The sequence below is a fragment of the Telmatherina bonti genome, assembly GCF_933228915.1.
Source record: "Telmatherina bonti genome assembly, chromosome: 10".
NCBI classification, from domain to species: Eukaryota; Metazoa; Chordata; class Actinopteri; order Atheriniformes; family Telmatherinidae; genus Telmatherina; species Telmatherina bonti.
The window spans coordinates 18,423,732-18,668,546 of record NC_136628.1 but is presented as its reverse complement, the minus strand read 5'-3'; the positions used below and the strand labels follow the sequence as shown (position 1 = coordinate 18,668,546).

General features: G+C 38.8%; 7 protein-coding genes across 12 annotated transcripts in view; 2 read left to right on the top strand and 5 right to left on the bottom strand.

Moving 5' to 3' along the window:
* Window positions 1-59,137: 59,137 nt before the first annotated feature.
* On the bottom strand, window positions 59,138-146,798 carry LOC306761857 (transcription factor COE1; the record flags this gene model as incomplete). Of its 4 annotated transcripts, none has more annotated exons than XM_079248171.1 (17): window positions 59,138-59,224; window positions 60,500-60,568; window positions 62,278-62,475; window positions 63,277-63,459; window positions 65,194-65,356; window positions 65,447-65,512; window positions 75,642-75,730; window positions 83,399-83,525; window positions 86,369-86,502; window positions 87,576-87,717; window positions 88,705-88,786; window positions 133,037-133,105; window positions 137,345-137,418; window positions 143,943-143,998; window positions 145,005-145,068; window positions 145,841-145,997; window positions 146,671-146,798. In XM_079248171.1, the coding sequence occupies 16 exons, from the start codon at window positions 146,796-146,798 to the stop codon at window positions 60,501-60,503; spliced, it is 1,800 nt and encodes a 599-aa protein (XP_079104297.1). The 4 variants fall into 4 exon arrangements, with proteins under 4 accessions (XP_079104297.1, XP_079104298.1, XP_079104299.1 ...); XM_079248172.1 differs by having other exon boundaries at window positions 86,369-86,499; XM_079248173.1 differs by lacking the exon at window positions 60,500-60,568 and having other exon boundaries at window positions 59,193-59,224.
* A 3,110-nt stretch (window positions 146,799-149,908) lies between these two features.
* On the bottom strand, window positions 149,909-169,385 carry LOC306761143 (RING finger protein 145-like). The gene is made up of 12 exons (XM_079247240.1): window positions 169,244-169,385; window positions 159,537-159,788; window positions 158,630-158,738; window positions 157,965-158,056; window positions 156,870-157,105; window positions 156,514-156,689; window positions 155,845-155,985; window positions 155,473-155,655; window positions 155,056-155,203; window positions 154,493-154,615; window positions 154,153-154,386; window positions 149,909-154,065 (listed from the first exon to the last, which is right to left on the bottom strand). Exons 2-12 carry the CDS (start codon window positions 159,718-159,720, stop codon window positions 153,436-153,438), a joined length of 2,256 nt encoding a protein of 751 aa, XP_079103366.1. The 5' UTR covers window positions 159,721-159,788; window positions 169,244-169,385; the 3' UTR covers window positions 149,909-153,435.
* A 1,097-nt stretch (window positions 169,386-170,482) lies between these two features.
* Window positions 170,483-175,608, top strand: ublcp1 (ubiquitin-like domain containing CTD phosphatase 1). The gene is made up of 11 exons (XM_079248218.1): window positions 170,483-170,612; window positions 170,976-171,228; window positions 171,642-171,733; window positions 171,982-172,067; window positions 172,169-172,284; window positions 172,437-172,535; window positions 172,885-172,922; window positions 173,305-173,403; window positions 173,894-174,010; window positions 174,093-174,220; window positions 174,368-175,608. Exons 2-11 carry the CDS (start codon window positions 171,075-171,077, stop codon window positions 174,393-174,395), a joined length of 957 nt encoding a protein of 318 aa, XP_079104344.1. The 5' UTR covers window positions 170,483-170,612; window positions 170,976-171,074; the 3' UTR covers window positions 174,396-175,608.
* A 661-nt stretch (window positions 175,609-176,269) lies between these two features.
* On the bottom strand, window positions 176,270-181,636 carry il12bb (interleukin 12B, b; the record flags this gene model as incomplete). Its single annotated transcript, XM_079247338.1, has 8 exons — window positions 176,270-176,392; window positions 176,480-176,640; window positions 176,859-177,028; window positions 177,181-177,286; window positions 177,939-178,121; window positions 178,240-178,341; window positions 178,460-178,494; window positions 181,614-181,636. The coding sequence occupies 8 exons, from the start codon at window positions 181,634-181,636 to the stop codon at window positions 176,270-176,272; spliced, it is 903 nt and encodes a 300-aa protein (XP_079103464.1).
* Window positions 181,637-184,365: 2,729 nt separating this feature from the next.
* ubtd2 (ubiquitin domain containing 2) lies at window positions 184,366-194,991 on the bottom strand. Its single transcript, XM_079248221.1, has 3 exons — window positions 194,854-194,991; window positions 191,840-192,076; window positions 184,366-185,736 (listed from the first exon to the last, which is right to left on the bottom strand). Exons 1-3 carry the CDS (start codon window positions 194,921-194,923, stop codon window positions 185,225-185,227), a joined length of 819 nt encoding a protein of 272 aa, XP_079104347.1. The 5' UTR covers window positions 194,924-194,991; the 3' UTR covers window positions 184,366-185,224.
* Window positions 194,992-207,926: 12,935 nt separating this feature from the next.
* Window positions 207,927-217,304, bottom strand: LOC306761405 (beta-2 adrenergic receptor-like). Of its 3 annotated transcripts, XM_079247546.1 has the most exons (5): window positions 217,112-217,304; window positions 213,343-213,499; window positions 212,945-213,236; window positions 211,144-211,217; window positions 210,758-210,985 (listed from the first exon to the last, which is right to left on the bottom strand). In XM_079247546.1, exons 2-5 carry the CDS (start codon window positions 213,491-213,493, stop codon window positions 210,900-210,902), a joined length of 603 nt encoding a protein of 200 aa, XP_079103672.1. In that variant the 5' UTR covers window positions 213,494-213,499; window positions 217,112-217,304; the 3' UTR covers window positions 210,758-210,899. The 3 variants fall into 3 exon arrangements, with proteins under 3 accessions (XP_079103670.1, XP_079103671.1, XP_079103672.1); XM_079247544.1 differs by having other exon boundaries at window positions 207,927-211,217; XM_079247545.1 differs by having other exon boundaries at window positions 207,927-211,217; window positions 213,343-213,496.
* Window positions 217,305-233,789: 16,485 nt separating this feature from the next.
* The window catches only part of LOC306761656 (actin-binding LIM protein 3-like), a 56,520-nt gene continuing 45,494 nt past the window's right edge, over window positions 233,790-244,815 (top strand). Inside the window, exons 1-2 of the mRNA XM_079247918.1 lie at window positions 233,790-233,901; window positions 236,878-237,042. Coding sequence (XP_079104044.1) covers window positions 233,883-233,901; window positions 236,878-237,042 — 184 coding nt within the window. The 5' untranslated portion in view covers window positions 233,790-233,882. The remainder of the gene's footprint in view (window positions 233,902-236,877; window positions 237,043-244,815) is intronic.

Genomic DNA, 244,815 nt, shown 5'->3' with positions numbered 1-244,815 from the left:
ATTCCCACATACACACACACCTCTACCCCTTGCACACATTCACCATCACACTCTCCCATACACACCCCACCACACCCTAATGCACCATCCCACTCCCACATACACACACACGCCTACTTCCTTTACACATGCATCATCACACTCCCCCATACGCACCCCCCTACCCCCCGCACACATGTATAACACACTCACACCCCCACCCCCCACACACACATGCAACATCCCACCCCCCCATAAACAGACCCCCCCCCCCCCCAACGCACCACTACACATCGTCCACACACGCCCCAAACACACCACCCCTCCCACCCGCCCAACCACACACACACACACACACACACACACACACACACACACATCCACATGGTCAAATACATTCACCCTTCCACACAAAGATACCTCCAACTCACTTGGTCCCGTGGTCACAGCTAAGCACCAGGGCACGGACCTGCCCACCACAACAGTGGCAAATCCAGGTCAGCCCAACCCCCCCGGTGCAGGCTGACCCCCCAACCCTGAGAGACACCGGAGCCATTCGTTGCCGCTGTGGGGTGGGAGCCCAGGACTCCCACCCCACAGCGTGGCCGTGCCGCTGTGGGACTCCCACCCCACAGCGGCACGGCCACTCGCCACAGAGCCAATGCCCGTCGACCCAGCCCCCACCAGCGGCCTCGCCCCACTGCGCGCCTAGACTGAAATACCAGCTACCCCAGCAGTGAAGCAGCCAAGATCCCTACCCAGGAGCCCACCGCAGACCTGCAGCCACCAGAGACCCCCAACCAGCCTTCAACTCCTGATGCAACGAAGTCACACTCTCCCCCCTACATTAAGTGATGAAGCTGATCACAGGGGACCAGAGGGAATGAAATTCAGCTGATTGATCCTTTGAGGAGGCAGACATCGTCTCAATGCTGATGTAATCTAATAAGAGATTTCTGAACTGCTACACAGGTTTTGTTCACTTTTCCAATTCACAAGGATAGTTTTCTTCTTAATGCACAGGCAAGTGAGGATTGGATTTGCAGAATTAAACCCTGTATTAATTTCACCCAAGTGACCCAGTTGGCACAGTGTGGGATTTGCAGGAATATTACTTTTAAACCACTGACAGATCTTTACATACTTGAATCCAGAATCTTGCCTGCACAGGTGGGCAAGACCATAAAGCATGGTAGTAGTTGTCAGTTGTGTTGTCAGTGCATTGTGAACAGATATTTGATTGTGACAGACCCATCTTGAACATCCTTTGTCCAGAATTTTGAATTGTATTAGTTGTATGTAATTCTTACTAATTTTGAATGTGTTTAAACATATCTGTGACCTTTCATTCTGATTAAAGTTATTAGATAAGTCTGCTTCCCATTTAGAAGTTGGGAGAGAGATTGAATCTTCTAGCTTTGATAGTAATTGATAAATTTTTTATAGTAGTTTTGGGAATTGAGATTTAAGAATTCTGCAGCCCTGATAGGTGGCTGTAAATTTAATTGATTAGTGGTGTATTTCTTACATATAACAGATTTAAGTTGGTGGTATTCTAAGAATTTGGTGCTGCTGATTTCATATTGTGAAGTAATTACCTCAAATGGCAAAAAGTTTCCATTTTCTATTATATGTTTTAACCCCTTTACTCCTTTATTCTTCCATTGAGCTGAGTTTATCATCTTTCTTTTTTGCAGGATCTCAGGATTGTTCCAGATGGGTGTGAGCGTACATAGAATAAGTGCAGACTTGGTTTCTTTCAGGAATTTCCAACCAAGCTGTTAAAGAAGAGCTGATGTTAATACTTTTAAAACACTTGTATGATTTAATGGTTGAGCTGATGAATGGTAAATCAGAGATGGCTAAATCCTCACACAGTGCTTGCTCTACATCTAGCCATGGCTCGTCTAGAAATCACGGTTTGAGCCAGTTGGAGATGCATTGCAGCCTGTTACATAAAAAATAATGATTGAAATTAGGCTAGTCCAGGGGTCGGCAACCCAAAATGTTGAAAGAGCCATATTAGACCAAAAAAACCAAAAAACAAATATGTCTGGAGCCGCAAAAAATTAAAAGCCTTATATAAGCCTTATCATGAAGGCAACACATGCTTTATGTATCTATTTTAGCTATATTAGCCTACTATCAAAATGACTAAGTTGGCTACAAATACATAATGAGCCTTAATGATAAAATGTTTATTTTCCCTGCAGCGCATCCTGTAGAGAATGACGCACCACGTGACTACTCTGTTGCACAATCCCGTCTCATGTTTAATTTCATTACACTATTAATGAATTGTGTTTCGTTGCATTGATTAAATTAAAACAATGCAATAAAGAAATCCGATTTTTTTTAAAATGTAATTTTTATTTTTAAGAATTCGAAAAAGCAACAAAATGTAATGTGCATAACGCGCCCCTTATCTGGGCAACAAACAGCGCAATAAAACGCAGCCTGCATTTATGAAAAAAATAAACCAGCAGCCTTTTAAAAAAAGGTAAAGTATATCAAATCAAATTAATACAGTTTGATTTCTGTCAAGCAAGTCAGTGCGAGGGTAAAAGCAGCATCCTCTTCTCTTCAGGCACGCAACCAACGCAGCTATCCTCCGACCTGAGCACCAAAACCCGATTATATTACCAAGTGACATTCCAAATATATACTGACAAAAATCAGAAATAATTTTATATAAACAGTCACTTTGTTACTCAATATGTGTCTATGAAGGATTATGTTCTTACCCGTTTAATGTGACTTCTGTTTTGGGACATCACTGGTCAGCTTCTTAACATCGGGCATGTAAGATGTAACTTGTGCTGAATTAATGTCCTTGATTTGCTGATCGGTAATGTTGCCGCCATTTAAATGGTCCTTTTCCTTCATTGTCTTAGCGGAGAGGGACATGTCTTTGATTTTCTGTATTATTTCGGTTTTGTTTTTGAAGTTAGCAAATACGTGTTCTGATATGCTGATGACTGACTCCTTCATGTAGTCACCATCTGCGAACAGTTTTCCACGCTTTATTATCTCCCGGGTTGGAAATGCAATCGACTTAAATCTATTTTTGCGCTTCTCGAATTTCTCCAGAAGTAATGAAATCGCACATGCTTTCCCTGGAAATGTCTTTCCACATTACTCTTTTTGTTATTTGACAACTTCTCGCTACAGAATAAACATTCAGGCAATCCTTCCGCATTGGCAATGAAAACAAATGCAGTCCAAGAAACGTTGAATCCTCTGTTCTCCTCGGTTATTTTTCTCTTTTTCTCTTTAGACACATGGGATCCATGTCCCATCACACAGCCCCGGTTTTGTTTACAACGCCACCTGCCTGACATCCCGCCTTGCTGATAGGCTACGTGTGTCGCAGGCTATGACGCAAATCTTCCTTGACAGAAATGTTAAAATTTAATATTTATTCTACACATTTTTACAGTGCTGGAAAACGTTAAGAATGTTTGTGTCATGTTTGTCCTCCTACAGAACTATATCAAAACAGAAAATATATATTCATCCCCCATCTTTTTCCATTTAAAAAAAAAAACATTTTTGAAAAAGCTCCAGGGAGCTAGGGCAGCGCTAAAGAGCCGCATGCGGCTCCAGAGCCGCGGGTTGCCGACCCCTGGGCTAGTCCAACCCTCTTCTGTCTTTGGTCTGTTGTAAAGTCTTCAGACTAATGCGTGATGGCTTGTTTTTCCAGAGAAATTTAGATATGTTAGATAAAAATAATTTAAACCATGTGGAGGATAGTTTAGTGGGGATCATTGAGAAGGAAACATACTTAAATGGGTTCACAGTTCACAGGGCTTTTGTAAACCAATAAGTAGGGACATTTGGTTTCTGGTTTGATGATCTGTGTCCATAATAACATGGAATGATCGAATCAAATCAAATCAAATCAAATCAAATCAAATCAAATCAAATCAAAAACAATACAAAGTGCTTCACGTAATAAAACAATTTACATCAAATAGATAAAACACACATACACATACACCCACAGTCCCCTTACACCCACCCACACCCTCTCCGTGCCCTATTAACCCCTATAACAGTTAAAAGAGAACGAATGGCCAGATATGTGTTTTATTGGTTTAAAATTATACCTAACACAATGTGGTTCTTAAATGATAAAATACATGTAAAAAAGCTTTAATATATACTTTTTAAAGCAAAATCCTTGTCATAGGTAATAACAGTTACTTTAGTTTTCTAGTTTGAGGACTGACTTTAAATACATTTATTAACATTTGCAGACATGCAAACCTCTTTTCAGTAGGTCACTGCTTTGATTGACAGACAGGCAGGTAAACCACAGGGCATTCCTCGGCTGCTCAGGTGTGTGAGTGTACGTATGTGTGCGTGAGTGTATGCGTTATAGCCTCATCACTATTCATCAGACTTCGCAGTATTTGCGTCTCATCTGCATACTAGTCCAACAGGGAACAGATTAGCATTAGAGAGGGAGAAGGATGGAGGGAAGAAGAATCACTTTAATTTTTAACAAGATGATATGAAGGAGACACAAAGACCCAACTACTGCTGGTGCTGCTGCTGACACAGCCTGGAGAGAGCAAAAAGAGGGAGCTGGGTGGGGTGTAGTGTGGGAGGTGGAAGGTGTAAAACAGCCACACTGAGCGGTAAGACGCGCTGCTGGTATCAATCACAAGAGAATGAGAGATGTTGAAATGGAAATAAACAGCGGATCTGTGTTTTCCAAATGAAAATAACATAAAAGACAATCCTGTGTTAATGTTGCATATTGATCTCTCTGTCACACTGCTTCACTTATTCACCATGTGTTTGTAGGAACCTGGCTGAACTCACACATTAAGCATTCATAAATAAATAAGTGGGATAAACAATGTAGCACAGTCACAAAGGAGTCAATATCTCATTAGTGGACTGCACACAGGCACGCACACAGACATAATTCCAGACACGTTACTTTCCATAAAACTTGTCAGTTTCCTTCAGTGGATGATATATTCTGCCTTCTTATGGGTTTTTCCCTGAAACTGGTTTTAGTAAATCCTTGCAAGAAATTATATCTGAAATTTTTGTGGCAGAGTCACTGTGGAAGATGTAACTGGTAAATTAATGGCAGCTATGAGGGCACATCTGTACCCATGTGATTTACAAATGACAAATCACATAAATCAATAAAATATTCCATATACAATACAAAGTTCCCTTATTGTTTTCATATACTTGGGATAAGTTTAATGGAAATAAAGGCATTAGATGCAGAATGTTACACTGATATAAATGTAAAATTATGTTTAACAACTCCCAATGTATGAAAGAAAGAGGTTTATAAAAATTTACCCAGCAGCTTTTGTATAAGACCTACTACCTGTGTCCCATGCAATAAACTGTGCACAAGTTATGATACAGACATGGTAAACTACTGTGCATGTGTCTCAGCATTAGCATGGGACGATATGCTTGATTTGATTTTTTGACGACTTCTTGGATGCCAGGCTCTTTTTAAACTGCAATTCCTCAGTAATGTCGATTTTTAGTTTGCTATTTATACAGCAGATCATGTATAAAAAATTGCATGATGACCAAGTTTACAGACCATATCACGAGCCAGATTTCCCAAATAAAAAAAATCAACTGCATGTCAGTTTTTGAGATTTATGCAGCAGCAATATATTTGAACCAGCTGTTTGAACTTTCCATGTACTCTAGTTTCAAAAACTTGAACTCCATATAAAAGTTCTGGTTTGCAATTTTTGGGGAGATGATTCAATTCAAAATTGATTTAAACAGATTTTCGATTCATAATCATAACACCACTAAGAAAAAGTACTAATTTCCCAAATAACTTCATTCTTCTATAAACTAGAAAGAACAGAAATTATTAAGGCCGATTAGATTTAAATTGCAACATGTACAAAACTTTTTTTGCTTTTCATTTTTCCTAATTTCAATTAGGAAAAAAACAACACAGTAGCCAGACCATCATTCTGCTGCTATAATGTCCAAGAAGACAAGTAGAAAGATCAATAAAAACAATAAAAATGACAAAATATTTTTTTACAATGGAATATTTGTATTTATTTAATTTAAACTTTAAAAACAAGTTTTTAAAAACAAAAATAGATTTTAAAATTGTGAAACAAAAAAATCCAGATTTTAATTTTTTCTATTAGATTCCCCACCCCTAGTGGGCAGTAACATTAGTCACGTTACCGCAGTAGCTACATGTACATTACAGAGTTTAGTAATTGCTCTCAACATGTCCGGCTCTGTTTTTCCCTTAAATATTCGTCCATAACTTTGACCTAAAATGAGGTGGAAGATTTATCTCTGCACATTTTTCCAGGTTGTCCGCCATTCTGTCTTCTGTTTAAATGTTTTCCAAAATGGATATAACGTCATGGTCCTAGACGGTAGGAGAGACGTTGACCTCTGTGGGAGAAAAGCAGTAACTTTCTCCATTTGGCCTCTAAAAAATCTAAAATTGCAAAAGAAAAATGGATTTGACAAACAATTGATTTTTCTCCCACCCCTACTCAGCATGGTTCGGCTGCAAGGGGAAAGGGGCAGCAACATTAAAGACAAAAGAATGTGGTATCAACAAAGTTCATTACCCAACAAAAGAACACAAGCCCAGGGACAAACCTGGTAGCTGGGGTACCAGGTGGGGTAGCTAATCTGGCTCAGAGACATTTTCTTTTACTCTGGGTAAAGTGGTTCCTTGTCCTGATAGTAGTCAATAAATTTTGTAATCATGAACACTAAGTAATATAGTTAGACCCCTCAGTTGACTGTAAATCTGTAAAAACTCTGACCAATCCAAACGTTCGAAATTCCCACTGTGACATATTAACCCTTCATGGGGCAGGTGACTATTTTTTATCACTTTGTTTTCTTTCATATTCAGTATGAAACTTTTTGGGTTTTTTTTTTTTTTTGTTTTTTTTTTGTTAATGTAACAACAGAATGGAGGTCTTGGTAAATACCAGAAGGACAATTTATTTTAAAATTCCTAATTTCAAGGTATTTCATTGAGTGCCCTATAAAGGGTTAAACTGATACTAACAATAAGGGCAAGTGTGCCACAGTCAGCCAGGTCTTTTTGTCATTCTCGACAAGTCTTTTTCTCATCCCACCTAGGTATCTGTAAAATGAGTCTCTTCATATGTGTTGGCTTATTTAATGTTCATTTTCCAACGTTTCTGAACATAACAACAGAAAACTAACCTTTTAACACCTGAGTACTCCATAAATATATAAATGGGAGCCAAGAGAAATGTAAAACTGTATTACCAACTCGAGTTCTGGCAGCTTAAACCCCTCAACAGATCTCTGAACTGTCACTCAGATCTTTTACACAAGGAAGTCCTCTTGGCTGTCCGTAATGTATTCATAATTCCCTCATTAGAACATCAAGCCCAGATGTGTTCACATCAGTGCCTTGGAAATAATTAGTATCCTTCCCATCACTCTTTGCTTCACACCCACCCACAATCTTTTATCCTCACACCAACTTTGCATGCCTATTGTGATCCCAAGAGGGCCTTGATCTATGGCTCCCTCAGTGCCACTGTCACATTCAAACCTTTTATCCATAAAATGCATTTTTTTTTGTATCCTGTCTTCATTTAATTTACAAAGCTCAATATATACTTTACATCTCTTTGCTCTCAGCTTGCTTCTACACTCTTTCTACATAGAGATGAGTAGTTCATATTTTTAAAAAAACTCAAGCTACCATATTTATTCTGCATGATCAGCGCAATAACCAATGTAGATGCTATATAATACATAATATTAGCAAGAAATTTCAGTGTCAAATTATCATTTGAAAATGGTTTATGTGTTTGTCATTCTCAGAATTTACCCAATACTGACTATTTTGCTGTGTAAAATGTTTCTATACAATATACAATATATATATATATATATATATATATATATATATATATGTATATATATATATATATATATATATATATATATATATATATATATATATATATATATATATATATATATATATATATATATATATGTATATATATATATATATATATATATATATATAATATATCAGTGACAGTGATGAAGACATGGAAAACAAAATAAAAACAAAAACATAAAGCGACTTATTATATGTTTGAGCCACCAGTCCCCGTCCGTTTTCCTGGCAATAACCTTCTCTTTGCTTTCTGCTGGAAACATTGTGACTTTTCCTTCAGGTAGGCTACTCTTCATTATCCCTCCAACCTGGGACAGTTGGACCATTTAGATAGAAGATTTTGACCACTCCTTGAAATTTGGGGACTCTTTGAAAACAAAATAAAATGAAAAAATATTATAAAGCAGGGAAAAAAGCAAGAATTGAAATTATGCTTTAAACTCTTATAAGTCACTGTTGGTCTGCAAGGCAACCCTTACCTTAAACATTGATCTCCCAAAAGTAGATCATCTGTACATAAATCTTGTGGTATTTAAAAACATGAAACCCAATAAAAACACACAACTGTAAAACTGTAATGCAAATAATAGAAAACTCTCTTTACCTAAAGAAAGTTAAACTGGTGCATACTTAGCCAGTCTGAAACTCAGCTTGCAGGTAAAGAGTTATAAATGAGTATTTGCTTATTATTTAGCTGTCACAATTTAACTGTCACATGGGAATATTTTCACATGCAAGTAGTAACAAACAGCAAAAAAGCTAACAAACCCCCAAAAAACAAAACAAACAAACAAAAAAAAAACAAACAAAAACAAACAAACAAAAAACCCTGACCTGCTTGGCATTAGGCCAAGAGCACATTTGCTCTCAGTTCAGCATTTGCATTTTTAGGATGACTGATTCACATATTATGCATTTGGTTCAGTCATATAAAGCAACAGAATTCAATGCCTTGCTTACTGAAGATGCCATGTGGTGGTAGGTACCCAGCAGTGGAGGCATATGGGACTGGAAATCCCAAATCCTTGTGCTTTGATACAGGATCTATAAATACCGAAGAAAGAATTAATAAATAAAAACCAAACACCCTTAGGTGTCCCTTTTTTAACTTATAGTTTTGACTCTTAATGGGATCAAACAGTAACAGCGGTGGTACCATGATGATGTTTTATAAGCAATGTGCAGACACCAGAACCAATTACCAACATGTGTATGAAGTTAAAAAGCTATTTTATTTCTAACATTATATAACTTAAAGGTAGTTGAGGAGCTAGATGAGGATATGGTGGATATATTTCTGTAAAGTTGCTAGAAATGAATCCACCAGAGGAAAAAGTTGTCCACACTCTACGAGGACTCCTCACGTAGGACCTATTTTCAAATCATTAAAAAAAATAGTACCCCTGACTAAACCTTAAAGGGGTGCTATTGTGGTATTTCGAGTTTTCTGAGCTTTCTACAGTGTTACAGTGTTGAATCCTCATCAGACATGTGAACGGCACTGTTTATTTTTTATCACCTTTACGCATGTTTGAGTTTGAGTTTGAGTTCCAGCACACTCTGTTCGGTTTCCATGGCAACGAAAAATGCGTCGTTTTAGAGAGTTTTTTCTACTTGGAAATCCTTGTGACGTCCCGGGGGGATAAGGTTCGGTGATTGGTTACCTTCTACTGGTTAACAAGGGCATGTACAAATACATCAGGCGGGTGGAAAACGTCGGATAAAGTTATTTCCAACGATGGCTGGTGAGTTTACCAAAGAGAGACATCCTGCTGCATTCGTTGCTGTGGGTTGCTGTTTTCCACTTTGTTTTCAGGGTCTGATTCAGGTTCCAACATGTATGGCTGTATGCTATGTGTTGACATTGTATTTTTTTTTTTTTTTATTGAATTCATATTAGCCTAATCCTTCTGTTTATGAGATGTTACAATGACGGCGAAAGCAGGTGCGGTGCGCGCTCTCCAATGTAGCGCGATAGCGGGAGGCGGGGCTTAATGCGGAAGAGTCTCAATCCACTCGTTTTGCCCACAGGCTGATCTGACAGCCTACGGAGAGGATCGGTCTGAAGTAAATAAAGCGATTTGTGACAATAACTCGATCAATCCCAGCCCTTCTGGTCTCAGGAATAAAAATAAATTAGCCTGAAATGCACATAATAGTTCCACTTTAAAATATCTAGGTGGGCTTGATATTTTCTAGTAACATGTTAGTATTGTGAGTGTTAGCACAGAGTATTTACACTTTGAATCTGGTAAAGATGAATGAACCACTCATCTTGACAGGACAAAAGTCACAATGTGAATTTGTGTGTTTGTTTTGGTTTCACTGATTAAAGAAATACTAGTTACACAATGAATTACAATGTTTTGGAGCTCTTGGGTCTGACATAAGGATCAAGATTCTTGTGAAATTGGATGTCAGCTTGTGAGTTCGCTAGATGAATTAAGTTAATGTAGATAAAAATAACTGTCTGTCAAAGAGGTTTTTCTTCTGGGGTGAAATATGGGTCTTGTATAAGCTTATGTTTGGTTTAACCAACTGACCCAATAATCCTTTTATTATTCAGATTTCATCGGATAATATACAATGTCTCAAAATCACAAAACCTACACTTAAAGTTTGAGGTTATAGCTTCTTTAATATACATTATTAACCTTTCTAAAATCCCCGCACTGTTTTACACTTCCATGATAATACAGCCTAAAATTATTCATTGCACCGCATTTGATGTGTTTTATCTGGAGCTCCGTTTACCTTTGATTTAGTGAGACACTGACAGTTTTACATGCATCCTTCATTACCTTCTGAATCTTTTTTCCACTTGTCACATCTCGGTCCATCCTCCTTGTGGGCCCCTCGATGATGATCTGGACTCCCCCTATCAATCCAATTCCCTGTAGTGCCACTCTGAAAGTGCTGAGGCTCCCTGAGGATACGGACTGCATGGTCGTCCCTCAGGGGCTGGCACTGGCATGTTCTCATTTCTCCCTAACACACACACTTTTACTCTCCTCTTCAAACAGCAGCGGTCTCAGTGGAGCTGCCCTGGAGCATCACTGTTTCATGCTGGGTACCTGAGAAGCCAGTGATTCCAGGGCAGGGCCAGAATGTTAAGTGGTGCGTGTATGCATGTGTGTTGCCTGAGTGGGGTCAAAATGTTAAGTGGTAGATTAATCAGTTGTAATTGTGTGTATGGTCCATTAAAGCAAGGGCTGTCTGAGAGACAAGGGTGCGACAAAGAGCGTAAGAAACAGAGATGTGCAAGTTATATATGAACCTTGTGTGTACGTATGAGCGTGTTTGGTAACAGAGAAGTGAAACCGATAGAAATAGCATTTTAACTGTACCATCCTTTCTTTGGCAGTCTATATCTTTTTATAAATCCACGCTCTTTCTTTTTTTTTTTTTTTTTTCGTTGCACCCCATCATCAATCTTCCTCTCTTTTTTAGAGATTCATCCATCTGTGCCCAGAGCTGTTGCGAAGTTGCTCTCCTACTTTTAGAAGCAGAGGTTACTGAACAACGGCCACCACTGGAAAAACAAGGCTGCTTTCCGTAGAAACACACACACACACACACACACACACACACACACACACACACACACACACACACACACACACACACACATACACGTTCACACACACTTTTCCCCCAGTGATCTCTGCTGGCTGATTTGGTATTCAAGTACTGTTGCAGGCCCAGCAGGCCTAAAGCTCTCTTTGTATTGTTTTATTACCCAGGGGCTAGGTCTTGCCACACATACACACACACACATACCCCTCCCATTCCCCACGCACACACACACACTAGCGTGCACATACTTCCAAACAACACAAATAGCATACAAGTGCAAAGCAGGATTAGCATATTAGTGTATTAGCATCCTGTCTGTCAGTTGGCTCTGTCTGCCTTTCTTTCTCTCGAACACCATCAGAATGGGGAAGAAAACCTTCATGAGGAGGAAGCCAAGGAGGGAGAGGAGGAGAAATGGAGAGAGATAAGGAGGAGAGTGTGTGGGAAGAGAAGGAGTAGCTGTTAGACTCCTCTCCAACAGACAGATGGTCGTCTGACTCCTACTGAGTTGTCAACTGGCCAAATCAGAAAGACAGAGAGAAGGGGATTCATAGGAAGAGGAGGAGAGAGATGAACCTTTCCTCTACTTTTTCATCTCCTCTTTCGACCTCTCACTCACTTTCACTGCCAGCTTCAACTCTCACTACACATCCCTCTCCTTCAAGCCTCCATCTTTCTCTCGGGCTACTATCAATCTCTCCATTAAGGTCTCTGTTTTTGTCGCTCATCTGTCAGAGGTGACTGTTTCTCATCTGTACTTTGTCTCTTTTTTTTCTGTGTGTTCATCCATCTCTCCCTCCCACACCTTTCCCTTTCTCCATCACTGATGCGCTCTCCTGCTCCAGGATCATGTTAGCAGGCCAAGTTTGGATACATTTACCAGAGAAAGAAAGGAAGAAAGGAAAATGCTGAAATGTGGGGTCACACAGAGCAATCTTGTGGGGGAGTTGCTTTGAATTTTAAAGGAAAATGATGCAGGATGCAGCTGCATTTTATATCATTGATAAAACACTTGCTATCCTGCTTTCAAGTGGCTCAACGTAACTGATTACATATATACTGTACCGTCTGTACAGTTATTAAAGTATTTCCATTTTATCTAAACCTTACTTGGCAAGTACATTAGAAACTCAGAGGAGGTTATTTAATCTGATATTTATTCTCTTTATTTACTATAACATTTTATAGAAAGATTAATAAATGAAAAAGGATATTAAATAAACAATAATAGGGCACTTAAAAGCTTAAAATGAAAACGTGAATTTCAAATTATTAGAAGTGTAAACAACAACAAATAAATTAGTGTCTTATATGTTTAGAATATATTTCTGCTCTAAACCTAACAGAATTTGGACACAAATAGGTTAACATACATATGTGAAGAATAAGTTAAGTGCAATTGCCAGTGATGCTTTAATATGCAAACTGACGAATAGGGATCAATCCCATAACCCACCGACTGGTGGGTGGGAGTTGCACCCTCTTACACAACTTAGTGTCATCCACAGTAATATAACAATAATCCATCATTATCAACATTTTCATTTAATCTGAATACTTTTTAATTTTTTTAATTTTTTTAATTTTTAATTTTTTTTTACTTAAGATGCATTTACCACATTTTGCAACAAGATTTGGTTGCTTTTATTATGTTACTTTCCTGTTAGCAAGTTAAATACATTGTCAGCTGCTTCAGATAAACCAGTCGAAAGTCAATACATTTCACTCCGCTGAGACAAATCCATTATACTGAGATGCTGCCAGATGCGCGTCGTTGCATTGATCCACTTCATATTTAACACTCTTCTGTGTCCTGCTATGTCTGCCACAATAGGGGGCAGTATGGTTCTGTCCATCACCCCTCCCAAACTATTAAACTGCTATTTTAATGTACAATGCAATAGTCTAAAAACAGTAAGGTACGTTGGACTTGGAGCATGTTTTAACATATTTCTACATAATAATTGTAGTTGTTTGAAATATAAATACAGATTGGGGACAGAAAAAAAAGGTCAAAAGAGCAACCCAGCTCTCATTTTTCCCTGTCCTCCAACACTGCTGTCACATTGACAAATACAGCTCTGCAATTTGGTTTACTTTTAGAATTATGCTGTATAAAAAGTCAGATTTAACCCAAAATAAAGAGGGAAATTTGAGCCAGTAAAAACTTTGTCCTCCTCCCATTAGTTGATTCAGGGTTTCTTGTATATGTTGCAATTCAGGGGTCAAATGTGGTGAAGATACTAGAAATACTTTCAGAGAAGCTTTGGAAAACAGGCATTTCAGCGGGCTTCTGCTAAAATAAAATAAAAACAAACATCAGATTTGAAGGCAACATGTTGTAAGTAGCTTTGTTAAAGCTCTAATTACTCCTGATATGTTGATGGACTCTTTAAAAAAAAACATGGTCATCCATGTTCAGAAAAATCGTTTTGACTTTAACCTTTCTGACAATGAGATTGTTTAATGGTATATGATATTTACACAGAAAAGCAATCAGATTTCAGCTAATGGCATCTCTTTCCCTTGAGAGACTACAGCTGTCAGTTTTTGATGCTAATATTACCCCATATGAACACACATCCTTTTATCCATCATAACTGTGTTTGTATTCATTAGCGCTGGCTGTTGGAGCTTTATCAGAACTACAAGGCAGTTTGTTTTATAGCAACACAAGAGGTTTTGTAACTCCCTGGTTGTGCATTCACACTGTTTGTGTTAGAATGATTTTGTCAGCTTGGTATGGTACGAGTGTGTGTTGGTGTGGGCTTACATGTGTGAATACATTTTTGTCTGTGTGATGTGCTGATGAGAAACAATAAAATGACAGCTGTGAGCTGTGTAATGACAGTGCGAGACTTCTGTCACTTTACAAACACGTTTGTTTGGAGTGTGTGCCTGCGTGGGATTTTTACATGTGTGTGTACGCGTGTGTGTATTAAAGTGTGTATTAAAGTGTGTTTCATTTATTTGTCATCTGCCAAGTTAGACACAGTATCTTTCATTCTTTCTCTCTCATCTTGTCATCGATAAAGAACATAGTTGTGTGTGCACACACATATTGAAAGAAAAACACAAGAAGTCAGACGCTGGTTGTTTGTCTCAAAATGAGTCCATAATTATGCTGCTTGTTTATACTTTGTCTCCAAACAGAATGCAACCAAGTGTGAATCTTCTTTTGTTTTTGGAGAGCAAAAATAGTTTGCTTGTCTCTGTAATGATGCTTCACATCATTGTCACACGTTACAATGTTGCAACGCTGCATATTGCATACACATAACATGCACTCTGCATGTTCTGTCAGTGTATTTGTGTAATGTGTGCATCTTCACGATACAGTGCTGAGCTAAAAATGGAATTTGTGGCAGTAATTAGCAAAACCTCCTGATACTCACCTCATGTGTCCTGAGCGCAAATGTCTCGCAATATGTGCTTCCATCACAGATATGCAGCTTCCAGTAAAGTTCAATTCAATTCAGTTCAATTCAACTTTATTTATATAGCGTCAAATCACGGCAATGCCATCTCAAGATGCTTTACAGACAGGAAAAAAAAAGTATGAAAGCCAATTCATAATAGCTTATATAAGGAAATCAACAGAGTTGAAGTGAAAAGGATGAAAAAGAATTTAAAGATTGGACTTTGTATGTTGTGATAGGTGAAACTGCAAACTTGATCTTAGAAATATCATAGGATAAATACACTAAAGTTTAAAAGTTTCAAAGGGTTTTAAAAGTGATATTTTAGGGCCTTTTTTAGAAGTTGATTGATACATCTCCACTCTGTGTTAACAGCCCTGTTAGGCACAGTTTTAGAAGGTGGAGAGATCCACTTGCTATTGTCCTCTTTAGAAACAATGGTTCAACTTTGCCCCTCAATATAAATAACAATTTGGGGAATGTTACATTCAATTGCCACAAAATGAAATTATCACAGAATAGCCCACTTTGCTTAAGAACCCACACTAGTACACACATCAAACTGAGCTCATGCTACAACACACTGAACTGATGAAACAAACAAACAAAAACTTAACTGCCAATCTCATTTGTGCTTTTCAGAAAACCAAAGTTATTTTTTAGGTGTTTCAACACAAGTCACCTCAAAACTGGACACAGGATGGCCAAATTACAAATCTAAATAGCAAGTTTGCTTTTACTAGCATACTAATGACCAGTTTAGCGACTAGCCATAGAATCACACAACTAAAGCATTTATCAACATAAATATGAACTATGCTTTGGCCACAAATAGCTGATCCTGATCCCTTTTTCAGTGTAATCATGATGCACGTCATATGTTGAATTTTGACATTTTTCACTGAATTTTATGTTTTATCTGTTTTGTCAATTATACCTGTGTTCAGTTAAAGAGACAGGAGTCAGGGTGTGATGTTATTTAGGGGGGGGGTTGCTGTCTGTCCTTGTGTGCATATGAGTATGTGGAGTGAACTTGCGTATGTTTTTTTAAAAATAGTTTTAAAATGTCTTGTTATCAACTGTTTGTTAATCTTCATGACCTGGTTTTATCTTGTAAAGCACTTTGCGTTGCCCGTGGCCTGATAAGTGCTCAAAAAATAAAGTTTAATTTGATTTGAATTTACAGATAACCATCCTGCACCCTAACCATCTTGTCCCAACCCGCAAGGTAATGGAAACTAGGAATATGATGACTGCTGTGTGACCTTTTAGCCAATTGCAGATCATTTTGAGTGTAAAACCTTTTTCTGTTTAACTTAATTGTAATTTTGATTCTAATGTTTTCTTTTTATATCTTCATCCTGGACATCGATTTCCATAAGACCTTGGACAACAAAACCAGTTTCTGTGTATGTAAAGACATATTGGATCATCTGATTTTGAAGTCCAGGCTTGTAGTTTAGATTTTGGGAGAGGCATGAAAATAATGGCTGAAAATGAGCAAACTTTGCCTTAAATCACTCAAATACCAGCATGTTGTTCGGGGCTGTGATGATATTACTGCACCAAAGATAGCAAAGGGGGATTTTAGTAATAATCTTCCTTTGTACCAATTTTTTGTAGCTGATTGTTGGCATACTAATTTCTATTGCAAATTGGACATTTTAAGAGGAATTAACCATCTTTAGAGACATAGTCAAGTTTACCTTGTAAAGCTGCTGGATTCTCACAATGTTTGTGAGCTCACAAATATATGAAAATCTCTTTGGCTAGGTTATAGGCTTTGTTTTTATGTGACTGAATCACAATAGAGAACCTCTATTGGCATCACATTTAAACCATGTACCATATACCATGTAACTTTATTTATAATGCAGTTTTGTCTGGCAATGCAAATTAATGTCATACAAACAGATTCTTGCTTTGCTTCCTTTAGTCCGGCTAAAAAAAAAAATTGTGCTGAAAATAAAGGATTTCTCACTATGTTTTAGCCAGTCAAGCTGCAGGATGTAGTTAAAAAAAAGTTATATAATTCATAAATAGTATTTCAGATTATTTAACGTATAATGTAATCTTTTTTCTTACTTTCTTTTTTTAAATATCAAGTTTATCTACAAATAAGAAGCAGTATCATGATCTTTTTGTCTACAGTGCCTACACTTTAATTACAGCATAATTCATTAATGAAATCACAGTTACAAACACAAATGGGAGCCTAATAACTCTATAAGTGCAATGCTTATAAAAATATACATGTATTAAATCTTTGCAATCTGGACAAAATGCAAAACATGTGTACTGTTTTATTAGACCATGAGGTAATTTACTTTCTCCCCAGGCAGAGAGTTGTGATTTAGTATTTTCACCATTAAACCAATAGATTCTGTTCAGATAAATCCTTTGGTGCACCTTGGAGTTTTTTTCTTTTTACCACATGTGTTAAAGAAAAAAGGCTTGTTTTTCTCTTCAACCGTTGCATATTTTTGTTGTAATTTTCAACTGGACTTGAGTGTTGTGATATAGCTCTTAACACTTTCTGGCGTATGTGCACACCAGGACCCTCTGTTGCCTGTTTGTTGTGGACTCCATCCATTCACATACATATTCATCACACGAAATGGGAAAGATGCCCAAATATGGTTGAATGCAGTTTACATGAACAAGAGGATGTCTGTCAGAATCCAGTCAAGATAGTGCATGTTGGCATGCACAAATGCGTCCATGTACACAAAGCGCCTTTACAGCTAATTACTGGTGTTACTGAAGTTGAAATCAATTTTAATCAAAGATGGAAGCTAGCTGCATTGCGAGGAATGTGACCTTAGATGTTTTGCACTTTTCTTTATTCATTCCCTCTTTTTCACTCTCTCTCTTCTTCCCTCCGGCTACCTTCTGGCTGTCCCCTGAGGCATCTTGGTTAAATGTGTTTCTGCTGGGGAAGTTGTGGCTTGTGTGTGTGTGTGTGTATGTGTGTGTGTTGGTGAGGGAATGTGTCTTGGGGCTAATGAGTGTATTAGCAGTTGTGGTCCTATATGGACCCCTGGGAGACTAAAAAGGGGAGTTGGAAGATAAGCGAGCAACAGTAAAAGGCAATACCATGTGCGATAGATAGATAGATAGATAGATAGATAGATAGATAGATGGATGGATGGATGGATGGATGGATGGATGGATGGATGGATGGATGGATGGATGGATAGATAGATAGATAGATAGATAGATAGATAGATAGATAGATAGATAGATAGATAGATAGATAGATAGATAGATAGATGAGTGCGTATGTTTAAATACCACCCATCACTTTATTACATATTTTGCTTTTAGAGAACACATTCCTGATGCAACCAGTTGTAACTGGCACAATGGACATGAGCCCAGTTTTGCAATATCCCAACTAATGGTGAGATGCAGTGCAGAGAAGCTGCTCCTTTGTCAGTATTCAAGGTCAATTTTCCCTTGAGGGTCATCAAAATGTAGCACAGGGCAACAGATGGAGTAGACGAGGGAGTTTCCTCTCCCAAGTTTGGCACAGTGTCAACCTCTCATACATGTCATTAAGCTCACTTTCAGGTTTGAATTGCTTCTGTATTTTCTCTTCATTTGGTGCAAAGGACAGTATAAAACAACCAATGTTTTATCTGACAGAATAAAGGCTGGTTTGCACTTGCGCACTTCGTTTCCAGATCTGCAGGTGGCAGTAGGGCTGGTATCAGCCAGTAAACTACACAGTGCAGAGTTTATTTGATGGTTTGCTTTAATTTCGAGAAGCATTTCCTATTTTAGTACAACAGTGGCGGCCTATAGCATGTAGCATCTAGAACCAAACATCCTGGTTACAAACATGTGTAACCAGGATGTGCTTCAGGTCCGAAGAGGTGTGTTGAGCCTCAGCGGACCTACACGGCGGTTACAGTGTATCTGACCTGATGCAGACGCTTCAGGAGTATAAATCAACCTTGAGACTTTTTTCACACATCTCAACATCAAGCAGCATATGAATCAAATTGATTTAATAAAATGCACTGTTATAAATCGCCAGATCTGTTCATATGGCATTGATATTGATAAGCCTGTTAATTTCCACATGGGTTTTTTTCTACTTTGAGTGCAGCAGCTGTGCTGCTTTCAGCCTGGCAAATTTAAAGTCTGGCATGAGTGTAGATTGTGTGGAAATTTGTGATAAAATGACCATACTATTTGTTTAATTTGTTGCATCAATACATACTATTATGATTTGTTCATCTCAGTTACATTCAGGGTGAAATGGATGGTAAATCCGAATATGTTTTGTAACCACTATGTCATTGTGTATCGTCCTGACAGTGAAACACAGTCTTCTCCTCTCTCCTGCTTCAAACTTTTATCCAGATATGTTTTATTTTGCCTTTATAAACCAAAAATCCTATGAACTCAAAACACATAACTCTGGGTAACACTGAAATGGCTTCATTTAGTCTTTTTGCGATACAGGTAATGGGTTTTGGCAAATATTTACATTAGAAAGTGTTTGCTGAAGGAGCTCACCAGTACTAAAAAAGCTGATAATCTGTTTATGCTGAGAGTTTGTCTCTGTTGCGTCTTAAAGACCAAAATACTACTCACTACTGCGTTACAAATCAATTTGATTTTATTCACATTTTGGGCTTGGTATTGCTATATTCTTAAATGGGATTTCAGACAGATTGTATGAACACTGGAGTGATAAATAAAATATAAATTTTTCTTAAAAAACAACACAAATACAACACAATTCAGAAAATCAAGCGGATCATTATATCTATAGAGCTCCCCATGTCAAAGTAAATTTGCTCAGCAGAACACAGCATCCAGACCATCATTCTGCTTCTTAAATGCTGGACAAGACACACACACACACACACACACACACACACACACACACAAAAATAAACAAATAAAAATAGAAATACAACACATGCTAAACAGAAAACTGGCCACTTTCTCACCAGAGAAGTAACAAAATCAGTCACTATTTAAAAGCAGTTGTTTGACAAAAATTATAACAGCTTTGAAAAGTTTCCTTCAGTCCTCCTGGTGTCCCAAAGCTCTGCTGGTAATGTTTTCTTTCTTGAGATTGTTACTGGAGAAGTAAAGAAAAGCCATGAAGATATAAGTGACAGATATGAGTCAATATGATGGAAGGATGGTGGGTTTTCAGAACAGAAAAGAGACATCAGTCTTAGTGCACTATGAATAGACCTCTGCAGCTGTCCTGCCTTCTCAGTCACTAAGAAACACACACATACACACATGCAAATGCTTGTCCTGGGTGGCCACAAATGAACGCTCCAGTTGCCCTCAAGCTTTGCCCAGGACCCGAACTTAGCCCCCAAACTACTCGCCAAGTTCAGCTGTATGGCGTACTAACCTTTCAGGTCACACACTGCTGAAGGCGTTATGTCAAGCATCAGACCAGTGTGTTTAAGTTTTTGTGTGTTCGTAGGGATGGTGGTATTTTTTACATTTAGTAGTATAAAGAGAGGGAAAAGGGGATTAAGAGTAATTCTAGTTTATGTTATTAATCACAGTTAAGTATGACCTATGAAAGTAGACTATGTTCACCAGTGAACGACAACTGCAATAATTTTTTAATCCCGTTTGTTTACAAATGATTTGTTTATTATCAATAAACATCAAAACAGAAATTTTGACTTCAGTGATGTTTTATCTTTATGATTGCAGTGGAAGTGATAAAAAAGGGAAAAACTAATGTAGGCAATAATCAGTGATTCAGCTGTATTGTTGACCGTTTTTATCATTTATCATGTAAACAGACTGGCTTGTTGATCATCCAATTTTATGTATATTAACTATTATCAGTGAACTCCACTCAAAGCTCCAAAGTCTGAATTGAGTGCTAGTCCAGTGGGCACAGAGGTAGGCTTGGATTTGGAAAACTCTGATTCAAGTCCCCTAAATTGTTCTCAGTTTTGATAGATCCCCATGTGGGAGCTAAATTGATATATTGACATTTTCTACTCCCAACAAATGCAAACTTGCATGTGAAGGCTTTAAATTGCATATTTATTACAACAGACACATGAACTGAAAATACAGACATGCAATTTTGCACCTTTGAGGAATGTGAACTGTTAGGACACCAGTTTGTATAGTGTTTTGTCAGTGCAATACCTTTCATATATTTTGGTACATTCAGAATATTTGTAGATTCAGAATGTACATAAATTATGCAGAAAAGTGTGCAGTTTTTACGAGTGACTAATATTCCTTTTTTATTTTTTCTCAAATCAGCTGACTGTGCTACTCATTAAATTAAAAGTTGCTCTGCGTTAATGAGATCTTCTGTGTTTATGTCTTTGTATAATAGTTGTATAAAAGTTAATACAAAATATCTAATGTAACTACTATAATACTTTATAAAGTATATAACCTTTCTAGAGGCATTCATACTCTAACTAAAAAATAAATTTAAAGTGCAATGATGCTGCAACACAGCTAAATGATAAGACGACTTCCTCCAGACATTCCAACCCCAATTCTCCAGCACTACAACAGCATGATTTGCTGTTAAACAAGACACACACGTTTATGGCTCAGGGTTAAAGTGTTTGCATCTGAAATAAAGAGTTGAATTAGGATTAAGATTTAAACCCCTCAAATCTATCTCTCCTGTGTTCCTAATTAATTAAAAAACTGGAGCCTTTTTCAGGCCTGAACGATGATGAAGAACAGACTGAGTTCTGTGGGAATGAGCCAGGAAACAGGAGCTCCCCCTCTTTCCTCCATTAAGTGGTCATTGTCACTCATTACAGGCCTCATAATAAGAGTAGGAGGGACCCTCAAGAGAAGATCACGTCCTGTAACCTCGAGACCAAACCTGGCAAGCCAGATTGTTATCATACCTGACCTCGCCACTCTGATAAATATCACAACCATTACACGCAGCTGCTGCTCAATTAGAGCACAAGCAGAGCACTATGACACATGCTCAGACATGCACATTTGTTTAGTTCATTTGTTATTATCATGTATACAAACAGTACATGTTGTAACAATTTACAGTGTTGTGTTAACCTCAGCTACAGCAACCACAAAAACAACAACACACAAACAGAGCTGCCTCCCGTGAGTCAAGTGTTCTGTAATTATTAGGAAGAGGTGGAATTTCTCTGTATGTCCGTGTATGTGGGGGGGCACAGTAAATTTACCCAATTCAGATGATTACAGGATCATTTGAGTGGTCTGACTTCCTAATGAAGATCTAAGCTGTAAGATCTCCCTGTGTGAGTGTTTTCATATGTAACAACTGCATGTAGACTACAGGCCTTTTTTCACCAGAATCAATTAGCCACGAAGTTCTTCATATAAATGATACATTGTGAATTGTACTTCACTCTTCAGTGTTTAGAGTTCTCGACTTTCCAATCCCATAATGGAAGTACCGGAAGTAAACTCTCACGCTGTGGACTGTGCAACAACTGAGTCATGCTGAAACTCCTAATATTCACTGTTGGAGATGATTGTGCATGAAATTATTGTCAAAAACTGCACAGACATTGTCTGTATGTTTTTTGACAAGTAAATTGGAATAAGTGACAAACTCCATAAAATCATGCTTTATTGGAGCACTGTGATAGGCTAGAAATGCTTGGGGTGCCTAAAGTTGGTCCTCGAGGGCCGCTGTCCTGCAGGTTTTCCATGCATCCCCATTCCAACACATCTGGCTTCCATTAAGTGGATCCAACAGTCAATGAAGTTCTGCGCAATGAATGATTAGTCTGAGTCAGGTGTGTTGGAACAGGAATACATGGAAAGCCTGCAGGTTTGTGGCCCTCGAGGACCGGCGCTGGATGCCCCTGCTCTAAGTGGACGTGAGTTGACATGTCTGTTTGAAGGCCCAGTGTTTGAAAATTACTTCCATGTAATTAAATGCAAACAATGAGTAGTGCTCTTGCACACTTTGTGCTTTAAGCACAATGTTATCCCTACCAAAGCCGTGGAGAGTCACAAATGTCAGAGTGCCATCATTGTGCAAAGGCCCGAAAGGTTATGATGCACACCCAATTCTGTTGTGTTATTGATGCCCATAACTTACAAGCACATCCTCCATGTATCTGGTACCAAGCTACTGCAGATAGCTAATGTTATCGTGTGAAATTGTGTGACTAGAGGGAATACATCAACCTCCACCCCCTCTTGACAAATCAAATGAAATATATCAGAGGAAAATTTCTGGGAAAATATGACTGAAGAAGCACACGGTTGCCTGCTTGTATGACTGCGTTGCAACACTTTTCAGTTGCTGTTACTCTTTACAGAAGTCATGCCAACAGGCAACCATGTGCTTCTTTCAGCCATATTTTCCCAGAGTTTTTCCTGGTGTTTCATAATTTATTTTAGCTGATTTGTCAAGGGGCCATTAGCGGCTAATAGCATTTAGCAATAGCTTGGTACCAGATACATGGAGGGCATGCTTGTAACTTATTGACACAAAAAACCAAACAGAATTATAGATAGTTCTGTGCCTCATCACCTTACAGGACACCAGAACTTATGAACTTATGTTGCTAATATTATACAACACTTAAAATACATTTTTAAAAATCCTTTATCCTTTTATACTTTTTTATTCTTATATTACTCTTGTTTTTATATGGTATGTCTACGCACCTTGAACTGATCAGCACCTTCATTTTTTTGTATATGACAAATATTACAATGACAACAAAACCTCTTCTATTCTATTCTATTCTATTCTGTTCTGTTGTAGCATGAAGGAGACCAAACAATGAAGCATTTCAAGCTGTTACTACATGAGAGCTGTGAAAGTTTACGGCCACCATTACTGAAGTTTAGGGTTTAACAATTCTTCACACACACTATTCTGCAGCTTACGCGTTTTTAATGTGTGCTGAATAATTAGACACCAGAGTTTATCTCTTGTAGAATCCACATATCTTGCAATTTTATGTTCTTCCATCATGGTTAACTTTTATTTTCTTCAACTGTTGTATTAGGGATTGGCATGACAAAAAACACTCAATCAGATTCAGGAAAATGTGTCTTTTTATACATAGACATTTTTTTTTACCTCTGCTGAATCTTACAAATAATGTTTTCCAAACTTACTGGCTGATTAGTGCCTCTCCATCTGATAGATACACAAACAAGATGAGCTCTTTTTACGAACCTTCAATCAGCGTAAACACAATGATTTTTCTTTCAAACTTAATTCCCTTCCAGTTGTGTTAACACATGAGAATATTTGGATTGTGCTACACGGTAACTCCAGACAAGACTTGAACTGTCAGCTGACGTAATTATGTTTATGGTTCAACTTATGTTGTTTAGTTAGGGATGCATGTTTTTATTTAAAAATGCAGGATGACAGAGAATATTGAGCTTTCTGGCACAAATGTATTTACTTTATTTATGTGACATTTAATCTGCTCTACCACGTTGTCTTTTTGTAGTTGTTTTACTTTTTCACCTCCATCTATTGCCATACACTTAATAAGATGCCTACATTCATGAATATACATCCCAACTGCACTTTACGACCTTTTCAGTTTATTTTTAATTTCGTCATTCAACTGTTGATGTCAAGTATTAGTAATTCTGTAACACGCTCCCTCTTTCTCTTCACTTTCTCTCTGACAAAAACACCTTGTTTAACATGCAAAAGCACCTTTCACTTCTTAAAGATGAGAAATGAAAATTAGGCTCTTGGGCTTTCTGGCAAAAATGCATCCTGATAATCTTTACAGCTTCAAACACTAACTGTGAGATCGCACAAAGGAGGGTGTGTGCACGCATGTGATTGTGCGTATGTTTGCGTATTAATGTATGTAGATGGGGGGGGGGGGGTGATGTTGAAGGGAGGCAACTGGAGATACAAAAATCAAATTTGTTAAAATCCTAATTGCTTTTCAAACACCTCTTGCAGAGAGTGCGGCTCATGCTGTTAGATAAGAAAGTCGAAATGCTGAAATGTCAGCGTTCACGACTGTTTATAATTGCCTTCGAGACTGAGGGGAAATGTTTGAATGGGAACTTCTTTAACAGTTACCAGCAGACAAAAACAATTACTTACAACACTCACTTTCTTGTGTTTGTTTTGACTGAAAACAGGGAAGACACAGATGCCTCAGTACTTGATTCAAATTAAGTGTTTTATATTTACAAATATGTAAACATTTTACTTTTTATTTGATTAAATCCACATGCAGCCATTCATTTTATTGCATCTTTTCCTAAGGTTTCTTATGGGTGAAAAACAAGCAATAAAAACCAGATTACCAGGAACATACTTTGAGTTTATTGACCAAAGGTGTTTGGCTTGAGTTCATACATAAAAATATTGGAAGCTGTAGACCTGTTGACACATAATGGTACGAATAAGATGACTTAAATGAGACTATCACTGGTCCAGTTTTGCTTTTGGCCCCTTTGAGGCCCTGTATAACTCATGTTTCTTCATCTGCCCAGGTCTCTGAACATCTAAACTTGCCCATCAGCAGTTTATTAGCAGCCTTAAAGTTTGTGATGGTGCCTCCTGCTGGGATAGTTTTTGGAAAACACTGGACAAGAATTTTTTCTGTTATCTACATAATTGTTAAAGTTCATTTACACAAGGTTGACTTAAAGAGTAGCTGTTTTATTTTTTATTGTAAAACACATATGGTTGCTTTCAAAAGGTAATTTCCTTCTCAAAATGATGGAGATCTTGGCGCATGACAATGTCACTAAATGCAACAAAATGCAAACAAGTAGGACGTGTTTAGAAGTGACATATCACCTGAAGGGGGGGGGGGGTTAGAAGGTTAAACTGAAGTGCAGCAGAGAGGAAGTGACAATGGCCTGGATGTTTTATCCGTTCACAGTTTTTCTAAAGTCTTATGAGTTCTGTTAAATATAAAGAAAGAAAAGTCTGCATGAGTAATGTGGTGACCTCTAAGGGGTATGTTCTTTTGGAGTGCACATTGTGCTTTGCAACTTTTTGTTGTTCTTTGCCAATATTTAAACTGTGTTTGTATAGAAACATATGAATGATAAATAGGAGATAAAAGTAAAAGAAAAAAGTCAAAATGTCATCTTTATATGAAATATTGGTTTCACATTTATTAACAGAGTGAGTGCATTGCTATTGCACATAATGATGGTTAGGATATGATAACTAGGCTGAAGTTTTCCTAAACCACAGTTATACAATGTTTTTGTTTGTCCTAAATGATTGACCAGCAGTGAAGTGTTAAGTTTCAGGCTGATTTGATATCGATATGGGTTAAAAGGCTGCTGCTGCTGCCATCAGCTGAGGACTCTTCTCTTATTTGGGTTTCTGTGTGGGTGTTCAAACTCTGGCAGAAGCTCAAAGTCACAACAGGAAGCCCCGGAAAGGTTCATTACTGGATCCAGTTACAATTAGAGAGCAGCTAGGACCCACTGATACACATATTCAACCTGACACATGAACACAAAAGAGCTGAATGTGAGTGTGATTAAGTGCCTAATTAACTATTTTCATCACAGCAGTTGCTGTGACCACGGCATAACCTGACAGAGTTGAGCATTTACATTGTAGCTTTATGCATTTACACATACACACATACAAGCACACACAGCATTGACTTATCATCAGATGCCCCTTTCAGGATGACCCTTTAAGTCTGCAGAGTGTGTGTTTCCGTTTGCCACATGTGTCTGCTGCTACTGACAAACTAGAGACAAGTGATGACTGAGATTATGCAGGGCTGTGACTGGAGGATAGAAGCGCCTCACACACTCAACCTAATAATTTTTATTTATTGTCACATGTGTCAAACTCTAACCATCTGCCAACGCAGACGGCTGTAACATTCTATAAAACATTTTTACAAATACTTTCAAACCCCAAAGAAGCCGTATATTTCTTCTGTCCTGCTGCTCTCACACACTGCCAACCTGTTTGACTTCCCCTGTGTTTTATGTTCTCCTCATTCCTCCGGCTTGACTCCGTCCACCTCCGACTCTTTGTTGGTGGAGGGAGGTCGAAGGCGAGCTGGCAGAGCTAATCAGACTTTTACTGCCTCCTTCCTTCTCACCCTCCTTCCTCCTTCGCTTTGGTCCCCGAAAAAGTCTTCCAGGGAAAACAGAACCTGATGGAGTTTATGACCTGATTACTGCTTGGACGCACTGCTGGCTATATACTCCCCCACAGCGCTACAAACACACTCACTCACACATCCTCAGCAGTGGGCTCTGCTACAGGGGTGCGACTCACAAGTTTACCTGTCATCTCACATTAGTAACAGCCTAAATGACTGCTCATGCCACAGAGAAAAGCTAACTATTTCTGCTCCATTCAGCAGCTAAGCTTTTTGCTGCTGAGAAGGGGGGGGGTTGTAATAAATGTCAGTTTATTAAACACAGATAGCGCTCTGTGCATGGGAGCTGTTAAAGTCAACTTAGACATGATGATGTTTCTGTGAATCCACAGCACCAGCAGCTATTCAAAAAAAAACAAACAAACAAAAAAAAAACCTCCCGGAGTTGCTAGTTGTTAAAATAGTGGACAAATGAGCTGATAAGCAATTGAGGCCAGTTTCCTGAATTCCCTGTAAGCTGAACAGCATTAGAAGTGATGCCAGCATCATATCTCATGACATGTTCACCTGTCTTTCTTATCAGCTAACTGTTGCCCGTGGAAACAAGCCTCCAAAATCCCTGTATCCAAGAAAAGCCAAGCAGTGACTATAAAAATACCATCATGAAGGATTTTAGTATCCATTTATAGCTAGCATGTAATATTTACAGTGTGAATCTTGCGTAATGTTAGATTTTGGCATATATCATCTTCTTATGCCCACATTTTTCAATTCAAATTTTAACAACATTAAGTCCAAGTTAAATCACACTTAGACCTAATGTCTAACATTAAGCTGTGTAGTTTGGCTGTTTCAACAATTCACAAGCATTGACAAATGAATGCCAAACTTAAACCTTTGTTTTAATAGCTTGGTACCATTCCCACTCTGACAGTTTCCAGTTTTGCAGCAACTGCCTAAAGTTTTACTTTACTTTTAATATTTTTAAGTAGTTTTGGTTGTTTAATATTTCTGCAGTGTGTTGATTGAACAGCTCCTTGTATAGTATAGTATAGCAACTTCATCTAATTTGACCAATCAAAAAAAAAAAAAAAAAAAAAAGGTTTTCCTGCTGTTGTATAATCACCAAGTGTTTTCTAAGCTTTAGGGGAGGTCATGTGTTGTTGCTTTGTCAAACTTATGTGTAGTTTGATCCAATTATAAATTCATTACCTTAAGTGCAAAGCATGGATGTCCGGTTAAGAACATTTTGTGTAAGTGCTCTGTCATTCTTCATACAAACAAAACCCAAAGTCAAATTATGTTTATTTATGTTCATTTTAAGTTAGTCTTATTTTTCTTATTAGGGGTAAAGGCACGAGGGTCTACTGGTGGAACAGGCCCCTCCTACTTTGATCATTTTTTTGGTTTATGAAATTGTCTGTGTAAAGTTCCATCTACTTCTCTTTGCAAAACTGACTTACAGTGGCCTCCAAATGACTGCTGCTGAAACTGTAACACCAAATTATATAAATAATGTACTCAAAGAAATAAACTTTGGGGAAAAAGGATGGTATCCTCCTTGCTGTGTGCTTTCAACTAAGTCTAAATAGAGAATTATGATTGAATCAAATGTAAATATTAATATCGATTTACGTTGCAAAGCTTTAAATGATTGCTGTGATAAATGCAGTCAGATGAGGACATTTGGATCGAACCTGAATTCTTCACTCATTTTTACTTGCATTTGCAGAAAAAAATATTATTAGCTGGAATTATGTTTCAACAATTCTGTTGTTTAAAAAAACAGTACTGAAATTTGTTTTACAGTAAATGTCCTATGACTTATGTTAATTAATAATTACAAGACCCCCTTTTCAAACTCATATAGTATATAAATATGACTCAAATGCACTGACAGAAAGTCAAACTATAGTTAAACTGCAATATTCATCATCAATTGTATGGTTAAAGTTTGAATATTGTCGTGTTTCATGTGACAAAATCTAACTGTAAAATGATGGCAGATGAGTTGGTGATAACGTTATTGTGTTTTTTGGTCTGTTTAATTCAGTTTTTCAGATGACAGTGACATCTTCATAGTCCTGAGATAATAAGGAATCTACTGACACTAGAAATGTCATTATTGATCACTGGGAAAAGGGCTAAAATATGATGCAAAGTTGACTGTGAAATCTTAGTGTTCACTACTGTTATTATCAGCAATGACTTTGAGCTTCTACAATTTCTTAATCTATATGGTCTCCACCTGAATCCAAACATATTGCTAATATCTGCTCAGACTGTGTTACCCCCGGTGTTGCTTTCCTCTTTTCTCAAACAAATTAGAGAGAAGCTGCTTCTCCTCGCTTCATTTTCACTTCTTTTTTGTTTTATTCTTTGGTAGCATGATGTTCCTTTCTTGGGGAAAGAAATAACTTTTTCCTGTCTCCAGTGGCTGTCCGATCAATGTATACATAAAGGCTGCGTAAGACATTTCAGACTACTGGTGCAGGTGTGGACTAAACCATTTTGCATCTTTTTAAAGGGGTTAGGAGTGATTCAGAAAAGATCCATAATTATTATTAATGCAAATTACAGATGAAATTTGAGCTCACACTAGAGCTGTTTTAATAAAATTTCAACAATTTTATTCAACTTTACCAAATTAAATATCTTTTGTCTCTGTTACAAATATCATCATACCACCTTATCCGTCACTGCTCAATGACAAATTCCTCCTGAGACCTATCAGGGCACAGACCTCTTGATCTGATGACGCCTATGCTTTTTACATGAAGCCTCTATAGTAAGCTAATTATTTATACTTATTTATTTTTATGTTTTTATTTATTTTTATTCTTATTTATTACCGGCCCAAAAACCAGCTGGGATAGGCTCCAGCTTCTCTGCGACCCTGAATTGGATTAAGCGGTTTAGAAAATGAATGAATGAATGAATTTATTACTGTTTTTTGTTTTCTGTTTTTTGCTGTCTGTCATGATAATGAAAAGTGATAATAATAGTATGAATGAGCCAGCAAAAATAGTTTTGCAGTGAATTTAACTTTTTAATTTTTTTCTGACTTAGTGATTTTTGAGTCAAAAATATTGGTAAAAAAGGATATTCTAATTAAATAATAATTTAAAAAAAAGAAATAAAAAATAAAAAGATTCTCAAGAAGTACTGAAACTGTGGCAGAGTGAGAAAGTAAACAAAAAGCAAGACTCTGACTTGCATAATCATGATAACTTCAGGTGCTGTGCAGTGTTATAGGTACAAGGCATAAAGCCAGTTGTGTCTGACAGACAGGAAGCAGACAGAGTAGCCTGTGCCTACGGATATGCACATATATGTCTGAAAGAAGTCAGTCTGGGCATCTGCTTTGTGTCAGTTTGTTTTAGTACTTAGAGTCAGCCTGTTAACACGATAGAGGTTATAAACATTCAATTTACACTACTGAACTTTGGCAGATTTTCCACTAATAAAGCACCCATCTTACATCTTGTCTCTTCTCTGAGCCCCCTTCAGCCACTGCAAGAGGAAAATAACGCTTTAGTCTGATTAAAACCCAAATGACCCAGCTTTCTACCAGCAATTAAATGCTCCACGTATCTGTGGAGCTATTGAATGAGTCTCACACACACATACTCATGCAAGCTAATCTGTGCACTAATGTAATCTGATCCATGCCCATCAGGCGATGCGCGCGCGCGCACACACACACACACACACACACACACACACACAAGCACACACACACACACACACACACACACACACAAGCACACACACACACACACACACACACACACACACACTCACACACACACACACACACACACACACACACACACACACACACACACACACAAACATACTTACTAATCTGTTTGCTGTTTCAAATTTGTGTGTGTGTGTTTGTAAAGTTTTTTACGTGTTTAAATATTTTGATATTTGTGTGTGGGTCCCAACATGCATTTCAAAGTACACAAATTGTTTACACATTTGCAACCATAATGAAACCATCTTTCTCCATATTATGGCACAATGTACTATGTCAAATGGGGAATTTGATCATATTTCATACTGTATAATAGCCTCCTTAAAAAAATCTTCAGAAATATTCTCTATTAAATAATTCTCACATTATTTGTCAGAGGTCTCTCAACTATTTTAGTTGCCAGGCAACATTGTTTCCTTGGATATAATTGAGATCACCAATGTCAACAAGTTAAACGTGGGAAATTCCCAGCTGGTGTGTTTGACTCACAGCCTCTGAGTGATTCAGTGTTTTAGATCCTATTAATGAGGGAAGAAACAAGGCAGCTGCAGCGCATTTGTTTAGCAGAGGTTTCAGTGATAGTGATAGATCTGAAAATACTGATGCTTGTGAATGTTTATCATATACTTAATTTACTCCAGCTAATCATTTGTATAATTTTTTATGGATTTAGATATAGTTTTAGTAAAAAAAATTAAGCTAAATAGACATCTGGTACATTTAATCAATTATAATTTGTTAATAAAACTTGAGCTTCCGAAGCAGCTTCGGGGATAGTTTTCCAACTTTCTGGAAAGCTGCTCAGTAGCCAAGTTCTGCTGAGGTAATCAACGAAAAGCCTTTTTAAACAAAGATGATTGGCCAGCTGTTAGTAACGGTTTAGACATGCTTATCTATTTATGCCACAGTTCCCATGTGCATTTTCTGTTGTCATCATCGGACATTAGAAGGCTCCTGTGGCAAGAGAAACAAACCTAATACACCAACCATATACAACTCTCTTCCGCTGGTGAGTGAATGCAGATGGAGGGAAATACAATTGTCTAAAGCATCAAACTCAAAACACTATGATCAATTTGAAAGCAAATTTGAATAAATTGTAGACACTTTACATGCAGATTTAAAAATGCATGCACATACATTACGCACAAACCTTGCTTTTGGTACATCAAGGTGCATCCTGATGTTGCATCATAGTCAGGTCTCTGTACTTCAGCGTAATGAAATAAAACTACCAGCTCTTTCTCACACAGACCAGTGTGTGAAGCAAGGCATTCGCAGTGAAGCCATTGGAGAGTCCCCAGAGACACAATGAGAAGCCACTAAAAATGTACCTTTCTATGTGGACACACACACAAGCACGCACAAACTACACTTGTTCACACAGAGAAAGAGGGAGAAGAAACCTTTATGGATAAACAGATGAGGGTCCATTAGTTGTAATGTTATTATCCAGCTGTCTGAACTCTGACCTCACTGTGAGTGTGTGTTTATGTGAGCGGCAGACAGAGTGATAGAAAGGTTACAAGCCTATTTTAGTAGCCAGGAATATTTTCTTAAGGGATCCTTTTTCAAGAGCAACACATTAGCCCTTCACTTTGTGCTAAGATGACCATGTCGATCATCTCTTACCACCTGGTAACCATCTTTCCAAAATGTTATCATGGCTGTGTAGATCAAGCTCACTGTACATCTGAGTCTTCTGCTTTTTGTTTAACTTTTCATGCTTTTGTTCGTTTTGATTTACATTTTTAGTGTGACAGAAGATGTGTCATAAGTAGAAAAATGTTTAAAACATCAAAAATTAAACCACATCCATCATCAAAATAAAAAAAAGAAGTTATACCAAAACCAATGCTATATTCAGCTAAGATATTAAAATTGCAGGCTTTCAAGGGTATCCGCAATTTCCTCTAATACCACTTGCTTTCAGGAGATGGGATGCGAGTCTCCATCGTGTTCAGGATGTCCTGAAGCCAACAGAAGAAGTTAAGGAAGTGTTTCTCAACCCTGGTTCTCACAGTCTACGGCCCTGCATGTTTGAGTTATTTCCATTAATTAACTGAACTGCTTGTCATCATTTGACTTAGTTTTATGAAAGTATGGACACCTCTAAAGCCTGCTAAGTACTCCACGAGAAGCATGAATGTCTTTCTTGTTCTCAAGGCCTTGAGGATAAAATGACCTTGTTCTGTTCTCGAGGATTGAAGACAGTTTGCTCAGTTCTACTTCTTCTTTTTAATATTATTATTTGTCAGGATAACAAGCTAATCTCTTTCCTTAAACGCATTTTTTATATTAATAAATACTCTATAACAATTAGGTTATCTAATAAATGAATGCAGTGTTCTTATTTTCTCACTTACAGGTTGCTGATGTTGATAATCTGCTTGGGACCCTGGAGCATCTTTATTCGCAGTGTCACTCCCTTGAGGAGACTTTGCTGTGTGTTCCCGCTGATCATTGTTAAATTGAGGAACATGAATATGAAGACCCTTTGCTCAGTAGCCGTGTGTGTGTCTTTATGAGAAAAGGAGAAAGTGAGAAAGTGTGTGTCGATGTAGTGCTGAGAACAGAACTAAAGGGCCATTTATAGTTGTCACACACTGTCAACTATTACCACTGCATTTACAAAGCTCTCAATACATACTGGCAAAGAGACTCTGCACACACACTTATGGCAGCGTACAAGCACACACACAGAAACAGTACTCACTCTAGCTTACAGAGCCTAATTATCGACACCCCATCTCTGTCGGATGAAACAAAAACTGCTCTATTTTCAGACTGATGGAGTCTGAAGTCGCTCTCTTCTTCTTCTCCCCCTCCCGGCGATTGTTGTCATCTCTGCCATGCGTCACACACCACCCACCCCTTTATTCCATGTTTGATTCTCAACTTGTTAAATAAGACTCAAATTAAAACAGACAATGAGGAAAGTTTCCCCCTTACAGCTGCTTTAATTTGTTTAGATTGTTATTCAGTCATTGATGGCAGTATGAATGTATTGCCTGTGTGTGTGTGTGCTGAATAAAAATGCCATCTTGACTTTAAAGCCTGCTTTGTTTGTTGTCTAACAGAACAACCATGCTCACCCGTAGCCCACTGGGCAGGTTGAGGTTTGGAAGTAAGCAATGTCTCTTGAGGTTTGCAAAATGTCTTTTAGGCGGGGAAAGTTCAATGTATCTGAGCTCTGATTAATTATTTTACCCTCTGGCCCGATATAGATAATACTCCAATAATGTGACATGGTGAGGATGTGTGTGTGTTTCTGTGAAAAAGCAATATACTGTATTTCTCTGGGACATTTTTTTGTTCGCTGGGTTTGATTGTAGGTGGACAAGGAATGCACTGCATAAACAGATCTAACCAACTGTATAACTAGCACCAGCAATGTTCACCAGAGTTGTAATGTGTGTGTCTGTGGCTGTTGGCGCTCTGGTGAGTAGATCACATTTCAGAACATTCCAGCGCCATGTAAACATTTATGTGCAAGCAAAGAAAATCACTTACCTACACACACACACACACACACACACACACACACACACACACACACACACACACACACACACACACACACACACACACACTCACCCTTTATGATACTTTGAACATGCTTCTGCTGCTGCTTTGGGGCTTTGCATACACATGTCTATATAGTATAATGTTTTCTATGCCACTTGGGAGCAGTCACATGGAGATGTGCAACAGTCTTGAGTATGGACTACTGTAGTAAACTGTAGACAAGTATCTGCTTTGTGATTGAGTGAAACTAAATGTTGAAAAAATTGTGAAAAGATTGTGAGGAGCTATTGCCTGTGTTTTTCACTTGTGCTTATTTGTGCTTTTATTGTTTTCTTTTGCCTAATTTCTTTTATAAATAATTTGTTTATTTATGAATTATGTTATAAATAATTTGGCCTTTCCCAGAGAAAAGTAACTTTCACCCAGTCAGCATTCATCCATCCATCCATCCATCCATCCATCCATCCATCCATCTTCTACCACTGATCCTGGGTCGGGTCACGGGGGCAGCAGGGGGTGGGGGGGGGGTGGTGGATCCCAAGGCGTTCCCAGGCCAGCCGAGAGATATAATCCCCCCAAGCCTTTCCTGAGACTCCCCTGGGGTCTCCTCCAGGAGGGACATGCCTGGAACACCTCACCAGGGAGGCGTCCTAACCAGATGCCCGAGCCACCTCAACTGGCTCCTCTTGATGCGGAGGAGCAGCGGCTCTACTCTGAGCCCCTCCCGGATAACCGAGCTCCTCACCCTATCTCTAAAGGAGAGCCTTTAGGAGAGCCTGCAGAGGAAACTCATTTCAGCTGCCTGTATATGATATCTTATTCTTTCAGTCATGACCCACACCTCATGACCGTAGGTGAGTGTAGGAACATAGATCAACTGGTAAATCGACGCAGAGTGTCAGAGTTCGCATTACGGAAAGACGCCGCACCAATCCGTCTGTCAATCTCACGCTCCATCCTTCCCTCACTTGTGAACAAGACCTGAGATATTTAAACTCCTCCACTTGAGGCAGGATCTCCCTCCAGATCTGAAGCGGGCAATCCACCCTATTCCAGCTGAGGACCATGGTCTCAGATTTGGAGGTGCTGAATCCCATCCCAGCCACTTCACACTCAGCTGCGAATGGCTCAAGTGAGAGCTGGAGATCACGGCCAGATGAAGCCAACAGGACCATGTCATTCGCAAAAAGCAGAGACCCAATCCTGAGGCCACCAAACCGGATCCCCTCAACACCTCGGCTGCGCCTAGAAATCCTGTCAATATAAGTTCTGAACAGAATCGGTGATGAAGGGCAGCCTTGGTGAGTCCAAACCTCACTGGAAACGAATCCGACTTACCGCTGGCAATGTGGACCAAGCTCTGACACCTGTCATTTTGTCCAAGGGGGTCCGGTACCCCATACTCCGGGACTAACCCCCACAGGAGTCCCCCGGGGGACATGGTCGAATGCCTTCTCCAGGTCCACAAAGCACATGTAGACTAGTTGGGCAAACTCCCATGCCGCTCCAGGACCCCGAGAGTGTATAGAGCTGGTCTACTGTTCCACTACCAGGACAAAAAACAAACTGCTCCTCTTCAATCCAAGATTCGACTATCCGGTGGACCCTCCTCTCTAGGACCCCTGAATAGACCTTACTGGGGAGGCTGAGGAGTGTGATTCCCCTGTAATTGGAACACACCCTCCGGTCCCTCTTCTTAAAAAGGGGGACCACCACCCCAGTCCACCAGTCCAGAGGCACTGTCCCTGATGTCCACATGATGCTGCAGAGGCGTGTCAGCCAGGACAGCCCCACAGCATCCAGAGCCTTAAGGAACTCCGGGTGGATCTCATCCACCCCTGGGGCCCTGCCACCAAGGACCTTTTGAACCACCTCAGCAACCTCAGCTCCAGAGATAGGAGAGTCCACCCCTGAGTCCCCCATGAGTATTTGTTTTTTCATAGCTTATTGATTATTCACCCTCTGTTGTAACATGCAAAGTCCTCGTACTGAACTCTATCTTCTGAAGATAGCACTGGCAGATATATTGATGAAAGAAAAACATGCTAAGCATGCTCTCTTGCACACACAGAGACTAAATGGACATATAATCCCACTGCCTCTAAAATAAGCTGTCTCTGAAAAATAAAAACATGTCTTGGCACCAGGTGAGGGAACGAGATTGTCTGTGTAAAATTAGTCACATGAGGCAGTACTTGCTCACAGCACAGGATGGAGAATGAGGCTGCCAACATCTGTCATGGTGACTGTTTCTGTAACAATAAGCCCATGCGCCAGATTTGACCACATCTGTAAAATTGTCGTAAAGGGGTAAAGTATTAGCCTGTACCAGCAAGCAAAAAAATGGCACACATCATTTGTGCTCATGCCTGCCATGAACTTTCACTACAGTTAACAGCTTTAATCACATGCTGAATCATCAAATAGTATGTTGACAGGGTGAAACCAATGTTATGTCCGGTCTGGTTAATTTCTGTGGTCTTTAAATGAAAAATGAGTCACAGTTGTTTCCTGAGTTTCTTACTCATTTTTTTGTTTGTTTGCTTTTTCTCAGAACTTCAATTCCCATACACTCTGTACAATGGATGGAAGTAGCTTTCCAGTGCCCATCTTAAAGATTTAGTAGAGAAGGGACATCTGTGGTTTAAAAAAACTGTATTGTATGGAAGTTATATGAAAATTGCTCTTATTCTAATTTTAATTTGCAATACATGAGTTTATGGTTGCAATGTGTAGTTTAAATTTTTCTAAGAGGATAATGCATGCACACACTAGAGTAAAATAACTATAAAACAAGTTATACTGTAGGATGGGACTACCTTGTAATAGACAAGCTGCTCAGCTATTAGTGTGTGTAGTCTCTGCATGTCTCTGTTATGTCTTCTCTTTGCTCATAACTTTTGGTTCCAAAGAACAAGATAGCAAAAATAGCTCTAAAAGACCAACCCAATCACATAACAAAAAATTAGCTATTAGGGGTGGAAAATAGAATTTAAAAAAATGAATATTGGGATTTTTTGCTTCATAATTTTAAAACTGAATTTTTTGGTAAAAAAAAATATATTTTTTTTCACATTATAAAATGTTGTCATTTTTATTGTTTTTATTGATCTTTTTACTTGCCTTCTTGGACATTATAGCAGCAGAATGATGGTCTGGCTACTGTGTTGTTTTTTCCTAACTGAAATTAATCAAATTAAATCAGGACAAAGGCATATTGTCACAGCCATAGTAGTCCTTTTTAACCCTGCAGCTTAAGCTTTGATCCCAAAGCTCTGCAATGTTGTGTCTCCAATGTCCTCTGCCACGATGTCCACACTTCTCTTTTAGGAGGAGGAAGTACGATACAAAAAATTGCTAATTCACATATATTAACACTAATTTGGGAATAATTCTTCACTCAACACATAAGTGAAACCACAAATCCCAACAGCTATTTCTTTGTTTTTTTTTTCTTTATTTGGGTGACCCTTTATGGGAGCATCTCCAAAATCACCAAGGATTGTGAATTAAAGAAAAGGTAGAGAGTAAGGTAATAGCATTGGTTACCATGGTTTAAACAATACTTAAAACAATACATAAAAAGACAAGCCCAACTAGAGCTGGAGATCTTGGTACAGTGACTGACAAGGTGGAATAATGTGGCAAGCTCACTGTCATTTTGACTGTGAATTGTCCCTTATTTTTCTAGCCATCCCACTCTCCTTGGAGTTGCTTTGTTGGTCGTCTTTTCTACTGCTTCTTCTTCTGTTGGCTACGGGGTAGACAAGATGATGTAACTAATTATGTCCTGTCTAGCGTTGCAGAGTGGTATTACAGTCAAATCTTGCGCATCACAAATTGTTTGTTCCTCTACATGTTTACATAGACCATGTTTTACTCCTTTCTTAAAAAAAAGCCCCAAAAAACAAAACACTTTTAAGTGCAAAATTAATTCATTTTCCTATATTGCTATGACCTTAATAAGCACTATACTGACACTGATTCAAGCTTTGTAATGTGACATTTACATTCACATTTACATTCATTATTTGAAATACAACTGTCTGAATGAGGTCTCTAGCTTGGCTGATAGTCTGTTTTATGGTGCCCAGCTGGGAATAAAACACTGACATCTTTCCACACAACCAGGATTGTGTGTAACCATTCAGGTTTATGGCTTCAGCAACATTTATCTTAATGTATTTACTCAGTACTGTTTTTAAAAGGACAGAGAAAATATACCAGAAAAACCACAAGTTGTTTTGCACTTTGTATTTGGAGAGAAAAGTTGGGGGCTTTCCCACTGACATCTGTGCTGTTAAACTTTTCTTGGAACCGTTTGAGGAACTCAGTCTTGATGCACTTGTATACCAGCTTGGACATTTGACTCCCAGTGATTGTTGCTTGTTCATTCTCATCACTAAACTCACTTCCTAACTTATACAACATAAACAGGTTATAATACAGATAGACCAAAATCATACCACTTTTTAAAGGTGTCCCTTCTTAAAGAGGCAGCAGCTGATTCTCACAATGACTGAAGCACAGTCCACACACACATTTACACACACTCATTCAGCCTGTCCAAATACTGCTCCTGCTCTGTATGACTTTCCATTCAATTCATCACCTTTCCTCTCTGGTCCCACGCTGCTCGGCTTAAGTAAATAAATAAACAGAGGGAGTGAAGATTTGTGCAGAAGAGGAAGGTGATGGGAAGGCTATTGGAGGAGGTGTTAGCTCAATCGTTCATCAGCTCATGTATCAGACTGCTTTTCCTAATTATCGCTCTCTGCAGGGTGCTGAGAAACTGGACGTTTTTCCATCCCAGTATCCTTTTTTCTCTGGCTTTGCATCTATCTCAGTGTTTGTGTCTCAGTCTTTCTCTTCTCCTTTGCTGTTTTCTGCCCTCTCCTGAGGATGGATGGTAGTGTGTATGGAGCCAGTGACTCAGTGCATCGATCACTGCTGCACTGGCAGGGCTGAATGGTGAACAGCTCTCTGAGTCAAGCTTCCAGGGGAGGGTTTGACTCTGGATTTATTCAGCAGGTCTGATCTCAGATCAGTGAGGATGAGACATGTAGTTGGCTGACTTCTCGAAAAGTTTTTGCTCATTTTCAGCTGGACTTTCGCTCTAGTCAATAATTTGCTGTGCTTGCAAGAAATAAATTCACATTTTGCTTTGTCAATCATATAATTGTTTTCATTATAATATTAAGAGTTAATAATATTAGGAGTTCAACTCAAACTCATGATTTAGTGCAGAGATTCTCACCTTTTTCTGAACCAGTGGCCTTTGTACATTATCCAGGCCCCCTACTTCACCCTCACCATTAAAATGTACTATAGGCTAAGATTACGTTCATTCTGCATATTTCAATATTTTGCTATGATTAGATTAGATTTTTTTCATGGTTGTTCATATTATAATTTCAGTGTGATCTCCGTCAGACACTTATGTGAATAGTGTATGACACTGACGGGGCCTGCATGCAGAGAATACATGATGCCTCAACTAGCATGCTGTCTTTACAGATGTAAGTATTGATGGTACACATACCAAGTTGTGTATCAATTTTAAAGCTGATGTGCAATCAGAGTCAACAAAACCATGATTAAACATAGTTTTGTCCCTTGTTTACATTTCATTTGGCCATGCCCAGCTTCTCTCAGTGCAGATTGTGACATCTATCTCACTTCAGTGATAAAAAGTTGAAATGTGACATTATTGTTCAAACTGAAGCTACTTTGAAAAACGGCAGATATGGACCTGATTTAGGATCACATATGAAAACAGATTGTGTCCAATTTGACAAAATCAATTATGCTGTTCAGCTGTTCTGAAACTTCTGATGTCTTTGTAGTCACTGACTGTTTCTTTTTTATTCAATATAGCATGTGTTAATAGTTTTTTTTTTTTAGTTATTCATTTATTTATTTATGTACAGTTTATTCAGTCAAAGAACATATGTTACGGCTGCCTGCTGATTTCCTGATCTGCGGCTGCCCGCTACTTCCCTGATAGACTTCACCTGTGGTCAGTTGCTTCTGCAACTCTTTGTTTGCTGCCTACTGGCTGGGATTGGTCCTACCAGTCACACGCTCATCCCCTCCTTTCTCACTGGATAATTGGAGCTCCAATCTCTGCTGATTCCACTGACAGCCAGGACTTAAAAGACACCTGGAGTCCTTTGCTCAACGGCAACAACTGGCTCAGTATTAGTCTGCCTCATGCTTGCTGTGGTGTTTGGACTTTGACCTTTGTTATTTCCAGTGGATATTGATCAGTCAGCTTTGTTTTCCCTTGTTTAGCTTCTTTGTTTTAGTTATGAAATCTTGTCGTTTGTGGGTGTGACACCAGTAGTGTTACCACTATTAGGCTTTTTGTTAAGGTTAAACTGATGCTACTTCTATTTGGGGAAACAAAACGCTTTATATGCCTATTTTCCTTTTGGTTTGGCTGTTTTGATACTTGTGGTTTTAAGATGCATCCTTAATCCCAGTTTATTCATTACCATGTTGCCATTTCTGGTCTGTTCTTGCCTCATCACCCCCTTTGAACAACAAATCTACATTGGTCCATGTGTGAACACCTTGCCACAGATCATTCTTTTGTTGGGCTCAGTTGCCCTAGCGGAGTTTGGGTCGTAACAACATACATTGCATGGCTTATTTTAAATTATTTGCTGCCAAATTACTCAGACTTGGGTTTTTTGGATTGCATAAATCCTGGGGGTTGGATGCCTTTAGTCCATTATGTGTTCCTCTGGTTTCTATGTGTGTTGATGTGCATTATGGTCTGTATCATGTGTGTCACGCATCTATATCAGATTGTAATTTTAGACAAGTATGTTGGAGGCTGTCAGCTTTGCTTCATCCTACTGATTATCAGTAATTCCATATGTTTGCATTTTTTTTCTTTTACTATATTAATATTTGTTTACACCCCCCAAACACACACACACACACACACACACACACACACACACACACACACACACACACACACACACACACACACACACACACACACACCACGCACACTGTTGTAATGAAGAGGGTAATGTAGTCCAGCTCTCTCTCAAATACAACACAATTACAAAAGATTACAGAGCAATAGCTTCCACATGGACTACCAACCTCACAGTGTGTGGTAGGTACTTTCCTTTGCACCACCACCAGCATTATTGTCTTTGGAAACTGGTCTACGACAAGTGCTGAAATGGTCAAGGTGGAGAAAAGCAAAGTATGAATGGTGGGTGGGAGGGAGGAAAATGGAAAAAGAGGGAAAAGAGTTGCATGAATTTCACAGATTTGTGATTCTCCTTGTACAAAATGTAAAACATAAGTTTAGCTTTTCTTAGTATGTCTAAATATGCCAGTGGTGTTTGAATAAGATGCTTTGACAAGATTAGAAAATAACAAAAAAATGAAGAACAGATGAGAAAAGTTCACTGTTGAACTCTGCACATTTAGTTAAGCATGCACACCAAAACCCATGAAAGCCAGATGATCACAGTTCACTGCAGGTGCAGCTCAGAAAGGAGGAACGAAGGCCAGTGAAGCACCTTGAACAGCTGCTCATCGCAAGATGAAGGTTCAGCCATTGAACTGCTGCGTGCTTGTCAGCTTGTAGTCAGAAGAAGCTAGTTATTTGGTCTTCCAAAGGTTCAGCATATTTCATCACAGAAGCCAAAAGATGGAGACTGCTGTCCAAAATAGGTTGCTGAACTTCTAGTCTGTGTAACACGAGGAAGTGTTGCTTGCTGGCAGCAGAGTTGCCACATTCAACTTACAAGACCACAAAATATGTGCAGAATTTGCACAGTTCAGTTTCCAATTTGTATAGCAAATCTTCTTACATACACAGATGGCTTTGGCTGTTCTGGTCATGGAAAAAGCACAACAGCTAATTTATACTGGTGGATAATGATGAGAACAAGATGCAAGTTGTTCGGAGTAGTTCCTGAAAGTAAAGTGTGAAACCAGATCTAGCTGGAGGAAATATACACATGTAACATATAGTACAAGAAAACAGCTTGGTTTGAACCATGGTGCACATTTTCAGTTGTTAGAAAACAAACCCTGAATTAGAATCCAGTTATTCCAGCTAAAGCCCACCACTCTGTGATCAACCTTTTTAAAATCCTTATTTCTATAGTATAAGTTTGCGTAGTTCTTTCTTAACTGAGCACATTTTTAGTTCAAGACTGACGCCAGGGGGGAAACCTCTCAATTACCTCAGAGATGAAGGCAATCCCACTGAATTGTCTTTTTTTTGTAGATGTATTTTATATCAAATGTCAGGTAGTGTACAATAACTGAGGGGTTACGAAAAGATGAAATTCTGACGGTGTGTGACTTACAGATGAAGATATTTCTTGAGTAGTGTAATGTGGATGTAACATCTGGTTAATAACCAGTCAATAGTTCTCTCTGGTTGACCGCAATAATGCTAGTTAAAGTAACCTCACAGGCTAGTAAGAAACGTGATATTCCATATTTGTAAGGGATAGCATCACATCCAGTGGTTTAAAACCGAGTGTTTCATTACTGTCCCAGCAGAGCTGATCAGTTTTCAGGTGTTGGAAGGAGGAAAAAAAAAAAGATAAAAGAGAGTAGGAAATAGTTAGGATGAGTGTGAATATCTGCTGTGCACCTGGACAGGTGAATGATGGATGAACATTTCAACCAACCACAGGAGAGCAGCCTCCATCAATCCATCAGCAACGACAGAAAACCACCAATCACACCACAGGGTAGAGACACGATCAACATTTGCCCTGGCTGGATACGTATCCAAAATCACCCTTCTTCAAACAGGCAGGCAGATCCACCCAGAAAAAAACCACAAGGACTCAGAGTAATAGAACACACAGCTTTCTCCTGCGATGAACTCGCATGGTTTCATGCTCCTTTCTCTTCTGAGCAACAAACAAACAGACATTTCTCAGCTCATTTTTTCCTGCTTTTTCCCTGCTTCATTCCCAGGCTGTCCCACTGCACTGCCAATGTTTTCAATAGAGTAACATATCAGACCTAACCCAAACCAGAACCTGACACTGCAGCTGCAACCGCAAGAGAAAAACAGAGCAAGACTTCAGGGACCCCCACAAGTCCAGGAGGTATATGACCCCTCTGCCTACCCCAGATTTTCATTCTGTTTTGTCTCTTTGTGACTCTGCTTTCGCAGCATGTCTTTCTTTACCTCCTGCTCCTCTCTGGTGGTGATGTGTGGTAGACCTCAGACTATTGTGTTGCAAATGTGAAAGTTTTCCTAAATAGGCCTGAATCTGATCTATTTATGGCAGACAGGCAAGCCACAGCTATTTTCTTTCCAACATATAAATGGTTCAGGTTTTTCTTTACAAGTACATTATATTTACATCTGTTTTATATTCTCAGAGTAGTGTTTATCCTATTGTTCCAATTTTGTTAACAATAACCTTGGAATAGTGTGTTTTGTGTTTCATTTCTGTCATCATAAAATTTTCAGTGGTAAATTTCAGCCCCCCGTTTACATCTTTCACAACTTACAGACCAACTTTGACATATCGTACCTGGCATTTGACTAACTTCTCTCTGTCTACCTCTATGACTTGTTGATTTTTTTGTAAGTTTGAGCAAATTTTAGTTTACATTGATAATTTAGATGGACTGTTTCATTGATTATGATTTTGTCTAGTTACATAAACATGCATATTAGCATCAGTGGGCTCATTTATAGCAACTGTAACAAGGTGTCAGCTAGTACTCTTGAAACTGCAACGTTATAACATATGTAAGGGTAGTAATGCCACAAATCAAAGATACATAAAAGTGAGAATGATCAGTTTATTTGAACTTGTTGCATCAAATTATGTTTTGGGAGTGCAGTCTTTGTTAACCTGGTACAATTTTAATATTTTTGTTGATTTGGAAATTCTTTTTTTCCCCTTGTTCCCTTGACCACATGAAACTGCTAAAGGGCATCTGGAGTTGATTTCTGTCATCCAGTAGTATGTAACAAATAACTAAAGCTTTCAAACTGATATTTTTTCTTTTATTAAAAATGAGGAAACTTAAAGTAGCAAAGGTATTTGATTACACAGTAGTTCCCACAAGTGGTTTAAAAAAAAGAAATAATGCAAGACGCACTTCATAACAAACCAGAACTCTGATTGGAGGTTACATAATGACGCACTTTGGGTGATCTTCTGGCACTAAATCGAATTTCTAAACAATTTATGCTTTCATTCAAACCTGGAGCGGCTGCACTGAAGCGCTGTAACCTCTATACATGGGGTGGGCGCTCAACCAGTTGAGGTAAATGTTGCCTGCAAGCACATTTTTCTTTACAATGATGGACTTTTTTAAATCTGTGTAATGTTAGACAAGAGCTGCACACCTCTTAACTGTGATGGGAAGTGACTAGACGTGTTTGCTTGATGCCTTGAACTCATCAACTTTATATTGATGACTCAATATTTTTCTACATATTTAAACATTTTGTTAGGGATTGTGGTTATTAGTTGGTGGTCACTGAACATTTTGGATAACTCATATCAGAGTAAAGATGTTTTATGTCTAACAAATATACTTCTTTATGAACTGGAGATACAAGATATTACAAGATATACATATTTGTCTTCATCTGGAAAAATTGCAAATACATTTCTTTTGTTCTAAATTTTCATTCAGTATGGAAGTATTTACACTGTATAATGCAGTGGTTCCCAAAGGGGGCCCAGAGTTATCACAGGGGGGGGGCGCGGAAAGACTAAACAAAACTTGGGAGACTTTACACTGGATGAATTTGTAAAAGTACTCATAGGAAATTATGATAAATGTACAAAAGAGACTTCAAGCAATAAAAATGATGTTATTGTCGTCGATGAAAAAAGGGCCCTGCAGAAAAAGTTTGGGAACCACTGGTATAATGAATCATGAGAAAAAAGATTATTAATAGTGATATTTTTTAATAGATGCATGCAGGGCCTTGTCGTTTAATGGGAAAATGAAAGTTTTCACCTGAAGAGCCTAATTTTCAACAGGACTAGTGTTTCAAACAATGAAAGAGGTGCTTAAAAATGTGAACTATTTGCAAAATTATGTCTTGAAATTTGAAAAGGAAGTCACTGCCTCTGTTTCACAATGGTTTGGTCAACAGTCTTGTGTCAGTGCCCCTCTACAAGCTCTTAGTAAGACATTCTCTTTGTCAGATGTTGCGCCATAAAGACATCCCTTTAGAATCAACAAGAGTGCATCAATCTTGTTTGTGGACTTTTATGATGAACGGCGATATTGCAATAAATATGTTTATACTTTTAACTTGACTGCAGTTGTTCACCTGCAGGGGATTCAGAAAAGTCTGATCTCCTGTACATGTTCATGAATGGTTGTTATCTGTGTCACACCAACGCTCATTCCAAATACTCATCCCACATTTTCACCTCCATATTCAGCTAATTACATTTTTATCTTATTTCAGTTTTAAATTGGATTGATGTCTTGAGTAATTTCTGAATCTGTGAAGTCTAAGATTAATTACAAAAAATGTTGCATTAGGAGCTTAAAGCCCCGGTAATCTGTTACAGGTGTTGATGCTAAAAGGTCACAGCCAGCATTACAGATGAGTAAGGTAAAACATCCGTTCAAAATAAGTTTGAAAAGCAATGAGTGGTGACTCCTTAGTCTCTGCAGGTCAGCAACAGACTTGCTTTTGTGTTTCAAATTACTGTTGTCATATTTTGGGAATTTTGATGCAATGTTTGGATAGCAGGCTACAGTCAGGCAGGGTGGATCTTAGTTTCAGTGTGTATATATGTGAGTGCATGCAACACTTTGTCTATTTCTTCTGTCTTCACCAACCGTGTTTGGCCAGGGATGATGGTGCCATTACAGCATGCAGGGTGTGAGAATCCTCTCTCCATGCACACACGGTCTCCACTCTTGTCCAGGTCCCCGTCAGTCATCTTGCTGTTCGCTTTTTCTGATGTCATTTGGAAGTGGATTGATGGGTGGAGAAGGCTTATGAGAACCACACACACAAACACAATCTGAAGGGGTGTTAATAATGAATTATGGGTTTTTAATGCCTAACACTGTGCCTAATCCAGAGAGAAAAGTTAGGCCAAGTAGCCATTAATCAAAGCATTTCACTGCAAGTATGTGTGTATGTGCATGCATTTGTGCACCTTATTTACAATGCCTGTTTCTGCCCAAAAAACATCAGCCTCAGGCGTCACATGCTTGCTGCTTGTGCAACTTTAACACAAGCAACATGCAAGAAACAAAGAGAAATTAAAAGCAAAAGGAACAAAAGGGGAGAAAGTCAGAGGATAAGAAGGGGTTAGAATAGGAGGTGAAGATAAATAGAAAAAGAAAGCAATGGAGATAATAACTTCCATATGAGAATGTCAGAGCGTTTTTCTGCTTGCTTCTCAGTGTAATCATATCAGCAGCCAGGCTGTTTCCAACTTTCATAAATGTGAAGTATGTGGCGAGTTTCAGGATCCAACTTCCTTTACATAAACACCCCTTAGGAAAACAACCCAGTTGGACGTGACTATTTGAGAGTGTGGTGTGTGTGTTTGAGTGTGTGTAGAAGAACGAGTGTACTTTCTGTGTGCCATATGTACATTTGCGTATGTGTTTCACGGTGGTGGCCTGCAGTATAGTCTATGTGTTTTGTCTGCTACTATGTGTGTGTGTGTGTGTGTGTGTGCAGATAAGATGGTTGTGATTAAAGTGTGATGAAGCAGTCATGTCAGCATGTCATCTGTGTCTGTTATTTCTGAGAGCAATATCCACAATATCATTGTAAAGAAAAAGTTTTAACATTGTTATTCCTAGTAGTAATAAAAAAAAGTGTTTGTCGCTGCAGTTGAAGATTAAGCTGCATTTAAAGAGGCTGCAGATCTGTCCAGTTTGAATCCATGAATGACAGGCATGTATTCTGTTTTTGCTAGTGTGGCCAGTATTAACTGCTGTAGGAGTGCAACAGGAGATTAAGCCTTGCACAGTGCTCAGTGTTACACACTTGAGCAACAGCTCTCTGAAAGAAGCTCCCAGTGGCTGCTGAAGGGGTCAGCGGAGGCTGCAGACCTCCTGCAAAAGCTCTCAACTGGCAGCAAACAGCTAAAACTAAAATACACTGAAGATGTGTGTGTGTTTGTGTGTGTATATGTGTACTGTAAGCTCCCAATGCTCAAATATTCACAAATTAGCTAATATCAGGAGTTTAGTTGCACAAACGCCCCACACAGAAACTGTAGAAACACCCACGCCCCGTGCCTCTGCTCGAGTCGACCGGGCAGAAGCATTAGTCAATTGGCTGAGGTTCAACACCACCTCTCAGAAAGACGGAATGAATTATGGAGGAGTAAGGTCAGCATCGAGAGGTTAAAGTTGCACAAACATTTTGTGAATAAAAGTAAGTTCTGCTACTTTTTGCTGTCAACTGAAATAACATAATCTAGTAAATCCAAAACAAGAAGAGAATTTAATAGTAAAGCCACAAAAAGAAATACAGGATATGGGTTTTAATTTCATTTGTTGGCTGCAATTCTCGTTCACTGGTCAATGACGATATGAAGATGTGTATTTAAGTTTATTTTTTTCTCCTATCTCTTTTTCTCCCTCTCACACACATTCACACACACACACACACACACACACACACACACACACACACACACACACACACACACACACACACACACACACACACACACACACACACAAACAAACTGCAGCTGCCTTTATATGGACTTTTTGGCCCACATGGCAAGCATGCAGACCCCTGATGTCCTCCAGGTGTTTCCTGCTGATCCGGACAGCTGAGTGGCACACTCAACTCCTGTGGACCACACCTTTGTGATGGCGTCTTCTTGGTGAAATTGGGATGAGCAAGGGGCATAAGATGGTAGCAAATTATATTAGATTTTAATAATAGGTTTTTACATTTTCTATTTTCATAATGTAAAAAGCCATCTTCAAGACTGTACATAGTATTTGTATATATAGCTTATATTTACTGTCAAAGTAAACATATATATATATATATATATATATATATATATATATATATATATATATATATATATATATATATATATATATATATATATATATATATATATATATATATATATATATATATATATATATATATATGTGTGTGTGTGTGTTTGTGTGTGCTGTATATCTATGCTGTATATATATATATATATATATATATGTAATTTGATGTTGTGTGAGGTGTGATGATTGCTGTCCAGGGTGCTGATTCTGGACTGCTCCTCTGTGTTTATTAAAAGTCTTCAGGTCCCCTGTAACAGTAAGTATAGCATCTTGACCAGGTTCCTGAAAATCTTGCAGATGTCATGATACCTTTGCCTAAGATATTTAGCAACTTCCTTTTGCAAATATCATGTTTAAACACCTAAACTCCTCTGTACTTGTCCTTTGCTGTCACCTATAAAACTTTATAACACAATATCAGCACTAGCCTAGCATGAATAATGTAGTGGCAACGTAACTTAAACATAATAGAACCTGTTCTGGCCACTCTTGCAGGACGTGAGGTTTCTGACTCGTGGCAAAAACGAAGCAAACGGATCCAAACATTATCTCCGTTTATTAAACAAACAATAAAAAAGAAAAACTTACGTGTTGCGTCCACAAAACTACTGCAACTACTTTAACAAACAAAAATATAAAAATGATTTTCTTCTATGCTGTCAGAAAAACTGTAGCTCCTCGTCCTGCTCCATTTACAAAAAACACAGAACATGCGCACTCCGCAGCGCACTCTCTCTTCATGGTCATAATGCAGGACGTTAAAAGGAGCCTTAAATAGTCAATTTAACTATAACATATAAATACAAAAATATTATTAAAACTATACAATACCTAGCTAACTTTTCCACAGCAGGATTAATACTACATTACTTATTACAACAAAATATGGTTCCTTTATAATGTTATGTTCAAAAACATACAAAATAAGCATAACTTTTACATGGCTCTAGCAAATAATGACAAGTAGATAAAACTAAATTTGTGTTTTCATTTTTGTCAATAGATCACACTCATACCTAAATTACCAGCTACATGATAGGGTATAACATGTAATGTTGCATGTGTTGCATGTAAGTTAGAGATTCTCCAACTTAGTTCTCTTGCACTGAAAAGCAGTGCATTTTTTCATTGCATTAGTTATTTCAATAACTGTAGATATTATTGAATGTTCATTTAATTAGGTTGAATTAAACTCTTGATGTACTTGATAAACATTGAAGAAATACGTTGTTACTGGCTTTTGCAAAAAATCATTATAAGTTGGTAATTATTCGAATATAGTATACAGATGATAACCTGATATCAAAAATATAAAGCTTCCACAAAATTAACTTTCAATACACACACATGCACACAGGCACTGACATCATCATGGCCATGCAGGCCAGGGGCAAATATATATTTATTTTGTACACAACAGGATGATATCATTATCAGTCATTCTCACAGGTTTCCACACATTTCTGGAAACTGACAATCTCAACTTCCTGGCAGCCGGCAATGATATCATTAGTTAGTAAGTGATGATGTCACAGCTTTAGGTTAACAGTACAGATGTACAGGGAAATCTAGCTCTGGTACTGCCACTGGTATCTTTATCCTCAGAAATGAGACAGCATGACAGTGTCTCTCGCTGTGAGGGCTGTGGGACACGACATTCTGTTCAAAGGTGGGATGTTCTTCCTGTACTTTGTGAGGTTTCTCCACATGCTCCAGTTTCCTCTCACACTCACAGACAAAAGAAATGCATACATGGGTGATTTGATGATTCTTAAATTACAAACATGTCCAGGGAATACCTAGACTTATCACTACAGATGAGCTCAGGCCCCTTCTGTGGCATCCATCTGACTACTCAGACTGATGACAAAACAGATCTCTAACAGCTCATATGAGCCACGCCAAAGAGCGCCAATCACTGGAAGACATGCAGTGCTGATATACAACAGATATAATTCACAAGTATGTTTATATAACAGCTGCAAGGAATAGGCATGTTAGTCTTTTACGTTAGTGGTGCCGCATTTAGGATTTGAACTAAAATAATTTATTTTTGGATCATATGCAACAACTATGGTCAAAATTTAATTTAATTTAATTTAATTTAACTTAATTTAATTTACTTTAATTTAGGGTTAATGAAGTATCATAGTTGAGCCAATTCAATATTAACACTGGTGTCGGTCAAACATACAAGTTTCTTCGCTATGACTTTGATATTTTTCTTTTGCATCTTCATTTTACATCTCAAAAAAAATATAGTTTTCTCTCCTCATCAGGCTGAAACATTTAGGCAAAGCTGTGTATCACTTGTAGTCGACAGTAACCAGAATCTGGACAAAGTGACACTCTTCCATAAATCGCTTGCATTTTTTTCACAACCTCAACATGTGAGTGAAGCGAGAAGATGTACGTTTAATGTGTGACAGAGGAGGAGGAGAGATGAGGGAGGAGGAATAGAAAAAAAAGAGGCAGATGTGAATGTATTCATGGGAAATGGATTACTAGGCAAAGGAGAGAAAGATAATTGTTTGGAGTATTCTGACCAAGTCCCAGCTCAATTTAAAACCCTCCATTTCACTGAGTGGGTTTGCTTGTGTGTGTGTGTGTGTGTGTGTGTGTGTGTGTGTGTGTGTGTGTGTGTGTGTGTGTGTGTGTGTGAGTCACTACATGTTAAAGTGTGTTCTACAAGTGGTTTTAGAGTGGCATCAGTGAAGGGTGTTATCCACTGTACTTAACTTTAGTGGGACTCATTCAAATGCACAGGCCAGCTCTTTGACACATATTTAGCATTTATTGTTCTTTAGCTCTGAATTGCTCCATCACTTGTCTTTTTATACCTTCACCACTTTATGCTATCAGCTTTAAAATGAGTCCAAACTCTATCAACCTTCACCCCTGTTTCTGATACCTTTTCTTCTTTTCTATATTCTCTTCTATGTCTTTTTAATTGAATTTTCTTCTTATCTTGTTAACTTGATGCCTTCCTCCACAGCTGTCACCCTTAAATCACCAAAAGACGCTGTGTGAGAGCACAAAATGCTCTGCAGGCAGAAGCCAAGTCGACTGACACATTCTCATTCTTATGATCCAGTTCAATCAGCTTTTGTACAATACACGCAAGTGTTTTTTCTGACTTTTATCTGTCTGTTTGTCTGTCTGTCTGTTGGCAACTTTACACAAAAACTACTGGACACATTAATATTATTTTCTTTCTGAGAAAGGATCTTGGTATAACTTAGATTCAATTCAATTGTGGAAGTAATCTAGATCATCATCTGGAACCAGGATGTTTTTAAGGAATCTTTATCATTGTGAGATAAGCCTGTTTCCAGTATGTATGCAGAAAATATAACTTCAAATTAAAAGCTCAGGGTGCTTTGCAAAAAAAAAAGTTTCCAATAGGTTTTTCAAGATGTCAAAGACAAATTCTGGATACAATGAAGGGACCCACCCTGCGATGGACTGGCGAGCTGTCCATGGTGAACCCTGCCTTTCGCCCAAAGACTGCTGGGATAGGCTCAGCTTCTCCGGGACCCTTCATTGGATTAAGCGGTTAGGATAATAAATGTACAACAGACACCACAATATAGCCAAGGCACTGTGGATTCATTATCAGTGTATCTGATAATCTAAAATAATCCAGGTGCTTACATATAAAATGAATGTAAGACTAGAACATGGGGCGGAAATCACAGCATAGGTGGAAATGAGCTGCTTATAGGTCTGCATTCTCAAAGTGCTTTTCCAGTTTTAGAGGCATAATTATTCAACCTCAACACACACACACACACACACACACACACACAAACAAACTGCAGCTGCCTTTATATGGACTTTTTGCGCCACATGGCAAGCATGCAGACCCCTGATGTCCTCCAGGTGTTTCCTGCTGATCCGGACAGCTGGATGGCACGCTCAACTCCTGTGGACCACACCTTTGTGACCTTCTTGGTGAAATTGGGATGAGCAAGGGGTATAAGATGGTAGCAAATTATATTAGATTTTAATAATAGGTTTTTACATTTTCTGTTTTCATAATGTAAAATGCCATCTTCCAGACTGTACATAGTATTTGTATATATAGCTTATATTTACTGTCAAAGTAAACAAATCCCCTTTTAACTGATTACTTTGGACCACTTTTCGCTTAGATTCTGGAAGAAAACATCAGGCAGAAAAATATGAGCCGCAGTGGGTCTTTCAACATGGCTGTAATTTGAAGCATACCTCTGAAGGAGTCAAGAAACGTTTAAAAGAAAACTGATTTGATATATTTTGGAGAATGCCAGACATAATTATGGGTTGAAATCTTTCACAAATATTTAGTGAGAATGAAGTGAAGCCCCGAGTCTCATAGATCTTGTACTGTGAAAGTGTGGTCAAACGGGTCCATTGTCTGTATAACACTTTGTTTTTATAATAGTTTATTATCTGTTTATGCTATTTTGGGAAATCACAGGGATACTTTAAAAACTCAGACATGAGATTAGTTGGATTATTTGACCAAATTGATGAACAAGTCCCAACTTGCAATGGAAGCTATATTTGCAGATCAATGGAGCCATTATTAGGTTCAGCAACCCAAGATATGTCCATTTAGTGAATGAATCGCCTACATGTGAATCTGGCCTCATCCACACATGTTAAAGGCAGTGAAAAGATCAACTCCTACATAAAGTTTAATGATTTATTTTTATTACCTACAGCATCTACATCTATTGTAACTCTGATGTACACATCTCGCTGTCCTGTTTGCAACATGAAACAAACATTTTCCTGATTTTAAAACTGTTTTTAGAGCAGAGCCACACCTCAAAGAAGCCTTAATGTCAGCTTGCTTGTAAAGATTCTAAATCCGGATGAATGAGAAGGTGGGAAGAAAAAAAAGGAGCGAAGAGCTTAGTGTGTGCGTGTTGAAATAAGTGTGTGTGTCTTCCTGATGGGGTTAAGTGCACCAGTGATGTGATGTAGTGATGGAGGGAGGATGGGAGGGATAAAAGAAAGAGGAATGGAAAAAAAGAGAAAGGAGAGATCCATTAGCTAATGGATTTCTTCAGTCCTGTTTTGTCAGACTTGGTATCATCATGCAGACACATAGTCAGAAGCAACAAGCCACTCAACTCCTATGTTTTTCTCAATTATGATTGCAAACCACATTCTTCAACCTTTTATAAAAAGCTCACAAATAAATCCAAATTCTACTCACAGCAGCTCATTGAAATAAAAAACACAGATGTGTACTCATCCTCTGAATGCATGATTGTGTGTGTGTCATGAGACAGAAACTAATTGGTGTCAATAAGACATCTGTGGCTCCTCTTTGATTAAGCCTTCAGGCTAGGAATGTGAGTGTAATACCTCACACCCATTTTGCCTTTCCCACACTTACAGCCCGCGGTCATGCTGATGGCAAACTGCAGGCAGAGCCCATCTGTCTCATTACAGAAACGAGTCTCACTAGAGCATTTGTATTGTTTATGGAACCACATACACACAGACTTGCACACATGGGGTGTGTATTTCCACATTGTTGATAGTCCTGATGGCCTTGCTCGACATCGGAGCTGGGAAAAAGCTTGGTGTGACCAAAAGAAGGTGAAGAATAATAGTGAGAATAATAAAAATAGACTGTGAAGAAAGAAATAAATGGCCGTTGTTTTAGCTTTACAAAGTATTCGCGTAACAGCTTGACTCAGGAGGACTTCTCTGGCTGGATCATTTTATTGAAAATAGTTTTGTGTTTTGTCCAGGTCAAAATTGAATTTTCTGTACACTTTAGGCATTTTGGGTTTAGATTTTTTCCCCTGTACAATAAATTTATAACACATTTTGTCCTGTTATTTGACACATGCTTTCACAATCTATGGTTGTAAATGATGTAAATCACATTTCCTCAGGTTGCTGTTTCCTCTAGTGCACCGTTCTAAATGAGTTTACATGAATGTCCAATAAACCTTAAAATTAACTCTTTACATATTTATTCAATCTAGACCTAATAATTTTGCCTACCTTAACCTTTGAACTTGAACCTCTATTTCTAACCATTTGCATGTAACAGTCTGGGAAAAGAAAGGAATGCCAGAATTGTACAAACCATGAAAAACTTGTCATAACAAGTGCTACAAATGTGACATTTTCCATGAAAATCTGGCGATTATTGAGTTCTACCGTCAATTCTTCCTTTTAGCATAGTTATTGATTATTGAAATGCCAAGTTCTGTGCAGTGTTTTTGTAAAGTACATGATATTATTATTTGGGCATCACCACAGAAACATGTTTATCAACTGGCCTTTGACAAGCAAATGGGAGAAATGCTTAGAGGGACAAACCCAAAAAAGGAAATGTGCTTGTTTCATTTCACAACTGTACAATAAATGGTTATATTCAGCTAAATTTCAGTATTAAGTGTGTTCCTTTCCTTCCCTTGTCATTGGTTTCATTGTCACTTTGTAGTTCTATGTGTATGTGATAATCCTGCATTTCATTTCTCTTGACAATGGTTGTTTAGGATAAAAAGTACATGAAGGCCAACATAAAATAGTTCCTACAAGCATACTTAATAGCATATTTAATAGACTTAGCCAAAAGATACCCAAAAGCAAACAAACAAACAAAAATACTCTAAAAATGTTCTCTGTGTGGAAGCATGCTATAAGCAGACAGAATAACTTGGACGTGGTTTTAATGCACTTTGCGGACAAACACCATGACATGCAGCAGAGTGTTATTCCTGACACCACGTTGTGAGTCAAAACCATGTAATGCGTGGCGCCTTATTGTTTAATCCTTACTTTTAAGCATCTGTGGTCAAGTGAACGCCTGCAAGAAGTGGCAATTGTGCAACCTGAAATAAACAGACGCAAAGTGACTCGGAACATTTACGGGCTAAAGAACCAACGTTTGTTAGAGAAAAGTAAGGAAAACAAATGCTCCAAGTTCTGTTGAGCTACCAATATAAAGTAAAAAAAGAAACAGCTGGTTGAACAAAAACATCTAAATTCCCAAGACGAAGCAAGAAATCTAAAACTCAAATGAATATGGAAAGATCACTTTTTCCTGTAAACCCCTTCCCTACATGCCCAACTTTCGATTATTTCATTAGTTTAGATTAATTCTGTTTCTTTTTTCATCCTTACTTCAAACCTCAAACAACATGAAGTTATCTCCCCGTATGATCTAGAACAGGGATATTCAGCTCGGTCCCACACGGGCCGCAGCTCTACAGGTTTTCAACGTAACCCTGCTTGAACACAGCTGACTCAAATTATATGGATCCAACATTCAATAAAGTTTTGCACAATGACTCATTACTTTGAGTCATGTGTGTTGTTGCAGGGTCATGTAAAAAACATGCAGGGTTGTGGCCTTCGTGCATAGCCCTGATCTAGGAACTGGTTTACCATCTCTCTGTATCTGAATTTATCTGACAACTTTAATTGGATCTTACAAATACGGAATTAGACAACTAGGACTCCAAACTCTTCTTTTCCAGACATTTAAAGAAATTCTCGTAAAATTTGCATTTATTTCTCTGTAAGTTTTTTCAACACTGATTCATGCATTTAATTTCCCATAGTGGTAGCCAATGGCAACACACAGTTGTTGTCTCTTGGTTTTCTCTGTTCCTTCAATAAAGCAGATCACCAAACATTTTGAAGATGTCCTCACTTGCCACTTAAGGGCTACACTAAATTTAATAATAAGGTTAAAATGTCCTCATGGATATCCATGGTTGCATCTAATTAATTTCTTTTCTTGTGTGTGACTAAAAATTGTGCCTATATATAAGTTACACAAACCAGTCTTTTCACAGAGATGAAAGAGCTTTAATTAAATATAGCGAGAGTCAAAAAAGTTATTTTACACTTCAAAGTTCAAAATAATACAAAATCAACATCATTATCTTTACAGTAGTTTCCTCTGTACTTTTCTTCACACTGCTGTTAATGTTAATGTGTGTGAATGATGCCCATCACTGTAAGCCTGAACGCAGACAAGCCATGATAAATAAATTTACTCGAGTCAGACAAGTGCTCTGGATCTTTCTTCCTTTTCGCTAAACTTCCTATTTACTCTTTCCTGTAAAAGTATTCATATATGCATCTTACAACAGAAAAAAGATCCTTCAACAACTTTTTTTTTCAGGCAAAAAATGAGAAATTCACGCTCACAGGCACTCTCACATAAATAGATGAGTGGTCTCTATGTCCATGACAGAGATAGCATTAACTGCTCACTCGCTATCTTTTAGAAAAATGTGAAGGAGAGCAAATAGGAAGAAAGCAAAAGAAAGAGAAGTGTTTCCTTCATCTCTTTATGTCTCCATTGAGCAGTTTGGTTCCATCCTAAAACTATTACATTGAGGACAAACACACATGGTCATAATGACATATTTAGAAATCCTACGTCTAAATAATGAAATGAAATGGTGCAAAATTGAACAAATACGATACACCATGAAGAAAAATGAAAAATATCCTCCATGATAAAATAATATTAATAATAATAAAGTCATGGCTTGCTTTAGTTTGATTGGAGTTAGCAGTGGGAATATGGCTTTTAACAGACACTATACAAAAAATAAAAAAAATATCTTGAAAACATTCAAATCTTAACATGACAAGTTTTCTGGGTTTTGATTATGTTTCCTAAAGCAGTTTCTTTTTCAACTATGAAGATATTTTTTCCAAACCAATGAAAAGGCCAATTTTCTTTTATCCCAGTCTTTGATCTCTGCGTAAAGGAGACATGTCCTCCGCCTGTTTCTTATCCAGTAAATGCTTATTATGTTTTCTTTCCAGTTATGAATAAAAGCAACTTTCAAACAGTTTCATTACTCTGAATGACTTAAAAACAGCTGACTTTGTGAACACTGCTGCAGATCTGATGGGGGTGTTTTAATAAAGCGTGGTAGATGCATGAAATGGCAACCATGCTATTTATCAGTAAACCAAAGCAATGTAAAAGACCACAGTGGTAGACAACTCTTGAAGCATGAAGTCTCCCAAATCATGGATTTGGCAAAATTTCCATCATTATAATTCAGTTAAGACTGTTCAGCGACACACACTGCTGGGCCAAGCGACTTTTTTTCTTTTTACCTTTTTTTTTTTTTTTTTTTTTTTTTAAAAGATATGTCACAAGAATTCTTAACTTACATGACAAAAAAATTATACATGTGCTTCTCGAACAAGAAAAAAAAAAGAAAAAACAAACAAAACAAGAACAAAAACAAAACAAAACAAACAAGTCATTCAAAGTGAATGGCAACATCAGAGCAGCAAATCCATCAAGATGATTTGTGATGTATGTACATCATAATGGTAGAGAGTTGGTCAGAAGAGAAAACTGCTTTGAGCTAAACGAAAAAATATTTGCTTATGATTAAATATATAATTAGTTGTCACTGTCAATGATTTCTCTTCATGCTGGTTGGGAGGTGAAAGTGAAAACAAGCCTTGAATCAAAAACTTGAACAGAGAAAATAACAGTTTTTAGGTAAAATCTCTGTTTCGGTTCTAAGACTTAATTAATGGATTTTAATACTCAGTTGTGGATTTTAACTTGAAACTTTTTGCAGTACAGTTTTTAAGACACATCATCAGTTAGTTTTCTCACCGCTGCTGCCAGCCAAACCACATCAGAGGACAGGCATAAAAAGAACGATCTGATTGGCCAACTCATCACAGTAAAAAAAAAAAAACAAACAAAAAAAAAACCACAGCAAACAACATAAAAAAATATCTGTAGAGACATTGAAAAAATAAAAATGTCATGCACAAAAATGGCAGCGGTCTTTTAAGACATGTTTATATTCTTACATTTGTGGCTGTATGTGACTTTAAACCTGATGTGGTGACAGAAATGGTTGTTGGGTCTAATAGCACTGCTGTTGGCACCCAGTAATCCCGCTCCTAATAAAAGGAGCTGCATTTGTTTCTGGCAATTTTTGCCTCGTTATCATCTCACAGTCTGTCTTGAATTAGCACTAGAAGAAGCCTAGTTCTGGAAATTTATTTTCTCTCATCAACGAACATGAAGTGAAAAGATTAATTCACATGTTCTAGAAAGTACAGCAACGAGAGCAGCAAGCTCAAAGTAAACAGAAATCATGAATGGATAAAACTGCAGCATCAGGTGCAGGCGGCAAGCGTCTGAGTCCTTCAGCTGAATGATTAAAAGCAGAGGAGGAACTCTCAGTCTGACAGCTGTTGAAGAAAGAGTAATGAGGGTGTGCATTTGGCAAAGAGAGGTGAATGTGTGTGTTTGGTTTGGCTTGTCTGTGTTGGCTGCATCTGACCCTGTGTGAAGCCTTCCTTTATCATTGTTTTGACTCTTCATCACCAGGTCTTCTTCACATTATATTCCTTCATTAAAGACAAAACTTCATAAATAGAAAACCCGTCATGTAGGTTACAGTTAAAAGATGTTTGTCACACATTAACTTTTACCCAAAAAAAGAGAAAAACTAAAAACAAACTGATCACGCAAGGGAGGAAGTAAATTCTCTCCAAAATAAATACACTTTCTGTGTCCATGGAGAGTCATGATGTAGGCGTGGCCGTTCTCCTATAAAAGCATTATGGTGTACAAAGTCTTAACAACTTATGTTCTTGCAAACAGTCTTTTATGTTCTTCTTGTGTTTTACTTGAAGCTGTTTTGTGTTAGAAAGGGCCTGAGTTGGGTTGTTCCTTCAGATCGGGATGACTGCTTTCATCCCCGACCGGAGTCGGACTCGCACAAATCCTCCAACAGGATGGGCGAGAGTGTGCTTGGTTCATCTCCCTCCCCCCCCCCCCCCCCCCCCCCCCCCCCTCTCTCTCTCTCTCTCACACACACACACACACACACACACACAGTCATGCATTCACACCTTTACATGGGTGGGATGATCATTCCCGGGATTGCTAGTTGGAAAGAGAGAGAGAGAGAGGGAGAGAGAGAGAGGGAAAGAGAGAGAGAGAGAGAGAGAGGGAGAAAGAGAGAGAGAGAGAGAGAGAGAAGGGGAGACAAAAAAAAAACTTTTATAACTCAGCCAAAAATGTTCAGCATCATAAAAAAATTCCCTCATACATCAATGTGTTTTCCCATCTGTGCAGCTGTGCAACTGAAGCAACTTTTTAAAAACATCAATCAACAAATAAATCAATAAAACCAAGCTGGGACATCATATAAGATGGTAATGTGACACACACACACTAACACATACACACATTCAGTACAGCGACAGTCGGTGTTACTTTACAGTATGTTTGTATGTGTGCTTTGCAGATTGCATCATGGCATGTGTTCTCTTTAGCGTCAGGAGATGAGTGTTGACGTGAGAAAAGTAGAGCCCATCCCAAACTAACCCACACAGTCATGTTTCCATGACTACAAAGGTCATAATAAAGACTTATATTAATATTCTGGACACTCAGCTGCAACCTCAGGTCCTGCCTTGACATTAAACTAATGCATAGTGTGACTTAAAAACAGAATGAATGTCTACATAAAGCTAGTAGAAAAGAATGATCAGTGTAAGTGTTGATGTGGATCTTCCTCTTCTGTCTCTGTTTGGCTCTTAAGAGCACACACAAGTGAAGTAAGCCAGGTATACTGACAGTGCAAACTGGAGAGACAGTCAATATCTGTCATTGTTGATCGCTCCCCATAAAGCTTCTGTGTGATCAGACAGTGGAAAGCGTGGGGGGGGTGGGGGGGGAGACGTGGGGTGTTCTCATTTCAGCTGAGCTTTGAGGTTATGCTTTTGAGTTCCCACACCCCCACATGTGCTCACTCCGCGTGCACAGCCAAACAAAGTCAGGGATGTTGAGAAATACGTTCTCCGTGCCAAATGTCTGTTTTTGTCATCGTAAATATCTAACTTCCTGCCTCTCTTCTCAGCAAATAGGAGGAGAGGGAGGAGTTACCAGGCAACCGAGTGGCTAGATCTGTAACATGAGATGAGAAGTAGGGTGGAATAAGAGGGAGAGGTGATGTGAGATAGACAGTGGATGGAGGAAAAAAAAAGACAACAGGCTAAGACAGTGAAATAAGACAAAGTTGAGAATTAAAAGTATATAAATCATTATTGAGAAATGAAGGCAACCATATGAAACATAATGGGGGACTCAGTTAGTCAAAAGTTGCAAATGCATTTAGTCAACAGAGATGAAAGAAGAAAGAGCTGAGGGACATACTTCAGGTGAAGGCCAGGCCTTGTAGAGAGCTGGCTGTTGAGTACTTGCTAGAGTCCACAAATGTTTGATCTGGTAGAGAAAGGAAGGGAAGAAATGGTAAGGGAAGGGTGACAGGTCAGAGGAATAAAAAGATGAAATTTAGAAAAGGGGAAGGAAAGATAAATGAAAAAAATCAAATACAATAATTCAACTTTTGGAGAGGCACAAAAACATTTTTATGCACAAAATGAATGAAACCAGTTTCTTCCAAAATAACCGTAGGACAGAGTTAAAATGACCAATGATTACTACTGACTTTGATTGTTGTCACAAACTTTTCAAACGTTTCTAAAAAACATACAAAAAAACAAACAAACAACATAATCATCTTCTTGTCATTTTTTTCTGGTTGTTGCGGTAACAACCAGATATTCAGCAACAGTTTCTTTCCTGAAAACATACCTTTAGGCACCATCAGACAAACGATTTCAGTGTATATCTGTTGACTCTTTCTCCATGCTTGAGTCCAGAGCCGTGCTTAGTGCTGATAACACTTAACATTAATATTGATCTCCTTTTGAACTTGTCTGTTGAGTTGCAGCTGATGAGACTGTTTGCTGTTCAAACTTACTTAACTCATTATGGATATAATCTTATATGGCAAACAAAGACAAGAAAATTGAGTTGATGAAAACAGTATGGTTATGCCACACTAGTTTTCTTTTGTACACTAAAATCCCAAAATGATGCATCACCACAGAGGCATTCTTGGTGATTTCGGAGGCACTGAGCCTGATGTGCATAAAGCAGACAAGAACTTTATGCAGATGAGGACCAAATACTTCAGTGGCCATAATCCTGAATACAGCAAGACAAGACTAACAGAGAATAATGAGGAGTCTCAAATGATCAAGATGCATGAATCAGATATACACCGAAGCCTTCAGTAATAAGCATTTGAAAAACTTATTACATATTTTAATTGTGAAATCATGTTCACAGCTAATGCTAACAAGAATGAGTGCTTAAAGTTTTAGTTAAACATTTTTAATATCTTACATTAAGTAATTATTGTGCCGACATGTTACATTTGCATTTTATCATCAACAAAATAGCTGAATTTAAATTTTTACTATACTGTATGGTGATCTTAAAGGTAGCGTATGTAAGATTTTCAATATTTTCAAAATAAATTAACTAAAAAAATAACTACAATCATAATTAGATAGTTTTTTAAACATGTAGGTTCCAGTCTGTCCATATTTGATGCGTTATTAGATTACAAGTTAATTAATGACAAAGACCCTTCTTGAATGTTTTCTGACCAGTAAAAAAAAAGTACTTTTTTTCCACCAGCAGGGGGAGTATAAGCCCATTTATTGCAAAGCGGCTCTGAGCTACAGCTCACAAGCGATTCCTGCCCTCATTGGAGCTGGCAAGGAGGAGGGGTGAGGGGTGAGTTTTGCTTATTACTGCCAACCTGTGGTTGTTTGTGGAGGTCGCAGTTTTGTGGTTTTGCTCATGATCTGGTGTTTGCCACCTGGTGGTGCCTTGAAATCTTACATACTCTGTCTTTAAATAAACCTAAAGTCATCATCAAAGTTACTGTGGTCCATCTAGAGGGGGACATTAAGTAATATAATAATTGTATTTATGTTTTCAAGAATATACAAGACAAGAAAGAAGTCTACAGGATCATCAAGGAGTTATGAGTCTCTGTACAAAACCACCACTAAAACCATTTCAGGGGAAAACCTCCCTCTGAGCAACCAGTTCTGAAAGAGTAAACAGCAAATTACCTTGCAGTCCATTGCCGTTTGCACTGGTGCAAGAAGGTGGAGGGGAGGATGAGGGTCTGACTACTGGAGCAAAGGCAGACTTCTGCTTAACAGCCGCTGACACCATGTTCGCCGGGGAGAAGGAAAATACACCAGAAGAGGAAGAGCAGTTGGACGGTAGAGATGTTGAAGAGGCCATAGTGGGACTGGATGGAACAACTGGGAGGAGAGGGAAGTAGATTTTTACAAGGAAAAGCATTGGGACAAAGAGAGAAGAGAGACGGAACAAGAAGGGAAAAGAAAGAAACCGGAGATGTAATGTAATGCTTCAAAGGCAACAAAGCAAAATGATCTGTTGTCTCTTGAATTAAATAAGAACATCTTCTACATTTAGTAAAAACTACAATGTTGACAAAACTGTGACAATAATGAGCTTTTGATGCACAATAAGTTAGGCTTCATCATGCTGTCAACTGTCCTCCTGGGAGGCAGATGAAGCCTCAGCTTGTCAGCGCTACTTTTCAGGACTTAAATGTTTCACAAAACATGCAGCTGTAATGTTTATATGTCCCCATGATTTTGTATATCAGATGGTCAGTTATTGAGCCACCTTCATCATCACTATTGAGAATATCTCCAGCAAACACTTTACATCTCAAATCCACGTTTCCCATCTCCCTTCTTGTTTCCACTCAGTGGAAATAAAGTGCAATTTACTGATGAACAGTGGAGGTTTGACTGTCAGAGAAAAGGCAGCAAGGGAACATGACGGAGGACAACATGGACCTCTGAGCTGCGTTGATAACTGCTACTAAAGACTGCTGTGGAAAGCACTGTTGGGAACCTCAAGCAGTAGATCTGAGACACTAACATTCCCTTTGTGGACTTTTATATTCATCTAGTTGAATATGTGCACAACACTGTTTTTGTCTGAATGTGTAGGCAGAGAAAGACTGCATGATCTGGTGATCTGTACCTAAACTGCCAGCTCTATTGACATTATAACACACATCAACTTACTAGCATAAGGCGAGTTGGCTGCAGAGCCATTGAGGAAAGTGGGCGAGCCTCCGAGGTTGGTCATGCCGGTGTTGTTTGTATAGCCATTCATGGTGCTTGTGACTGAGGTGTAACTGGTCTGCTGAGGCGTGGTACTGGGCACGTAACCATGAGGTGACACACTACTGCTGCTGCGCACAAATCCTGCAAGGATTGAAATTAAGAAGAAAGAGGAGAGGACAGTTGGTTATAGTGACAGATGCACACTTTGGAAAAGTTGGAAAAGCAACAAATAAAAGAAAAGAAATTGAGGAAAAGAAGGAGGGATGAAGTTCTACTAAGATTTCATAATAGCTGCAAAAGTATTCAGTATAAAACACAATTGCTGTTTTATTAAAAAAAAAACAAAAAAACAAACACATGCAGCCTCTACAGGAAGGTCTCAGTTTGATCATATTTATAATGTCAGATGCTAATATCGCAAGATTAAGATGTTACTCTGCAAATAAAACAAAATGTTGTCCCAGAATTACAATGAAATTCTTTCTACCTCAATATAATTGTCAATAAAATTCACATTGAAAGAGTTTGTGATTCTTTTCAATAGCTTTTTTTAAGTCTTCTTCAAGATGGGGGACTGAAGATTGCATTGGAGTTTGCCCAACCAGCCTACATGTGCAATAAGGACATGGAGAAGGCGTTCAACAATGCCCCTCAGGGAGTCTCATGAAGGCCGTGTCACAAGGGTCTTGGACCACTGTAAAGGCTGTGTGGGTCCTGTACAGTCTGTGTTAAAGTTTGGTCCTTTTTGTTGGTAGTGCAACGTATCCATTTCCAGTAAAGGTTGTATTTAAAACTGGGTCTCTGTTTTTGCAGATGATGAAGTTGTGTTTGTTTCATTGGGCTGTGATCTTTAGCTTTCACTGGAGCGGTTTGCTCTGAGTGTGAAATGACATATCTAAATCTGAGATGCCGTCTCTGGTTTGGGAATGAGATTCTACACCAAGTGGAAGAGTTTAAGTATCCTGGGGTCTCATTCATGAGTGTGGGACAAATATAGTGGGTGATCAACAGCTGAATAGAGTGTTCACTGATGTGGGCTCTGAATCTGTCATGGTGAAGAGGAGCTGAGCCCAAATAAAAAGCTCCCAATATACCAGTCAATCCATGTTCCCATCCTTACCAATGATAATGAGCTATGTAGTGACTGTAATGATGAAATCAGAGTTACCAGCTGCCAAAATTGGTTTTGTCTGCAAGGTGTCTGGGCTCTATCTAAAACAGGCTGGGGAAGTCGGTCATCTGGAGGGGCTCAGAGTAGAAACACTGCTTGTTTGTATTGAGAGAAACCAGATGAGGAAGAGTCCTGCATGCCTCCCTGTGGAGGTATTCAATGCATGTCCCACGGGGAAGAGGCCCCAGGGAAGACCCAGGACACACTGGAGGGACAACATCTCTCAGCTGACCAGGGAACTCCGTGGAATTCCCCCAGATGAGCTGAAAGAAGAGATTGAGGAAGGCTGCTACCTCCGAAACTCAACCTCGGCTAAGTGGCTGAAGATGGATGAATGGATGGAAATTTCTGCTTCAAGTTTTTGATCCTTCATCACAGCTCTTTGCTATATCAGCATATATTTCATCATAAAACTTACTATACTACAGCTATGTTATATCAAATGTTGTAAACCGGTTGTGAGTATTCTGTTTAATGGGAAGGTATGAAATGTTAAGAAACTGTACAAAGACATACAGTATATTGTTTAATGTCAAGGAAAGAAATAGTATTTTATTGTTTTTCTTGGTCAGATAAGGGCAGATCACTCCTGCAAAAGCAATTTCTCATCTCATTGAGGCATTTACCTGGTTTAATAAGAGCAAAATGAATTTATGTATTTGATGATAGTTACAACTGTATACATTATGAGACTAAACCTTTACCCTGATTGGCTTGGGAAGGCTCAGAGACGTTGACAGACAGCTGCCCGGTGAAGGAATTGACTCCCATCATGCCGGTGTGAGATGAGCCCGAGAGCTGGCTGTGTCCTCTTGGAACGCTGTAGAGAGCTTCTGCAATATCTGCTGCACGTTTCAGGATGATTTCCTTCAGGAAGATAAAAAAAATGTTTGCAATGACGACATTACTTTTACTTTCTCTCTTCTTTCAATCTCGATGCTGGTGATAAATGTGTACCTGATTATTATGAGGCAATCCATAGAGGGCTTCCACTAGGTCTGCTGCTCTCTTCAGAATAACCTCCTGAGATTAAAAAAATGGAGAAAGATTTAATACAGACATTTAAAGAGAGTTTATTACAGTTTTTTCACAGTTCTTAGTATTTTTCTTGCTATCCTCAAGTCTAAAATACCCTTTAATTGTCACTACACTCTTCAGTGCAGACTTATCATTCCATTTGTAAAAAAACAAACATTAAAGGTATCTATTAAAAGTGATTTCTCTTTTCTTCTTCCTCTTTCCTTCAACACATCATCAACCAAGTTCCATTTCCCTTGTCTTCACGATAAACAAATTGCTCTTCACTTCTTCTAAAGACATATTATCTGCTGTCAAGTCAAGTGCTTTCAAGCTTCTTAATGACATCTTCAAGTGACAGGTATTTAAAATGCATTTCAGTGTCAACCCAAAGAGCTTTGCAAGCTCTGTGCATTGCAATTCAAATGAACTCACAGCTTCAGTATGATTGAGGCTGGTCCTGCAGCTGCAGCGTAGTAGATATATTCTACTGGTTTACTTTTCCACAGGCAGGATGAGAACATCCTTCTCTCATTCTTATTCACCACCCCTGTGTTGTTCTTTCTCTGCTTTATAATAAGCAAACGAGGCATGAAGACAGGTCTTCTGGCCAGTATCTTTAGCTTACATCTTGCCAATTTGTCCACCTGGATCGCCACTACCAGAAGAACCCCCAGCACCCCTTTACTGTGGCATGCTGGGTAATATAGTTTGTATCTAACAATACTCATAACATCCCAACCCCCTCATGTCATACTTGTCCTTGAAACGTTTCACCTTCTTGTTGAACTTATCACCTTTTGGACTGTTAACTTCTGCTTTCCATTCCACACCACCACCACCACCGTTATCCTCTAAATTACAGGAGTCAAAGTCTAGTCCTCGTGGGTCATGTCATGCAGGTTTTTGTTATTTCCCTGCTCCAACACACCTGACTGAAATTAGGTGTTCGTTGTTTAGAAGCTGACAAGAAGTTGTTAGAGCCATATGATTTGGATCAGATGTGTTGGAGAAGGGAAGCAGCAAAAGCCTGTAGATATAGCAGCTGTTAAGGACCAGACTTTGACACCTCTGCTCTAAATCCTCTGCTGTTCTCTTTCTCTGTGGTGTCTTTATTGTTTTTCTTCCCTTGTCCTCCAGTCTGGCTGTTCACCCCGGGGTCTAAGGTGTCTTGTTTAACAGTTAATGTGTTGTCGTTTTCACAGTGCAGGGCAGCAGAGAAAAGATTACTCTGAGCTTCACAGTGTTAACCTGCAGTGTGTTACGTACCCACACACATACTTATGCTTCCCTGCATGTGTGCTCTCCTATGAGTTTGTGGCTGGGGGAACATATTGCTTCTCAGTCAGTGTGTGAATGTTCGAGGATATGAAAGGTCACAGAGCCAGTCAGCAGTTTTAGTGTGCCTGTCAGCCAAGCTAAATTCAATCTTTTACACATTATTATGGTCATGCTGGCTCTCTCCTAACCTCTCATTATTAGTCTAGTGAGCTGAGCAACTCTCTCTCACACACACACACACACACACACACACACACACACACACACACACACACACACACACACACACACACACACACACACACACACACTTTCATACACGGAAACCTGATCTGAAGTGTTGAAGTGGTTCCAGTAAGGCAAGTAGCTGATAAACGGGAAAGAAAGATGATCCTCTGGTAACATCATCATTATCAGCTCTGTAGGTTTGTACTGTGACATCACTCAAAGTCTCTGACTGCTACAATCAATGCACTTTGCCTTTGTCTGTTTTCGTCTTTCATTTCACATATACATTACCCAATTAATATCTCACATGTAGATCTGTTTCTAAATGCAAAAGCCCAGTCAGATTACCTGCTTTATGCAAACTGATAAAGGCTTGAATTCTTCTACGATGTTTCTGTCTTGATGCTTCCATAACAATTGTATAATCCTTGACATGTTATAGCTTCTTGCTGCCACTTGGAGGCAGTCTCAGAGATATGTAAAAAAAAGGGAAAAAAAAGTTTTCTTGATGTTGTTCTTTTAGCTTTGTTTTGCTGTGGACAAGATATAAATTGTAGTGGGCAATATTCTGCTTTGTGATGGAGTTGTAAACATGAATATTACAGCTATTATATTTTCTTTCCACCAATTATCTACCCCACTTCTGGTGCTTTATCTACTTTGTGAAGAAACCACTTTTTCCCGCTGCATTTTTACCAACTTTATCCTATCAGTATTCGACCAATGTGTAATATCATTTATGATCGCATGCTTTTCTTTCTGCATTAATTAAATAACCCAAATTCCTCACTTAGTGTGAAATGAGACTGACTGAACTGATTAAATGCTAAAAATATTTCAGTGTACAGTTTCCGTTTTCTGAAAGGGCTTGGATGTTGCTGTGTTCTTTTTTTGTTGATGCTTTCATAACAATCACCAACATGAATTTAGCTCAGTCTTATAAGTAGTTAAAAAATAAATTAATACAAATCTGAGCGGAAGGCTAATTTTGGTTTTATTGATTCCATACGCATTGCTCTGCTGTGGACAATTCATGAGTCATAGCGGAGACAGAAAATATGTATTGTCCAGTGAAGCTGTTGTATCTGCTTTTGTTCACTTTTGGCTTCATCCTCTGCAATAAAATGAGTTGTTTTCTGCTTCTACATGCTTGAGCTAACTTTCGCCAAATTAGCTTTTAGCCAGCGTGTAGCATCATCTTTGAAGGGAGTTTTTGGAGGACTACATGCATATCTGTCTGCATTGGTGAACTACCAACAATTCCTCACTCTGTGAGACTTTGTAAATACTGAACATGTTTCAGGTAACAGTTTAAAGTTTAAACTGTAAACATTAATTGGACATTTAGGTAATTTAGTATTTTATGCCATTTATTGAACCAGCAAAGTCTAATTGAGATCAAATGTAGTTTTTGTAAGATGATTTGACAATTTATACATCCATAGATGTGACCCCTTCTTCTCTTTTAATGTGAGACATTTAATTAACTTCAGGTCAGTTTTTATTTATGTAGCATCAACTTATGATAAAAGTCATCTCAAGGTACCTCATCTGTAGAAATTCAGAGCCTCTGAAAAACTCAGCCCAGTAATTTGTTGGATATTTTAATTTCCCACAGTCTGTAACTATACTTTACCAAGGCAGTGAAGAAGACAAACTGTAGAAATGCCAGGAAGTTCTCTGAATGAACTGTGATCTGTCATCAGCAATGACTCATATCACTTAGCCAGAAAATGTTTGACTCATCCGTTGATGTCTCCAGTCTCAGATGTAGCTGATTAACTTGTTCATTGCCTGCATATATGTAACTAGGATACCCATTTCACCAATGGAGGATGCATTTATGTTTACAGAAATGACTGTAATGAAACAGTAGTAACAGGAAAGACAATCTGGATGTCACCACCAATAAAACTTTGAATTAATTGTATTTTATATTACACAAAGTTTTACAGTTTGTTACAGATCACACCAGAGCCACTGGTAAAAATAAACCCTTTAACACAAAACCAAAGACAGAAATTAATTTTTTTATTTGTTCAAAAAAAGTAAGTCTTTGTTTGGCCACAATGCAAAAGATATCCACCAGGTGTTTTATAACTAGTATCAGATTGTTTACAACAGCATTCTGAGCAAAGTTTTAATCATGCGGTGATGCAATAGGTCTCAAAAATTGTATCAAATATGATAGACACAGCGTGAAAAGGTTAAGGCTGATTTGTTGGAGGGACTAAGAGATTCATGGCTTGATGTGAGAAAAAAATCTTTCAAATACTTAAAAAAATGTCGCATTTAACCAAGACATGAAAAAAATCCTTTTATTGTTGCATTTTCAGCCAAGCAAATCAGTGGATGATTTAAGATTTAAGACCATTTTTTATTGACCAGTGCTTGCTCTCTTCTTTTTTCTTTCTATCGATCGATCGATCGATCTATGTATCTATCTATGCTATCTGGGTATATCACATATGAGGATATAAATTGGCAAAGAATGATGAAAATCAGTTATGAGAAGTTAACCATAAATCTAGTTTTCCTTTCATACCTGTTCAGTTTATTAAAAAGCTTTCACTAATTCATTCATTCATTAACTGAATATTGTTTAGCATGGGCTTGTCTGTCCTTTCTTGTCTAAAAAAATACAAAAATGTTTAATGAAAACTAACAAATTTAAGTCTTCCATAAAGCTTAAAAAAGCTTTATTCATGACTCAACCTTTGCTACAATCCATTCCTGTTTCAGGTGAGTATGTAGGATAACAGGTCAACTTAGAGTCTCGCTGAAAAGCACGAGGCGAGTGAAAGTCAAGACACATCTGCTGGCAGGGAAAAAGAATAACAGGAGTTGTCTAGGTGCTTTTACAGGCTGAATTATGACTATTACTAATATGATAACCATACATCATGCACACACACAGACACACATGTTGCATGCATTAGGACCAGGAAATGCTGAGCTGAGTATCTGTATTGGTCACATGTGTGCGTAACGTGCATGAGCCAAGTCAGTGCAGACATGACACACACATGACTTATTCCTCCCTAATGCTAACACATTACCCGCTTGATCTGCTTCTAATGTGCCATCAGGGATGCCGTACATGCAGGGTCGCACCTCGCCCAGAAATGATGTCATGCTTTACATGTGGGCTCACAAGGAGATCAGCCACAATCACACATGTATAAAGCAGCACTGACATGTGTGCACACACATCCTTTGAGGAATCGCTTGCTAACATATTTTGAGACTGAGATTTCAGCTTTTATCTCGTCTTATCTCGAATTTCTATGAATCTTCGACATATGCACATAGAATATATATTTGATGGCTTCATGTATAGCGTGTTCATGCACCACCAGGATTACTCATACCAGTGATGTTGATGACATGACCTCAGAAATGTATGATATCATCAGTATGAGTTGCATAGCGATGTCAGTTGAATGAGTTAAGTGAGTCATAAGAGGAAGTCACCAGTCGGCACACAATACTCGACCCTTTCAACCCAAATGGCCAGTTGGATTGTCCATTATTCACAATAATGTGTAAATCTAAGTGACAGGCAAATCAGCAACACCTATAATCATGTGAAAGGAGCGGAAACTGCTTTAGTTTTAAAGTTTAATGTATGAAGATAACTAAAAAGTCATCTGGTTCTTACACAATCTTAAGAAATAAGGTAAGAGATTCTCATTATAGTAAGATAGATTTAAAGTATTAGCCTAAAGTTTAGACACACTTTTCTAATAAACCTAATTGTATTGCTGTAAATGTAAATAAGAACAAGATGAAACCATTACTAAATAAAAAAAATTACACCAAATGCTGGCATGCTGTGCAGAAAAACTCTGATTTTGGAACTTTTGTTACTGGTCTCTTTAGGTCCTCCACACCATTTCAATCAGACCAAAGGGCTAAAAATAATCTACTGCATGTTGTCAGTTGGTTATTTGCAAACGTATGTACACACATTTGAGCATTTTGCTGCCACTAGAGGACCGTCTCAGTGTGTAGGTAATGCAATTGTAAGATGCTTTTAATTATGTTAGTGCCTATGCTGGTCCTTAAAATTTGCCTTCCAAAGTGGACAAAGATCTACTTTGTGGTGTTAAGATAAGGAAAATTGTCCATAGCAGCTATTGGTTGCTGGTTGTTGGTGGTTTCTGCTGGCTCTAGCCAGCTCGAGCTAACCTTTAAACAATCAACATTCATCTTACAAAGAAGAGTCATCTCCCTGATTTGTTTGCTTTTTGTGGAATTACACATCTACAAAAGTAAATCTCACTGCATTTGGTAACTAGCATGAAGGTATGAAATGGTCTTAAAGTCTAAATTTGACTATGTCGATGAAACACCTTGACCCCTTTCTTTGTCAGCCATTTTGATGTATTTTTACTGCTGTGCTTGGATCAGTGTCCTGTTGCCTGGACCTATTTTGCCCAGGCGTTGGCTGTGAGAGAGATGTATTCTCATAACAGACTTTACAACATGTTGGCATCAGAAAAATGTGTGTTTCATTCATGTCTACAAGGTGCCTATAAGGCTACAAAACAAGTCTGATTCATCAAATCTGCACCACTGTGCTCAACAGTTGATCTGAGGTTTTTCTGCTGATACTTTGTGTTTGGCTTTTGTCAAACGCATTTTGATACTGGCATTATGACTATAGACAGACTGTCCAAAAGGACATTGTTTGAGGATTTGATGACAAAAATCAAACTAATAAAACAATGTTATTTTACAGAGAAAATGCCTTCAGCTACTTTCACATTTCCAAAACAACCATAAACAATGACACTTTTTCTCTTCGTCATAAACTTTAATATTTAACATGTTAAATAGGCCTGTAAAGTCTGAGATGTAGATTTTTGCAAACCTCCTGTCATCATGACTATGGAGTTAAATTGCTGGAATATTAATGTCTTCTAAGCGACAATTATCTTGAAAGTTTTTCACGTTACAATAACTGCGTAAAAACCTCTGATCACTGCTGATGTCTTTCCTCCTTAACTAGCACTGTGTTAACACACAATGCCAATATTTTAAGAGTGTACTTAGTTTTTCATTCACTGCCTATGTATTTTCTCTGTTTGTTGTTCAGTCAGGCGAATGATAAAGGTGTAACATGCCATACGCTGTAACTCCTTTCCTGGTATTTGCCTAGTTTAAAGTACTGGTAAGGACCAGAAGATTTTACTATTTTCTGGTATATAAAACTGTACCTAGATGGAGAGTGTGTTCTCTTTTTCAGATAACAGTATAGAAACGCAGTACAGAAAAAGCAAGTAATGGAAATAACATTGACTGAATACAAATTGGTGAATGTAAGCAATATCTCTATGTGAATGTCTCATTTTGTAGTTATTTACTGTTTTAGTGTATCTACAGTCCTAAAGGAGCATCACTGTCTTTTAGTGGAGTTCCTATTCCTGCAGCAGTGAGGAGGGCACTGCAGGGCAAAGAGCAGTGATTCATTTCTCCGTGCATCCAATGAGGCACTTCTGCTTCTACAACCCTGATGGCCTATCGCCCACTCATGGTGATTAGCTCTACATCAGTTTTATGGCAAATTCCATCCTTGGTTGTTAAAACATTTTTTAGTTGAGGAACATTTTCTTCCATCGTCAATTTTTAAAACACAATTAACCAATAAAACTAAAATATTACGTGCATACAAACTTGACGTTCCTCAGTAAAACACACAGTAACAGTGAAGTCTTCTAGTGGTGTGTTTAACTTCGGTGTGAAAATAGAAGTTATAGGCTCCACTGTGCGTATCTGTCACAGTAACTGTATATGTGCTCACATGGATGGATGCTGTGGAGAATTTTGAAATACAACCTGGCAGCTGAAACATGTGTGTGTGTGTGTGTGTGTGTGTGCGCGTGTGTGTGTTTGTGTGTGTGTGTGTGGCCAGGAAAATCCCCTGAATGTTCACTGAACAATTATAGAATCGGCTGTCCACTGGTAATCCTCTCACACACTCCACTGCCCCGTCTGTCTGTCCTTTGCCTGGTGCTGCCAACAAACTCATATAACTTTAATACATCGACTGATCAATACATGTCAGGCAGCCAAAAGTGTGTGTGTTTGGTGCCAGCATACACGTATTACAAGCTTCCCACACATTACAAAAACAGAAGTATATTTTGAGATTGCCATTACATAGAATCTACAAAAGGTTAAAGATATTATATCTTATTTTTGTGCAGTCTTTCTCCATCTCTCCATCATGTTTTTTTTTTTTTTTTTTTTTACTTAGCCGAACCATCCTTTATCCATTTGTTCAGTCTGATACTTCATAAATATATCAAGCTATTATGGTTGCATTTAAAAGCTAAAGCTAAGAGAAGACAAGATTTAATTTTGCATTATTGTTGCAGTAAATCTAACTCTTCTCATAAAGGGCACCTGGGATTAATGAATGCTTCTTATTCACTACATTGACAATTTCACAATGTTTTATGGAAACAAGCACTCAAACTTTGGTAAAATCAAATGATCTGTGTGAACACAAATCCAAAGATTTATGTGACAACCACATCTTATTTGAAGAAAAAAATACAAAAAATAAGAGTTGGAGGGTTATGTACTCTGTTAACTTGGGGACTATCACAGTAACAAACAATGCAGTGAGTGTTTCACCAAGAATGACTAGGTCAGGGTTTGTATTGATTCAGCCTTTCTCAGAAGCTGGAATAAGCATTAGTGATGGTATCACATGCATCAGGTTGTAAAAATTCTTATTTTTTTTCTGTTGCACTCTCCCGTATTCATTATAAGTTAAAACCCAAAGGAACTGCTCACACAGGTTTATAGAGTCAAAACCTAATGTTAGAAAGCTGTAACAACACAAACAACACATTTTAATAAGAAAAATGCGCAGCAACAATGCACACTGGGCACCACACATAATAAAATATCTCACAATTATTTCAGCATTGATATAAATTTGCTTGTATGTCAACACCATGCTGATATTAAAGGTGCCTTTTCTTTCCATTGTAAGCATCATATATCCTGAAAGAAATTCTGCTCATCCAATTTTTGTAGTAGCTGCAGCACATTGGCACTGACATCTCTTGCTGCAAAGAAGATACTGACAGTGATGCTCTCCACAGTATGACAGTGCACAAGCCATTCTCAGCTTTAACAACCATACAATTTAAAAAAAATTTTTTTTTTACTAGCTATAGCAAGCTGATACAAAAACTACCTTGCTAAATTTAGCTAAATTTGTCAGGGGGGCACAAAAAAACATGCAAATCCATTACACTTCTAAGCAAATTCAGATTACTACAATTAAAACTCCAGGTTAGCACAATGACCTTGGTGAAACACAACACCTCCAAAGTTGCCCTTTGATCTAACACGTCTTTCTTTGTGTAACAGAAAATGTTGCCAGACCCTTTCAGATTGCATAGACCTGCTGAGAATATAATGCTGTACAACTTTTGAACTGTGTCCTTATATTTTGCAGCATGACCACTTTGAATGTTTCCTTGAAAAGCAAAAGAAAACTGGTTGAGAAGCAGTTGCCAAGAAACTACATGCATGCAAAAGATCCTTTATTAAACTGTCCCTCTGAGACCAAAAGACGAGGCATATGCTACCTTGATCAGACATAACTGTTACCTTCACTGTATCAATTCTGTCTCCAAAGGCAAATGTAAGGTTCAATCTTGTTTAGTAGAACAGAGTAAAATAAGCCTTTAATTGCTTGATTGTTTTAAAAGGAGTATATAATACAAGAAAAGTATGAAATAAACCAACTAAAGCAGTTCATCTATTGATTTAATTAAGATCTTAGATGTGAGGTTTGTATGATCCGCTCCACACATTCCCACAGTGATGCACGTTATGTACAATTGGTAACATATGTGCAGGACTGAGGCCATATTGACATCACAACATCACTGCATCATGACATCATGACCAGCGCCCTTATTTAATGATGTCACACATAAAACAGCCAATCCTGGATCAGCTCCAGTGTGAACAGAGCCAATCAATGGCAGCTGTTTTCAAGGTCGTGACCCCCACCCTCACATAAAAAAAAAACAAACATATTTCCAACAGGTTAGAAAGTACGCAGAAAACACATGCACTGTGAAGAAAGTCACCCCACATGTAAGATCATGATGACAGGGTTTGCTATCAAAGCATGGCTCATCATTTGGTGCTAATTGTTTACATCTGCTGATCTTTTAAGCATTCTGCTTCATCTTCAGCTGATAAACAAATAATCAGATACGACTGATCTGGAAAAGATTCAAACGCTCACCCTGCAAACGCGTATTCTGCAAAACTCTCACACTCAGAGTTCATAAGGAGGTAAAAGCGCAACCCACAGGAGATTTAAAAACACATATTCTGCTCAGAAAAATAAAAATAAACACGTTATGATGTTCTTGGTGTTCTGGCCTTACGTGTGTATCTCTGCAGGCTTATTCTTTGATAACACAGCAAGTCAGTGTGCTTCACTGTGATTGAGAAATTAAATCTTTGTAGCTCGACAGTATCCTTCTGAAGAGGCTTTAACCAAAGACAAACCTTGTTTATCCGCCATTTCTTTTCTAGCGCAGCCAGTTGATGAAATCTGGAAAAGGAGAAATTGTCGTGGTACCTTTGGCAGCCTCTCGGGGTCCCCAGGATGTCGAGGGATGACCTTCTGAAGCCTCTGGAAGCCATAGTCGATGGTTGGTTCGTTCAATGCTGCAGAAGACACAGCCACAGAAAGTGTGGGGAGGGTGGGAGGGGAGGAGGGGTGAGTGAAGAGAAAACTTAATGGAGTTAAGTAAACACTTAACTGCAGCTGCAAAGCTTCCTGCCATTGCTCCATCAGTTCATAACTGGCAGTCTATTGATTTGGTGCTTACCCACATTACACCTGCAGTAACTGACTGCTCAGCTTTTTAGGGAGAGAAAAAAACTGCTGCAAAAAACATTGTAGGTTACTTGCAGAAGGATAGTGTCTGCCATTCAAAAGATGCAGTGTAGGACATATTACTACCCGATTTTTAGATATAAAGCAATTTTTATGTCCAACTCAGTTTAATTTTTACTCTCTTTCTTGCCCTGACTAGGCTTCTACCAACATTAAGCTCCTTCGCTGCTAAATGCTCTATTGTTCGTAAGGTAGTTGCTAAATTTGTCCTTCTGCCGTGTGATGTGAAGTGAAAGTCTCTACAGACCACTCACACTGCATCCTGCAGACTTTTTTGGGATGATCATGTGACTTGGATATTTGTTTATTTTTTATTCTTTTTAAAAAACCAAAAGCTGCACTTGTAAACAACAGCAATGATACATCAAAACAAACAATGAAATATAGAATATCTGGAACTGCAGAGTCAGGTGGTGAATCAGCAAGCAGATCCATCCAAGGACATATAATCACATAATTAATCCTCTTTGTAAAAAATACTGGTTGTAACAACTTGAAGACCCGAAACATTATCCTAGCTACTTCCTGGCATAAAAAGTGTTGTACCTTATTCACCTCAGTCCTTTTCTATGCAGAATAAGAAAGGGATTTTCCATTTTCACCGTTACCGGTGTCTAGAAGCTTTTACTTTGAGCAATCTCATTGATTTTTATCAAAATCCTTGTGCTTCTAAAAATCTGTGTTTAGGAATATCCGCAGAATTTCAGTTTAATAGAAAAAATAAAGAAATGTGTCTTTCATGGAAGATCTACCCAAGCTGCATCTTTGAGACACTGAATAAACTAAAGACTGTGAGGCATTCGCACCTTGTATACGCTGTCTTAAACTTCTGTTAGTTTACTTGTTAAGAAATCTTGGCTGCATTTTAATCTGTGTTGGACTGAAAAATTTAAATTTGTCTAAATGAGCTTCCATCAGTTTTCTTGTAAGATAACAGAGAGCAAACATGCTTGCATAATCATGAACATGCTCTGGTGAAATACTTAAAGCACTCCAAATGAGAATATAAAGAAAAAACTGGGATAAATCTGGAAATGATAATGAGTTCCACGTTGTACTGTAACAAACCACAGCATCTGCAAGGATTAAATAACCCTGATTAATAAACTAGTTAACAATAGACAGTGATGTTTACACCTCGCAGAAGGAATTTTGTGTGTTTCATACTTTGTGCTGCAGTTGCTGAGAGATTTGTGTGCTCAGGTTTTACCAATAACATCAGAAAAGCTTCAAGGATTCATAGAGTTTTATGCCATGAATTCATTTTCATTTTTTGCATTTTTAAAAGAAATGGAAAAAGTCATTTAAAATAATTAAACAGTTCAAATAACCTGCATTTTATTTGCAGAATCTTTAGCAGCCAGAGTTCACATAGCTCAGCAAAAGTTAGAGGGAGCAATTTTAAAAGCTGAACGTCCAAAAAAAAAATTATTCTCTTTGAAAGATTGTTTGCAAAAAAAAGAGAACATTCCAGAGAGATAATAATTTTAACATTACTAAACTCTGGCGCTGGATACGATGAAGTTCATGCAGCTAAATGCAACATGCAAATTTGCAGAGTTGAAAAGACTTAGCTGAATGCATAATGGTGTCAAAAGCATTTGTATGATAATAACACTGCAGGTATAATCTAAAAGGTTTTAAAGAAAGCTTAGTGTTCACATTTAATGTTCACATGATGCTCCTCTACCATCTTTATCTCATCAATACATCAATCAAGTTGAGCTCTGAAAGCACTGTCAGTTAGAATGACACTTTAAAGGATTTTGTGTGTAAGTGTGTCTACTTTTGTGTTCCTGACTTTACTGATACGTGCTGAACATGTGTCGTCACCACAGTGTTGGACGCCGGTAAATTACTGCGTGTGTGTAAGAGAGAGACAGAGGCAGAAAGCTACGCTTGACAAATAGATGAAGGTGTGGGGAGCAGAGGGTGTGTAAGTCTGTATGATGTCCAAGAGTGCAGCTGCAGTGGTGATGTCTGGTACTTTCCACATCCAGCCCTAATAAATTACTTGCAGCTGAACATCTTGTGTTGTTTCATAAGTCCTTTTAGTGTGTGTGAATGTGTGTGTGTGTGTGTTTTAGATATACGTATGCTTTATTATCACATCACACCCAAGTTTCTGGTTTGTGTTATGTCCTAAACCACTTAATTTGTTAGCAACATAGCTTCACAAATTATGAAAAATCTACAAAGTTAAACTGTCATGGACAATACTTTCCTCTGCTCCAAGGAAAGTTTTTGGACTTATTGTGATTTTATGATTTATATTTGGTAATAATGTTAAATAAGATGCAGAGGAGCAGATGGAAAAAAAATTACACAAAGCACAACTTACAGCAAACTGTAGATCTAACAGTGTATAATAATCAAGTATATTGACTTAGAGTGCAACTGATTTTTTAAAAATTCATTTTAGATTTATTTTTATCCATTTTTTAAAGGTAAATTAAATATTTAGTGATCCTGAGTTGTCATTTCCCTCTATATAAGTAAGAAAAAAATAGTACTTCTTGAGATGTGCTTCTTTTGTGACACTATATTTGTCTAGATTTTTTTCCTCAAATTTAATTTGTTACATACAAAACAATAACAACAAAAACAACTGAAATGTTGAGTTATCTATTTTCTTGTTTTTTTCTGAAATGACATGTTTGCTAAGATGTTAAGTCTTCAGGAATGTCCTGTTTTGCATCATTTAGCTGTCTTTTCTGTGTTTTAGTTTCATCAGTCAAGCAGCCTAACTAATTCTGACACCTCATTTCATCTTATCTTGACTTTGTAAAGGCATCTTATCAAATAAAATGTGCTTACTCAACTGACAGCCAAAGTGTGAGGATTAGTAAAAAATATATTGGCCTTAATTTGGACAGTTGATTTTTTTTGTTTGTTTGTTTTGTACAAACCAAACCAGAGCACTTGATGTTGGAAGAAGAGGGTGAAGTTAGGAGTAGAGGGGAACACAATGTGTGTTCAACAGTCCAAAAAAAGAAAGAATAAAAAAAAAACCACTCTCAGTCATGGTTGAGAAAAACAAAAATGACAAAAACAGCTGCCTAACACTCAGCGGGATATCAACTGTCAGAATCAACTGCCAGTGTCAGATCCACGCATCTCTGGAGACGTCTAACTGATGCCAACACTAATACAGCACACACATGCACATACATCACAAGATGATTTAGGGTGGTTTTAAAACCTTAGGCCTAAAGTATCTCAGCATGTTTCCTTATTAAAGGAACAACATTCCTCCACAAACTGCATGCCGTGTGAATGTTTGTCGATTTGTTTTCGGTTTGTGGGCCTGAGTCTTTGAAGGTCAGATTCCCCCGAACAATCTCTCTGCACAGAAAAAGCTGGATCAGACCAGCAGAAGACTTCCAGTTGATCACAGATCCGCTTTAAGAGGAGTCAGCAAGACCAGGTGCGACGCCCCCACCACTGAAGCATACCTGCATCCACCATCATGACTACGCTGTGGGCTGTTGATGGAGGCCGCTTGTTTTGCAAGTTGGGACATAAAGAAAACAAGATGTTGTTGGCAACTAAAATAATTTTATAATGATATTTATTTATTTTTTGTTTGGCAGATTTTCCTGTTACACAATGCAGAATATTGTCCATGAACAGGACAGAAGTCTCAACTGGATCCACAGATCTCTCACGACAAGATGAATAGTTCAGCTGAGGGGGTGACACTGAGGCCTGAACCTGTTTCATCTCGACAAATTCTGCCACCCTGCAGCCCCTGAAACTAACTCAGCATGAATCCCTCCGGCTCTGCTTTACCCCCTCACTTCCTCCTTTTCTTCTGCTTCATCTCCCTCCTCCTCCTCCTTAACTACACCTTCTGCCACTTTCAGCCATCCATCCGTTCTTCCATCACTCCTCCTCCAGCCTCATTCTTCCCCTCAGAGTCCAGAGCTGCCATCAGATCAATACTCATTGAAGTTTCATGAGGACAGACCATCCACTCCCATTTCACAATAAAAATGTGAACAGAGGACGGAGACAGAGGAAAAGAAGAGGGGGAAGTGGCAAAGAAGGAAAACGAGTGAAAGACATATATCTAGGATTTTTTTTGTGCGTGTGCATTTATTGTACAATAATGTTTTTATCGCGATCTTTTAACAGTGTAAAAACAAAGGAATGCAAAAAAAAAGGAAGGGAAAAGAAGATAAAGACTGAAGCTGGGTGGGTGAAAGGGCAGAGAGGGCTGATGTAAAAGGAGAAGAAGGAGGAGGAGGAGGAGAGAAGGAGGTGTGGTGGTATTGATTCTCTGGCCGGCCAGCAGTTCAATACCACTGAATTATTGCTTCATTCTTCCCCTTATGAGATGAGATCTCTTTCTCTCAAGTTCGGCTTCGCTGTGACTTTCAGTATGGTTGTATATGTGCACATGTACATGTGTGTGTCAGTATACTGTATGTGGGATCCACTTATGACTGAATCAATACTTCACAATCTGGTTTTAAAAGCTGAGTGTTCTTTCTCTCAGTGCCTCTCCGTTTCCTGCTTTTCTCTTCCTCTGTTCTTTAGATTTTTATTATCACTTTTTATGTCTGAAAACTGAAGTTAAAACAGTCAGAAGAGGGAAAAATCTGCAATTCTCATCCTTCTTCAACTTTTACTAAAAGTTCATTGTCCACAGCTGAGCTATGGATTTTCTAATGCAGCTGCGCTGATGATAAATAGTCTCTATGTACAGTGTGGGGATGCAAGTACGAGTGTTTATAATGTTGGTGTGTGTGTGTGTGTGTGTGTGTATAAGCAGTTATTGATTGTCACTTTGTACCATAGTGTGTTTATAGGAGTGTGTGATGTCGAGAATGTTAATTTTTCCCATCAGGCAGATGAAGCAGCCATACGGCACCACGTGTATGTGTCTATATGGAGTGTGTGTGTGTGTGTGTGTGTATGTGTGTGTGTGGTAGACCATCTGTTTACCAGACTACTCACCATCTTTCCCTCATATTACTCTGATTTACAATTACTTTCAACTCCTGCCCCTGTTTGAAAGTCTGTGTGGTAAGTTGTGTAAGACATGACCCCATGCAGGAGTAGCTTTGTGTGTGTTTATGTGTGTTTGCATTATTTTTTTTTTCTTTTTTGCATGTGTGTGCTCGTGAGCATGTTTAATTGCTCAGCCCTCACGCCCAAAGGCAACCTCAGCAAAAGCACTGAAAAACCACACTGGCCAATCAGCTTTCACCACTAGGACCTTTCACCAGTGACTTCCAGAAACAAGTCAACCTTGAGGCGGGGTCAGGCAACCGCAGTAACGGATCGCGTTTCCCGGGTCACATGTTGAAGCGATCAGCCAATCGCCAGGTCACCAAGGGTCAACTCCGCCCAATAGGAGAAGTAGTTAGACGCCAGACGGACCAATTACTAGCTGGCTAGCCTCAGGGTGAGATCCAAAATGTTTTGACTGAAGAACAGCGAAGCAGGCCCACAGGCTGCACCATGAAAGTACCATTTAAAGAAATGCAGCGCATACTACTAACAGCTTAATCATAAAAATAATCTAACAAAAACAATATTCTAGATTTGGATTTTTGTATCCTTGTAAGTATTTGCTGTCTGAATCTGACAGTCAGCCTATGTGATAGTTGTAATGTTTGGATTTGGCCAGAGGTAGAACTGGGTCAATTTTTGCAAATTACCAGAAAGGCTGAAAATGATATCCGGATTTTATGAAGTGATTTCTGCAGCCAGCAAAAAATGCCATTATCACATATCTAAACATTTTCCGACTGTACAAAAACCATCAATATGCAATAATTTCATATTTTGTAGTCAACAACATCAACAAGTATCATTATTTATGTATTTTCAAGTAAATATCAATATTTTATTTTCTGATATTATTGTTATTAATACTGTGACATAATGACACCCATGTCTCAAAGTTTTCCACTAAAGTGTCCACAAAGAAGAATTTTCTTTGGGGATTTTGTATTAAATAACATTGCTAGGTAGATAATACAACTTAAAATCTTTTTGTACTGTGAACGGTTCAAGTCTAAAGTATGAACGTAAGACAAATCTTTAGTTTTTAAATTCACAACAGGAATCCAGGTCATGTGACTTGAGTTGACATCTACAGGATATAAATTTCAACAATTTTGTCTTATGTGCTCTTATTAAAAACAAACTGAGTTTTTTTTCTTTTATTTCGAACAAGCAAATATGGCTGAATCTAAATGAAGATAAATACATCACTCTTAACTATAGTGAATCGGTTAAAAGTGAATGTGAAATACCTCTGATCGTCAATATAAATTATAGGTGGAAATGGTCACTTTTGCAAAATATATAACTTTTAAAATCCTTCGAAGCTTAAATCAAAGATGTCTTTTTGATATTATTTGGTTATTAACAGTGAATTAAAGCAAAAAGACGTGTAACTTAAACTGGTCTCCTGAGTGAAAGTCCTCAAAACAACTATTCTGGCCTTTCATAACTTTTTCTATTAAAGATAAAAAACAAAAAAAAATTCTTTAGAAGAAAGAAAAACTTAATAATCATACGTGTTACATAACAAACTAAATAAAAAGAAGAACATGTAAAATAAATGTATTCTGGATCAGTGTAGCTGTCAGCATTTGACGTGAGACTGTTTTAAAACTGACCTTTTATTCATGGCTAGTTTCTTCGTCCTCACTGACCAGGTTTAAATCTTCATCTTTATCATCCGTTGATTACCAGCATCATTAACTGTCCCCCACCCCAAAGAATTAAAGCAGCAGCTAATTCTTTCCCTGCCTCTCGAATCATGATGTCATCATTATGGTGTGATGGAGCCATGTTGAGCTGCAGATCAATACCAGACATCACATCACCTCCATCCATTCCCACATAAATGTGCAAAATAACTTTCTTCATCTCTCCTCTCCTTTTCCTCCTCACCTCAAGTTAGCAGGAAAACACTCATTCTCAGTCAACAATCTGGTCAGCAGTCACACACTCTTTTTGTGTTTGTGTGTGTGTTTAATGTGTGTGTGTGTGTTAGTAAACTGGGTGTTCTGGATGATTTCACTAATAGTTTCAGCATGGAGGGCTATAAAGAGCAGACTGTTTAATTGTAGCCGGCTTTAACGAGCCTCTGATTATGGCAACATTCTAACGAGTGTGGGTCGTTAATGTTGACTAATCTGCAGTCATTAGTTCAACACTGTCTGGCCTGAAAGTGAACTGCAACTCATAGGCGCTATTCACACACACACACGCAGACACAGTCTCTCCTCCTCATCCGTTCATACACACACATGCAAAGGCAAACACACGTTTCCAAAATCAACCACTTTCAACATGTTTGGTTAGCATTGCTTTCTAAATACAAGATGGAAATTCAAACATTACTTTGGTAATATGTAAAAAAAAGTGGGCTTGGACCACATGTTGATTATCTGTGTGATGTTTGGACATACCTGTGTATATGAACCGTCCTGGTGTGCCTTTGCAGAACTGTTTGGACTTGTAAGAAAGAGTGACCTCTACGACCCCAGGGATGTGTCTGGGAGGCGTCTGCACCCGGATGGCGTGTGGCGTAATCAGCTAAGTGAACAATGAAAACAACATCAAGAGTCACTACACGAAAAACATAACAGGATCATAATAATGTAGTTTACTGACCATATCAATACACTTTTTGTGTGTATTCTGTATTATTTTAACTCCATGCATTTAAATCTGCAGCAAACAAAACAACAACTTCATCCTTGAAATATAACGGTTAATACTGTGTATGGCTTTGTGTGTGTCAAATTAAGTTTAAATAAAATGTCTGTGCTTGTGTGTGACAACACCTGTTGCAATCGCCATCATTTAATAGAAAAAATGCACGTAAGGTGGTGCTGTTTCCTTAATTTATGTTAATTATCTTTTAAAAAGAGGAACTTCAGTGTTCAATGTGCAATACATTTGTCCGAGAGCTGCTGAGAAACATCTTACAAACTGCAAATTACACACAACTAAGCAGCCAGATATTTCTTCTCACACTAATGGAAATAACGGTGGAGGATAAATCAAAGTCAAGATGTGTTTGGAAAGACATCTTCTTTGCAAATACTGCTGTTCTTTAAACATCGGATATATTGCTTTCTACTAGACTGCAACAAATAAAGTATTAATAATCTTATTGTAATAGCATACTATCCCATTGTGTTGTATTAGTTTTTTGCGTCAGTTTTGCTTCCTTTTCTTATTATTTTTATAATTATTGTGTCATGTTTACAACTTATTGCAATATAAGTTATAGCTTTGATGGAGCCATTTTCACTGTATGCATTTCTAAGTGGTTAACCTCTCAGTGTTTGATAGATGTTTTAAATGTGGATCCAAGATGACCGGCTATACCTGTGAGCAATAGCTAATGTGGATCAAAGACATACACACTTTTTATAGACATGAAGATAGGTAACAAACAAAAGGGGAAGCTATGAGACAGGGTCTTAAAGGGGACCACATGTGCTGACAGAAGATGGTCATTGATTATGCAAGTTATTGGAAGATTACTGGGGGGATAAAACTCCAACCTTTCACAATATGTTCCCTACTTCGTTGTTCTAATATGACTGACTAAGAGTGCATTTTAAAGTTTAATAGATACGTTTTACAGAAGAGACCTTACACTTTAAACTTTAGAAATGATCTAAGCTAATCTGATTGTTTTATCATGTCTTACATCATGGAATTACTAGTTTCTGTCTCACTGTGTTTAATTTCAAACAAGTATCCCTGATTTGATGTTGTTGAGTTTGCCCTGATGCTCTTTTCTCGTTCCCTAACCAGCTGAAGCAGATAACTACTGTTTCTGAATCTGGTTTGTTGGAAATCACTTCTTGTTGCGAGAGTTTATCCTCTCCGCTGTTGCCTGGCGACCTGTGCATGCTCAGAACAGAGGATTCAACTGAATGAAAGATTCAGTTCAATCATGTTTGTTTAATTCTCATAATATTAATCCAATCACATTGAACTGGAGGGTTTATCGGCTAGTGTAATACAGTAAGCCTTTTAAAACAGCAAGTTAGCAACTCTGAAGATTTTTCTTTTAGTTAAAAAGACCTTAAAAAGTAACTGTGGTCAGTAGTGTAAAAAGATACAGAGCATAATTTATCACTTTCTAATAGTTATTTGTAGAAGTCAATCACATGTTTAAGCCCATACAGCTAGTTCACCCGGATTTGCTGTCAGACTTTGCACAGGTAGGTTTTGACATTTAATAGCAGCACTGGTACACTCTATTTTAGTTTGCCAGAACCGATTGAGGACAGTGGGCATGACAATGCACATTTCTGTCTTTGAAGAAGTCAAAGATGTTACTTGGTACATGCCAGACCACAAACCACAATACAGAGCAAAGTCAGACCATAGCATTTCAAGTGCTGCACATGATTTCATCATTTTGATTTTCAAAGACGGCAGCGACCCTTGTAAGCAAATAATAGACGATGGCATTGTCTTCCTGGAAAAGATCTCTCCCATGTTTCATTACTGGACAACAGTAATCATCCTTACAATGACTCATAGTTTGTTATGCTTCTTAATATGTTGTGTCATTCTGACTTCTTTTTTGAAAAGTACATTGGCAAACTGGAGATGTGCAGAAAAGCAGAATTTAGCAAATGTGCAATCGCTCTCCACTTCTTGTAAGCCTTTTTAAATCTGTGTTTTCCTGCTTGGGAATCAATATTCAAGTTGACTGCAAATGAAACATTTGATTGGCAAAAATCCACTGGAAGTCAGAGGAATGCCAGGAGAGCTGACTCAGTTTGAACTGAACTGAACTGAGTCTCTGTACATGTTAGTGTGTGTAAGTGCAGCTCTCAACACTGTAAACAAACCCCTCAGCTCTTAACACACACACACACACACACACACACATCCATGTATGCCAGTATGTACACACACATACACTGACGCTGTTGTTGTTGGAAGGGAGCCACGGTCGCTCGGCACACACGGTGAGTGGAGTCAGAAGACAAATAAACATTCTGTAGAGGAGTGGGACTGCATGGGGAAAAGTATGATAGTGAACTCTGTGTGTGCAAGTGTGTGTGTGTGTGAGCATTTAGCCGATGGCTATCAAAATGTGCTGATTTGATCAGTATTCAGAGAGAACGCGGCAGAGGGAGTGCGGCCGAGGAAGGTAGAGAGAGAGGCGGCAGTCGCTTGTTGGTGGGGACTCATTAGGGAGGTAAACATCATTAAGACAAACATTAACACAAACACACACATGAAAATGCTCCGTATCACACACAGTTAGGAACCTGACCTTGAAGAAAAGTATGTTTTGTTTTTATTTATTTTTTTTTTTACATTGAATTACTTTCAATGGGCTGCAGCCCAGTTAAGGGGTTGAAACAACATGACAGAATGTTAACTGCTGGTGAACTGACCTCACTCCAAACCAGCATGGTACCGAAGATAACTTGGAGACCATCAAAGAAGTTGTCTCCTATGATTATGACTGTAGCGCCTCCTGTAGTCCAGCCCTCGCTGGGGCTGATGGCTTTAATACAGGGAGCAGCTCCTGCAGGGAACCCAAGGGTGGGGGGGTAACAGCCACAAAAGAAGAAAATCAAGTGAAACGATTTTCAACACATTGTTGGCACATGACCTGCATTTAGAAAAATGGTTGTTGAATAAAAATCTGTTTACTGAATGTAAAATTTTCACTTGACAAGTTGTAGTCGGAAGAAAACATTTCTTTCATTTTTAAAAAATCAATCGGTGTCAGAGCGGGAGAGGAAGAAAATCTCTCTTGAGGCACTTTTATCAGCGTTGCATATACCTCATAATTCTGGGAGCGACACCTTTGGACTCCAGATCATCACATCACAACTACAGCATGTGATAATTGCACATCCGATTCAAATAGTGAGTTGTTTTGTGAGTGGCGTTTGTTTTTTTCATTCATCTCCTGAAAATAATGAAATGATTCAAACGGGAAACAAGTGTTTATGATTCCTATTAAATGTTTGGCCACTTTCCTCTCAAATTCCAGCAATTATTGTGTGTGAAAATAATTTAAAGAACAAAGATGTAAACCTTAAAATGTACCCTGTATGATGCATCTGCTTATCAAACTCAGTGCACAAATAATTTTCACTTGCGTTTATTTCCAAGCTGGACTGATATGAGATTAGGGCTGATGTGACAGTGATTAAAAACACACACATGCATCACATTACTTCAAACAGAATGGATGCAGTCAGCTTATGTCAATTCAGGACTGAACACTGTGACTTTAAGCTCATGAGAGCCAATCCCTTACAATAACAACAAAAGTCTGTCTGTCAAAGAGCAGCTCTCACTGTAATGCAAGTGTGTGATTATCAGCATTCAGCTGAATTACAACAACACCCCTCAGTCTGGCTTTCTCCATGAGAAAAAGCATAACGATATTAGGCCTAGCAACAGACACACACACCCACTGAGCACCACACCATGTATTGTGTGTGTAGTGAGTTGGATTAGCCAGATGGAGAGGCAGGAATCACCTGATAGGATTAAACCATCAACCATCTGGTGGCCATGCTGCTTCACACACATTTATGCACACACACACCAATGCACACACCCACACACACACTCCGGTATTACCGTGCTCTAGGTAAGACGGCGTTCCCTCAACAGGGTCGAGCCTGCGGGCCCGTCGGCCATGTTTGGAGTTGTTATGGACGAACATGTTATCAGATACTGACAGGACATGTCCCTCTACGCTCACCGTAGTTGATACGACAACCTGGAGAGAAGCAGGGGATGGGGAATGGACAGGGAGGTTGGTAAAATGAGGAGATTAAAAAGGAGGGAATGGAGAGAGACAGAAGAAAGAGGGATGGAAATAAGTTGAAGCGGATAAACCAAAAGGAAAAGATGAGAAAAAGTCAAAGAAAAGTGAGGAAAGAAAGAAAGAAGCTCTTTCAGTGTAACAAGTAATCACTGCTATGATATTCTCCTCAACACACACTAAGTTTCTATGACTGCATGATTTGTGTGTGTGTGTGTATATGTTCTCCTCTGTTCAACAGTTCCTGATGGGTCCAGCCCTTAATTATCTCCCAGGGAAACAGAGCTGTCTTTTTCTGGTTCCACTACAATAGAGCTGCACAATTAGAGGTACAGACATGGTCACACACTCGCTACTGTATGACTGTCTGTTCTGTTGCTCGCGCACACACAAAACATGTCTGTACAGCAGGAATACACACATATCACATCCACACTCTCACACGCACGCGTCACGGTAATAAATCTATCAGTATCTTCTTGGCGTCCAGTATCTCCACTCAGCCTCAAGTGGTGTCTTCCTGATTGTGTTGCAGGCATGAAGATAAGGAAATAATAATGACTGCACCGCCTTAAATCTCACACACACAACTCTTTCTTTTTGTCTTTCTTTCTCTGCATGAGTATATTTATGTTCTGAGTCTTTGGGGTCAGGATCTCATGTTTCCTGTGAAGGCACTGATAGCTTATTTACTTACACAGAAACAGACACTCATACACATACAGACACATTCCTGTGTTTATGCATTGTGGTAACTGTAAATTGATGTGTTTCATTATGTGTTATGTTCACGGAAACAAAAGGGAAGGAGAAACAATGGCAGCGAGACACAGAGTCAGACCAAGCTGAAAGGAAGACGGCTATGCAAACACACACATGCACACACAAAATAATAGAAATAAATAAATAGGCTGAAAAGACAAAAGGCATGATAGTTTGTACCTGGAACCTCCTCATGTCTCGTGGGTTTCCTGCATTCTTTAAACAGTTCTGGTTGCACTTAAGGAAAAACTTGAGGAAAAATCTGAAGAGACAGAAGAAAAAGGCCATATTTATGGTTAATAGTTATATCATATAAAAATGACACTGTCTTCCTCCTTTTCTCAATTTTCTGGTATTAGTTTAAAATAAAATTGATCTAATTAGTTATCAAAATGCAGCCTGCTAAAGAACATGTTCAGAATCAGAAACAACTTGATAATTGACACGACTGCCACAGCAGTAATAAAGATGATATCCTCCTATACTAACCTCCTTGTGCAGTCATAAAAACAGTGATAGTGTTGACGTTGAATGTATAAAACTGGACCATATGCCATGGATCTATATTAAAAACTAAATCAAACTTGCAGATGGTCATGAATGGCAAACAAACACATCCAGGTTTATTCTGGTGAGAGCCAGCTGGCCAGCCTGGCAGAAGCAACAAGACACACTCAAACAAAAACACAAACACACACATGTTCCTGTGTGTATTTTTGTTTGTTCCTGCTCAACAAAAGCAAGTGCAAACACAAATGCCAAGAAATCTTACACTGACATTGAATTCAGTAAGATTCACTAAAGCTTTATTTATAAAGCACTTTTCAGCAAAACAGCAGCATAAAGTGCTTTACATAAGAAAACAATGGTTTTACTTCTTAAAAACACAAGGAATTTTTACGCCAGAATTGATAACAAAACAAATGGAAGCGCACACACAGGCCTAATTGTACTCTCTCACATACACACAAAATAAGCGGACATAGAGCCTCACCCCCACCCTAAAACAAACTCAGTACAAAAGGACATATGTCTGCACCGATAAACCAGGTGAACCAGGAGATGAAACAATTACCTTGGGGTCTATCCACATCAAAACCCACCCCAACCCCAAAAAGAGGCTGTCACCATGGATACTACCCAGATCGGGGCAGACCAGGTTCACATCACACCAATAGGGCTGCAGTTCAAGGCCCCAACTACCCAGACAAGGACAATCACCATGGCAACGACCACACAGCCAGAACAGACATTGCTTCCGATGTGGAGGACCCCCATGAGGAAATCACAAGAGTGGAAAAAATAAATAAAAACAAAGATCAAATCAATCTTAAAACCCAGTGTATCCATGCTCTACTTTTAATGACATTTCAACACATCAACAAACAGCAACTTGTGACCGCTCTTCTATTTTAACACATTCTGTAGAGTGTTTTCATCACATTATACATATAAAAAAAGCTTGCCAAAACTTAAAAAAAATGACTGTAGCAATATTAATTGAATATTATGGACTTCATTATATTAGCAAGTTTGCACAGTGACTATATTATTGGGGATTCCATAAAATTTCATCTTTAGGCATTTGTGATACCTCTATTCCCATGTGACTTAAGCCAAATGACAGCTTTTGTATTGGACCACCAGAACAAAGCAGAGGTATGTGCTAATGTGTGTGTCTGAGTGTGCAAAACATGCACTGTGCCTGTGTGTGTGTGATGGTGCAGCACAGAGCAGTGGCAGGTCTGAGTGTAAAACTCTGCATTAACGAGCTCAAGCTTCGTTAGAACACCGGCGCTGGGATTCTGCATGTCTAATTATCTTGACCCCTCACCCCTGGGTGACAGCCTATCACAGTGGAGGACAGCCACGGTGACCTTTGTTGACCTCTCACTGTCTAGTCCTTCTCACAACACTAGCATAGCGTTAACACAACCACCCCAAGTGACCCACACCTCCCTCCCCATTGTAGATCTATGCCTAAAGGAGGCAACTGGGAGGATCACACACTTGCTCACACATCTGCTTAATTTATGACAAGGAAAAAAAAAGGTTTCAGATCTATTATCAGTCCTTTAATCAAAGTGAAAATCCTGCATTTCAAATGGTTAAAAAAAAAATCACAGATGGAACAAATGTGTGGAGAAAAAAATTATCAAAGTTGTTAGTTTAAAATTTCTCTGCATAGTTTTGGAAGATGAATGTTTACTGTGTGAAACATAAAAGTGAAATAGTGACATACAAGTGCCTCCAATTACTTAATAAAAGGTTAATCAAAACGAAAAGAAACAAAAAAAAAGTAGAAAACTTAAATATTGAATTTATGATTTATGATTTAAAAAAACCTGGGAATTACCTAGCTATCTATATTTTTCATTTCTGGAGGCAGTTTCAGCTTGTGGGACCTTCTAATTGAATAAGCCACGGTTACTCATTCTGGTCCTTCAAAAGCCACTCACACAGAAATTATGATTGGTCATTATTACTTATACCACAAAACAAAATTAAAATCATACCATCCCTTAGCAAAATCGCTTCTAGTCTCTTTTGTGTAGCCTATTGACTATACACATAAGCACTACATGTATGAAGAGGCCCAACATGCATGTTTACAGCAGGAGGTAAGGTAGGCCAGAACATGTTTTGTTGTTTTTAAGGGACAAAATCAAATATGCTGCAAATAAGAAACAGAAAAACAAAGAAACTTCAGCTGATCCAGAGAACAAAACTGAAGTTCCATGAGACAAAACAACTGGCAACTGAGAAAACTAGATAGTTTAGATAGCCCCAGACAGCACTCAGATAGGTGATGGGTAATATAACACAGGCACATACACAAGTGTGCGGTGATCAGTAACTGAAAGCAGGTGTGGAATAAGAAAGCAAACCACAAAGTGTTTAATAAAAAGTTGAGTAACCTGAGGGAGAAGCAGTAAAAATGACACTAAAAAATGAAGTTCTGACCACTCTGGGAAGGGCTTTATAGGTCATTTCAGTTTCAGTTCTTAGGTAAGGGAAGAGCATATGAAAGTGTTTGTGGGGAATAACTCTGTACTGATCTGATCAGGTTAGATGGTATTAATGTCGATGCACAACTTTACAGTCAAAGTGTGTGAGGGAACTTATATCACTGAAGATTAACAGTTTTATGGTCATTGTCTGCTGCATACCATCCCTTATGGTATGCAGAGGTTGCTTACTGTAACCTCTGCAATTGGTTTAGCTCATATAAAAACAATCTGACTGAATTTCACACTGGAAGAAACACAAATTTGGTGAAGGACTTGTTGAATTCATGTTCAGCAGTTTCAGGTATTATCAGCTGTTTCTTATTGCATGAGATGTGCTCTGTACTTTTCTTTGGTTTACAGCAACTTCAAACAGCCATAAATCTCACTTTTCAAATGCAAGCTCGTGTTTGATTTGAGAGCCTATCATGACCCAAATTTGACACATTATTGCATGGGCCTCTGTTTATATTTGTTTATATCTCTGTATTATTGTATGCAGTTGTGAAGAAGATATCCAGAATGACTTAAAAAGCAAGACAAAACAAAATCTAAATTCCCATCTTAATAATCACAACGACTGACATATCTACTCCTCCCTTTCAGTGAGCCCTTGAGCCAAATAATTAAAGTTTATCATCAGTTTTCTTTCTTTTTTTTTTTTTTTTTTATAATTCCACAGACCACTTCACTCCATTTATTCCCTGTGAGTGTTTTTTCTCATTGATATTTTGGTGTATGTTCTACATTTTAATTGTCTAAGCTTTCCTCTTTCCCTTTCACTTGACCCAATCTGGCCTAATCAACTCTGCTATAAAAAGGCCTTCCACTGACACACTTGCAGGCACACACACACATTATGTGAATTGATTAGTCGTTAAGAGGCCTCCAATTAAACCAGGCAATTATAAGTGTGTGAATGATGGGGGGGGGGGGGGGGGGGGGGCTCCCTGCTTCTGTAGCGTCTACCTCACGCCCCCACCTTGAGTCTCGGTCATGTTCAAGTGATAACAGCACTGTTGACCTTTGCTATGCTGTGAGTAACACACTCAGAAAGCTGACCCAACACCAGTCCTGCTGGAGGAAAACACACACACACACACAATCTGCTCAATGAAGGGTGGTTAGCAGATTTAAATACATAATTAATGCTGTCTTTTAGAGTCCACACGCACACACACACACACACACACACACATTTGTATATGTATATATATATATATATATATATATATATATATATATATATATATATATATATATATATATATATATATATATATATATATATATATATATATATATATGCTGGTTTGGAGTGAGGTCAGTTCATCAGTAGTTATCATTCTGTCATGTTGTTTCAACCCCTTAACTGGGCTGCAGCCCATTGAAAGTAATGGTTATTGGTCGTATCAGCCAGGGGACAGGTGACAACTCTGATGTTAAAATGAGTGTTAAATACCTAAAAATCTGAACTTTAAGGAAGTAGTGAGACAGTAAACCCATCATATTGTGCTGAGAGTCCTTCCCGCATGACTCATGACTCATGAACGGGATTTTTCAGTACATTTTTAGCCTTTTGTAAAATTTGACCAGTGTTGCCTTTAAGGTAAAGAAACACAAGCAATATTGTTAGCTCTTGTCTTATATAGCCATAGTTATGGTGAGACTGTTGTAAACCATGGTTGAATTAGACTTTTGGGCTTACTAGCCATTGATAAATTGGCTGCAGCCAGTTAGCCAGGTAATGTAATCACCTGTGCTCTTGGTACAGAGTCTGTTAGTCATAGAAATGTAGTAAATAACAGTCGGATGCTGCTTTTTTCATCCTGTTAGCCCTGGTGTATTGGTGAACAGCACAGTTACATCCATTATTCAGGAGGCTGAGATGGCAATTATGGCTCAGAGAACAACTGACATTAATATTTAATATATAGGGCTAACACAGACCTGAGAGTGAGACAGGAAGTGACAGAGAGAGGGGATGGAGAGGGCGATGCAGAGGGAGAGGAGGGGAGTACAGTGAAGGAGAAACAAGTAGAGGAGAGAATAGGGAAAGAAGATTATGGGAGTTTGTTTCGGCCACTCTCCTGTCGTTTTAACAGTTACAATGCCAACAGGGCAGGGGTGACATCCGGGGGAATTCCAGCTGTTTGTGTGTGTGTGTGCATGTGTGTGCCAAAAAGAGTGTGTCTCTAAGCCTGAATGTGCGTGTCCGTTTTATTCCCTAAAGACTTACTACTTTACTGAGCCAAGAATAACGATGCTGTCTTGGAAGAGAAAAAAACATCTCTCAAGAACACCACCCCCCCCCCCCCCCCCCCCCCCAACACACATACACACACAGAGAGCATTATTGTGAGTTGTTGTTGACAGGTGGAGAAATTGCAGAGAATCAGTTTGTGAAGACAAACTGAACAACAGATCAGTGCTTTTGCTGCTCCAGCCTCCTCTGTCTCTGCACTGTCTCACTGCTTCCTTTAAACGTCTTGTTTCACCTGCCTGCCAAGTTTCTTGGCAATACTTTCTGACAGAATGATGATATTCTATTCCATCCTCCTCCATGTGCCAGTGTGTGAAACAACTTGCTAATGTCTGTGTGCCTATCGTAACTGCCAGTAATTGATCAGGTACTGGCTCCAGACACCAGGAAAAGTGCTGAGAGCTGTTTGCAAACAATGTGCATCTCAAATATTTCAAATGTTAAAATGATGATAAATTAGTTCCAGTTGTGCTCATTTGTATTCATTCCCTTTAATTAAAGAAAAGGATGAATTTACAACAGTCACTCAAACAACTGGAGACTTAAAAAAAAGGAACAATAACTAAAAATCTGCAAAAATATAATTTAGTAATATAAGACACAGTTTTTTCATTTAATTGAGTTGAAGAAAGAAAAAAAACAAACAAACAAATTGGTCCTGGACAAATTAGAGCACTTTTCTGTTGAACAGTGGGACAAAATACCTGTCAACAGGTGCAGAAGTCTGACTGAGAGGAACAGAAAACACCTGATTGTAGCGGAAACATTAAAGGATTGTTCAACAAAATATTAGTTTATGAGTGATGTAATATGTAATAAATTATCTTATTTGTTTGCTTTTTAAAAATATATATTTCTATTGAAGCAGAATCAGAAAATAATGTCATGATTTTCATCAAATTTCTATTTATTATTACTTTAGTCAATTTTAGCTTATTTTGCAGGCAGCTGTTTTTTTCCATCTTTAACGAAAGGGTCTGAATAAATATGAGCACAACTGTATATGCTCTAATAGGTGTAGGAGTCTGTCCTGTACTTGGAACTTGAGTTGTGACCTTTAAACCTAACACGCTTCTCCAGCTCATCTATCCTTTCAAATAGCTAAACTCAACCAAATGCATTTAGTCTGAGTTTTTTTTTCTTAGTTTGTTGATGTATCAGAGATCAACTTCCCATTTCCTGTTTACTCTGAGAGTTTGTTATCATCTAATGTGATGATATCAGATAGCATTGCTTGGCTCTGTTTTAGCCATTCAAGTATGCAGCAGAAAAAAAAAACCAAGGTTATGAAATACTATAATGCTTTTTGTACAAGCTGTTAGCACAATAATAATGCCATGATGCTTCTTCCTGTACGGAGATGCTTGTATTTTCTCCACTTTACATGTGTTGTTCAAGATTGCTTAATGAAAAAGGAACTTCCGTCAATGAAGCTAATATACAGGGAAAGTCTCCATAATCTATAAACTACATCTTAATCTGTCTGATTGATCAGATCCGTTGAATCAAATTAATCAGAAGAAATGGTGTGTTATGATTTTTAGGCCTATGGTTATATAACTGCTTATACAACTAGTTATGTAGTAGCTGGAAACAGCAAAAGAGGAAGGTATGCATTTCTGCAACTGTTCCTCATATGAAGTTGAGAAACTTAAAGTTGCAGTAAAACTTTGATAAAAGTTGACAGTGACAGTCCAACGGTGTTCTACAGTATTGAGTTATGATCATAAAGTCAATGTATTCTCAGAAGATCAGAATCATGTAGCCGGCTGGGGCCTTTCTGAGACTCACTGCTCCTGTGTGTGTTTTCTCCAGATGCCTGCCACAGACCAAAGGCATGCATGTTAAGTTCATTTGGTATTCTAAGGAGACCAAATGTGAGACTATGCATATGCATGGATGTGTTTCTCTCTGTATGAGCCCTAAGATGGACTGGTGACCTATCCAAGGTGTACACAGTACCACTACAACTTGTACAACCACACTAAACAAATAACCTAGCAAATTACATTCTGTTCCCAAAATGACTGGAAGAGTATTTATTAAATTAATTTAATTGAAAATCCACCAGATTATTTGTATATTTTTTTCTACCTGGCTTCCTTTCTTGTTCATCAGCTTCGTGCAGCTTCACATGGCTCACAGATTGGGTCTATATTTTCAAAGGAACATCCTGCACTTTGTTGGACTCTCCTGATGCTCTATTTGTGGATTACAAGCGGTTGTTATGTCACAGGTACAGCAACCCAGCCATTTCTGGTGGAAGCCAAGAGTAGAAATAAATACAGTAATTTGTTGGCAAATTTCTAAAGTATGTAAAATGAAAAGCTGCAAGTATTTGATTGATGATTTATCCAATAGTGATAAAAAATGCCAGAGATAAGAAAAGTCCAAAACAGAGAAAATATGCAGTTTCTAAAGACAGTGGCCTGATTCGGGCCCTGACCGTTACATTTTCATGTAACATTAAAGGGAATTGGAAAACACAAAACTCACAGTTACATATCAATTAAACATCCTTAACAATACATATCAAGAAAATTACCATCAAATACAGACAATATGCGAAAACTTGTTTATGGAAACAACCCAGGGGTCACACACACACAAAGCAAACGATGAGAAATGTTGATTGACAAGCCAAAATACAGTAGCTCTTCGTACTATAATGCAAGGACTGTACCGCCTCACAGCAGAGATCATCTAACCTTCGTCCGTCAACAAAACTGGACCTATGCTTCCATTTGAATTCCCAGACTGCTCTGAATAAGCTCCGTCCTGAGTGTGTTTTCTCTCTCTCTTTTTTCTGTCTGGCGTAACTTTGGTGGTGAAGATGTCCACAAGCACACTCAGTCATGGTTAAGCCATTCTAAAAGTAAGTTCAGTGTTCGAGGAGAAAAAGTCAAGAGAATAAGAATTCAAGGCAAGGAGAAACTGGCAGTAAAAGGGGGAGGGAGGGGTGTTGGTCGGGAGTGAAATGGAGTGCGGAAGAAAGAAAAAAGGCTGTGGAGGAAGAAGGGGGGAGGGAAGGAAAGTTATGTGAGGGAACAAGACTTAAGAGAACTGAGCAGAGCCGAGCGAAGCAGAGTTATTTTACATAATGATGGTTGATATGCACAGAGGTAATTGATAGCTGAGCTGCAGCCCCAAAAAACACCCTGCTAGCTGTCAATCACAGCTCATCTCCCTGGAGATATGATAATGGTGATGATGATGAGGGCTTAGCTTCATATTGCTATCATTACTATTAATGCTGTCATTGTTGTCATCTCTGCATATTTAAATGACAGCATAGGCCAGAGTGGTGTTAGCCAGTGTGTATCGTGCCTGAGATACAACAGGGACTATTAATACCTTGAACTGGTCGACTTGTTCAGCACTGGTAATCTGCACAGGATGTGTTGTTTTGATGACTAACTGATCTGAAGTTGCTGAATGGCTACATCGGCTGAATATAAAAAGATCTCAACAATTCCTCTCCTGCTTGCTTTAAATCATGCTAATAGACTTATCGAGTTAAAAAAAAAAAAAAAAGTAAGGGTATTTTTGATTCTTAATATTTTCATCTGCATGACATTATCACCCACTAAGTCCTCGGACTAATTATTTGTGTTATTTGTGTGCACTTGCAGATCACCCACTTTTACTATAATTAACTTTACTAAATGCTAACTGATGTAGCTAATTCAGTGATCATTTATATAAAATTAACCTACATTGCGATGCTGCTTTACAGTTAGGGTCCATGATGCAGTTACATCATCATCATTACCTTCAAAACAGAGATCTTACTGACAGGAAGAAGAAAAAAAGGAGGAGGAAAAGGGGAGAACAGTGAGGAGAGGAAGGCATGGATGAGACATTAGACAGAGGGAGGAGGTTACTGTGGTGTATATTTTAAAGGCTGAAGGCAAACTGTTGAATTATAGATGAGTGAGATTGATTTGGAAGGAGGAGCAGGAAAAATAAGGAGAGAAAAGGTGGACGGAGGGACAGAGGAGAGAGGGTTGAGGCACTGTGGGGGTGGGTGACCAGCTACAGGACCACTTGCTCTTGGCCAAACATGTAAAGCAAGCGTACACACACACACACACACACACACACACACACACACACACACACACAAATACTGTATTTAGGCGCACACAGACAGCTTACCTCAAATCGATCTAAAAAGCTTAGGGTCTCTGTGGTTTCTTTCCCTCTCTTCATTTTTATTTTTGCTCTCACACAAACATAAACATATCAGCATCGCTAAACAAACACACAAAAAGTACACTCTTCCATAAACCGGTGGTCTCAGTCTTGGGGATTAAGATGTACCAAGACAGCGATACCAGTGACCTGCAGGGCTTAAAGCAGATAAGCTAAAGCTGCATGGCTGTTTTGGGGTTGTGTGTGTATATGTGTGTTCCTTTGTCACTGGTCATAAAAATAATTCATGGAGGGTGGAGGTAAGTAGAGGAAGAAAGTGATGAAGGAAGAGATATTGACAGAAACCTCTTCCTCCTCTCTCCTCCTGTCTCTTTCTCTCTTCATCAGTCACTCGCTCAAAGCGCACGCAACTACCCTGCCTGTAAGACTGCATCTGTTGTAAACACAAACGCATGCAAACTACCTGGGGAATTTCTCAGCTTCAGTGTTGCTGATTGAGAAAAGTGTTTATAAGGCTCTCCCCCCACTGAGACATTCCACATGTGTTACTAAACCTTCACCTTTCATTCAACCCTTCCTGTTTCCACTAAATCCCTTCTTACTAAAATAACTTTTTTTTTTTTTTTTTTTTACCTGTAGCAATGGCTGCTCACAAGCAACAGTTTGATGAAAGAAATAAATCTTTCCTCATTTATGTTTTCTGACTTTTTCATGCTTGTGTAAATTCTTACTGTTGCTTCTCAGACGACCAAAACATCGTTAGATGGTCTCAATGCTGCAAAACTTGCTACGAGCAAAGTTATACTATTGAAATGTCATTCAGACTGTGATGGTGCCACACTCAGCACGTTTGTCCAGGTTCAAGTACTTTTCTCCAGTTTTACTCTGACAAAGTTGGAGGTATTAGCTGATGGTTCAACAATTAATTAATTTTTTATAAATAAAATTGCAGCTGGGCTTAAACTTTTTTTTTTTTTTTTCAAATAGTAGCTTTTCTTTAAACATGCAAGGTTTAATGATAACAACTTTAATTCAAACTAGAGAGCTTTAGTGAGACCAAAATAAAGCGATATAGTCATTTTTGCAAGCCGGTTTACAGTTACTTTGAAAACATATTTCAGTGTTTGATACTATTAACTTATTGTTTATTTAGGGAGGCACCACATTCATTTTGACAGATTTGTCTGTATTTTTTATTTTCCTTTTTTAACCTATTTAGGCTTTGCTCAGAAAAGTCTTTTGAAATGTCCTGATTTTTCTGGAAAATTTCACAAAGAAGACTGAAAAATAAAAAAATACAAAATGAAAACCACCTGTAGAGTTAAATCTTCAGCTTCCTTTGTGAGTTGCTGGATTTAGCAAATGTTCAATGGTATTAAAAGAAAATTTTATATCTAGAATATGCATTTTCTATGTCACATGGGGCTTGAAAAGTAAAAACATATAACTGTTGCATCCAAATGGGTAAAGTGACAGGTATTTTCATTAAAATGTCTAAGTCTAAGTAAATTGCCTCCTGTGGACTTTGTGATACATTTGCATCTCATGGTATCCTGTCTTTCATTTTTTATACATGAGTGACCTCACTTTAAAATACATTTATGAATTTATCTTCATGTATATATATCAGTCGTTTAGTTTATTTACTTTTTTTCTGAATATTGGATATGACCTCCTCCGACTCCACACCTCGTTCTGTTCACCGTTGTTCTGTTTGTCCTATATATGACAAAAACTTCAATAAAAATTAAAGTAACAAAAAAAAAAACAACGTCTAAGTCCAATGTGATTATCTTTCCTCTTCCTTCAGGAGAGCAGGGAACTGAGCTGCTGTTTACAGCAGTCTAGCATTTTAACATGGTTAGTAGGTGTTTCTGATGTCTGGAGGGAAAACTATCTTAGGTAGGTTCATCTATACTCGTATCCCCTTTTGATAGAAATATCTCACTACTTGTTTCTGCTTTTTATCTGATTTGTCTTCATCTTCCGAAAGTAATTTTTGTTCAATTACCTGCAAACTTTTCTGAGAAAAAGAGTGTTAGAGTTTGTTATGGGGCGCATTGCCACATAGGAACCTACAGTCCAGTGACACAGAATCTGATGTAATTATTATAATTGTTACCAACTTTGGACCAGACCTGGTTAGATCTGAAGCTGGAAAAACAAACTGTTTTCAATTTATAATTATTACATGTCCAGGGCTTCGCTGTTACATTTCACAGAGCTGCTTTTCCTGCACAGTGATGCTCAGGAAGCTGTATCATCTGTGGGAGCTGTCAAAAAAGTTGCATACACATTGTGCAACTGAGCTTCAGTTATATCTGTACAATTTCATACAGATGCTTGGTGGACTTCTCTTTTTTTTTCTTCTCTTTTTTCTTGTTCACGTACACAGATTTGCAGAGAACATCAAACATTAAAAGGCTCAAATATGGATTTTTTAAAAATACTATTTGAAATTGAAAGCATTTCTGAACTTTAAGTGATGGAAGATAACATCCTTAATGCTTATTTGTAGCATCAATGGAAAGAAGTGATGGAGCAGGAAGAAAAGAGGAAGAAAACAGGAAGAAGTGAGGAAGATGATAAAACGAAGAGAGGGAGATGTTTAGGGGAGGTTGGAGCATTTGACTCCTGCTACGTTTGTCAAACAAATTAAATGCTGTCAAGGTTCCTCACCTGTATGTGCAGCGCACATGGACACACACACATAAACTGTCCGTGTGGCATGCATATGGCTCACCCGGCCCAAATAAGGAAAGATGCATACATTACCATAACTAATGTAGGAACCACTCCATTTAATATGCTAATTCACTGAAATATTACTGAGCGCCGTCTGTTGTGAGTGAATAAATTTGAATTGCAATTAGAATAATCCTTTATAATTAATGAAAACTGTCAATTTTGGTTCAGAAGTAATTTGATTAACGGGTTGATGGGGCACCAATTAAGTAGAGGATGAGGAGGAGCAGAGAGGAGGATGAAGAGAAGAAAGATGATAAGCTCTTCAGATAATCAGTTCCTTTTCATGTGTAACGAGAGATTAGGCCAAAATGATGTAATGCTCCTTTAAAGAAACAAACTGTGAGGCTGACGACACACTTCTCTTACCTTGAAAGCAGCGTGGCAGTGACAGGAAAGATGGTGAGGGGGCATTAAAATGAGAAAGAAAAGAGAGGATTTAGGACCAGAAAATGGACTTAACTGAGATAAAGCCACAATGGTGGAAATATTCTGTCAAATATTCTGACAGACATCAACGACTAAACAGCGACGTCCCTCTTTTAAAAATGCGTTTGTTTATTAGTTAACTGGTTTTAGTTCGGTTATTTCAGCAGCGTGCACAGTAATGGTGTTGTCAGCTACCTAATTCACAAGCACCTCCTACTACTAATTAACCACATCCATGTTGCTGTTATTAGCTAATTACAAGACTGGACACACGCCCAGCTAATTAAGGCTATTAGGTGTGTGTGCCTGCGTGTGAGTGTGTGAGAGTATGTATGTATATCAAGGTGCACGAGGAGTTAATGCTTTAATGACAGAATTTAACAGAGGCCTGCATTGCAACAAACCACGTGATCCCCCCCCCCCCCCCCCCCCAGCATCACGCTGCAAACACTATGAAAACACTGCTGTTCCCTCAATTCCCAAATCAATAGCCAAGGTCATTATGTGCAGCTGAATCATATGTTTCACTAATCTTGCTGTGTGTTAATAATATTTCAACAGAGTTGCAGGAAAAAAGCTTCTAATTTAGCTCGTTTAGTCAACACTGCCATCCATCATGGTGAAAACACAAAAGACCCCCCTGACTCTGCGATGTTTTCCTCTTTGGCTTTTCTTTCCTCATCTAATTTTCTCTCTTCCCCAACACCTCCTCCACTCCTCATTCACTTTCACTCACTTTCCCCTTCCCTCTCTCCTCTTTTACTCTTCTCCCTTTTTGCTTCCCCTTTCATTAGAAAAGCAAGCTTTCCCCAATTTCAGTTATCTAATCCTCTCTTCAGACATCCTGAATATTCATGGATTGTTGTGTTTTGAATATTCAAGAACCAATTAACATGCTGTCTATGAATAATTAATGCTTATTATTTTCTCCCTTATAAATTTTTAATAATTAAAATCTATAAATCTGAAAACAAAGCGGCTCGTTTTCACTCTCTATGTGCTTCATGTGTGTGTGTGTGTGTGTGTGTGTGTGTGTGTGTGTGTGTGTGTGTGTGTGTGTGTGTGTCACTCTGACAGACTATTGAACAACAGCTCAGGAACTCAGTCTTTCATCTGCCAGCAGTGTCTATCCTCCTGCCACCAAAACAAGGTGTTTAAGTGTGTGTGTGTGTGTGTGTGTGTGTGTGTGTGTGTGTGTGTGTGTGTGTGTGTGTGTGTGTGCGTGTGTGTGTTCACTCTCATGAATAAATTAACTTGTTAAAGAGAGATGAAGGGGAAGAAGGAGACAGGTTCTGCTGTCCTGTTTAAAACTACCTGATCTGGCACAGCATTTAGGATGCAGAAACACACTCGCACACACACCTACATGCAGACACACATACACACATGAAGACGGTCACAGTTAAATCTGAATAAGTCAGCTGCATCACCAACTGCAGACACAAACAAGACAATAAGATGAGTATTTAATGCAGAAACAAGTCAGAATATGGACTAAAAAGAGTGCAAAGAAGAGGTGGGGATAAATGAGACCTCCTTTAGTCTTATAAATACAGCTGCTGTCACGACAGGCATCATTCCTTTTAATCAGTGTCGCTGCTGTGATCAAAGAAATACTACCTCCACATAAAGAGACAGCAAGAGATGAAGTACAACGGGAGACTCCTCACTGTGTGAGCATGTGTGTGTGTGTGTGTGTGTGTGTGTGTGTGTGTGTGTGTGTGTGTGTGTGTGTGTGTGTAAGAGAGTGTGAAAAAGCGACAGCAACACTGCATACTGCCTGAACAACAGCAAAGCCATCATGTCTACATGCTGTCACATAAGTGGGGTCTTGCAGTACAGTCAGGCTCACTCCTCCTTCCTTGCGCTTCCTCATTGTCTCTAGCATACATGCGCATGGATACACACTCGTAAAGCGCTGACAACTGTCAAAATTTACCCTCCCAACTGGGGTGCGGGTAATTAACCAGACAAAACAACTCACAACACCTCAAGGATCAAGAACACAGGCGAAGAAGCAAAAGGAAGACACACGACAAAAACAAAAAAGAGACAAGAAGGGAAAGATGCTCTGACAACAAAACAAGTTTGTACTCCTGAACAAGGAGCTCCAGTCAGGAGCTGGTACCCAGGACTGGGTGATGATGAAAATAGAAGCGAATCTGCTCTCCTCCACTTATCTATGTCGTTTCTCTCCCGACTGAGTTTTAAGTTGACAGTATAGGACCTGATTTTGAGCAAATTATTTGCCCCCTAATTTCCACCTTATGTTACAAATAAAGCTCAGTGTCTGAAATGAAGTAATTTCAAATAAGTCAAACATGTTGGCCACCAGTTGGATCTATTCATATTTACATATAACTTCTAACATGGTACAAGTCTGAATTAAATGAAGTCCCATCTTTTTTTTCTATAGCAGAAAAAAAAAGTCCCATCTTGATGGATTCTGGTAAAGCAGTCGCCATCCCTGCACAGCTCTTTACGTTTTGACCACAATAGAACATTGTTTTCATTATAACTGCCATCGCTAACAGTGAAGCTAATCAGATAAGGCGTTGTCTAAGAAATATGCCTTCCTCACTCAAAACCATGTAAATTAGGCGAATTGGAGATTCTAATTTGACTATATTTTGATATGCAGCCAACCTTTCTTGTTGCACTCAATAGGGAAAAAAAGCTGTAGACTATTTATTTCCTTATGTTATCAGACACTTAGTTGTAACATAGGCCTCCCTGGCAGGACTCAACAGTATGCTTATGTCTTCATCAGAGGTGTCACTGGGTGGTGTGTGACATTTATAAACCAGTTGATGTTCATTGAGGCGGTGTCGACCTGCCAATCCAATTTACAGTCCTACACTGCCTCCAGCCAATCTATACATCAACCGATGTTCGCTGATCAGAAGAAACTATGCTCAAATAATTATAGACACAGTGAACTTTACTGGAGGAAAAAAACTGGTATGGAAAAATGGCTGGACTAAAAGTCACAGCAGTTACACAGAGATATGCTGCTGTATTATAAAGGTAAGCAACACATCATGTGTAAAACTGTCTGTGTAAAAAGGAATCAGTCAATTGAAAAGAAAATGAAGAAACAACACAAAGGAACACAGAAGAAAAAGTAAATGTTGATTCAGGCCAAAATGGGCAGTAAGTAGCTGAGAAAGTTTCAACATGGCTCTGGATCCAGAAAGCGGATCCATGGGGAACGATGCATGCCACCTGAACACAAACCATGATCAGATCAGCCATCTCTTTCAGAGGAGGTGTCTAGTTAGGAAAAAGATGCAGAACCAATGGTTACATCCCTGACGATATATTCAGGTTCATCAGAACATGCCGTCTCGTCTCGTCTTCGTGCCGCTTATCCGGGGTTCGTCTCCCCAGCCACATTTGCCAACTCTGTGGGGGGGATCCCGAGGCGTTCCCAGGCCAGCCGAGAGATAATCCCTCCAGTGTGTCCTGGGTCTTCCCCGGGGTCTCCTCCCAGAGGGACGTGCCTGGAACACCTCACCAGGGAGGCGTCCAGGAGGCATCCTGACCAGATGCCCGAGCCACCTCAACTGGTTCCTCTCGATGCGAAGGAGCAGCGGCTCTACTCTGAGCCCCTCCCGGATGACCGAGCTCCACCCTATCTCTAAGGGAGAGCCCGGCCACCCTGCAGAGGAAACTCATTTCAGCCGCCTGTATACGAGATCTCGTTCTTTCGGTCACGACCCACAGCTCATGACCATAGGTGAGGGTAGGAACGTAGATCGACTGGTAAATCGAGAGCTTCACCTTCTGGCTCAGCTCCTTCTTCACCACGACAGACCGGCGCAGAGCCCGCATTACTGCAGACGCCGCACCGATCCGTCTGTCGATCTCGCGCTCCATCCTTCCCTCACTCGTGAACAAGACCCCGACATATTTAAACTCCTCCACTTGAGGCAGGACCTGACTCCCGACCCGGAGAGGGCAATCCACCCTATTCCGGCTGAGGACCATGGTCTCAGATTTGGAGGTGCTGATTCCCATCCCGGCCGCTTCACACTCGGCAGCGAATCGCTCAAGCGAGAGCTGGAGATCACGACCAGATGAAGCCAACAGGACCATGTCATCAGAACATGCATTTAAAACTAATTACATAAAGGCTCGTATCAGGAAATATAAATACTTAAGAATCATATAAACAGTAACAATTTTCAGTTTTGACCACCTACAAAGGATTCCAGGTAAGGCCAAAAATGTAAGAAAAATAGGGACGATCTTTGTTTTTGTTATTTTATTTCATCATCAGCTGAGAAGTGCTTGTTTGCAAAAGGTGCACCCTTTATGTGTATTAACGCTTCTTCAAAGTAGTTATTCATTTTTTTAAAAAAATGTACCATCAATTTTTTTCCCCAACGTATAACTTCAAAGATATGAATGGTCTTTCCTTCTGTACGAAAATAATTAATAATTCAACAAACACACAGACATATGAACCAATTTCATTTGAGGCTTTGTTCATTTAAAAGCTCCCTTTTATCTCGTTCATGGGTGAATCTTATCATGATGACAAATATAAATTTCCTGTAAATGTATGTGCACTCATGTTTGTGAGTGTTTGCTTTAAGTGTCTGTAACACGTCTGGGTCCCTGATTCTGCCAATGCTGCTTCCTGTTATGCCAAGTCTTCCAGTGTACAAGGATGGCAGAGCATAAACCTCTAATTAGCTCCCACTCAGACAAACCAAGATTGTACAAGCAGTGTGCATAGTTTTTTAAAAAAAAAATCCTTCTCTATTTAATCTTCCTGTTGTTTCCTATTTGTTCGGCTCATTATGTGATCAAAGCCATTAACGTGTTTATGGAGCGGCTCTTTCATGTTGCAATAAACCACACTGAAGCAACTCATAGAGAATCTTTAGGCGATGAAATATGAATGTAGGGGCCCTAAAGACGAGGAAAAATGTGTTTCTGTTTGTGCACACATTTGTGTGTGTGTTTGAGAAGGGGAATAGAATTTCAACCCGATGAAACTGCTAGCTAAAGGAGAGGATGAGGAGGACAGGGGGCATTTGAGTTTTTGAGCTTTTTCTCCACACATGTACACACAAGTACACATATGGAAATACATACACACGGGCAGTAACTGTTAAATAATTCAGCATACACAAACACACACTGGAGGCAAGGTGAAGATGAAAGCACAGCAAAGGTAACAGGCATGCCGAGTGGCCGATGGTGTCAACAACCAATCAGGATGGAGCATGGTGGCCAGAGAGAGAGACGTGACCCACAGTGACCCCAGACTCTAATGATTTATAAACAGGACTCAGAAGTGTGTGCATTTGTGTGTGAGTGTGTGTCCCGCAAACCCTGGAGCTATTTAAATGTGAAGATTAATTCTTATTTATTCACACAGAGAAAGAGTGAATGTGAAGACCCCTAGGGTAAGGTTCAAAACAATACGGAGAAAGGGTGGGAGGGAGAGAGACAGAGAGCGAGAGAGAAAGAGAGAGAGAGAAAGAGATGAATATAGATATAAGAGAGAGGGAAGGAGCAAAAAATAAAGCGTAGGGTAGACAGAATGGGACAGGAAAATGGGAAAAAAAGGAGAAAGTGGAGGAAAAGCAATGGGAATGTAAGGCGGAAGTTTAAAGAGGTAAAACTGCACTCAGATCACGTAGGGAGAGGAGGTTAGAGGGGTGTAAACGACCATCTTTTACAATCCTGAGGGGTGCGCGCGCTCATACACGTTTCACACATACACTCCTTCCCCCTACCCCCAACTCTGTATGTGTGTGTCCTCATGCAATATTAAATAGTCAGTATGTGTGGGTAAGGAGTGGCGGGGCTGGGATGCAGTGAATTATATATCACTATTGATTTGCACACACACAGAAACACACGTCTTCACAAACCCACACTTTATAAGATTAAAGCTCAAACCTACAACACAGACAACAGCAGAATCTGATGTGGAAGAAGGAATCTGTTCACAGAGATGTTTACTGTAAGAAGTAAACAGCTGCGCTCAAACTTTTGGTGTCCATGTGGACCAGCAGTTCCTGACATCGTCGGCTCGAGACGTTTCATGTTGGTGTGAATTCTTCAGTGGACAATTGTAAACTCATACATAACTGCAAGGACACAAAGACTGTCTTTTTGGCTTCTTTTTTCACTTATCTTTATTTCTATACTTTGGAAAATCCTACATTCTGATAACGAGTCTTTCTCTTGATATGACAAGATCAAATAATTAGATTTGCACCTGCGGTGTCCTTTTAAACCCGGAGGAGATGATCATTCATGTCTATAAAAAGGCTTGCAGCCTGTCTTAGCTCATTGTTTGGTTTTACAACTTGCATTTAAGGCTGTATCAATACCCTCATTTCAAGCCCAGTAGGCAGCTTTTTATCAAGAAAAGCATATATAAATCTTTGCCAATGAGTTGCAGCTTAAATCAAGAGCCTGAAATTGTGTCCAGCATCCTGATTCCCTGAAGAGGGAAAATAGTTTTAAAAGAAAATAATTTCTTTGAAAATAAATGTGATGGTTTAATTTTCTCAGATGGGATCTATTGATTTGCACGCCTCACCGATGTGCTGTGGAACTACAGTTTGTATGTCTTAATCAGTGTGTCAAACTCTAGTCCTTGAGGAGCACTACCCAGCAGGTTTTTGTTGTTTCCCCACTCCAACACGCCTGACTCAACAAGTCTGATGACATGATGACTACAAAGATTAAAGAACTCACAGCATTTTATCTTCATCGTTGCAAATTCAAATGTGTTGTGAGTTCGCACTTATTTATTTATTTATTTATTTTTATTCCTTTCTATTCCTTCTTATTTGACTCACACTAGGGATCAGCACCTCTTTGCAGCCTCTGCTGTTTTGTTGTTCTTACTGCTGTCTGTACTTGTGCAATGACCATAAAAACTTTTTAATCTAATTTTAAATGTGAGTAGGGTCTGAAAGACACCTATTAATGCAATGCATTTTAAAATAATAATATTATGGGATTGGGTGGCTGTGAAGGGGGAGTGTTGAGGTGTCATGAGGAAAGGCAGAATATACACCAATAAGTCTTTGAATTGAATGAACCATTCCCAAACTATCAGAGGATTTGTGAAATTATTGCTCTTGTGTTACATTGACATGACCTACAGTTCTGCTTCTTATTTATCTAAGCGTAATAAATTGTAGGCTGCGATAGATCTTGTGTTGCTTTGTTGAAGCAGCTAAACATCAGCCTGACCAGGTTTTGTGAAGAATAGCTTGTTGCCGTATGAAATACCAAGGCGGTTTGAAATAACTTTGGTACCTGTTAATAATAGCGAAATAGATTTATTGTTGGAGCACAACATGTAAGTTGTTTTTTCCCTTTCGGCTTGTCCCTATGAAGGGGTCGCCACAGCAAATCATTGCTTGGGTGAATTGACACGTTTCACACCGGATGAGGAGACCATGTAAGTCTTGTCAGAAAATCCAAGTTTGCTTCAGCAAAAGGTTAAAACAATCAGGACCAAGTTATGTTATCGATGGAGACAGGTTCACAAGCTGCAGTTATGCTAGCTGCACAATCCGACTGCAGTCAGGCGGCTTTCGCAATGTTTTATGGTCAAGTGGTGACAGTTTCCGGTCCGGTGCAGGTGAGATCTAAAGTCAGACACAGCCTCTAACTGGTATGCAGTACTGCAGGACCACAATCCTTTGCTTCCAGATGAGTTGCTCTGCATATTGCCAAAGCTGAATGAAACCTAAAAATCTGTTAGATTCATCGCATTTGAATCCGGTGTGTTAGAGCAGGGAAACAACAAAAATCCGCAGGACCTCGAGGTCTGGAGTTTGACTCACCTGGTAAATATATGTGTACCTATAGATATATAGTAAATTATTTTTAAAAAAACTGCTAAAGTTGTTGTTTTTGTTTTTTCCTCTTTATTTTGATTTTATGCTGAAGAAAAACCTTTAAAACACACTCTCCCATTCCATCTGGAAACTTCCAGATTTTACAGAACCTGTAATGGGAAACTTCAACCATTTGACTGAAGTTTTACTGAAACAAAGTCTCATAGTTTCATAGTGAAACAGGGAAATAAACTGAGAAGCCATTCAAAGATGGAGTCAAGCCACTATGACACTATAACATGTAAATCATGATCCTCTTCCCAACTCTCACCTGCCTCCCCTCTCCGCTTCTGCTATCTAGCATTTTAATGTATCTATAGTCATGCTAATGTTCTTTTGAATTCATAATAATTTCTCCTTTGTCCTCGCATGCCACTCAGCACACACAGAGGAGCGGTATCTCTCCTTCCCTCCTTCTCTCTCTTCATGCTGACAGAATATAATTCTGACAGAGACCTGTCAGTCTTTCAGTCTGTCTTTCTATCACACTTATTCTGAGTGTCAGATTAATGGAGCTAAGAAGTCCGGTGTGCTGACAGAGCATGTAAAGAGGAGAGGAGAGAAGAGGAGAGAGAAGGAGGGAGGAAAAGAAAGGAGAAGGGCGTGCATTTTACATTATGAGTGCTTCCAACCTTTCTATTCATGCTGGTTGACCTTTCCATCAGCAGGTAATCGAGAGGAGAATGTCCTTTACTATAAAGGGTGGATGTTAAGTCACGCTCCTCTTTGCCCCAAGTACAGAGGGGAGCACCTGATGTCACCACTGATGTCAACACTGACCAACGTGTGAGTGGGGAGGTGCTGGAGGGGAATGGATGCCTGGTAAATGGGGTGAGGGGCATATATTGCTCGGCTATTACACAGAGGAGGTAGTCATGGAAGTGGCAATGTATGTACGTGCGTGTGTGTCCGCGTGTGTGAGGGGTGGGATGGAAAGGGAACAATATTGCTCTGCCAGTGCAGGTCATTGTAGAGAAAACATAAAACATAATCATCCATTAAAATGCAGCTTCACACCCTCCATCACTTCCACGATGGGGCCGCTGCCATAAATGTTGTGTGTGACTGTACGTGTATGCACATACACATTCACACGTGCAACACTCAGCCGTGATAGATATAGGTTCAAAAAGGCAGAGTAGAGCCAGATAAGAGTGGGCTTCTGTGTTTGTGGCGGGTCACTTTATTTCCATACATATTTGTGTGCGCGCATAAAGGACAAAAGCAGTTTCAGTATGTCTGACATGGATTATGTCATATTGTTGATCGGATATGTATTTGATCACTAGAAGTTGGTGTATGACAAAGAAAACTAGAATGTGATGTGAATAATACATGTTTACTTTGAACTGTGAGTGAAACTGAAACAAAACATTTTATGATTTGAATTCCTCAATTCAACGTCTTCGTAACACAGCTTTTCGCGTTGTTCAGGGTTTCAGTGCTGCAGCCAACATGCTTTCAATTTTTAAATTTATTTAAATAATAAGAAATGGCAAAAAGACCCAATATTGGTTTTTATTTGAACGTTGAAGATTGTTAATTTTAGACCATGACAATTTCATGTGGGAAGGTTTTTTGTTTTTTCTATTAAAAATAGCGCCCAATAAAATTTTCAAACACAACCATACATCTAAATGAAGGGATGTATTGATTTGTATTAACACTAATAAAATAATACATTTACATTGTGACACTTTTGTGCTTGAAGCATGTTGCGTTGACATGTCACCTGTTAACATTTCTTGAGATTGGTTTGCACTTGAATACATGGATTTGTACTTTTTTTCACAAGGCTGAAGAGTTATTTGTTAAAAATTTGGCATATCTTGAGATGGTGTGCAGTCTATTTTAACAAATCATTTATTCCAAATCAGTGAAAAGAACTTTTTGTGTTTGCATTTCTTCATTTTTATCATAACATTCTTTTAAGTATAATCCTTTTGAAATAAAACACAACATATTTTCTATCAAGCACGGCAATAGTGGTTGTTTAACATTGCCTGTTTAGCTTAGCTTCTGAAATACAAAGGATTTTCATCAGCTTTTTATAAAATGATTTTTAATGTAAAGGAGATTACAGTATGGGAAGAGGTTAATCAATTAAGCAAATAGAGGCTGCAAATAGCAAAAAAAATCCTGATAAAACAACAGTTAAATATATGCATAATAATGATTTTATAAAGCTGATTGGACCTATTTCTGCCTCAAACAGACTCTGAGGTGTATGTGAACCTGGTTAATAACATAGCTGATAATTTGACTTGCTATGATTAAACATCAGGGATTTATGTAACTTTTGAAGAGTTAAGTACGCTGAATCAAACTGACTTATGCTGTTTATTGTTGTTACACACAGAAGTGATGAGTTATAGTCATCTATTAACTCAGACTTCAAAAACACATCAGCTTTAAATGACAATCATTTAAGTCAAGTCAGTTTTTCACACATGTGGGCTTAATGGTGTCACACAAAAAAGAAAGAGAAAAAACTAACATAAAAGCACATAAAGACTTCCCCACACACACTTGCACACACACAAGTCTTACTGTGACACAGTTGCACATTGTAAATCTCCACTGATTTAGAGTAAGCGAGCTTCAGACGGCTTTGTGTATAACTAGCTCCAGCCCGACAGATCAGAATGGCTGGCAGGGAGCTTACATGTTTGTCATCTAAAAACTATTCGCCCTCCACTTAGCCAAGAACACAACACAAACAATAGACAGCCCGTTAACAATGTACCATTATCTAGAGCATGATGGGAGGAGTGGTGCATGTGGTGGTGTTGGGGTGGGATGGAGGAAAAGAAGGAGAAGGAGCAAGAAGAAGAGCGACGGAGCGAGCAACGAAGAAGAAAGAATAAAGGCAGGGAGATGAGAGGGAATGCAGAGAGACCAAACTGTTATTTAAAACAGGCGGCCACGAAAACATCACAATAAATAACTCAGCTGTTTAGTCTCCACCTCAGACGCTGGGGGAGAGACAGAGCGCAACACGCGCGGAACAGGGAGGGAGATGATGGGGGTACAGTAGAAGGGACTGGGGAGGGATGGAGTGGCAGAAGAAGAGAGGGAGGGATGGAAAATAAAGATAAAAACACATTACAAGATCCCTCTATGTTGTCAGACTCAAAGGAATATCCAGTATCTTTTCTCCTCTTTACTAATGAAAGGAGCTGCTTCCCAGTTAAGTACCAGGATGCTGCTTGCAGACACACACACACACACACACACACACACACCCAGAAATATGTACTCTTATCTTACACTCTTAGCCCTTAGAAAACAAGCATAAACAGTTTTAGCTCATTTCAAATGACTAAGAGGGTGTAATATAAGGGTTTAATACAATATGGCCCAAGCCATTCCTGTATACTGACACACAGACACACACACACACACACACAAGCGCTACACATCTGCACAGAAACCCTTTCCTCGTCCTCAGCAGAAAGAATGCCACAGCGAGGGCACCTTTGACTGAACAGAGTGCTGCCTTGCCAGCCAAGGCCGTTGATGAGAGGAAAATAGTGCTAATGCAGCAAGGAAGCTGTTCTTTCCCAATTAAGCTAATAAAACACATGCTCCCCTCCTTGCTGCAACTGCCTAATAAGCCATAAACACAGCTGAACATTTATAATTCTGGCTAGTCCATAAAAAAAAAAGCACTTCCCCATGTGTGCAGGGGTGAGGTGCTTGAAGAGGGTGAAAGTGCTGGCGAGTGCAGCGGCAGCCCGAGCAAGTCATGCGGGCGGGGGGGGGGGGGGAGTAGCTTTTTCTACTAAAAGAAATATTTAGTACCTCGCTGAATTAATGTAAAGCATGGGAAGATGGTGAGTGAGAGGGGAAAATGGTAGAAGATGGAGGAGGAAGAGGAGGAGGAAGAGGAGGGTTCAGAGCTGTCTTGCAAGACTGAAGAACGTGGCTCTTTCCCTCCTTGTCTTCCTGCTTCTTCGTCCTTCTGTGTGGATGATCAACTCCCTGCAGACATGAAACGAGCATGTGCACACACACACATCCACATATACTGTTTCCTGTATACTGTATGTGCTTTGTATGGATGTTTACATGCATCCTCATTACATTGGATGAAATGCAGTAAAATGGAGGTGTGATGGGGGGAGGAAGAGGAAGAGGAGAGAAGAAGGACAAAAGAGAGTTTACACTGGCAGAGTGAAATATCAGTGAGGAAGGAAGGGATGAATTTGAATTAAAAAAGTGATCATTAAAAATGGAAACTAGTAGGTGAAATATTGTCACATGACACAAGTTAGAATGTCTGAGCGACAAATGGAGAAACATCTTTACTTCAGCAGGTTTCGTGCGAATCCTCCTGCTTCTTGAATCGTGTGTTTGTAGCCTCCTCACTGGGTTGGCTTTGCTTTCTTCCCCCTGGGTAACAGGACTTGTAAACACAGCGTGAGATTGCTGTAAAGCAGTTACTAAAAAACACACTTGCAGTTTACTGACTAAGTGGGGGAAGGAGGCTCTGGTCTGGTGGACAGAGATGCAAACTCCTAGATTGTGTGTGTGTTCTGTATTGTCACCCTGAGTGAAACAAAGACTGCTGAGGTGAGCAGGGTTTTACATCTCTTATTTCTCAGTCTTACTACCTATGCTGCTCTTGTAACGAAGACATGAGGCATTTTATGAATGAACTTTGGCAACTAGAGTTGTTTAATGTCTGAGTAAGCATCCACGTATGAACCTTTAATTATGTCACCTACTGTTTGCAGTAAAACACATCGGGCCTCCGAAGTGATCGCTTGTGATGGGATTTTTTCCACCACTCGTTATGCAAATAGACACATTCAGGAAGATGTACCACACAGTCAGCTGGGCAAGAAAAAGGACATCCGTAGGTTGATTAAAATAATATTTGCAAAAGCAGAGTTGTTATTATCATTAGAGATAAATATGTTATAGATCCATCTTAATCCCGTGAATATGTCTTGTGACGTCCTGTAACACACTCCCATCGCCCTCTGATATTTATGTTACAATGCAATTTACAAGATCCAAAATATGTGGGGAGGTTGTGTTTCCTGATATGGAAATAACAAACAAAACACAAGAATTTTTCAGTGAATTTCCACAGAAAAGATGGAGTGATTCTCTTTTACAAACACCTGATCACAAGATAAAATCCTCTGCTTAGCTAGGGATCTTTCGTAGCCTCACAGAAATGTTTCTGAACTAAATTTACACCTGGATGTTAACTTGTTAAGTAGTAACTACTGAAGCCAATAAGGCCAGGTGTAAATATGTCCCATAGTCAGTCAAGCATAGCTTGGAAAAGATACTTCTCTTCTGAACCATAAAGTACTTGTTTACTTTTGCCCATTTCCTGCCTGGGAAAATACAATTATGTCATTTGATCCCACAGACAAGTGAGCCTACGTAGCTATAAATTCATGTGAACTGACACTGATTAACAAAACGTATTTCCTGAGGCATTCAAAAATTCAAAAGTAAAATTTGTAAGTAAATAAAATACACTGAAGTATTATTGAAGGTTCTTCCACATAGCCTAAATTCAATTAAACACTCAGCATCATGGAGTGTTATATTTCTAAATGTTTGTGTCCTGCTAACATTAGCAGCAATAGTTATTTTCCCTCTCAGTTTCATTAACAAAATGAGGGAAAGCTAAGTTGGACATAACGTACAGACACAACTGCTTCCAAACAGCAAAAAAGACATACAGACATATGATCCTTTGCACTACTGAAACATCAGAAAATTAGCACAAGTTTGTTCCATAACTATTTGGCTAAGTGTGTATTTTTAATGTCGTCAACAGTTAAGTCTAATTTAAGAAAGATATTACATCTTTTGCCGTCCTATATTCCGAATATTTTATTTAAGTGCTATAAATACTTGGAACTGTCCTGTACATGAAATGTGCTCTACAAATAAACTTGCCTGGCCTGAAAAAGATGTATTAATGCTAAAGCAAGTCTCCTCAATGTGAATACACTTTAGATATACCAAGAATATGCTCTTCTGAACAGGGCTTGCAGGCATGCCAATACACACCAGTGAAATGTAGCACTCTGTGTGTGTAAGTGTGAGAGCGTGTATGTTTGTCTTTCCTGCGATTGTCAGACAGAGATTGATACCGCCTCTTGTTACTGACGGACGATTGTCGAAGTTTCCTGAACTAATTATAAAAAGCAACAACAGCATCTTACACACCCTGTCTGCCTGTCTGTGTTCAAGTCTGTCTGTCTGTCTGTCAATACTGAATTTGTCTCTTCATAAATATACACTAACATGTGTTATATGCTGATTCACATGTAAATATAAAAGTTTTCTGGACACAAACTCACAAACCAAGCTGTTATTTCAAATGAATAAATAAATAGATAAAAACCCAGGATTTATTATGCTTGAATTTCTTTGCACAAACAGAGGAAGAGACATGAAATGGAGAGAGGGATGAAAAGGCAAAAGGCCAGACAGTGAAAAGCTACAAACACCAGTCTGAACTCACCTCCTATTGTGTGAGTGTCTGGAAATAGGAAATGTCATGTTGCATTTACACATGCAGAATATACACAGACATAAAAGCTGCCAGTGTTATAAATCAATGTGGTAAGAATAAGCCCGTCCGGCATTTGGTCTTTGCAGATGTGTGTATGTATGTGTGTGTATATGTGTGCATTGTGTCCTTGTTCTTCCATACATTTTGCTCCAGTGTGTGTGTGTGTGTGTGTGTGTGTGTGTGTGTGCATTTGCTTGTGGTAACACCCTGGCCTCGTGAAACAGATGAGATTTCCATCCGAACAGGAAGTGGATCATTGCCACTTCCTGCATAGAACATTCAGTCCACGAATTCTGTTTCATCGCTCGCAAACACACAAACACGCACACACACACACACACACACAGACCACCACCCAGTGTATTTTCGTCTGTAATGTATTGTCACCTGAGTCTTGGGTAAATACAAACGCTTTGTTCTCAGGTTATGGGGCTTTTTCTTTGCATGTGTGCACTTTTTTTTGCACGCCAACAACAATAATCAGAGAACTGAACGCTACTTTTTCTCACATGTATCAAGAGAAAAAGTCTCTTTTCGACATATGATGCATATTTTCTTGTGAACGATGTGAGCACCACTAAGCAGCCACATCATCCATTCATAATTATTAAGAATGACTTATGGCTGATAAGTTTTTGCTTTTGCTGAGTTTAGTTCTTGTAAGATTTCTGTTCCAAGTCTTAAAGTATTTTCTAAGTTTGCACAAAGGTTTTCAGTTTAGATTCTGTTTGAGTTCAGATCGGGTTTCCTGTTTGTTTAAATTGTTTCTGATTTCACTTTGCAGTTTGTCTCCTGGTGTATTCTGTTGAATTTACCTCCTGCTACCTGCTTTCCTCTGGTTCTTAGATGCTGATTACCACAACTGCTTCTCATTTGTCATGAGCCCATCACTGCATCTTCTGCCCGGTTTTCTTTGTTCCTTGCCAGATCAGAGTTTGTTACGGCTGTCAGCGAGCTTTCATTCATCAGCTTGTCCAAGTTTTATCTTTGGTGGTTTCAGATTTTCTTTCTTGTACATTCTGACTTAGCAGATGTCTTTTTTTTTTTAAAGTTCAGTTACTCTGCCTGCCCCTCACCTTGTTGTTCAGCTGTTGCATCTTACTCCCCTTGACCATGGATTATGAGTGAGTTGATTGCAAAAAGCAAATCTCAGCTGCAGTGTTGTGCAGCGTCGTGGAACAAAGAGATGTGAAGGTCGGTTTCTTAGCCTCATTATGCTTCTGGCTAGAAACGTCCCCAGATATGTGCATAATAAATGTAACTGTACCATCAAACGAGTCACAAACATGGAGTATTAAGGTCTGAAAATTACGTAGTGTGTCTTTAAGATAGCATTTCATGAATCGCAATTAGTAGCAAATCATAGATTTGAGAAGTTGTCTATTCTTTGTCAGGAATTAAATGAACCACAAAAAAATCTGAATTTTTTTTACAACATTTTTGCAGAGTACACCGTTCACACACAAAACCAGCCACAATTCAAAAGCATCTTTAAAAGTGTTTAAAGATGGGAATTACAAGAAAAGAAAAAAACCCAAAAGAAATTGAATTCCTTTCTCTCTGAATGTGCTGCGGCTGGTTTGCTGAGGCAAACAAACAGATTCGACTAGTAAATAGAGTTGCACTCTGCTTGCATCTCTTGAGATTTAACCTTAACCCTGGAGTGTTGCATAACAGCAACAAAGTTGACAGATAAAACCCAGGCTGTTAACCCCCCCCCTTCCCCAGTGTTCGACTAGACAGCAGCACCCAAACACAGGGACTCCTCACTACACTGACTTTACAGAGACTAATTACCGGCTGGCACTGAGTGTAGACAGATGGTCGAAAGAGAGGTGGAGACGAAGCACATGGGGAGGTAGTGAAACGATGTATATTGTTTCCCAAGTGTATGTGAGTGATTGTGTTAGTGTACATAACCTATTTTACATCAAGACATGCTATCCACCCATGACAAAGGAACTGCCTAAACACTACAATCTGATGTCAGATAGTTGTTTTATTTACATCAGTAAATCCAACTGTTGAAAATTTCTATCAGTTTATATATATACATATACATATATATATATATATATATATATATATATATATATATATATATATATATATATAATGTAAAAGCTATGGCTAAACACTAATTTAATGTCAAAACAAACTGCATTTCACGGCAGCTCCTCTGAGCTTGTTAGGTTCTTTAGGCTCATCGGTTTGTTCTAAGCGTTTACCAAAAATAGCATTTTGTGTTGAAGTTACTTAGACCAGAGAGTCAACATTAGTTCTTATAGATATAAAACATTTATTTTCTGCATCAAATTAAAAAGCTGTTTATTACAAAAGGGACTGAATTAAAACAGGTTACAGCCATTTTTTGTTAGTCTGTTCATAAAAGCAGATAAGTTATCATTCTTAATTCATGATACTTCAGTTTCAGGATCCGGGTTGATCCTGTTACCTGGTACCGTCTAACACAATCTGCATTGTGAATGATGTGTGCACATCGTTATGTCATCTGATCTATCAGATCAGGCGGTTTATTAACAAACTAGAACCATAGACTGTATGTAAAAAGGTGGATGGAACCTCTGTAACATCACTGTAGGGACTGACTCCCTTTTGGAGCTCCTAGTAGATGAGGAGCAACTTTTGCCACTTCAGCAGAGAATTCACTTTTTACCGCCAGAGGTTGCCGCTTGGTCAGAACCCACCACGTCCCATTCAGTTCATCAGAGAGACCAACAGCTATATTAAGGAAGCATGTTGGTTCGTTAAGAAGTAAGAAATTTGTCCCTTTTCCCCAGACTCCACGCAAACTCCAATTTCCTCATACCTTATGAACTCTGTATGAGGTATGATGAGAGATGATGGTGAAATGAACTGTGGAAGTTTGTTCCAGACCAAGGTGTGACTCCTGAGAATGTTTTAATCATGTTTTATTAGTGTTTTGTATGAACAAAACAGGTTTGCAGCAGTTTAATTTTGAACTAAATGAAAATATATTGCAATAATTAAAACACACAATGTTGTCAAACCCTAAATTTCTGAGAAGTAAAGTTAACCCTGAACCAAGAGTCCAGAGGCCAAAGGTATCTGACCAAGAGGTGGTTTATAAGAAGTTTGGACTGAAACCAGACTTGTTCACCCCTCTGACAGCTGATGAAAGATGACCTTGTACTCGGGAATGAATGTGGAGACATTTCAGTGAATCCTGGAACATTACCAGCTAGTTAGTATGCATCAGATCCACAGCTAAAAGTACAGGTAGGAGGGTCCAGACCAAAGCATGTGTTAGAGGTGATATTGACTGTTTTGACATGTTGCATAAGTTAGCAATCACTAAAATAGACTCTGCTTCCAAGTAATGAATAGTACAGCTATACTCATATTAAGAGTAAAACACACTTTTCAAATAACGAGTCAATAACAAGTCAGTTTCGTGGTTAAACGTCTGAACCTGCGGATGAAAGAATTCACATGACTGCTCGAGTATCAATTGAACAAAATGCCTGTCTTCAAAAATAAAGTCCTGAGCTCATTACTCCTCCTGTCCTCCCACCGGAGCTTTCTTTGTCAACCTTCTCCTGCTTTTCCAACCTCAGTCCCCTACACCACCTCCTCAGTTATTCCTCCCCCACCTCCCCCACCTCTCTCCCCGTGCACCTCTCTCGTTAGCTGGGCATAAATCTCCAGAACTAACCTGGTAATTTAACCAATTAGCATCTCATATATGAAGGTGACGCCTAAATAATGACAGAACAGAATAGTGATGCATGTAGCCTCGGATAGTGAATTTACAACCTCTCGTTACATATTCAGCCGGCATAAATCAAGTGTTCCCCCACTTGCACTCGGCCTCATGGGCAGGCACGGGCTGAGGTGAAGGGAGCGGTCTCCTGGACGCGACTTAGTTAATCATGTGAAAATAAGACACACAACCTAGATTCATTTAGACGTGCAACTCACACACAGCAGCCAAACACATACTTGTTCATGTAGATTCATTTACAGTAAACACAGAAGCTAATTCACAATATTCAATAGGCACTTTCCTAAGTGTACATATACCAACACACACACACACACACACACACACACACACACACACACACACACACACACACGGTTGCATAAGCAAAACAGTGACATAAACAAACAAAAAACAAAATAATCACTAAACAATGCAACAGTAAATCTAGGCATAGTTATTTTGTTTCATGCTCCCCCCCCGTCTCTTCCTCTAACTCCTCCAAACACACACACTTCTGCTTAAATAAGCGTTTCCGTGTGTTGATGGGGAAGACAAAGAGCCCAGGCAGCACCCGCTGTGTGTGTGAAGGCTTGTGTGCCTCTGGTGTTATCTCGGCGCGTGGTTCCTGCAGCGGCACAGGGCGTCTGGTCGTCACAGCGTCAGTAGTGACAGCAAGTGAGTGATAACTGTAGTAAAAGTGGAGTAAACAGTCTGAGTGATGGCGGCTGTCGGCGGGGCCAATTGAGCGTGTGACATCAGCCGTGGCACATCAGTGGAGAAGCACAACGGTAATGACAGCATCACCACACATCGTGCTCAGGCTATCTGTTACTGCTTAACAGCCGACACACACACACACACACAGAGAACATGAGCATATTTCCACTGATGGGGATAAATCTGACTTTTAGCTGCAGTTAAAACCTGCAATTTCTCTACAATCACTTCTGAGCCATGAAAGAGAATTAGTCCCTTCTGTGTGTGTGTGTGTGTGTTTGTTGTGTGTGTGTGGGGGGGGGGGGGGGGGGGGGGGGGGGGGGGGGGGGGGGCATCTCCAAATGGGGGGAATCTCAGGAACTAGGGTTTGGGTGTAGTTAGGAAGGTGAAAGGTCATGAGCTCAAGTCTCTGGAGAAAGACTACAAACATTGCTGCTCCCAAAAGAGGAGACTCTGAAAATCATTATAACCCCCCCCCCCCCCCCCCCCAATACACCACACACACACACACACCACACACAGTCTCACACTCACAGACTCTCCATACCACAAATCATTATAACATGTAGACATATAATGAGGTGGTCACCTTCTAAACCTTCTAAAAACTAATCCCCTGATGCCTCCTGCTCCTCACCTACCAGCCTCCCATGAGACCTACCGACTGTGAGGGACTTATAATTAGCCGCAGGGACACAGATATGGGAGACAGATTCACACAACAGTGGACAGAGAATATGGTCCAGAGTTAGACCATGATTTTAAATGCAAAGGTCCAAGTAGAAAGAACTATTTCTAATGAAAAGGGTGAAATAAACATGAAATAAACTGATGTCAGTGTCCAGACATTGCAGTGTTTGGACAAAACATAAGGTCCTGCTGCAAAATGAAAACTATAGTCACATATAGTATATTATAAGGATAAAAATGACAATGATCTTCATCCAAATTATAGTCTCCTTTCTTGACAATGGAAAAAAAGTAGTTTTTACTCGTATTGTAGGATGTTGTAGCAAAAGTGGCTATTTTTATCACAAAATGACAACAAAATTAGTCAAACCACATGGCCAGTGGTGTTGCATAATATTTAACTAACCATTATTACAATTAAATTACAATTTCATGTGTTACATGCAGTGCATACAATTTGAAACACTACTGTTCAGACTTCATGCTTTAATTTCCATCCATCCATCTATCCATCCATCCATCCATTTTCTTAACCGCTTATTCCAATTAAGGGTTGTGGGGAAGCTGGAGCCTATCGTTGCAATCATTGGGCAAAAGGGAGGGTACACCCTTGACAGCTCGCCAGTCTATCACAGGGGGAACACAGAGAGACAAACAACCATTCACACTCACTCTTAGGGACAATTTAAAGTAACCAATTAACCCAACATGCATGTCTGTGGACATTGGGAGGAAGCAGGAATACCAGGAGGGAACCCACGCATACATAAGGAGAACATGCAAACTCCACACTCTTGCTGTGAGCCCACAGTGCTAACCACTACGCCACCAAACAGCCCCGGCTTTAATTTTCTCTTCATAAATGTGAGCAGTCTTGGCAGGTACTAACCCCTTGAAACCAGTTGGAGAGATCAGGGTATGTAATTCCACATTCTGATCAAGCACTAGAATCACACAGAACTTTCCAAAACAAATAACACTGGCACGGCGACACCGACATATTATCACCTGCTGCCTACTGCTATTAACAGCTGCGACATGCCAGCCTGCTTCGGGATCACCACAAGCATTCTCTAACTTTAGTTTCCTGATGTTAGCTGCATCAGCACTGTTCCCCATGAAGTGTTTTACAGTAAAACTGCAGCAATTATTTTAAGTTTACTGAACATAATTCAGAACTACATCACTTTTCTGTTTTACTTAGTTTATCCAGTGTCCTGGTGTGAGCATAATACGATAATACTGTGATTCAAAACTGGCTGTTTGTATTGGTGATACACGAGTGCTTAGCTTCTTCTTTTCTAATGCTGCTTTTCGTATTTAGTATTAATACAGTGATGATAGTTTTAACTTTGCTTACCTGTCTTATGGTATGTATGGGATGCTACACAAAACAGAGACTCTGATTCTGTTTTTCAACCAAAGCAGATGCAGGAAGCATGCATACCACAAACATCATATGAGTGTGTTCTTCCTCTATAAAATGGTTAAATAAAACTGTAGCTGCAGGAAGCAAATAAATCATTCTGTGACCTTTGGGGACTGTGTTTCTCCTCTTCCACGCAATACAATCCATAGTCAGAGTACCTACAAGTGCATCTAAGAAGCACTAAGTTCAAGTGTAATTTTTCTATCTTTTTTTGACAACACAAACACCACCTGCACCGAGCTGCTGTCATCGTGTAGCTTCCAGGGCAGTTTTCTGATCAAAGCAAGCATTATATTATAAATATCCTAGGAAGACCAGCAGTGCTCATGCCAAAGCCACAGGGCATGGAGAAAAAAAATGCAGATTTACAGAAGCTGTCTTTCATTTTAAATAAACAACAAGATGATAAGAGCAAGTTTAACATTTAAGCTTGCTGACACCTACGCAGCCTGACCTGAGTTCAAGTGTTCCTATCTCGCTTTCACAGCTTGGAGAAAGATACAGCAAGAGACAGCGAATGAGAGGCAGGGGGTGGCATTTAACCTCAGCGGGTCAGACCAAAAGAATTAGCTAGAATTCTTTCTGATCAATAAGCCCAAGATGCACACGCACCCACACACTGGTACATGAGCACAGGCACACAAATACACATAGGCTGCTCTTAATAGGCACCCATGAGGTTAAAAATCTAAACACTTAAGTGTAAAAGACACACGCTGTAGAGCGCAGGCCACAGCTGCGCTCTCCTCTCCACTACCGCAGTAACTGACGGCTAATCGATTAGAGCTCGATGACCTCTGACCCCGCTAGCTTCCTGTCTGACAGATTACACCTCCGCAGCTCCATAAGACCCCACTCTGCAGCCTCTCTGTACATATTTGTGCGTGTGTTTGTGTGTACTTGGTAAGCCTGATGAAAATAAAAGAAAGACGTCGCAAAGCCACAACGGTCCATCTCGGCACAGTTATGACAGTATCTGGATGTTTTTTGTTCTGTTTTCTTGTCTGGGAGTGCAATACGTTTTGTTTGTTGTTGTTTGGGCGTGTGCTGCATGTTGCCATAGCGACACAGGCAGTGTGCAGATCAGGCAGCTCTGTCTGGGAGGGGTGATGCATTTGTGTGTGTTCGGAGGTAGATAACAATGCCCCTCTCTGCGGGACACTGGTGCTCTCTTCCTGCTGTGCTCTACACGGGAAACACTGCCCAAACACACACACACACACACACACACAGATATTTATACCTGTGTGGGTTACGATGACTTCACCAGCTTGCCCTGCAGAACCTGAACAAAGGGAAACAAGACCTCATTGTGGACTAGTGTCTCTCCAACACACACAGAGGAGAGTGTAACGTTTGCAGACTCAGCCGTCTGTTAGATCGGACAAGGTTAGCATTTTTATTCCGACATGGCTATTAATAATGAAATGATGCATGGCTGGCACATTTGTACTCTCCTCCCCTCTCCGCTCCTCTCCTCGCCTCTACAAATTCCTTTTTACAGTTGTACAAACTCTCATACAGTAAGTAAACACACTCTTTGCTTGGCCTCCTGAAACCCATCAACCACCAGCACACTTTGTGGTAAAAGGAAAATTCTTGTTCTCATCAGTATGTCTGTTAATGTGTGTGTGTGTGTGTGTGTGTGTGGAGGGGGGGGGGGGGGGGGGGGGGGGGGGGGGGGTGTAGGTGTGTATGTCTGCAGGGAGTTTCCAGATAAACTAAATGTGTTTGCCTTTTAATGACAGAGCTTAAGATATTCACGCATACACACACACACCATCAGCAACCACCTATGGTGAATGAGCCACTGTACTCTTCCCCTTAATTCCATGTGTGTGTGTGTGTGTGTGTGTGTGTATGTGAGACAGAGAGAGAGAGAGAGAGAAGGTGAAAGGATAACGGCTGTCCGGCAATGGGAGCATGGTAAGAGAGATCTCTGTGCAGGAACCCAGAGGCCTTTAACCACAGTTACACTGCCCACCAGGAGGTTATCCACGTATCACATAAAAATACACACATCAGTCAGTCAGGGTTAAACATGCATACAACTAATTTGTGAGAAAACTGAATGGAAAAAAAAAAGCTTCAATAGATTTAACAAAAAGAGATTTCTCAGCTTTTTCTCCATTATGATATCATGTATACTTCATAGTGGAAGTCGGCCTGAAATTATTTGTGGTAAGTTTAAATATGTAGCCTTAATCCGATCCACATTTCTGATTTAAAAAGGATACTGACCTGAATTTTATGGCAGTAAAGTAGAAACCTTTAATGGGTTGCTGGTGGAATGTATCTGATTTCACTCTTCAACCCTGCATCTCTGCATTTTTACTTTAACTTGAATTTGAACTAAAGAAATATATTAAAAACTAAACAAATACATAGGTAAAACATACAATAAGTCACTGATACCCTAAAAAATAACATTATAGCAAGGTCCTCTGAAGTATAAGCACACAAATGGCGAGAGGGAAGTACAGCAAACCTGAGCTCAGCCGCTTTGGAGAAAACATTATTATAATGTTTCCTTTAACAAGCTGCATAGTTCTCAAATCAAAGAAGAAAAATGTGTTGTTATCACTGATATTTCAGACATTTTCTTCCAGGTGTGTGCTTTTAACTACCTGGTTCGCTGATAACATCATATGAGGGTGGTTACAAAACCATTTAGGTTACAGTTTAATACATTATTTTTTATCACGGCCATCCCTTTTCAGAGGGCAAGTCTCAAAGGATCAGGAGGTGGTCCCAACTGAGTTCATCTCATTGTTGGATCTATGTACTACATTTTAAGGAGCTATTGTGTGTCTATCTATCTATCTATCTATCTATCTGTCTATCTGTCTATCTATCTATCTATAGATCTTCTTAGTATGTTTTTTTTTTGTTATTATAGGTTTTTTCTTGTCATTTTTTGTCTCTTTCTGTCATGGATGTGTTAACACACAGACACTCTGCATAATGAATGTATCTGTGTATGTTATCTTTCACATTGTTCACATTTAAAAATTTCTTTTTTTTTTCAGGGAAACACATTTTGGATTGTGAACCAATGCATGCCCTTAATGGACGTGTTTTCTGTAGTGTAGTAGTCGTAAATTTCTACTTTCACTTATTCCGAGGACAAATACACTGAAAATTGTACCCAATTCATTAAGCCCCTTGTAGTTTTTGACAACATGAGGCCTATTAAAGTGCAGTCACTGAGGCATCATAACGGCCTCAACAAGACCAGATGGGAAAGCGTTAGTGTTTCAGGCCATCGTGCCAGTGTTTGTAGCTTTTAGGGTAACGTGATCCCTGCCTGAGGGTGTGTATGTCTGTCAGGGGTGTATGGTGGGAGACAGGAGCAGGAAGGCAGGAAAGCGAGGATGAGAGAGGTGAAAGAGGGGAACATAGTGAACAGAATAATGGAAGAGTGTGTGCGTGTGTGTGTGTGTGTGTCTGTGAGATGGTTGCGCACATCTGTGTAGACCCTCTCCAGCTATTCCCTGTGGCAGTTTTCCAGCTAATCTCTCCCGCCTCATTCCTAAAACATGCAGACAGAAGCGCTGATAGAAAAACAGAAAGCAAATATAAATTTTTTAGGAAAACTTTATATCATCAGCTCTGTATGTCCTTCTCTAACAAAAGCGAAAAAACACAACAAAACAAACAGAATAACCCTCATCTCAGGATTTTTCATCCGCTTTCAACCTTGGCCTTTAGATATTTGCTGGGAGATGGAAAGGAAGAGAGGATTAAAGACAAATACTTCCTCTACTACAGGCAGATAAACAATCAGAAAGAGAAAACAGTGAGATAATGAAAAATAGATAAATTAGAAGAAAAAGGGAGAAGAAAGAAAAAACAAAACAAAACAAAAAAAAAACAATCCACAACTGCTCCCGGAACTAACAAGACAACACAATCTTCAGTTCTAACCATGAATAAGTTGGTTTAGACACTTAACTAACAAAAAAAAACTACATATGTGTGTGTCTTTCCATTAAAAGCAGGCAGTTAAACTAAATAAGTGAGTGCTGAGCTTCTAAATGGTAGGACAGGTGCACAGTGAGAGACTAAATGAGATAGATGAATAAAACATTCTCCTCTCTCCTTCTTCCTCCTTTTCTTTTCTGCACAATTTCACACACCAAAACAAAATGTGAAGTGAATGCTGGAATTATGGCAGTAGTACAAATAATTTCCAATAAGGCTCATCTCCATGCATCTCATGGCCATATATATATATATATATATATATATATATATATATATATATATATATATATATATATATATATATATATATATATATATATATATATATAGATAGATAGATAGATAGATAGATAGATAGATAGATAGATATACACATATATATGGAGCTTTACTTTATAGATAGCTGCAGCCTGACATTGAGGTGTTGTGGGGTTGTTAGGGGGCTTAGTAGCTGATGCTGATAACTAATGGCAGCGTTTTTGCTTTGGGAAGGAAGCAGGAAGAGGGAAAATCGCATGGGATTTTATACTAAACAACTAAATACAGTGAATTTTGGGAAATGCAGTGTGCATTTCTAAACTTGCTAAATGTGGAACAACAGGCAACATTTATTATGCTAGTTAATGCTAATGGACGAAGTGACAGGGAGCTGTGATATTTTTGAGTAAATATTTAAGAAATACTGCGAGACGTAAAATTATTTGCTGTTTTTAGGGCAATGTTGTGAGCAGAACATCAAAAACATTCAGTCAGTAACACCAAAAGATCATGCACACAGTTTTCTGTAGCCTAAATTAATAATAAGAAAACTATGTCATGGATGTGACAAAACAGTCTGAAACTACGTCTTTACCAACTTTTGATCTCATATTGTAACGGGAATTGTGTTTTATGGTTTACCGATCATCAAAAGCAGTTTCTGACAGATAAACAATATAATTTTGCACCAATGTCTGTTTAATATGAAAAACAGAATAACTTTCTGATCTCTGGATAAGATGGACTTATACATAATGAGGACTTGCCACCTATAATGGCGGTACTGCAAGATGGTGCAACACACACAACAGATGCCGTATTAATGTGAGATTTATATATGTTAGATAATTCCTCATTTCCATGAAACAGTATGACAGAACTGACATCACTGCGACTAACTCTGGCCACGCGAAGCTAATTTAGAAATATAGAGGATGAAGATCTGGAAGAAAGGAGGGCAACAGAGAAAAGGAGCAATGAGGACAGGTCAAGACAGAAGTAGGCAAATTAACTCATCATCTGTTTTGGACGTGTGTGTGTGTGTTTGTGTGTGTGTGTGTGTGCATATGTCAGATGGTGACAGCTGAGCGAACAGTGACATACCAGGTTGGTAGAGATATTTTGGTAACTAGGGCAAGTGAGAGAGATAGTGAGGAAGACAAAGGCGGAGAAGATGAAGAGATCGTTTAGATGATCCCTCTCACTCCCTCTGCCGCCTTTCTTCACCTTCTCCTCCCTCCACCTTCCCTTTCTCCTCTTACAGCTGATTGACAGCGCCCCCGCCTCCCCGACTCAGCGATCTTTGATTGACAGGACTCCCCAGACTGAAGCTCTTATCCCCTGAAACAAACCATGCTCTGCTCCTCCTCCTCCTCTTTCTCCTCCTCCTCCTCTCCCCTCTGTCTGCCTCAGCCTCCTCACTTCTCTTTACTCCCACTAAATGCTGTCTCATCGTCATCACCTCCTCGTCCTATCGTTCCTCCATCCCTCCTTTCCCATCATCTCTTCCTCAAGCTGTGACCCCTCTTAACCCTATAGATTACACACACACACACACACACACCCTCAGACAAGAGCGCGCACACACATACAGGGAACCCCTTAAACCCTCAGGCTTATGTGGGCCCCTTTAGACTCTGAGACGACACACACTGGTTCACATAACACCCCCTACACACACACACAGACACACACATGCAAACTGCCCCACTCAAGTCTTGACACTGATCTAAGCCTTGAACACACACCGCCTGAGACTATAACCCCCCTAAACTACACACACAGACTCTAACACACACAGCCTGAGCTTATTAAGCCAATTGTAGAAGTCTAAACATGCAGCAAGCTGAGCAGTGAGGTAGGTAACCCCTGAGGGCCACAGAGAGACTGAAACAAAGAAGGAAAAAAGAGAAAAGGGGGATGCAGAAAGAATGGGGGAGCTGGAGGAAGGGTAAGGAAGAGGGAGAAATGATCAAGTCAGGTGGGGGGACGTGGATGTATGTCGCGGAGGAGAAATGGAATAAGACGTGATGAAGATGTTGATTGTGGAGACAGAGAAATTTACAAGGCAAAACTGAATGAAAACCACACACACACACACACAGAAGTACTCACACACACACAGAGGAGAGTGGATGTGGCTCTTTAGGAGTCAAGCAGGCGTATGATAGGATATCGTTGCATGTCGTTAACCCTATATTAACCCTGAGAAACAGTGACACACTCACTGTGCCACAACAAGGATTAACTGGGCCACACACACTCTCACACAAATATACACACGCACACACACATACACTGCAGTGATGAGCAAGCTGTCAGTCACACAAGCACACAAATGCACACCCGGACTGACATCTTTACTGACACCAAGCAATGAGCTGTCAGTCACATGCAGCAAGTCTTTCTTCGCACTACTTTATCGCTTTGGATCCACAAATAAGTGCTCAGTAGTTTGTCTGTTACACTGTGATGCTTCTTATTTATTGCATTTTTTTTGGACAGGATATTAAAATTGTAAAGTTTTTCTTTTTAAAGTCAGTTCACTCTGCATCTGATTCCTTAATAGTGGGTTTAAACATATATGTTCTTCACCAGGCAGACATTTTGAAGCATTCTAATGTAAATATCTTGCATGCAGCGATTAGGCAGGATCCTTTGGTGTCACAAATCAGTGTAGTCTTTAGCATCCATTTTCATTTGAATTTAGTCAGAAAAGCAGTGTGTCTGCATGTCAATGTTAAAGGCTATTTGTTAAGTTAAGAAGCAAATTATTGAGAACACACCAAAGTCACCTCAGACTTCTTCAATATCTAAAATACACCCGGGACAATGGATGTAGTTTGAGTAAAAATTAGGTTTACTTCACTGAAGTAAAAACTGGTAGCAATGATTGTAAAAGTAGAGGGAAATTTAAAGAAAAAACTTCAAATGCAGCATCTGACTTGTCCTTTGTGTACCACCAAAAAGCACTCCATCAAACAGACACAGCAAGGCTTTAGCATTTAAATACATATGAAAGTCTTCATTGAAAAAACATGAAAAGAGATCAATGTTACATGTTATGTGTTATTAATAGATTATGCATTTACTAAAAAATAAAATTTCACGAAACTATGAAAACAGCAATAAAAAAATTAAAGAAAGTCCCTTTTAGATGCTGGTATGGTTTTGCATTCCACTGCTGATAAGCTTTTGTTTGCCTGATGTATGTAGAATCTGGCAGGTTTGTTTACTTTGTATTTCCTTCCAGTCGTTCCAGTCTGGGCCCAGTTTTCTAGCAGCTGTCAATCTAATTCAGACACCACTAAGAAGGGTGGTGCTGAGAGCGACCAAATGTTGTGAGAGAACTTAACCAACAGAAATGTTCACTAAAAAGTGATGACCACCGCTTGTTATTATCATGTTGATTTGTGAGGTCATTCTGGTGAACTAAAAGGGGGGGTATGTTTTTTTGGGTTTTTTTATGTTCTCTTCTTTGCATGTTGTGATTTAGATGACACTGCTGTAAACCAGCAGGGCTTCAGCAGCATTTTCTGTTAGCTTGTTGTTTCTCACTTTGTTTTCCTACATTTCTTTTCAAATTTCTGCATAGCTATTGTTAGATTGGTGGAAATAGTTTGCTTATCTTGCCTATTTATATAGTTCTTTTTAAGCTACAGTGTATTTCCATTTACAAGCCCTTCCAGTGCTGTTTTAAATCTGTCATATTTTCCCCAAAATTCATGACTTTCCTCTAATTGCAAAGAAAAATAAGAAAATCTTCATTTTTGACTGCAAGGTTATGACTAACTGGCCTTTTTGCTCGACTTCGTTGGTGTTTACAATCAGTGAAACACTTAAAGCTATTACTATTCTGTGTCCATTTCCTTCCACATGTTTGTGTCGGACAGCAGAGTTCCAGATGTTACACTAAGAGGCTGTGAACCACTGCAAAGTGGAGGGGGGATACAGGAAGTATCCCACGGTATCCAGGGTAACCTTGACATTCCATCCTGACCAAGTTCCCTGACATCTCCCAGAATTCACTTAAGCTTCTCACTTTAGCCATAGAAAAAGGCACATACACACAGACACACACCACACACACATTCGAAAGCTTATGCATATATCAGTCACTGAAAATCTATGCTCCATATAGTCCAGGGCCTCACATATTATTTCTCTCTATTATTTTGTTGGTTCCTGTCTATTATATCAGCTATTCTTTTCGCAGCCCAACCCACAGCACAATTATATACACACATGCACACATCTCCACACATTCACTTACACACCTTCCAGGCAAATATATAATGGAGCGTAAGCTGAGATGTCTGAGATAGCCGACAAAAAAATAGAAGAACAGGGCTGCAGTGTGCAGATAATGTAACATGCTTCATAAACACACACACACAATGTACATATGAACATATTTAACCCTCATTTTTTAAGGTCACCATAAAGCATTTTATTTACGTGTGTCTGTACGTTTGTTTTGCCAGTTTGCTTAGTTTAAGTTCTAACGGGACAAATACATTTAGCTGTTTTATTTCCTAAAAAAAAAAAACAAAACAGAAGAAAAAAAAAAAAAGTTAACTAATCAGTGTGTATGCAGGGGTGTATACTTATTTAGCACCCAATGAAATGCTTTTAAAAATCTGTATGGCGCTTTTTTATCCTTAAAAGTAACTTTTTAGTTTGTGTGTTCAGTCAAACACACGTGTTTTCCCTGTAAGGAACACACACAGACATAGGATCATGTTTTATGGCTGAATATTGAAGGTTAGACTGAGTTTAAGATATTAGGTTGATATACTGATATAGTATATAGATAGCATTTACCGTGAGGGCCTGATGTCATTTTTTTAAGATTTGATTTGAAAAAAAGGAAAATCATAAAATACAATAGATTATGCAATGTATATTTGACCTGATGAAGAACAAAAAGGTAACATGGTAACAAAAATACTTGTTTTTCATTGAGAACTAAAGAACCTGTTTACACGTCTGTCTGCTCCTTCAGTCTAAACTGTACTAAACCAGCTGGACTCAGCCTTCATCACAGCCATGCCCTACTGAGCAATTTCACTGAAACTCATCCAGGTGTGCATAAACATTTTAGTTCATAAGTGGTTATTTGTCAGCAGTAAACAATTCAAACAATTTGTTTTTTGTGTAATTGTGTGAGTGATTATTATCCGCTTGCATAAAGTCTACATATCTGTATATCTGTAACTGTTCAACCACTCTGTATGAAGCATAAAAAGTGGTTTTATATCCACAAATATAAAACAAGAAGCCTTGAAAGCTCTAGAGACAAACCACATACCTTTAGGAGTATTGTAAGAAAAGATGTCTGATATTATCTGCATACCGATATTATCAACCAATATCTACATTAAAATGCAGTATCGGAAATTATCGGTTTGGGTTTTCACTTTTTTTAATGACAAAACTTTTACACAACATGCACATATTATATATTAAACTCTTCAGCTAAGTCTCCTCTGACTCAAAATAACTAAGTATAAGCAATATCATGTATAGTTTTCCAGATATTTTTGTTCATTAGGCACAAGTCTCTCCAAAAAATATCCGTTTTGGTTGATTCCGGGATGAGACAAAATCGGCGTATTGTATGTTGGTAAAAAAAAGCCAATATTGAACATCCCAGATTTAAGGTTACAAGTCTAAGATTAAAACTTATAATGCAATAACATCAAGTTAGAGGTGCATTACTATACACTCTATATTGAAATAAGAGCCGAGTGTTGTCACAAACCCATCATATCTGGTCATGCTGCTGAAAAGAGACTAATTTTCAGTGCTAATCTGCATGAAGTCACAATGCTGCACAGTTAGCTGAGGTGTGTTTTATCTCCTGCTGCTCACAACTAAAAACATGTTTGGTATTAATGTGGTGACAGTGACGAGGACATTTCACTCGTCTCCCTGTGAATTACTCAAACACACACCGACATGCCTGCAGTCAGAACTGCTCACACAGGGTTAAAACAACTGCCAAGAAGAAATCAGATTAAAACAAGGTTGGATCTCATTTCAGTTTTTCTCTGTCACTTTTTTCTTTGCTCGTGACCCATTTTCCTGCGCTGCTGCAGGAGAGACAGAAAGAGGGGTGGGATGGGTGCTAAGGGAGGGATAACTTCAGTCCTCCACTCTGACAGACAGACAGACAGGCAGGAAGAGCGACAGACATACAGACACAGAAGGAGAACAGCAGACAGCTCCCGCTTGTAAACAGCTTTTTAATTTTGCATTATGTGGAGGAGACGTTCATTCAGCTAAGTACTGCTTGTTCATCTGAATCTGAAGGAATGTATAAGCATTTAGGTTGCACCAGATGCAAGCCTGTCTCCTGTTCACAAACCACTGGAAACATATTTGAAATGGACTTTCACTTGTACTGGAAGTGTGTATGGACTTTTAAAAGGCTGACACTTTTCCCACTGTTTAAATAGATGAGAAATTTCCCTTTGTCTCGCAAAATGAACTACAGTAAGTAGCAGATCATCCAGCCACACAAACATCTTGTCCCATCCTGCCACCCAAACAGGTCAGCACAGTCCTTCCTTCAATGTCTGGTCTGTGTGTGCACAGGGGACAGAAAAAGAGGAAAAAAAAAGAAAGGGCAAAGTGAGAGTCAGTACCTGTCGATGATAACGGGGTCTGAGGGTGTCTCATTACGGTTTCCACAGCTCTTCTTGTCACAGCAGCGACTAAGAGAAGAAAAGAGTCAAAGAAGGAGAAGACACAGGGCAAAGTGAGTCTGACTCAGAAACGATTCAACACATTATATGAAAGTTCCAATTTAGACTTAAATTGGAGTGTTACAGCATATTATGACAGTACGAGCAGAGAGCTTACTAGCAAATTCACATTTGATCATATCAGTTATGAAAAAAAAAAAGGAGTTTTACTGAAAGTCTGTTGAGTAGATCTACGCTGACAGCGTGGCTAAAAATAGTCTTCTATGACACAGAAAAGTGAGAGCATGTAGTGCATGAAAGAGATACACCAGGTTTTAGAGAAACAAGCCAGCAGGGGAACACGTTGGACTGAGGGTAAATCACACAAGTATGTTCATGTTGTGATCAGTAGCGGTCAGCTGCTGATGGATGAATTTAACTACACAAGCACTGACTGGCCAATACAGATTTTTTGTCCACTCCCTGAGTGCACCTGCAATAGGTACGTATGTAACAGGAGCCATGAAGCAATCAGAGGTGGCTGACTTGGATCCTTGTTCATCGTTTATCTCTAGAAGGCGCAGTGGAAGGATACACAATAGAAGAGGGGTGAAGTTTAACACAATGCTCTACTGTGACACTCCTTTGTATCTGGATGACACTTTGATATCCACATAAACACTGTTCTGTTGCAGAACTACAAACATTCCCAGTAAATTTCACACGCACGTTAGTTCACAGCAGAAAAAGTTTCTAAATTTCCCACATTCGGCTCTACGAATCATGATAGTTTTTAATTACCTGAAACTGTCACAAATTCTTTACCTGGAACTCTTTTAAGAGCCGCAAAACACTTGAATGAGCTGCGAGATGATAAAGTCACACAGGGTAACACCTCATCGGGGTTTATTTTACAAAGAGGGAAGCAAGTTTAATTAGAGTGGAAGAGAAAAGTGGTCATGCGTGCCTTTCAAGCTTGTACACGGCAACCTCAAGTGGTGCCAAAATGCACGATGAACAGGTGAGAGCTTGTAAGCTCAAAGATGTGGGTGGGATGCACAACATGAGCAAAAATCCTGGCTGGCATACAAAAATTCACACATATGTACTACAAGTGTGTCAAAGAGCCTTTCTTTGTGTGCATCAATTATGAATAAAGGTGTAAGTAGGAGGGAGGAGGATAAAGATGGGGGGGGCAATAAAGCGTGAAAGGGGTGAACGTGGGAGGGAAAACAAGAAAGGGGAAGGGGAGGATGGGTGGGAAGAGGAGGAAGGGGAGACATCTCAGGTTTCCCACTGTCACAGATGGCAGAGGTGGAAAGAAAGAGGCTGATATGTTACACCTTACTCATTGTCTCCACTATCTGCCACTCTGCCGCTCTCTCTGCTCTCCCTGCCATTTGCTTTCTGCGGCGCTATGAACTGGGTCACTGCGCGGAAAACTTTCGCAGAACAGCGCCGCATCAATGAGAGGTTAGAGATGAATAAACGCAGAGATAAGGAAACAGGGGGAGAAAAAAGAACGAGCTGAGATCAACGAAGGAGGGTGTGGGAGGTATGGGGATTGATGGGTTACTGTGGAGGGGTGGAGGGGATGGGGTCGATGAAGAGACGAGATTAACAGTGGAGGAAGAGGAGAAGGGAGCAGAATGGAAGATGTTACAAATGGAGGGGAGGTGAAGAGGGAAACAGGGGCTGGGATGGAGATAATGTAGCACTTATTGCTTTGGATCCTGGTGATCTAATCATCTGCTCTTTCCCTGCATCTCACACATCTCACCACACACACACACATACACACATGAACATGCACACAAAACCCCTTCTGAAAGCTTCAATTCCTGAAATAGTTTGTTAAAATGAGATGTTCAGCAGAAATATACTTGATGGATTTTGTTAATGATCACTTAATAAAGAAAGATTTTTACATGAAAGCCACTCCAACGGAAGCATCTGCTGTATTTATGTTTTGTTTTGAGGTAAAAAGTAATCATATGGTACAACAAACCAAGAGTATCCCACTTCTTGAGATGACGTATTGTTGGCAGGGGTTTAAGCTGCTTATTTTGGCAGACCAGACAGTTTATCACCACAATTCTTTCCTACAGGGATACGAGGTTGAATAAACACATGCATGCATGCAGGGTTTAGGATTATCTTGCGGAAATAAGCAAAGATTTTCTTGATAATTTGCCATTTGAATGGCATCAAATGTTGCTCCAAAGCCCGGATCAGGTTTAAAGTGCAGATGCATAAACTCTCAATTTCATGTGCACTAATGCATCCCTACCAGGAATCCTGCCTACTGATAACAGGGAGGACAACTCCACTACAAGACAGCTTTCCACTTCATCTCAGTTCATTTAAATGTGCCTTGTCTGCAAAAATGCCCGTTTGTTTCTTTTGATGGTAGAGTTCTCACTCGCTTGTGTGGAAACAGTGGAACTGTGTTTAAAAGTGTGGGAGAGCCCTGTAATAAGGCTATTATACCTATGTTTTGCTTCCTGTATATCATGGCCATTCACTAAGTTTTCAGTTTTGAGCCACATGTTTGTTGGATTGTCAGAATCTTTTAACAATATGAGTGAGAGAGAATGAAAGAATTGATTTATGTTATTTTTGTAATAAGAAAAATCTAATCTTAAGCGTTCTTTAACCTAACAAGCTGTAAAATATTCAGCTGGGTCCATTTTTTTAACCATTACGTAACTTTTCTAGCTTTCTTTCACAAGTTTTTAAAATGCTTTGTCAGCTTCAAAATCTAGCCTTTCATGATTTGGATAAAAAAAAAATCTCATTTTCTGTGCTATCTGTACTTTTAACTATTACTGCAACTATGTTATGTCAAATATTTGCAATCATTAAACTCACTTTTTATCTAACTTTGAAATATTTAAAAGCCTTCTGGGTGACAAGTTTGTTCTGCCAGACTGTGTTTGTTACTCTCAACCCAAAAAAACAAAAAAGAAAGAAACAATCACATACGGAGATCCTTTTTTTGAGGAAAAACCTTTCACATGTTCATGCCAGAGCTCCAACCAGTTTTGTGAGCTAGCAGATTGGCTGAGAGCATATGGCTAACAGCGCCACCGTGACAATAAGCCACACTGATTAATGGACGCTGGGAGCTTTTTGTGTGTGCGCACATTCAACTTTGCAAGCTGTGTGTGGAGCTCCCGTTGCAGAATCAGCATGTGAGAACATGAAGCCACAGCCATAACTTTGACCTCAGCTGCTGTTGAAGACAGGAGTGTGTTTACACTGGTTGAAGAGGCACTTTTGCTCCCCAAGAAGAAAGGTTTGGGGGAAAAAAAAAAAGTTGTGCAGGAAAAACACAACGCAGTGTGGAGGCCAGTGTTGCTTAAGATTCATGTGTACTGCAGATGGAATGCAAAACCACTTATTCATGTTCACAATCCACTCCCCACATGATAAACAACAATAACTTATGGTAAAATCTTTTGCCAGATACAATTTATTTATAAATTTCTTGTAAATCACTTTAGAATTTCAGTGGATTTCCACGAGCCTGTGGAGCAGGGCAGTCTGAGGAATATTCAGCGAGCTATAGAATAAAATATGCCTGATTTCGCTGCTAAAATCCCTGCTTGCGCATATAGATGAACCACCATTTATATTGTTACAGCTAAAGTTTTCTGTGACAAGGTCAAGAAATAGGAACAACCTAATTCATGTGCTAAATTTGAATTTTTATAACTGCCGTTTGCAGGCCTGTGCGTGCATATGCATACTTCTTTGTGTCTTTAAATATGCCTGTGTGTGTGTACGTTAGAGTCCCTGCCTATATTTTATAGTCAGATTGTGGAGGAAGGCCCATTTGTTAGCCACGAAACAACAGAAGGGTTCAGATTGACTAATGAGTTTCTCTGTGTCCTAATTAACCAGGCATCACAAAGACACACACACACACATTTTTCTGCACACACATTTTTCTATTGTATAGCATAGGTTTGTAAAATGCCTCTAAAAATAGGGCTCTTTTCCTCTCAACCTACTTCCGAAGAAATTCATCTTTAGATTATAATTAAAGCAACAACGACGAGAGAGCAAACTCATCTTCCTCAGCAAACGTGGCTTCAAGTGCATGTGTGTTTATGAGGCTGGGTTGGTGGGGGTTAATGAGGGGAGCCGAGTAAGAAATGTATGAAGATGTGATTAGTGGGAACTTTCTGCAGATTAACAAACTGCGCTGCAGGGATAGTAAGGAACATCTGAGATGATGAAGAGATGTGTGGAGTCTCGTCTCACCTGCACATGATCTCATGGGTCAGAAGCACTCTGCACATCTCTGGGTTCTTGTCTTGGCCTTCATAGACAATCGGCTGACAAGGGGAGACAAAGACACAAGAAAGGTTGAAGATTGTTAGCTCGAAGGTTTAAGGCTGCATCTTTACTGCAGACATCCAGTTGTTACGATGGGGAGCATAACTGGCGATGTTTGTGTGATTGAATTATAATGATCAGATGGGACGATCAGAGCCTAGTTTAGTCATTTTATGCTTTTCTTTTCTTTTTTTTTTTTTTTTTTTAACCAGAACTCTAAGCATCTTTTTTTTATTATTATTATTTTTATTTGTTTTTTTGTTTTTTTTCAATTATATACTATATAAAAATAAATAAATAAATGAATTTTTAAAAAAAAACAACTGTAAGCATCACATCAAATGTAATACATTTTAAAGTAATGCAGCTAGACTGTCACTTGCCAAAAGTTGCCAGTCAATGCCTTCACCAGTGCATGCATGTGTACAAAAGCATTTGCATCTTTTTTTTTGTTTGTTTCAGTTCACTGCACTCCACATCTACCAAGGTAGAGAAATAAACCTATACCACTTTCCAGTAGAGCTCCAACATAAAGAAAAACTATGTGAAAATAAGGACAAACGTTTCTTTTCACAGACGTTTCTCTCCATTAATTTATAACAAGAAGGCTGGAAATGTGTTTGTGAGATTAACAGGTTGGATTCCACTTCACCTCGAAGAACATACGGTTCAGTAGCAACACCTTCTCTGCACACGCTCACACCCATTGTTTCAGCACAGCCCGCCTGACACCACCCTCCCTTCACATAAACACACACACACACACAGCTTGTTTTAGAACATCCACAAGACAACAACCCCATCTCATCAGCTGACATGCTGAGCAGGCGAATCTCTGAAGTTGAAACTCACAAGCAAATTAAGTTGTAAATTCATAATGGCCACACTTTCTGCTTCTGAAAAGGTGTTCCAGTTGAGGCGTCAACTGTCTCCATTATAAAACGTTCCTGGTTGTGTTTAGAAGCTCAGAGTAGAGCTCTGGCATAAGTCACACACCAGTAAGCTATCCATCAATCAGTTTACACACCCTGCCTGTCTTTGGTCTATTCCAGTCTGTTTGATCTGTCATTCCAAACTGCAGAAAGTCTCACCGAGTGACAAGCTCACTTTTCTCAGGGAACAGCGAGGAAGTTTCTCTGTCCTTTGTAATAATCTTCAGCTCGGGTTCAGACGACCTGCTGCCATCAAGTTAACATTAGTGAATTAAGTTCCTGTGGTGAAAGCTAAAGAGCCCTAAAAACTGCAACACTGTGTCGTGTTACATGAAGAGCTGAACTGATTCAGATGTAATAATTATGCGTAATCACTGTTAAGGTCATGGAGCGTAAAATAAACTGTTAACTTCTAAAAGTTCATCGTCAAACTCAGCAAGACGAATGATAAACGAGTTACTTCAACCACTGAACGCTCTCCTTTTCACTTAGTCAAGTCAAACTGAAGCTGTGCTGATGATCATTCAGACACTAGACAGAAGGCACCAGTGGCATCTTTTTTTTTTTTTAAAAAGTCCATCCTTTTCCATTTGGAAAAAATTGACTCCAAAAATGGGCAACAAAGATGTGTGAGGCATCGTACAGTCACATGAAGGAGAAGCCTATAGCAGGCAGACATTTTGAATGAGGCTATAATCTGCTGGCAGGGACCCCTGGGCCAGTATGTTTCATCATGGGACCCCAGCATGAACAAATCCTGCAGACAGGGCCCCTCATAGTCCTATATGGCCCCCAGAAACTGGTAGCTCTGCAGCATTAATGGAAAGTAGCAACAGTGATCACATTATTGTGGCCTAAAACATTTCATTCTAATAGCTAGTTGTCTCTAGTACCTTCTGTGTTTTCAGGAACTGGAGCCCCCTTGTGTTTCAGGACCCGGGGCCCTTGTCAGTTATAATTTTTCATGCATGTGCCTGTAGCCCATTTGAAATTCCCTGCTGAAAATGTACTGACATGTGAACCTGCAGCCTAAAAGCCTCTTGGTGGTCCAGAACTCCGGGGTTGTACACACCCAGGCAATGCAAGCATGATGTGTAATGTAAAACAAAAACAATATGCTCTTAAAGCAGAAACAGTAACAACATGCAGGCAGCTAATGCTAAGCTAACATTTCCAAAAGGGGCCCCACAAAAAAACTAAAATAAATACTTAACCAGACTGAAAACATTTAAAATGGACTCAGAGAGTGATAAGAAGCTTTTGTTGACACACTGCTGAGGTCAATCCACCACTCAAGACATTGGATATATGCCTGTAGTCCCTCTCTATCAACACTGGAACCGTGAAATTACCCTGGTTACAGTTCACTGGAAGCTAATCTGAATATAGTAAATGTAGGAAAAGTGAGAATTTCACTGATGAAATCTGCTCCAGCCACAGAGAAGTCTTGCTCATTGTGCCATGGGAAACTTCTAGTGACCTTGGACTCAACAAACATGTATCGGTTCAATCTGTAGCTCTCACATCTTTTTTGTTTTTGTTTTTTTCTTCCCTTTTGCTCTAGAGGTCTTTCTATGACACCCACACACACTTACACACAACCCCTTGAGCCCATTCAATTAAATAATTTTAAAGAGTCCATAGTTTATTCATGCTAATATTTTCATGACAAGGGGCTTGCTAGAATAAGTTTACATGCAATACTTCATATATATTTTTATATATATATATATACCGTATATATACACACACGGTATATATACGGTATATAATTTTTTTAATGTTTTGCTACAGCATCACCTTACCACCTTGTGTCTGAAATACTCAGCTTAAGTTTCTGTCTCTTTAAGACCACATTCCCGGTATTCTGTTTATAACTATGTCATGGTACCAACAACACAAGCACAAAAACGTGAATATTTTTCATGAATTTTGAACAGAACTACGATCTTCCTAATTAATGGAAGCATTTATGTAATTGTAAGAATTATAATTAATTGTAATAATCAGGATGATTCAGAGGAAGTCGTAGAAAAAGATGAGTAATGAAAGTAAAATAGTTCATTTTGGGGCTAAAAACTTAGTTCAGAATCTCAAACATTGAACTTTGAACAAGAACTAGCGTCATATTTATTTGTTGAAGCTTCTACAGAAGTGTGTGCTTGGATCAGACTTATCTTCTGTTAGACAACATAATGTTTGATGTGGAAGTCTGGCTCTTTAACATTACAGTCATATGTATGCTGAAGGACAGCAAAAAGCCTAAAACACATTATTAACCTTGCTAACACACTGTCTTAGGATTTACAGATCTGTAAATGTAAAACTGTCTGGTTCTCACAAGTTGTACATTTCCAAAACTTTGATTGGAAACTAATAAAACTGATCTTCATCATACAAATCCTGCAGTGTAAACGAGATCATTCCAACACACAGACAAGACATCTACAAAGTAAGCAGGTCAGTTTATCTTACGGCTAAATCCTTGCTTTGCAAACCTTTGAATCATCTTGTTCTTTAACAACTTGCTTTGTCTTGTCTCTGTACTCCAGAAGCGACGCCGCTTCCTGCGTTGTACAAGCCTGGCTATTGTGGATCGTAAACTGAGGTCTTAATTTCCTGGTAACTCTGTGCTGCTTGGCACCTGCAGACATGTGGAACTCTGAGAGGAAAAGCCGACAACACTAAAAATAATTCACATATAATATTTTACCTGCCCTTTTGTGACAGGCTCTTGTGTAAATGTGCATCTTCCCCTGCCATCGCGGCCCATGTTCGTCTCAGATGCTTCATCCTGTCACTTCGCCTCCTCTCTTTCATCTGCTTTTTCCACCTCTGTCTCCTCCCTCTCTCCACCTCACCGGGCCTTTCAGGCAGCATCTTTGCTGCTCTCTCCTGCACCTTTGAAGTAGCGTGACATGCGCGACATGTAAACAAGGCTCTGCTAAGCAGGGGAACACACTTCCCCCTGCGTTAGTGTCAGGTCGACTAGCGAGCTAGTGATCCGGCAGGGCCACGGTGACAGACGCTTTATTCTCCGGGATGGAGCAGTGATCAATGAGCACCGTGTTACGCTTCTGAAAACTGGGAGGTGCTCACCTCCTCCATTTAACATAATCAGTACTGGCCCTCAGCACATAAGCAAAACAGTTAGGTATACAAAAATAGAAGAGAAACAGAAATAGGAGCTTTAACATTGGAGTTGGCGTTACGTTTTCTGGCAGCAAAGTAAGAACCGAGAATAGAATCATCCAAATAAGACATCTGCATTACAGAGCAGAACAGAGGAGCTAAACCAATCCTGATTTGTAAGGATTTCCACACAAAGCAGCACCAATCAGCTCTGAAAAGTGAAAGTCTGCATCATAAAGTGGCGTGCAGAATCTTGAAAGTTGCATCCAGATGCTTTATCTCAAGACAAGTCATTTGCATAGAACTGAGTTAAATATATTAAAAAGCAGCAAATAATGGCATCACTCCCGGACCACCTGCTGTTTTAGCTACGCAATCTTTCACTGAGGATCTCAGTGGAGCAGTGAATAATGTTTCCAGGGTGCAGCCTCCATATTCTGAGGGGAATATTTCCTGCACTTGGCTTTAGCGTTTAAATCCCTCGTGAGCCATGCATTTTATCCAGTGTGGCAGCGGTAGTATTATACCTCATTGCAACTGTTTCACCCTTATCCTCTCTTATCTTCTTCTATTTCTGGACTTTAACTGTCGTTAAAATATGTAGGAGGTATGCTGCTGCTGCGGCCGTGTCTAGACCGGGGAGATTAACAGGTCTTCTTCATGACTGCACCAACTTGACCGTGTGGGGATGTTTAATGCATGATGTTCGTACGGGAAATTGTTTGTTAAAGGTTGAAGAATTATCTGAATGTGTATGTAAAACAGTTTTTTTTATATTGATATCTCATGATGTTTTTTCTCAATTTTAGGAGACAGTTCAGCTTTTTTTTTTTAACTCAACATTTACTGTGCTTCCACTTGAGTCACAGGAAAAAAAAAGCTTCATGCTGTTGACAGAGTCAGTGTGTAAGTGAAAAATTTCTGATTTTTGGTGGACGAAACAAAGTTTTTGCGTTTATCTTCAGCTGTAAAATAAGATCAGGAGACACCAATCCCACCTGGTGCTGCTGGGTGGCTTCAGTTTTCTATGTTTGGCAAGACAACAATGACTGGGAACAAGTGTGTGTGGTTAGAGGAAACAGCAGCCATGACATCACTGACCAGCTAAGCCAACCACATGACTGTTTTGGTTTGACCACCTGTTAATGTTCCTCTGCTGCTGGGAATACCAGTCAGAGACTCACATCAGTCTTATTTAAACATTGCACTGAATCCCCATCATTGAGAATATTTCTTTGTATGCTTCTCACCCCTCGTCCAATACACACACACACACACACACACACACACACACACATATACATATACATATATATATATATATATATATATATATATATATATATATATATATATATATATATATATATATATATATACACACTCTTGACTGAGCAGGCTTAGTTTTTCAGTTTATCTCCATCTTGCATTTATTGACATGTACAACACACACCTACCTTCATCCATACCTTTAGGAAAAGTGATTTTTCTCTGATGAAGGCGACACATTTTCAGACATCACTCAACTTATGTGTGTATGTTGGTGGCTTCAGCTTCCAGTAGCTGTGAATCCCCAACTGTGTGCCACTAGTGGTCCCCTAACCGAGCTCAAGCTAAACAGTGTTATTGTGACACAGTGTGGTCTCGCGGGCCTGCCAGACACACACACACAAACACACACACAGTATGTGGTGCAGTGTGGCAGCAGTAATGTGAGACTCTGTCAGAGCCTGGAGTCACATTAGCGAGTATTCAGTGCATAGCGTGGCTTCTTGGCTCCATATACCTTACCACACATGCACAGTCTGGGTCACACCAGACAACTCTCACTCTCTGTTCATCCCAGAACAAAAAAAAAAAAAGAAAAAAAAAAGAAAAAAAGAGAAAAGAATCAGACTTAATTCTGACTGATAATTGGAAGAGAAAATAAAAACAAAGAGAACTTTCTGTCTTTGGCCTGTTCAGACTCTGTCCTAACTCTTCCTGCTGCTTCCTCAGCCTCTTCGGAATAAACACATAAACAAAAACATAAACAGCAGAAAACTGGATCTCATCAGAAAATGCTTGCCACTCAGTCGACCAAATCCCAGAGGTGCCGTTATATCTTTCCACGTCCCACTGTGAACAGCAGAATGACGCTCCTGTTCTTCAGCAGCCGCTCACTGCCTCCCTGCTCTAATCACAGCAAGAGAAGCACAGGCAAAACCGCCTGGAGTCATGCAGTGTGTGTGTGCGTGCGTGTATATGTTTGTGTATATGTGTGTGTGCCTCCGCCCACATCAACACTGTGGAAACACCCACCCGCTGAATCCCACACACACAAACTTCTGTGTCTGCAGGTAGATGCAGATAAAGGAGGGCGGCCGATCAGTGGAGCAGCTCATTGTAGGAGAGGTAAGAGGAGAGGTGACAGGCTGCTGTGAGTGTGTGTGTGTGTGTGAGCATGAGTGTGTGCTTACCTGTTTAGTCATGGAGTCTATGAGTCGAACATAAAAGTCCTGCTCTGTTCTGATGCCTGTTGGGAGCCAGAAGAGGAGAGGAAATCATAAACTTTGCATGGACTTACAGAAAAGCACGTTGAAGTACAATAAAACATATGAAAGGCATTTTGGAACAAAATCTTGGTTACTCCTGCAAGACTCAACAACATGGTTCACACTCAGTTTTCTATTTGTTAAAGACAAAAACTGAGTGATTATTCCAATTTTCTTTTCCAGCTTTTGATTTTTTTTTTTTCATTTTTTGTGTTGATTTGTTTCTATTTATGCTTAAAAAAAGAACAGATATCCAACACAAAACAGAAAACAATGACCTGCTTACGCATGAAATATGCACATATTCAGAAGCCAAAATGTTGAGGGCACAAAATTTAAGCAATGAGGACAAAACAGCAGCTGCTCATCTACTTACATTTTGTGACAAAGATCCTGGACGTGTCTTCCAACAAAACATATCCTGCCAAATCCGTTTGATTTATCCACTTATTTGACATTTAAAATCAGTTCATTTTAATATTTAATCATTAGTAGGTACTTGCAATGCATCCTTTTCTATCAATATATCTAAAATATCAACAAGTGCAGGCCACTTTTTGCAGCTGTGCTTCATTTCTCCAAACTTGGTCGAAGCTGTAATATTCCTGCTGCAGCTCAAACTGTCAAGAAGCATCTTTTTTTTGGTTTGTTTTTCCAGAGGGACAGTCTTATTTAGGGACAGTGACAGTGATAAAGCCACAAAGCTGCTACAAATCGCCTGCAACAGCTGCGCTGAAATTTCACTAATAGATATGATGAAACTGCACTGCTGGTTCTGTGACATAAACCAGTTGTGGCAGCCTGATGGTCCTCTGCAACATTTCATCCCACTGCTCTGGGGACAGGGGACATTTTTCCACATTAAATCTCGCAGGGGAAAAAAAACCAACTACTGCATGTGTGCATATTTTATTAGAGGAAGCAATCAAGCTGATTTGGGTAAATTGGCTGTGTATGACGCGCGCGTGCACGTGTCGGGCCACTCACCGTTACTGTAAAGAAGCTGCAGCCGGTAATGAATCCCGTTATTGGTCTTCTCTCCGCTTGTTTCCTTAACACACACACACACACACACACACACACACACACACACACACACACACACAGACACACAACAAACACTTGTTTGTTTACTGGAATATATCACACAAAAATAAATATATTTTTAAAGGAGCACGTCTGCGCACACGCAGGCCGGCGAGTCCGCTAAATAAATCATTTCTACGCCTTTTCAATAAGTAAATAAAAACTAAATCTGATTTATGTTCACGGCTTATAATATTAAAGATGCACAGGCCTGTAATTTTCTCATGTGTAATCGCGGTGTTATTGTGGATTTTTAATTCCTCTGTAATTACTGGTTATGTTTGGAGGGGCCAATAAAGCCAACAGTAAATCCTTCCGCTGCGCCTCCATGTCATAATTGATGAAGAGTTTGCCACGCCGTTGTTTATGCAGAACAAGTGGTTGTGTTTGAATTGAGCTGTAAATAAAAAACAATCTGAACATGGAAAAAAGTATTTTATGGTCGTCAAATGTTTAAATGAACGGAGGGCTGTTTTTGACCCGCAGTGTGCTTATAGGCCAGTGTTTTGTTTTATTCCTAACAAGGTTATTATTATTATTATTATTATTATTATTATTATTATTATTATTAATAATAATAATAATAATAATAATAATAATAATAATAATATAGACTAAAAATATATTATTTTTTTAAAAGTTGAGGGAATAAAAACCATTTAACAATGACATCAACATTAAACAATGGGGCCTGGAGAAAAAGAAAAATGCTGAATTATCATGTTTCCTGCACTGACCTTCTCCTTCTCGATGAAGTCTACAAAGTTGGTCCTCTCGATCTCCACCGGCTGGCCCTGCCGGTCGTATAAGGCCAGGACGAAGTGGAAAAAGTTGGACTTGCGCAGGTTGGAGGGGGGCTGCTTCTCAAAGTGAGCCCGGGCCAGACCCACTCCACTGCAGACACATAAGCGGAAATAAGTCGGTTTTTAGAAATAACTGAGTGTTGCCCTGTAAAAAAAAAAAAAAAATAATAATAATAATAAAGTAATTATTTAGAGACGGAAAGAAGTAAGAATAAATGTGCGCTTTTTAATGAGCTTGATTTTTTTTTAAAGGTGTATCTTGTTTCTCAAACTGCCAAGGAAGAATAAACCCAAATCAAGAAAACTTATATAAAATATCACATTAGTTAAACAGGACGTGATTTATTCATTCAGCTTTGTGGTGACTAAATTCGTTTAATTAAAAACAAAAGCTTGTGTTTAGAAAATAGCTTTTTTCTTTTCTTTTTCTTTTTTATGAGCCCAACATATGGGAACATATGAATCATTTTATCCTTTTGATTTCATTTTCCCAATCCAAACACAAAGTGCACTTTATATGCGTAAAGCTGTGTGGAGGCAGCACGTGCTGTTGTGTTCATGTTAGTTTATGCTGTGAAATGTTTCTAAACCAGACTCTTTATTCCCCCAAAGTATCCCAGCAGCAGTTTAAATCCAGAAAGTCTTTCCCCGGACAGCAGCTCCTCGACTGCAGGATCCGCGTGGACAAAACGCGCATTGATTCCACGTTTCGGAAATCTACGCGGAGGGTGGAAGTGCTTCCTTTTCACTCCTGCAAAGCTCACCTTTGGGCTGCCGTGTTGGCGTCCAGCACGCCGCCCCCCTGCATCCAGCTCCGGACGTTCATGCCTCCCAGCGGCTCCTCTTTCAGGCTGCTGCCGCTTCTCTGGATGCTCTCCTGAATCCCAAACATGAACAAACCTCCGAAGCTCGAGACTTGTCCTTCCGTGTTTCGCTGCCTGTCCACCTGACTCTGCACTTTGCTTGCCGTGGATCTTTCACGCTTGATCCAAGCGGAGCAGCGTGGGCGCGTTCTTGGTTTTTACTGCTGCTTGCGCTTCGTTAGGAGTCGCGCGCTGAGCTCCAAAGCTTATTCCTCTGACTTGTCCTGGGGAGGGAGCCGCTACTACAACGGGGAGCACATCATATCAGACCTCTGAGATCCAAAGATGTCCAGATATTTAAAGGTTTACTTTAAAACGCTACAAGTAGGAAGAGAACGAGTCACCCAGATGGAAAGGTGTACAGAAGTCACTCCTGGCGCGCTGAGAGATCCACACTTACAGCTGTCAGAGACAGAGAAAAGACATCAATAGCACCCGGATCACATGTCATCATTATCTCTGACTTCTTTCTTCCTCTTTTTTCATTTTTCTCTCTCTTTATCCTTTTGGTTGCCTATAAGTGCTGTCCGGGACGTGTTGCGGGGTTTGCTGATGTCCAGAGCAGCGCTGAGTCCTGCGGATGACTCCCGAGCTCTCAGCACTCTGCGCTCTCACTGAGGAAACCGCTTTGTGACTCTTCCCAAAGGACTCTCTCTGAGAACCAAACACGGGCTTCTCCCGCCCCGGGGGAGAGAGAGAGAGAGAGAGAGAGAGATGGGAAGGGAAAAAAGGGAGGGGACCGTCGGAGTGGAGGGAAAGGGACAGGACGGAAAGAGAGAAGACGCCCCCAAACAAAGACTAGATTGGAATCAGGCTGCCACGGAGCTCTTCTATCCCTCTATCCCACCCTGTACGTCCGAGGATCTGCTCTGTCCTGCTTGAAAGACTAAATAAAATGTCTCACAGAAAGCTGCTTTATGGTAAGATTGGGAAAAAAAACAAAAAAAAAAAAAACTTTTGCGCGCGCTAAATTCTTTTAAAAAATAGGCTCGTAAAGTTCTCTGCACCCGCACAGAGCTTCTGTTTTGGGGGTGGGGGCTAGAATCATGGCTCGAATCATGGCTAGAATCCCCCCCCCCCCCCCAAAAAAAAAAAAAAAAAAAAACATTTTACGCACTATTAGAGGATGAAATAAATCCCATCTTACCAGAGCAAAATACACACAACCAAATTAATTCTAAATGTTTTCCCCTAAAAGAAACGTGGAGGAAAGTAAATATCTTACAGTATGGATAACCCTTATGACGGCCATGTTGGTATTTTGTCGAATCTGATTCTATAAACAGAGATCTACATTTTCTGTAGGTTTTACCAGCCGCTTCTAGGTTCAATTATAAAAGCCATTTTTCATCTTTACATCATTATTTCTGGTCGCCATTGTCTTCAGGAGGCTACAGGCCTGTTTCTTTTTCTTTTTTTTTTTTTTTACAGCCAAGCGCCGCAAGACACACAAACAAAAGTGACAATAACAATAATTAGCTCAAAATAACAATGAACATAATTGAGGATAATTGCTAGCATATTTCCCTGCTTTGTCTCTCCTTCTGGCACCATCTGTTATTTGAAACTATTTATCACGCCGCCAAGGGGAAAGCCAAAACAAAACACAAATATTAATAGATAACACAGTGAAGTATTTTAATAGAATAAAAAAGCAACAACAGCACATTGATCTGTTGAGGTGCAAAAGGTCGACAAGTTTGGGATAATTCAGCCGGCTGTGGAAATGATTGGCAGGTCGATCTGGCGCTGTTCCAACGCTTTAATTCCCAAAGGTTGTTGAAAAACGCTCTTGACCTTGATTAAGGAGAAGAAGAGCGTTTTATGCTCCGCTTTCCTGCTTGTAGACAGTAGCCAATCCAGAGAAGAAGAAATAGGAGGTGTGAATGGGCTCCGGAACGACTGCAGTGAAAATAAACACCTGCAATGATCAATTTAATATTAAAGAAAAGAATGATCTGAGTGAGCTTTCAGATGATTACCTAAATGTATATATTAAAATAAAGAGGCTTTAATAACTTTAAAGAAAGTCCAGTGTAAGTTAAGTTTGCCCTATTATTATTTATGTATTCATTTATATATTTAGTCTAGGTCTGTTTTAGGCCTATCAGAATGTCTGAGGCTGTAAGATTTCTGTACAAACGATTAAAGAGAGCATTGATGGCAGGTTTATTTAAAAAAATAAGTGTATGTGCTACAGGTTTAAAAAGAAGAATTGAAAACATATGCCAGTTTCTGAGAATTAAAGCTATGATTTATGGGAATTAATCCGAATGATGAAAAATAAAACATGAGATGCAGAATTAAAAAACAACGCAACAAATTCAAAGAGAAAAACAAACAAAAAAGCAACAAGCATCTAATCCCCCCCCCCAAAAAAAAACAAAACAAAACAAAAAAAAAACCCTCAAATGAAATCATGTGCAGTCTCGGCCCCTGCTGAGTTTTAAGACTCGTCTTCAGCGCGCGCTCATGAGTACTTGGACGATTTGTTTAATGTCCCTATTAAAAACAGAACGACAGCACCACCTTGCGTCTACTCAGTGGAACTGCACCCCAATGGTTTATCAACAGCTAGGATCCGAGTTGTTTCATACAGTAGATAGATAGATAGATAGATAGACAACTCAATCATATGGCGTCACTTTATGGTACAAATTTAGCTCAAAATCCTGTGGAACACAATGATTTTTGTGTTCTGTCCCTGAATTGACACCAGAAAGCAGATTGCACTATAAAAACTTGACATATCACATGGTAATAAATGCTAAATACCCTAAAATATGTAGGTACTTTTTAATTTTAGATTTTGTTAAAGGGTCAAAAGACCTCATATTGGACTTATCTGATCCTTTTTTCACAGGTTGGGTCTTTATGGGTTATTATAATTTGTTCCAGAAAAACAAAACCCAATAATTCCATTTAAATCCTAACAACTTTCAATTAAATCTAAATTCTTGATTGTCTTCTTGTCATTATGGGTGCTCAGTGACACACATTAACATGTTATCTCAGGATAAATAAAAATCAGCTATCAGAGTGGATGGTTCATTTATTAGACATTCACATTTTTCTAAAATAATCAAGGCAATGCCAGAAATCCAGTTAAAGACCATTTGTGGTACATTTTAATAGGACATAACTGGAGTTTAGAGCCAAGTTTCAGAGAAGGTCCCACATCTGTGTACACAGAGAAAAAAAAAGAACCTGTAAGTAGTCTCAGAGATCAGTCCTGAATGTGATACTTCTTTCTAAGATAATTCTCAAAACGTCTGTCAGCCAGAGGCAGAAGCATTGTGCAGCTGTGTGAAAAATGCATTCAGCAACTATAATCTGTTTAGAAGAGAGCTACATAACCAGACACGTTCAATATCTGCTTGTACTTCTAAGCTTTGAATTTCACAAACAATGTGCAAAGTTTTCTGAGACGTAAAGTCAGTGTTTCAGATGAGGTAACAAGATTGATGCCATCAGAGTCTAAAAGGTAGAATATTGTTTCTCCTGGTTGCTCAAATTCAGTGGAGATTCAAGTTAATGACTTATTTATCAACAAATACTGTAACTGAATGTCTTATTTGTCCACTGCAGTCATGAACCTTCTTTTGCCATTTATTAGCAACCAAATTTGGAGGAAGTGAAAAAAAAATAAAAGAAAACCTTGAGCAAACTGTGCATAACTTGATGGAAAGGATAAAAAACACACAGTAAAGCTCTTAAGAACTAAAATGAAAAATGCCTACTGCTCATTAAAAGGAGTGATATTTTATAAACCTGTTGGCACAATAGTTTAGACAAATAGGCTAAACAGTCACTTGTGATTTTGATATAAAATTTTACTTTGAAATTCAAATTTCATATAACACCAGAATGCAAATTATTCACTGTTTCAGTGTCACCGTTACAGTCAAGGCTCGACTAGAAACTGAACTTAAAGACAAGTAAAAAATATTTACGTTCAACTGTCACAGACAGTATGAAGCGATAAAAACTGTCAGTTCATAGTTTGATGAGTAACTGGAACCTCCCCAGTACGAGGTAAAAACTGAGTAAATACACGAGGACTCCGCTGCTGACGAGCTCCCACTCTGATTATTATTTAATACTGCAATGCAAATTTACATACAGCTGCCAATTGATCATCAGTAATCACCCCACACATTCTCCCTTTCAGGTGATCTCTCTGTATGACAGCTGAAAAGGTCAGAAACACAATAAAAATGTCTATGAAGCCGTTCAAACATCTGAACTCATTTCAGACGAGTTTAAATCAAAGTCTGTGGAAAAGAGTTAACAGAACAAAGTTGTATACAGAAAATCTTTATGTTCACCTTACAGAGGAACATGTGCAAAATACAAACTCTACATTTTCTTTGAAAAAAAAAAAAGAAACAAAACAACACAAAACAGCACTGGCCAGGTTTGATCCTACATTGATCATGTATTCATTCTCAGCCCTGCAGCCAACACTTTCTAAAGTCAAGAAAAAAGTCATTCAATGTAATAAGACTTTTAGTAATAGTGATAATAAGTAATACTGTTGAGGGTTAACTAGTACAACTCCAGTCCTACAGCGCCATGCTGATCCCACTCCTAACATTAGAGGGCACCAGAGTGATCACACCAGCTTAAAGACGCGTCATGCAAACTGGAGAAGCAGTAACACTGCTTGCTCTCCGATCAGAGGGCTTGCTTTCCACATTGCTTCCCAGTCACACAAGAAGCGATGAGGAGTTCATGCCCTGATCGTTTAAATGTATCAACACTCCTTCGGTTTAATGTAGATGCCACACAGAGTAACATTTCTATACATTACACACAAAGAGGTTGGGCCGTTTCCTCGTACACAAACATCAGAGGGTATTTGGTTGCTGACAGCCACAGAACAGCTTTGGAGCATTGCTAGTATAAATGACATTAGTGCAAATAGACAAGAAAAATGATAATAAAACAAAATTAAAAGTTAAAGGAAAAAAAAAACTGTAGCAAGATTAAAGTACATCAAGGGCAGAAATAAATTCTGAGAAGAGTGGCAGCGTGCAAGCTCTACATACAAGCGTGCATCCGAACTCAGCATCCTCAAGTTTCAGTCTGTTTTTATACAATTCTCAACACATTTTTTTTTCACTTTCTTGCACCATTTGCTAAACACAAGAGCTACCTTTTGTTGCACACGCGCATATGTGTGTGTGTGTGTGTGTGTGTGTGTGTGTGTGTGTGTGTGTGTGTGAAAGCCCAAGCAAATATGGGGGACAGGAAATGGCTTGCTGGTAGTAACATCTTATGAAGTGAAGTGACTGAACAGCAGGAGAGTACCGATGGTCTCAGAAAAGACAGATCTTTGAAGTGATTGGATAGAGCAAGATGATTGGCTCCTGTCATGAACAAAGATCACCACTGCCTCACGATAGGCTGAATGCATATGTAAGTCAGCTATGCTTAGGAGGATGAATGCTGATGAGTACATAAATATAGTCAAAAAGCAGCAGTTTGGGCTCCATGTGGACTATAAACACCACTTTCTCACAATACTCAAAGTTCAAAACAAACTTCCACCATTAATTTCCTTCCTCTGCATCCCTCTGCCTTCTCAGTCCTGCAATATGTGGTGTCCAATAAAGTATAGTAAAAATCACCGTAAAAATAATATTTCTGTAACAGCAATACAAAACTTTGGCAATGAGGAATAGAGACACTTTTTTTTTCTTTTTGCTGGGACCAGCCAAACAAGTTTGATTCAAATATTGAAGCAAAACAGTAGCGAAAGCCTTACAGACTAAATTAGTCAGCTCTACCATTTGTACCCACCAATTTCTTTACACAGCAACAAATGGCTAACTACAGCATGTATCCTCTGCTTAGCACCAGGCTTCAGGTCAAGCGACAGCCTCATGGAACAACATTCAGTCTGTTCAGTCTTAGTATTCACGAATACAGAGAGCCACTTTAATCCATTGTAGAAAACTAAAACTGTTCATCCAACTCAACCATTTATAGACTTTTATGAAATATTAAGACTGTCACAGTTTAAAATGCAACTATCAGTCATCCATGGTTCAAAGCTATCTTGACCTCTGATCCAGTCTTCAGTGAGTCATGGCACACACCGGACAACAGAGAAACCCAAGCTGTACAGCACTGACACAAAGGCTGCACAAAGAAAGGCAGGAAGGACCAATCAGTACATTAAATATCTGGCAGTAATATGAGACAAAAGCATGAACTACTAGATATGGGTGAAAAACTCCACGTCTTTAACCAAAAAAACAACAACAAAAAACGTCATGATACTTCATGTAAGATTTCACATCGTACGGACATGAGATAGAACTGCCAGTTGTCTCTGGGATTACACAAAGGCATCCTCTCCCCATGAAGCCAAAACAAAACAAATGCCTGCGAGTTAAACTGGATACATACAAGAGGTCTGAGACAACATTACGCAAAGCTGTAACCACTGTCATGTTTCTCTTTAACACTAAGCAACCACGGTCTGAGCAGACTGACTGGAACCTGTTCCTTTCAAAAGGAATATAAACAAGTTGGGCTTTCCACATGATGGTAGAGCCAAAAGCTGGGCATGTAGAAGATAAGCACATGAAGTGTTTCGATTTGTGGATTTGGCTTTTCTCTGTGCATGCATGTATTCTGTGCCCGTCAGCTGGTTTCTCACAGGCTGCATGGAGGTGGACAATGTTCCTCAGAATGGCAAGTGGGCTGCTCAGAAAGTGATGACCCCTGGCTGTCCAGTGGGGACACAGAGTATAGCTGTGGCTGAGGCTCAGGCTGAGCAGGTGTCACATCTGGAGGGGTCAGTACCTTTGAAGACGAGTGGTGAAAGATAGAGGGGGAAACTTTGTGGGGGTGAGATGGAGGTGTGTCTGCTCTGTCAGAGGGAGAGGATGAAGACAGATGATCTGTTGACAACTGGTTCTGATGTGAATCAGTCACAAGCTGATGGGAGGGACAAGAGGAAGATGATGATGGAGGTGTGACATGGTGCAGAGTAGCAGAAGAAATAAAAGAAGCGGAGGATGTTTCTTCAGCCGACATGACGGGTCCATTAGCTCCCTCCTCCTTTTTAAATGATCGTTCCTCCTTATTGGCTGTGGCTTCTTCCTGTCCTGCAGGGCTTTGATTGGCTTCAGGAACATCTTGGTTGGGAGCAGTGCTAGTTGGTGATTGGCTCTTGAGTTGTGAATGACAAAGAGGACATGTTTCCTGGACGTACAGCCATTTCTTCAAACAGCCGGCATGGAAAAAATGACTGCATGGAGTGATCACGGCACTGTTCATTTCCTGCAAAGATTCAAATGTGACATGAGCGTTACTTTATAGCAGCTGCTTATCGTGTATTCACGTCACAAAACACAAAACTTTGTATACCTGGAAGCAGATAGCACAGATGTCATTGTACTGCTCCAGCTGTGCATTACTTGCTGTAGGGAGGCTTTTGATCTTGTTTACTGCGTCTCTCCTGAGCAGGAAGCTCTGCCAGCCCAGCTGGGCTCTGAGCCAAACGTTATAGTATGAGTGGACCAAGATGATGGTGCTGCCCATGACACTCCACTCCCCAAATACAGTCTCTGATACACCATAGCACACCACACACACTGCAACCTGCCAAGGTAGGGAGAGAAAAAACAATCAGTGGCTTTTATGATGCAGCTTTTCTTGAAATTCTCTTCAATGCGTTTGTGTGTGCGTGCACGCATGTGACATGTACCAGGAACTCCAGCAACCTGTAGGTCCCATTGACACAGTAAATGACCTCATCCATGTTTTCCACTGGAGCCTTGCGAAACTCCTCCACCATGAAGAGAACATAGATAAGCAGAGTACCAAGAACCTAGAGGTGACAAAGCAGTGTTTTATTACGATTCAATTAAGAACATAATCATAAAGTGTATCGTTAAATGAAGCAAAGGCTGCATGGTCTGGCACATTGTATTAATATAAATAAAGGAACATCAAACAAAATGTGTGCAGACTAAGATGTCAAAACCATAATCATTATTATTATTAGTCTAAAGCACTGAACACAAGACTTTGGTGGTTGAACTCATAAAGAAGAAAGAAAATAAGTATGGTTTCCATTCATCACATGTCAACATGTCAAGGTGGTTTTTGGCAATAAAGATTGTAGAATTTCTCTAAATGTCTTCATAAGTGTGTGTACAGGTGAAAAAACAAAAACAACAATAGTGACTGTTTCTGTATTGAGTGATAAACTGCGTCAGAGAGGAGCTTTATAAAAGCAGTCCACTTCTCATCTAGCTTATGTATTACCTGCAGGGAGGTGAGGATTGATGATGAGATGATAATAAGAAGCCAGAAGTCCATGTGGAAGAACTGACAGATCATATAAGCCATGTAGGCTGGAAAGATCAGCAAGAAGAGGCACAGAGACACTGCTCTGAAATGTTTCCATAAACTCCTACAGCAGTAGCAAAGGAGAAAAACAAACAAGTTCATTTGTGTCAACGTGGACATTTTACTGACAGCAATTCATTCAGGTCACAATCTCACTTCCAAAACATTCGCCTGCCCTTCAAAAATGTCAACTAGCTTTACATTTAGTGCCAAAATGCCAAAAATATGAGCCTTCTCATGTTTCACACCAGAAAATTATTATGGTTTCTGATTGGTGACTTAATGGAAATGTGTAAAAAGAAATAAAACAAATACATCGTGGATTTGTCTTACTTGTCTCTGGAGGCCCCCAGGGCCAGGACTATGGGGTCTGCAATCTCCAGCATGGACTGCAGGATGGAGGCAACAACAATGAAGAGGATAATGGAGAGAAGGAATGCTCGGTGGATGACCTGCAGCTCTATCAGGCCTGTTTGGACAGCAAGGATCAGCAGGGTGATACCCTCTGTCATTCCTCTGCATAGAAAAAAGAAAAAAACAGATGTGATTGAACATGCAGACATATTAAGATGCGCTGGGCAATTCATAAAAAATGAATCTAAAACAAGATACAGAACCGATAAGCAACATAATCTTGCTCATGTCAATTATTTAAATAATTTGTCTTGAAAATAAAAAAATTTAAAAGGAAATGCAGGAACCAACCTGTGCATGGTGTTATCATTCATAAAAGCTCTGTAGCCTTGCAAGTAGAACTTGCAGAGAGTGAGAACTCCGAGTGCGATGAAAGAGACCGTGAAAACCAGACCCAGGAGAGAGTATGGTGTACTGCAACACTCTGCAACACTAAGGACATCGTTGGAGGACAGAACAGAACGATGAAAGGGGAGAAAAAGTGAGAGAGTATGAACTACAAATAAGGACAAAGACGTTTAATGTTTATACAAAGGAGGAATCACTAATAGGAGGACACTTGTACCAACAATATATCCTTTATAATAAAACAGTGAAACTTTTCAAAGACGCTGTGGCCTTAAGCATCATGATCCTTTAGATGATCTATATGTTTTATACCCAAGTCTACAGATAATAATATACTGTAGGGATGAGTGAAAAAGAGATCTGTGATAATCATGAGACATGTTCAGTTAATCCAACCATCTACCCATTCTTTAGTCTACTAGTTGGTAGTAATACACCTCTAAACTGGGGGCTAACTACCAAAAACCAAAGCAACAAAACTAATTATCACCATTAAACTCTATATTTTGATAAAGACAAACAATGACGTCTTAAAAAGATGATTTAGAAAGTAATAGTCATATTATTTTAGCCATACAAGCACATCTTAGAATAACTTTCAGTGAGTTTTACCTGGTAAGAAAGAGGAAAAGGAGCCTCTCCCTTGAGGTAGGCTGATCTCTGGTGCTAAAGTAGGAATAGATCTGCAGAGCAAACAGCAGGAGCCAGAAGCACATGAAGAGGACTGGAAGGACCAGCTGGTTCCACAGAGACATACCTAAAGCTAGAAGACCATACACTTCTACCACCTGGGAAAGAGAAATAAAGAGGTACAGAATTAGAAAAGGCCCATAAAAAATAGGAAGAACACCCAACATTATTGGCTTTACACATATGGAATCATATCAAATAATATTTCAGGAATCTTTTAATAAGTCAACACTTTACACATGGCTAACTTATTGTTTAAACACATCCATTGTTGTTACCTGTGCCAGCTCCCTGTATGCAGTTTTAGCCAGATTATATGGTACCAGTAAGTTAGAAGCCAGGAAGTAAATGACCTCCAGGCCTGTGAAGATCATGGAAAATTTGTTGATGAAGACAATGGTCTCCAGGGGTACGAGACACAGCCTAGCCACGAGGGGGAGGAGGTGTGCGGAAAAAAGCCAAATCCTCTTGGTCTGCATCACACAGGAACACAGCGTACACACCACCAGCTGGCCTGAAAGACGATGCATGTACACATAAAGATGTGCTTATCAAACCAAACTTCACAGAGGGATTCGAAAAAAACTTTTTTTCGGTGTGCTATTAAGTTCATTTCCAGTTGCACAATAGTTTCATCAGATTATCCAATCCAAAGAAGTGGCACATGTCAACTGTAAAATACAAAACATTCACACATAAAAGGAAATTTATTTAATCCCTCCATCTCTCTCTACTACAGTTTATTTTTGTAAGTGTTATTTTCCCTCTCTCAGGCTTTCACTGGAACATCAACTCAGCAGTCTATTTATAACATCGGAGACCCCGTCCCTTTTCTATAGTAAGATGAAACCAGTTCTCATAAACCAGAGACACTGCACATTTTTTCCATTTAAACCAGCTGACATTTAAAGAAATTATTTGCCTGCTGATTATCAGTCAGTTTTACTTCAAGTGACAAGCTGATATCTTTTTAAATAGACACTTAAAAGTTTAGCCGAGACATCTTTAACAACACTTTAGATGCTGATCTGTTTAGAGTACAACTCTAACACAAGGTCCAAGTCTGTCCTTAAAAGGGACAGACGGACCTGTCCCTTTAAGAACAGAGGCTGTTGTCATTCAGCATGGAGTAAAGGTTCATTCCTTAAATTTACTCTACTTTAGCAAAACAAGTCCACAAAGATGTATGAAACTTATTTTCTACAGTTAGTTTTTAAAGTTTAAACATGTGAAGAGGAAAACTTAAATTAGGAAGGAAAAATATAAATAAATACAAAGAGAAAAAGATCTATGGCAACTTAAGCATCCTGCATCTGCCTGGGTCTGTGCAACTTATAGATTATTGTGCACATGTTGTCATGTGTGTAATATACCTATGAGTGCTGTGGTAAATCTATTCATGGAGAGGGGTTCCAGGTAAATGGGTCCTTCAAAGCCAGAATCCAGTTCGCTCCGAACGTAATCCCTGACAAAGACAGGTCAAAATGCTTAGTACACAGGCAAATTTATTGTAAGCTCTAACATAACAATGGCCTACTACAAAAGAGAAAATTCTCACTAGCAGGAGTCAGAGTTTGTGGGTTCATAAAATTAATCAGACAAGGAGAAATTTTTATAAGACAATTTAATTATTCATTAATACAGTAAATTCTACTGCATAGCTACTGACTAAAATTCTAAAAACAAATTTAAATAGTAGCAATTATTTGTTTTTTACATGCCTGACGGTATAAAGCCTTTCAAACTAAAAAGACTGGGCACCAGAGGCTAGATGAAGGCTTCAATGTGGGGAGAACAATTGTGTTTCCACAGAACAAACTGATTTTTTTAGGCTAGGTTAGGCTTAAAGGGAAGTTTTGATGGTTATGGTTAGGATACGGGGACTTCTATGCACTGAAATGCACTGTGTCACTGAAAAGTCCCCACATGTAAAATTAACCTTACGGGGGTGTGTGTGTGTGTGTGTGTGTGTGTGTGTGTGTGTGTGTGTGTGTGTGTGTGTGTGTGTGTGTGTGTGTGTGTGTGTGTGTGTTAGCACCTTGAGACTTGATGACCAGCAAACAGCAGCAGGGCAGTAAGGACATATAGGTAAAGTTTAACCAGGTGCTGACGAGGCAGAGTTAGGAGGACCAAGCTCAGGATGTACCCTACAAGACAGTCATACAGAAAATAATTAGAAAAAATACATTTGTTTTAGAAACCCCTGTACAATTACTGGTTACACTTTGTGCAGTTTTTGTGATAAAAAAATAGATCTAAGTATAAAGTATATCAGGCAATGGCCAGATACATCTTTTTGTAGGTAATCAAACGGGTCATTGTTACAGCCAGCCTTACAGTGCAATGCCTGCTACCTAAAATCACACGCAGAGACCCTTCAGTGCATAGAAACAGTTACTTTGGTTTTACTGCCTTACTCCTCCTTATTTCGGTAAGTCCACCCACAGTGCTCATCAGCACATACCAAGCGTACTGGCTCATGAAGCAAATGCAGCCAAGTTTGAGAGCACTCACAGACATGTAACAATACAGACAATGAAAACTCACCACTATGCTTATTGCCACTTTTCTAGCTCGGCAGTGAGGCTGTGATATTTCTTTATTCGTGGAGTACTAAGATCTGTTTTTATGCTTCATGTCTTTATGATTGCAGAAAACAAAAGCAAACAAAAATGTAACTATATTCATTGGGCAGCATTTAAAGGGAATTTTTGCTATGACAAAACTGCCATTCAACCAGTCACTTTTTAACATACAGACTGGGATTTAGCTGCTTTTTTTCCCCAAAGGGATCTAAAACTAAGTTTTTATTTTTGCAAAAGTTCAGATCTATATTTTCAAAAAGTACAAAGCATCCTTATATTACAATTATCTGAGATGTATTAATACAGAAAGAGTTGTACAGTACAACAACCTATGGATGTGTGCGTTACACCAGAACTTACCTACATAATGCAGGTAAAGCGCCAGATATTTGTACTGAAACAGAGGGTTGTTGGAAAGGCTGGAGCGCTGGATCTTCTGGAAGAAAGAGCTAACATCCCAGCGGTACAGGACATCCAGCAGCATGATGCTGGGAACACGGAGACCCACATTGAGCACCGCTTCTACACGGTCCTTCACTGCCATGGCTTCAGGATAACCTCTGATCAGCAGGCAGAACTGACCACGAAGAAGAGATGTTGATAATGGGTGCTCTGTATGGAAAAAGGGAACGCAAATGACAATTGGGTAATGGAAATTTAATAGGATGGAATTACAGAGACTGAGGGCAGGAAATGACAATAAGAAGAAGGGGATAGGAGGAAAGACCACACCACATTTATCCATCAACAAATAATTGGTCTTTTTGATTCTTAAGGTTCAATCATTCAATATAAATACTGTCTTAATGAACAGGGTATAAACCCCAACTTTAATTTCAGCTCTGTTGAATTATGTATTCATGAGCTCAGTAGCTGGAACAGGTAACCTACCCATTACTAGGCCTGCCACGGTAACAAATTTTGCCATTCCATTAATTGTCTCAGACATTATTGCAATAAACAATAATATTTCGCGAAGCGACTTTTGTTGTCATTTTCAACTAAAACAACAACAACGCAATAATAATGCAAGTATACTCTTTCAAAGATCAACATACTTTAATTTCTAAAGAACATTTAGCTCGATGTGCAGACGAGTTTATGCTCATCCAGTCCCCATTCTGTTGAAACAGATCAGGATTTCTCCTGGGATTTTAAAAACATGGTTATCTGGAACATATGGTCTCGAAACACTATGTAACACTGCTGGTCTATGGCCAAGCTCATATTAGAGGACGTGTTTGGACTTTACCAAAGGTGGAATGGTAAAATTGAATGTCTGATCGCCTTCAGTATGTCATTTCTCATGTCATTGCAAAGTTGTGGAAATGCTGTTTGTAACATTTATGTTGTTCCAGGCAATTCATACCGGCTGTGAAATGTTTGCAACATTTTTCGAAATGTTGTCTTTTTAACAATATTAAAGGGCAGCATCGCTTTGGTAACCATGCTGCCTGAGTGCACGCCATTTTGGCCTCCTGTTTGTATTCAATCTGTCGGATTAACACCCCAGTGATCGTGGACTGTTGGGAAGATGGAGATAAACTGGCTTTTTTTCCCAGCTGGGAAAACTGCAGTTGATGATTGTGTTTTGAGAGCAGATGGAAGCTTGTTGTATTGCCGTGTTTAGTTAATATTGTCTTAAAACAAATGCGGCACTCGCTCACTCTATCATCCAAAGTGAGAGAGTGAGCGAGAGAGAAAAGAAATAGAAATGAAAATTATTGTGTCCGGCAAGCTCATTGCGAGCATTTTTTCTTATCATGCGATTAATTGAGTTATTGTGACAGGCCTACCAATTCAATCAATACAACGGGAATATGACATGTGATAATGACAAAAAAGCCTTATTTAAACTAGGGCTGCATAATTAATCGGATTTTGATCATGATCACGATTTTGGTGGCCACAATAAATAAACCTGATCGTCAATGATATTTACATTCAAAACGCGACCTCTGCTGCATGCGTCTCTGATCATTCAGGTTCTCAACCAGTAGTTTGTCAACCACCAGAGAGCAAACACGTGGTTAAGGCTTCATTAAGCTGCCTAAAGACCAAGTGCACACATCTTTTACCAGCAGCCAGTTAAGTATCGTTGGACTGGTTGGACATTTGAGGTGGGCGTGGTTATATATATATATATATATATACACACACATATATATATATATATATATATATATATACATATACATATATATATGTATATATATGTATATACATATATATATGTATATATATGTATATATATACATATATATACATATATACATATATATACATATATATACATATATATATGTATATATATGTATATATATATACATGGCAAAGATGATAGATAGCAGGGGTGGGAGAAAAAATAGTTTCAAATAAAACTTGGAATTTTTTGTTTTACAATTGTTAAATAGCTTTTTTTGGTCAAAAAACTATATATATTTTTTTATTTTAAATATTTATATGTTTATATGTTGCCAGATGGAGAAAAAGTTACTGCTTGTCTCATTCAGAGGGCGAATTGTTTCTCTTCGACTGTCTATTAACATGACGTTATATCAGTTTTTAAAAACACTTAAGCAGAAGACGGAGAATTACGGACAACTTGTAAAAATGTGCAGAGATAAATCCTCCACTATTACATTTTAAGTAAAACATGTGGACACATTATTAAGTGAAAAACATAGCTGGACACGTCGAGAGCTATTAGTAAACTCTGTAATGCACGCCGTGTACTGCGGTAACACGATTACCGTTACTGCCCACCCAGCTAGACACTATCCTGAGGTAAATGCAAAGCTAATAGCTAAAGGTACGGCAGCAGCGAGGCAACTGACACTCAAACCAGCACTTCTATACCCAGTTCTAGCTTTTGAAACAAGACTATAAGTTCAAACAGCTGGTTCAGATGTATTGCTTCTGAATAAATCTTAAAAACTGTTTTTTTTGTTTAGGAAATCTGGTTTGTGATACAGTTTGTAAACTTGGTCATCATTCAAATTTTTCCCATGGTCCGGTGTTTAAAATACAAAAAAAAAAAAAAAAAAATCAGCAATGTTTGAGAATCGCAATTTAAATTGATCGGCATCGAAAAAAAATTGAATCTGGAGAAAAGCATACCGTCCCAGCCCTAATAGATAGTTTCTTCTATGAGTTGTAGATGGTCTTAGAAAGTTAGTTAAAGTAAGTTAGTCTAATGACTATGGAAATTCAATGCAATCATTCCAAGAGAAACACAAAAAAACCCGGACAAACTTAAGAACCTGAATTTGTTCAATCTATATTTAAAAACCTTTGCTGGTTATTTTATACAGTCAATATTTTCAAGAATCACTGTGGAAGATGCAAGGAGCCACTTTCATCTCTGGAGCCGCAGCTCACAGATCCCTGAGCTAAAATAATAAATCTGAGCAGCTTTTCTGTGGGCCAGTTCCTTTAGTTTTCACCTTGTCTACTGGAAGTTTACCGCTCCAGCGGAACGGTTGCAGTGTCTGCAGTTAACCATTTTCTCTTTCTTTCTTCAGCGAACAAAGTCTTACCCCATAAACCCTGTTTGTACAAAAAGTTAAACTTGCTATCTTGTTGATGTTTCCAGACTAAAATATAGGCTGTCTAAAATCACAACATGCTAAAGTAGCAAAGGTAGCTCATTTTCCATTAGACTTGCAAGTGCAGGTATTTGGTAAACCTGTGTCTGAACTAGAAACTAAGAGTAAAAAAAACAATTTCGTTGTTGTTCTAATGTAAATATTTCATGAACTGATTCTGCATGAATACATTTTATTTTGCATAATACTTATAATTTGTAGACATAGGACCACGAAAGTGCCCTCTTTGGATCAGTGGGGTAGAGCAGGGTATTCAGAACATGTCTACCATGTCGATATCAGAGTTCGATACTGACATTGGATCAAATAAGTCCTAACTCTGGTTTCAATGAGGGGTGTGAAGTGTCCTCATTATATTGGGGGGGACACTAAGGAAGTGATGCCATCACATACATATATGTAAATCCAGTAATGGACTAGTTATTGTAGCAACTATCTTTCAAACATCATATTTCAGAAGTGCATGTAAGCAGGTCATATCAGATGATTAAAATGTATCTAAATAGTATGAGATTGGGCTGGGCAATATAACCAAATCTCATATCCCGATATAGCTCATTTTATCTCCCCATAACGATATAAAGAAATAATATAAAATTGTTTGTGTGATTTTGTGTGAATCATCAGTTATTTGTCAGATGTGCTTGGCAACAGCAGTAGTGATCTCCTTTTATATGGAGGAACTATGGCCAGATGACGTTTCACGGGTAAAAGTCTGTTGCAGCATTTGCATCTTGAGCTTATTATGAGCGCTTTTGCCACCACTTGATGCAAATTTTGCTCGTCGAATCTCTATTCTTTGTCCGGATTCTATCTATTGTTGGGACTGTGAGCTAATCGTCGGTTCCACTTCGGTCTTTTTATATCCAAACCTGACCATGCAACAGAAATTTCACCTCTTTTAGGAACAAGCTCATCGGTTTGGATTGGATGGTCATCTGTTAGTGAATTACCCTGCTCTGAAATGTGTCCGCTACTGTCTTCCTCCATGTTTGTTTACGTATTATAGTGTGCATGCCATAAAGCACATCTTGACATAAAATGCTCCTGTGAAGCACCTTATTGTGGGGTTAACGTTTGAGCCTTATATGAAACGCTAGAAAATGTCTATCAACCAAAGGATATATATTGTCATATCACCCAGCCTTTGTCCCGGATATCCAATTTTGATGGCCATGCAAACAGCCTCAGTGTTTTAAATAACAGATATCCAAGAATGCCTTTCATACTTAAGAAAAAAATAGTGTGACATAAACATCTGTAAATGAATAATAACTAAATCAGATTGAACAAAATTGAACTAAATCAGGCTATTTTGAATGGAATCTAATCGATTCAGAAAATCTGTGGCATTACCCAGCTATAAGTTTTAAGTTGTTTGGCTGTACAAATCACAGCAGAAAACACTATTAAAACAAGGACAGTGTGTACTTTTAATTAAGAAATGTAACATTGATATAACTGGACAGGACTACATGGACAATCTCAGGGTTTCATTTTGTAAACAGTACTATATATTGGTATTGGTATATTGGCTGTAAAATGTCAGAAACAAGTTCACACTTGTATTTTTTAACAGTTTTGGGGGTGTTAAAAACACTAAACGCTACCATAAGACACTCATCATTTTACTGCCGACTAGGTTCAAACCACAAAGGAATGCAGGAAATGCCATGTAGCTCAATCTAGATCAGGCTTTACCACCGGCATACCATAGGAATATTACACAGTTGTTTCAATGCAGAAATGCTTCATCTATAATTATGCTTTGCATAGTCAAATCTAGCTGTCAATGGCCATACAATCTTATGGCTTTCTGTTTCTGCCTTGCACATAACAGCCAAAAGCCTTTAACTTATAGTGGTAAATCAGAAAGAACTATGATAATGCACTACATGTTTTAGGTGTTTTCAACAGATGTGACTGAAAGGTCAGGTTTGACAAATTAAAGGTCCTTGTACAACCTTGTTTGTTTTTGTTTTTTTTCCTATTCTGTTTTTTGTTTTTCCTATTGTCATGGCGGAGTATTTAATTACAGTGAATATTTGGAACATTTCCATGTATGCCTATTAAAGCTGGTCAAACATGAGCCATACTGCACAATACTGCCCCCACGATTTCTGGTAGAATTGCTCAGTTTGCTGCGTTTAACTGTGTTTTAAGTAGTAAGATCTCTGAAAACATACTAAAATGTGAACAAAATTAATACGGAGGACAGACAGACGGTTCTGTCTATGTACATATTTAAAGTTGAACAAAAACGAGGCATATGGTGGTCCTGATGGTATGACATTGCTCTCTAGGATTGCTCCAGGACCACACAAAGTGTGTAAATTGCACATCATTAAACATTACATAGAGCCTAGCTACAACTACACAGATGCATTGCTGATTCCTTTACAACAGATTGTAACAGCAGAATATTGATTTGAACCCAATGATCAAATTAAGGCTTTTATCACTCTTTGAACTTGTAAATAAAATCAAGTAATACCTTCATATAAAACAAAACAAAAAAGATTTTTTTTTTAAAAAGTCTAAATATAATCATCAAATGATGAAAAGCTTCTCATAGTTATAATCTGTGACTCAAAGGCAACCTGATTAGATTGTTTTTGTGTAGTTAAGTAATTCTGCTGCTGCTTCCATGACATACACACTTTTTAATCATGTTTGAAGACTTACTGCAAATAAATGAGTTATCAAACAACTATATGAGTTCAGTATGACTAAAGGAAGTTCACAGGTGAAATATAATTTCCACTTTTTATGTTGTTTATAATTAAACTAAGTATTCACAAGATCCCAGGTTTTTTTTCTAAAAATCTGCAGTTTTGCAAATATGCTGAAACCCTTTCACATCTGAATTCTGAAAGGTACTCATGAACCCATTTAAAGAGAAAGAATTTTTAATACATTGCTTGTGATTATCCAGCAATGTTCAAAACAGTTCATTTTACAACACAATTAAGCTAGGGTATGCTTCCTTAAGATGTCATTTTAAAGTTTAGTAAAAAGCCCCCTAGGGCTGGGCGATATGACCAAAATCTCATATCACAATATTGCTCATTTTATGTCCCCATAACGATATACATAACGATATAAAATTGGTAGTGTCATTTTGTGTCAGTCATCAGTTATTTGTCAGATGTGCTTGGCAATGGCAGCAATGACCTCCTTTCATCTGGGGGAACTATGGCCATATGACATTTCACGGGAAGCGCCTGTTGCAGCATTTGCGTCTGGAATTTATTGTGATCGCTTTTGTCACAACTTGACGCTGCCTTTGCTCTTTATTCGGTTCCATGTCGGTCATTTTTATATCCAAAAAGAATCCATGCAACAAAAATTTCCCCTCTTTCATGAACAAGCTCATCGGTTTGGGTTGGCTAGTCATCTTTTAGTGAATTACTCTACTCTGAAACGTGTCTGCTACCATCTTTCTCAATGTTTGTTTTTATATTGCAGCTTGCACGCCGTAAAGTGCATCTTGACATAAAATACAGCAGTAAAGCGCCTTATTGTGGCATAAACGATAGAGCCTCATATGAAACAATAGACATTTTCTATCGTCCAAACGATATACACTACTCACAAAAAGTTAGGGATAATTGGCTTTCAGGTGAAATTTATTGAAAATGCAATATGTTCATGCTACAGTGATATAATATAAAAGTAAGACATTTAAGTAGAAGGATGCACTACTGATTTCCTCATCTCAAAAAATTCATTCAACACAAAAGGTAACAACAATGGTAGTTACACCACAACAAAAAATTTGAACGTCTCAATATCTGGTCATGTGCCCTTGAGCATCAATTACAGCTTGACAACGACGTCTCATGCTGTTCACAAGGCAACTTATTGCCTGCTGAGGCATGGCATCCCACTCTTCTTGAAGGGCAGCCCTCAGGTCATTGAGGTTCTGGGGTGCAGGGTCTCGAGCCTCTTCACAACGGCTCAGCTGATCCCACAGGGGTTCAATGGGATTCAGGTCTGGAGAGAGTGCAGGCCATTCCATTTGAGGTACACCAGTCTCCAACAGCCGTTCCCTGATGATGCGGCCTCGATGAGCAGGAGCATTGTCGTCCATGAAGATGAAATTAGGCCTGTGCTGTTCATGTAGGGGCACAATCACTGGATTAATGATGTTATTCAGGTAGTATGGGCTTGTCACTGTACCATTCACAAAGTGTAGGGCAGTTCTGTACCAAGTGGACACCCCTGCCCACACTGTAACACCGCCACCACCAAAAGCTCGCCTGGTGACAACAGTGGCTGATGCATAGCGCTCTCCCTGACGTCTCCAACATCGTTGCCGGCCATCATTTCTGCTCAGTGTGAATCGACTTTCATCAGAGAACAGCACTGAGGCCCACTGGTTCCTCGTCCAGCGTAAATGCTCCCTGGCCCATGCAAGACGATGATGCCTGTGCCTGGTGGTGTGGTCAGGTACCCATGCAGGTCGTCTAGCACGCAGACCACGCTGATGTAAACGATTTCGAATGGTCTGACGTGACACTTGAGTGCCTCTCACCTCTCTTAAACGTGCCTGGAGTTGAGTGGCATTCATCATCCGGTTTCTCAGGGCAGTGTTCACAATGTAGCGGTCATCAGCACGGGATGTGGCCAAAGGACGTCCACTTCTAGGCCTTTCTGTGACTCTTCCAGTCTCTCCATATCTCTGTTGCAACCTGCTGATGACACTCTGTGACACTCCAAGCTCAGTGGCCACTTCTGTCTGAGAACGTCCTGTTTGAAGCATCGCAATGGCAAGGGACTGTTGTTCCATTGTTAGGTGTCGTCTTGGTCTCTTGATGTCAAAATGTGAACAGCATGATGAGGACAACTGTTTAAACACCAGCTCTAATTGAACCAGGACATTTATTGGTCAATTCAAGGATCACACACCTGCCGTGATTTTTGCCGTTAAGCTCCTTGTTAGAGAACAGCAACTTGTGCAAAATTTATTGAAACATTTAACAGTTGGACATGTGCATTTAAAAGCTTAGAGAAGATCACATTAAGTTCACCTGTACAGGTTTGAATGCATTTTAGGCTTGTTGTGAAATTTCACCCAAAAGCTGAATATCCCTAATTTTTTGTGAATAGTGTATATTGTCATATCATCCAGCCCTAGTTTCCACTGTCTTTACACTAAAGTGAAGCTCAAGACCCTTTCAAAACCCTTAGTGTTTCTCACAGTTCCCACCCTTTATTCTGCCTGCAGCACCAGGATAGCATCCTGATTACTTACGTAACTGAATTCACTGGACAGAGATCACTCTGCAGAATCCTACATTATATAACATGGCTATGCACTGCTGTATTTTTATCTCCTCTAATCCATTATTGGTTACAGTGAATAGTGTTAGAGAACTTGGACTAAATAAACTCAGATATAATGTGAAATCATACAGCAGTAAGGCTACGTGATCTATGTATGGTAAAATAACCAAAACTGTACTGTAATTACTTAAACTATGGTTTTCCCTCATGCATTGTCACAACTTATATATATATATATATATATAGATAGATAGATAGATAGATAGATAGATAGATAGATAGATAGATATAGATATGCACATAATAAAATGAGTAACACTTTTTGATACCTATGACAATAAAATTAGAATTAGAATACGTATTATATGGATAGTAGTACTAAAAACTTGACAACTTTGCTTTGTTTTGTGTTTTTTTTTTTTTGCTTGTTTCATCAGTTAAAACAAAACACTGTAATTTTTTCGGTACTATCATATCAAAAACAACGAAAAAATGCAAATAATGCATAAAATCCCAGTAAAAAACAAAATAGCCACAATGGACTTTCCCAATGTTGTAATTGTAGACAATATTGTGTTTCTCCGGCACCGCAAACGTAAAGGATAAGCAAGTGCTGCATGGACTGATGTACGTGCCATGAACTCTAGTAACCCCTCCGTCTCGACGAGGAAAAAATCTTTAAGCTTTGCCGCAACAATAATAGGATGTTTGTTCCTGAATTTTGACCGAATAAAAAGATAATCAGTGCTTTAGATGTGACGACGTTTATTAAAGACGCTATGACCAAGTTTGGTAGGTAATAAATACAAACATACAGCACTGTGTGTACATGCAGTGTGGAGCTGCACCGAGCAGACAGAAGGCGCAGAGCCAACAATTACAGCTAACGTAGTTAGCAAGCAGTCAGTTATCCATCATACTATCAACGTCAAAACAAACTTCAGTAAGTATCTCTGAAACATTTACTTAGCTATAGTGTTGCATATTGTTGGTGTACATATAAAATAGTTTTGAAAAAGCTTAAACTTAACTCATTTGATTAGTAAAACAACCCGCAGTAGCTTGTGTCCATCTGAAGCGGAGCTAACAAGCAGCCTCCTGGTAGACATCCTGAGCTAGTAGCTGCAGCTACAAACCAACACTTAAAATAACAAAAAAGAGAGGACTTACATTTTAGGGTCGGTGTTAGCACTATGAACAATAATTTCGGAGTGCCTTGCTGGTCGTTTATCGACCATTTTAACTCGGAACCGCCCAAGATAACGGTCCTACAGATGGATGCACTTCACGGTGAAAAGACGCGGCCCATCCGTTCATCCTTCCTGGCAGCCATTAGCCGTAGTACCGGAGGATGCACTGAGCATGCGCAATAGTTTGTCCGACTATATCTTTTTGTCCTGAACGTTTTATACATAGGCGCTATAATTATTACTTACTTGCTTGATTTAATTATTACTTTCACTGTGGCCTGTTTAGTCCTCACTTTTATAAACTGAAATTGTCATCATATTCTATAAAGTTTAAGGCGGAGATATTGGATTGCTTTAATGCATGCTCAGAGAAAAGAGTTGAGTTGTTTCTAAAACTCTTGATTCACGGAAGGAAGAATAAGGCTTGTAATATTACATATGATTGAAATTTCTTCATTGTTACTTTATTTATTTTTTATTAGTAGTAATAGTGGTATTGGTAGTTGTAGTCTTAGTTTATAATGATATTAAGAATAATATGAAGAAGACTATAAAAAAACAATCAAACAAAGAAAAACTTATCAGTTTAAATAACATGGAAAAAATTCTGTCATATTATATTTGTGCATTTGATAAGTCTTCACTGTGTTTTGGGAACATTTTAAAGATATATTTAATAGTTTATTGTATATTAATTTATTCTTCATCAGTAATGACTCAAGTAAATTTCCCATATACTGCCCTGTGTTGACTAATATTTATTTTTGTTTTGAATGTCATATTTGGGTGCGGAAGGGATTTATTTATTTATTTATTTATTTATTTATTATCATTATTATTATTATTATTATTTTATTTTATTTTATTTTATTTTTCTTTTTTATTTTTTTTTATTTTTATTTTTTTATTATTACATTGAGGAAAAAAAAGTATTAATCTTTTTACCAAGTTCTTTTGGTGCTGTTTTTCATAATCGTGCAGGGGAAAAAAAATCTTCAGACACATGTAGAATTCACACAGCAAAATTTTTTGTTTTATTCTACTTCTTTTCTGCTTTTGAAAAGGTTAGCTAATGTGACATTTGCTGAATGTGTGATACGTTTTGTTTGCCGAGGATTTTTAAAGGTAGATTGAAACGATTACCCATTTTATTTTTATTTCGATGAGAAACGGTCACTATGGCAACAAAATTTATTTCTACGTCACTACCGGAAAGGCTCGGAACTCGGGATGAGCACTGTGCTCCTCTCGATGAATGAAGCTGAACCACAAACTTCATTCATTCATTAACCATTTCCACGAAATCTAACAGTGGTTGTTTAACATTATATATAAACTTTCTCTGACAGGTAAGAACACCCAAACCGCTGATGTTAGCTTGCTAATGTTTTCCGGTTAGCACAGTATTCAGTGTGTTTACATAATTGCTAGTCAATGTTAGCCATCCAATGCTAAAAATAGTCATGGGCAATCAAAGTGCCTTTTCTGGCTAGGTGTCATTTAGCCATCGTGTATCAAAATATCCAGCTACAAACAACACAATAACAGCCCTGACGTCGTGTTTTGATTTATGTGTTTCTCCACTTGCTACTTGACGTGTTTTGTTTGGAGCTGCAGTCAGGTACAGTGTGGCATCCTGGCACTTCAGCTCTTACTTTGCCCATTGCCCTATCTTTACAAGGTATGCTTATGCATGTTTGTCACTGTTGTAGGAAATATTGGCGTAAAGGTGTGTACCTAAAGGACTGTGCGCGTGTTCATCTGATCTAAGCGGGAGCTGCGTACATGTGTGTGACGAGATCGTGCAAGTCATGTCGGTATCAGTGATCATAAAGTGGGGAGGACATGAATACTCCATCAGTTCTCTCTCAGAGGAAGATACTGTGATGGACCTGAAGCAGTCCATTAAGACTTTGACTGGGGTGCTGCCAGAGAGACAGAAACTACTGGGACTCAAGGTCAAAGGTAAGAGGGTCCCACTGACCCAAGTCTCCCAGTTTGGTAATAATAATGTGTTGCCCAACACCGTGTAAATAATGTATGAACACAAAGCACTAAAAAATTATGTGCATTTTTGCTCGATTTGTGTAAGAATCCTATTCTGATAAAGACAAAAAACAAATGCAATCAATAAAGTTAATACCACTTCATTGTTAGTAACGTTACTGCCACTTTATTGGTAGTTACCCTACCAATAAATTGGCCCTAGTTGATGTTTCATGTGTGTGACAATATTTCCGTTCATTGTTCTTTTATCTTCTTGATGTAATTTGTCTCCCCTTGTCTGCAGGCTAAATAGAAAGAAAAGAGAAATAAAAGGCTTTTCATAGTGTTTTGACTATTTTTCAAGTAATTTTCTGTTTCATTCTCACCTCCAGGTAAACCTGCTGAGGATGAGGTGAAGCTGGGTTCTCTGAAATTGAAGCCTAATACCAAAATCATGATGATGGGCACCAGAGAGGAGAGCCTGGTAGGTGGAGGGGTGAGAGTGGACAAGTTTAATGTGACCATGATTGAAGGTTTCCAGGAGCTGCTTTGCTAACCTTTGCTTTGTGGAACATAAGCTAGTTGTTAATTTTGAGGTTTGAACAAAAATTATATTGGCAGAAAGAGAAACCCATGTTTTGGACTTAGACCTTTTGCTTGGCGATGATCTATTAAATAATCATCTCACATGACTTTTAACACACTTTTCAAATGTGCATATGTTTTGTGAAGGAAGACGTTTTAGCCCCTCCCCCAGAGAATGACGATGTTGTCAATGATTTTGACATTGAGGAGGAGGTCATCGAAGTGGAGAACAGGTGAGATATTTTGACTTTGACTGTACAGGAATGTTACAATTATAGAGAGGGTGTCAGGAAGTAAATATCTGTCTGTACATGTGTGTGTTATTTGTCTTAAGAGAGGAAAACCTTGCTAAAATAGCCCGTAGAGTAAAAGATTACAAGGTGGAGGAACTGAACCCTCCCAGAGAAGGCAAGAAGCTGCTGGTGTTAGACGTGGACTATACACTGTTTGGTGAGTTGTCTGATAGCTATTTTACAACTTTCTGGGTTGTGTTATGTTATTGTTGTAGTTTTTAATTTTACTTTTAGACCCTGTGTTAGCTTACAAGCTTATCTTCTGCTTGTCTAGTATTGCACACCGAATGGATTCTTTGTGTTTTTTAGATCACAAGTCATGTGCAGAAACAGGTCAGGAGTTGATGAGACCGTACCTTCATGAGTTTCTGACAACTGCTTATGAGGACTATGATATTGTCATTTGGTGTATGTATCTTTTTTCTTCTCTTGTTTATTACTAACACAGAAAACTGCTTTATATTTGACTTCTTCTGTCAGTTAATTATTTTCCATTTTTAGCGTAAATGGTCACCTAGTTCACTAAAAACCAAAGGAAAATGCATGTCTGATGCTTTATTAATGTTCAGAAATCTTCAAATAAGTATAATGTGTAAAATAAGTTGCCGTCTTTGTCCTGGACCTATTTGCTCTTTTCTGATTGGATAAATATGTGCTTCACATTGTTGAAAGGAAGCAGGAGCTTTAAATGGGTTGTTTGTCTTTTCCTTTTGTTTCCTGATCCATTGCTTTATTAATCTGCTCATTCTGCCTGCAGCTGCTACAAGTATGAAGTGGATTGATGCCAAAATGAAAGCAAGTATTACACTTCCACTTTCCTTTTTTTTTAGCTGTCCCTTTTTTTTTTTTTTACCATAAATGTCAGCTCAAGAAAATTCACCAAACCATTATTTTCCTCAAAAGCTGATTCCAGTTGTACTTCCCTTGTTGTGACTCCAACATCTGCCAGCGTGAACTCTTACAGTGCTGTTCTCTTTGTAGCCAGAAGGTGGCAGTGTTAATCAATTTCACTTGTCTGTTGGTGAGCTTAGACTGTAACACTACTCTCTGCGTGTGTGTGTGTGTGTGTGTGTGTGTGTGCGTGCGTGTGTGTGTGTGTGTGTGTGTGTGTGTGTGTGTGTGTGTGTGTGTGTGTGTGTGTGTGTGTGTGTGTGTGTGTGTGTGTGTGTGTGTTTAGGAGCTGGGAGTGACAGACAACCCTAACTACAAGATCACATTCATGTTGGACAGCGGAGCCATGATCACAGTACACACCCCTAAAAGAGGGGTGGTGGAGGTGGGTACACACATGTAAAAATGTTAACTTGTTTTATTTCTTTTTCAAATAGCTGCTTGTTTTTTATGTTTTCAAATTAATCTCTCTCTTTAGTATTGGATTTATTATTATATTGTTATAATTTTTACTTTTTAGACTAACTGCATTGGATGAGTAGTGAAGATAAACTTGATAAAGGGAAGAATATCTCTTTGTTCCTTTTGAGTTACAACAGTAGTTCTGTGTGTATCAGGCTTGTCAAGTGTCAACGCTCAGAGCTGTGTTGTACATGAGGTTCAGATTTAGATATGCATCGCTTGCTTTTCTTGTTTTGTTTAGAATATAAAGAGCTCTCCAAAACTGGAGGAGCGACTGCGTGATGTGTGAGGAATGATACGTCGGATCTGGGAAACGGCGACTCATGCACACATGCAGGCTCTTTCTGGTGTTTTCAAATAATTAGTGAGCTGGTGAACACTCTGACAAACTTTTGTTGGCATGCACAACCCAGGTGAAGCCTTTAGGAGTGATATGGGGGAAGTATGGAGAATTTTACAACAGGAAGAACACCATCATGTTTGATGACATCGGGCGAAACTTCCTCATGAACCCACAGAATGGACTAAAGGTGGGTTGCCCCTCACGCATTCTTTTCATCACGGTTGTTCACACATTTTGCTGAGGTTTAAATGAGTGTGATTTTGTGTTAGATCCGACCCTTCATGAAGGCCCATCTCAACAGGGAGAAGGACAGGGAACTGTTTAAACTGGCTCAATACCTCAAAGAAATAGCCAAGCTTGATGACTTCAGTAGTCTCAGCCACAAACACTGGGAGAGGTAGGTGTGCATTTGCTTAATTTATGCTTCTTAACTGTCTTAAAGAAGCGAAAGTAAATCATCTAAAAAAAAATCCAAAATCCATTTAACATCCCTACAGCCTGTTAGAAAGGTGTACTGAATTTGCCCATGTGTGTGTTTGTGCAGGTACCTATCTAAGAGGCAGCCCCACTGAGAAGAAACAGCATCATCCACAAACACTTGAGCTGGACACAACCTTCTCATCTTTCAGTTTTCACTCACAGAATGCGCACACACATCTGTTAAGTCAAGTCGAAAACTTTCAAGCTCAGGACTGACACAGACTTCCCAATTTATATCGTTGCATGTTCTCTCCCTTGTCTTGGATTTTTTTTTCCCCCTCACATTAATCTTTTGCAGTTACCCCAGTGACAGATCCTCATAGTGTCCAAGGACGGTAAAATATGGCGATTCTGACCACACAAACTCCACCCCATCTGCATCAGCTCATGGTCTTCAGTCACGTGGCGCACATGTGTTCAAGTCCGCAGTTGCCTGATCATTTACACATGCTTGGTCTTCCAGAAGGCTGTGACAAGAATTTCACATAACAAAAGACTGGAGTTGATTGTCGCTTAAAACAAACAAAAAAAGAAAAACAAGTATTGTTATTGTGGTGTAGTTATCAAACCTGTTTGCTATACCATGAAAAAAAAATATCATTCTGCTAAAGGTCATCAGTTTATTTCAACTTCCTCTGCAGGAAGTTGTGAGTTATATATCTAGTATCAAAGTGCAGTGGGATGGAAGTCTTTTTCTTTTAGCACTGAACAGAAGCAACATACGCAGTTCAACATGCAAAAATATGCAATAACCTTTAAAGCTACTGTGAGAATTAAATGTGCACATCTTGGTATTGGTTTCTAGCTTGAATACTCCATCTAAACAGCTAACTGTAGTGCATGTTTTGACACTGGTATGCAGGGGTCATTAACACTGGCCTGTGGGCTGGAGGACGTGGTACATTTCTGAACTTAATGTTTACAGATGGTTAGGTTTCCATGACTGAATTATTGTTTGTGTATATTTGCCCAGAAATGAATTCCTATTGTTCCATGCATGTGATTTTTACATGCAGACTGCACTGCATTGCCGCACAAACACTCAAACATGGGTATGTTTTTTGGAAACAGAAGTGAGTAAATTCTGTCTTTTCTGTATGAACTGTGGGTTAATTCAATTTTCTGTGGATGAAAGATCCCACAATATTTTATTTACTTTATTGTCAACATCCTTCCCCAGCAGTGGACGAAGAGGGGAGGACAAACTTTGACAAGTCAACAGTTTATCTCAAAACAACACTCCTTCCTTTTTTTTTTTCTTTTTAAAAGAAAAACCCTGAACTGCCTTTTTGGGGGGGTTCACATCACATCCCTGACATCCAGGCTGTAAATAAAACAATAAACATTTTTTGTACCCAAGCTGTCTGTTGGCCATTTCTGCTCGAGTCATTCAATACAAGTGACTAAATGTTATCATCTTGTCCAATTATTATCTTATTACAATTACTTGTATGGTTATTATTAATGAAAGGACAGCCAGTAAAGTCAAAGAAGATGCTTAAATTTTTTATTATTTTCTTTTTTTTTAAAAAAAAGTTATTAAAGATAATTACAAATAAGTTACAATATGAAGAAATATTCCTTTTATATTTTTTCATCACGCTGGAGAAATGTTCAAACAAGAAAAATACAAATATGTTTTAAAAAAAATGCACTATAGTTCCACAGAGGAAACTTTATGAATGATGAATAAATACTGTACATGTATACATCCACTTCACTTTGTGCATCATTTAAAAAAAAAAAGAGAAAGAAAGTCAGTCCAAGCTTTCTTCTTTTGTGGCTGCAGTGCAGTGATGGTCCTCAGCACGTCACGTCATTTTTATTCACTCTGGAGAAAAGAAAGTTGAAGTGAAACAGTTTCAAGTAAGTCAGGCTTCTGCTTGATTTGGAAAACCGAACATTTATCCACATTTTTTAACTTACATACCAAACTGTTCTCACATCCAGAGGTCAGAACACACACTTACTTGCAATAACTCCAGTGGCTCCATGGTCCCATGGTGTGCTTATCCTGAGCTCTCACACAGAAAACATACTTCTTGGTTTTGATACCGACCTCATACATGACTTGCTCAGTGGTGTTACTCTGCACAAAAATATGCGTAACGTGTAAAAGACAAAGAAATGTAGCTAAACTGGAAGTCAAGACGTGCATTTGAATTTGATTTATTACCATTATGACCTCTTCACTGTCACAGGAATGTCCGCTGGGGACAGCTTTGACCTGGAAGTGAAGGCCAAAGAAGGTGCAGGGCTTCTGCCAGGAGTCAGGGTAGGACCAGCTGAACACTCTGCCATTACCAATGTGCAGATTAGGAAGCTGCGCTGGGGTCACTAGATTGGGTGTGGACGGAGAAGAATGAGATGGCGAAAAGTAGGAAAAACTGATCGAGAGGATAACTTGAGTGAGAATGGACAGCAAAGCAACTGTATGCAGATCAACCAAATTGTTACTAGAAACAAAATATCATAAAAGCTCTCCTTATGCATACAAAAATAATCACTCTTACAGTAAATTAAAACGAAAAGGACATTTAAATAAAATAACTTACCAATATCTCTCAGGTAGAAAGACTTTGTGTAACCCTCGAGACGAGAATAGCTGTGCATGTAAATGGTGAGGGAGATGCGGTGTTGCTCCTCTCTGAAGGGGCAGCTGGTATCCTGGCAGCTAACCCCTGATCCATCAGCATCCAGCACACAGGGAATCTCCTCAATAAAACTTGATTCAGCACAAACTGTTAACATACTGAAACAACTCAAATGTTCATGGGACTCAAAAGTCAAGCACCATGGAGGCTTTTTGCAGTGATGATTTTGGCGCTTAAGTAGGAGATTCATTTCTGCAAAAAAAATGACAGTGTTAGTCCTCACCGTTCGGCCTTGACCAGGAGGACACCGGCGTGGGATCTGTGTTGTGATCTTGTCCAGGTGCAGTGAAAAGAGCCATTGTAGTTTGGGGCTGAGCAGTGGATGTGATCTGGAGGAGCAGCAGCAGGATCAGTTTCTGCCTTTGGTTCGTCTAACATTAAGGTGTTTCAAACATTAATTCAGCATAAATAAATTCAGGTGAGTTGGTTGTAGGATGGTGTCGGTTTATTTCCTAGTCACAAGCCAGCTTCCTCCTTTCCATCAGACATTTTTTTTTCAATGTTGTGACATCCCATGAACTGTTCCATCAATTTTATTTTTTAAAACTGAATTAATGACTTATCTGCTGACACTGAATATGAAAAATACAATCTCATGTCAGCATGGAGTCTCCTTTTTTTCCTTTTTATATGCTTTATGCCTCGTTCAGGTAAATTGTCTTCACGCTTTGTTGGTGCTCTTTTTATCCCTTTTCTGTTGTCTGACCCCCGCCTGCCCCCACTCACCCACACACACACTCACACACACACACACACACACACACTCAATCCTACAATTCTCTCTCTCCATCACTCTTATCTCAGCAATTCAGTAACATCGAGCCCATGTCTTCCCAGATGAATGCCTCGACAGGTGTAATAAAAAGCAAATCTTTATCTCTGTTTGTCTTTTCTCTCACTGTACACCTCCTTTGTTCTTTTTCCTTCCGCTCCTAACTGCGTTTCCTCTAATTCTCCTTCCATCCACCTCTCTTATCTCACCTTCTGAAGGGGATTTTGTCTCCAGTATGACAGTCCGGTTATCTGGTTTTAGTTGGACCATCACCACAGTGTGGTTGAGGTATTCTCCGTTTAAATTTAAGTGACATGTGTAGTTTCCGCCATTCATCTCTCTCACCACCACTTTGACCTCATTCCCCTGCAGAGCTGGTGTAAGCTCCCTACCTAAAACAGGAAGCAGTGAGGTCAGTGATTCAAATTATATGTATTTTTCAAATTTATGGCAAATGTTGAAATTGAGGTTTTTTTTTTTCTAAAATATCTTTTTTTTTGTATGTATTACCGTTTTTCTTCCAAAACACAGACTTATCCTGATAAGCTTCTCCACAAGTCAAAGGAACTTCCATCGTCGAACCGTGAGCATTGGGCACCCTCAGGACCAGAACTGCGTACAGCATAATTGAACTTAAATTGAGTTTAAAATAGTTTTGTCAACATTTTCTTCATGTGAGGTGAAACAAGGAAAGGTTTAAAGTTATTGGATGGAGAAGGATGTCACTAACCATTATCCATGAGAATCTCAAGGTTTTCTGTTTCGCTGTCAGAAGTGGCACAGCATAAACCAACACAAAGAACTATAAGGAATAATGGATGCATCTGTAAAAAATGATGAAAAGTTAACAATGAAACAAGGAAAGGTTTTTAGTCATGAGAAGACAATTTAATACCTAACACACAATTCAATTACTCAAGCACATGAGGTGTTCACAAAATTATATTGAGAGCTTGTATATGATGACAAGTTTTTCTATGCTCTTTTCATTGTTGATCACTTGTTGATCAACCCCAAACTGGTTTATATATATATATATATATATATATATATATATATATATATATATATATATATATATATATATATATATAAATATAAATATAAATATAAATATAAATATATATATATATATATATATATATATATATATATATATATATATATATATATATATATATATATATATATATATATATATTCACCATTAATCACCAACATGTCATTGAGTTAGAGTGATCAAATTATTATTACTATTAACTGATTTCACTGTCATAACTGTCTTTTCATTTATCATTTACTTGCCAGACTCTTCCGATGAAGTCTGACTCTTCTCAATACATTTTAAAAATGTGTATAAACCAAATTAATGAAAAGAACAAAACAACAGGAAAGTTAAATAGGGTTAAATATAGTTAATCTTACCTTCACTTGCAGACTTGAGCCTGATGTCAGACCAGTGGGAAGCTTGTGTGGTGTACCTGCACTCAGCATGCAGTTGCACTATTTATATGACAGAACCAGAAAACTGAAAACCCCCCAGCGTAACTAAATAAATAATAAAACTGCTCATATTCCACTCCAATCTGGGCTTTTATTGTTTAGGCACATTGGTACTTGTTAGAGAAGTAGGAACAGCAAAAGAGGCAGAAACTACCACAAAGAGGAAGTAAAAGGGCTCAAGTACACATGACAAAGTGTCATTAATATGCTCATCGGGAAATACTGAGCAGGTACGCTGGAAAAAAGGGTCATAAGAATATTCAGGAACCACAACAGCAAAGCATCTGACTCCACCACAGAACGTTCATTGAGGCAATAGGATGAGGGAAAAGAAAATCCATTTTAACTTAACATCATGGTGAGACCATGGGATCTGGTTATTAAGCACATTATTTGACCATGAAAAAAAAGTACAAATGCCTCAATACCTAAACAAAGTGTAATGATCTGTGGAATTACCATTATTAACATTATTCATTTTTAGCTTTGTCTTTAGCATTTATTTTATCTGTGCTTGTGATTGTCTTTCTGTAATTAGACTATTTCTCATAAATGGTACACCTTAAGCTTAAATATAGAGGGATTTTTTTAATACACCTTGCAGCTTATAAAAAAAGATAACAAATGACTGTTGCTGAGTGTTCAGTCTGTAGTTTCAATTTAAATCATCTCTTTTTTCTCTCGGTGTGTTAATTAAAAAAGAAACGCCCCCTCATTGCTAATATCCTCCAAGTGAAAATGCATGCAAAATGCAACATGTTTAAAACACACACACACACGCACATTGTTATTTTATTGAAAGTATCACAGTCTAATTTTAGAAATGGAAACAAATCATATCAACAATCAAACCTCAATCAGGTCTTATGATTGAGGTTTGAGATTGTTGGTCCCAGAGTCTGAATCCCTTTTTTGTCTTGAACTCCTAAATCACACAACTTTTTACATTCACTACCAGGTAACTTTCCTGCTTTCTCTACACTTAAGATGACATGCTTGTTACATGACAGTCAGGTAGAAGCCCCATACATTCCTAAATGAATGATGTTTAATATGTTTGCCCAACTGGGAGTGCCAATACAGCAGTTCCTTTTTGTGTTGTGTTTTTCCATGGAATTTACCATCTTTTGTCTTTTATAGTGAGTGCGCTGAAAAAAGCTGAAATAAAGAAAAAGGAAAGTTATAATGAAAAATAATTTGTTCTGTTATATTGCATCCCTGCTATAAAAGATGATCCTAGCTCTTATTGCATATCAGTTTCTACCAGATATGTCAAGGGTTTTATTTGTGTATTTTTTTATATTCTTTTTGGTAAGAAAAAAAAAAACCAGTATGCAAAAACTTGCCAGAAGATCAATTTCATTTATATTGGTGGAGAAGGTACCGGTACCCATAAGTGGCCTTAAAAAATTTCATTACCTTTTGTGGATTTTTTTTTCTTAAACTGAAAAATTAAAAAGTGTCCCTACAGAAGGATTAACTTGATGATAGTTTGGACTGAAGACAAGGTGAGTCATTTCAACATGCTGGAAAAAGTTCAGCTCAGCTCAAAATACCAAATAAAACCTCCAACAATTTGGTGTTTGAGGACAAATAAGATATATTTATTCAGATAACTTCTTTAAACTAAACATTCCCATCTGTTTAGTGAATTTTGATTCCAATAGCTCAACAATAACACTTAACTACTGACAAACAAACGAGTACCTAGAAAGATGTTGGTAGCTCAGGTCTCTCTCTTATGGACCAGCTCCTACTTTGGGTTTGGAAGGCAGACAACCTCTCCATCTTTAAGATTAGACAAAAAACTTTACTCTTTGATAAAGCTGATCATTAAGACTGGCTTGGGTGTCCCTCAACCAACCCTTATGCTGCAACAAGCTTTGGCTGCTGATCAAACACCAACTGCTCAAGGCAGATTCTGCTGGATGTTCTTCTCTACTGTTACCTGCCATCCCATGTATGCTCTGGGGGATTGAAACTGAATTTAAGAGACAATTCGACAGAATCCATTTGTTCTCTTGGCTTTTTATATAAATAAAAAAGGGGCATTGGCAAGAAAAGACCACAACCATGTAAGTTTAAAGTGATGTAACGAGGTTGAAGGAAGGGGGATGTGGAGTGCACATATGGGGCGGTGAAGTAGTGAGCCGGTCGAACTCAGAATGGGGGTGCTGTCTCAGATCTTCAGGAGAACAGCGTATGAAGCCCCTTAAATTATGAATGATTTGACCTGAGAAGAGAATGAGCTTGGCATGTAACAGAAAGGTTATTGCAAATGCAGGACGAGTAGGCTTGATGGCCAGCATCTCATGATGTGGATGCTGTGAACGCTTAGTCAGTGTGAAAGGAATGGATGGACTGATGTTGTTGTGCTATACCTGACAAAGAATTCAATGGACATGATAACTGAGCCAGAATATTGAGGTAAGTCTTCACCTTTCAGTGGTGATTAGAGGGTCTTGAGAAGACGTGGAAGCTGATAGTTAGCTGGAGGCTTGAAGGGGCTGAAGGAACATAAAGAGATATATTGGAGATGAGAGACGAGTTCATTTGTTTAACTCCTCAATGTGAAAAGGAGACAGTCTGGTGTGTGGATGGTGACATCTGATGGACACGGGTAAAAGGAAGGGTTGTGGACGGAGGTTGCAGGAGCAAATTCTGAGGAGTGTAGGAAGCCAATTAAAGCAAAAGCAAAACATGGATTTGGAGGAAAATCCATGACATAGCTGGAATGCAGAGTATGGATGCAGAGATTAGTTCGGTAAGTGGAAGGCAGGTAGTTGTAGCAGCTGGTACCCCTTTGCATATCCTTTTCACATGGCAATGAGTGATGGATGGACGCTGGTAACACAAGCTTTTAGAAAGACTTATGCTCACAGGTGAGCTACATCTGGATGGTTAAACAGCACTTTTCTTTTCTTTTTTTAGCAATGAATGAGCATAGTTAATGATAATGCATATTGTCATGTTGTCAAGCAGAGGGCATGAGAGTTGTTAGGCGGTATGGTAACTTTTGAAACAGTTCCAGCTGTTAGATAAGCTGAGAGTAAAGGTTTCACTTGAAGCATTGGATGCTGCAACCAGCTGTGGATCCAGCTGAACAATTGTAGCTGAATACAGTAACTGGAATTGGATGTTCATCTGAATCTGGAGCCTAGAGTCTGAATTCTTGGAATAAGGAACTGAGCAGTGAGTCAGTGATGCAGTTCTGATCCCCCATAATGTGAGCTGCTTGAAGGAGAAACTGGTGCCTGTCTGAGATTAGTGAAAGTCTGAACAAACTGCATGTTGTAGGACGCTGAATTTGCCTGGATGGAAGATGTTGACCACAGCGGTATTGTCAGAAACAGAGTTGACTGATAGAACAGTGGGACTAGAGTCAAATGACTGCTCGCTGTAGGACAAGAGACAAATAAATGGCAGTGGTGGGATCGGAGTGAAATGACTGGCAGCTGTGGGACCGAAGCTGTATAACTGGTTCTGAGACAGAGGGCCTGAATTCATGGAAAGGGAATGAGACAGTTGTGATATCCGGACTACGAGTTGGAGAGGGGAGAAAACGATGCAGAGGTACATGTGAGCCTGCAGGCGAACTGCATGGTTTTCGAAAGAACAAGGTTCGTCCTGATATAAACCAGTGTTGTCAGAACAATTAGGACAAATCTCTTGGACCATTCATGCCCCCCCAAACTGGAGGTACAGCTCAGAAAAGCAGGAAAGATGGTCAAACTGGAAACCTGGAAGGCCAGGCTTCTTCCTGGACAGATGAGAATTAAAGGAATAAACAGACGGGCCAGAAGGAAGAGGAGGAAAACTCGATGGACCAACCATAACCAGCGAAGTGTACAAGAGAGGAGCCCTGGCACCAGTGATAACATTGGAAAAGAAGGAGAAAGTTGTGGTGGTACAAAGGGCAACTGAGCAAACTGCAAAGAGAGGAAGGAAACTGTGCAACGCGGTGGTGCACGGTTAGAACAGTAGCCTCACAGCAGGTTGGAGCCTCAGCTTGAGCAAGGTTTGAAGAGTGGTCTTTCTGTATGGAGTTTGCATGGTCTCCCCGTGTATGTGTGTATTCTCTCCAGGTACTCCAGCTTCCTCCCACCCACAAACGTGTGTGTTAGGTCAATTGCGGAGGTTAATTGATTGATCTGTGCCCAAGCACATATGCAGCAAAGGGTAAGAGATGACCCGACCTGTGGTAGGGAGAGCAGCTGATAGTAGGATCACGCAGAGGAAGGGTCATAGCGTCTCCTTGAGAGACGTTATGGACCTTCTCCAGGAGGGAAGCCACCCGGAGGAGAGGGAAAGACTTGCCGAGGATAAGCTCAACAGGAGTGATGATGGAAGAGTGTGGAAGGAGGGACAAACAAAAGAAGGAGGAGGAATGGAGGATGGGTGGGAAGAGCAAACAAGGGGAGAAAGATGAAATAATTGAAAGGAGGGCAGAAGGAGGAGGGAGAGAAGTGGGGATGGACAGAAAAGGAGGGACCATCATGCTGGGACTGAATGGTGGCTACTATGGTTAATAGCTCGAAATGAAACACCAACAGGATTAAGAAACAGGATGTGGCGTGGTTGACATAGCTGCATAGTCGCAGCAACAGAAAGAGGAGATTGGGAGAACGTAGAGATGAAGACTGAACAAGAGGGAGCCTGGAGAAAAGTAGACGCAAAGACAAAGGAACATGCAGGGCAGAGAGGCTGCTGGGAGCCCCGCAAGCTGGGAGACCATTGTGGCGCGGAATCGGCCAGTTCAGGATCAACAGCTGAGCAGGATCAAGAGGCAAACGCAAGGCGACTGAACAAAGCAGAGAATCAGACAAGCAATAAAGCAGGTCTGTCGGTCCAGAAAGTGAGACAAACGGGAGGTTGAGGAAGTGAAGCGAGTGTGAGGTAGCTCAGGTGATCACAGGCATGGCTGAGGCGTGGCTTTCGCGCCCGAACACCTAAATGCACACGTTAACTCCATTTATATACACGCATGCAATTTGAATTTGACAAATGTAGATTATATAATCAATTTGATATGTTTGGAATAAAATATGTTCATACTGAACTGGACTGATGTCGACTGAACCGTCATGACTTTCACAAATAGAAAATAATCAAACGAGACAGATTGAGTAATATAAACATGTCCAATTTTAATTAAAAACATTCTATTTTTAATCAAAATATGCAACTGTGTTCCTGATGTCCATCCTTTTGCCACATGAATAAGCGTGGTTTGTGTCCTGCATCCACACACACACACACACACACACGCTTTTTCACACTCACTCACAACCAAAGGCTATCTATTTACTGTTTATAACACGACTGACTTGATTGTTCGGTGAAGCAGGGAGAGATGAAGTATTGCATCCAGCAGCAGCTTGGTATAAACACTGTCACACCCTCTCTTAAACTTTTTGAGGAAACATCTGTGTGTCGACTAGTAATACAAACTTTCTTTCCAGCCGTTTGCTGAGATGATCAGCTGACAGAAGTTTTCTTTATTTAACTCCAACGCAGCTACAAAAACGCCTGAATAACTGTTGCTATTGTTGAAAATATCCTTTTCTTCTCAACAATGAATTGAAATGTTATGAAAATGCATTTCAACCCTGTAGCCTTATAAACTAAATTCATGTCTCAAAAACAGAACTTGAATGGAAACTGAAACACAGAAACATTCAAACCTCAGTGTAGCAAAGAAAACCCAATGAGGCCATCTGACAAAGTTCTCTTTTTCTAGTTTGGTTTCCATAGGAACAGTTAAAAAGATTTCAAAAAGGTCAAAATTTCAATGTGTAAAACCAAGCGGGAGAGTCTTTTCTCAATAAAAGTCTTTCCGGCCAATATCTGCCCAAACAAAGTCCTTCCCAGCAAAAGCAACTGAGAAGAGAAGAAATAACTTTCATCCATTCTTGTCCCTTGTCATCCTCCTTCCTTTCACCTGCCCGGCTTTGTGAAACCCCCCTCTCCTTGCTGTCAGCTTGGGGGGGGTTTAATTCTCTACCGGCGTCGGCTCTTGAGGCAGAGCAGACACTCCTTCCACTGCCACCGGCCCGGAGGCCTCTGGCGTGTGTCCCGGTGTTGTTGCAGGCTCTGGCGGTGGACGCTGGCTGAGGATGACCTGCACTACATAGTCCCTAGAGATGTTGAGCTGGTCCAAGCGCAACCTGTCTGTCAGTGGCCGACCTGAGAAAAACCAGCGCTGGGTTGGGGCAGGCACACCCTCCTGACTTTGCAAGCGACGCTTCATCATGCCCACTGTGTCTGTTGAACGGACTGCCAGCCGGAGGTCGCGACCTGTAGAGAGCCGGAGCCGTAGCTGGCACTCTCCACCTGAGCCCGGGTCGCTGGCGCTGCCCGTAGATGCGTCTGCAGCTCCAGAGTCTGGATCTGAACCGTCAGGTTCATCAGAGCGCTCTTCTATCATGTTGACCGGAGGAGAGAGGCAGTAGACTGGCAGCTGGTATCGATTCCCCAGTTCATCGTAACATTCGGTCAGAGCTCCTGGAAATAAGGAACAAAGGGAAGAAAATAATAAATAACTAGATGATATTTTGTGTTTTTCTTCTCATCTTACCATGTTTCTACACTGATATGAACCTTTAAGAGTTTCCAGTGAAATCTGACCCTGTGATGTAATAAATTAAGTTAATAACCATAAAGAGGGAAGTAATATTTATTCAATGCATAATTTGTGGGATTACAAAACTCACACAGCCATACTGGAAGCTATAAACAATCACCTGAATGAAGGTTATAGGTTACTGTAACTCACATACCAAAGCAAACATGGCATAAAAATGCCAGTCTACCCTGAAGTCCACAAGTAAACTTAACTGGGAGGTTCCAGTTCAAAAGTAGGAAACAAGTTAAGTGAACACCTGAGTTTTCATTTTCCATTCTTCATACTGGGACTGGTTCACATGTTATAGGGTAAAAATCATGGTGCAAACTAAACCTTGCTTTGCCTTAAGTGGACAACTTCTTACAACATTTATCATGTAGTTAAATAAAAATGGAATTTTATTTGCTTCCAATGTTACAATGAAAATGAAATACAATTATTTCTATAACCCACCCATTAAGCAAAGTTTACATTTCCCAGTTCAATTTAATATAATGAAATGGAGAAACGAGAATTAATCAAGCAAAAACCAAGACTGAGAGGAAAGATCTGAGAGTGAAAGCAGGAGGAAAGGGAATGCCATGTTTTGGAGTGCTATATATAAAAAAGAATGACCTTACTGACAGAGTGAGTCAAACACAGAGGGAAAAAAAGCAGGTCATCGGCAAGGGAGAAGAAGTTGTAGCGTACAGGTCATAGTGCTGACTAGGGGACCTCCTGGGGTCCTCAAGGGGATTTCTGCTCATCCAGAAACTGAAAAAAGTTTTAATGTGGTAATAGTAATAGTAACTCTGATTGGATTAAGTCACATTCTTCTCATTGGTTTATCTTTTTGAATATTTATTACTTTGTTTATTTTTGGGAAGATATCCTAAGAAATATGAACAAATAAAGCACAACGGGTGAAAACTCTACAAACAAGAAGACTTTTTAAATGTGTCAGTACAGCTCTCAGTTTATTTCATGACAAAGTGACCCACCAGCCACTCGACAGAGAGAGAATGAGTTTTATAGAAAGTAAGCCTGAGATGAGTCAGCAGAGGCCAACAGGATGTAGGTCTGGCTTTCTCAATGACATCAGCTGAGGTCAAGGTAATTTACTGTTCCAAGCTTTAATGAAGTCTGATTAAATTTAAAAATCCTACTTAAAACCTAATTTTTTTTTTTTTTTTATCTTTTAATGTTGTCATTTTAATTTAGTTCAATAATTTTAATCTAGCCAATATTTAAAAGTACAGTTTGTAAGCATGTCTGGTATCTAGTGTTAAAAATGGGCATAGAAATGACCTCAAACACTAAGCATATTTGTGAACGGTCTACATTCTTCCAGATATTAACACGTACTACGGACTGTGGCACAGATCTGGCAGCTGCCAGCAAATAGATATATCTAAGAGAATAAAACCAAAACAGGTACTCTAGTAAAGGGCTAAGATAGAACTGTCCTTAGTTCTGTGTATCTGAAACCATTTATAATAATGTAACTCATTCTTTGTCATTATTTTTTACCCACTACAGCTTTAAAGTTTTTTTCTAGTCTTGGCATAAACCTTACACCTGCATACAACCAAAGCCTCATCAAACTTTATTGGTCCAAGACCAAAGACATTATCTCTTTATAAATTCTGCAAAGCCACTAATGGAGGCCCGTGAAGAGGTTAATTAACTCGTTTTCCATTCCATGAATCCTAAAGATTTTTGTAATTTAAGAACTTTTCAAATGTCTGAGAAGGGTTTGTGTAGCTTTAAATGAAATTACATATTCTAAACAAAGTACTAGACCCTTTGTGACTCTCAATTTTAACATCTGAAATTACGGCTACAGCTCTGTGTGATCTGCACAGCTGGTAAATGATTCTTTATCTAGTTGTTTATGGTTTCAAAGCTTTTTCATTTCTAAACTTACAATAAAAAGTAAGGCAATTTATATCTCCTCTCGAAGAATACCAGCTAGTGTTGTATTATACATGATTGGAGAGCCTGATTCATCATCTTTACAACAAGACTGAGGAATAAGCAACTGAGCGAAACAAACTCCTAAAAATGTGGCAAAATCCCCTGCAATATTCTAGTCATCTCTTTTTGGGTTTTACTCGCTTCTCAAAGTGCCGCCAGATGTGAACCAGTCACAGATTTATGACTGTCATGGAACAGATGTACTGGAGCTGCCCATATCTCCAGAGTCTGGGACTTATTTCAGTCTTTTGGACGACAGAGTTTTCTCAAACAGAACCAGGAGCATCACATGGTACCTACCAAAATTGGAAGTGGAGACAACTGCAGAACCTGCCATGAGTAGAGACCTCAAGCCCAACTGAGAACATGTTGGATCATTTTGGGCGTGCTGTGTGCCACAGGGACAAACTCCACCATGCTAGTTGACCTTAAACAGCTTCTGGTTAAGCAGTGGGATGCCATGCAACAGCAACGTGGGCCCAAGCTGGTGACCAGCAGGAGGAGGTGGTGCATGTGGATCTTGCACATACACACACACACACACACACACACACACACACTGCTCCGGCCCAACAGTGTTAGAGTTTGTGTGTGTGTGTGTTAATGTGGTAGTGGGAGGTTGTTTGTGGGGGGATTAAATCTTAAAACCCATCAAGCAGCTCAAAATAAGAGGGAACAGCAACAAGAACATATTGCAGTAGATCTTTTTTTTTTTTTTTTTTTTTTTTTTTTTTTAAATGGGGCGGTGTTTGTTCCACCGAAGTATTAGGAGTTATATCTTCTTATAAAAGTGACTTATCAGGCTTTCCACTTATGTACAATACAATGTCAACTGATATTATTAAAAAAGGACAAATATACCCAACACAAATTACCTCACTTTTTGTGCTCAGTTCATTTGTTGAACCAAAGCTAAATTAGTACTGCTGAAGTGAAAGATGATCAGAAACATAGTATTTCATTATAAAATTACAAAGGAAAACAGACTGATAGTAAGTGGATCCTTTTTGTAAATCATTATTTAGAAGTGAAAATGGAGCAGCATAATTTTCTCAGTGATGAACATGTTTACGGATCTGCCTGCTCATTGGACGCCAGCGCTGGTGGAGTGAAACAGTGATGTCAATTCTGGGGAATCCACAGCTGCAGCCCAGCAGGCTCTGATCTGACCCAGCCAAACTGGAATGGAGCAGGACTGAATACAATGTTCACAAAAGTCCTGTCACCAGTATCTCGTCCACTTCGATCTCATTCAAGTAAAGCTGTTTCAAATCTTTCAAGAGTATCTTACAGAACACTGTCCATCTCTGGCTCCAGGCAGAGGAGTTGGTCTGGGTAAAGTCTGAAAATGTTTAGCTGCTTGCTGCACTTTGAGAAATTAAATACCTGATATGTAGAAAAATAAATGTCTTCAAATAAACAGCACTCATAATGCTGTGTCAAGACTATATATATATATATATATATATATATATAGTTCAATATCTTAATAACCAGAGCATGTCATACTGTCTTTACTTCACACGAGAATGAAATCGATCAGTCTGTGAAATTCAGGTAAACTCATTCACATTTGAATCTTCTATATTTATTATAAAGCCATTTTCATAGCAACAATGATGACATCTCAGTGACTAGAAGAAAAAGAAAGTGGACCTTCTCAGTCCTCAGCTGAGGCAACATGATTGAGATTATGTGCATTAGGAATGATGAGGAATGACGCACATGCACAAATGAAGAGCCTGATCAAGTAGTTGATAATTACTATGGAGATTTTCACTTTCTAGGTCAGAACAATATCAGTGCCAGATATTTCTTCTGACATTTTCCATGAAAGGTTACATCTCTCATCTGGATACAAATGTCCTGACAAAAACAGGATTTTTAACAAATTCATTTAACTGAGGCAGGATGGCGTACTAAATCTTATTTAGATTAATAATAAGCAAAAATGTTCATTTTAATGTGGATTTTCTAACATCTACACAGGATGAACATTATGTACAAAGACAAAAACAAAAAGCTAAATAAATATATATTCTATTTGTACAATAGCCAGACATCTGACAATCATCAACATATTTTCAGCAGGGTTGTCGTTGGATACTTAACCACAGACTGAAAACAGCTTCTAGGATGTGTGTGTGTGTGTGTGTGTGTGTGTGTGTGTGTGTGAGTGTGTGAGTGTCTGTAACTACAGCCACCAACCGGTGTCAAAACATGGAACTCTGATCTCAGCACTGCCCACTAGTGGACGAACTGACTTGACAACCAATGCAATGTAAAAGACACATGATAGTAGGAGAATGGCGACGTATGACGGCATTTGAAATGAACATCCCCATTTACATACAGACAAGAGCAAAAATGGCTCTTATCGCTCCAAACATATCTCTGGTCTGTGGGTAAATCTCTGTCTTATCTGACCACAAGACTTTCCCCAAATGGCCTCATATTTGTCCATGTGGTCAACTGCAAGCTTAACGTCGGTCTGTGTTGCAGTAAAACTATAAAACTGAAGCTAGCAGCTGCAGTCAGTCACTGCCACTAACAACAAGTCTCGACACAACATGCAACTTTAAGGACCTAGTTATATGGATGGGTTTACACAAACTTGAGTCAGTATTTAATCCTTTTTTATTTTAGAAAACTCAAAAGAATTAAAACCTAAACTTGATAGTTAGGTTTCTCTTTGTCTATCAAAGATGCAGGTTGTGCAGTTAAAAGAAACACCTGAAACTTGTTCTGCCATGGCATTTCCACAAGGAGTGTATGTGATGTTAAAGGAGAAGTTGTTTGTAAATGTTTTTAAGTGCATGCTCTCTTTTGGTATGTTTATATAAGAGTTCTTCTTTGAAAGTTTTACTTTCAGGGAACCAGAAACACACCTTTTTCAGTACATATTTGTTTCTTTATATGGTAGATAATGTTCTCCCTAACAGCTGAAGTCTTGTACTCATACGAATGACTGAATGATATACAACAGGGGTCACTAACTCCAGCCCCTGAGAGCTACAAACCTGCAGGTTTTAGTGTTTCCTCGGTACAACACACTTCATTCAAATGAAAACGTTAACCAACAACTTGTTGTCATCTTCTGCATCTATCCGTTAATGAGCCATTGATCTGGGTCACGTGTGTTGCAGCGGGGGAAACACTAAAACCTGCAGGATGGTAGCTCTGGAGGACTGGAGTTGGTGACCCCTGATGTGGAGGTTTTGAACCGGGTCAATATTCATATGAAAATAAATAAGGTCAAAGAAAAAAGAACGGTGTAGAAGCCAATCTAGCTGAACTAATAGTCAATATGTGACAAAGGATACTTGTCTATCGTGCTACAGCATAATTTTTCACATGGAAACTAACAGACACTTTTAGGCCTGGATCTACTGGAGGTTTCCATCAACTCAAACATGTGCAAACTCACTGCACACGCAGAAAAATAGCGTGCACTGAGGGTTGCATCTTTCAACGGCGCATTATATTTGTTCATTTAACCTTTATTTTAACACACTAGTCACGGAGATTTCCCTCTGTGCCATTTCCCTAAAATAGCATGTTTGCATTCAGTTAGTTCGTCTTTCTCAATTAACATTTAATTGAGCGCATTCACAGGTTATTTTGTGTGTGTTAGGATTTTGCTCCCAGACACTGCGCCTATATTTACCATGTTTCAAAAGGACGTGCAAACAATCTGTGTGTGTGTGTAAAATTTTACTGCATCACTTTGGATCTCATTTCTAACATGTAGTCCATAAATACCTGTAAGCTAAAACCAAGACGCTCTTGGTGGTGCGGCCTGCTATCGGGTGGCAGATATGTACGGCCCATCTTGTCAGAACCATCACACAGTTTTTCTGACACGTAATTTGCAGGCATCCTGTAACCTTTCAACAACAGAACTTTTTTGACTTATAACAGGAAAAAGTCGATGTTAAACGCATTTCTTTTACAATGAATGCCTTGATTTTGCTAAGTTAAATAAAAAGCACTGAGTTATATCTGTGCAGAGAAAATGTGCATTACCATGCGGCAGTGTGATGCTGGCTCCGTCAAGGATGGCCTGAGCCAGTAGGTGGTCGTTACTCTCAAAGGCATTGGCTGCAGCCCGCAGAGCATCCCAGATCTCCTTCCGGCCCTCGAATGCTGGCGCCGTATCCCAGAACTCATCTCTCTTGCTGCGCAACTGGCCTTCAGTCATCGGGTAGTCACTTTTCCATTTAGGCCGCTCTCTCTTCAGGGGCTGATTACGCCCTAGAGCCACTAAAAGTGAGGTCAGAGAGAGAAATGTGTTTTTCCATACTTTTCTGATTGTTATTATTGCACCTTATTTGTAAAATTGTAATGGCTTTGGGAATATTGTAAATCTACTGTCATGCCAATAAAGCTTATTAAATTGAAAAATTGCAATTTAAGAAAAAAGAGAGAGAGAAAAAGACAACAGGATATTGGGAAAGTAGATGCAGAAGAGGAACCAGGATGATGGAGGTTGTGGTGCTTGACACGTGGAGATGTAATAAAAAAAAAGAAGAATGGGAAAGGAAGCAACAGAGAAAAGAAACATGGATGGATAATAAAACACTAGCAAAATAAGGAAAGAGGAAACGCAAAAGCAAAACAGTGTTTATAGCAAATAAGAAATAAGCATGAAAGTAAGAAGAAAGAGAGAAAAACAAGACTTGGATTCTTTATTTGGGTTATACTCTCTTTTATATTTGCTCAGCTGATACCACAAACAGAGTGAAGATGGAACTACACACCATTACTTGATGATATGGCACATGTACAACTAAAGCTGTAGTTATTATGATGCAAGACAAAAGGTTAGAATAACTGGAGCATCAAACAGCACTCTATCTGCAGCCGAATGTCTGATGAATAACATCACCACCGAAGGAGACAACAGGTACAGCATGGTGTGTACACGTCTGTTTTCGAGTCTGCATGTTTGTAAGTACACAATACAGAGCTAGATGGATCAAGGAGTTGAGTTACACTTACTGTTGGTACACGTGTATTGATCACATGGCCTCAACCTTCTTTGAACTGTTTACAGTAAAATAAAGTCTCTGTGTGACTTTCTTCACGGTTACATAAAATACCAAAATGCACAGCTTAAAAAGTAATATATTTAAACTTAACCACATAAGTCACAAAACGATAAAATTCAAGGCAGTTATCACAAGTCAATCATAAGATATGATTGCCTTCTAATGCTGCTGGAGGAAAAAGTAAAACACAGTTGCCTGACGATTGATTCAGCTGAATCGCTTGTCAGACTTGTTTCCAGTAATCTGCGTGAACCGATCGATGAGTTTTACAAATGTCACATTTTAATAATTTAGTTCTCATTTTTAAATATTTGCTTCTTCTGCTTTTGGTTTAACAGTTTAATTTCAGTTTGATGAGCAGAAACTGCATCACCATCAATCGTGAAACATGATGTGATATCATTTGAATCCCCCCCCCCCCCCCCCCCCCCCCCACACCTCTAGTGGGAGGTAGGTGGTTAATTGCTATAGTTAACTAATAACTTATCACATGCTGCAAGTTGTTTAAATTTCTATGCATACCAATAATCCACAAATATATCTTTAAACACTAGCCTCTCCTTCAGCAACTCCCAGAGACACTTAAGGATTTATGTAGGCCAGGATGTGTAACATTTTCACACTACATTATTGTCCCACTTTAACTAGATAAACCTGGCAATGACATCTGCTCTGTTAAAACATAAATGTACACATGTTCAAGTCTAATTGCTTTGCCTCTGCTATCGCCAGCAAGACTGTCAGGGAACAGCTGCTTGACTGCATCTGTTATTACACTGAAGAGCCTCGCTATGTTGCACACCAGACTTTTAATGCTTAGGTGACATCTAGTTAAGTAAAAAGTCAGAGAGATAGAAGAAGTTGACAAGATTGATGTAGACACAAAGAGGAAAACAAACAGGAAACCACGCTGTATCTCAGCATCTCTAAACCCTCAGTCTCCTCCTCCTCGCTCAGATCTGTCTCCCCGCCTGTAATTAAAATAGCTCCGTGGCCAGCAGTGGATCCCCTACTCAGACCAGATAGACTAGCAGGAAACTTCACATCAGAGTTGCTTCCAACACTTTCTCTTGATTAAAGTCTATAAAAGTAAAAATAAATAAATAAAAAAAAGACCACAACACATACACCCTGAGCACAGCTGTCTCAGCTGAGCTCCATCCAAGTGCCTTTAAGCTTGTTATAAGCCCCCTCTTGTAGCCTAACAGCATCATCTTTATGAAGTAAAACATGTAGGAAATGTTGTGCCTTTGCCTGTTTCACACCTACAAACCAATTAGCACACCCAGCCCTGCAATATTGCTCAATCACTACAGTAAACGTATTCTGTTGCAGCCTCCTGTGTAATGTGTATACCTTGTTCAGCTCAAATAGCTGCTTACTGATCACAGGCAATGCTCACTAGATGTATCTGCAGCCAATGTCAAATTACACACTATCATTAAGCCCTAAGTTAGGGGGGTGAGACACTTCTTCTCAAGCACTTACTATTACAAAACATGCTCCAGTAATCACATGGCACAGTAAGTGAAGACAAAATACGTGCATCAGTCGTCAATACGTCATATATAGGACTAAGAGACTGGAAGTTATGCAAAGTCGGGGGCATAATTCAGATCACACTGGATCACTGGCTGCCTTGCTGCTGATGCCTGTGACCCACATTTGCTGTACGGAAAGCTAGCAGGCTAACTAGCTGCGTTTTAGCCGGCTAGCTCAGTCAACACCAAAGAACAAAGGGAAGCAACGTAACACAGTAAATATTCCCCAGTTGGAAAAGTAATGGGGTACACAGGGGGGCTTTTTGCTCTTTAAAAAGAGCTGTGTGGAGGGAGCTGCTCCGGAGGTCAGCTCTGTCTGTCTCTGGCTCAGATAGAGAGGAAGGCGAGAAGACCTCCAACCAGGATAACATGCAGAAAGCCTGGAGGAAGCCCTTCAAACAGACAAGCTTCCAGACAACACAACACGTCGATTAACCCCCTAAGTTACCTCCAGTGCCGTCCGAGTTCTCGTTTAAGCTGCCCGAAGAGTCGTGGTGGCTCCCGACACAGCCACCCATGGATGTTTCAGCAGAGCAGCCCGGGTTAGGTAGCTCACCCCCCCGGCCCACAGCTAGAGCTACATCCACTAACCCCTCTCTGTAGGTTTTCTCACTCCCACCCCCTCCCCCCTTTTTCTTTTCTTCCTTCCCTTCCTACCTCCCTGCCGTCCTTTCCTTTTCCCCTCGGTTCCTCCGGTCCTCCCTTTCCTCCTGCCCTCCCCCCTCCTGTCAGCAGCATTTAGGGGGCGCAGCGGGTATTGTCTTCCTCATCCACCGAGGAAGGTGGAGAGAGAGAGAGAGAGAGAGGAGAGAGAGAGAGAGAGAGAGAGAGAGAGAGAGAGAGAGAGATGTTCACATTTTTTGCAAGGTGACCGAGAAAGGAATGAAGGAGGGAAACAAGAGAGCCGAAGGAGGAAGACAACAAAGGAGAAGCGCAGCGTAAAAAAAAGCAGGATTGATGTCGCTTTCTTTGGAGCTGTTTGCTTGACAGCGTGCTGTGGTGATGATGATGATGATGATGATGCATTTTGACACATCTGTTGTCATGTTTTGTGAAAAGCTGTTTGCTGTCCTGATGAAGACACAAAATGCTCACGGATATATCACTGAATGTCAGGAGCCCCTTGGTCCTTTTACTGCTAGCCCAAGAGACTCAATTTCACACTAATCACAAGACATTACTATTCTATTCTATTCTATTGAGGCTATAGTTTTCCGTTTTAATTACGATAAAAGTTTAGATTAATACCTCAATGTTCTGAAAGGGCATTTACAGTTGCATGCAAAACTCACAACTTAAATCCTTTACATGGAGCTTTGGGCTGAGTTTTGCATCTAAATCAAGCTCAAACATTCAGAAGAAAAATCTTCAGCTCTTATCTTCATTCTCTTCTATAGAAAGATCTGTGCAAGGTTTAAATGGATATTTGCAAATGATTTGGATTTGCTTGCTTTTATATTACAAAGGAAACATTTCTAATCAGCTGTCATGTTATTGATGGTGCTCTACTTCTTATATCCACATAAACATATTCTCCTTTCTGCAGGTTTAAACAAGCATATAGTTGCACAAATTTTAGAACGGAATCAACTGTTTTGTTATCCAACAAACTTTATTGCTTAGGGCACATTTCTGCTCACATAGTACACCATTCTGAACATTTTTCAGATTTCTTTTAAATATTTTATAAATAATTCAATTTTTACAATGCAGAATGTGTTGTTATTCTTCAGTTTTCATCTCTTTTCCTCTATTCTACTTTTTATTTTAAAATTCCAATGTCATTGTGAAGTGTTGCCATTAAGTTTACCAGATTTTAGTACACACATTTCCAACAAACATTTCTATTCTATTCTATTCTATTCTATTCTATTCTATTCTATTCTATTCTATTCTATTCTGCTCTGGCTTGTAAACGCCTCACTTCTCCCTACACCAGACCAACTAACTCCTGCTTTGGTCACTATCTTTAGGACTGTCTTAAAGAGACTTGGGATGTAATTTGACACAGTGGCATGCATGCATGCGCACTCTCACACACAGTCACTCACACATATGTTAAGCTGTGCACAGACACACACCACACATTCAACAGAAACAGGATAGCAAGGGTAATTTTACAACAAAGCTGTCTGGAATTACAACTATTTCCCATTGCTGGCAACGGAAAGGAGATGTTCGTGCAGGAGAGAACTTTCCTGAAACCCCTTTTCAGTCGAACTTCATGATGGAAACAATGTAATATGAAGTAACAAGTTTCAGAGAACACTGATGTCATGACACTTTATACCGTTATGGAGGTTTTAGCTGCAGATTTCATACATGCCTCCTATGGCAGGACTTGTAAGTTAACAGAAAACCTGAAATATGTTGCTGTGTGGCTCTATCTAAACGCTGACAATAGATCTGCTAATTCACCTTATCATTATTAGAGGCCTCAGTTCAGTGATAAATATTACTCAGGCAAGAATAAAATGCTGACTAACTGCTCATTCAGAGAGAAACAACTAATGGTTGCAGTGGCCTCTAGTGACTTAACTTAGAAATAATTGTAGTGCGGTATCTGTTCAAAGTGACAGCAGGCAGAAAGGCTATTCAGGTATTTTTCATCATAATATGAGGATGACAGTTTAAATGTAATTAGAGCATCATTAATAGCTGCACAGAGACAATGTTACAACTGTAAAATTACAAAAGGTTTGATTTTTTTAAATGTCTTGAGGCTGCACTGCCTCTCTTTATTCATTCCTCTTTGTACATTGTTCTGTCAGTAGATGGTGCTGGAGGTTTTGAACAGCAGACTACTGTGACGTTCTGTTTGTGAGGAAAAAGAAACAGTGATATGTCTTTTTATGTTAAGACAAATACAGTATTCAGCATAAGGAAATTTTATGGACTAAACATTTTGTGCTCTTAAAGACCCCTAATTTTATTTATTGAAAGATAACAAAATAGGGTTTATACTTCTGTAGCATGTAAATTAGTTTTCTAAGTTTATTGATTTATTCATTTTTCTTTTTTTATTCATTTATTTTTTATTTATTCATTTATTTATTTTTATTTAATTTAAATGCAATTTTTTAAAAATGATTTATTCATTATTCTAAGGCACTGAACAAGTTAAGTACATGTCTGGCTCTAAACCATCCAGTTCATTGGAATCAGATTATAAACCAGTTTATGTAATTAATGAAAGAGTTGCTTAGCTGAGTAAGTCAGTAACATCCTCTTTCAGTTTATGACCAACTACTGTGACATTTATGCTGGACTGCTAAGAAACTGTTGGGATTTTTCTGTTGAAATATGATTTTTTTTAATGGACCTAGAGTCTGTATAAAGAAAGAAGGTTTACCTAAAACATAAAAGCAGAATTTTATAAAAAGGCACTAGCTGTTCAATTTGGCCGCCAAGGCAGTAATCTGTCTGCAGCTGGTCTCCTCTGATGCCACAGCCCATGTTTGCTCCAGTTTGAGGAATAATATAGGAACATAAACTCTATTTAACTCTATTTAACTCTATTTAGTCAGATATTGGCCAATAGGCTTTTAGTTTCAAGGACCTTCAAAATGGTTCCTTCTGCCATGTTGGCCCAGATCTAAACATTTGCAACTACTTTTACTGTCTGCATCTTCCTGCTCACTTTCTGCAGCATGGCCTCTCTTCCTTCCACTTCATGTAAGTAGCTAGCAGAGCAGCTGGAAAAGAGGTAGGGATGCCATTGATTGGTTTATTAACGACACAGCCTTTTCAGAGGCCCAAAGACTGTAGACTGACATCTGCTCTATTATCAGTTGCAGTAGTTCCACTTGTCAGCCCATTTGAAGACGTGCAACTACCCCATCTGTGTTGGAGATAGGACTACTCTTTGACCCATTGATTTACTGTTATCTTTCAACCCCCACATCCCAGACTGATACCCACAGAGTGTGCTTGATGATGACCTGAGAGATGGGATTGTTTGAGGCTTTCAAACTGACTAACAGGGCACAGTTGATTGTGCTTTCATTGATTTACAATTAACTGCTCTGTCTCAACCAACTTTGCTGCCTCACCGATTCACCACTGTCCCACTTTCCTGAGTGAACGTGGAGAGAAAACATGGCTAAAGATGAACAAGAAAGATAAAAAGGATGGGAATTAAAAATCTGAATGAGCAAAAGCTATGAAGGGTAACAGACAACCAGGCTGTGAAAGATTTAGGTCAAGTTTACCCTGAGGACGAATGTAGCATTCAGCAGAAGATTCTCCAGATAAAGCAAACAGTAGGAAGATTGTCTGGCCTCAGTCAGTAGTCTCTTGATGCATTTAATTTCGCTCAGAAGTCAGAATTTCAAAAACTTTTAAAAGAAACTTCAGCTGGAACAACCCTTTAAGAAAGGTTTCAGGTTTTGACCGCCTCAAAATCCAACATGGCTGCCGTGCACCTAAAAGAGTTGGGATAACTACAGCTACTCATCTCATTCTCAGTCCTGCTACGTGGGAGGGATATCTGTGGTCCAGAGAAAAATAATGAACTGGCTTGATTGTTGAAAAAAAAAAAAAGACATCGGTATAATTCCACCTGTTTATGTTGTTATGGATACAGATGTGTTTCGTTACTGTCACCTGGACCAGCTCTGAATACATTCCCAATGTCCCAGCCGCTTCCATCTCCAAGTTCAGACCTCTGAAACAATTAGAACTCTGCTAACTCTGCTGTTTGCCTAGCAAAATCAGGTAAATTCTTGATTTACTGAGGCCCTCAGTTCACCGTCATTGAAGGGACATTTTTCTGCCATTAATTTTATGTGATTTATTCAAAAGAAGATTTTTCTTTTTTATAAAAATGTGCGAGTCCTTTGAGGTCCTGTTCCATCATTTGGTAGAGGTCAATTTTTAGTAAAAATTAGCGGTGACTTTGATGAATTTCTTAATAAAATTGTGGACATAAACCTACCTGAGCTATCTCTACCAATTGGTTTGGGTATGTAAAACCCAAAGTGTTTTTTTTTTTTTTTTTTAAATAACAGTACTGTTTCACATTTCAACCATTTCACTGTTGTTACATTGTTATTACATTGTTATTAACTTCTTTTTTTTGAGCATCTCAACTACCCCCCCCCCCCCCCCCCCAACTTTTATTCTGGTAATTCTTGTCCAAAACAAAAGGAAAATCACAAAGAAACATTTACTCTGGCCTTTTTGTTAATATGAATGTTAAATGTTCATTTCCAACTCCATACCGCTGTAGTTTTTAATTACACCAAATTACAAACAAGAGCATTTTGAGACAGAAGTTACACTTAAAAACCAACAAAATACAGACTATTTAATGTTTCTATAATATTTGTGAAAGTGTGAAATGAACATCAAAAGTGTCAAGGTACCTATAAAGTAGCATGTCTGAAGTTGTCATAAGTCAAAAACCTCTCAATGCAAAATTCTACATGCTGTTGAGCACGAACCAGTTCCCACATCAAACTAGTTAAGACAAGTAGAATTCAACTTAATGCCTGAACATCGACTGGGTTTTTCAATTTGAACAAATTCCTTTTGTGTGCACTTCATAAATCTCTTTGAAATTGCATGAAATGTTCATGAACATTCATTACAAAAGTTTTGTTTAAATTGCTGTCTGAAAGTGAAGAGGAGCTCAAGAGTTCACTGTGTTCCCTTCCTAAGTGCACCATTGTTACAGATGTTTTGTTAGGCTCCTGTGCTGTATGTCATTAGTATTAATATCAATGTTGACAGGAGTTTTCAGCCATGAAACCTTAACGCAAGTCTGGCTCACAGAAGTGTCATATTAATACATCAAAATAAGTGCATTTAAACCTGAAATGACCACAAATGCATTTAAAAGAACTGTGACTCAGATTACAGAGATGGAGAGGGGGTGTGGGAGGAGGAAGAGTTTACCTCCTCTTACTAATTTTGGGCATTGCTGCTGCGGTACTGGTGGCTTCATATATCTTATCACTCCAGACTCTTGCCTTTCTCTCTTTTGTTGCCTGTGTGTGAGCAAGAACCAAACATGGACTTGACTTGTTATGTTTCTGTATTTACATGGAGATTTGTCTATCTGCCGGTTTTGTCTTCAGTTCCCGACCCACAAATACCTCTGCCTATGCCCCACTGTACATGTTCCATTTTGCCTCATAAACACCATTTTAATCTGTCTTGATGTAAACAACCGCATTCATTGCTTTAAAACAGTGGCATATGTATCCTCTAGTGTTATGTGTATTGTTTCTACACGTCTTTGCCCTGGCTTGTTATTTATGACCGGGATATTTTAAAAAGTTAACTCAACAACAATACTAATGATTTAGTGCACCATAAATAGAACTGAGAAAAGATTGCGCTCATTAAAGGCTGTGTAGTGGCGTAGTGGTTAGCACTGTGTGTGGGGGGGGGGGGGGGGGGGCTTTCTGTGTGGAGTTTGCATGTTCTCCTCTTGTATGCATGGGTTCTTTCTGGGTTCTCCAGCTTCCTCCCACCGTTTGAAGACATGCATGGAATTTAATTGATCTCTATAAATTGTTCCCAGGAGGAACTGTGATTGGTTGTCTCTCTGTGTTAACCTGTGCAGGGTGTATCCTGCATCTTTCCCAATAATTCCAGTTTTCCTGGAATCTTAATTGGACAAAGTGTTTAAGAAAATGAATAAATGAAAAAGATGAATGTTCTCATTGATGTCAAGACGTGTCACTGATCTGCCTGCTTCCTTTTGCTCTACAGAAATATCTCGTACTGCCATATTGATTTTCTTGACATTTTATACAAAGATATCTGGACGCCTGAGGAAGCGCTAGTGTATGTTAACTTTGCTAATTACCTTACTTTATTTTTTCCTGGAGGCAAAAATAGGACAAAAGAGTTTTTCATGGGTCAAGTCATGGGTCAGAGTTTTTCATCTTTCTCAAATATGCAAACATGAATCTGAGTTACATTTATTTTCAGTGCTAATAAAACCACGTGGTAACATGGTAACACACTAAAATGTGTTTGTGGTCATGGCAAACAATGCAAGCCAAACAACGGTATGTTAGCACCGCCACTGTGAGTACATCAACATGCTGACGTTGTCATTCAGGTCAAAGCACAGCTGTGTGGAAGTGCAACCTACTCAGGGAGGTCATAAACGTCCGGTGCCTGACACACACGTATATTATTGCAGGTAGGCAGAAGTCTGAGATACAAGTTAGATTTAAGTACTTTACCTGGATCATCATTACAGAAATTTGCACAGACTCTCTGTAGAATGGAAACAAAATGTTCCCACATCCCAAACCACAGCGCCCTACTTCCTCTCTGTGAGATTCGTTGTAACGTGTGGTGTTTGTTATTTAATTTTGTCATATCAAATATAGTATTAACTTTAAAATTACACTACAAACAACTCTTTCAGCAGAGATGAAAATATTGTATGAAAATATGGGAGAATTAAGCTGTAACTGCAGTACTAGTCACAGTCTTACTTGTTATACAAGTTGGTCAAGTTTCAAATGACCTTTATTTACCATAATTACCACTATAGTTATGATTTCACCATGATCCGTAGAGCTGCAGGTGCACATAAGGGTTGACCAGTTTTATGCCAAAACTTTACAATTGAGAAAATAATATTGAAATGTATTTGAACAAAGAACATAATGCAGGTTACCTCATATTTAACAAACTGTGCAAAGGTTTAGTTAAATTAATTAATGAACTACATTGACATCATGCTTTGTTTTTTAAAGAGCACCAATATTCAATGTACCTGTACAGGTAGGTTGCTCCCGTTGTCTTGGCAAGCTTGCCCCTCACACTGAAACGTCACATAAGAGCATCAGCATGGAGCGCTCATTGCCACTTTTCTGCACTCATGGATTTTGGATTTTCATGCATCCTTGTGTTTGAAGAGGTCTAACTTGCTATTTTTCTTTTGATTCACTTTGGCAATCAACAACAACAACAACAACAAAAAAGACAGCTCTTCCTCTTCTTCTGCGGGGAACATGTTGCTTTCCTCTTCATTTTCCTCCTTCATCAACTCATAAAGTGCAATTGCTGCCATTAGAGTGCTGCTACTGATGTCTATTACTTGAGGCAGGTGATGTAGAAAAGATGATTTGGAAAAAAAAAGACTCCCTCCAGCTTTATGAATACTAAAAAAGTTTCTTACAAAAAGTCTGTCATCTAAAACAAATCTGCAGAATCTGTGCGGACTCCTGAAGCCAATTGTGGACAATCCCACTGACCATTTCTGTCTGCTTGTTTATATAAAAGACAGGGAAAGACATTCCTAAGTTTACATCTGGCTCCATCATAAAAATTACATACAAGAGACATATATCACCATCCATGTATGGAGTCTGGAGGTCATGGACCCTTAACAGAAACAGAATAACACAGCTGAAGTTAGTCTGTACACCTAAATTTAGTCATCTTGCCTATGTAATGCTGAGGACCAGACACTAAAATGCTTACATTTTAGGACCTGGTTCCTAAAATGCTTAGCATGTGTGTGGCATGTGTTTTTGTTAATCAGGGTCATTACATCATTAAATTAACACAAAGTTGGTTGCGGGTGCTGGTATGGGGGTAGCAAGAAGATAGGTACACCTTGACATGTCAGCTGTCAAGCAAATATATTAATGGATTATTTCTCAACATGTAAAAGTGAAAGTAATTCCATATTTTTGGGATTTGAAAATGCTTACACATTTAAGTATTTCTTGTTGTTTTTCTACATTTGCACATAGTATTAAATTAGACTTCATATCTTTGTCACTTTTGACAAGTTTACTTTTTATACATTCAACAAATACCTGAATATTAAATGAACGACAGAAAACTTGTTATAATTATCTGCAGAGAGCAGAAAAAAAAGATTTCTCAAGTGTTTTTCTTTTTCTTTTTTCTTTTTAGGTTTAACATTAAATGCATTTGCAACAAATGTCAAATTCAGCCCATTTTTGCTTTTTCCTTCCCTAGAAGAAAGCAGTACCTCTCTTCTAACTTACTCTCAGTCTTCACGAGCGTCCTCAGTAATATGCAGTTTGGTTTGTGGAAAAACCCAGCAGACCTTGGCAGGGCTTAAAGGGCAATGAGAAACATCATGAAATAAACCAGTAGAGTCTCCTGTTTGACAAGGGAGGGATTAAATAGATTTTCTACCTAATGGTGGCTTCATACAAAATATCTAGGAATGCGCTTAATTTCTTTTCAGTCTAGCAGCTATGATGCAAGCAACATACGTAATTACGACACATCTCTGGTGTGTGTTTGTGTGTATCTTTACATTGCCGGATAACGTATTACAGCTGGATTGCCTCCAGGCAACACAGAAATGTGACCATAAAGTGAGCCCAAGACACCTCCATGTCTTGTTTGGATTATTTGGTCGCAGTGTGAGCCAAATTAGGTTTTTGTATTTGCGTTGTCTCCTAATGTGCTCTGGCATAATTGGATAATAAAACTGACTAAGAAGGGAAAGGAAGAATAGCGCCCTAGAATAGCCAGCATGGATTAAAGTGGTTGTGCATCTCTTCGCAGTCAGCATGGTGCTCTGTGTGTCTGGCTAAGAAGGAGGTGTCTGAGTGATAATCTGATCCTGATGTGATTAGATCTAATCAGGCCTGATGTAATGCGATCCATTAACACTCAGTGATTGGATTTATTACAACGGTGACAAATGACTTCTGAGTTGCGCACACCAGTGGCACAACAGGTAAAAAAAAAGGAACTTGAACATTGACTTCTTCAGTGGTGATTTGAGGTGCATGAAGAGTGAATCTTGTGTTTGAAATAAACAGATGACACACAAGAATCCCTGCTTGCCAAATGTCCAGTAGACCAGCAACAAGAGTATTTAACTTCCTTTGCTTCCCTGGACAAATACCACGGGCTCACACACAGACTTGCATTTATGGCCAACAAGCAGGAATTTGCACACACACACACAAAAAAAGGCTGATGAATATGAATACACAAATGCAACCTGTTGCCAAGGCAGGCCTATCAGCACTCCTGGTGCGACACCATATGTTGCAGTGTTGGCAGCTATAAGTGTTCGGTCAGTAGGCTGAAAACCTGTTTGCACCTGTAAAAACACACATGCACAATCATATATTTTATTAATCTTCAACCATGTGAGTTTTTTTTTTCTCTTTGAAGTAAATTCAGTCCCTGATTTACTGATATAAAAATGACTAATCTGCATTTTGACTACTGAGACAGGTGATATGAAACTCATGATGAAAAGGAATGAGAAGAAATTTCAGTTTTCAGCCTATTACTGAGTAAACTTGATGGTACCTGTTCCTCTGTAAATGGTAAATGAATACAGAATGATCAAACTCTGAAACAGCTTAAAAGCTTTATCTCTTCAAGCCAATGCACATGTGCATTTTTCTGTTGAGAGATTTATATGATAATGTAGTAAGTTATTTGAAAAGAAATAGAAGTATGACTAAATGAATAACTAAATGATAATATTAATGGTGAATGAATATCTAACTGAATTTCTCTAAATTTCCATAATAACTTTGGTAAGGCTCTTGAGACGTTTCCCCTCTAAGGCTGTATGGCTAGATGGACTCATCCATTCACCTCCGTACCTCATTGATCTGTCATGTAAATCTATACAGACTGTGTAGGAACACCCTGAGCTGATGTCAGTGTGACTCACAAGTCCCAGAATACCATCAAGGCCCTAAATGTCATCCACAAGTTAAGAAAGGCTTTGCTGAGAGTGATGGCTGAGGTTAAGGTTATGCAGAGTTCCCAGCAGCTGTTAAATTGAAGGTCTGTGTTTGTATCCCAGACTGCACTGCAGCAGTGGAGGATATACCTGCCGTGTTTCACTGCTTGTTGTAACATAACTTCAGAAGTCAGCAAGACCTCTGCTGCCAAAGCATGATATCCATATCTATCTATCTATCTATCTATATATCTATCTATCTATCTATCTATCTATCTATCTATCTATCTATCTATCTATCTATCTATCTATCTATCTATCTATCTATCTATCTATCTGTCTATCTATCTATCTATCTATCTATCTATCTATCTATCTATCTATCTATCTATCTATCTATCTATCTATCTATCTATCTATCTATCTATCTTGAGTGTATCCGAAAATACAAGTTGTCAAGCTGTCATTCTCTCCATGACCCTTGTGCTTTCGGTTACACATTCTGAAATTATTAACATTAGCTCACTATTAGCATGGGTTAAATGTCCTGTTTTATATATTATTTATTCTCAGTGCAGCCATCTTAAAGTAGAGACCTTAAAAAAAAACTAGGGACATTACGCTGAGCAGAAAACAGCTTGAGCAAGTGTTTCTGTTAGCCAGCTTATCCGTGAGTTCAGCTATAGATATCACACTGCTAATAGCTAACAAGATATGTTTTAATTATTTCATTCCTTTTATTTAGTTGTTATTGTGTATTTAACAAACACAATGCAGTGGGAGGCGTTGATACTGCATGATAAGCTGTTTACCACCTTCTGTTTCATTTCACTGTTTGTTTCAACCCATGTTGAGTGATTCGCAGGTACCGTCACCACAGTACACACACACTGTAATATCTTGGTTTGTATGGTAGTCATCATTTACACCACTTGTAGGCAGACATACATGTGGGTTTATATATTTTGTTTTCTTTATTTAATATCAATGAAACTCTACTGGTGTGTTTATTAGTGAGTTGAGTCCTAACTCGCTTAATCACTGGCTTGTGTATTCCCCTTTGTCTGCATGCATCATGAGCGACTAAGACGTGCAAAATGAACGTCCATGTTGGAGAAAAAAAAGTTGTGTTGCAACTACAGGTACTGTTCAGGTTGTTGACATTTCAGTGGAAAGATCACTGAGCTGAGGGTGTTGCAAATCCCATTTTCTCTTGCTGCACCCTTAGACAGACAACAGAGCACAGCGCTTTGCTGTCTTTGCTTTAAGACAATCTGAGTAATACGAGATGTTTGTGTGTGATACCAGCAGACCGACTTCACACAGAAAGCCCATGTGCATGCACTTGCAGTGTTTTCTTTTTCCTTGTTGGCAGGAGGTGTTGGGTCGATATTAGCTCAGGCAGCAACTATAAACTATCTGTGATCATAAGATACACTTGGCAAAACCTCCTCTCTGAAACAGACACTCCCTCAGGACATTGTGTATCTGTAAAACGTATGATCCGCATTCTCTGCAAAGCCTGTCTGTTCGGATGTGTTGCAAGTGTTTTAGAAAATACTACAACACACTGCATGAGTGTGTTTGTGTATGTGTGGAAGCATATGCATTGCATTTGTAAGCATTTTATGGAAATATGCATTTACCTTTTAACGCATATGCTCCATGTTTCACACTAGTAAAACTCATATTAATCAATGTCTCCAAAGTCAAGTAAATGTAACTTGAAATGTTTTATTTTTCATTCTTGTAAGCTTAGTCGTGTTCTGATCTCGTGCCCAATTGTACTTCAACTGTGTTAAATTCACCGTGAGGTAAAGTTGTGCAACGCAAGTTTAGTGATTAGTTAACAAAATATACCAGCCATGGCACTTTAGATAAACACTTTCCTCGTTTTAATGTTAAAAAGAAAACAAATGAAAACAAGATGTGAAAGACAAAGGCATGTGAAGAAAGTTAATTTTAACATACCTGGAAACTGGTTCCATGGAAATGGATCACTTACACACATACAGTGCACATTTATGTCTGAGTGCAAGGCTGAGTGCATGGGTGTGCATTGCTGCAGTACATCTGATTGTATTTCCTCTGCAGCAGCTGATACTGTATCTGCTGTGACTGCCTGCACCTGTCACTGTACATCATGCCCCTCTTTCACACACACATACACACACACTCTCACTCACACAGACTAATGCAAACGTGAAAGCTCAGTCTTAACGAATAACTTGGATGACTGAACAGGCACAAAACACGTCTGTCTTAAGGGCTTAGTTAAAAAGGTTGGAGGTGCAACGCAATGTGATTCACATTTCCTGCTGTGAGGTTTTCTAGAACCTTACCCAAAGAGTTACGGGCATCTCTGATGGGAATCTATGGTTAAATGTGTAACTTTATTTTAACAATAACATGTCAAATATTTAAAAATGTTTTTTTTTTTTAATGTTCTTATTTTATGAGTCAATTTGGCTTCTTAAGAAAAACATATTACCATTATGAATCTTCAGACTGCCACTACTAAGCTGAAAACTTGCACTATCAAAAGAAAAGGACCTCATAATTGTTGTGTCCCATCATTTCTTACTGGTCATTTAAAATTAATGAATTGAAAATTAATTCTCAAAACAAAAAGTCTAAATAACAACCATTCTGTAAAGTCCATTAAAAAAGTATTGGAGAATAGAAATAAATAATTATGTATATATATATATATATATATATATATATATATATATATATATATATATATATATATATATATATATATATATATATATATATATATATATATATATATATATATATGTATATAAACACAGAATAAAAAAAAACAAAAAACAAGGACAGAAACACAATTTTGAACCTTGTTCTTTTACTCACAAATGTACAATAGTACAGCAAAGAGATGAAATTTGTTTGACACCAAAAGAGGTAGAAACTCTTTTTCTTTTCAAAAGCGTTTGAACTAAATCTTACTTTCAGAGTTCACTTGGTTTGACCCAAGCATAACTTCCTTTGAGTTAAGGCTTGTGTGTCAATCATACTTATATTATGAAAGACTCAGCCAGTCAATCAAAAGTAATTTTTTTGTTTCTATATATAATAGCAATTAATGCATTAGGTCAATGTGAATTGGGAAAAATAAACAAACAAACTCCACCTGGTCATGTAAAACAATCACAGCTACAATAATCTCATGCACATAACAGCAAATTACAGGAATTCAGTGGCATGTATCGAGCTTTACATTACACAAATACTTAATCTGAACAGGAAAAAAACACCTTTACATTATATTGACAGTTTGACACATTTAAACACTTTGTTCAGCTGTGACCATATAACCTGATAATAAATAATTGACTCATAAAGGCAAGACCAGGGAGGGATGTTAGGTGGACTTAGCAGATGACACATAGCCAAATGTTATGTGTGTTTAAATTAAAAAGGACAACAAAAAGTAAAATATAATTCCATTTGACCCAAGTTTCTACACAGATTTATATAATAATTCATTCTTAAATACATTTGCACAAAGCAATCAGATTACTTGTACTTTAAGTAATACTTAAATATGTGTAAAATGATTGCTATGTTTTTACATTGTGCGCAACAGACACTGTTATGTAAACAGCAGACCCAGCTGCATGGAAATGATCTCCAAAGCTCTGTCTGACAGATCGCACTGTTTGTAGAGTTAAAACAGATGACATAAAAGGAACGTGTGGGTTCATGGTGGTGTTTGTGGAGACAAAAAGTTCCAGCGAATATGTGATGAAAGAAAGAGAATCCTCTGAGAAAGAACATGTCTGATAATGTTTGGGTCACAGAGGTTTATCTTACACACAAATATACAGAAGTAGATAGTTTTAAGGTTTATCATAGTGGAATTTAAAACAGGCAAGCCGTTTTCCATAATCTGGTCATAACTAAGCCTCAGATGGGACCCACTGTTTCAAAAGACAGTTTTAGCCTCAGGGCAAACAAAATGAGGTTTCGGGGAAGTTTTGTCCGAATGTGTGGCTTTTGTTGAAAACGGAAGAGAAAAGTTATTAGCAATGCAAATATGTTGCTAATTACCTGATCGTGCTTCCTGCCTCATGATTTGTAACCTTTGTTTTTAGGTTCAGAGGGTTCATTATTGACCATATTGTAAGTGTATATATCTTGGTGCTCTTTATTAATTTGATGTCATTTAAGCTTTTTTCTTTATTCCTAACTAACTTCTTGTTTTCATTTTAAAATCCTGGTGTAAAATATTTGCAAGCACTGAGTAGAAATGCATTGATGTACTGAAACACCTGAAGACATTGTGAGTCATCATGATCTGATATGGATACATATGGTTTCAAACACTGGTATTTGAATCTCTTTCTGATTTTCTTTTCTTTTCTTTTTTCATTTTTTTAAACAAACATGCAGAATTGCTGTGACACAAACAAAGATAATTGCAGTTCAGTTTAATAAAGAAAGAAACCAGCATCATGGACAACATTTTAAAAAAGAGCTGAAACTTGCTCATGAAGGAAGCTTTTGGAATGAATAAGCAGGCACAGTATTAGTCTTCATTATAATTGGCATTGATCAGTCTTTACTTACAGCGCTGTTTATGTCCATTAATATTCGCAGAGCGATACCAGTTTTGTATGCCTCTGGAGTTTCTTTACAAGTGAAACTTTAACCATTTTCGAAACAGTTTTGCTCACTTTTCTGTAATTGTGATAAATGCATTAATGAACTTGCTTCTCAGATGCTGAATCTGTTCAATGAAAGAGGTTAAGTTTATGGCATCAGAGTTCATACAGGGAGTACGGTACATCTGTGCATCTATCTCAACAATTTATGTGCAATAGCTATGTTGATCTAGTACAGGTTTTATTTTTGTTTGATTGTTTTTAAATAAAGTCGTCAAATTTTCAGAACACACTTGAGCAATAAAGAAGTTTGATCACAAGTGAAATCACAATAAGACTGACAAAAAATAGTGCCCAACAGCACAGCCTCACAACAGACTGTGAGTCCATTTCAACTAAGCCAAACATCTGCTTAAAAAAATTGGGTGTCCACAGCGCATACATGCTTTCAAAATGTCCAATATCAGAATTGGTCAAGCAATCGACGCAAGATTTTCCTTAAAGTTCCAACTGGGAGGGCTGGTGGCATGCCAGTTGTTCAAGGAACCTAGTGCCACGTCTAAAACCTGTTCAGAGTGAGAATTTGGTGACGCCATACTTTGCGAGTACTCTAAAATGGAGCTCTCCAGACTGTCCTTACACACTGCTGTCTGAGGAATATCCAGCCTCTTAACACCATCCAGGTTCGGGTTCCCATTTAGTCTGCGTTGCTGCCTTAAGTAGCTTTTGCTCTTGCAACATGTCTTTCTCCGTCCCCAGCTTCTTCCTTTGCCCCTCAAATGAAGTATTTCCTGGAAGGCATGCCTGAAATTAGGGCTGCGGCAGTAGATGAGAGGGTTGAAGGCTGAGTTGGAATAGCCTAGCCAATTAAACAGTCTAAATGGCACTAGAAGGTTTTCAAAATCAAATGATATGAGGATATTAAGGATAAAAAAAGGTAACCAACATAATGTGAATGTTCCCATGATGATCCCCAGAGTTTTTACAGCTTTATGCTCCTTGAGACAGAACTTAAGACGCTTTGTGGCAGAGTGCTTTCCTTCCCCCTTTTCTGTCCTCATTGTGTCATTTTCCCCAGTTTCTTCTTTACCAGTGTCTGTGTGTCCAGACTGCTGCATGTTTAGACTGTCCTCTCCTGCTGTTTCTTCTACATCAGTTCCTGCCCTGCGTTTATTCAGTGCAGGACTATCATCAGGATAAGTTAGCTGTGAAGAGCAGTGCAAGTTGTAGAAGAGCCTCTCTGTCTTTCTGATCTTCTCCAGCTGCTTGTGAGCTTCCTGGAAAACACGACTGTACAGAAATATCATCACCACCAGCGGCAAGTAGAATGACACGATGGAAGAACCCACTGCGTATAATGGTTTGATGTTGAATTCACAGCATTCAATGTTTTTGTAGCACTCCAAAGCTTCAGGCTTCTCTGCAATCCACTTACTATGAAAGATAGGCGGGAAGGAGATGAGAGAGGCAACTGCCCAAACTCCAAGCACCACTGCGAAGGCTCGACCCCTGGAAAACAGCAAAACACAAGACATTTCAGTCCAGGGCTGACATCAAGCACACAGCTACAGTAAGTGTGTTATTTTGTTTGTTTAATATACTGGCTGAGCCAAACTCCAGCAATCCAGCGGCCAAGGGTGAAGTCTAATTTTACCCCAGATACACACTCAATCTCTCGGAGCCGGTTTGACATTTGCCTATCAACCTATATGGAACCAAACTTCCCTTCTGTTTTTTTCCCTCCCAGATTTGTTCTCACACATTATTTGGTTAGGCTTAGGCAACAGAACCACATGGGCTAGTTTAGGCAAAAAAACCACTTGATTGGGGTTTGAAAAATAATCATCATTTGACATGAAATACCAACTTTAAAATATTGTGCTGTGTCTTTACAAAGTTAGGAGAGACACTGAATGTTTGGTGAGACGTTTAGAGGAAAAGTAAACCAGGGGTTTTGGAGAATAAAGAGAAGGGCAAATATTTTTGTTCATGCATATCCACAAATGACAGAAAAATTAAATAAAGCTGAGGTGCTGTGACAGGACAGAACAACAAAATCAATGTTAGAGGTGACAAATTTCACCTGCATGTGTTTCTATGATTGATTCAACAGAATGTGGTCCAATGATTAGCATATCTATAGGCTATGCTTTGAGAATTTGGCAGTATTATTTTCTTGAATGTGTATTACTATATTCATTAATGATCATGCACATCCTAATTTTGTGTCCTTAGGAATACTTTCTTTCATTCATTCACTTTCTGAAATCGCTTATGAAGAGTCGCGGGGAAGCTGGAGCCTATTCCAGCAGTCTTTGGGCAAAAGGCAGGGTACACCCTGGAAAGATCGCCAGTCCATCGCAGGGCGGAATGCTTTCCTAAATGCTAAATTTTAGCAAAGCCAAAAAGCGAGAACGTGAGGTGGAGCCTGATCACGCCACTTGGATCTGACAGTTATAGCTAAGTGGGTTGTCTACAAAAACAACCCATTCCTCTTTACCTGCTCACAATATTGGCCCTTAGTATAAGTCATTTGGTCAGATTAGAGTGTGTGGAGCCCCCAGCATTTAGCCGCTAGCTAAGATGAACTCACTCCTTTGTAATGCTACACCTCCAGATTCATTTCATTTTTAAACAAATACCAATCCCCCAACATGAAGCTGACTCAAGTGACTTTGCGGTGACCTGCAGTGTTATTTAGAGCACAATACAACTTAATATCAAACAAGCCCTTTCTGAAATGTCATCAAATGTACACAAACAGACAACAAAAACAGATAAATTAGTCAATTGATTAATAGATTAAAAAAAAAAACCTGATGCTAATTCAGAAACGTTAAAGACCACCTCCCACCAACATGTACACACAGGGAGAAAGAATAAATCCATGCTGAGTTAAAAGGGCTAATCATTACCATAGCACTGCTTAACCCATTAAGACCTGATACCATAACAGTGTACCTGCATCTGTGTGTCAAAAGAGCCTCTGGTCTTTATGGGTTAATGGGTACACATTTTCCAACCAGCTGCACCCTTGGCCACACCCAATGAAGTGATGTCAGCTTTAATGTGTGTGTTGACTGAAAACAACTGTTGTGACTTATGAGATGCAGCTTAATCAGACAACTTACATAAAATGAAGAAAACAAAAATTCAAAAATGTGTTTGATTTTTAGCAAACATTGTGATAATTAACTGGTTTCTTTGCAACACTGAGCTGCTGGTGAGTCTTATACCTGGTGAGCAGAGTTGGGTAGCGAAGAGGTGAGGTGATAGCAAGGTAACGGTCAAGAGCAATCACACACAATGTTTCGATGCTGGCTGTTACACACAGTACGTCTGTTGCTGTCCAGAAGTTGCACATGAATATCCCAAACTTCCATTTTCCCAGCAGGATATTACTGGAGCCAAATGGGACCACCATGACACCCATGATGAGGTCGGCGACAGCAAGTGAAGCAATGAAGAGGTTGGTCACCGTTCGCAGCCGCTTGAACCGCAGGATGGCTGTGATCACCATCACATTACCTGCATAGAAGAAATTCATGGTGTGCTTAAAGTGGAACTTGCATCAGTTCTGATCCACCAAAAATCCATATATCTGTTGCAAACGGTCAGTAGCTTTGTTACATACCAAAAACTATGGCCAGAACCAGAATAGACATGGCAACACCGAGCAGCAAGAGCTCTGCATTGCTATACTCTCTGGGGTCCGAGGTGTTGAAGGTGTAGTTGTTGTTCAGTGCCTGGCTAGTTATTGTTGTCATGAAGGTCCCATTTTCCATGATCTACTGACAAAACAAAAGAGCACAGTCATGAACAAAAGTTCATGTCCCTAAAGCACAAGAAGAAAAATAAGAACACATCCAGTATGAAAGAAACGCTGCCGTCAAATAATGTCTGAAATAATGCAACTTATAGCCTAATCTTGTAATGTAGTCAGCAATTTGTAGTTTTCAGTATTTGGCTGCAATGAGGTGGGTTTACAGAAAACCATAAAAGTAATGGAGTAATATTTCAAATAAAAAATGTTATAATGAAATTTTCTCATAAGAATACAGTTCTTCAGTTGACTCTGTTGTGTTTGCATTATTACCCTCCATCCATCCATCCATCCATCCATCCATCCATTTAATCTTAACTTCTTGGTTCAAAAGAGGTTATGGGAAGCTGGAGTCTATCCCAGCAAACATTGGGCCACAGGTATGTACACCCTGGACAGGTCTCCAGTCAATCACAGAGCCAACTGAGTTCATATTAAAAGCAAAAATGTTTTGTGCAAAATACTATTTTAAGTAAATTGTTGTAAGGTCTCATACATTGTCAGGGGAAATAAAAAATGAACTCTTGAAATGTTTTAATGAAAAATTTTCAGAGAATACATGTGACACGTATTCTCAAAACATTCATAGTTTTACAAATGTAGCATTTGGTGCAGTGAACTGCACAAATGTTAATCTAAATTTTACATTGTATGGTTAAAACTGGTAATTGTTGTCTGTTTCCTGCACTATTTTACGAGCTCGTGGTATTAAAAACACATGATCGAGCAATAACTGGAAAACAGGAAATTGTTTGGTGTGGTAAGGGTGTTTTTTCACAACCAGTGTGCCTGAATGCACCACTCCCCCACTGCAAAGTGTTTACACCCTCATTTACAAATGACTATGACCATAACGTGCCATTAATGCAGGCCAGAGAATTTATTTATTCCGTTTGCATATCAAGAAGTTATTTCCTGTGGCTCAGACCCAACAATGCAGACACGAGGCTACATCTAGAGACCTATTTTCTGTGAAATATACATTCACTAGGTTCACCTTTTGGTCACAAGGGGTATAAGTTACCCAACTTGCTATCTTATAGAACTGAACATATGTGGTTTTTCACAAAGGAAGTTAAGTGATCTCTCGTGCTATCATGAGTTCATCAGGTTCAGCTGTGTGCATTTCCCCCCACATAGTGAGAACTTATGTCCACCAGCAGCATTCTGTCATGCCATGATATCTTGTCATGGTGAAAAATTTTTCATTTCATGTTTATATCTAGCTCTTGATTTATTATTCTTTTTCCTTTTAGGTTTTTATGATGAAGAATAGCACGCTGACATTAAGTCAAATAACAGCTCTTGTTAAACCCTTAACCCACCAAGACTCTGTAATAGTATCTAACCATGTGGAACAGAGTGTACACTTTGGTTTTATGCTCTGACCTAATCACTTCACTTAAGTATAAAACAAGCTCACAGGTTGATGCTTGGGAAAAGCTGGGTTTGTGAAATCCTATAGCAACAGGCACATATGCATTATGCAATGCAAAAGAGCCAGTACTGCAGTGCTGCAGCACGAGCAGTCACCTTAAATATATCCTAATATAACACACCCCTTTTTGCTGTGTGTCTGTTGGACACATTTGGCATTGCAGGGAGCAGAAAAGTATCCATTTATGTTAAGTAACAGCACAAAATGGCTTTTTTTTAGCATCAGTCTGTAAATAAAAATGTTTGCTACAATCCATGTATTTATTCATTGTAACACACACACATGCATAAATCAAGACATGCAGAGCAGGCTGGCTGGACATTAATGCTTTTCCACAGAGGTGGCTCAGCTGACAGCAGACACATGGTGATCCATGTTTGCTGTTATGACTGTGCATGTCAACAGTTGGGGGGATGGGGAGTCCTGTTAAGACAGCAAAGGTTGAAGATAAGTAAGTCTTGTTGAGGGGGCCCCTTACTTTTTAAGCTGCTTGCAGATGTTTGTAGGTTTCACAGTATTACTCTTATTGTGATGCCATGTTGAAAGGAAGCCACATATTTGGTTTACGTTTTCTGTACATCCAGAAACTTTTTAGTTAATTGGATCATGGGTGCTTACTCGCCTGCATGTAAGTTGGCTTTATCCCAACATAATTAAAACACTACCAAGACTTTTTAGTGCCAGGTCTAAAGAGGAGCATTGATTCACAAGTGTTTACACAGTTCTCCAGCGGTCAATGAGCAAAGTGTTGAATTTTGGGATGCGTTTCAAAATGTCAGAAAGGACCAAGACGAGTTTGTTGGTTTATGACAATCATCGTACAAGTAGTGCAAATGGCTGTCCTGGTCAGCCAAAGCCTCACAGTTGCCATTACACTGCTCCAGACATTTATTTGGAGAGTTATTGTCGTTTCGTCTGATGCGCTCAACAGCATCTTTGTGCAAAAATTTGTCATCATGTGGAAAATGTCCACATTTCACATTTGTATTTAGAGAATACTTTGTGTGGGGAAAATGATGGATCAGCAGGAAAACTGGCTCGAACCATTTAAAAAAAAAAAAATTAAAAAAAATCAATGTTTCATTACCCATGCCCATTACAGTTGAAATGAAATGAAGTAGTGCACAGATTGGCCCTGACAGATGACCATGCACCTCATACATTGTCTGTCAAATTGATTTCTCCTTTATTATTCATATCTTTGCAATAGCTGGTGTTTATTGAAACCTAAAGTCTGAAGCTGACTTTATCTCTACATCCATCATCCTGGTACTGTTCTGAAGATCAGTGGCTGTTCTGTGCCCCCGCCAATCAAATCAATAATAATCTTGGCAGTTAAGTACATTAATTCAGCCTGTGGCACAAACTCTAATTTTTTTCCTCTAACTCTCACACACAACAAAACCTGCTCATGATCAAACATAAAAGATTTACTGAGACATAAAAATTCCATGGCAGAGCTGGCTTAGTGACGGTAATACACAGCTCTCAACGCACATTCGTGCACTAATGGTGCGTGCACATGTGCAGCGGTGTGAAAAGTACATAAACACAACACCCATCTTTAGTTGAGCTTAGCAGAATAAACACATGACCGCAAGTAACAAGACGTACACACTTTGCTGTTCAGATCAAATACTCCATGTATGACAAAAGTTTGGATTCTTTTTTCTTTTTTTTTAAAAAAAAAAAAGAAAGGCTAGTTTGCAAAACTGAGTTAATTCAACACTGTTTTGCATTTAAAAGCTGCAAGAATTAAAGGATGTGAAGATGAATGATTTTGTTCAAATAATTTAGATGTGTTTGGTTTAAAAAATTAAAGCTGAAGGAAAATGTGCTCCTTCAATGACGGACAAGCTTCAGTCTGTCAACACGTTAAATGATCTCATGTAATCTTCAAAAAAAGTAGTTGCTTACATGAAATGTTTTTAATCTTGCAAACAGTTCCCATTTTCATTGCTCTAAAGTGTTGCTTGAACTGATAATTCAACACTTAAAATAGCCAGAGTGTCATTGATGGTGGTTTATTTATTTGTCCCAATCCACCCATTAGACCACAGTGTGTATGTGTGTGTGTGTATGTGTGTGTTTGCATGTGAATCTAACGTATGCAAAGCAGACTTGCAGCGTTAGTTTTCTTACCTCCAGGCTTTGTTTTCTCCTTCAGTCCAGTGACTTCATCTTTCAAATGATTTTAAGTCCACAACATAATTAAAATTTGTTTTCCACCAACTTCTTGTCTATTTTTTTAAGGTATAAAAATTCTAGTTTTGTGTGTGACACACACACTTTGTTTCACTCTTTGTTCTCACTTGTGTGTATGCACACCCTTTCAGCCCTCAGCCACTCTTTAAAGCAGCTGAGCCCGTTACCCTTTTTATAAGCAAGCCATGATGACATCACAGTAAGACAGTAGCCTATCAGAAGTGTGGGGTTGGCTTTTGGTGTATATCATATGTCTGCAGTGTACAGACAGCACCCAGTCCACTTTGGGTTTTTAGGAAACCAGAGTTTTGGTTTGTTTTTTTACCTTATTTACTTAAAGTAACTCTTTTTTTCTTGTTTTCTTTGTCACCAGACAACATGTAATCACATGTAGTAGCTGCAGCATAAAACCACACACTGCTTGTTTTGGGAAAGTCAGAAATGAAAATGTATTGTTGGTTCATCACTTCACAGAGAAACATGTTATCAGTCAATAAGTCAAGCACAAATGATCAACTTAATAAAATCACGTTCCAAAATTAAATAAAAAGAGCAGTGTACTCTGTGGAGGTGTCAAAGCAGCTTAACCCTTATGCACCAGTTAGCTTATATAAGGGCTGAAATATTGACCTTACTTAGCTACTATACAGAAAATAATTTAACAGAACTGTTGCTCAGAGTTTATTCACAAAAACAAGACCACAAACAGTTAATATTAACATTTGTAATCAACAACTAGCTGAAGTTGATCGATTGCAATAAAATCATTCTCATGGCGGCGTTATCCTCTGTAAACTAACACGAAGACAGGTAAAGAAAGGAACCTCACTTTTCTACTCTGATTTATTGCAGTTTACTCAGGTAGTTTTTGTACACTGGGAATAAATTCTCTGAGGTCTCTAGATCAGGGCTCTCCAACTCCTGTATCTGTGAGGTACTGTCAAAGATTCCAGATGTTTCCCTGCTGCAACACACATGACTGGGATCAATAGGTCAATAACAGGCCGGTGCAGAACTTTTCATTTGAGGCGTGTCCTCATAGAGAAACATCTAAAACCAGTAGAACAGTAGCACATGACGACCAGGTTGAGAAATCCCTGCAAGATGTTCCAAGACACCAAGAACACATGAAGCTTGTTCTTATGGAGCAATTCTTCATTTACTTTTTCCATGAAAATATTACTTCTGCTTTACAAATTAAATAAAACAAACCAGAGAAAGCTGGATTTGTAGGTAGAACAAACTCTCACCCAGGATCCCTGGGGAGGGGTGGGACCTTTCCCAACCGTTATACTGCAAGTAAAACAGTACAGATCAGCCCATCACAGAGACAAATGATCATGTACACGCATACTACAGTCATTCTAATATCACAATTTCCCTCCATTTCATGGGTGTTCTTGCACTGCAGTAGAAAGCTGGCGCACTCAGGAGAGAACCCATAGAAATGTTGAAGCTTTGATATGGAAAGACACAAACCGATAGTTGAACCAGGAATCCTCTTAAGCAACACGGCTGAGCACAAGCCACTGTTTTGCCCAAACTAAGTCATCCAGATCTGAAAAGATATTACCTGAGTAATGCTCCTGAACCCTCAACAAAGCTCATAGAAACCTCAGTTTCTCATATTTTCTCAAATCCTTGCGGTTCAGCCACTCGTAGCTCTTTTGGACAAGAGCTAGTGAAGAAGAAGAAGAAAAAGAAAACTTTTATTTCAGACTCAAAGTCCATAAAATAACAAACAAACAAGCAGACAGAACAAGATGTCTTAGTCTAATCACCATGTGGTCCACCAACAAGTTTCAATTCTTGCAACTACACACACACACACACACACACACACACACATTAGAGTTGACTGCAGGCTACAGAGCAACAGCCTAGTGCTGAGTCCTAACTCTGAGATCAACTGACTGCACAGATCTGCTGTGGTGTACGTGGCTAAACATAAGACTGACTCATTTTGATCAATGCACATAAATTGATTATTTTTGGCTTAGGCTCATATTGTGACCAAGCTTAATAGTTAAAATTTGGTGTGTTGTCTCAACTACACCGTTAAACTGATGATGCTTTATCTGGAATAGAGGTTGACCTGTCTTCAAAAGACAAAGTCTTCTTTGATAAACTTCATATGAGACCAGTTGTCTACTGTGGTGCCTGTCTTGAGTAGGAACATTGTCTACACACATTAGCATGATCCTTGGATTTGAGTTCATATGCTCTGTGGGAAAACATCAAGCGGTGCACCGAAAAAGGACTGCACATCAGACACGCCAGTGCTTCCAACAAGACAATGGGATAGAAGATACATTCTTATTTCATTTACTGAAATAACAGTAAATGATTGTAAGGCTGCAGGCAGTGAGTCAACAAGTCCTCCTCTCTAAACAGCTTCTTAAGTAATTTGACCCACAACTTCCTCCTATAATGAACCACCCCTGCACCTGGTAGGGAGATGCAAGTCACACAAGCATCAGAGCAGATTGTCATTCGTCATTTTTTAAAACTTAAAATCAATAAGTTTTTCCTTAAATCTATGAGTCTATGACCCATTATGACAGCACTTTGACAATCATTATGGATGTTCCTGGGACCATCTTTCCCTGCAGTATCTTGTGGCTGAGAAACCACACTTCTTTAGTGTTTTTTCCATCCTAGAGCATCACATGACACATGCATTTAGCTTTACACAAGTCATTTATGTATCATGCTCACCACAACTTCAGCAAAAAAAAAGAAGAGGGTATCAATGGAGGAAGTTAAGTAAAGAAACATCAATCAGACATATAGAGAAAACTTAGAAAAAGGGACAGGATGCAAACTGATGCTAAATCAGCCTCAGCCTGTCCATCCCAAACATGGATGGAGAAATATTAAGCAGTGCAAGTAAACATTAACACAGTAGACAGTTTAACACCAACACTTAACAGCCCCTGTTTAGTCAGGTTGACTAAAACAATTCAGCCACTTCCTGCTCACGTTGTTTAAGGTTGAAAAGCAATCGGTTAATCAATCCGAAAATGTGGGACTAAAATGCATATTTTTTAGAAGATGATGACCATCACATCCAAAATAATAACATTGCTTGACAAGTGTTAGAAAAAGGTTAAAATCAGGGCTTAAATTTGCATGCAGGAACTCTCAGAACTAGAAGAGACTGCTTATTTTACAAACATGACCATAACTCAGTTTGGGCTACAGGAATTAGTGACTGCTGGGTTTGTATTCAGAAAGAGGAGTGTCTGGACTTGATATAGATACTAAATTATAAAAATACTGTTTTATTATCATATTAACATTAGATGCACAGAATGCCCAAAAGTCTAATCATGCAGAATAAAAATCCCCTGAACCACCACATGTACCAGGCACATCAGCAAGGTAAACCCATCTGAGTGTTTCTTCAGAGAACACAGTGTTCTGTCTGCACCATATGCTTATCTTAACCTCAAAAGCAGATTTCAATCAACCACATTTGGTGCAAATACAGTTCAGAGTTAAGAGCAGATTGCCAGTGGTTTAGCAGCAAATTGAAACTCCAACAAAAACACTTCATTCATTTTTTCCTATTGATGATGTCAAGGACATTAAAAACCACACAACAAAAGTTGCAGCTGTCAGAAGACAGAATACATATTTCTCCTGTCCAGCTGATGATTTGTGAGGTGATGCCAGCCCAGTCATGCTTTGTACTCTGAGCTGCAGACAGGGAAACAGGAAACCCTCAAACTGCTGCAAGAGCTTCTCTGAGTCTCTCTCCCCTATTCCTCTTCTTCTTTTATTCATTTCTTTCCTCCGTGTGACGTCTTTAAGGGCATATTAGTTAAGCAGGCCAGAGTTTCATTAGTGGCCAAAGACTTGATTGGTGACATTCTGTGCGAGTATTTGAACCCTATAAAACATCTTCGGAGCACGTTTTCATTAATGTTTTGATCTCAGAGCTTTTTTCTTTTGTTCAGAAGAGGAGCAGTCTCTCTGCTTGTGCAAATGCAAGCCATTGTGTCTCAGCTGATTTGCCCACAGTGAGTTCAAAAGATGTTTTGAAGTACGCCTGAAGAGGAAACGAAAGGTGGTATAGCAAAGAATGTGGTAACACCTCCGTTGTGTGAGTCCTTCATGTTTCTCTTGTTCTCATGACCAAGGGGTCTCTCCTGAGAAAAGAGACACAGGGCGTTGTACTGTGGTCATATCCTCCTGTATAACACATTCCTCCTAGAGCCTCTTCCTGTCAGTAACCTGCCCCTTCCTCTATCTCTCCATATCCTTCATCCATCAATATAACTCAAACTACTGAGCTATTAAGCTTATATTATTAGAAGTAAAAAGAAAACCTTTTTGTGCCATTGTTGAAGCTATGTTCTTGTTTTTTCTTCAGTTGTTTTCTTTATGTCTGTTCACATGACTGCAAATGTTTTGCACATGACAAGTCATGCCTCATTCAGATCAAGATCTTTTCATAATCTATTAATCATCTCTTATGATTATGTTGAGATTAAGAAAAGAAGTGAAGTGCCACAAAACACTTGTGAATTCATGGTGATGACACATTCAAATGGTCATGCCATCCTTGTCTTCACAAAGTCCCACATGTTTCATAACCGACCAATCATCACTGATTGTTGTTGTTTCCCACCCTACAGTTTCCTTTGAATGGACCTTTCTCATATTTATTTCATGTCCGTTTCTTGAATTGCACGCCTGTGAGTTATTCTGAGAGAGGAGACATGTAAAGAGTTTTGTGGTCTAACAGACTAATTATTAGGCTTTTGTGGATATTTTCTCCTAATAGCTTATATCTGCTCAGAATCTAATCTAACACTGAGAAGATTTAGAATGATGTAGAAATAAAAATATCGCTCGGCTCAATGAAAAATGCTCCTCCCACGGTGTCATCAGTCTGTGATACATCTTTTACTTTAGCTGAAATAATACAGATCACAGTCATGGTTTCACCAAATGCTGGAGGGCAGATAATAAACGATCTACAAGCCACATTTGTTTTTTCTGACGGAGTTGTTTTCAGCTGAAAACATTTAATGCTTCGCATGCAAAAAGTCCCTCTGTAGCAGAAAAGTACTGCTGTATTGACCAGTGAGAATCCAAAAGTAAACATTGCCAAGCCTAGGTGGGATTTCAGTATGACTTATTTGTTCTTTAAAGAGTCCCTGTTCGGTGTTCTAAACATCATGTGTGGCTGAGATGGCTGAGAACACACCGTGCTATTTCCTGCTGCTTTGACCTACTGTGTTCTCATATCGACTTGTTTTTTTTTTTTTTTTTTTTACCACTTTGCATCTTTAGTTGTGGGTATGGCTGAAGGTCATTGTTGTGTTTCAGATGAAGTTGCAGTAGTTGGTTTTGGTTGCTGGATTTAATTGCAGGTGATGCTACGGTGGCAGAGAAATGGATGAATTTCAGTGTCAGGTGCAGTTGCTGCTGCAGATTCAGGTTCACGGTCTGGTTCATCTCCAGTAGCTGTCTTGCTGTTTCAGCAGTTAGTGGAGCATTAGTTGTTGCTGTATTTGGTTGCAAATGAAGCTGTTTTTGAAGTTGTTGCTGTTTCTCAGTTGCAGGTTTTAGTTTAGTTTTGGATGTAGTTGCATCTGTAGTTTCTGTCACTGCTGGTGCATCTGCCAAAACATCTTCTAGTCCTGGGACTAGTAATACTACTAACTGAGGTAAAGAATTACTTTAAAAAAGTGATTACAACATCAGAAATCCTCATAATTTGATTAATCTAAAATGTTTCTAATCATTTTTAGCCATACCAATTAAGAGAGTTGTCCAACTTAAGATTAAATCAGTCGAAATCGATAGTTAAATGCATTTCCTGAATTTATTCATTAAAGCAAAGAACTTATTCATGTAAATCAGTTCACATGAAAATATGCACATTTTTTTTGTTCTTGTGGGAAACTCAGTGTAGGGCAGGGATGTTCAAGTTTGATCTTGAAGATCTACTTCTGCAACCCACCTGAATCAGATGAATGTCTTGTTATCAGGCCTCTGCAGAGCTGAATGATGTACAGATGAGGGAATTCAGGTGTTTGATTCAGGTATGTTGGTGAAAGGATGCATTTAAATGTTGCAGGATAGTTGATCTCTGGGACTGCACTGGGGCATTACTGTTTTAGGGTTTTATTTCTAATTGTAGTTAAACCACTTACACAAATGTGTCTTTGCATCACTTTAGTGTGTGTATTGTACAAAAAAATACAAAAAAATTCAGATCAAAAAGTAGGAAATTTGTTCTTGGTTGATTGTTTATGTTCTTTAAACCACATGGTGTTATATCATGCATCACCGCAAAGCCTGACAAGTCACTTTCACATGAAGTATGACTCACTGCTGTGGATTGTAAACATGTTGGTAGCTGCCCCCCCCCCCCCCCCCCCCAAAAAATGTTAAAAGATCTGATACAATATTATGAGACTGAAGAGCTAACAGGTGTGTGTCAGTCACAGATTTATGACCAGCACCTGATTGCTTAATAAACACATTGCAATGAAATTTAAGAGACAGTATCAATCCCAAATCTGGGATCAAACTCCACCCTCCAGGATGATAGGGCCCTCCACCAGAAAACCGGGATCATCACAGAATAAAATCAGTACTTGGACACCCAGAGACCAGCCTTTTGAGAGTCCACATCAAACCCAGATGAACATTCATGGGATCGGTTTGGGCATGCTGTACATGCTACAGTGACCAACACAACCACGGTGGTTGACCTTCAGAGGCTTCTGGTTGAGGAATGGAATGCTGTCCCACAGCAAAATGGGACCAGAGTGGTGACCAGCATGAGCACAGTGTGCCCAGCTGTTGTGGTTCCACATGGATCTTTTCCATAATGCTGAGGTCTCTGACAGTTTAAAATGAAGAAAGTATACAAATGGCTACTGTGTTGTCTTTTTCTTTACTGGTGCAGGAGAATCATCCAGTTCAACAAACAACTCAAGACAAGAATGAACACCAATAGAAACATTGCAGAGAATTTTTTTTCCCCAGTTTTTGACAGAGTTGTGTTGCTCATTCCTCAGAAGTATGATCCTTACAAGTTATATGTAGCTGTAGAGGTGACTGATCAGGCTTTCCAAAAAAACAGGTCTTAAAACAGCAGTTATCAAAGGGTGGTTTATATGAGGTGAAATGTTGTTTTTCTTTTTTTTTTTTTTTGTAATTGATCCAAATATTTTTCATATATCTCATGAAATCATATGTTTTGACTGTGCTATAGATTTCTGTACCTCTGTTCATCATCCATGTCCCATCCTACATAGTGTTTGTGTACTTTTACAGCCCCAGCATCACCCCTGCCTTGCTGGTACAGCTGTGCTGACAGATGTGATGATCCTAAGGGCCAAAAAGGTTGCAGGAAAAATGCAGGGTCACCAACACAGAAAGCAAATAATTCAAAAGAAAAATGAACGTTAAAAAGAGCTCTTTTTCAGGCATCACACAGTTGGGCCTTTCATAAAGCCAACGTGACATGATGTTTGTAGGAGGGCTGAAAGAAGTGGTGTTTGTGTGTGTGTTGACTGGGATGAAGAGTAGAAATGAAAGGTCTACAGAGCAGGAAAGAACCATATGAAACAGACAGATAAACTCTAAGTCAGCACCTTTCTTTTCCTGTTCCCCCTCTATACTCCCATCATTGCTGCTCTTTTCCTGCTTTTTCTCTCTTTCCATCACTCACTTTCTCTCATCTTCTCCCCTCTCTGTCACACTTTCTGCTTTCCCTTATCACTTCATCTACTCCCCTCCATTCTCACTTACAGTTTCTTGTCAGCCTTTGGTCTCATCACTGTCAGTGTTTTCTTTCTGTAGCTACTCCTCTTTAACTTTTATCTGCACTCATATTTCTCTGTCTGTTGATCCTATTTGTGTTGTATATCATCCCCTGGCAAGTTCAGATGGAGTTTTGTTGTTCCTCATAGTATGCACATGCACCACTTGTTCATGAAAATGTGCATTTTATCAGATATATTATGAGGTGTGTTGCAAGTTTAGTTTACTCCACGATTGATTCATCCTATGACTGTGTTTTTCATTTTATGGTAGCATGCTGCTTAAAAAACATCATTTGAGTTGTGATGTTAGAGCTCATGGGAGATATTTGTTCATTATAGATTCATTTCTGGAAGTAAAGTTTGCGTTAGTTTAATGGTGTCATTTTTATTTGTATTAGTCATGCAGAAAGTTGTCCTGATTCATTTACAAAATGAGCCTTTACATTACCATGACCAGACAGATGATCATGAAATAAACCCAAAAGAAAATGATATCCTGCTTCTTATCAGATTATTTGGCAATACAACTATAGCAGGATTGGGATCTACATCTGGTTCCCTGTCTGGTAGACATGGATATTTATCATTTCAGTTTGTAAGTTTGCAAAAATGCCCTGTGATGGACTTGCGACCTGTCCAGGATGTACCCCGCCTCTCGCCCAAATACTGCTGGGATAGGCTCCAGCTCCCCCGCGACCCTTAATTGGACTAAGCGGTTCGGATAATGAATGAATGAATAAACTTCGTAAAAAAAAAAAAGTTTTAGACAGGTTGACCAACCTTGAACCCATTAAATCCTTTGAATCCCATGTAAAAGTGTGTCCAGACTTTTTATAGAAACTTTACATGAATAATCTACTTATGAACTATTTCTTATATTGGAAGTGATCAGGTCGTCTTTTCTGTTAGTAAAAGTGAAATGAAATTAAAATCATTCATGAAAAATGTTTTCAGTCTGGTTTTATTTTACTTGATCAGGTGTTTTTATCACACCGTCTTTAATCGGACTGAATGAATCCTGCAAACGCTTCTATTCATTTTTGCTTGTGCCGGCCCTCTGTCAGCTTCCACAGACAACTTTTCACATGTTTCTGTGGAACACACATAGTATAAGACCAATAATAACAAGATAAATAGAACTTCTTGCAATAAAAACAGAGGTTTAAACATTGCAATGTCTTCACATGTCACGTTTGTTACTTTGCAAGATTTTTTCAAGGTACATCAAAGTTTAATCCAATTAATGTTGGAAAATCAAGTAAATTGGTCTTCAAGTGCAAAGTTATACTTCTTAAGATAAATTTGTTTTATTTCTCAGTTGTCTTAAAGATAACTAAGAAATCACATAAAACTGAAAAGTGACTAATCTTCACTTCAGACAAGCTGGAACTTTTGGACAATTTCTTCTTTTTGTTGGGACAAAAAAGCTTCAAATTGAACAACATCCATTGTTTTTTGGTTTAATTTCTGCTAATTTACAGCTGAAATAATCTTAGATTAAACTTGTTATCAATAAATATTAAAATAAACTGCCAAGCTAATATAACAGTGTGTGAATGAACACATTTTTACCTAACTTTATCACCCCCTGGATTTACATATGACCCTTTTTTTGTGATGCACAGAGGACAAAGAGACATCATTTGCAGTCCTGTCCTGCCATTTCTCAGCACACCGAAGGCTTAAAGAATTCCTATCTGTCCAAACACAGCTGCCGCAGCTAGCTGAAACAAAGCTGTAAAAGACTGGCGCTGTACTCATGTAAGAACTATGTGAGAGAGAGACGTAGTCTGCCAAGAGAGAAGGTGAGACTTTTGCAAATTTTAATAATCTTTCAACGCCATATTGAGCAGAATGAAATGTAACTTTCAGCTGCCCTCATCAGCTATAGCTATCTGAGGCCTGGTTGACAAAAGGCACATTGTGTCCTCTATTTGAAGAAAAAAGATGAATATGCTTTGATTTATCATGGACTTTAATCTCCTTTTTTTCTATAAATCTAAAAATTCTGGGGCGTGCACTCGAACCTCTGACCTCTGGATTTGGTTTCATCAACAATAAATCTGTCTGTAAAGATCAAGATCCTGACACCAAGAGCCCGCTTATGACCCTTTCACAGGAACAAGATAGAGATCGAGTTAATATCGTCTTCACAGACACAATGGCTGTGAGCTCACCTTTAGTTTGCCTAACTGAGACATCTGCAAACACACACAATGTGTACCAAGATCTTCTTGCTATCACAAAGATAAAAATGTGTCTTCAAATGGGAGGAGAGTTTCTATAATGTACAGACTTGTCTCATTATTTCTATAAATGAACAACAATGGGGAGGGAGTATCCGCCTTACTGTCATTAGAAACTACAAGGTTTTATACATGCTCTTCTATTTTGTGCACATTAACACTCATAACAGAATCATAGAAAATGATTATTAAATAGTTTTTTGTGACTGTGTGAAGAAAAAAAGAGGCAGTTTTCCTTGATGATAATCTGTTTTAAAATTTATTAATTTGAAGTCGTAATAACATACATCTTTTAGTCTGTTTTGATTTGTCAGAATAAGACAGACAGAAAAGGGTTACATATCTGTACCCAGGCTACAGCTCTAAGAAAAAAAACTGTCAGGCACAGAAATGATCCTTCAGGTAAACACTGTGGGTCTTAGCCTAATTTTGAAGGCACAAAAATTTCACAGGAAACTAAAGCCATGAGCTGCAGGTAAACAGGCAGACTAAACTTGATCTACAGGTGATGGCTGCAGGTGTTGCTGCAGTTTGAACTGCTGCTTTGCAACAAGAAAGTTTCTCATGCTTGGCAGCATCTCTTTCTGTCAAGAGGTCTACATGTACTGGCAGTTCCTGCATGGGTTTTCTCTCAGTTCTCCCATCATCCATTACATGTAAGCTAGGTCGAGTGGTGATTCTATACTGACTGTGGTTGTCATGGCTACTTTCACTGTTTGCTCCTCTCTTCCAGAGATGAAAAATATGTTTTGTCTTTATAGAGATCTGTTCTTTCATATATAAAGTGCAATAAAGTATCAAACTTCAAAAGCCGTTGCTTGTAAAAATACAAGAGAACAGTTAGAATAAACAAACTTCAGTACTTTTTTTTGGGGGGGGGGGGGCAGTTGTTGCACTTTGGTTTCTTGGTATATTATAACAGCATTTTTAGAAGTGGACGGTCTATTCTGAAATATCCATGATGTAAGTCAGTTTAGATCTTGCAAGTCATTAATCAGCTCTGTCATTTTGTCAGAGCAGAGCTCACGTGGTTCAGCTGCTGATCTGTCATTATAAGCAAAATATCTATCGCAGTTTATTCCAATGATGCACATCAAGCACTTTCCTCTTGAGCATTGTTGATTCTGATTACTGTAACACGGAAATGGCTTGTCATTACAACATAGCTATGTGGAACCTCTGTATTGCTGATGAGCACTGCAATTGCAAGTTTAATACAAATTGAACAATTTTAAATGACTTTGTGAGTGATTAGGTAAAATATGGTCATTTTCATCAACCAATAATTTGAAAACAAGAAGCAAATGCAACGGGAATCACACCAAACTAGAACTCAATGATTCCCAGATAGTTTTAGAACAGATTATCTTTTAAGTAGGTTTCTAATGACCAGTAAAGCCTTTGGTGTGAAATAGTTGCCATTTATGGACTGTTCACCTTTGACCTCTGTGATTGATGAGCTGGTTTCTCTCATTAATTTGCCCTGAAAAACGTTTCAAATCCTTCAATAAACACAGCAAAGCAGTTTCATTTAATGGCTGTTTTGAAATATCTCGATGTTTTAAATAAAGTCAAATAAAAAAAAAATTTAAAAAAAAAGAAAAAGATTTAAAAACTGACTTAAGATGGTTTGTAAATAAATCAATGAACAGCCTTATAACACTAAGTTAGCAATGTTGCTTTGAAGTTGACGTAAATTCCTCCTCGATGGCTGGTCCATAAAGGTTGCTGCAACAGGAACAAAAGCAGCACAAATGTAACGTCTTTATTCTGGATGTGATGTGGTGCCATGCTCAGTGAGCCTTAAAAAATAGCTTCATGGTGCCTGACCACGTGCAGCGGGCTTAAGGGGAGTGAGGTTAAGGCTCATGGAGGGTTTGCTCCAGAATATATGGCTGACCTTTTGACGTTCTACGAGCCTAAATGCAACCTGAGAGCCTGAAGTGAGCCACCATGTATCGTGGGTTACTCCTGACCATTTCTCACTCAAACTTCAAACATAAAGGTGACTGGACCTTTTCCGCCTTAGAGTCCTCAGCTGTGGGATGTTGGGGTGAAAAGGATCACTGAAACTATAATAAACTGTTTATTTTAAGTATCTTTTGATAACTTTACACTTCAGGTGTACTTTTTATAGTTTTGTTGGTTTTTTTTTTTTCTAAATTTGTCTGACTGTTTTAAGTAAATCAGTCTTTTTTCAACACTATTCACAAATATATAGAATCTAACAAAAGTGTTTTTAAAATATTTTAAGTAAAAACTGATGAAATATGTTTCTTTGATATGAAGCAAATTTACTTGTTTGGTTCATCTCAAAGTTTTGTTGGTCAATAACTTTTCCCTTTTGATTTGCTCCTGCCACTGGGATCTTCTCCTTCACCACTCGTGTCAATAGTGGGCAATAAATGCGATGCTGAAGGCAATAACTTCATCTGAAATGTTTACTCAAAACAAAACTAACAAGATCCATTATAAGTTTCACCAAGTTTGGCTCTGACAACCCCCACTGCAGTTATCAGAGCCGTTTCCCAAATTTATACTGAGAAAGTTCTAAACTCCCACCGGGAGCTATGTGTTCAGCACTGATCAATACCCAAAGTTGGCAACTAATGGAGCACAGAATATGGAATAAAACTAATAAAGAGGTGGATATTATCTTCAGCAAGTAAAGACCAAAACAAAGAAAAAGGCCAAATGAATGCTTTCATTTCGTGTGTAGAAACAAGTCATTTTACAGTGTCACAAGGTAAAATGTCAGTGCAGTGTTTACAACGGGTGTTCTGTTCATCCATCCATCCATCCATCCATTCATCCATCCATCCATCCAGAAATCCATCCATCCATCCTTTCAACTTGTTTATTTTTCCAATAAAAGATGCAGGTTTATTTATATTATTAATAATTCATTCTGATAGGGTATATTAAGAGAAAACAAACCCCTTATTGGGGTGACTGTTGGGCTCTGCCAAGATGTGTGTTAGCTGGTGTGCTGCCATGTTTCTTATGTCCTGTCAAAAAGGATGTGGCTATTTGTTGCTCGGACAATGCATAACTTCTGTGTATTTATTTATTTATTTTTTAATCTGTCTGCCTTTTATTTGTTCCTCCTTGTTCTTGAAACACAATTTTGTTCTCACATGCATGCCATAAAAAAAACTGTTTCAACTTCCAGTCTGACCTGACCAGCAACAGAGATTTGCATGTTTCACAAGGAGCAGACATCTGCTGTATTTCCTCAGCAGTTCGACTCATGAATGCTTGCAAATTGTAGAAAATTGATGTCCTAGTGAAGATTGCTGTCATTTGTGGAACTGTCTGTGTGAATATCCTCAGCCTGCTGTTGTTGGGTTTTGGCCACTGCAAAATGTTTCTCACTCACAGCAGTTTCCTTTTAAAATGTTGGTTAAAATAATGTCAGAGAAGCTTTATGGAACAAGCAAAACATGCACAGACATAGACTTGTAACAAACAGTGTAGCTGCCAGACAGTGTGCTTCCAAAGGTACTTAGCTTTGTTTCTTTGTGCTTTAATAGGCAAACTCAACAATAGGTCATTAATCACACCTGAACAGATGCAGAATGGAAGTGATAGTCCACATTGCATATTGTTTTTCTGACCCTGTTAGACTTCCTATTGCGGGCATCAGTCGAGAAGCCGTGTTTTGACTCTGCACGGTTTCTCTTTCTGCGCTGAGCCATCAGAGACAGAAAGGCCACAGAGATAGCAGAGCTGTTAGAGCTCTTGCAACCTCCTGCAGCTGATGTTTGCAGAAAAAGCAGGTCAGATCTATAACACACAACACAGGCCGGAGTACAGGTCAGAGTTCAGTACGCTGCTGTTTGATAGATTTAGTTCTGAAGAACTGTGAAACTATTTTTAATGCTTGACTTGAGTTTTCTTTTTTTTTTTTTTCAAAGAGAGCTAAAATACCTCATTAACTATACAGAGAAGTCAGCAGGAGGTGTGGGGAAGTATCACCCAATGGCTTGCCAGTTCTTGCAGGAAGTATCCTGCATATTGTTTTCCAGTTACAGGGAAGTAAGCCAGCATAGGCTAAAAGTTGACTGTATAAACATGTTTTGTTGTTGGAGGCTGTTGCATGCAAAGGAAGAATGATTAGACTGTCTGTTTAACTTTTTAAAGGTAAACAAACTCTCCTTTCTCCTTTAAAGTTTATTAAAACGGATGAGATGACTTTACCATTGTCAGAAAAAATGTCGATTTGTGGAAAAAGTGGTGATTAAAGTGTACACGACATGCAGCACTTCTCAGAGCATGAAAGAAGTTATAGTTACAGTTTTTGTGTCATTTAATGTATTCAGGTTTTAATAAACAGACTCAGCAGTAAGTGAACATCTTACAGTGACCTTCCGATGATCCCAAGGCGGAAGGGATCTTCAGCTGACCGAGCAGACGCTGCCACCTGTTGGTGTTTCTCTGCAGACACTGTGCTGCTACTTTGTCTTTAAATCTGTTCCCTCTCCATCTATTCACCTGACCATCTATCTATAACCTCATCTTCTCATGAACCAGAATTTCATGTAGATACCTTTTTGAGCCACTTGATATCATTTTTCTTGCTGCTTGACTTCGTCTCAGACGAAAACAATGTTTTTTTTTAGCATTACTACAGAGGCGTAGGAATGAAAATGGTTGCATGCAAATAGAAATAGCTATAAAATATGGGGTTTATACAAGAACCGCTGAAATCATTTGTCCACTAGGGTCTATGGTGGCCCTCAGGGCCACCGTATAGGATCTGATAGAAGTGTTCATATCCTAAACTAGCACTAAGTAATTTATTGAGCTTAAAAAGATATTGGCTTCTGGTTCATTTTGATAGTACAATGACATTTATTATGTTAATTCCTGGAGCCGTTGTTGCTGATCAGAGTCCAGAGGCTGAAAAACGTCACTTCACAACTACTTTTCCAGCCTGGGACACCGTGTGAGGTGTGAGTTTGACTTTACAGCACGGTGTTACAAACCAACAACTGGATATCAACTGGCTGTTTTGAAGTGCACCATCTGTGTCTGATTCATCAAAGAAGCCAGAGGACATCATGGGAGGAAGAAAGGAAAGGATATAGAGAAAGTGAGCAAAAGATAAGACAAGAATCAAATGTGATTAAAAGATGCAGGATGGATGCTGAATTAGCCGTTGTCAGGTGGTGCCAGAGATAATCTGCCAAATTCAGCAAAGGAGCTTTGGCAATAATTTAACTACAGCCTATAAAATCAGTCTGTTTGTGAGGAAAGTAATCAACAGAATCATGAAAGTAATCATTAAGTATCAATCACTGCTTGATCAATCTTTGGAAGCATGATAACACTCAAACTCAGAATGAACGGTTTGTTTATTTATTTGTTTAGTTGCTTGGTAATTAATCCTTTTTATGTCATTCAGAGGGTTTACAAATAACATTGTAATTTTGATATTTCATATATTTGACTTTGACTAAATAAGAAAATAGAATCTGTTTTCTTGTGAGCTGTATCATAATAAGTCAACATATCTGCCAGTTAAAACAGATGCTGATGTAGCCCATAATATAGAACGCATATTTCTATGTGTTGTTTTGTAAGTTTATTTGGTAAACTTATTTATGTTTTTTTTTCTTATTGCCTATTCCCGTTCAGAGGCCACCATAGGGAATAATCTACCCCATCTTCTGCTTCCTCTTCTCTTACTCTCACGTCCCATATCACTACATTCCTAAAGCATCCCATTTTCACTATCCCTCTTCTGCAGATCAAACCATCTTAGGGTGCCCTCTGACCTCTTGCCTCTCCAGAACATTTAATACATGGGCTGTCCGTCTTTCAATCCTGGTCCATGTTTCTTTGTCATTCCCAAAGAAAACATCAACACCTCTGCTTCTCCTTGTACATCTTTCCTTTCATTCTTTCTGACAGAATGAAATGAAATAAAATTAAATAAAACAATATCTTAAAAAAAATGGAAAAAAATAAAATAAAATAATAAAATAATAAATAATAAAAATAAATAAAATAAAATAAAATAAAAAATGAAATAAAAATAAAATAAAATAAAATAAAATAAAATAAAATAAAATAAAATAAAATAAAATAAAATAAAGGGGGTATGTGGTCAATTAGCAGTTCCGACGCTGCTCGGCGCTGCAGCTCCGTAGTGTGAAGAAGCAGTCCAGCCCAGAAGAGACGCTTTCTGACAGCTCCCGAGTCTGAGAAAGCATCTCCAGAAAGTCAGTGCTCAGCATTTCGCTCCGACCACCGGAGCGCACACATTGCCCTCCAACCCAGGAGCGCAGTGACTGGTCGGAGTGGGATGGACTCCTGTGCGCCGAAGCAAACAGAAAACTGCTGATTGTTGTCTGTTGGAAGATGTAGAAGCTGGAAGATGAGCATCAAAACGGTTAGCTTAGTTTTTATTTAATTGTTGCCTCTGTGCGTGGTGGAGAGGTGCAGTGTGAAGCCTGACAGTAATCCGCTTGTCGGGAGGAGCAGGGTAAGCCCTCTCCAGACCGAGCTGGAGAGAGAGAGAAAGGGGGAGTTAAGTCGGACAGGGACTGGGAGAGTTGAGTGGAGCTCGCTGTGATATTTGGAGCTTTTGTCCTGCCGCTGGAGGCTGAGATGGACTCACTCTGAGGGCGACTCTGTGCCGGCTGCTGGGGTTCCACTTCCACGATGAGCGGACAGACAAATGGTAAGCTATGTGAATGGAGGGGAGGGGGAGTATTGCAAATCAATAACAGTTTGCTCAGAGGATTTAATGCAAAACAGACATTAACAGTACCCCAGAGGGTAATGGTCACAGACTGAATCGTCCCTCCAATTAGATAAAAGGTTAGAAACAAAGCCTGGTTTTGTATAGGCAGCATGCACTGCACCGTTTTCTGTGAGGTTTGTAAGCAGTGAGGGTTTTTATTCTATTTGACACGTGCAGAAATAATCCTTCGTTTTAGTCTTTTCAGCAAAGCCAAATAATCTGATTCTGTAACAGCTCCTCGTGAAATTTATAGAGCAGATAGAAGCCTGCTGTCTTGGGTCGACTCGTATTAAAGTGGCTCAAGGTCTCAACTTGGACCCAAATAAACTGTTAGAGATGAGAAACCACGAAATCTCCAAATCTAGTTTCCTAAAGATCAAAGTGGACTTTACATCTTCAAGCTGATTCCTGTCACTTTTATTCCTTCCTCCTGGAAGATGTTTAACCTTACAACAATAACCTGGTACAGTTATAACATTGGCAGTGTGGCCGAGGAGTCCTGGCTGCGGGACTGTAACCCTTCAAACAGGTATAAGAAAAAAAAAAAAAAAACAGATTGTGTTTTGGCTGACTGCTTATGGTTCTTAGTGAGCTATTGGTTTTTATCCAGGCTGTTGACCTATGAGGTCACAGGTCAGAGTAAATATGTGGTGCTGTCAAAGAGTGCCGTATAAATGATCGGTTCACATTGAAGTTGCTTATAGGCGAGCCAATGGCTACAGATCTAGATTATTTTTATATGTTGTAAGAATCTGTTGTTATGATGTTTATTTGATCTTTCTTTGTCTTAACACATTTCTTAGAGTCTGCAGCACTGGCAGAATTTATTAGAAGAGATAAATTCAACAATAAATACAGCATTTAAAAGGCACAAAGTATGTCTACTGATGTCCATATTGGGGTTGATCAAATTGATAAGCAAACTGTTTGAATCCAGTTTCTTCCTGAACTCCAACCTGCAGGGCTGATTTCCAGGTTGATATTTAACTTTTTTTCCCCACTTTTTTTTTGTTTTCTGTATTTGAAACCAACTTAAAGTACACATGACACACATTTCAGACAATGGTCAGTTCCAGAAACTAAAATAGCACGAAATTGTGCTAATGATAACAAAGACACACAAAAATAACACATTCCTCTTGCAGCTACTCACAGGTGGCTCAGATCTTTCTGTCTGCTGTTCCAGTCCTCGTACTGCCATCTGGCTACAGAACCAATGCCAGCTTCTGTGATGCACACAAGCACACAGACACATCCTGAGGATACAACATTGTTGTCCCACTTTTACCTTTTTTTCCCGTCTTGTAAACATGTAGATATCCACAACTCTCACTCTGTGCCTATCTCCTGCTGTCACCAGCTTAACCTGTCAGCATGTTGTGTTTGCTGCAATTGCATAATACTCTGAAATGCAGTAGCATTAACTATAATGTAATTGAACTGAGCAGAATAAAGTACATTTGTTGCTCAGACGGATGCAAAGTGTGTTGAGAACTACGAACACTGCCACTGGAAGTCAAAATCAAATCAGTCGCAGTCAGAGATGTATTCGTGCCTGGCTTCTTTTTGCTCAGTGGCACAGACAGAAAAGAACTTGTGCGAGTGTGTTTCAGATAACATAAAGTCAGGACTTGCTTCGCTAAGAGGGATTTGACCAGTTTCATAATCGAGGATAAAAGAAGTGTAATCCCAAAACAGATCCACGATGACCTTTTTTTGTCTCTAGTAGCATGTATATCAGGATTACTCGAATATTTCTGGACATACACATAAAGGAGCTGGAACCTACAGTATATCAATATTAAAATAATTCAGGGTAGTTGCTGAGTGAATATCCCAGCTAGTTCAACTCATCGTCAGACTTTCCTTTGCTCAGAGAAAATGCAAAAAAGCTTAAAAGAAACAAAACCTGAACCACATCTCAGACTCCACAGGCCTTAATACTTCACAGATTCTTAAAACTGGAGACAGCAGGCTTTGGTTACAAAATGATGGTGACTTGGGTTTGTTTTGGAGCCACACAACATGGACACCTTGAGGTTAGTGAATTAAATAACTTCTCTGTTTTTACCAAAGTATTCTAGATTCAAATGTGAGGCCATTTGTCTGACAGAAGCTTCAAATCACATCCAGTGTTTTTTGTATGAAACAACTGAAGTCGACCAAAGTGCTTCACAATTATCAGAAGCAAAAGACAAACAAGAAAGCATTTATGAAAGCACATTTAGTGAAAGTAATTAGAACAAAATAACAAATAAAAATAAAACATTATGTAAACATTAGGAACACACAAATGCTTAGAAAAATAAGACTTCCAATGTTGCCATGAAGGTGCCTGAACCGCAGCGGAAACTGGGTCATGCAACAGGACGGTGATTCCTAAGCACAGCCGTAACTGTTCAACAAAATGACTAAAAAGAAAAGAAGAAAGACTCTGCAATGATCCAAAATCTACACATCAGCCTGACTTGAATGCTGTGCTGGGACTTCAAAATATAAGAGCGCTCTAACTGGAAACAGTGAATTAAACATTACTCTGATTGGATGCATCGTCTGATGGATGTCTCATTCTGTAAAATATGATGGCAGTTTGTAACAAAGTGACTTTGTGTTTGCCCATCTTTCTGTCTTTATAACCACTCAGCTGCTTCCTTTTAAACAATAGCTGACAATTGCTCTAATCTGTTAAGAACGTAACAGACTTTCCAGAAGATGCTGTTAGCTGATCACTCAGCCTTCCTCCTCCTCTGAGCATCTAAAGCCAGTCATGTATGGGATTATTTTCTGTGTATCTGTTACTGTTGTCTTTATCCTGCTTTGATTCGTTGAATCCAGACGAGAGAAAGACAAAAGCAGCAGCCTGAAAATGGTGATAATAAGTGACGTGTTTTTGATCTGCTCCTCTCCCTCCAGTTCAGTACCAGTCAGGTCTCTATGGAGGAAACAACAATAGAAGCTCTCCTCTCTCCAGCCGTACGAATCCACCCATCATGTGCGAGCGCTGTGGGAAGGTTTGTCGTGGGGAGGTGGTGCGTGTCAAGAACATCCACTTCCACGTCCACTGCTTCACCTGCCAAGGTAAAAAAACACAATATAAAAAAGCTTCTATGTTGTTGTCACACATTAATGCCTCAATCATTTTAAGTCAGTTCAGCTTTAATTGTAGCGCTGCTTCTCACTTCATACTCCATACTTCTGACTGTTTTCTCTCTGTCAGTTTTTATATTAGTTTATTCACCAGTCTTGGTCTAATGCATGCCTTTCACTGTGTGGATTACACCGAAATAAATTTGCATAATTAAATATTAAATTATGGCCAGGACTCAGACAAGAAGGAACCAGCACAACCGAATCACTAAAAGCTTCTGTACTCACGGAAACAGAGGCTGAACTGTGACTATACTGGGATTAAAGCCAGGATCTAAGCCAATTACAAAGTGTATTATATAAGGAAAAAGAGGGAAATGGAAACACTGTGATTGGTAAACATCGATGTCACAAGAGACCGAAAATGACACGTGAAATCTCTGCAGTGTCCAACTGTAGAAAACCTGAATATTTTGTAGTTACAGCGATTTTGAAGATTTGACAAAGGTCAGGTGGTTTGAGTCTCTGAGCTGCAATAACCCAAAAGAACCCAGTGTGACATATACGATACATACAGTTTCTGAGACATGTGGAATCACTTTATGGTACAAAACCGCGTGGAACAGTTTGATTCTTGTCTTCTGCCCTTTATGGACACCAGAAAGCATTATAAAAACGTTGACATATCACATTGTAATAAATGTTAAACAGCCCTGAAAAGTGTACTTTTATATACTTTTATAATTTACATTTAGTCAAAGCAACAAACGAAGACATCATATAAAAATATTGGACCTATCTGATCTTTTTTTCATGGGTTGAGTCTTTATGGGTTAAATCATCCGTACTCGATGCGTCTTTTGTCCGGACTAAAACACATTTATTTCTTCTGAACAATTCAAAATGGAGACTTGCTGTGAATATGTATCTCCAGCTTCAAATTTGACTCATTTGTGTGCTGTGATTCTTTTTAAAACTGTTTTTCTTTATAGTTTGATATCAGACAAATGATTAATTTCTCCCTGTATAAGTAAAGGAAGATAGAAAAAAAGGTAGACAGAGATCTCTCCTTGATCCTGAATCATTTACTGCTCTTAATTCTTTCTGCAGCATTTATTCTTTGTTAGTTTAACCTTTTTATGCAGTAGCCTATATTGTTTCAGTAGGTCGGTAAATAAAAAGCAACTCTTACGCTCAAACTTTTTTAAGAGTGCTTCAGATGTATTGCTTAAAGTAAATATTAATGAGTTAAGTAAGCAGAGATGTTTGCTTGACTTTAGACTTAGTAAAGAAATGTATTCTGTCTTTCTTCCATCACTGATGAGAAACACAAGTGATTTCCACGTGACTTCTAAAGGGATATGTTGCTTCAGTATGTGGTTAAACGGGGGATGTCTGGATGCAAATCACCATGAACAGGCAGGTTATTTAGTGGGATTCATCAACATAAGGTACTTGCCGTGAATGCATGTTTTATGAATCAGGATGTTTTTTTTACTTCGACACACTCTAAATTTCAGTCCTATGCAAGAATTTGGGACATTTTCTACACACGATTGATAAATGTGGCTTTTGATAAGGTTTATCTGTATCCTTTTCTCTTCCTTCATCACTTCCCTTTTTCACTAGAGAAAAAAATACAAAGAAAAGAAACCCAAGAAACATTCATTGTAAACAGAGGTAGTGGGAGAGCGTTTCAAACAAGGTGGTGTTTCCAACCCAGTATGCAACATGGCTCGGCATACTGTACCTTCATGCGATGTCCTCTAATAGCCTGGAATTTTAGACCACCTGCCAAGATAGAAGATCACTTCTCAAATGCTTTGATTTGCCTTTTCTGCTCTTCAGCCACAGACAGCTAGTAGGTTGTGGCTTCCACTTTTTTGTGCAAGTTGTTAAAAGATGTTAGGGTTAATGGTTGATACACTTTAAAGGGGTGCTATAATGGTATTTCAAGTTTTCTGAGCTTTCTACAGTGTTACAGGGTTGAATCCTCATCAGACATGTGAACGACACAGTTTTTTTTATCACCTAAACGCATGTTTGAGTTTGAGTTTGAGTTCCAGCACTCGCCGTTCGGTTTCCATGGTGACGAAAAACACGTCGTTTTAGAGAGTTTTTTCTACTTGGAAATCCTTGTGACGTCCTGGGGGATAAGGTTCGGTGATTGGTTACCTTCTACTGGTTAACAAGGGCATGTACAAATACATCAGGCGGGTGGAAAACGTCGGATAAAGTTATTTCCAACGATGGCTGGTGAGTTTACCAAAGAGAGACATCCTGCTGCATTCGTTGCTGTGGGTTGCTGTTTTCCACTTCATTTTCAGGGTCTGATTCAGGTTCCAACATGTATGGCTGTATGCTCTGTGTTGACATTGTATTTTGTTTTTTTTATTGAGTTCACATTAGCCTAATCCTTCTGTTTATGAGATGTTACAATGACGGCGAAAGCAGTTGCGGTGTGCGCTCCCGATGTAGTGCAGTGGCGGGAGGCGGGGCTTAATGCGGAAGGGTCTCAATCCACTCGTTTTGCCCACAGGCTGATCTGACAGCTGACGGAAAGGGTCGGTCTGAAGTAAATAAAGCGATTTGTGACAATAACTTGATCAATCCCAGCCCTTCTGGTCTCAGAAATAAAAATAAATGATGACTGTAGAAATCGGATTGTTGTGGCACATCCTGTGGATGGCATTAGGACTGGGGGAATTTGGAGGTTGGGCCAGTGCCTTGAGCGCTTTAGGCTTGTTCTTTCTTTATAAGCAGTTGCTGTCTAGTTGAGGCCTCTGCAGTTTTAGAGTGCTGTTGCCAAAATGATGTTTGTTGCATGTGTAAAAGTAGCATCCATATAAAGTTAAGGACGCAGCAGAACTTGGCATGATAGATGATCTATTTTAATAACTTCAACTGTAGTTGCTTGACTATTGTGGTAGACGAACTGCCACATAATCTGTTTATAATATTATGCACAGTATACATCATAGTTCATTTTAAATTTAAATATGATTTAGCCTCTAAAAATCCACCAATCCATTGCAAAGCCCTGCTTTTTCCACAACAGGGTCACGAGGAGCTGGATTCTATCAGTAGCTATTGGCGAGAAGCAGGGTACACCCTGAACAGGACACTAAATCACAGTAACCAGAAAGCTTTGCTTTCTTTTTGCACTGACAGTTTGAAATAAATACAGCAAAAATAAAATTAGCCTGAAATGCACATAATAGTTTCACTTTAATGCGAAACAGCAATCCTTGTTCTCACATTTAAAGTGGAAGCCTTAAGAATTAGGTTGTTTTCATTGAATTAGCCATACAGTGCTTTTTTGTGCAGTGCAGGACATCATTGTTCACACACTGAAGGACAGGAAACAGTTTTAAGGCCACCTGGCAGTCTTACCCAGAGAGGCTGCATGTGCACTTTGCATTTTCATCTATATAAACCTTATTGTAAACAGTATTTGTAAAGTTGTTTTTTTTCAAAGAAATTATGTATATATATATATATATATATATATATATATGTATATATATATATATTGCCATGATTTGACGCTATATAAATAAATGTCTATTTAATCAAATATATATCGTCATATTGCCCAGCGCAGCGATGTAGTATATAATATATATGTATATATATATATATATATATATATATATATATATATATATATATATATATATATATATATATATATATATATATATATATATATCGTCATATTGCCCAGCGCAGCGATGTAGTATATAATATATATGTATATATATATATATATATATATATATATATATATATATATATATATATATATATATATATATATATATATATATACATATGTATTATATACTACATCGCTGCGCTGGGCAATATGACGATATATATTTGATTAAATAGACATTTATTTATATAGCGTCAAATCATGGCAATGCCACCTCAATATGCTTTACAGACAGGAAAATAACATAATAAAAGTCAATTCATATTAGCCTATATAAGGAAACCAACAGATTGAGTTGGAAACTCCAACTCAATCTCCCATCCTGAGCAAGCACACTGGCGACAGTGGGACGGAAAAAACTCCCTTTTAACAAGAAGGAAACCTCCAGCATATATCATTTGGACAACAGAAAATGCCTATCCTTACATATGAGGCTCTATTGTTCATGCCATGATAAGGTGCTTTACTGCTGTATTTTACGTCAAGATGCACTTTACATCATGTGCACTGCAATATATAAACAAAAATCGATAAAGACGGTAGCAGACGTGTTTCAGTGCACAGTAATTCACTGAAAGATGACCAGCCAACCAAAACTGATGAACTTGTTCATAAAAGAGCGGAAATTTCTGTCGTATGGATAGTAAAAGACCAACATGGAACCAACAACAAATTAGCTCACAGTCCCAACAACGAACTCCAACACTACGATAACGATAACTCATTTTAGCACTTGCGCAAGAATCAGGACAAAGAATACAGAATAAAGAGTAGAGTCAACGAGCAAAAGCCACAAAAGCAGCGTCAAGTGGTTGCAAAAGCGCTCATAATAAACTCCAGATGCAAACGCTGCAACAGGCTTTTCCCCATGAAACGTCGTATGGCCATAGTTCCAGTAGATGGAAGGAGATCACTGCTGCCGTCTCCAAGCACATCTGACACAAACAATTTTATATTGTTTGTGGGATAATTGGTTTACATGAATATGGTGCATTCATAAGACAGTTACAGTTCATTACTATTATACAGCAAAGTAATATGCCAGATTACACTAGAAAATATACTGAAAAAAGAATCCATGGTCACATGTTTGTCATCATTTATGTTTAGTCCTAAGAGCCATTACTGATTTAAAGGACAGTTCATTGAAAGACTAAAAACTAAAAACCACCATAGTTAAGCTCATAGTTGTGTGTTTTATACATTTTGACCAGAATGTAGCTTTTCAGCGCATGAAGCCTTGAGAAATGAACCCTTTCTTGAACCAACTTACTGGAAAGTTTCAATGCTTCATGAAGCTTCATTTCACCATCACAATTAGACACTCTATGTTCTAAGTTCTAAGGTACTGAACGAAAGAGAGAAAAGAGAGCTTTTCCATAATATCTTACGTTTAACACAGGTCTGAGTACTCTAGGCCTCGGGCACCAAACTACCAAAATGTCTGCTATAAAACCTTTAAAATTTGAAGAGCGTCAGTGATATTTTGTGGATGCATTCGTATGATCTTGGCGCATACATGGGGATATTTATGCATATGGCTTTCTTTTTGTATATCTTCCCATGGTTGAGCCTTACCAGTGAACAGATGGAACACAACACATTGAAAGAGGTCTGGAGTCAGCAGCTGGCTTTGCAGTGCAGTCAGCAGGATTTCAGTCCATAGTCAGACTCCAACCAGCTAATCTCCTTTTACAGGCCGGGACCTACTCAGTCCCAAAGCGTGCAGCAAGGCAACACAGCTTTTCTCTGTTTGATCTGAAACAAGCATTGCTTCAGTGCACTCAGTCGCAAAGTACCAAAGATGAGAATAAAACAACATATTTCATTGCATGCAACATTCTTCCCTTGAGCAGAAAAAACTCTTTTTGGTTACATGTTTGGATGAATAATTGATTCTCCAATTGGCTGACTGTTTTATCAGTGAAAGTACGCATTTCTTCTGACAAAGAACAGGTTAGATTTGTTGTTTGAAGTGTTCTGTCTGGTATTAAAGTATTTATCACAATGAACAAGGATCTTGCAGCATAAGCTTAATGACCTTAAGCTAATGGACTGTTGGCTAAGTAGATATCAGCTGATGAAACAGATAGGAATCAAATGTCAAGTTTGAGCTCAAAGACATTTCTGTTTTTGTTACGTCTCTACTCATTGTCCTCGCTTCTCTTCCCTTTGTGTCACTTTCTTGATAATATTCTTTGTTTGCTTTGAATGTCAGATTCATAATGCATCACTGTCTTTTTAGCAGACAATAAATACTTTTCCCTTTTTTTAAAGATTCCAAGTTATGCAAAAATTTACTTTCTGAAGACTTACTGAAGACTTAATTATAAGGTTGTTTTTTGATGGACAAAAGTGGTGCAGACTGCAACCAGAATGCCTGGGAGATGGATATCCGTGATTTTTAAGAAAAAAAATTAAAAGCTGAATGGATGCATGAAATTGAAAATAGACTTGACCAATAGATATTGACTTGAAATAGATATTGACCAAATATCCAAGGATTTTAAGGGCTAAATATCTACAAAGAATAATTTTCAGTCGCTACAAAATTAATTTTATTTAGTATAAAGTACATGATAAATGATTAACATGTTGAACAGTGGCCTTTCTGTGTGAAGTTTAGATGTTCTCCTTGTGTATCCATGGGTTCTCTCCGGCTACTCCGGCATCCGTCCACCAAGGTTAATTGATCATTTATCACATATAAGTTGCTTTGGATGAAAGTGTCTGGAAAATGACCGTAGAACAGGTGTATGAAAAAGTGTATGAAGTCTGAAAAAGAAAGATGTCTTGGTCTAAATGTACTTTCAGTTTTTCAACATTGTCATTACACCAGTCAGTCACCAAATTTGAACACTTGTGTGACATTTCCTTTCAGTCTGACACAACAACTGACACCCATCATAACAAGGACAAATGATCACTGTGGTGTTTGCCATCAGTAATTGGCTGCAGGTTCTTTAGATATGCACCAGGGTTGGTTTCAGCAGGGCTGATTATTCATAGACAGAAGAAAAGAAGTGCAGTTTTGTGGGTAATATCCATCTGCTCCCGTTAAACATGGAACCTCCTCATAAATTTGCCCCAACTTTGGAACAACTTGACAGTTTTTAAAAAGCTGCCTCCATGATCTGCAGCATGTGCAAATACATGATGTATTGCCCTTACTTTGACTGACACATGTTAATTTAAATGATCAAAAAGCTGAATTCGTTGCACTGTCACTAAAAGCCAATGTTGTGCTTCATCCCGGACTGATTAAACTCCGCCTTTTTCTCTGTTTTCCTGTTGCGTTTTCTTTTATTTATCTGTCCATCCCAGTCATGCAAATTAAGAGGAGCAACACGGAAATCCATCCCATGTTGATGATGCAAATAGAGAAAGGAAGAAAGAAACAGGACGGTGGATGTGAGCTGGATGGATAGATCGATAGCCTCACTGATACCTCCCCTGGGCCTCTCTGTCTCATCCCTTCCCTCTGCTGTCTGACTGCCTTTCACATCATATACGATGCCCTTTCACTATTCTGCTTCCTCTAATCTGTCCCCTGACTCCCATCTTTATTTTCTTTGTTTTTCTCCATGTCTCATTTCAGCTTCGGGTCTGAAACAATCCTCTTCTTTCCCTGAAAATGCATCCATGCAAATTGTCTATGACCTTCTAGCATTAATGGATAAAACAACAAACACTGTCATATGGAAACCTTTTACACGGCTGTTTTTGACAACTTTAAGGGTATCGCTTAATGATAAACAGACACCCATTTAATTGTGTTTGATCTTCAAGATCCGCTTTCTCAGTTTATTATAAAACAGACTTCTTCTTATGATTCTTTTCATAAGACTTAGTCTGACCCAGTTTTGGAAGAAACAAGTTGTATTTCAGAAATGAAGCATGCCAGGAGGAGGGACTGTATTTCATCTGTGTTAGTGTATCAGCCAAGCAGACAGCCATGCATGGCCTAGCTCGCTTTCACAAAAGAGACTTCAAGGACAAACTGAGACGCATTAACTACTGTATCAGCGCTCCTTTGCTGCATTTGC

Coding starts and splice junctions, on each gene's coding strand:
- LOC306761143 (XM_079247240.1), bottom strand. CDS start 159,720: ATGGCAGTGAAGGACCGTGTAGAAGCGGTGCTCAATGTGGGTCTCCGT. Junction 158,057..158,629: donor GCTGGTCATCAAGTCTCAAG/GTGCTAACACAC, acceptor TGTCTTTGTCAG/GGATTACGTTCGGAGCGAAC. Junction 155,986..156,513: donor CTTTTCCTCTTTCTTACCAG/GTAAAACTCACT, acceptor CGATGTCCTTAG/TGTTGCAGAGTGTTGCAGTA.
- ublcp1 (XM_079248218.1), top strand. CDS start 171,075: ATGTCGGTATCAGTGATCATAAAGTGGGGAGGACATGAATACTCCATC. Junction 171,734..171,981: donor GCACCAGAGAGGAGAGCCTG/GTAGGTGGAGGG, acceptor TGTTTTGTGAAG/GAAGACGTTTTAGCCCCTCC. Junction 174,221..174,367: donor AGCCACAAACACTGGGAGAG/GTAGGTGTGCAT, acceptor GTGTTTGTGCAG/GTACCTATCTAAGAGGCAGC.
- ubtd2 (XM_079248221.1), bottom strand. CDS start 194,923: ATGGGTGGCTGTGTCGGGAGCCACCACGACTCTTCGGGCAGCTTAAAC. Junction 192,077..194,853: donor GAACTCGGACGGCACTGGAG/GTAACTTAGGGG, acceptor CCTCACTTTTAG/TGGCTCTAGGGCGTAATCAG. Junction 185,737..191,839: donor CAGCATCACACTGCCGCATG/GTAATGCACATT, acceptor CCTTATTTCCAG/GAGCTCTGACCGAATGTTAC.
- LOC306761405 (XM_079247544.1), bottom strand. CDS start 213,493: ATGGAAAATGGGACCTTCATGACAACAATAACTAGCCAGGCACTGAAC. Junction 213,237..213,342: donor GGTTCTGGCCATAGTTTTTG/GTATGTAACAAA, acceptor TCTTCTATGCAG/GTAATGTGATGGTGATCACA. Junction 211,218..212,944: donor TACCCAACTCTGCTCACCAG/GTATAAGACTCA, acceptor GCTGTTTTCCAG/GGGTCGAGCCTTCGCAGTGG.